Raw genomic sequence first — 288,358 nt, 5'->3', positions numbered from 1 at the left:
ACTCCAGAATCCTTCCGGTTGCATCTGGGTTGTGCAGTATCCGTTGCAACGGGAGGCGGGTGACGAAAGCAATCTCGTGAGCTTGGAAGTAATGATGCAGCTTTCTCGAGGCCATAAGGAGGCCGAAGAGCAATTTCTGCACACCAGAGTACCTTGACCTGGCTCCATGCAAGAGGGAGCTGACAAGGTAAACCGGGTGTCTCATCATCTTCTTCTTCTGCACCACTTCACTTGGCTATGCGGGCCCTGCCCCGATGGCGTCGAACTCTGTCTGGGGCCTTGCCTTGCCAGCACCAGGCCCTGTCGGGGGAATCTCTGACTTGCCATCCACCGGTCCTCCCATTGCATCTGCCTCTTCTTCGACCTCCCTCTGCGCCACTAGTGTGGCGCTAACCACTTGATTCGTTGCTGCCAAATACAGTAGCAACGACTCTTGTGGTTTAGGCGCAACCAGTATTGGCGTAAAGGACAGGTATTTCTTCAAATCCTGCAACGCCACCTCGGCCTCTGGGGTCCACTCCATTGGGCCTGCCTTCTTCAAGATTTTGAAAAAGGGAAGGGCACGTTCACCGGACTTAGAGATGAACCTGCTCATGGCGGCAACACAGCCAGTGAGCCGGTGCACATCCTTGATCCGCTTGGGTGCCTCAATCAGCTCAATAGCCTTGATCTTGTTTGGGTTTGCCTCGATCCCACACTGCGACACAAAGAACAAGAGAAGTTTTCCTGATGGGACGCCAAAGACACACTTCTCAGGGTTCAGCTTGAGGTTGATCTTGCGTAGGTTGGCAAACGTCTCTCCTAGGTCTTGTACAAGGGTCGCCTTGTCCTTGGTTTTGACCACTATGTCATCCATATATGCTTCCAGCACTCTTCAACCCAAAAGGCATCCGTAAAAAGCAACACGTACCACATGGGGTGATAAAGGTTGTCTTCTCTTCAACTTCTCTTGCCATGAAGATCTGGTGGTAGCCTGAGTAGGCGTCAAGGAATGACAATAGATCACACCTAGTTGTGGAGTCAACAATCTGGTCGATGTGCGGCAACGGGAAGGGGTCCTTAGGACAAGCCTTATTGACATCCGTGTAGTCAATACACAGCCTCCACTTCCCACTTGCCTTGCGCACCACCATCGGATTGGCCAACCACGTCGGATGGAGCACTCCACTCACCAAACCTGCCGCTTCCAATTTCCTTGTCTCCTCTGTGATGAACTCCTGTCGTTCCAAAACTTGCTTCCTGACCTTCTTCTTGACGGGTCGCGCATGGGGACAGACAGCAAGGTGGTGCTCAAGTCACTTCCCTGGGAACGCCGGGGATGTCGGATACTTGCCACGCAAACAAATCGACATTCGCCCACAGGAAAGTGACGAGCGCGCTTTCCTATTTGCCATCGAGGGTGGAGCCTATGGTGAAAGCCCCTCCCATGCCATCCTCCTTGACGGACACCCTCTTGGTCTCTGGTGGTGCAGATATGGATTTCTTGCTCTTGCCGGTAGACCTCTTGGGCAGGTCCTCGACGGTAGCACATCACTCCGAAGAGGTGAGCTTGCCGGAGTGGGTGCGAGAGATCTTGCCGGTCTTCTTCTTCCCTCCCGGGGCCTCAACGGAAGGAGCAAGTGCCTTGGCGGCAACTGCTGCAACTGCTTCTCGATAGAGTTGGTCAGCACAGATCAACGCATCCTTCTTGTCGGAGGGGACGGTGATGATGGTCATCGGCCCAGGCATCTTCAGCATATTGTAGGCATAGTGCGACGCCGCCATGAACTTGGCTAGTGCCGGGCGGCCGAGGATCTCGTTGTAGGGCAAGGGGATCTCAGCCACATCAAAGACGATCATCTCCGTCTTGTAGTTCAACTCACCTCCAAACATCACGGGCAATGTGACCTTCCCCTTCGGCTGGCTTCTCCCCGGACCGACCCCTTGAAACGTACCCGTTTCCTCAAGGGCTCCATAAGGAATTTGCAGCCTTTTGTTCACGACGGGCAAGATCAAGTTCAGGCCGGCCCCGCCGTCAACCAGCATCTTATTCACCTTGACGTTGCGTATCGTTGGTGAGACCAACAACGGCAACACCCAATCGTAGTTGTGCGGTCAGGGTGGGCCTCGGTGTCAAAGATGAGGGGCGTGCTGGACCACTTCGGTGGCTTCTGAGCGTCGAACGATGGCTCTGTTGCTGTAATCTCGCGCGCCTACTGCTTGAGTTGGCGGTGAGAAGTGTGCATCGAGGCGCCACCATCGACGCACATGGCCTTTGTAGCCTTCTGGAACTCATGCTCACCGGACTCGTCATCCTCGTCACGATCATCGTCTTCCTGCTTCTTGTCACGGCCCCGAGCGGGCCTCTCTTGCTGGTTGTCCTTGACGCGGTGACCTCCTTGGCCGCCACGCTTTTTGCCGGATCCTTTGGCACCATCCCGACCCTTCTCCTTGTCCCGCCTCTCATATTCGCATTTTTGCTTTTCAGCAAGTAGCTCAACTTGTCGGCATTTCTGGAGGTCTTGGCCCTTGGTGCGGTGGATCTCGCAGTACTGCTTGTCAGAGCCCCTGGCTTGTCGGCACCCCCAAGGCCTGGCAAGTGGCGCACCCGGCAATCTCCTTGCAGGGGTCGTCTGCCTTGGCCTTCTTAGCGGCGCTAGTGTCGCCGGATCCCTCGATGGCAAGCACGGTCTAGTCCTTGCGTTTCCGGTTGCGAAGCCGGCCCTTCTTCGTCGGGGCGGCGGCGTCTTCGTCGGTAGAGTCGGTTTCCGCACCGGCGTCTTCGCCGGGGTACTTCCTTCCCTCTTCAGCCCGGGCGCATCTATCGGCCAGAACGTAAAGTTCGGCCATGTCCTTGCCTTGTTCATTGCCATCTCTTCACGCATCTTGCGGTTACGCACATTCTGATGCAATGCACTGATCGCAGCGACATGATGAACATTTGGGATGTTGTATTGCAGTCGGTTGAACATTTGTACGTACTTGCACATGTTTTCACATTTCTTCTGGGGAATGATATGCAAATCACTCGCCTGGCCATGAGCTTGGTGGCCTCCAGTGAAGGCAGCAATGAACTCTTGGCACATATCTGACCAAGAAGAAATGGAATCCGCCCGCAAGTGCATCAACGAAGACATGACATTGGGTTTCAGGGCCAACGGGAAGTAATTGGCAAGCACCTTGTCGTCACGAGCTCCAGCGGCTTGCATCGCGATGGTCCACATGCTGAGGAACTCTGACGGGTGAGCCTTGTCGTCGTACTTCTCGCTGACGTTGGGCTTGAACGTGCGGTGGGACAGCCACTGGAACTGCCGCAACCCATGGGTAAAGGCTGGGCAACCCACCTCGTAAGGTAGGCCGCCGGAGCATCCCGGTGCTGGGTGGTCCATGGCGGGCCTCGCCCGCCTGTCTGACTGGTGGCGCGTATCGCACCGGGACTCGATGGTGGTTCGAGCGTCTTCATGGGCTCTCTCCCGAAGAACCTGGCATTGGTCGTGGCGGGTCCGTGGGTCGAACGACGCTATGGAAATGTCATCACAAGCGTCATCACGACGGACCGACATCCGTAGTGGCTAGCGTGGAGGGGGAGAGTGCACCGTGGCCGTGGCGCCTCCGGCCCCTCCGCCGCCAGCATGCAGTGGCTCGATGGAGTGCTGGCCCGAGGGCCCCGCCGGCCGTGGCTCGGGTTTTTACCCCTCGCTACTACTATAGCGCGGGTTTTCAACCCCCGCTACTACTAAGCGGACTCTACCGTGCCCCTGGGACATGCCATAGTAGTAGCGAGGGTTATAAACCCGCGCTACTACTGAGTTGATAGTTGTAGCGCGGGTTTTTACCCCTCGCTAATATTAAGCTGTCTCTACCGTGCTCCCCCGGACATGCCATAGTACTAGCGAGGGGTAAAACCCCGCGTTACTACTAAGTACTGGGTTTATTTAACAGCCCTGAAATCCCCATCTCCTCGTCCAAATCACTCCTCCCCCATCCCTCTCCTTCTCTCTCTTTCTCCATGGCGCTCCTGCACATGCGCTTCTCCTCCTCCACAGCAATTGTCGGCCTCGCACCGCGACATCTCCCTCAAATCAGGTGACCTCCTCTTCCACTGTAGCCCCTCCTTCCTCCTACTCCTCCTCTGCCGCCCCTCCTTCCTCCTCCTCCGCTGCTGGAAGGAGAGGAAGATCCAGCAGAGCGCCGCCGATGACGATGGCCAATTCTCTTATGAACTCAACCCATGGCGTCATCTAGGGTTTCGTCTCAAACTCCGGCGGCCAATGCTGAGTTGCTGCACCTACTACTCTCTATCTCTCTCTTCCTCTTCCAATCCTTGTTTCTTTTTTGTAGCAGCAGTAAAGGAGAGGTGTGGAGAAAAGTTGGATGGGGAAGCACCATCTCCATGGACAACTTCATCCACTACAGGATCAGCATCGACCATGGATGAAGAGGACGATGACGCCTAGCAGCAACAGCCATGGCTGAAATTTTTTTTTTACAGCTGGATCTTATTTTTTTATTTCCTAATTAGTTAGCAGTAGCGAGGGTCCAAAACCACGCTATTACCAGTTAGTAGTAGCATGGGTGGTATCCACGCTACTACTAACGGATGTAGTAGTAGCGCGGGTAGCACCCTCGCTACTACTACCTGTTAGCCGTAGCTTCGTATTAGTAGCGCGAGCACCCACGCCACTGATATACCTAAAACCCGCGCTACTGCCAGGCTTTTCCCTAGTAGTGGTACGATAAATGGGAGGATGGTAATCTTGAGAATAAATTCCTGCAACTAGTTTCATATGAGAAAAACAAGGATATAACATTTGCTGCTACACATGATATAGCTACGGAAGGTCTATTTGAAATGTTTCATCTACCCATGTCAACTGTTGCCATACAACAAAGCATATCTTTGAGGAACATGATTAGTATTGCAAGCAACAATAGCAGAGATAATTGGCACTTCTACTGGACATCTACAAGGTATTCCACCAAAAGTATTTATCTAGAATTGATTGGAAACCCACCAGATACCCCTTAACCATTCCAATGGATTTGGAAATCTAGATGCTTAGCGAAAAAATTCTTCTGGTTACTTCTACTTGATAGGCTAAATACCAGAGACTTGCTAGCGAGGAAACACTTCTATATTGAATCAAGCAAATGTGTCCTATGTGATGATGAGACAAATGAACACCTGAAGCATCTATTTTTCCCATGTGACTTCAGCCACAATTTCTAGATGCCTATTGGGATTGAATGGAACACTGACCATAGCATCAATGAAATGCTAGATAAAGCAAAAAACCAGAACAAACATACAACCATTCAAAGCATGCTTGATTGTTGGATGCTGGTCCATCTAGAAGCACAAAAACATCATTATATTTTACCACAAGACAAAGAGCATAGAATATTTCAATGCCTGTTTCAAGGAACACTTTGTCACAGTCATGAGGAAAGCAAAACCAAGCCTGAAGAAAGGGATGCACACTTAGCTAGATTGTTTGTAAATCTAGCATAGGCATACACATAGCCATATTCACATTGTACATCGACTTGTAACACCACTCTTATATTAATAAAAAAAGTGTTACAGTAGGGGTTTACCCTACTCTTTTTTTTCTCAAAGTTAATATATAAGACTCTTACCCAGTACGTGAAAGCAGGAGGACAGTATTGTTGGTGCCAGAGAAAATTGTCACAAAGAGACTCAATAACTACAATATGCATGTGGAATCTTTAATAGCAATATATTTTGGTCATATGCACCATATCATTCTTTCTCATGGTTAGGTGCTTAACTTTTACCTTTCCCATTTGATCTTACAATTTAAGTTGATTGGGAATCACAGTGGTTGTAAATAGGTGGGATTATGGGAGTGAAACTTTAGCCTTGCGTATATGTGCTTGAGGAATATTTTGAGATCTACGTTGCGGCTGGCATTGTCCTAGTATACTAACTTTTACATGTGTAATATTCTTCAAAAAATTACATATTGTGTTTCGATTTTTCGAAATTCGCATATGTGTACAGTTTTTGATATTTAAACTATACACTATCGTCTGTTGAAATGCACGGGCAAGTTCCAGTGAAGGACAATTGGCCGGTGATCTGAGTGTACATACTTGTGAATAATGGGCCGCAATGCCCTGTCCAATCGCTCTTGAGCGAAAATGGAGTGAAAGCTTGCTCCGAGATACTATCGTCATTTTCCAAGAGGTGGTTTTCAAGTAATTCAGGTTGCCTCAGTCTAGGTCTCCGTCTAACTTTGCATTGGTCTCAAGCCCTGTTTCAGGTTGGGACGGACTGTGCCAAGATCATCACCTTTGTAAAAGTTGGGCCGGGTGATCGATCCAAAATATGCATCAAGTTGCAGAGATAGTACATCTGCTCAACGAATGCAACACTGAAATCCATAAGATTATTAGTCATGGGCAGAATAAAGCTGGGCATGTAATGGCGGCAGTTGGTCGCGGACAGTAGCACACAATTTCTTAGCTTAAACATGCTCGCTCCCCAGGAGATTAGCATTATGATTACCGATGATTGTAAAACTGTTATAGCTTGAGTAATGAAAAGCGCTCCCCCCCGCCCCCCACCAGCGAGAAAAAAGTGTGCCACCTCCCCAAATGAAACCTGCATAGTTGACTAAAAAAATCAAAATAACAAATTCAGTCAAATATCAGGTAACTATGCACTAGCCAGAACGTACGTGCAACGCACTGTGTCTTGTTCAGAAATCATAGGTGCCAAATACATAAATTAATACCAAACTATCAAGATGACATATTTTCGTATACACTATGTATCTTGTTACGAAATACTACTAATTAATTTCTCTTGTAATTTTGGAGCAAATAAATGCCATAATCTTGGTACGGAGTATTACTAATTAATTCAGTTTGTAAATAATTTTGGGAGCCAATAAAATGTCACAATGCTAATATGAAAAACTAATTAATTTCATATGGTTATTTTTAGGAGGCAATAAATGCCCTAATTTTGTATATGGAATACTAATAAACTCCTTATGGATATATTTGTATATTGTCAATCGATACCTACAGGATATTCCATGATGTGTGTCAGTTCACGGGTTCCGGCAAAACCCTCAAGGTTCGAACACTGGGGTGCGCGCGAAGATCTCCCCCCTACCGATCCACGTCCTAACTCAGCTAAGATCTTGTAAACTAAGTTGAAGAACTCGCAACACAAAGGACACAACATTTATACTGGTTCGGGCCACCGTTGTGGTGTAATACCCTATTGTAGTGTGGTGTGGTGGATTGCCTCTCGGGCTAAGGATGAATAGTACAAGGGGAAGAACAACCTCATGAGGAGAGGTGCTCTTGTGCTCGGTGAACTTGTGGTTGTCCTGGTCTCTCTTGGCCAGACCGATCGATCCTCCCCCTAGCTACGGCGGTGGCTAGTCCTATTTATAGAGGCCCTGGTCCTCCTCCCAAATATTGAGCGGGAAGGGAGCGGCCAATTTGAAAGGGGACAGCTAGTACAGCTTATCCTGACAAAAGTAGTCTTCGCTTGCCAAAGGCTCTGGTGGTGACGCTGTCTTGGGCTCCATGGTGACCTCCGTCTTGCCGTCCTTCTGGTCTTGGTCTTGTTGCACTAATATGGAAACCTTTGCTTAACGCCTCGGTAATCCGTGCCTACGCCTCCTTCCTTAGTACTGAAGGGGAAACAAGGACACTGTGCGTGTTGGCGCCCGCCTGGCCTTGGTCGTCATGTCTCACGTCACTAGAACCTCGCGAGGTTCGTTTAGCCTTGAACTCTCCACCCCTCGCGAGCCAGCCTGGTGAGGCCGCTCCTGAGGAGGTCTTGTGTCGCTCGCCTTGCGAGGCATGGCCCCTCGTGAGGTTCTTGAGTCCTTGCCGATGAAGATGGGTCGTATGGGCCCGCTCGCAGAGCCACACCATGGGCCACAAGTCGGCAAGTCTGGGGACCCCCGTTCCCAGAACACCGACAGTAGTCCCCGGGCCCAAGGAGCGCTCGGGCTTGGCTTCGAGGCTAACCAAAGGCCAAGTGTGGAGCGTCGTGGACCCCAATAGCATGCGGCCTTGGTCGACGCATGGCGGTTGATTGGACGTGGGCGCCTCCGCTTCCACACGCTGCCTTGATACCCGCCTGGCTAGACGGCCACCGTGTTCTACATGGTTATTTTTCCATCGCCTGCGCCATTCCCCTCCAATTCCTTAGCTCTACACACTCCATCGCCATGGCGCCGATGCAAGCAGATAAGGGGAAGAAGCCTCTGTCTTCGTCTAGTGCGCCCCCGGCCGCCGAGACCGCAGTCGGTCGATCGCTGGTGCTCAACGATGAGGCTATGGGCATGGTGCGTCCCGTGCTCGCCTCCAGCTTCAATGAGTGGGGAAAGATGGTGGCTTGGCCTGCGTCTCGCGCTCGCATTGACCGGGCGGCGACTAAGGTCCCCTTCTTTATCGACGCCCTTTGGGCCGGCTTGGTCCCTCCTTTCTCTACCTTCTTCAATGTTGTGCTTGCGCATTATCAGATCCATATGCTGCACCTTGACCCTCAATCAGTGACCCTTCTTGCCGTCTTAGCTTTTGTTTGCGAGGCCATGATAGGCATTACCCCTTCAGTGGCCTTTCTTCGCCACTTCTTTTCGCTGCACCTGGTTGATCCCCAACAGAGCTCAGGATGCCTGAGCTTTTAGGCCGTGGTGGCGACAGCCGGCACGGGGATTGACTCCGAGCTCCCACCATCCACGAGCGGGTTTCGGACATGCTGGGTATTTGTTGATGTTGGAGTCCTCAGCCCCCTGCTCTCTTCTCCATCAGCGCCCGCCATTTCTAGCTCTGGTTGGAGGCATCAAAGGCTTATCGATCCGCGCCTTGCCCCTGTCTGGCTCAGGCTGAGGTGGCTCAAGGACCTTGATGTGACTGCGCCTATGGTGGTGAAGGAGTTCATCCGGCGCCGGATCGCCCCGCTTCAGCGCCACTCTCAACTGATGTGGGCTTACTCAGCAGCAAGGACCATATGAGACTTTAGGTATCCGGGCTAACTCTCGAGGCGCGGGGAACGGTGCTCGAGGTCCCGACGGGTGTCCCGCTACTTGATGACATGCCAAGGAACAGTTGCCTTCTGTACCGCTGCTTGAACAAGGCAACATTCGCGGAGCAGATGCCTGCCTTTGATGAGTGGGGGCTGCATCTAGTCGGCCTCGTGGGGCCTTGTGAGAACCCCATCGTCATGGTTCCTCTTCCTGCTGCTGGCATCGATCTCTCCCCAAGTGTGGATGCAGGGGGGCGAGCACCGCTGAGGGCTGATGGCGAAGGTGCCGAGATGCTAATGCCGCCTAGGGCTCCTGAGGCATGGTCCTTAGGAACTCACGACTCTTGCCCCGGGGCGGTGGTTGAGGAGGCGATGCAACCCACATCTCCGGAGGCCGGGGCTCCTGAGACCTTGACAGGTCGCTACAAGGCAGGGCATGATGGCTCCCCTCGGCTTGGCGCTCCTGAGACTGCCCCTTTGGGTGCTTCTCCTGTTGCGCCTCGTGTTGGCCGCCACGTCCAGTGCTTCAGTCGGTTCTGCGTGGACTTCGAAGAGCTCCGCAAGAGGAAAGGGTCCCTAAGCAGCGGCACCTTCGGGCCGTTAAAGCGGAGGAAGTACATCACCGTTGACAAGTAAGTACCTTATCCTGGTGATTCTCCGCGTGTTGTTCCCCTTCCTGATGATATTTTCTCTGGATTCCTTCCGCCAAGGTCGCAAGATCTCCTGAGGAGCAGCCTCCTCTCGCCTCGCTTCTCGTGCCAGGATCGAGCGCTTCAATCCCGTGCTCTACTCATGGTGTCAAGTCAACGGGGAAGCCGGCACGTCAACATGGTGTCTCGTGTTCGCGCCTTTGCCGTATTTTCTTCGCGGCCTTGCTCGGAGCGCAGCAAGTGTGCCAAGGGTTCCTCTCCTGGTCGTGGGAGGCGACTAGTTGGCTTTGATCCTGGGGTCTTTTTCAAGCAGCGGGCCTTCACTCGTTCGGGCCCCGTGCGAGGCCCGTCCCACAAATGGGTGGATGCTAGCCCCTAGCCCACTGCTGAGAGGGGCGAGCCTCTCCAGGCCGCATCTGCGGTCCCTGCGGTGGAGGATGAAGTCAGCAGCATGCTCGGGTCGGCGTGAGAAAGGAGTGTCGATCGCCACGAGCTCTTTCAGGAGGCGATGGACGCGATGAACCAGGTTGGTGAAGAGCTCGTGGATGTGGACGCGCGCCTCGTGGCCGAGGGTCTTCGGCTGGTGGAGGAGCGGCATAAGTTGAAGGTGGCCATCAACCTCGGGCGCCACCAACATGAGTTTGGTAATGCAAAGGCTGAGGCTTCCCTCGCAGCCTCCCGTGAGGCCTGCTCCCGAGCTCTGGAAGAGGATCGGGAAGCTAACCGTCATTGCGAGGACGCAGAGAAGCGCGCGTGGGTGCTCCAAGCCTGGAGTGCCGTATTGGATCAGCAAGTGGAGGCACACAGGGATGCCCTTGCATCATTGAGGGGGACGCCCGCCGAGGAGGAAGAGATCCGGAAGCGTGAGGAGGCGCTGGCGCTGGAAGCCGTGGAGCGCAGCCTTGAGCTCGAATGGCTGGAGACGAGGGAGCGCGAGGTTGCTCAGGCGGAGGATGATGTCGGTGCGCGCGAGGCCAGGGCCCAGGAGGAGGTCGATCGCCGGCTGGCCGAGGCTCGTGCGGATCTCGAGAGCAGGTATGACCTGAAGCTGCGGCTCGTGGAGGCTGGGGCCGCTGGTAGGACAGCTTCCCTCAAGTTCAGGTTGGTCATGGTGGAGCGCCGCGAGGAGGCCACGGTGACCGCCCTGGCCTTGGCGCAGGCTGAGCTGGCTGCCGCCCGCGCCGAGCTGCTCCCTCTCCGGCAGCGGGTCACCGACGCCGAGTCCGTCGCGTGGCAGAACAAGGAAGAAGTGCTTTAGCGGCGGACGTTGGAGCGTGTGCATGCCTCCATGCTCCAGGACCTTAGTAACAGGGCCAACACCGTCCTGCGCCATATCTGCGATGAGAATGCTCCTCATCCCCATGCGAACGACTATGCCAGCCACCTCCGCTTCTTTGCCGACGTGGTGACGCGCCTGGAGAGCCATTAAGAGAGGGCTCACCAATTTGTCGAGGAGAGGAGCCGTGGCCTGCTAGGACGTGCGTTCTGCCGAGTCATCAGCCACCTCCAGAACGCCGACCCCAACTTTGACTTTGATGCCTCCATCGCTCCCGTACCTGAGGCCATCCGGGGCAACCTGTCGCGATGGGTGGAAGATAATGTGGATGCGCAGGTCAGGTCCTTCACTTCCGACGACGATGGTGTGGTGGTCGAGGCGGACGCGGGTGACGTGGTCGATGACGGGGATGGCGGCGCTGGTGGAGGTGATGGTGATGCCATCGGTGCTGGCAGCGATGCCAGCTACGCGTCTAAGGGCGATCTGGGGGAAGCCCCTCTTGTAAATGTGCTACTTCCTTTATCTTGTTAGGTTGAGTTGAATATGTATCTTTGTGGACCCACGTGCCCTGGGGCAAAGTTGTCGTTGCAGTTTAACTTAGCCTGGGCGAACCTAAACCGGCTCGTGAGGTTGGACGCTCTGGAGGAACTCATCAAGACACCCGAGGCGGGCGCGTGGTAAGCGAGCGCTAGCCAAGGCGCGGCACGTGCGTGGCGCGTGTACGTCTTGCTCAGCCCCGCTCGCGAGGGGCCCGTGAGGGGGAAGCAGCAGGCGCGAACTTCGGTATAAGGCAAGAACCAGACAGCAAGAAATCGCTCGAACGAGAAAAGGCACCCCGTGCACGCATCAAATGAAAACTCAACTCCAACTTAAATCCAAATCCAGAAGGCAAGGCTACAGAAAAGGGGATCCAAAGCAAATGGCCGCGTCCAGCACCTAGTCTAGTCTTCTAGTCTTCAAGTCTTCTCACCAGCGCGGAGCTAAGTGCTATCACTAGGACGTGGGAGGGAGCCCCCGAGGCCCGAGGGTGGCACTCCTGAGACTCCGGGGCGTGTACAGCCCCACTCGTTATTACGTGAGAGTGTCACGGGCGGCGATCTTGACAGGCGTGAGCCTTACTTCATATCACCAGACGAGGGCCCCATCTTGCGCCGCCCCCTACCATCGTCGGGACGACCGGAGACCAGGATGGCACCAACGAGGGCAGAGGTGACGCCAGCGGCGCCCTCGGCGACCACGGGTCCTCTGCCGGGGGTAGCCTCTGGAGCACCTCCCCGACAGAGGGCATACCTCCGAGGGACGCCTTCTTCCGTGCGGCGCTGAGAAGGGGCTTCGCCCCGGCTTCCTTCCTACAACCCCCAGCATGCCCCCTAGCAGGAGGGAGGCTGACGAGCCGGGACGGCCATTTGCTGCTGCGACCTAACCCGCCTGCGCACCATGGTTAGCGTAAGCCTGCTCCTGAGGAATTAGTGGTACCCTGTCACTGCTGTTGGCGAGGCTCCGGGAGGGGTCCTGAAAGGCACCAGCTTCGAGCGCCTCCTCCTCCCAGCCAGGCTCGAGGAGCGAGCCAGGGTCGTCTTCCAGCATGTACTCCTGGTCCATCATGCGGGGTACGTAGGCCTCCGAGGCTGCCGCCTCAAAGACCTCGCCGTAGTGCCCCACACTCCATGTCGCCCGACCCAGCGTGCCACCTTGAGGATGATAGGGCTGCATCCCGCTCGGACCATACGTGGCAGCGCTCGCGCCCGCACCCTACAGAGGTGGCGCGGGCGCGAGGGGGCGTGCAGCCCCGTTGGTCGCGCCAGTGCCGATGAAGCCTGGTGGTGCACGTGTAGGCACGCGGGTGCGGCGTGGCCCGCAATGCGACCCGGCCGCAGCTCGTGGCGTGAGCAGAGAACAGAAGGGCGGCACTCCTGAATCTGCGGCGTCCAGTAGCTCGGTGACGCACTCCAGCAATGCATCCCGGCTACTCTCCATAAGACGGCATCGTAGTAGCTCCCGTGCCACCATGAGTGCAGCTCGCATGTTTGCTTGCTCCCTCCGGGTGTGCGGTGTCGTTGCTGCGGCATGGCTTGCGGCCCTTGCAGCAGCCCGCACCTGTCGTGGATTGAGGGTGGACGGCGCCTGGCCACGCCGCCCGCGCCCCGCAGAGTCTGGTGGCGCTCGTGCTGCTTGGATTGCAGGGTTGAGGTCTTCCTGGGCAGGCGGCGCCGCCCGGGCCGGCCAGGCTGCCCAGCGGTTGGCGTTGGTCTTTGAGTCGCCGGACATCAGAACCGCAAAGCATGGGGGAGTCGACCGGTGGGAGAGAAGCTTCGGGGCACCCCTACCTGACGCGCCAAATGTCGGATCACGGGTTCCGGCAAAACCGTCAAGGTTCGAACACTGGGGTGCGCGCGAAGATCTCCCCCCTACTGATCCACGTCCTACCTCAGCTAAGATCTTACGAACTAACTCGACGAACTCGCAACACAAAGGACACAAGATTTATACTGGTTCGGGCCGCCATTGTGCTGTAATACCCTACTCTAGTGTGGTGTGGTGGATTGCCTCTTGGGATGAGGATGAATAGTACAAGGGGAAGAACAGCCTCCCGAGGAGAGGTGTTCTTGTGCTCGGTGAACTTGTGGATGTCCTGGTCTCTCTTGGCCGAACCGATTGATCGATCCTCCCCCTAGCTATGGCGGTGGCTAGTCATATTTATAGAGGCCCTAGTCCTCCTCCCAAATATTGAGAGAGAAGGGAGCCAACCTCGGCCAATTTGAAAGGGGACAGCTAGTACAACTTATCCTGACAAAAGTAGTATTCGCCTGCCAAAGGCTCTGGTGGTGACGCTGTCTTGGGCTCCACGGTGACCTCTATCTTGTCATCCTTCTGGTCTTGGTCTTGTTGCACTAATATGGGAACCTTTTCTTGAAGCCTCGGTACTCCGCACATACCCCTGCTTCCTTACGACCGAAGGGGAAACAAGGACATTGTGCGCTGGTGCCCGCCTGGCGCCCGCCTGGCCTTGGTCGTCATGGCTCACGTCACTAGAACCTCGCGAGGTTCTCCTGGCCTTGAACTCTCCGTCCCTCTCGAGCCAGCCTTGTGAAGCCGCTCCTAAGGAGGTCTTCTGTCGCTTGCCTCGAGAGGTTTGGCCCCTCGCGAGAGTCTTGAGTCCTTGCTAGTGAAGATGGGCCATACAGGCCCACTCGCAGAGCCACGCCGTGGGCCGCAGGCAGGCATGTCTGGGGACCCCCGTTCCCAGAACACCGATAATGTGCGTATCATCCGAGGATCCTTATTTTTTTGAGCAACACACAGTGGGGAAGGCCCCCACTGTAACTCATTTTCTATTAATATGAAGGACAGTTACAAGGATTTACAAAGAGTTATAAACAAGGATGATTCACAAATAGTCTAGCCTGGATTGCATTCCTTCTTTCAAACTAGGCCTAGCTTTTTTGATGATCATGACAGAGTGCTCCTTGAAAATAGCAATACATTGATTGATATTTCTAGCCTGATGGTCAAATATGATGCCATTTCTGTGCTTCCAAATGCTCCAGCAACCTGCAACTAGGCATTCATTAAAGCAACAAATGTTGTTATGCTTCTTCCCTTGCACAAGCATCTCCATCATATTTAGGTCAGTGTTCCATTGGAATCCAATAAATAACCAGAAATTGTGACTAAAATCATAGCTGAAAGATAAGTGGGTGAAATGCTCATTGGGATCATCATCATGTAGGACACATCTGCTGCTTTCAATATGGAAACTCTTCCTCATAAGGAGATCCCTGGTATGGAGTCCGTCTTGTAGAAGCAACCAGAAGAAGAATTTTTTTTAGGGAGGGAGCAAGATTTCCATGTACAATGAAAATGCTTGGGAGCATCGGGTGGATTACCAATATATTCCATATAAATCCTTTTATTTGAATACTTTGTGCCACCCCAATAGAACTGCCATATGTCAGCAGATTGAATTCCAGCTTTATTGTTAATCAACTCTCTTACAACATTACTCTGCTGGATAGCTATAGAAGACCTAGGGAGATAGAACATATCATAGAAGCTATCAACATCCAAATTTGTTGCTTCAGCAAGAGTAATATGCTTGTTCTTAACATAAGAGTGAAGGTGAGGCATAGTGTTCTCTAGGATATCATCAGCCCATTTGTCTGACCATAAGGCAATAGTGTCTCCCTTTCCAGCATTACATACTGTCATCTGTTTAAAATTTTCAAGGATGGAGAAGTAGTCAAAGAATTTTCTGAGGATACTTATTAATTACGACGAATTGTAAAAAGGAAACACACAAAAGAAGGAATGAATAAAGTGGCAAACATTGATACTCCAAGAATTGGCCATGCCTCTATATGAATAGCAGAAGGAACCAGCAATGTAGTACAAGTCTACAACCAAAAGGACATAGAAGAAGAGAATGCTAAACAATTTTGTTAAGGCTCTAATCCGGATCAACACTGGTGTTCTATGCTTGATGGCACTTTTGATGGTTTCAACCACTTTATTGTCGAGGAAGCGTCAGGGAGGAAGATATGTACATTTCTATTTACCAGAGCTTATCAACTATAGTATATATGAATTTGTGGTTTCCTAGAGCTAGATAAAAAATTGATCCTATTACATCATTCTCTGTTGCCAATGAGATGAATGTTTCTTATGAAGTTTGATCGTTCAAGTTAATATATGCCAGTATTTTTGCAAGAGAAAAGTGTTTCAACCATGCCTAATAGAGTGAGGTGTTTAGTTAAGATAGGCAAGTATCTTTTTCCTCATACTCGCAATATATATATAACTATTTTTCCTTGTAGTGCAAACTTGTGCGTTGCGCTCATCCCCTTATTTGAAAGTTATCATGCCTCATAGTAGTTTAAACCTAGTGTTATTTAACAATGGCATGGAAATGATAGAGGTGTTTTCCTTGTGATGTTCTGATCACCATTACAATTTTGTCGTGGTACGTATGGTTTCCATAGTACATAATAGTTATATACCAGCCAGTAATTCTTCTTCCTGTGTTTGTATTAGCACTCCACTGCTGTCCTACTATTTGCATAGTACATTGATTTCATAGAATCCTAGTTTACATATGAACAACAAAAGGTTCTGATGGCACCTTTTATTTTTTATTGTTGTAGGAAAGGAAGCTAACATTGGTGTCGAGGGGCACCATGAACTTCATCTTGTAATGATATCTGCAACAGAGATGGTTACGGAGGTGGGACCTGCCATGATGGTCACTGCGAATGCATCAGATAATTGTAGCGAGAAAATGACGAAGAATAATGTTTGGAAATAAAATTTCACTTGGGAGCATTATGAATTGTTTTTCTAGCTGGAATAATTTAAATCCAACTTTTTTATTTTCCTACTCTTTGTACTTGAACCCCTATCATGGCATTTTTTAAACATAGATGCTCACATACATGTGCATTAGACTCACTATACTGGGAATATTTTTGGGAAAAATTAAAATTAAATCTACCACTGAAGTATAATTAATACTATGATTTGAAACAGAATGTTTTTTCATCTAAATCTGGAACTACACATGAGATAGTGTCAAATCTTTTAAACTTAACCATACCTTCTGTAGACCTTGATGTATGGACTTGAATAATTCTATAGCAAACAATCATCTTTGATACCAAGAATTAGGACAGCTGGAAAACATATTATGGCTTATTGGCTATTGGGACCAAATAGATTCATTGTTCTTGCACCCAAAATAAGCGCATACCAATGGTCCATCAAACATATTCAGCTGGAAACTAACAAGCTGCAACATATTTTTGTTCCTGGCTATCTACCACGACAATGTTTGCCCTTCTCTGACAAAGCATGGGTGATGATGACGGCACACCTTTTGGCTAGCTCCAGTGCTTGTATTCGTTGCTAAGTGGTCTATGGACCTGGATGTAAATTTTACTTCTGGTGTTCTTTGAGCTACTTGACAGTTGGTGAATGCTTCCTCAGTTGCATTTCTTATAATTCCTTGTAATTTCATTTTTAGCCCTCTAGAGAAAAGGAAAGTATCTCTCTCATGATTTTATGTATCTCTCTGTAACGCCCCGAGTTCGATGCGCCATGTGTCTTCCAGTTATTCGTCATTGTTGCCATGACATTTGCTTGCGTGGTGCATTTTTCCATGTCATCATGTGCATTACATCATCATATTTTTCAAAACTTGCATCCGGTCACTTTCTCCATTGTCCGTTTTGACATCCGACACTCTCACATGCAACTGTTGCACCTTCCAGTTCTCGTTTCATGAGAGGGAGAAAAACTTTGTCGGCATGGTCCGAGATTTGTCTAGTGGCCTTGGTATATCACCAGTACAACGCCTATCAAATTTCGTTCCATTTGGAGGTCGTTTGATGCCCCAACGGTTAACTACATTAACCGAAACCTTCATAACAGCCCAGCACCCCTTCATAACAGCCCACTAGCCCATCTAAACCCCCTCCATGCTCTCCGTCGTTGGATCATGATCGTGTGCGCGAAAACCGCACCTCATTTGGCCTCTCCTAGCTCCCTCTACCTATATACAGGTCCTCCCCGTCCGAATTCGGAGTCCAAACCCTAGCCTCCATTCCTCCATGCTGCTGGACATGTCCGTCCGCGCCGCCACCGTCAACGAATCGGAAGGCGCCATGTCACCCCGCCGCCGTATCCACCGCGTGGGCCCAAGGGGCCCATCGCCGGCCCGCACCCAGGCCGAACTGAGCTGCGCCTCGCGCCGGCGCCCGAGCCGCCCGCATCGCCGCCGCGTCGCCGACGCCACGCAGCTCACCGCCCGCACCGCCAGCCCGCGCCGCCGCCACTCGCGCCCGCTCGAGCCGCCGCAGCTGCCGCCGCGCGCAATCACCACGCCTCACCGCCGGAGCCTAGCCACGCCACCGCCGCCCTTCCCGAAGCTTGCCCGCGCCGACCTCACCCCTCGCCGAAGAGCCTCGCCGGCGTCCTCCTCCGTCGCCGAATCTGGAGGTGGACCGGATCCACCGTTTCACCAAACCGAACGTCGCCTACGCACCCAGATCCCTCCGTCCCGCTTCTCCTCGTCCCGCGTCGACTTTTTCGGAGGGTGTAATTTCTGCTAAGTCCACAGATTCCAACATCACGTGTGCATGTTCATCATGTTGTAACTTCATGCATATTGCTTCGTTTTGCGGGCATGTTATGTCTAATTGTTCGTCTATGAATGCTCTACATGCTAGTGTCATTTTCATGCATGTTAATGTTAATCTTGATTCCTTAATCATTGTTGCAAGAGTGCCATGTGTTGTTAACTGCTGAAAATTGTTATAACTTGTTGATTTGTCTTTTTCATAGTATTTTGTGTGTTCATCTTTTGGGCATCATGTCGACATGGTATAGGAGCATCTTCATGCCATCTTTACAGAGGGTAAATCCATGTATTTTTATGTGCCTTGTGGTGACTAGCACAAGCATGTCAAGTGTGCTACTTGATGTTGCGAATTTCTGAGACTTCGTGATTTTTTCTAGGTCTGTAACTGTTACATTGTGATGCCATTCTAGTTTGATGCTACCATCTATTCCATGCATAATCTAGAGATTCCTAGTTGAGATGTTTTGATGTTCATGTTATGCTATATCATGCCATGCCATTTGATGCCTCATATATGTAATGTAGCATATGTTTTTTGCCATGAACATAATGTTCCAGTTTTCTCTTAACTTCATGATGCCATGTTGTCAGCTTGTTATTAATTAAACAATGCCTCTTTTCACTATAGGAAAACGCTTATACACAGTAGCATAGTAGTAGCGCTGGAAAGAAGTAAACACTGCTGCTATTTAGCAGTAGCACTTTTCCAGGAAAGCGCTACTAGTAACTCCATTGTAGTAGCGATGTGAAGCAGAAACACGCTACTACTATGTGGGACCAGACGAGGCCACCGACTGTTTTCGTAGTTGTAGCGGTGTACAGAAAAAAGTGCTACTACTAGCAGTTTAGTAGCAGTGCTCTTTTTTTATGCGCCGCTACTGCTAGTGGGCCACACTTAATAGTAGAGCTTTTCCTGGAAAGCGCTACTACTAAGTCCAATAGCAGCAGCGCTTTTTTCAAAGCAGTGCTACTGCTAGTTGCGGCTGGTGCCACCTTTTCCACCCCCTTCCCCTCCTGTCACCACTTTGCCCACTCTCCCCCTCCTTTCCCCTCTCCCCTCTCCACTCTAGCTCCACCATTGTTTCTCTTCTTCTCTCTTCCTCCTACCTCTCTTCTCTCCTCATTAATGTCACCCTCCTCCATAAATGGCCTCTCTCTTTCTCCTACACCTCTCTTCTCTCCCCCATTAATGCCCCCATCCACCATAACCCCTCTCCATCAGTTAGCTAGCTAGACTCACCTCTCCTCCCAACAACTAGATCTATCAAGCTATTTAGACAACCCCACGTGCTCCATCGATCGTTCTCTTTCATCATCTAGTTAATCGCGTGCTCTCGGTCCCTCTCGGGAGATATATATATATATATATGTGAGTAAAAAGTTGTTCATTTCAAGTTGCTCGGGAGACATTTGTGCTAGTGACATGCCCTCGAGTTGCTTATGTTTTGCCGAAATGTCGATTTATTTCCGTTTCGGTGAATTGCGAGCAAACTCATATGTCCTATTTTTAGGTAAGGTCATGCCAAAATTTTATATATATGACTTTGAAGCATGCATTATTTATTTCATAACCCTTTTTCTTGTTATACCATGCAGTCGGTCATGAAGGTGAGTGGATGGAAGGTGGAGCAGTACATGCAATCCACGGTGATGGACATGTATGCAAACAATCGGACTACGATTAGATGTCTATGTGCAAGATGTAAGGAAGGAGTCCTTTTGGACCCTTTTGATCGTGGCACTTTGAAGGCGCACCTGCTGATGAATGGTTTCATGGATGGCTATACTCAGTGGATAAGTGAAGATGATGATGATGACGAGGACGTCCACATGATAGGGAATAACGACATGAGGCTAGACGAAGAGATGACCGATCGACAGGAAGACGATGGCGCCAGACTTGTCGGCGGGGAAGAGTCCGGAAATGATGATGGTGGCGGAGAAGATTCCGGACACGGAGAAGAAGAGTCTGGACATGGCGGAGAAGAGGCGGCAGTCACGCCGCAGTCTTAGATGCTACTAAGTGCAGTCGTGCAGGACCCTCATGTTCGAGACCTCCTTCGCAAGAGTACGACTAGCGAGAGAGCTACCTCTAGAGAGGAGGCCAAGCTAGCACAACTTGAAGTAGACTCGAGTACTCCATTGTATGACGGTTGCGATACCGAGGTGACCCGCTTGAGTTTCACGCTCAAACTTCTAAAGATGAAGGCCAAAAACAAATGGACAGACAAAAGCCTCGATGAGCATTTGAAGTTCCTACATAATAAAGTTCTTCCCACGGGGAACCTGTGTCCTACTAGTGTCGAGGAGGCCAAGAAAATCATTTTCCCTTTTGATTTTCCGCACATTAGGTACCACGCATGCATCAACGATTGCATCATTTATCGAGGGGAGCACACGGGAAAAACTAGTTGTCCAGTGTGCAATGCTTCTCGATACAATAAGGCCGGAAAGAAAGCTCCTCAGAAAGTTGTATAGTACTTTCCGATCCCTCCCCGTATGCAGCGGTATTTCATAGATCCTAAGGAAGCAAATCTCATGCGCTGTAACGCGGAGAGGAAGAAGCCCGACGATGAAGGTGATCCGAGGCTGAGACACCTCGTAGATGGTAGCCAGTGGAGAGCATTCAACGCCGTATATGGATTTGCTACAGAAGATCCAAGGAACATCGTGCTTGGTGCGAGTACCGATGGCATGAATCCGTTTGGAAACCAGAACACCAACCACAGCACATGGCCCATGTTTGTATGGATGCACAACCTCCCCCCATGGAAGTGCATGAAGACAAAGTACATACACATGAGCATGCTGATTCGAGGGCCGAAACAACTGGGAAATAGTATTAACCTATATATGGGGCTTCTGCAAGAGGAGCTAGACACGTTATGTAAAACACCGGCATGGACATGGGACGCCAGCAAAGCAAAATATTTCCATGTGAGAGCCGCGCTGATGACGACAATGCACAACTATCTCGGTTACGGGTACACCTCAGGCCAGGTGTGCCAAGGATACCGCGGATGCACGAGGTGCATGGATGATACAACATCTCAGCATCTTACATCAACGAAAGATGGTGGGTCCAGGAAAATCGTGTACATGGCGCATCGTAGATGGCTCGAGAAGGATCACCCATGGAGAAAGCATGGAGATATATTCAATGGGTTGGCTGAGCTTCGAGTACCTCGACGTAAGAGGAGCAGCGCCGAAATCGACGAGCTATTGAGAAACTAGGAACAATGCCCTGCGCCGGGAAAGATCAAAAAGGCACCGGAGCCGCTGCTGAAGGTATGCAAAATGAGGGCTGTTTTCTGGGACTTGGAGTACTGGATCAATCATGACACACCTCATTTCCTTGATCCAATGCATATCACGAAGAATGTCCTCGAGGGCTTCCTTGGCACACTGATGAACATGCCGGAGAAGACCAAGGATGGGCCGAAGGCAAGGAAAGACTTGGAAGATTTGATGATCAGGAAAGATGTCCACCATAAAAAGTTGATCGAGGAGACGAAGACGGAGACGGAGGAGGGGGGAAAGGGGCAGAAAAGTCAACAAGAAGGAGGAGAATTATTGCCCCCCTTCTTTCTTCACCTTAACTGTGAAGGAGATCGATCAATTCATCAAGTGCCTTATGGGAATTAAAGTCAGTTCTGGTTACTATGGGAAGATAAGCAGATTTCTAGACACCAAGAAGAAAAGGTTCAGCAGGATGAAGTCTCATGACTGTCACGTGATGATGACGCAGATACTCCCAGTTTCCATTAGAGGGATAATGGAGAAGCACGTCCATGACATGCTTACTGGTCTCTACAACTTCTTCGACATTATATCTCGAAAGTCAATAAGTGTGAAGCAGCTCCGAAGGCTACAAGAAGAGATTGTTGTCATACTATGTGAGCTTGAGATGTACTTCCCGTGTGCATTCTTTGACGTCATGGTGCATCTATGTGTCCACATCATGGATGACATCATCAACCTCAGGCCAACATTCCTTCACAGCATGATGTCATTCGAGAGGATGAATGGGGTCATCAAAGGATTCGTTCGTAACATGTCCCGTCTAGATGGGAGCATCGTCCAGGGGTATCTGATGCATGAGTGCGTCTCCTTTTGTGAGAATTATATAAGCGTCGGAGACCCTATTGTTGGTTTGCCCGTCAAGAATCACGATGGGAAGCTCGAAGGAGATGGTCACTACAATGGCTGGAGTGAATTGCACGTGGACTACTCGAATAGACGGAACGACTTTGACAGGGCTAACTTAGTAGTGCTACAACACCTAGATGTGGTAGATGATTATGTGGCACAACACAAAGAAACCATCACAAGAAGTAAGGGGATGCTCAAGACGGATGACGAAGTTACTATAGAGCACAACACCACTTTCTTGCGCCGGTTTAAACAGAAAGTTCTTGAAAATCCCCCGGAAGGGGGTAGTTCGGACGGATTGCTCTACACGCCTTAGCACATGGTCCCGCGCCCAAGCTCGCGACCTATCAGTCCTACGATATCAATGGGTACATGTTCTACACGGAGGCCAAAGACATGGACAATGATTACTAGAACTCTGGGGTGACATTTCAATGTGTGACTGACGCCAACGACACAACTGAGAGATTCTACGGAAGGGTCGAAGAGATGTGGGAGCTTGACTTTGCTGGAATGCACGATGCAATGATGTTCCGTGTCAGATGGGCCAAGGACGTCGTAAGAGAAAACAAGTATTTCACCACCATGTCTATACCCAACGTGAAGAGCACTCCCGTGAACTTTAACGTCATCGCCAAAAATGAGCCATGGGTACATGCTAAGCACATGACACAATGCTTCTTCATAACTGACCTGTCCAATCCCAGTCGTGTTGTCGTGAGGAGATCCAAAAGGAGCACCGTCGAAATGGATGGAGTAGCCAACAAGGAAGACTACGACCAATACGGCAACCCGATGAGGGAAGATGACAATGAAGATGAAGCATACGTGAAAAGAAGAATCAAGACTACATTACCTAAGAAAGATCGTAATCCATGGCTCCGGAAAAGTCACATGGAGGGGCTCAATTACTCGGGAACGAACAAGAAAGGGAAGAAGATCAATGTGAAACATCATCGACGCAGCTGATCAGAAACCTACATCTATATATATATATGTATCTATTTTGTGTACGCACTTAAGTAACCGTTATCGGTCAACTGATATGTTACCACCACATGCATGGTTCTGGTGATATGCGCGTAGGGGGAGAGGGCCGGAGACGCCGTTGTCGGGAGAAAAGCAAAAAAACAAAAACAAAAGGGAGAAAGCAGAACAAAAGAAAAAGGAAAGTAAACAGAAAAGAAAAGGAAAATAATAAAAGAAAAGGAAATTAAAAACTAGAAAAGGAAAATAATAAAAAGAAAATAATAATATTTGGAACAGTTAGAAGTAGCGCTTGATTGAGAACTAGTGCTATAGCTACTATAGCAATAACACTTTGTTCTAGAAAAGCGCTACTACTATGTGCCATTAGCAGTTAGCTATAGCGCTGGGTTTAAAGTAGCGCTAGCGCTGTTTTGAGTAAAAATCAAATTTGGCCAACCGCCAAGTCCCAATTCTCCGCCGGTCACTCTCCCCACACCCTCTCCCCCCACTCTATTGCTGTCGTCGTCTCCCTCGCTGTCGGTGTCAAAACCGGTGGATCTCGGGTAGGGGGTCCCGAACTGTGCGTCTAAGGCCGATGGTAACAGGAGGAGGGGGACACAACGTTTACCCATGTTCGGGCCCTCTCGATGGAGGTAATACCCTACGTCCTGCTTGATTGATCTTGATGATATGAGTATTACAAGAGTTGATCTACCACGAGATCATAGAGGCTAAACCCTAGAAGCTGGCCTGTGATTATGATTGTTGTTGTCCTACGGACTAAACCCTCCGGTTTACATAGACACCGGAGGGGGCTAGGGTTACACATAGTCGGTTACAAGGGAGGAGATCTACATATCCGAGTTGCCAGGCTTGCATTCCATGCAAAGGAGAGTCCCACCCAGACACGGGACGGAGTCTTCAATCTTGTATCTTCATAGTCCAACAGTCCGGCCAAAGTACATAGTTCGGCTGTCCGAGGACCCCCTAATGTAGGACTCCCTCAGTAGCCCCTGAACCAGGCTTCAATGACGATGAGTCCGGCACGCAGATTGTCTTCGGCATTGCAAGGCGGGTTCCGTCTCTGAATACTCCATAGAAGATTTTGAACACATGGGTCGTGTCCGGCTCTGCAAAACAAATTCCACATACCACCGTAGAGAGTATATTATTCCACAAACCTAATCTGCTGACAACTTTTTATAATGTGACATCATGCTATGGCCTGGTCATTATTCGAACTATTTTTCTCAACGAGCTACTGCACATATTATGAGGCGGTTTCTTGGCACGTCTTGTCGAAGCAGAGATCGTGTCCCCTTATCACGGGATTCTCATCAATACGGGTGTGGGTAACCCAACCACGCCTACTAGTATGACTCCTCGATTTTAGGCAAGTTCCGAACAGCCACGCGGAGGATGCTCGATATTCACCCTCTTTATAAAAGGGGCCAAGGCCTGTCCTTTTCTTCTCGTGCTCAATCCTTCCCTTCCCCCACCCCGAGTTCCAACACCCAAGGCTCAGGCTAAGAAATTCGTTCCTTCAACCATGTCCGGATCCAACCTTCAAGGCCGGTGGATGGCTTCCTCTGTCATAGAGGAGGACATCACGAAGCTAAGGGAAGCCAGGTATCTGACCGTGGAAATCTCGCACAGGCTGCCTGCTCAAGGGTAGGTCATCCCCACTCCCGAACCCAACGAGAGTGTTGTATTTGTTTCCCACTTCCTCCGAGGGCTAGGCTTTAGTCTTGATCCCTTTGTTAGAGGGCTTATGTTCTATTACGGGCTCGATTTCCATGATCTAGCCCCAGATTCCAGCCTTCACATCTCGTCGTTTATCGCCGTGTCACTAGTAGAAAACAGGGCTTTGGTCCAGGCCGGGTCAGCCCATTAGTTCCGGTTCAGTCCAGAACTGGGACCAATGGGGGCATTGGTCCCGGTTCGTGACCCCAGGGGGCCGGCCAGGCCATATGGACCATTAGCCCCGGTTCATCTAGACCTTTTGGTCCTAGTTGGTGGGATGAACTGGGACCAATGGGCCTCGCTCTTGGCCCACCACCATTGGTACCGGTTGGTGGCTTGAACCGGGACCAAAGGCTCACCTATAGTCTCGGTTCATGCCACCAACCAGGACCAATGAAGTGCCTATATATACCCCCTCGCGTGAGAGCAGAGCACACTGCTCTGTTTTTTCCTGGCCGAGGGGGAGCGGGGTTGGTGGTGCTCTAGCTCACCTCCTATGCACACAAGGTGTTCGATGGAACGCCCGAGCCACACTACTTAAGCTTTCTCCTATCCAAGCTCGACCTCCAAGCTCCATTTTCCACAATATTTGTCTAGATTTAGCGGTCTGTCACGCCCCATCCCCGTCTTCACCGCCGTCGATCACCCGCGCCGAGCTCATCGCCGGCACCATCGTGGTCAGCCTCTTGTTCTTATCTTCTATCTGAAAGGAAAAATATTCTTACTTGTATGTTTACATAGATACTTGTATTATTTTCTTACTTTTATTATTGCATCTTATATAGTGCGATGGTTTTGGTATCCGCCCCCATTGGCCCTTGTCCTATCTATGATTCGGATGTGGTATATATATTATCTTTATAACTATTGGTTCGTTTATTGTTTATGAAAATTATGCCGACCAACGTGACATAGATTTTATGGCTCAAGACCTTCAATGTGAAGCCGAAGATGATCAATGGGCGACACACAGAATGCGGAGGTGCCATAATAAGCAAATGCGCCGATGCTCCATGGCCAAAGGGTTCCTTCCTGGAGGTGTCCAACTTATGGCAGCGAGAGTGGTTTTACATCACAGCTCCCCGAAGTACTAATTGGGTAGATGCCCCCACCTTCCCTTCGCCCCCCCCACCCCGCCACAACTAGCGTCATGGGTCAACAAGGGGCTGGACTGGGGGCCAGTTAATGATGTGCCGACATTGCAAAGTCGCATCCACGATCTCCTTAAGAGGGATGTCAGTCTTGTCAAGGTAATGCAGGTTATGCTAGTTCGTCGGGTCCTGCTATGCCAACGTCGATCTCTCCGTATGTGGGAGTTCAACCCAGAAGGACCGCAAACTATTTAGCAATTCTTCGGCATGACGCTTGAACGGATGTATGGATTGTTCTTCGGATCATGAATAAAGTGTCCGGACACCACCGAGGATGCGGGTCTAAACTGCACTCGTCCAGATACCCATGTATGTAATTCTGCGGCCGAACATGTTGTCTTTTTATTTATCACAACATAACTCTGGAAAAATCAATCTTGGCCAGGACTGGATAAGAAAGATGAAGATGATCAGGTGTACGGCCCCCCTTCCCGAAGGCTCACTGGATCTTGTACTAGCTAGGATGCTTGAGCTCTCAACTTATCAAGTGCCATCAGGGGAAGATAAAGGGAGGAATAAAGAAGCCGAAAGCGGGCCTCATGCATTGCTCATCCAAACCGGGGGAATTAGTGTCTCTGCGAAGGAGGATAATCGGGGAGACGAATCTAGAATCCCCTCTCCCCAAGGAAGGAAAATGAATGCATCTGAAGACTTGGAACTGAAGGTTTCCAAATGAGGGAAGAAACCTTCGCCAGGGGGCCCTGCCCCGGAGGGCGTCCACCGAGCTATAAGTGAATCAAGAGTACTTTTGGTAAATATATCCTGCTCTATCTCCGAGGACAATAACCGACAAATGTCTTGCAGTCCGGATCGTAGCCCTTCTCGACGGAGTTCGTCTTCGGGGGATCTTCTTCCGGAGATGATGGAGAGTGAAACGCCTCCGCCTGTCTCGCAGTCTCCTGGGGCGGACGACCCCGAGGTGTCATCACGGAGGATTTCTCCTGATCTGCCAAGGCCAGAAGGTAACCCTTCGGCCAACCGAAGTCAGGAGTATTCGGCTCCTAAGGAGAGCAACAGAAAGAGTCTGGGATTGTCCGGTGCGCAAGCGGACACACTGATGGTTCTTTTGGAGCAAGCGGCTATCTCAGAGGCGCATCATACTTTAATGGGTGCGGTGGTTGAGAGGATTTCATCCGCCAAAAGTGGGTTGCATGAAGCTTTTATGAGTCTGCTAAGAGGCTTTGAGGTACGCAAAGTAATATATAAAATTTTGATGGTACCCCGCATGCTTGGTGTGCTCTATACAGATAGCAGCCCCTAAGACTCTGGCTGCTGTCCGGATGCGGCAAACAGAGGAGCGTAGTCCCAGGTAATAATCGCTCTGCTTTCATGTGAAGGCGGCTGACGGTCCGGTGGCTGGCCGGACTGCTGAGTTTGTCAAACTAAGGCGGCAGCTTGATACGGCAGATGCCGACATCGTGCTTGTGAACAAGCGGCTTGACGAGGCACAGGGTATGTATTCTCCGGTGGTCAATAGATATTAAGAGGATCATGATGCTAGTATCTATAACATGATGTGACTACAGGTGGAGCTGCCGCCATGGAGACCCTTTGAGCTGAGCTTGCCCGAGCCAAGGAACAAGCCAGGAGAAGTGATGCGGCCGCCCTAAAGGCGGCCGAAGAGTTAAGAGCCGAACGGGCTCCTCATCGCTAGAGCGAAATAAAATAGCCAAGATGGTTGTTGAGCTGAAGGATGCCGCTGACCGGTATGAACTTCTTAAAAGGAAAGCCAAGCGAAAGCGGCAGACCTGGAGAAATCCATGGTAGCAGCCAAGGAGACCCGCTCTAAAATCAGAGTGGCGAAGGAGGAGCTTCGTCAAGCCAGAGATATCATGGCTGGGAAGCCTTTTTCTTGCGGACGATGTTCGGAGATCCGAAGTATGCCCCTCTAGATCAATTGTGGAGTGCTGCAGACGCGTACTCGGACTTGGCAATGAGTGCTGCTGATGCGACTTCATTTTTCAAAGATCAAAAAGATCACGAAGTGGAAAAGTTGTTCTGGTCATAGTTCAGTGCTCCAACGTGTCCGCTTATGCTAAATGAGCAAATGGCCAAGTGGGCTGAGCTCCATAGGTTGTCCGGGCTTGCCATGAGGTCTGTCGTGGATCAACTTTGGCCGGAAGGGTCAAGGTCGAATAGTTATTTTGGTTTAGTGCAACAATTCCTTGGTGTTGTGCCGCATATCGATGCTGTAAAGAGGTCGACGTGCATAGAGGGTGCGTTGATGGCTCTTGCTCATGTTAAGACATACTGGGCAGAGATGGATGCCACCGCTATTGCAACCCGGGGTCCGGCCGTAGAGCAGGGCTTGGCCGAGCACTATTTTGTAGAAGTCCTAGAAGGCGCTCGTTTAATAGAGGCTCGGTGCTCGAAGAGTGTCATGTTCGAGTGACATGTATCCCCATTGTAAAAACAATGCTATTTGGATTATAAAGGATGTGTTTATACTTTTGCCTGAAAGTATTATGATGCCATGTAACGCCCCGGATACAACTTTCCATAGTTGTAACCCGGATGACATGTATCCCGACTTTTGCCTTTTCCAGAGATGTGACATGAGACTCCCTTCATGGTTGGGTTTTTGTCTTTTGTTTTGCATTTTGTTCATGTCATGCATTTCATATCTTGTCATCATGTGCATCGCATTTGCATACGTGTTCGTCTCATGCATCCGAGCATTTTCCCCGTTGTCCGTTTTGCAATCCGGCACTCCTACGTCCTCCGGCGTTCCCCTTTTGTCTCTTTTCGTGAGCGGGTGTTAAACATTCTCGGAATGTACCGACATTTGCCAAGTGGCCTTGGTACAACACCGGTAGAACGCCTGTCACGTTTCGTGCCATTTCCAGGCCGTTTGATACTCCAACGGTTAACCAGGGAACCATAAAGGCCTCGTGAGTGTTGCAGCCCAGCACCCCTCCAAAGTGGCCCAATAACCCTTCCAAACCTCTTCCATGTCCTCCGCCGTCGGATCATGATCGCGTGGTCGAAAACTACACCTCATTTGGACACTCCTACCTCCTCCTACCTATAAATAGGCGATCCCCTCCGAATTTCGTGGTCTAACCCTAGATCCACTCCTCCACCGCGCATATGGACCCGTCCTCGCCATGCCGGACATGTCCACCGCGCCCCTCCACATCACTCCGACCAATGGCGTCGCGCCACATCAGCTTCCCCGCCGCCTCAGCCACTCAGGCGTTGCCACCTCAGAGCGGGCCGTGCCCCACATCACCACACCTCCCGCCGAAGCCCGCCGGGCCCAGGTCGTGCCCTCCCTGGCCCGCGCCTCCTTCACCGCACCCGCTGGGGCACCTGCGCCACTCCGCCGCCAACGACCGCGTGCGCCGCCGCCGGCCACCGTGCCCTGCTACCTCATCCATCGCGCCGCCTTGCTTCCCCATCGGAGTTCGTGCCCTGCCGACCCAACCGACGCCGTCCTGTCATCCCCGTGGTCATGTTCTGTCGACGACGCGTCAAAGCTCTGCCGCCGGCGCCGCCTTGAATCTCCTCCACTGGATCCGGCCGGTCACCGCTCCTCTTCGTCTTCCTGCTCCGCCGCCGTCGCCATGGATCCGCCGCCGCCACGTTCCTGCTCGGGATCGAGCAGGAGCGCTCGTCCCGCTCGTCCTCACCACATGGGCCCTGCGTCCCGTCCCCGCCGGCCTGCCCCGTGCTGGCCTGATCCGCCTCTCCCTCCTCTCTGGCCCAAGTGGCCCAATGTGAGCGAGCCCACCTAAGTCCCCGCGAGTGCGCACTTTAGATATCCTGCGCCCATGTAATTTTTGTCTAAGTCTGGAAAAATCCATCTCATGAGTGCATGTTCATCATAGCATATCTATGTGTATTTGTCTCCATTATACATGCACGATATATCAAAATGTTCATCATGATGTTCTGGTCATCTTGTTCCATTGTGGCATGCTTGTTTGAGTCCATCTTGATGCCCAAATCATTGATGCAAGAGTGCTATAAATTGTTAGGTGCTGATTTTTAGCAGAGTATGAGGATTTGTCATTTTTGCTACATTTGTTGTGTGCTCCATATGAAGATGAGCTCTACATGTTTTTGGTCTATGCCATGCCATCTTTACAGGGGTGTGTTCCATGTATTTTTGTGATCAATGTGGTGACTAGCACAAGTATGCAGAGTAGTTCTCGTGATATTGCTCATTTCAAGGACTTAGAATTTCACTGTCATTTCCCTGCTGTTATATGCCATGTATCCATGATGCTACAGAGTGATCCATGTCTGTTTTGAGTATCTTCAGTAAGGATGATTTGGACATATGGTTGTGCTCTATCCATCCATGCCCTTGTTTTCAATTATGGAGTGACATGGCATGACTTAATCTTGCTTCTTTATCATGTCTTCTTACTGGTAGTATGCTTAGTTTGTCATGCAAGGCTTTGTGATGAGTAAATTGAGCTCACAAAGATGCCTTCATAATTCTGTTTATGCCATGCTCTGTTTTCTGCTAAGTCTGAATCTGTTAACGAGACGTGCTATGTTTACATGGGTGCCATCATATCTTATGATCCTTTTTGGATTATGCTCACTAAGGGACTTTTGTTCTATGCTTTGGGTATATTCATGCCATGCCTTGTTTTGCTATTATATGTTCCTGTAGCATGTTGTTTGCTTGCTCTAAACATTGGTTCCTGATGTTAATTCCTGGCATGTTGATATTTTCACTAAGTCTGTGAAACTGATATCTTTTGCACTTTTGCCATGCTTGTTTGAACCTCCTCTTGTGTGATTTAGCCATAGATCACTTCCATGTGTTTTGTTGCTATGTTGGAGTGTAGTAGCTTAGTTTCTTGTTGCATTCTAGATGGCATCGTGTTGTTAATCGCAGAATTGTGCCATTCTTGTTTTGCATGCCATTTGCAGACCGTGCATCCGATTCCGGTGATCTTTATATCAATTTCGACCGAAATCATCTCATCATTCCAGAGGCACACTTGGTTTTCCAAGTTGATGCCTTGTTAATCCTTTTCCTTCCGGAGCACGCATATGCATTACATATCATGTCCCACATGTCATGCCTTGTTTTGCATCATGTTGCTTGTGCATTGCGCCGACATTGATTGTTGGTCCTTTGCTTTTGTTCTTGCTTAGGGTACAGCCGGGAGACGAGTATGTGATCAAGGAACCTGTTGAGTATGCTAACGAGGATCAAGCTTTCGTCAACTCTGAGAACTTTGCAGGCAAGATGCCTTACCCTCCAAATCACTTCTATCTTTGCTTGCTAGTTGTTCGCTCTATTACTATGCCACGGTACCTACCACCTGCCATATCATGCTTCCCATATTGCCATGTCAAGCCTCTAACCCTCTTATAGCGTTGCTAGTTGCAGGTGAAGTTGAACTTTGTTCCATGTTGGAACATGGAGATGTTGGGATATCACAATATCTCTTATTTTAATTAATGCATCTATATACTTGGTAAAGAGTGGAAGGCTCGGCCTTATGCCTAGTGCTTTGTTCCACTCTTGCCGCCCTAGTTTCCGTCATGCCCGTGTTATGTTCCTTGATTTTGCATTCCTTACACGGTTGGGTGTTGTGGGAACCCCTTGACAGTTCGCTTTGAATAAAACTCCTCCAGCAAGGCCCAACCTTGGTTTTACCATTTGCCACCTAGCCTTTTTCCCTTGGGTTCTGCAGACTCAAGGGTGATCTTTATTTTATCCCCCAGGCCAGTGCTTGTCTAAGTGTTGGTTCGAACCTGTCAGCCGCCGGTGGCCACCAGGGGCAACTCTGGGATGGCCTACCGGAATCTTGGACAATCCGGTGTTGCCCTGAGAACGAGATATGTGCATCTTCTATCGGGATGTCGGCGCATCGGGCGGTCTTGCTGGTCTTGTTTTACCATTGTCGAAATGTCTCGCAACCAGGATTCCTAGTCTGACTGGGTCTTCCTGGGAGAAGGAATATCCTCCATTGACCGTGAGAGCTTGTGATGGGCTAAGTTGGGACACCCCTGCAGGTTTTTGAACTTTCCAAAGACGTGCCCACGGTTATGGGCAGATGGGAATTTGTTAATGTCCGATTGTAGAGAACTTGACACTTGACTTAATTAAAATGCATCAACCGCGTGTGTAGCCATGATGGTCTCTTTCCGGCAGAGTCCGAGAAGTGAAAACGGTTCTTGTGTTATGTTTGAACGTAAGTAGATTCAGGATCACTTCTTGATCACTTCTAGCTTCTCGACCGCTATGTTGCTTCTCTTCTCGCTCTTATTTGCGTATGTTAGCCACCATATATGCTTAGTGCTTGCTGCAACTCCACCACACTACCCTTTCCTACCCATAATCTTAAATAGTCTTGATCTCGCAGGTGTGAGATTACTGCGTCCTCATGACTCACATATACTTCCAAACAGTTGCAGGTGCCGATGATACCATTGCAGATGACGCAACTGAGCTCAAGCGGGAGCTCGATGAAGATCGTGTTCGTTGTGTTGTTTCGTTTCCAGTCGATCGGTAGAAGAGCCCAGTTGGGGCAATCAGGGATCTAGCATTTGGGTTTTTCTTTCTATATTTTGATTCCGTAGTCGGACCTTGATTGTATTCTGGTTGATGTAATGATATATTTATGTATTGTGTGAAGTGGCGATTGTAAGCCAACTCTTTATCCCTTTCTTATTCATTACATGGGATGTGTAAAAGCCCTCTTGCGACATGCCTACTATGCGGTTATGCCTCTAAGTCATGCTCCGACACGTGGGAGATATAGCCGCATCATGGGTGTTACAAGTTGGTATCAGAGCGTTCCCCGACTCAGGAGCCCCCTGCTTGATTGAATCGCTGATGTTGTTGAGTCTAGAAAAATGTTTTGAGTCTTATAGGATTATATATACCGACAAATGAACTGTGATGTGTGAAATTAATACTCCTAGCAACCTCGTTGCTTGGTAGTTGATGGACATTACTCTCACTCTTAGCATGCTGGTTATTGAATCATCATCCTAAGATTGATCGTGCTACCTAATCCTTATTTCTAGTGCACTTTTCGATCAATGACTTAGGATTTTGTCAAACCCTTGCTCTATTGATCATATCGTCTTTCCCTGAAAAGCAAGATTGTTCTCGATCTTAGTAACTTATCGGTGGTTCGTGATTTTCCGAATATCTTCTCGGAGAGATCACCAGGTTATCACCTGACCGCTATGTTGAGTTCGTGATCAAGTTGGTTTGTTGTAGCCAGCCTTTTCTCCAAGAATCTGTGTGGGATATCCCTGAGCTAGTTGGTTGAGCTAGACAACAACTTGGAGAGTTGGAAGGTAGAAGCTTTGCTTAACTTAGTTCATCTCTAAGGGATATCTTCTCTGTGTGTGTGTTGAAGAAAGATGATATCTTCATCGATTGGTCCTCGTGATCAGTTGTTGGATCTATTGTCTTATCCAAACTTTGATTTGAGTGTGGGCTATCCTCAAATCAAATCAGAACCAACGATGTTCGTAATGTTGTCTTACTCGAGGTTGATTCCTCAGGCATACACCATTACATCCTTTAGGCTGACCAATGCTATCACCTTGTTCACATAGTCGTGGAATTCCATCTTCATGGGAACCTGAATGAATTGTTGTTGAGCCCATCGACAACATTCTTATCTTGTCCATGATTCAGGTCGAACATCTAAGTAGTGTTGGAAACTTTATAAGCATTGCCCTCATGTCCCGTTCATGAAGCATATGTTTGGATGACAGAAGTGACTTCCTCGAATACATGTGCATTTGATGCAAGTTGCCACCGTGAATTCAAGAAAGTCAATGTTGCTTCCTCTGGAAATCATCCCAAGTCAGTCATACACGTGCGAAGTATGCTATGGTTTGACAGGCTCGCTACCTCCATTCCATGTGCATCTCCTAGTACACCAAGCCACTGACTGGTTTGTTCAAGGAGAAAGAGTTCCTTCATAAGAGCTAATCCGGACTTATGAAAGGACTTCGGTATCGTCATTGATGGTTCCCACCAGAACTCGATAGTGTTTCGTGGTAAGACTACTATGTGTTCATGCTTGTCTGGGACATCATGTTCACATGTATGTAGGATAACCAGCTCGTGTTTTGGAGCTTGCTATCGTAGTTCATCTCTTGAGAATCTCGCAGCGTCATCTCTCGATTTGTTGCTACCTTCCTTTTCCAGACATGTGTTTGAAATATTCCGTTACCAACCAGATCTGAATCTCAGGCAGATATGATGGTTGGATCATTCCTAGCATTTGCATTTTGTTCCCAGCTTACACCGCCATTGTGCCAATCCCCCATGGGCTGCCCTTCTCAGCAGTTGTTGTCCAAGATCATCTTCCAAAGTGGACTTACCATGGGTCCCATCCATTTTCGATGATAAGCAAAATCATCCATTGTGTTGTCTTCAACAAGGTAGTCCACATCATCCATTCTAGTCCGAGTATGTCATTCTTTTGAACTCCTTCAAATGATCAGTTGTGATTGCCTTAGGTTGGTATAAAGAGTCTCAATGATCTATGAATCAAAAGTAATTCTTTTTGCCACTTAAGGGATATTTCTGCGAGTTACCTTCCTTAAGATGTCTCGTTATGGAATCATGGCAGATAACTTCTCGTTATCTTGAAACCATGCACCATGTTATTCAGCGTGGAATTGTGCTTCTCAACTTGAATCTTCGTTCTCTGTTTCACTCCATCCCTTTGGATGTATGTTTCGTGTCTTAGCTCGAGAGATGTTGAACATCTCATTCCGTGAGTTGATCGTCAGTTGCTCGATCTTCATGAAGATTGATTCTTCTAGAGTTTTCCCTTTCTTCTCGTTGTCATGTTGGATGGAGTTCTCAGAACAAGATGTCAAGACAAGGATGATGATTGAATCAACGTTCTTATGAAGTGCAACCTGGATCGTGAAGTTTGTGTTAGCTTTGTGCCTCCCAGTCTTCTTACCTCACGTCTTGAATCTCGGGGCGAGATTCTTGTTTAGTGGGGGTGAGTTGTCACATCCCTAGTTTTGGTAATGCCTAGTGCTAGCATCTGGTGTTGCATCATGTTTAAATTTTATCTAAATTTGAAATAGGGGTGATCAATCCCTAGCACTAAAAGAACTCAACTAGGTTCAACTTAAAAACATTTTCAATGAACCCAAAGTGCCTCAAGAAAAGTTCATGATTTTTGGTTAAGGTAGAAACCTCTGCCAAAAATGATGAATATATTTCTAGGACATTTTTGGATTTTTGAATTAATTCATATTGTATTTGACTTGGGGTTATAAATTCCTATAAATACTTTTATAACTCCAATCATTCTGAACAATATTGTGGGGCTTTGGGCTAGTCCATATTGCATCCACAAATAATTTCAGAAGAAACAAAAATGGTTTAGTATTATTACTAAATCAAAACAGAGCAAAATAAATACAAAATAGAAAGAAAAATAGGAAAAGAGAAAGGAAACTTACCTGGCAGCCCACCAGAGAGGCCCAACCCACCAGGTCCCACTGCCTGTCATCCTCCACCTCCTGCCAGTGGGAAGGAGGGCGCATGCTCGCCGTGCGCTGGCACACGCGCGGCCACCTCCTTCTTCTGCCGACGCAGGAGAGGCTCCTGAAGCCGCCATGCAGCACTCTGAACCCCCTCGACCGCTCCCCTCTCTCCCTGCCTCACCTCTCTCGCTCTCTTTCCCGAAGCCGAGCGGAGCCGTCGCCGGCGTTCGCTGCCGCCATGGCTACCGCACCCCCCTCGCCCTGCCGCTGATCCCAGAAGCACCGCCGTGTTCCCCTCGTCCTCTCCACCAAGATGTACAACGACGGACGCCCTAGAATGTTGCCATCACCGTCATCATTAACCTCTGCCCCGACGATCGCTGCCGTCAAATACGTCGTCGTTCGGCCTTCCCCGAGCCCACTAAGCTTCTCTACATGACCGGTGTGAGCTCCCGCTCTGAACCCCTCTTTTCCCCACCTAGTTTGCGCCATGTAGCCTCGTTCTCATGGGAGCCGATAGCTCCTTGTTTTCGGCTATGTTGCCGCCGTTGTTTTAGCCACTGAGGCTCGCGCCCGGTTGTGTCATCGCGCTTAGAACGCTTCAAGAAGCCCGGAACAACCAGCCTCTCGTCCTGCCATGCCTTGTAGTGTCGCTCCCATCATCTCCCGAACTTCGGTCGCCGGCATGGCCGACGAGCTCGATGCTCCTATGCTCTCCCGCTCGCCCCAGCAGCACCAACATGCTCACTACGTCCCCAAGAAGCGAACGCGCCGCGCCGTTTGCTCTAGCTCGCGCTGAAACCCCGCACCCGCTCGAGCCCGACCTCGGCCGCCGCTAAACCTCATCGCCGGCATCGTTTCCCACCACCCCGCGGCCTCCCGTCCGGTCCTTTGGATGTGGACGAGCGAGAGGACCTCTCTGGTGCTAGTAGCGCGACGAACTGCCGTCCCTAACACGAGTCCGGCAAGCTCTCGCAGTCAGTTTGGTCATCGCCGGCGTAGATCCGGTGATGATGACGTGGCTGCTTAATTAGGGTTTAATCACCTAGTTAATTAACCACTTTGACACAGACAGTTGGGCCCCGCGCCCTTATTTAATCGAAGTTTAGTTCCTGTTTAGTTTTAGCTAACCACAGAAGGCCCACGTGTCAGTTTAACCTTGGCCCAGTCAGCGTTGACTGGACCCACCTGTCATTGATCCTGACCAGCACTCTATCACTGACCAGTGGGACCCACTAGTCAGGCTTGACCTAGACAGCCGTAGTTGACTCACTGACGTCATGCTTGCACAACACTGACGCAGTTAAACATTTTCTGGATTTAAAATAATTCAGGAAATTCCAGAAAATTGTATAAACTTCAAAAAATTCATAGAAAATAACCTCTAACTCCAAATGATATAATTTATATATGAAAAATGAGCAAAAAATCCAATCTATCCATTTGTACTGGTTTCATGCATGTTTAAACAACTTAACCTCACTGTTTAGTTCAAAACATGATCATGCACTATTTGAATTCATAGCTTGAATCTGAATTTGAACCTTGAGATCAAATCAACTCAAACCTTTCTGTTCTTAGCTGCATTAGCTCAATCACAGCATATTGACATGTCATGATCATGCATCATATTGTGCATTGCACTGATTGTATTCTTTCTATGTTTGTCGGTGATTGTTCCCCATGGTAGATGTATGTTTCGACGATGTGATCAATGACATCGATGAAGAGCTATCTCGCTCCAGGCAAGCAAAACCCCCTTGTTCATTCCGATACAATCCCACTATCTCGCTCCTGCTCTCTTTTACTGCATTAGGACAACAGTGATTCAACTGTTACATGCTGCGGTGGTTGAACCCCTTTCCTCTGCATGACCTGTCATTGCCACAGTAAAAAGATGAAACCCACTAGCATGAGTAGGAATTGTTTGAGCCCTGATGTGCCTACTCATTCATGCTTGTTTTTCATGCCTGCTACTGCTTAGAGTTAAGTCAGGTCCGATTCATCGGGGATGAACTGGAATGTGGTGAACATGTCCTACCGTTGAGAGCTAAGTGTGTGAACACGATTTGGTAAAGGTAATGGTGAGAGGCCATGTAGGAGTACATGCTGGGTTGTCTCATTGCAGCCGTCCTCAGGAACTGAGTTCTGTGTTTGTGATCCATGAACAGTTACTACCACACATTGGGCACCGGTCGCTCCAAGCTCTCTCGACTTATTAATCAACCCGATCTCTGTCTAGGAGTTGCAACTAGTTTTTGGTGTTTGTAGGTTGTGTTAGTAGTCTACCAAGTGGCACCCGGTACAGGTGGGCTTGGGACAGACTAGGCACAGTGGCACGGTGTACCAAGTGGCACCCAGATGGTGGGCTTGGGAACCCTGCTCACATCGTTTGGGGCCGTGAGCGACATTCTGGCCGGATCTCCTTGCGGATGGAACCTGAATAGGCGATAAACCTGGACTAGAGACTTCTGTGGTTAGTCAGGTCATGGTCGACTCCCTCACCAGGCTTCCGCTTGAGGGTTGCCGAGATACACGACATGTACATGGTGGTAAGTGCCGAGAGCGTGTGTGAAGAAGTACACCCGTCCCCGTGACTCACATATTACTTCCAAAACCAGATGCAGGAACCAATGATACCGTTCCAGATGATATGACCGAGCTCAAGTGGGAGTTCGATGAAGACTCTCGCCGTTACTACGTGTCTTTCCCAGATGATCAGTAGTGGTGCCCAGTTAGGGCGATCGGGGACTATGTTGCATTTGGGGTTTATCTTTATTTTGGTTCCGTAGTCGGACCTTGAGTGTACTTGGATGAATGTAATGTTATTTATGCATTTGTGTGACATGGCAAGTGTAAGCAAACTATGTATCCTTTTTTCCCTTATTGTATTACATGGGTTGTTTGCGAAGATTACCTCACCTGCGACATTGCTTTCAATGCAGTTATGCCTCTAAGTCGTGCTTCGACACGTGGGAGATATAGCCGCATCGAGGGCATTACAAACTATGTATGTATGGATGGAACTATGTATGTATGGATGAAACTTAAGTGTTGGATATCTCATATATTTTCTATGAAACTTGCCCTGTGAAATATATATATATATATATATCATATATTTTGCTGTGAAAATGCTTGAATATAGCAAAAAACAGAATGAAATGGGGCAATACAGGCACTTTGCCATTTACCACGGATGACAAAGGGGTATTTACCGTCTGCCACAGATGGCAAAGTGGCCACATGGCAGCAACCTGTGCTACCTGGGAGCACTGGCACTGACCCATTTGGTCACTTGTCCGTCTGTGCAGACGGCAAAGGATGGTGTCATTTGCCGTCTGTGGCAGACGACAAACAAAAAGAGCGGCAGACGACAAAGAAAAAGAGTGGAACACGGCAAAGAGCGGGAAGGAGTGACATCAACCACGGGTCTACTGACGTCAGGAAGCAAACAACAAAGGGGAGGACATGTTTGCCATCAGCTGGCAGACGGAAAGTCTCCTGTTTGCCACCTAACGTGGCTAACGTCTATTCTTTGCCGTCCACTTTCTGTGTCGTCTCCTTGGGTAGGAAAGCTGACGGCAAAGGTCTTTGTTGTCCACTATGCTAAAACACATGGCAAAGAGGCTCTTTACCATAACTCTCAGTGCCAGAAGTGTATTTCGTCAGCGGTAGACGATAAAGACCTTCGCCATCCGCTTTGGTCATTTGTCGTCTGCCATGGCAGACGGAAAATCAGCTGATTCTTGTAGTGGTTGTAGGTCAGAACCATCCTAATGCATCTATACAGGATAATCTTGCCCAAGCAAATGATGACTGCATACCTGTTCCACAGTCCCCTATGCTGGACAACTCTGCTCCTACCATGGCCAACAGCCCAGTATTTGTCCCAAGCAACACTGCTATGAATTATGAGACCAATACTGCTGCTGGTAGCTCTGAATACTACCCAAATATCTATGGAGATGATGAATTGTCGGGTAGTATTGTTGCACTGCAAGGCCTCATTGACAATCTGGTCTCCAATGCCCATGATATCATTCCCAAACTTAGAGGAGCCAAGACTGTAAATGCCAAATTTAACCTTTTTAATGCAACAACCTACATTTGAGAGCTCTGCTAGCATTGTTGAGATTACTGAGGAATATTTTGCTGAAACTAGCAAGCCTGTGAATGGCCCCAACAAGAGGAAGAAATAGGTCCTTGTGGATGAGTCTCTCTGTAGGAGAAGTGGAAGGATTGCTCAGATCAACATGGGGTTTAAAGATAAACTATTTGTATTGGTTGCTAAAGAAAAGGGCAAGGAGAAAATGCAGGCTCCACAGTCTGAAGCAAAAACTATCAATAATAAGAAAACTGAAGTTGCTTTGAATTTGGGCCCCAAATTTGATGCCTTTGTTGTGGATAAGCAGGCAACACCTCTCCAGTGCTCCCCATTGACACATTGCAGGCTATTGGTACTGGGTCTTGCAAGATGGAACTTCATGAAGTGTCATCCACTTAACTTCAGTATGACAGTTCCAACGAATAGTCAAAATTTCTGTAAATGGCACATGCCCTGCTATATGTTTAGCAGAACCTTTATCAAAGGCCATTGTCTTCTGCTCTATGTAATGAATTTCGTCAGAAATTTTGAGTCCAGTACATTGGAGCACTTGATGATAGTGGGAGATTTCAACTTCATTAGGAGCCCAGAAGATAGAAACAAATCAGGTAGGGTGGATATCCAAATAGTATGATGATATTCAACAACATTATCATTAATCAAGACCTTATGGAGATCCCTCTCAAAGGTAGAAAATACACCTGGAGAACACATGCAGGACGAGTCTCTATTTGAGAAACTAGACTGGATCTTCACAGGCTCTAATTGGACTGGCAAATTTCTGAATGCTCTAGCAATTCCTCTTGCCAAGATTTCATCTGATCATGTCCCTATTAAGGTACAAATTGATAGCCATATCCCTAAATGTCATATCTTCAGACTTGAGGAATTCTAGATTGAACTCGAGGGCTTTATTGAAACAGTAGGAAACCATTGGTTGAACAATGCTCACTTTGGTGACTCGGCAAAAAACATTGTCTCGAAATTTAAGTCAATCAAAAAAGGCTTAAAAAATTGGAGTAAAAAGCTATGACAGCTGAACCTGACCATGCAGAAATGTTGTTTCCATGTCAAGTTACTTGATGGGCCAGAAGATCAAACACCATTGTCCAAGCCCAAAAAGAACTTCAGGAAGATACATATTGATCATACCAATAACCTCCTTGAAGCTGAGAGAAAATACTAGAAAATCAGAGAAAATATCAAATGGGCCAAATTGGTTGATGAAAATTCAAAAAATTCCATACCATTGCTACTCAAGTATTCAGAAATAATTATATATCCTTCTTACTGAATTCTGACAATAATATTGTCCATGGTCATGAACAAAAAACTGCTATTTTGTGGCAATCCTTGAAAGACAGAATTTGTACAAGAGAAACTACTATAAAAAAACTTAAACATTGATGAATTAGCCAGCCATGAACATCTACAAGATCTAGAGAAGCCCTTCACCAAGGAAGAGGTTGATGAGGTGATTAAGTCCATGCCAAATGATAAATGATGAGGCCCTGATGGCTTTAATGGACTATTGTTGAGAAAATGCCATCATACCATCAAAGAAAGCTTTTATAAGCTAATCTAAGACTTTCATGATGAAAAAAGTAGACTTATCGCTAGTCAACTCAGCATACATAGCTCTAGTTTCTAAGAAGGAAAATCCTAAGACCCCCAATGACTTCGAGCCCATCTCCCTGATGAGCATGTGAATCAAAGTACTCACCAAAATTTTAGGAAACGGAGTACAAAAGGTCATTATTCCTATGGTCGGTGTAAACTAGTATGGTTTTATTAAAAAAATACCATTCAAGCCCGCCTTGCATGGCCTTTTGAGTATATCCATATGTGCCACTAATCCAAGAAGCAGATCATCATCTTCAAAATTGATTTCGAAAAAGCATTAGACAAACTGGATTAGAATGACATACTAGACATGGTTAAACACCTAGACTTTGATGAATGGACTGGGTCAATCAAACGATTACTCACAACGACATATGCATTTGTTATTCTCAATGGAGTGCATGGTAAGATTAAAAAAATTCAAAGTAGGAGTCATCCAAGGAGACCCATTGTCCCCTATACTCTATGTCATTGATGCTGAGCTTCTACAAGTTTATTTAATAAATCATGGCAAGAAGGTCATCTGTCTACTCCTATTGAGAACCATGGTTGTATGAACTACCCCATCATATAGTATGCATATGACACATTGATCATCATGCCAACTGATCGTCAACAACTCAGTCACATGGTACACATATATAAAATCTCCTCTGAATTCACCGGGCTTAAGGTAAACTATAGTAATTCCTCCCTTTTACCAATTTAAATCTATAAAGAAGCTAGCCAACTCACCTCCACAAGGCTCCCCCGATTGGAGCTTCGTCGGCCGTCGGATCTGCCCCTCTGGCTCGCCTGCACCATTGGATCTTCACTTGCAGTTAAATTGTTTTTCACCTCTCAGTCATTTTCCTTGCCCAATGACGAGTGGGCTCGTCTCAAGCTTGCATTGGCTGTCTCAGCAGCGGGTCATCTTCGGGCGGGTGAACCTTTCCTCGTGCGCCGCGCGTCACGTGGCTGGGACGAGGAGCCCATTGGACATAACCGCACCAAACCCTAGCCCCCCATCCACAGCCACCCGCTCCTTCTCACAGCCGCCACACCATTCCTCCCTTCCGCCCCCTCCTCCTCCCCGGATCCCCACCAGAGCGCCGACCTGTAGGCAAAGGGAAACATCGAAGACGCTCAGTTAGATCTGTAGGAGAGAGAATATGAGAGGGAGACAGAGGAGGGAGAAAGAGAGGAAGAGGGGAGGAGGCACAACGTCGGATGGGAGGGAGCAGGGGAGGGCCAAGAGGCCAGCGGTGTGGGGTGGAGCAGCGAGGCCGAAGACCGGGCAGCAGACGCCTCACGGGGTGGAGGAGAGGCCGGCGATAGGGAAAAGCAGGTGATAGAGGCCGTCACCTCTCCTCACCTCCCCTCATGTTCCAGTGGTGGCGCCGCCGGGGATGAGGGGAGCAGCAGCCACAGCAGGCGGTGATGCTGGTGAAGCGGTGGTCCATGGTGCCTTCGTCGTTGTCGTCCTCGCCAGAAGGTGAGGCCAAGATGGATCTCAACATTCTCTGTGATATTCGTCATCCATGGAAGATGCAGAAGAAAAAATCATGTAGGTTCCCCTGTTGTTTCCCTTGGTTCCTTAATCTAATTTGGATATCTTGTTTTATGTTTTTCTGAAGAAGATGTGTGTAGATCGAATGAAGAAGAGAAGAGGAAGGATCTTGAGGAAGAGGAAAAACAAGGTGAGATCTATCTCTAATCTGCCTAGATATTTTTCGTTTCCAAGTTATACTCTAAATCATGTATATGGACAAATTAATGAGTCTGATAGTGATTGTTCTTTGTGTTTTTTTATTGGTTCATTTCTTGGTTATTTACTACTCTCACTTCAAGATGCTTGTTCATTCTCCTTACCTGCATTTCTCCCTCACTCCGATCAGGCAATGGGACTGTTGATCGGGTACAAGAGCTTCTTCAGAAAACCCATGTTGCTTTTCGAAATCGCAATTTTTTTCAAGGTAAAACCAGACAAGCCGGAGACTACTACAACCCTTTTTGCAATATATAGTTGAGAGAATTCGCCCCTGCTACTAAATCATGTATATATGGCTGCTAAATTGTTATGCTTTTGGTCTTTTCTGAATTTAGTTAGCATAAATACTTCTAGAATACCTCTTATAATATGGAAGTCTGTTCATGCAGCTCTGAATGTTGTTCCGTTCCTTGATAAATACATCGCTCTACGGGGTTGATTAAAGAAGTTAACTCTTCTTCATAAAAGTTTTTCAAATGCCCTGATGGGACGACCCTAAACATGGATAGTTAAACATGGTATATCAAATCAAACACCTGATTGGTAAAATGGAGTTCTATTGGTCCTAACTGCTGTTCTAAATCCTTCAAAAAGAAAAAAAGTGCTATACTAAATAAACTATCTGCTCTATTATTTTTATCTATTAGTCTTGATTCCATCCATGTATTTATAGTACCCTGGGTAGCTGCAGCAGTGGTGCTCTTTGTTTCTCTCTCTGTAGGGAACTTCCGGATGGGATTTAGACAAGGAAAAGGAGACCCATGTGAAATCGACCATCCTGGTGGTGCCTCAACCAATGCGGGTCGACGGATAGCACCGGTGAGCGCGGTGCTTGGTGCAGCGAGCTGGATAGGCGGCAGGAGAGGTGTCCATGGGTGTGGCTTGGGGACCTCCACATGCATCAAGAGACGACGAGTGCATCCGACGCCACCATGTTGCTGGTCCTGGGGAACAAGGTATTGGCATTTGTAGTTGTACAACACTAGCGAACCGGCAAGCGATGCAGTTGTTTGGTCCATTCCCGTGTAAACTATGAACTGAATGGCTATTGTGTTGATGCATATATTCATATAATTGAAGTTTAGTTTTATTATGTCCATATCTTTGATTCTTTATACTTTAGTGTGGTCTGAGATATAATGAATTATTTCATGTCTATCTCATATCTATTTATACTTTGTTTGGAAATTGCAGCATCCTCTCCTAACTGCTTCTACTGCACTTCATGGAAATAGCTTTTCTTTGCTGATGTGATTTGGATTTTTGCTCTACGCAACCATTTCTTGTGATTAGCTTCAGAAGATGGCGAGAGCCGTTGGTCAAATTAGTTTGCTAATTTGATTCATATCCATTGGAAAAAAAACTATGTTCATAGATCATGTTGTATGCGATTAGGTTGCTCCCTTCTTTATTCATTAGATTCAAGCAGTTTGTTTGTGCAGCAATCTTGCTGCTGACATCAGATTTTACAATTTGGGGTGTGGGTTTTGCTACTGGTGACACCCCATGAATAGTAGCTAGTGCGTACATTTTCATAGATATTTATATCATACTGAGATAACACTCTTCCAAGCGGAATGTTTGTTTTTATATACCTCTAGATGCTAATTTACCGTTCTTAATTTTGGCGGGGATATTCCTTCATTTGCTTGGTTGGCTGTCAATGCTGTCCAATTTTTTAAGATCTCCCATGGCTAAATTTAGTCCAACATTTCCAGTATATATCTTCTTCTGCTATCAATGTTAATTCTGCCATAAGCATATTACTCTCCTAGCATTTTTTTTCTTTCGATGAAAAACACAAACACTTGTTCAGTTTTTTACTACATAGAAAAAGATAAGTTCAATTTGGTTTCTAATGTTCATGTCAGCCTTTGCCTAAGCAAAAAAACGTAACCAGTTTATATTGTAATCTGGTTTTTAGTTTTTCTTTGATTCAACCTTTTTTTGTGTGATGTCTAACTATTAGATTGTCTGGAACATCTCGGAACAACCTTTCGTGTGCCTGATATTATCTCGTTTCCTGAACAATATTATTTTATTTGCTTTATCTGCCACCATGAATTCTTAGAGTTCCTTTCTCTCCTTCTAATTGACATTCTTAGATGTGATTCTATTAGAAATTTTGTGCCATGGCAGAAATAACGGTTGATTGCTCTAGTTTAGCCTTTATGTTAGTTGTTGTTGAGGGTGCAGTTTCTCATTTTTCAGAATTTGTAGTAGTCGGGATGTGTATAATATGGATAACTGAACTGGTGTTTAGGGGTTTCAGTGCAGGACTGCTACTTGCTTGATTAGTTAGATCAACTGGTGTTTAGAGATTTCAGTGCGAGTAATTTTTCAGTTTCGATTGCAGGGCTTTGATATGCACCATGAGGATTGAAACAAGTCATATATAGGGCTGCTAAATTATTATGATTTTGATCTTTTCTGAATTTAGTTAGCATAAATACTTCCAGAATACCTCTTATAATATGAAAGTTTGTTGGTAACAACACTGATTTTGCCTGTTTGTGGAACATGCTTCGTTTTTGCAGGTAAAAGAAGGAAGAGAACATTGGAGAAAAAGGCAGCAGGACGGTTTCTCTAAGCTTTCTCAAATGTTTGAACAATTAGAAGATAGTTACAATCATTTTTCTCTTGCCTTATTACATCTTGATGTTAACAGGCTTTGGAAGGTATTATGCGCCCCGTTCAAGGTTTACATAATTTGCACCATCCTATTACAGTTTGTTCTGATGACATAATTGACTAGTTCTTCCTTGAGTAAATTAATATTGTGGCTGCTACTCCTTTGTGCATTGTTACATAGAGTTATATAATTGTGAAGGTGTGTACACATCAGCATATAATTCCCACGATCCTATTACAGTTTGTTCTGACGACAATATTGAGCAGCTCATACTTGAGTAAATTGTGCAGCTCTTCCTTGAGTAAATTAGTATTGCAGTTACTAAGCCTTTGTGCATTCCGATACAGCTCTACTAAAATACTACTTTCTTATGCCCATTTTAAACCGAGACCCGACTTTACATCATTTCTATTCTCATCCATTCTCCTAAATTTTAGTCCGCTTCAGCAATGCTATGACCTGACACTTCATTTATATATATATATATATGAAAAAATGACCGTAATTTTGTTGTTGTGATGCCACCCGAAGGGCTGCAAGCCCAAGATAACATCGGTAATATCCTTCACATATTTGGAAGGCGCGGAACAATATCGTTTCAACTTAGTCAGGTGCTGGCCCAAGGATGTTGTTTCTCGCTGATGTTTTATTTAATTATTTTGAAACGAGAAAAAAGACTTCGATTTTCATTAGCTTACAAGATAGTGAGAATTGCCTGGTTAATGGAGGAAAACCGGGCTAAAACCAATACAACTCAACCCACACAACATGGGTACCACCAGCCAACCTGGCCACATGCTAACAGATGGCTACACACGCGAACAATTGACAACTCCGACTTTCAAGACGGGCTTCACAAGGGAAATATGCAGGATTTGCGCTGATCATGCCCTTCGCAAATGATCACCGAGTGTCTATCATCATCACCACCTGGACTCCCTCAGAAATCAACGCCCCCAAAATGGCCGCCTCGGCGAACCACATCGTTCACATGAATTGTAGACAACTTTGTTGCTGATGTGAATATCTCTGGATGTGATGTCCGCAATTCACATCTTATAGATTATATAACTCTGTGCTACGAAATTAGAATTTGTATATACATCTCATTATACACAACAAAATATACCATGTTTTTCCTACTAAAGAGGATTAGATTTGTTACATGCATTTTGTTTCAAACAGAACTCTATGTTACCAAATTTAATTGTGTATATACATCTTATTGTTGATAACAAGCCCTATTTTTTTCATATAAGAAAGATTAAATTTGTTATCATATGTGCATACCCGTAACTATATCAACTAAACCATGGATTTCTTTTCATCGCTAACATGGAATTAGCAGGTCTCTGCGCCATTTGGTGCAACGGGTGGTTTAGTTGAAGGTTCTTGCAGCATGAAACTATTTTCATCGACAACATGTCTTTAGTGGGTCTCTGGGCCATTTGGCGCAACGGGTCAACTAGTGAACATAACAGATGAAAGAGCTCTGCAACTTGCCAACATACTTGGATGTAAAAAATAAAGCATGCATTTCACATATCTTGGTTTACCAATGGGCTCCACAAGACCAAAAATTGATGATTTGATCCCATGGTGTCAAGATTAGATGTCAGGCTATCTGGTATCGCACCTATGATCTCATATGCAGGAAGATTGGTCCATCTTAAAGTCGTGGTCAATGCATTGCCCATTTTTGCAATGTGCAACATCAGAGTTGCCTTTACCATCCTAGATCATTTTGAAAAATCTGGCAGGTGCTTCTTATGGTATTGGAAGAATATCAACGAACATGGCAAATGTCTAGCCAAATGGGAGAAGGTATGTTCAATCAAAAAGATAGTGGCCTAGAGTACTAGAGCTCAGAACTCAGAACAGAGCATGTCTGACAAAGTTCATACACAAGTTCTTTAATAAGTATGACATAACATGGGTGAAAATATTATGGAACTCATACTAAAACAATGGTGAGATACCAACTTATCCAACAAAGGTTGGATCATGGGTGGAGAGATTGCTGCTATGTTCTAAATGATTTCAAAAGCATGTAACTTTGCAAAGTTGGTGATGGATCTACTTCCAGGTTACGGTACGATAAATGGGAGGATGATAATCTTGAGAATAAATTCCCCAACTTATTTCATATGCTAAAAACAAGGATATAACATTTGCTGCTACACATGATATAGCTACGGAAGGTCTATATGAAATGTTTCATCTACGCATGTCAACTGTTGCCGTACAACAAATCATATCTTTGAGGAACATGATCAATATTGCAAGCAACAATAGCAGAGACAATTGGCACTTCTATTGGTCATCTACAAGGTATTCCACCAAAAGGATTTATCTATAATTGATTGGAAACCCACCATATACCCCTTAACCATTCCAATGGATTTGGAAATATGGATGCTTAGCGAAAAAAATACTTCTGGTTACAGCTACTTGATAGGCTAAATACTAGAGACTTGCTAGCAAGGAAACACTTCTGTATTCAATCAAGCAAATGTGTCCTATGTGATAATGAGCCTAATGAACACCTGAAGCATCTATTTTCCCCGTGTGACTTTAGCCACAATTTCTGGATATCTATTGGGATTGAATGGAACACTGACCATAGCATCAACCAAGTGCTAGATAAAGCAAAAAACCAGAACAAACATTCAATCATTCAGAGCATGCTTGATTGCTACATGCTGGTCCATCTGGAAGAACAGAAACATCATTATTTTAAGTTGTTGTTTTACACTTGTTGAAACTGTTATAAAATTCAAACTTGTCTTGATGGTTCCCACTAGTCCATGAGTCATATGGTTATGATGCTTTGATGTTTTTGCTCTTTTTTATGTGTAATTTTATGCCATGCCCTTGGTTGCCATATAACTTGCTGTAGCTTGTCTCTTTCTTTCTCTCAAGTTGCCATCATGCTAAATATGTTATCCTGTTAACAACATGTTCCTTTTTGCATGAATCATAGTAATTACTCCATTCCTCATATGAAATTGTGCCCATGGACTAAGTTAAAGTATATAATGTCTACTATATACCCATGTATTTTGCATGATTACTTAATTTTCTATGCTTGCTGTTATGTGCCTCCGAAGTCAGCATCATAATGTTATTGTTTTGCATTCCCAGATTTCCTCTAGTCTGAGAACCATCTTATATCCTGTTGCATCTTGTCTTGTTGATTGCCATTGATCTAGGGCTCTTATGGAGATGCTTAGTAATCATGTTTTGCCATGTTCAACTTGTACTAGAATGCCATGCTTTTGCTTGTTATGTTATTACACTATAGCATCATTGTTTCATGCCTCCAACATGTCAACATGTTATTTCTCCTCAAGCATATGATCTGTTTTTCACTAAGTCATAATCTGTGTTATCAAGTTGCTTTTCGCATTGATCATCTTGGATTAATCCTGATGCCTATGAACTTGAAACTTAGTGTAATTTGGAGCATGCAATCTGTACTTTGAGTGCATATCAAGTTTGTGTCCATATGTTTCCTCTAGCTTGTTGTTTCCTTGATTGCAAAGTGCTTAGTTGCTCTTTTCGGCAGATTGTGTTTGAAACGTGAATTGGGTGTATGTGTTGAACCGTGGCTCCGTTTTGAGCATGCTCTATATGAAACTTGCTTAGTTGTGCATGTAGTTTCATGTTGCCTTGTTGAATCCTTATTTTGGAGTGTTTGTGATGTTGTTTTGCTTGCATTTTGCAATCAGTGTCATGTTTAACTTATTTTGCTCATATCTTCTAGGCCGTAGCTCCGAATTAAACGAACTTTATATGTAACTTGACTAGAAAACCGTGTAGATCATCTTGGTGCACTTTAACTTGATGTTTAACAACTTGAACATAAAGTTTTGTTCAGATCAGTACCAATTTCGAAATTTACATATGAGGACTTACCAAAATTGTTATATGTTGTTTTCGGCCTCATTTAAACTTGCTTTGATGTGTTGTTCTTGTATGCATTATCTCTTGCCATGAGTAGCATCATATAGACTTGCCATGAATCATACTTGGTTGAGAATCATGTCATGTTTATGTGTTGTGTGTTTACCATGTTGCTTGCTTCTTTCCAGTTGTGCTCCTTCTCGATAGTTCTTGTTTCGTTGCGATTGTGAGGATTCGTTCGACTACGTGGGATCGTCTTCTTCATGGACTCGTTCTTCTTCCTAGCGGGATTTTAGGCAAGATGACCGTCCCCTTGGATCTCACTACTATCTTTGCTATGCTAGTTATCTCGATGGTATCGATGTGTCGCGCTACGTACCACTTGTTTATCAAGCCTCCCAAATTGCCATGATTAGCCTCTAACCTTTTCACCCTTCCTAGAAAACCGTTGTTTGGCTATGTTACCACTCTGCTCAGCCGCTCTTATAGCCTTGCTAGTTGCAGGTGCAGATTGTTCCATGCTAGGGCATGGATATTTTGGGATATCACAATATCTCTTATTTTAACTAATGCACACATATACTTGGTAAAGGGTGGAAGGCTCGGCCTTATGCCTCGTGTTTTGTTCCACTCTTGCCACCCTAGTTTCCGTCATACTGGTGTTATGTTCCATGATTTTGTGTCCCTAACATGGTGAGGGTTTATGGGCCCCTCTTGACAGTTCGCTTTGAATAAAACTCTTCCAGCAAGGCTCAACATTGGTTTTAACATTTGCCATAATAATACTTGAACTAAATAATTAATTGGCATAGGGCGTCATGAACCCGCGGATTCTTTCTACATAGCAGGGGGGCCATGTTGGTCCCAAACTAGAGCACCGTGTGGGACCACCCCTAGGCAACTTGGGGTATTTGGATCATGTACGCTTCGCTTATCCGGTCGTGGCCTCAGACGAGATACGTGCGCCTACTATTAGGGTGTCGGAACGCTGGGACGTTTTGCTGGATTAGTTTTACTATTGTCAAAATGTATTGTGCACCGGGATTCCGAGTCTGATAGGAGGGTCCCGTGATGGAGGATTGTCTCCGCAGATCGTGGGCTTGTCATGGGCTAAGTTGGGACACCCCTGCAGGGTTTAAACTTTCGAGAGCCATGCCCGCAGTTATGTGGCAGATGGGAATTTGTTAATATCCGGTTGTAGAGGACTTGAAGTAAACTCATTCAAAATACACCAACCAAGTGCTTAACCGTGACTATCTCTTTTCGGGGAAGTTCGAGAGGAGAACATGGTTGGGTTATGTTTGAACGTAAGTAGTTCAGGATCACTTCTTCATCATTACTAGTTTGCGACCGTTTGCGTAGATTCTCATCTTCCTCTTGTACTCATGAGTTAGCCACCATACATTGCTTAGTCCCTGCTGCAACCTCACCACTTATTCTTTTCCTACCCATTAAGCTTTGCTAGTCTTGATACCCATGGTAATGGGATTGTTGAGTCCTCGTGGCTCACAGTTTACTACAACAACAGTTGCAGGTACATGTAATGTGATGATCATGACGTGAGAGCGATGTTTACTTGTTTTTGAGTTCTTCTTCTTCATCGATCTTGGGTTAGGTTCCTGGTCGGCAGCCTGGGCTAGCAGGGTGGATGTCATTTGAGCTTTTGTTTGTGCTACATCTGTAGTCGGATGTTGTTCGCATGTATGATGTTGATGTATTCTTATGGCATTTGTATGTCTTGTATGTATCCCCAACTATTATGTAATGGTACGATGTAATGATATCCACCTTTCAAAAGCGTGTCAAGATGCGATGCTATCCTTGGTGGGACCTTCGACTTCCTTTAGGATAGAGTAGCATATTGGGCATGACACTCTCCTTGTAGGAAAGGAAGGAAAGTATCTTTCTTGATTGCGTGTATCTCTTTGTTTCTTGTGCTAGGCTAATACATCTTACGTCAAAAGAATGGAGGAGTAGATCGAAAGTTTTCTCGCAAAAAAATGATCAGCCGTTGCAAAATGGATTTTAGTGCTAGGCTAGTTGAGCTATTATAAACTATGCCGAACGCCTCCACTTATTAACCAAATATTTACTATCAAAAAAAGTTTTGCCCAAAAAATACGTATGGTCTAAAAATATCTAAAAAAGTTAAGGTTTCCTTCATCTATTTTTATTCCTTACTTACGGATCCGAGGAGTGGTCGCCGTCCTAAATGGTCTACTTATCGATGGATTGATAAATGTTTAGAATTTTGTGATAACTTTTGATGAACCTTTTCATCTGTCCTTGGATGTATGCTATCCCTTGTACTTATATTAGTTTTCTATTTACTAATGTCTAAGCTTTTCTCTTTAAAACTGTTTTCATCTAGACGAACAAATTAGATCTTTCTTTGGTAACCTATCGCTATCCCCCATACACTACATTGTTACGTAGCCCGCTCCTCCCGCCCACCGCACCGACACACCTGCGATGTTCTTCACCTTGAAGGTCCCCTTCATGGAGTCATCGGTGTTAGTGGAGTTCTAGGCGTGACTGTTGGTGGCCTGTAGGCTTCTTAGGTGAATATTGTGTATCATAAAACGTTGGAGAGAATTACACGTATAATCCTCATCCTCATCCTCAAGCAACGTCTACGTAGGCTATCGCGGGGAATCATTTTCTCTACACATTCAAACGGGATAGGTGCCTTATCGACCCCTCCTTAGTGAGAACCCCAGATATATTCGCTCCACATAGGAGTCGAACTCTGGTTGATGGGAGCACCACTGTGATCGCAGCCATTGGTCTACTGCCCCGAAAACATAGGAGCCTCATGTTAGGCGATTATAATTTCGAGGGGACGCACGATTGATCTTGATCAGTGGGGCGCATACGGGGGTGGTGTCGGGATGGATCCATTTGGCGATGTCAAAGGGAAGGAAGGCGCTCTCTTGCCACGTGCGGGGAGGGCATGACTAGAGGAGGCGATGGGCAAGTTAGGACTGAAGGAAGAGAAAGCTACACCACTGGTGATAGATGACGTCGACTAGGGTGAACCGACGAAGTGGTCATTGGCATGGAAAATTCTCCATCGACATACGTTCCATATCCACACAATTTCAAAGGCTCACCATCCAACTTCCGGGGAACCCTAGAGGTCTGATCTTCAGCTCTGAAAGTGAAATCGTCTTTGTGGCAGAATTTCCTCCAATAATGACATATACTTAGCTTTATTACCTCGGATATGCTTACCATAATGACATATGTTAGCTCTAATATGCTAAGTTAGCTCTAATATGCTTAGTTACCTAGGTTATCTCAATAATGACATATACTTAGCTTACTAATGTAAAAAATGGCAAAATTAGCTTACTTAGGTAAAAAATGGCATAATAACCTTTGTAACCTCATAAATATCATATACTTATCTTATTTTCCTCCAAAATGACATAATAAGATTACTTGGCTAAAAATGGTCCAGTTTACTTAAGTTAGCTCTAAAATGACCTATACTTAGCTTCGTTTCCTGCAAAATGACCTAAGTTAGCTCCAAAATGACACATTTTACCTAAGTTAGCTCTAAGTTAGCTCAAATATGCTAAGTTAGCTCTAATATGCTTAGTTACCTAGGTTAGCTCAATAATGACCAATACTTAGCTTACTTATGTCAAAAATGGAATAATAAGCTTACTTAGGGTTAAAATTGGCATTATAACCTTCATAATCTCATAAATATCATATAATTAGCTTATTTTCATCCAAAATGACATAATAATCTTACTTAGCTCCAAAATGACATACTGTCGGTGAGAACGACACCTATGGGATCACTGGGATCCCTTCTACGGTCGGCGGGCGCGAGGTCATGAGAAGAGCAGGTTTAGAAGCTAGCACACGGGTCATTTACCCAGGTTCGGGCCGCAAGGATGCGTAAAACCCTAGTACTGCTTTGGTGGATGGATTGAGTGTTCTTGAGCTTTCTGAACTAGCTACGGTGGCTGCGCCGTTCCAAAAAGCCGAATCCCCCTCCTGGTCGTCTCGGGCCTCCTTTATAGAAAAAGGGGCTGCCACAGTGGCACACGGGAGGTGGAAAGGCCTACAGTGCGCGAGCTTATCGCACGGCATTACGGGACAAAGCGCATTAAATGTGCTACATAGGTGTCCATTAGCTTTATCGGGATGGGAACGAGGCACGTCCCGTCGGTCGCCGCTTCACTTAGCCTCGACACGCGCCCATGCTAGCGATGCATGCGACGCCATGTAGGTAGGCAGGCAGCTGAGGTGGTGCGGTGGTAGGGCCTTCATGAAGATCTGCATGACGCCACATAGGTGCTTGCTGATTTGGCCTGGCAGCTGCATGTTGCCACGCAGGTGCCTGCCCAGCTGGTTGCGCTGGCAGCTGCATGCGAACGGCGTCGGAGTCTTGGCTGGTGGCGGAGTCTTGGTTGGCATGGGCGTAGCAGTGGCCCTGCTGACGACCTCGTCAAGGGTCTTGCCGGGGGCCCCGCAAGGGTCTTGCCGTGGCATTGCTGCCATCCCCGACAAGGGTCTTGCCGGGGGTCTTCTGGCTTTCCTCGGCTAGGATCCTACCGAGGGTCGCCGTCTTCTTGTCCTCATGTGAACTCAGATGTTTATGAGCTTGACGAAGATTTGCATGCCACCACAGAGGCGCCTCCCGAGCCAGTTCCAACGCAGTTGGTTAGGCTGGAGCCGGTGGGCTTAAGCGTGGCTCACTCCGCTGGCATCGGGCAAGTTGCCTCAGCAAGGCTCTTGCCGGGGCTCGGGGGGCCGCCTCGGCAAGGACCTTGCCGAGGGAGTCCACCTCGCCCTCTCGCCCTCCTGCGCTTCTGGTCTTGGCGTTGCCTTGGTTTCCTCGTGCTTCGGCTTCTCTCCGGCTTCCCTCCTCTGCCCTGCTAAGTTTGGCCGCGACGCGTGGCTCTGACTGCCCGTGCACAAGTAAAGGGGTCAAAAGGAGAGCCCCTACTTTTGTACACCGATAGGAGCCCCCGGGCCTGGGCCATACATAAGTGCGATGCGATGTTGGGCTAGGCCTAGAACGGTGCGCGGGCAGGTGGGGTGGATTTCACCATAGTAATTTCTCGTCCGCTGTGCTTCCCCATGACCCACGTTGAACGCACGACATGGAGGGTCGTGCGCGACGTGGAGGTCATGCATGTGGCGGTTTCCGCATGCATGCATCACATCATGGTAAAGAGGCAGCCTGCGCCTTCCCCGTAAAAGGAGGGAGGCGCAGAGGCACGACCCATTTACTTGGGTGGACTCAGGTCATGGTCTTCAAGGCGCCCGCGCCCCACGATCACGGGGTGGGGAGCGGCCGCTTCGCCTGTCCCTTTAATGCTGCTCGCTCGCCATGTGTCCTTCATGCAGGTGGCAGGAGGAGGAAGCGGGAAACCGGGCAGTCGTTGATTGGGGCAGCAGGCCGGTCCTGATTTCCTGTGCGCCCGATGACCGGATTGGTCGAGTGGGGCGACCGAGCCCCGACTCCGCCCCTTTATAAGGAGGGGAGGGGGGCGGCATTCCACATTCTCCCATCATCCGTCTCCTTCCACCTCCGCTTCTTTCTTCTATCCGCCATGGCGAGAGGAAGCGCTGGCCTTCGGCGGTGGCGGCGAGGGTTGCTGCTCGTCAGCGCGTTCCTCCTCCCCAAGAGCTCGTGCTGGCGGAATCGGCCACGAGGGGTAGGGGGAGGGGACGAGCCCGAGGTCGTCGTGGCACTTGAGGGAGAGGAGGACGGGGCGGCGCATCAGCCTCGCCTCTGCCAACGATGCCTCCCTCGACGGAGCACCACGTCGGGGACCAGCCCCGCGAGTTCTTCATCAGGCTGCGCCGACCACCGTGTCGCCGCCTCCGTCTCCCTACTGCATTTGCTCGGGTGATGGAGCTCGATCCACCCCAGACCCTCTGGTTGCACATGAAGGGTTGTGGGAACGGCGGCACGCGGGTCGACGTTGACTTCCCTACTTCTCACGTCATGTACCTCCGCCGTGGATGAAAGACGTTCACATGCAACCACAGCTTGACGGCGGGGCTTGTCCTCTACTTCAAGTTAACGGAGGGCAGCCTCCGACGATGAAGATTCCTCCTCAAGTGGGAGTGACCAAGAGGATAGCGATAGCGATGACGAGGGAGTCGAGCGGCAGGATGCTGACTCCGACTAACCGCGCCGCCGTTCCCTCGACCACGCGCCTTGTCGAGGGCCATCCTCGCCAAGCTCTCCATCAGAGCGCTCCCCGTCGTCTCCTTGGGTGGCTGGCGTAGGAGGGTCAGAGAAGGCGAAAAATGCGGGTGGCGGCCGTCAAATCAGAGTACGCGGGCACCGGCGCCTTCGTCGCGTATTGCCGGCCCACTGCCTCATCTTCCAGCTCCCCTCCCGGCACCGGGACATTCTCTTGGTGCCTTCTGCTCCTCGCACCTCGCCCAGGCGCTCTTTTCGCCCTCCTACCCTCTTACTCCACCTTCTGAGGAGAGGGACAAGAAAGGGATCACGGGCATCTTATCTTTTTTTAGTTTGTAAGCCTGCAGGCACTTGTTAATTTTAAGACTTGTAATCCCCTTTGCCCATGTTTTTAATTCTGTATGAACTATACCTGTATGGGATGTTTTTAATGAAAAAGAGTTCTTGCCGGGTTCTTTGTGCGTGAGCGAGGCCCGTGCCAAGGACGAATCCTTGTTATTTTTAAGATAAACATTGTTGCCCGGCAACATGACTTGCCATCTCCAAACTTCTGTCGACCATTCTTGCGCTCTTGGCGGAGGCAGGGGCGAAGTAGAGTTAGGCCCCTCGTTCATCTCCTCGCCACCGCGAGTACTACCAAATTCTGACCTAGGAGGTAGCCCTTGGGTACAAGAAAGGGGGAGCATGGTGGTTTTAAGAACATAAACGAGGTTTCACATGTCCGAGTTCTATACGGAAATGCAGAACATGGGGATGAAAGACTTATCTGGATCCACAACCCCCGGCAACCTTGGCTCGCCGTGGTTGGATCCTTGTATCTTCAGCCCACGGCAGTCTTCGCTTGCCGGGGCCGGAGTGATGGTTCGTTCTCTTTTTCTCGAGTGGCTCAACAGAAGTGTCTGCGAGCCCTGCGAACCAAAGGGAACAGAAGGACGCACACTCGATGCTAACCACTATCAACCCTAACCGAGGGAGAGACTTGACCTAGCATGCATGCTATAACTTAGGGCGCCAGCGCTTTGTTTATTTATGCTCAGGGTCTGCGCCTGGCTTTGTACAGAGGGTTACACGCCTTGCCGGAAAGGCTCGTACAAAAGGTGGTTCTCCGAGAGGCCCGACATCCGCGCCTTATGGGTAAAACTTGCGAAGATGCTCGATGTTCTAGGAATTGCTTACTGGGACAACATCTTCGGTCTCCAGGCGGACAGCGCCAATCCTGGTGACTCGTATTACCCGATAAGGGCCTTCCCACTTTGGCGTCAACTTGTTGGAATTCTTGGCCGAATGAACGCGCCGAAGAACAAGGTTGCCTTCCTCAAAGCTTCAGGCATGAACCTTGTGGCTATGGTAGTGGAGCACAGCTTGCTGGTAGCGTGCTGCTCTCACAGCCGCCCAAAGACGATCTTCCTCAAGGAGCATTGCGTCATCTTGCCGCAATCGCACTTTCTCAAGCTCGTCATAAGCGAGCACTCAAGGTGACCCGTATATGAGTTCCGTGGGGAGAATTGCTTCTGCCCCGTATACCAGGGCAAAGGGTGTTTGGCCGGTGGCTCGATTTGGCGTCGTTCTGATCGACCAAAGAACCGCCGACAACTCATCAATCTAGCGCCTTTTGCTTGTGTGCATTACTTCACCATTTGCCCTCTTCGCTTGGCTGTTGCTCCGTGGGTGTGCCAGGGAAGCAAAACGAACCTTGCTGCTGAGGTCTCGGATGTATTGCATGAAGGTGTGGCTTGTGAACCGCGTGCCGTTGTCGGTGATGACTCTGTTTGGCACACCAAAATGGCAGACTAGTCCCTTGAAGAACTTGACGGCTGACAGTGCTGTCACCTTCCTCACTGCTTCCACCTCTGGCCACTTTGTGAACTTGTCGATTGCAATGTACAAGTATTCAAAGCCCCCGACAACACGGGTGAAGGGGCCCAGTATGTTGATCCCCCAGACCGAAAATGACCAGGTGAGAGGAATTGTTTGAAGGGCTTGAGCTAGTTGATGAAGCTTCTTTGAATGTAACTGACATGCTTCACACTTGGTTACTAGTGCCGTCGCATCCTAGAGGGCGGTGGGCCAGAAGAAGCCTTGCCGGAATGCCTTGCCGGAAAGTCCCTCGACCCTATGTCGGAGCCACATATGACTCCATGTATCTCTGCCAACAGCTCTAGTCCTTCCTCCCGGGGAATGCGTTTCAATTTCACACCGTTCGGTCTTTTTCTGTATAGGACGTCATCGACGAACTGGTACAAGGCAGACCGACGGGCTACTTTTTCCTCTTATTTCTGCTCCTCAGGAAGTTCCCCTGTCTCGACGAAACGGATGGTATGCTGTGCCCATGCCGGAGCCTGGGCCTCGACGGCAAGGACCAAAGGCATCTCTTCCACCACGGGGGCAGCCATCTCTACGGCCAGGGCTTGGCGCCCTGCCGGAGCCAGGTGCCCCTTGGCAGCCTCGGAATCCACGACCACACCCTTGCCGGCGACCCTGGGGCTCGGCGGGAAAGTACTTGCTGGGGCCCGATTTCCTAAGCTTGTTCTGCTTCGTTGATGGTTCAACGGATGGTTGAGTTAACCGAAGAAAAAGGTACCTAGTTCCATAGGTAGCTTGAATGCAGCGTGCTTTGACAGGTAGTCCGCGATGTCGTTCTTCGCTCGGGGAAGGTGCTCTGCTTGAATACCGTCGAAGCGCTCCTCCAGCTTCCTCACCTCATATACGTAGGCCTCCATCAACGGACTCTGGTAATCTTTGTTGACCTTTCTGATGAAAAGCTGCGTATCACCCCTGACAATGAGCTTCTTCACCCCGAGGTCTGCCGCGATCTTGAGTCCGGCGAGCAGCCCCTTGTACTCAGCAGTGTTGTTTGTGGACATCTCCATCAGAAAGTGCATCTGGATCACATACTTGAGGTGCTCTCCGGTGGGTGCGACAAGTAGCATGCCGGCACCGGCGCCTTGCAGCGAGAAAGCCCCATCAAAGTACATGATCCATTCGCGACTTGCTTCCTTACCGAGGAGAGCGGTCTCATGGATTTCCTCGTCAGGCGTTGAGGTCTATTCTGCAATGAACTCCGCCAAGACCCTGCTCTGGATTGATGAAGTACTTTCAAACTTCAAACCAAAGCTTGACAACTCCAGGGCCCACTCCAGAATCCTTTCGGTTGCATCTGGGTTGTGCAGTATCCGTTGCAATGGGAGGTGGGTGACGAAAGCAATGTCGTGAGCTTGGAAGTAATGACGCAGCTTTCTCGAGGCCATAAGGAGGCCGAAGAGCAATTTCTGCACATCGGAGTACCTTGACCTGGCTCCATGCAAGAGGGAGCTGACAAGGTAAACCGGGTGTCTCATCATCTTCTTCTTCTGCACCACTTCACTTGGCTATGCGGGCCCTGCTCCGATGGCGTCGAACTCTGTTGGGGCCTTGCCTTGCCAGCACCAGGCCCTGCCGGGGGAATCTCTGACTTGCCATCCACCGGTCCTCCCATTGCATCTGCCTCTTCTTCGACCTCCCGCTGCGCCACTAGTGTGGCGCTAACCACTTGATTCGTTGCTGCCAAATACAGCAGCAACGACTCTTGTGGTTTAGACGCAACCAGTATTGGCGTAGAGGATAGGTATTTCTTCAGATCCTGCAATGCCACCTCGGCCTCTGGGGTCCACTCCATTGGGTCTGCCTTCTTCAAGATTTTGAAAAAGGGAAGGGCATGTTCACCGGACTTAGAGATGAACCTGCTCATGGCGGCAACGCAGCCAGTGAGCCGGTGCACATCCTTGATCCGATTGGGTGCCTCAATCAGTTCAATAGCCTTGATCTTGTTTGGGTTTGCCTCGATCCCACGCTGCGACACAAAGAACACGAGAAGTTTTCCTGATGGGACGCCAAAGACACACTTCTCAGGGTTCAGCTTGAGGTTGATCTTGCGTAGCTTGGCAAACGTCTCTCCTAGGTCTTGTACAAGGGTCTCCTTGTGCTTAGTTTTGACCACTATGTCATCCATATATGCTTCCAGCACTCTTCAACACGAAAGGCATCCGTAAAAAGCAACACGTACCACATGGGGTGATAAAGGTTGTCTTCTCTTCAACTTCTCTTGCCATGAAGATCTAGTGGTAGCCTGAGTAGGCGTCAAGGAATGACAATAGATCACACCTGGTTGTGGAGTCAACAATCTGGTCGATGTGCGGCAATGGGAAGGGGTCCTTAGGACAAGCCTTATTGACATCCGTGTAGTCAATACACAGCCTCCACTTCCCATTTTCCTTGCGCACCACCATCGGATTGGCCAACCACGTCGGATGGAGCACTCCACTCACCAAACCTGCCGCTTCCAATTTCCTTGTCTCCTCTGTGATGAACTCCTGTCGTTCCAAAACTTGCTTCCTGACCTTCTTCTTGATGGGTCGCGCATGGGGACAGACAGCAAGGTGGTGCTCAATCACTTCCCTGGGAACGCCGGGGATGTCGGATGCTTGCCACGCAAACACATCGACATTCGCCCACAGGAAAGTGACGAGTGCGCTTTCCTATTTGCCATCGAGGGTGGAGCTTATGGTGAAAGCCCCTCCCATGCCATCCTCCTTGACGGACACCCTCTTGGTCTCTGGTGGTGCAGATCTGGATTTCTTGCTCTTGCCGGTAGACCTCTCGGGCACGTCCTCGACGGTAGCACATCCTTCCGAAGAGGTGAGCTTGCCGGAGTGGGTGCGAGAGATCTTGCCGGTCTTCTTCTTCCCTCCCGGGGCCTCAACGGAAGGAGCAAGTGCCTTGGCGGCAGCTGCTGCAACTGCTTCTCAATAGAGTTGGTCAGCACAGATCAACGCATCCTTCTTGTCGGAGGGGACGGTGATGATGGTCATCGGCCCAGGCATCTTCAGCATATTGTAGGCATAGTGCGACGCCGCCATGAACTTGGCTAGTGCCGGGCGGCCGAGGATCTCGTTGTAGGGCAAGGGGATCTCAGCCACATCGAAGACGATCATCTCCGTCTTGTAGTTCAACTCACCTCCAAACATCACGGGCAATGTGACCTTCCCCTTCGGCTGGCTTCTCCCCGGACCGACCCCTTGAAACGTACCCGTTTCCTCAAGGGCTCCATAAGGAATTTGCAGCCTTTTGTTCACGATGGGCGAGATCAAGTTCAGGCCGGCCCCGCCGTCAACCAGCATCTTATTCACCTTGACGTTGCGTATCATTGGTGAGACCAACAACGGCAACACCCGATCGTAGTTGTGCGGTTAGGGTGGGCCTCGGCGTCAAAGATGAGGGGTGTGCTGGACCACTTCGGTGGCTTCTGAGCGTCGAACAATGGCTCTGCTGCTGTAATCTCGCGCGCCTACTGCTTGAGCTGGCGGTGAGAAGTGTGCATCGAGGCGCCACCATCGACGCACATGGCCTTCGTAGCCTTCTGGAACTCATGCTCACCGGACTCGTCATCCTCGTCATGATCATCGTCTTCCTGCTTCTTGTCACGGCCCCGAGCGGGCCTCTCTTGCTGGTTGTCCTTGCCGCGGTGACCTCCTTGGCCGCCACGCTTTTTGCCGGATCCTTTGGCACCATCCCGACCCTTCTCCTTGTCCCGCCTCTCATATTCGGATTTTTGCTTTTCAGCAAGCAGCTCAACTTGTCGGCAGTTCTGGAGGTCGTGGCCCGTGGTGCGGTGGATCTCGCAGTACTGCTTGTCGGAGCCCCCTGGCTTGTCGGCAGCCGCCAAGGCCCGGCAAGTGGCACACCCGGCAATCTCCTTGCAGGGGTCGTCGGCCTAGGCGTTCTTGGCGGTGCTAGTGTCGCCGGATCCCTCGATGGCAAGCACGGTCTTGTCCTTGCGTTTCCGGTTGCGAAGCCGGCCCTTCTTCGTCGGGGCGGCGGCGTCATCATCGGTAGAGTCGGTTTCCGCACCGGCGTCTTCGCCGGGGTACTTCCTTCCCTCTTCAGCCCGGGCGCATCTATCGGCCAGAACGTAAAGTTCGGCCACGTCCTTGCCTTGTTCATTGCCAGCTCTTCACGCATCTTGCGGTTACGCACATTCTGATGGAATGCGCTGATCACGGCGACATGATGAACATTTGGGATGTTGTATTGCAGTCGGTTGAACCTATGTACGTACTTGCACATGTTTTCACATTCCTTCTGTGGAATGATATGCAAATCACTCGCCTGGCCATGAGCTTGGTGGCCTCCAGTGAAGGCAGCAATGAACTCTTGGCACATATCTGACCAAGAAGAAATGGAATCCGCCCACAAGTGCATCAACCAAGACATGACATTGGGTTTCAGGGCCAACGGGAAGTAATTGGCAACCACCTTGTCGTCACGAGCTCCAGCGGCTTGCATCGCGATGGTCCACATGCTGAGGAACTCTGACGGGTGAGCCTTGTCGTCGTACTTCTCGCCGACGTCGGGCTTGAACGTGCGGTGGGTCGGCCACTAGAACTGCCGCAACCCATGGGTAAAGGCTGGGCAACCCACCTCGTAAGGTAGGCCGCCGGAGCATCCCGGTGTTGGGTGGTCCATGGCGGGCCTCGCCCGCCTGTCTGACTGGTTGCTTGTTTCGCACCAGGACTCGATGGTGGTTCGAGCGTCTTCTTGGGCTCTCTGCCGAAGAACCTGGCGTTGGTCGCGGCGGGTCCGTGGGTCGAACGACGCTATGGAAATGTCATCACAAGCGTCATCACGACGGACCGACATCCGTAGTGGCTGGCGTGGAGGGGGAGAGTGCACCGTGTCCGCGGCGCCTCCGGCCCCTCCGCCGCCGACATGCAGTGGCTCGATGGAGTGCTGGCCCGAGGGCCCCGCCGGCCGTGGCTCCGGTTTTTACCCCTCGCTACTACTATAGCGCGGGTTTTCAACCCTCGCTACTACTAAGCGGACTCTACCGTGCCCCTGGGACATGCCATAGTAGTAGCGAGGGTTATAAACCCGCGCTACTACTAAGTTGATAGTTGTAGCGCGGGTTTTTACCCCTCGCTAATATTAAGCGGTCTCTACCGTGCTCCCCCGGACATGCCATAGTACTAGCGAGGGGTAAAACCCCGCGTTACTACTAAGTACTGGGTTTATTTAACAGCCCTGAAATCCACATCTCCTCGTCCAAATCACTCCTCCCCCATCCCTCTCCTCCTCTCTCTTTCTCCATGGCGCTCCTGCACATGCGCTTCTCCTCCTCCACAGCAATTGTCGGCCTCGCGCCGCGACATCTCCCTCAAATCAGGTGACCTCCTCTTCCACTGTAGCCCCTCCTTCCTCCTACTCCTCTGCTGCCCCTCCTTCCTCCTCCTCCACTGCTGGAAGGAGAGGAAGATCCAGCAGAGCACCGCCCATGACGATGGCCAGTTCTCTGATGAACTCAACCCATGGCATCATCTAGGGTTTCGGCTCAAACTCCGGCGGCCAATGCTGAGTTGCTGCACCTACTACTCTCTACCTCTCTCTTCCTCTTCTAATCCTTGTTTCTTTTTTGTAGCAGCAGTAAAGGAGAGGTGTGGAGAAAAGTTGGATGGGGAAGCACCATCTCCATGGACGACTTCATCCCCTACAGGATCAGCATCGACCATGGATGAAGAGGACGATGACGCCTAGCAGCAGCAGCCATGGCTGAAATTCATTTTTTACAGCTGGAATTTATTTTTTTATTTCCTAATTAGTTAGCAGTAGCAAGGGTCCAAAACCACGCTATTACTAGTTAGTAGTAGCATGGGTGGTATCCACGCTACTACTAACGGATGTAGTAGTAGCGCGGGTAGCACCCTCGCTACTACTACCTCTTAGCCGTAGCTCCGTATTAGTAGCGCGAGCACCCACGCCACTGATATACCTAAAACCCGCGCTACTGCTAGGCTTTTCCCTAGTAGCGGTACGATAAATGGGAGGATGGTAATCTTGAGCATAAATTCCCACAACTATTTTCATATGAGAAAAACAAGGATATAACATTTGCTGCTACACATGATATAGCTACGGAAGGTCTATATGAAATGTTTCATCTACCCATGTCAACTGTTGCCGTACAACAAAGCATATCTTTGAGGAACATGATTAGTATTGCAAGCAACAATAGCAGAGATAATTGGCACTTCTACTGGACATCTACAAGGTATGCCACCAAAAGGATTTATCTAGAATTGATTGGAAACCCACCAGATACCCCTTAACCATTCCAATGGATTTGGAAATCTAGATGCTTAGCGAAAAAATTCTTCTGGTTACTTCTACTTGATAGGCTAAATACTAGAGACTTGGTAGCAAGGAAACACTTCTATATTGAATCAAGCAAATGTGTCCTATGTGATGATGAGCCAAATGAACATTTGAAGCATCTATTTTTCCCATGTGACGTCAGCCACAATTTCTAGATGCCTGTTTCAAGAAACACTTTGTCACAGTCATGAGCAAAGCAAAACCAAGCCTGAAGAAAGGGATGCACACTTAGCTAGATTGTTTGTAAATGTAGCATAGGCATACACATAGCCATATTCACATTGTACATCGACTTGTAACACCACTCTTATATTAATAAAAAAAGTGTTACAGTAGGGGTTTACCCTACTATTTTTTCTCAAAAGTTATATATAAGACTTTACCCAGTAGTGAAAGCAGAGATGAAAGTATTGTTGGTGAAGAAGAAAATTGTACAAAGAGAAATCAATGATACAATATGCATGTGGATCTTTAATAGCAGATATATTTTGGTCATACTGCACCATATCATTCTCTTCTCATTGTTAGGTGCTTAAATTTTACCTTCCCATTTGATCTTAAAAATTTAAGTATGATTGGGAATCACAGTGGTTGATAAATAGGTGGGATGTGGGAAGTGAAACTTTAGTCCTTGCTATAATGTGCTTAAGGAATATTTTGAGATCTACGGTAGCAGCGCGTGGGCATTGTCCTAGTATAACCTAACTATATACATGTGTAACTATTCCTTCAAAAAATTACATATATGTGTTTCGATTTTCGAAATTGCATATGTGTACCAGTTTTTGATATTTAAATAATACATTGTCGTCTGTTGAAATGCACGGGCAAGTTCCAGTGAAGGACAATTGGCCGGTGATCTGAGTGTACATACTTGTGAATAATGGGCCGCAATGCCCTGTCCAATCGCTCTTGAGCGAAAATGGAGTGAAAGCTTGCTCCGAGATACTATCGTCATTTTCCAAGAGGTGGTTTTCAAGTAATTCAGGTTGCCTCAGTCACCAAGGGATAGGTCTCCGTCTAACTTTGCATTGGTCTCAAGCCCTGTTTCGGGTAGGGACGGACTGTGCCAAGATCATCACCTTTGTAAAAGTTGGGCCGGGTGATTGATCCAAAAATATGCATCAAGTTGCAGAGATAGTACATCTGCTCAATGAATGCAACACTGAAATCCATAAGATTATTAGTCATGGGCAGAATAAAGCTGGGCATGTAATGGCGGCAGTTGGTCGCGGACAGTAGCACACAATTTCTTAGCTTAAACATGCTCGCTCCCCAGGAGATTAGCATTATGATTACCGATGATTGTAAAACTGTTATAGCTTGCATAATGAAAAGCGCTCCCCCCGCCCCCACCAGCGAGAAAAAAGTGTGCCACCTCCCCAAATGAAACCTGCATAGTTGACTAAAAAAATCAAAATAACAAATTCAGTCAAATATCAGGTAACTATGGAATAGCCAGAACGTATGTGCAACGCACTGTGTCTTGTTCAGAAATCATAGGTGCCAAATACATAAACTAATAGAAAAACTATCAAGATGACATATTTTCGTATACACTATGTATCTTGTTACGAAATACTACTAATTAATTTCTCTTGTAATTTTGGAGCAAATAAATGCCATAATCTTGGTACGGAGTATTACTAATTAATACAGTTTGTAAATAATTTTGGGAGCCAATAAAATGTCACAATGTTAATATGAAAAACTAATTAATTTCATATGGTTATTTTTAGGAGGCAATAAATGCCCTAATTGTGTATATGGAATACTAATAAACTCCTTATGGATATATTTGTATATTGTCAATCGATACCTACAGGATATTCCATGATGTGTGTCAGTTCACGGGTTCCGGCAAAACCTTCAAGGTTTGAACAACGGGGTGCGCGCGAAGATCTCCCCCCTACCGATCCACGTCCTAACTCAGCTAAGATCTTGTAAACTTAGTTGACGAACTCGCAACACAAAGGACACAACATTTATACTGGTTCGGGCCACAGTTGTGGTGTAATACCCTACTGCAGTGTGGTGTGGTGGATTGCCTCTCGGGCTAAGGATGAATAGTACAAGGGGAAGAACAGCCTCATGAGGAGAGGTGCTCTTGTGCTTGGTGAACTTGTGGTTGTCCTAGTCTCTCTTGGCCAGACCGATCGATCCTCCCCCTAGCTACGGCGGTGGCTATTCCTATTTATAGAGCCCTGGTCCTCCTCCCGAATATTGAGCGGGAAGGGAGCGGCCAATTTGAAAGGGGACAGCTAGTACAGCTTATCCTGACAAAAGTAGTCTTCGCTTGCCAAAGGCTCTAGTGGTGACGCTGTCTTGGGCTCCATGGTGACCTCCGTCTTGCCATCCTTCTGGTCTTGGTCTTGTTGCACTAATATGGAAACCTTTGCTTGACGCCTCGGTAATCCGTGCCTACGGCTGCTTCCTTAGCACTGAAGGGGAAACAAGGACACTGTACGTGTTGGCACCCGCCTGGCCTTGGTCGTCATGTCTCATGTCACTAGAACCTCGCGAGGTTCGCTTAGCCTTGAACTCTCCACCCCTGGCGAGCCAGCCTGGTGAGGTCGCTCCTGAGGAGGTCTTGTGTCGCTCGTCTTGCGAGGCATGGCCCCTCGCGAGGTTCTTGAGTCCTTGCTGGAGAAGATGGGCCGTATGGGCCCGCTCGCAGAACCATGCCATGGGCCACAAGCAGGCAAGTCTGGGGACCCCCGTTCCCAGAACACCGACAGTAGCCCCCGGGCCCAAGGCGCGCTCGGGCTTGGCTTCGAGGCTAACCAAAGGCCAAGTGTGGAGCGTCGTGGACCCCAATAGCATGCGACCTTGGTCGACGCATGGCGGTTGATTGGTCGTGGGCGCCTCCGCTTCCACACGCTGCCTTGATACCCGCCTGGCTAGACGACCACCGTGTTCTACACGGTTATTTTTCCATTGCCTGCGCCATTCCCCTCCAATTCCTTAGCTCTACACACTCCATCGCCATGGCGACGATGCAAGAAGATAAGGGGAAGAAGCCTCTGTCTTTGTCTAGTGCGCCCCCGGCCGCCGAGACCGCAGTCGGCCGATCGCTGGTGCTCAACGATGAGGCTATGGGCATGGTGCATCCCGTTCTCGCCACCAACTTCAATGAGTGGGGAAAGACGGTGGCTTGGCCTGCGTCTCGCGCTCGCATTGACCGGGCGGCCACTAAGGTCCCCTTCTTTATCGACGCCCTTTGGGCCGGCTTGGTCCCTCCTTTCTCTGCCTTCTTCAATGTTGTGCTTGCGCATTATCAGATCCATATGCTGCACCTTGACCCTCAATCAGTGACCCTTCTTGCCGTCTTCGCTTTTGTTTGCGAGGCCATGATAGGCATTACCCCTTCAGTGGACTTTCTTCACCACTTCTTTTCGCTGCACCTGGTTAATCCCCAATAGAGCTCAGGATGCCTGAGCTTTCAGGCCGTGGCGGCGACAGCCGGCACGGGGATTGACTTCGAGCTCCCACCATCCACGAGCGGGTTTCGGATGGTATTTGTTGATGTCGGAGTCCTCAGCCCCCTGCTCTCTTCTTCGTCAGCACCCGCCATTCCCAGCTCTGGTTGGAGCCATCAAAGGCTTATCGATCCGTGCCTTGCCCCTGTCTGGCTCAGGCTGAGGATGGCTCAAGGACCTTGATGTGAGTGCGCCTATGGTGGTGAAGGAGTTCATCCGGCGCCGGATCGCCCCACTTCAGCGCCACTCTCAACCGATGTGGGCTTACTCAGCAGCAAGGACCATATGAGACTTTAGGAATCCGGGCTAACTCTCGAGGCGCGGGGAACGGTGCTTGAGATCCCGACGGGTGTCCCGCTACTTGATGACATGCCAAGGAAGAGTTGCCTTCTGTACTGCTGCTTGAACAAGGCAACATTGGCGGAGCAGATGCCTGCCTTTGATGCGTGGGGGCTGCATCTAGTCGGCCTCGTGGGGCCTTGTGAGAACCCCATCGTCATGGTTCCTCTTCCTGCTGCTGGAACCGATCTCTCCCCAAGTGTGGATGCAGGGGGGCAAGCACCGCTGAGGGCTGATGGCGAAGGTGCCGAGATGCTAATGCCGCCTAGGGCTCCTGAGGCATGGTCCTTAGGAACTCACGACTCTTGCCCCAGGGCGGTGGTTGAGGAGGCGATGCAGCCCACATCTCCGGAGGCCGGGGCTCCTGAGACCTTGACAGGTCGCTATGAGGTAGGGCATGATGGCTCCCCTCGGCTTGGCGCTCCTGAGACTGCCCCTTTGAGTGCTTCTCCTGTTGCGCCTCGTGTTGGCCGCCACGTCCAGCGCTTCAGTTGGTTCTGCGTGGACTACGAAGAGCTCCGCAAGAGGAAAGGGTCCCTAAGCAGCGGCACCTTCGAGCCGTTAAAGCGGAGGAAGTACATCATCGTCGACAAGTAAGTACCTTATCCTGGTGATTCTTCGCGTGTTGTTCCCCTTCCTGACGATATTTCCTCTGGATTCCTTCCACCAAGGTCGCAAGATCTCCTGAGGAGCAGCCTCCTCTCGCCTCGCTTCTCGTGCCAGGATCGAGCGCTTCAATCCCGTGCTCTACTCATGGTGTCGAGTCAACGGGGAAGCCGGCACGTCGACATGGTGTCTCGAGTTCGTGCCTTTGCTGTATTTTCTTCGCGGCCTTGCTCGGAGCGCAGCAAGTGTGCCAAGGGTTCCTCTCCTGGTCGTGGGAGGCAACTAGTTGGCTTTGATCATGGGGTCTTTTTCAAGTAGCGGGCCTTCACTCGTTCAGGCCCCGTGTGAGGCCCGTCCCACAAATGGGTGGATGCCAGCCCCCAGCCCACTGCTGAGAGGGGCGAGCCTCTCCAGGCTGCATCTGCGGTCCCTGCGGTGGAGGATGAAGTCAGCAGCATGCTCGGGTCGGCGCAAGAAAGGAGCATCGTTCGCCACGAGCACTTTCAGGAGGCGATGGGCGCGATGAACCGGCTTGGTGAAGAGCTCGTGGATGTGGACGCGCGCCTCATGGCCGAGGGTCTTCGGCTGGTGGAGGAGCGGCATAAGTTGAAGGTGGCCATCAACCTCGGGTGCCACCAACCCGAGTTTGGTAATGCGAAGGCTGAGGCTTCCCCCGCAGCCTCCCGTGAGGCCTGCTCCCGAGCTTTGGAAGAGGATCGGGAAGTTAACCGTCATCGCGAGGCCGCAGAGAAGCGCGCTTGGGTGCTCCAAGCCTGGAGTGCCGTATTGGATCAGCAAGTGGAGGCACACAGGGATGCCCTTGCATCATTGAGGGGGACGCCCGCCGAGGAGGAAGAGATCCGGAAGCGTGAGGAGGCGCTGGCGCTGGAAGCCGTGGAGCGCAGCCTTGAGCTCGAATGGCTGGAGACGAGAGAGCATGAGGTTGCTCAGGCGGAGGATGATGTCAGTGCGCGCGAGGCCAGGGCCCAGGAGGAGGTCGATCACCGGCTGGCCGAGGCTCGCGCGGATATCGAGAGCAGGTATGACCTGAACCTGCAGCTCGTGGAGGCTGGGGCCGCTGGTAGGACAGCTGCCATCAAGTTCAGGTTGGTCGCGGTGGAGCGGCGCGAGGAGGCCACGGTGACCGCCCTGGCCTCGGCGCAGGCTTAGCTGGCTGCCGCCCGCGCCGAGCTGCTCCCTCTCCGGCAGCGGGTCGCCAACACCGAGTCCGTCGTGTGGCAGAACAAAGAAGAAGTGCTTCAGCGGTGGACGTTGGAGCGCGTGCATGCCTCCATGCTCCAGGACCTCAGTAACAGGGCCAACACCGTCCTGCGCCATATCTGCGATGAGAATGCTCCTCATCCCCATGCGAATGACTACGCCAGCCACCTCCGCTTCTTTGCCGACATGGTGACGCGCCTGGAGAGCCATTCCAAGAGGGCTCGCCAATTTGTCAAAGAGAGGAGCCGTGGCCTGCTAGGACGTGCGTTCTGCAGAGTCGTCAGCCACCTCCAGAACGCCGACCCCAACTTTGACTTTGATGCCTCCATCGCTCCCGTACCCGAGGCCATCCGGGGCAACCTGTCGCGATGGGTGGAAGATAATGTGGACGCACAGGTCAGGTCCTTCACTTCCGACGATGATGGTGTGGTGGTCGCGACGGACGCGGGTGATGTGGTCGACGATGGGGATGGCGGCGCTAGTGGAGGTGATGGTGATGCCATCGGTGCTGGCAGCAATGCCAGCTACGCGTCTGAGGGCGATCCGGGGGAAGCCCCTCTTGTAAATGTGCTACTTCCTTTATCTTGTTAGGTCGAGTTGAATATGTATCTTTGTGGACCCACGTGCCCTGGGGCGAAGTTGTCGTTGCAGTTTAACTTAGCCTGGGCGAACCTAAACCGGCTCGTGAGGTTGGACGCTCTGGAGGAACTCATCGAGACACCCGAGGCGGGCGTGTGGTAAGCGAGCGCTAGCCAAGGCACAGCACGCGCGTGGCGCGTGTACGTCTTGCTCAGCCCCGCTTGCGAGGGGCCCGTGAGGGGGAAGCAGCAGGCACAAACTCCGGAATAAGGCAAGAACCAGACAGCAAGAAATCGCTCGAATGAGAAAAGGCACCCCGCGCACGCATCAAATGAAAACTCAACTCCAACTTAAATCCAAATCCAGAAGGCAAGGCTACAGAAAAGGGGATCCAAAGCAAATGGCCGCGTCCAGCACCTAGTCTAGTCTTCTGGTCTTCAAGTCTTCTCACCAGCGCGGAGCTAAGTGCTGTCACTAGGACGTGGGAAGGAGCCCCCGAGGCCCGAGGGTGGCACTCCTGAGACTCCGGGGCGTGTACAGCCCCACTCGTTATTACGTGAGAGTGTCACGGGCGGTGATCTTCACAGGCGTGAGCCTTACTTCATATCACCAGACGAGGGCCCCATCTTGCGCCGCCCCCTACCACTGTCGGGACGACCGGAGACCAGGACGGCACCAACAAGGGCAGAGGGGACGCCAGCGGCGCCCTTGGCGACCACGGGTCCTCTGCCGGGGGTAGGCTCTGGAGCACCTCCCCGACAGAGGGCCTACCTCCGAGGGACACCTTCTTCCGTGCGGCGCTGAGGAGGGGCTTCACCCCGGCTTCCTTCCTGCAACCCCCAGCATGCCCCCCTGGCGGGAGGGAGGCCGACGAGCCGGGACCGCCATCTGCTGCTGCGACCTGACCCGCCTGCGCGCCATGGTTAGCGTAAGCATGCTCCTAAGGAATTAGTGGTACCCTATAGCAGTTGTCGTCAGTGCTGTTGGCGAGGCTCCCGGAGGGGTCCCGAAAGGCGCCAGCTTCGAGCGCCTCCTACTCCCAGCCAGGCTCGAGGAGCGAGCCAGGGTCGTCTTCTAGCACGTACTCCTGGTCCACCATGCGGGGTACGTAGGCCCCCGAGGCCGCCGCCTCAAAGACCTCGCCGTAGTGCCCCACACTCCACGTCGCCCGACCCAGTGTGCCACCTTGAGGATGATAGGGCTGCATCCCGCTCGGACCATAGGTGGCAGCGCTCGTGCCCGCACCCAACAAAGGTGGCACGGGCGCGAGGGGGCGTGCAGCCCCGTTGGTCGCGCTAGTGCCGATGAAGCCTGGTGGTGCGCATGTAGGCACGCGGGCGCGGCGTGTCCCTCAATGCGACCCGGCCGCAGCTCATGGCGTGAGCAGAGAACAGAAGGGCGGCACTCCTGAATCTGCAGCGTCCAGTAGCTCGGTGATGCACTCCAGCAATGCATCCCAGCTACTCTCCATAAGACGGCATTGTAGTAGCTCCCGTGCCACCATGAGTGCAGCTCGCATGTTTGCCTGCTCCCTCCGGGTGTGCGGTGTCGTTGCCGCGGCATGGCTTGCGGCCCTTGCAGCAGCCCGCACCTGTCGTGGGGTGAGGGTGGACAGCGCCTGGCCACGCCGCCCGCGCCCCGCAGAGTCTAGTGGTGCTCGTGCCGCTTGGATTGCAGGGTTGAGGTCTTCCTGGGCAGGCGGTGCCGCCCGGGCTGGCCAGGCTACCCAGCGGTTGGCGTTGGTCCTTGAGTCGCCGGACATCGGAACCGCAAAGCATTGGTGAGTCGACCGGTGGGAGAGAAGCTTCGGGGCACCCCTACCTGGCGCGCCAAATGTCGGATCACGGGTTCCGGCAAAACCGTCAAGGTTCGAACACTGGGGTGCGCGCGAAGATCTCCCCCTATTGATCCACGTCCTACCTCAGCTAAGATCTTACGAACTAACTCGACGAACTCGCAACACAAAGGACACAAGATTTATACTGGTTCGGGCCGCCGTTGTGGTGTAATACCCTACTCCAATGTGGTGTGGTGGATTGCCTCTTGGGATGAGGATGAATAGTGCAAGGGGAAGAACAGCCTCCCGAGGAGAGGTGTTCTTGTGCTCGGTGAACTTGTGGATGTCCTGGTCTCTCTTGGCCGGACCGATTGATCGATCCTCCCCCTAGCTATGGCGGTGGCTAGTCATATTTATAGAGGCCCTAGTCCTCCTCCCAATTATTGAGAGAGAAGGGAGCCAACCTCGGCCAATTTGAAAGGGGACAGCTAGTACAGCTTATCCTGACAAAAGCAGTATTCGCCTGCCAAAGGCTCTAGTGGTGATGCTGTCTTGGGCTCCACGGTGACCTCTGTCTTGTCATCCTTCTGGTCTTGGTCTTGTTGAACTAATATGGGAACCTTTGCTTGACGCCTCAGTACTCCGCGCCTGCCCCTGCTTCCTTACGACCGAAGGGGAAACAAGGACATTGTGCGCTGGTGCCCGCCTGGCGCCCGCCTGGCCTTGGTCGTCATGGCTCACGTCACTAGAACCTCGCAAGGTTCTCCTGGCCTTGAACTCTCCGCCCCTCGCGAGCCAGCCTGGTGAGGCCGCTCCTGAGGAGGTCTTCTGTCGCTCGCCTCGAGAGGCTTGGCCCCTCGCGAGTGTCTTGAGTCCTTGCTAGTGAAGATGGGCCGTACAGGCCCACTCGCAGAGCCACGCCGTGGGCCGCAGGCAGGCATGTCTGGGGACCCCCGTTCCCAGAACACCGACAATGTGCGTATCATCCGAGGATCCTTATTTTTTTGAGCAACACACAGTTGGGAAGGCCCCCACTGTAACTCATTTTCTATTAATATGAAGGACAGTTACAAGGATTTACAAAGAGTTATAAACAAGGATGATTCACAAATAGTCTAGCCTGGATTGCATTCCTTCTTTCAAACTAGGCCTAGCTTTTTTGATGATCATGACAGAGTGCTCCTTGAAAATAGCAATACATTGATTGATATTTCTGGCCTGATGGTCAAATATGATGCCATTTCTGTGCTTCCAAATGCTCCAGCAACCTGCAACTAGGCATTCATTAAAGCAACAAATGTTGTTATGCTTCTTCCCTTGCACAAGCATCTCCATCATATTTAGGTCAGTGTTCCATTGGAATCCAATAAATAACCAGAAATTGTGACTAAAATCATAGCTGAAAAATAAGTGGGTGAAATGCTCATTGGGATCATCATCACATAGGACACATCTGCTGCTTTCAATATGGAAACTCTTCCTCATAAGGAGATCCCTGGTATGGAGTCCGTCTTGTAGAAGCAACCAAAAGAAGAATTTTTGTTTAGGGAGGGAGCAAGATTTCCATGTACAATGAAAATGCTTGGGAGCATTGGGTGGATTACCAATATATTCCATATAAATCCTTTTATTTGAATACCTTGTGCCACCCCAATAGAACTGCCATATGTTAGCAGATTGAATTCCAGCTTTATTGTTAATCAACTCTCTTACAACATTACTCTGCTGGACAGCTATAGAAGACATAGGGAGATAGAACATATCATAGAAGCTATCAACATCCAAATTTGTTGCTTGAGCAAGAGTAATATGCTTGTTCTTAACATAAGCGTGAAGGTGAGGCATAGTGTTCTCTAGGATATCATCAGCCCATTTGTCTGACCATCAGGCAATGGTGTCTCCCTTTCCAGCATTACATACTTTCATCTGTTTAAAATTTTCAAGGATGGAGCAGTAGTCAAAAAATTTTCCGAGGATACTTATTAATTATGACGAATTGTAAAAAGGAAACACATCAAAGAAGGAATGAATAAAGTGGAAAACATTGATACTCCAAGAACTAGCCATGCCTCTATATGAATAGCAGAAGGAACCAGCAATGTAGTACAAGTCTACAACCAAAAGGACATAGAAGAAGAGAACGCTAAAAAATTTCGTTAAGGCTCTAATTCGGATCAACACTGGTGTTCTATGCTTGATGGCACTTTTGATGGTTTGAACCACTTTATTGTCGAGTGAAGCGTCAGGGAGGAAGATATGTACATTTCTATTTACCAAAGCTTATCAACTGTAGTATATATGAATTTGTGGTTTCCTAGAGCTAGATAAAAAATTGATCCTATTACATCATTCTCCGTTGCCAATGAGATGAATGTTTCTTATGAAGTTTGATCGTTCAAGTTAATATATGCCAGTATTTTTGCAAGAGAAAAGTGTTTCAACCATGCCTAATAGAGTGAGGTGTTTAGTTAAGACAGGCAAGTATCTTTTTCCTCATACTCGCAATATATATATATATAACTATTTTTCCTTGTAGTGCAAACTTGTGCGTCGTGCTCGTCCCCTTATTGGAAAGTTATCATGCCTCATAATAGTTTAAACCTAGTGTTATTTAACAATGGCATGGAAATGATAGAGGTGTTTTCCTTGTGATGTTCTGATCACCATTACAATTTTGTCGTGGTACGTATGGTTTCCATAGTACATAATAATTATATACCAGCCAGTAGTTCTTCTTCCTGTGTTTGTATTAGCACTCCACTGCTGTCCTACTATTTGCATAGTACATTGATTTCACAGAATCCTAGTTTACATATGAAGAACAAAAGGTTCTGATGGCACCTTTTATTTTTTATTGTTGTAGGAAAGGAAGCTAACATTGGTGTCGAGGGGCACCGTGAACTTCATCTTGTAATGATATCTGCAACAGAGATGGTTACGGAGGTGGTACCTGCCGTGATGGTCACTGCGAATGCATCAGATAATTGTAGCAAGAAAATGACGAAGAATAATGTTTGGAAATAAAATTTCACTTGGGAGCATTATGAATTGTTTTTCTAGCGGGAATAATTTAAATCCAACTTTTTATTTTCCTACTCTTTGTACTTGAACCCCTATCATGGCATTTTTTTAACATATATGCTGACATACATGTGCATTAGACTCACTATACTGGGAAGATTTTCGGGCAAAATTAAAATTAAATCTACCACTGAAGTATAAATAATACTATGATTTGAAACAGAATGTTTTTTCATCTAAATCTAGAACTACACATGAGATAGTGTCAAATCTTTTAAACTTAACCATACCTTCTGCAGACCTTGATGTATGGACTTGAATAATTCTATAGCAAACAATCATTTTTGATACCAAGAATTAGGACAGCTGGAAAACATATTATGGCTTATTGGCTATTGGGACCAAATAGATTCATTGTTCTTGCACACAAAATAAGCGCATACCAATGGTCCATCAAACATATTCAGCTGGAAACTAACAAGCTGCAACATATTTTTGTTCCTGGCTATCTACCACAACAATGTGTGCCCTTCTCTGACGAAGCATGGGTGATGATGACGACACACCTTTTGGCTAGCTCCAGTGCTTGTAGTCGTTGCTAAGTGGTCTATGGACCTGGATGTAAATTTTACTTCTGGTGTTCTTTGAGCTACTTGACAGTTGGTGAATGCTTCCTCGGTTGCATTTCTTATAATTCCTTGTAATTTCATTCTTAGCCCTCTAGAGAAAAGGAAAGTATCTCTCTCATGATTTTATGTATCTCTCTGTAACGCCCCGAGTTCGACGCGCCATGTGTCTTCCAGTTATTCGTCATTCTTGCCATGACATTTGCTTGCGTGGTGCATTTTTCCATGTCATCATGTGCATTACATCATCATATTTTTCAAAACTTGCATCCGGTCACTTTCTCCATTGTCCGTTTTGACATCCGACACTCTCACATGCAACCGTTGCACCTTCCGGTTCTCGTTTCATGAGTGGGAGAAAAACGTTGTCAGCATTGTCCGAGATTTGTCTAGTGGCCTTGGTATATCACCAGTACAACGCCTATCAAATTTCGTTCCATTTGGAGGTCGTTTGATGCCCCAACGGTTAACTGCATTAACTGAAACCCCTCCTTCTCTTTGCAGCCCAGCAGCCCTTCATAACAGCCCACTAGCCCATCTAAACCCCCTCCATGCTCTCTGTCGTTGGATCATGATCGTGTGCGCGAAAACCGCACCTCATTTGGCCTCTCCTAGCTCCCTCTACCTATATACCACTCCTCCCCGTCCGAATTCAGAGTCCAAACCCTAGCCTCCATCTTCCCTCCATGCTGCTGGACATGTCCGTCCGCGCCGCCACCGTCAACGAATCGGAAGGCGCCATGTCACCCCGCCGCCGTATCCATCGCGTGGGCCCACGGGGCCCATTGCCGGCCCGCACCCAGGCCGAACTGAGCTGCGCCTCGCACCGGCGCCTGAGCCGCCCGCATCGCCACCGCGTCGCCGACGCCACGCAGCTCACCGCCCGCACCGCTGGCCCGCGCCGCCGCCACTGGCGCCCGCTCGAGCCGCCGCAGCTGCTGCCGTGCGCAATCACCACGCCTCACCGCCGGAGCCTAGCCACGCCACCGCCGCCCTCCCGAAGCTTTCCCGCGCCGACCTCACCCCTCGCCGGAGAGCCTCCCCGGCGTCCTCCTCCGTCACCGAATCTAGAGGTGGACCAGATCCACCGTTTCACCAAACCGAACGTCGCATCCGCACCCAGATCCCTCCGTCCCGCTTCTCCTCGTCCCGCGTCGACTTTTTCGGAGGGTGTAATTTCTGCTAAGTCCACAAATTCCAACATCACGTGTGCATGTTCATCATGTTGTAACTTCATGCATATTGCTTCGTTTTGCATGCATGTTATGTCTAATTGTTCGTCTATGAATGCTCTACATGCTAGTGTCATTTGCATGCATGTTAATGTTAATCTTGATTCCTTAATCATTGTTGCAAGAGTGCCATGTGCTGTTAACTGCTGAAAATTGTTATAACTTGCTGATTTGTCTTTTTCATAGTATTTTGTGTGTTCATCTTTTGGGCATCATGTCGACATGGTATAGGAGCATCTTCATGCCATCTTTACAAAGGGTCAACCCATGTATTTTTATGTGCCTTGTGGTGACTAGCACAAGCTTGTCAAGTGTGCTACTTGATGTTGCTGATTTCTGAGACTTCGTGATTTTTTCTAAGTCTGTAACTGTTACATTGTGATGCCATTCTAGTTTGATGCTACCATCTATTCCATGCATAATCTAGAGATTCCTAGTTGAGATGTTTTGATGTTCATGTTATGCTCTATCATGCCATGCCATTTGATGCCTCATATATGTAATGTAGCATATGTTTTTTTGCCATGAACATGCCTAAATAATGTTCCAGTTTTCTCTTAACTTCATGATGCCATGTTGTCAGCTTGTTATTAATTAAACAATGCCTCTTTTCACCACTAGGAAAACGCTTATACACAGTAGCATAGTAGTAGCGCTGGAAAGAAGTAAACACTGCTGTTATTTAGCAGTAGTGCTTTTCCAGGAAAGAGCTACTAGTAACTCCATTGTAGTAGCGATGTGAAGCAGAAACACGCTACTACTATGTGGGACCAGACGAGGCCACCGACTGTTTTCGTAGTTGTAGCGGTGTACAGAAAAAGTGCTACTACTAGCAGTTTAGTAGCAGTGCTCTTTTTTTATGCGCCGCTACTGCTAGTGGGCCACACTTAATAGTAGCGCTTTTCCTGGAAAGCGCTACTACTAAGTCCAATAGCAGCAGCGCTTTTTTCAAAGCAGTGCTACTGCTAGTTGCAGCTGGTGCCACCTTTTCCACCCCCTTCCCCTCCTGTCACCACTTTGCCCTCTCTCCCCCTCATTTCCCCTCTCCCCTCTCCACTCTAGCTCCACCATTGTTTCTCTTCTTATCTCTTCCTCCTACCTCTCTTCTCTCCTCATTAATGGCACCCTCCTCCATAAATGGCCTCTCTCTTTCTCCTACACCTCTCTTCTCTCCCCCATTAATGCCCCCATCCACCATAACCCCTCTCCATCAGTTGGCTAGCTAGACTCACCTCTCCTCCCAACAACTAGATCTATCAAGCTATTTAGACAACCCCATGTGCTCCATCAATCGTTCTCTTTCATCATCTAATTAATCGCGTGCTCTCGGTCTCTCTCGGGAGATATATATATATATGTGAGTAAAAAGTTTGTTCATTTCAAGAATGGGAATATGTGTGTGAATGAGAATATGTGTGTTTGGGATATATATATATATATATGGAGACATTTGTGCTAGTGACATGCCCTCGAGTTGCTTATGTTTTGCCGAAATGTCGATTTATTTCCGTTTCGGTGAATTGCGAGCAAACTCATATGTCCTATTTTTAGGCAAGGTCATGCCAAATTTTTATATATATGACTTTGAAGCATGCATTATTTATTTCATAACCCTTTTGCTTGTTATACCATGCATTCGGTCGTGAAGGTGAGTGGATGGAAGGTGGAGCAGTACATGCAATGCACGGTGATGGACATGTATGCAAACAATCGGACTACGATTAGATGTCCGTGTGCAAGATGCAAGGAAGGAGTCCTTTTGGACCCTTTTGATCGTGGCACTTTGAAGGCGCACCTGCTGATGAATGGTTTCATGGATGGCTATACTCAGTGGATAAGTGAAGATGATGATGATGAGGACGTCAACATGGCAGGGAATAATGACATGAGGCTAGACGAAGAGATGACACGATCGACAGGAAGATGATGGCGCTAGACTTGTCGGCGGGGAAGAGTCTGAAAATGATGATGGCGGTGGAGAAGATTCCAGACACGGAGAAGAAGAGTCTGGACATGGCAGAGAAGAGGCGGTTGTCACGCCGAAGTCTTAGACGCTACTAAGTGCAGTCGTGTAGGACCCTCATGTTCGAGACCTCCTTCGCAAGAGTACGACTAGCGAGAGAGCTACCTCTAGAGAGGAGGCCAAGCTGGCACAACTTGAAGTAGACTCGAGTACTCCATTACATGACGGTTGCGATACCGAGGTGACCCGCTTGAGTTTCACGCTCGAACTTCTAAAGATGAAGGCCAAAAACAAATGGACAGACAAAAGCCTCGATGAGCATTTGAAGTTTCTACATAATAAAGTTCTTCCCACGGGGAACATGTGTCCTACTAGTGTCGAGGAGGCCAAGAAAATCGTTTGCCCTTTTGATTTTCCACACATTAGGTACCACGCATGCATCAACGATTGCATCATTTATCAAGGAGAGCACACGGGAAAAACTAGTTGTCCAGTGTGCAATGCTTCTTGATACAATAAGGCTGGAAAGAAAGCTCCTCAGAAAGTTGGATAGTACTTTCCGATCCCTCCCCGTATGAAGCGGTATTTCATAGATCCTAAGGAAGCAAAGCTCATGCGCTGGCACGCAGAGAGGAAGAAGCCCGACGATGAAGGTTATCCGAGGGTGAGACACCTCGTAGATGGTAGCTAGTGGAGAGCATTCAACGCCGTATATGGATTTGCTACAGAAGATCCAAGGAACATCGTGCTTGGTGCGAGTACCGATGGCATGAATCCGTTTGGAAACCAGAACACCAACCACAACACATGGCCTGTGTTTGTATGGATGTACAACCTCCCCCCATGGAAGTGCATGAAGACAAAGTACATACACATGAGCATGCTGATTCGAGGGCCGAAACAACTGGGAAATAGTATTAACGTATATATGGGGCTTCTGCAAGAGGAGCTAGACACGTTATGTAAAACATCGGCATGGACATGGGACGCCAGCAAAGCAGAATATTTCCATGTGAGAGCCGCGCTGATGACGACAATGCACAACTATCTCGGTTATGGGTACACCTCAGGCCAGGTGTGCCAAGGATACCGCGGATGCACGAGGTGCATGGATGATACAACGTCTCAGCATCTTACGTCAACGAAAGATGGTGGGTCCAGGAAAATCGTGTACATGGGGCATCGTAGATGGCTCGAGAAGGATCACCCATGGAGAAAGCATGGAGATATATTCAATGGGTTGGCTGAGCTTCGAGTACCTCCACGTAAGAAGAGCAGCGCCGAAATCGATGAGCTGTTGAGAAACTAGGAACAATGCCCTGCGCCGGGAAAGATCAAAAAGGCACCGGAGCCGCTGCTGAAGGTATGGAAAATGAGGGCTGTTTTCTGGGACTTGGAGTACTGGACCAATCATGACACACCTCATTGCCTTGATCCAATGCATATCACGAAGAATGTCCTCGAGAGCTTCCTTGGCACACTGATGAACATGCCGGAGAAGACCAAGGATGGGCCGAAGGCAAGGAAAGACTTGGAAGATTTGATGATCAGGAAAGATGTCCACCATAAAAAGTTGATGGAGGAGACGGAGACGGAGACGGAGGAGGGGGAAAGGGGTAGAAAAGTCAACAAGAAGGAGGAGAATTATTTCCCCCCTTCTTGCTTCACCTTAAGTGTGAAGGAGATCGATCAATTCATCAAGTGCCTTATGGGAATTAAAGTCAGTTCTGGTTGGGAAGATAAGCAGATTTCTAGACACCAAGGAGAAAAGGTTCAGCAGGATGAAGTCTCATGACTGTCACGTGATGATGACGCAGATACTCCTAGCTTCCATTAGAGGGATAATGGAGAAGCATGTCCATGACATGCTTACTGGTCTCTACAACTTCTTCGACGTTATATCTCGAAAGTCCATAAGTGTGAAGCAGCTCCGAAGGCTACAAGAAGGGATTGTTGTCATACTATGTGAGCTTGAGATGTACTTCCCGTGTGCATTCTTTGACGTCATGGTGCATCTATGTGTCCACATCATGGATGACATCATCAACCTCGGGCCGACATTCCTTCATAGCATGATGTCGTTCGAGAGGATGAATGGGGTCATCAAAGGATTCGTTCGTAACATGTCCCGTCCAGATGGGAGCATCGTCCAGGGGTATATGATGCATGAGTGCGTCTCCTTTTGCAAGAATTATATAAGCGTCGGAGACCCTGTTGTTGGTTTGCCCGTCAAGAATCACGATGGGAAGCTCGAAGGAGATGCTCACTACAACGGCTGGAGTGAATTGCACGTGGACTACTCGAATAGACGGAACGACATTGACAGGGATAACTTAGTAGTGCTACAACACCTAGATGTGGTAGATGATTATGTGGCACAACACAAAGAAACCATCACAAAGAAGTAAGGGGATGCTCAAGACGGACGACGAAGTTACTATAGAACACAACGCCACTTTCTTGCGCCGGTTTAAACAGAAAGTTCTTGAAAATCCCCCGGAAGGGGGCAGTTCGGACGGATTGCTCTACACGCCTTAGCACATGGTCCCGCACCCAAGCTCGCGACCTATCAGTCCTACGATATCAATGGGTACACGTTCTACACGGAGGCCAAAGACATGGACAATGATTACTAGAACTCTGGGGTGACATTTCAATGTGTGACTGACGCCAACGGCACAACTGAGAGATTCTACGGAAGGGTCGAAGAGATGTGGGAGCTTGACTATGCTGGAATGCACGATGCAACGATGTTCCGTGTCAGATGGGCCAAGGACGTCGTAAGAGAAAACAAGTATTTCACCACCATGTCTATACCCAACGTGAAGAGCAATCCCGTGAACTTTAACGTCATTGCCAAAAATGAGCCATGGGTACATGCTAAGCACGTGACACAATGCTTCTTCATAACCGACCTGTCCAATCCCAGCCGTGTTGTCGTGAGGAGATCCAAAAGGAGCATCGTCGAAATGGATGGAGTAGCCAACAAGGAAGACTACGACCAATACGGCAACCCGATGAGGGAAGATGACAATGAAGATGAAGCATACGTGAAAAGAAGAATCAAGACTACATTACCTAAGAAAGATCGTAATCCATGGCTCCGTAAAAGTCACATGGAGGGGCTCAATTACTCGGGAACGAACAAGAAAGGGAAGAAGATCAATGTGAAACGTCGTTGACGCAGCTGATCAGAAACCTACATCTATATATATATGTATCTATTTTGTGTACGCACTTAAGTAACCGTTATTGGTCAACTGATATGTTACCACCACATGCATGGTTCCGGTGATATGCGCGTAGGGGGAGAGGGCCGGAGACGCCGTTGTCGGGAGAAAAGCAAAAAAACAAAAACAAAAGGGAGAAAGCAGAACAAAAGAAAAAGGAAAGTAAACAGAAAAGAAAAGGAAAATAATAAAAGAAAAGTTAATTAAAAACTAGAAAAGGAAAATAATAAAAAGAAAATAATAAAATTTGGAACAGTTAGCAGTAGCGCTTGATTGAGAACTAGTGCTATAGCTACTATAGCAATAACACTTTGTTCTAGAAAAGCACTACTACTATGTGCCATTAGCAGTTAGCTATAGCGCTGGGTTTAAAGTAGCGCTAGTGCTGTTTTGAGTTAAAATCAAATTTGGCCAACCGCCAAGTCGCAATTCTCCGCCGGTCACTCTCCCCACACCCTCTCCCCCACTCTATCGCTGTCGTCGTCACCCTCGCTATCGGTGTCAAAACCGGTGGATCTCGGGTAGGGGGTCCCGAACTGTGCGTCTAAGGCTGATGGTAACAGGAGGCGGGGGACACAACGTTTACCCATGTTCGGGCCCTGTCGATGGAGGTAATACCCTATGTCCTGCTTGATTGATCTTGATGATATGAGTATTACAAGAGTTGATCTACCACGAGATCGTAGAGGCTAAACCCTAGAAGCTGGCCTGTGATTATGATTGTTGTTGTCCTACGAACTAAACCCTTCGGTTTATATAGACACCGAAGGGGGCTAGGGTTACACATAGTCGGTTACAAGGGAGGAGATCTACATATCCGAATTGCCAAGCTTGCCTTCCACGCAAAGGAGAGTCCCACCCGGACACGGGACAGAGTCTTCAATCTTGTATCTTCATAGTCCAATAGTCCGGCCAAAGTACATAGTTCGGCTGTCCGAGGACCCCCTAATCTAGGACTCCCTCAGTAGCCCCTGAACCAGGTTTCAATGATGATGAGTCCGGCACGCAGATTGTCTTCAGCATTGCAAGGCGGGTTCCGTCTCTGAATACTCCATAGAAGATTTTGAACACATGGGTCGTGTCCGGCTCTGCAAAACAAATTCCACATACCACCGTAGAGAGTATATTATTCCACAAATCTAATCTGCTGACAACTTTTTATAATGTGACATCATGCTATGGCCTGGTCATTATTCGAACTGTTTTACTAAACTAGCTACTGCACATATTATGAGGCGGTTTTCTTGGCACGTATTGTCGAAGCAGAGATCGTGTCCCCTTATCATGGGATTCTCATCAATACGGGTGTGGGTAACCCAACCACGCCTACTAGTATGACTCCTCGATTTTAGGCAAGTTCCGAACGGCCACGTGGAGGACGCTCGATATTCATCCTCTTTACAAAGGGGCCAAGGCCTGTCCTTTTCTTCTCGTGCTCAATCCTTCCCTTCCCCCACCCCGAGTTCCAACACCCAAGGCTCAGGCTAAGAAATTTGTTCCTTCAACCATGTCCGGATCCAACCTTCAAGGCCGGTGGATGGCTTCCTCCGTCACAGAGGAGGCAATCACGAAGCTTAGGGAAGCCAGGTATCTGACCGTGGAAATCTCGCACAGGCTGCCTGCTCAAGGGTAGGTCATCCCCACTCCCGAACCCAACGAGAGTGTTGTATTTGTTTCCCACTTCCTCCGAGGGCTAGGCTTTAGTCTTGATCCCTTTGTTAGAGGGCTTATGTTCTATTACGGGCTCGATTTCCATGATCTAGCCCCAGATTCCAGCCTTCACATCTCGTCGTTTATCGTCGTGTCACTAGTAGAAAATAGGGATTTGGTCCAGGCCGGGTCAGCCCATTAGTCCCGGTTCAGTCCAGAACCGGGACCAATGGGGGCATTGGTCCCGGTTCGTGAGCCCAGGGGGCCGGCCGGGCCATGTGGGCCATTGGCCCCGGTTCATTTGGACCTTTTGGTCCCGGTTGGTGGGATGAACCGGGACCAATGGGCCTCGCTCCTGGCCCACCACCATTGGTCCCGGTTGGTGGCTTGAACCGGGACGAAAGGCTCACCTATAGTCCCGGTTCATGCCACCAACCAGGACCAATGAAGTGCCTATATATACCCCCTCGCGTGAGAGCAGAGCACACTGCTCTGTTTTTTTCTGGCCGAGGGGGAGCGGGCTTGGTGGTGCTCTAGCTTACCTCCTATGCACACAAGGTGTTCGATGGAACGCCCAAGCCACACTACTTAAGCTTTCTCCTATCCAAGCTCGACCTCCAAGCTCCATTTTCCACAATATTTGTCTAGGTTTAGCGGTCCGTCACGCCCCGTCCCCGTCTTCACCGCCGTCGATCACCCGCGCCGAGCTCATCGCCGGCACCACCGTGGTCAGCCTCTTGTTCTTATCTTCTATCTGAAAGGAAAAATATTCTTACTTGTATGTTTACATAGATACTTGTATTATTTTCTTACTTTTATTATTGCATCTTATATAGTGCGATGGTTTTGGTATCCGTCCCCGTTGGCCCTTGTCCTGTCTATGATTCAGATGTGGTATATATATTATCTTTATAACTATTGGTTCATTTATTGTTTATGAAAATTATGCCGACCAACGTGACATAGATTTTATGGCTCAAGACCTTCAATGTGAAGCCGAAGATGATCAATGGGCGACACACAGAATGCGGAGGTGCCATAATAAGCAAATGCGTCGATGCTCCATGGCCAAAGGGTTCCTTCCTTGAGGTGTCCAACTTATGGCAGCGAGAGTGGTTTTACATCACAGCTCCCCGAAGTACTAATTGGGTAGCTGCCCCGCCTTCCCTTCGCCCCCCGCCACAACTGGCGTCATGGGTCAACAAGGGGCTGGACTGGGGGCCAGTTAATGATGTGCCGACATTGCAAAGTCGCATCCGCGATCTCCTCAAGAGGGATGTCAGTCTTGTCAAGGTAATGCAGGTTATGCTAGTTCGACGGGTCCTGCCATGCCAACGTCGATCTCTCCATATGTGGGAGTTCAACCCGGAAGGACCGCGAACTATTCAGCAATTCTTCGGCATGACGCTCGAAGGGATGTATGGATTGTTCTTCGGATCATGAATAAAGTGTTCGGGCACCATCGAGGATGCGGGTCTATACTGCACTCATCCAGATACCCATGTATGTAATTCTGCGGCCGAACATGTTGTCTTTTTATTTATCACGACATAATTCTGGAAAAATCGATCTTGGCCAGGACTGGATAAGAAAGACGAAGATGATCAGGTGTACGGCCCCCCTTCCCGAAGGCTCACTGGATCCTGTACTAGCGAGGATGCTTGAGCTCTCACCTTATCAAGTGCCATCAGGGGAAGATAAAGGGAGGAATAAAGAAGCCGAAAGCGGGCCTCACGCATTGCTCATCCAAACCGGGGGAATTAGTGTCTCTGTGAAGGAGGATAATCAGGTAGAAGAATCTAGAATCCCCTCTCCCCAAGGAAGGAAAATTACTGCCTCTGAAGACTTGGAAACGAAGGTTTCCAAACGAGGGAAGAAACCTTCGCCAGGGGGTCCTGCCCCGGAGGGCGTCCTTACCGCACAGTGCCAGCAAGGGGGCCAGCCCTCCATCGAGCTATAAGTGAATCAAGAGTACTTTTGGTAAATATATCCTGCTCTATCTCCGAGGACAATAACCAACACAAATGTCTTGCATTCCGAATCATAGCCCTTCTCGACGGAGTTTGTCTTTGGGGGATCTTCTTCTGGAGATGATGGAGAGTGAAACGCCTCCCCCTGTATCGCAGTCTCCTGGGGCGGACGACCCCGAGGTGCCAAGGCCAGAAGGTAACCCTTCGGCCAACCGAAGTCAGGAGTATTCGGCTCCTCAGGAGAGCAACAGAAAGAGTCTGGGATTGTCCAGTGCGCAACCGGACACACTGATGGTTCTTTTGGAGCAAGCGGCTATCTCAGAGGCGCATCATACTTTAATGGGTGCGGTGGTTGAGAGGATTTCATCCGCCAAAAGTGGGTTGCATGAAGCTTTTATGAGTCTGCTAAGAGGCTTTGAGGTACGCAAAGTAATATATAAAAATTTTGATGGTACCCCGCATGCTTGGTGTGCTCTATACAGATAGCAGCCCCTGAGACTCTGGCTGCTGTCCAGAGGCGGCAAATAGAGGATCGTTGTCCCAGGAAATAATCGCGCTGCTTTCATGTGAAGGCGGCTGACGGTCCGGTGGCTGGCCGGACTGCTGAGTTTGTCGAACTGAGGCGGCAGCTTGATACGGCAGATGCCGACATCGTGCTTGTGAACAAGCGGCTTGACGAGGCACAGGGTATGTATTCTCCAGTGGTCAATAGATATTAAGAGGAGCATGATGCTAGTATCTATAACATGCTGTGACGGCAGGTGGAGCTGCCGCCGTGGAGACCCTTTGAGCTGAGCTTGCCCGAGCCAAGGAACAAGCCAGGAGAAGTGATGCGGCCGCCCTAAAGGCGGCCGAAGAGTTAAGAGCCGAATAGGCTCCTCATCGCCAGAGTGAAATAAAATAGCCAAGATGGTCGTTGAGCTGAAGGATGCCGCCGACCGGTATGAGCTTCTTGAAAAGGAAAGCCAAGCGAAAGCGGCGGACCTGGAGAAATCCATGGTAGCAGCCAAGGAGACCCGCTCTAAAATCAGAGCGGTGAAGGAGGAGCTTCGTCAACCCGGAGATATCATGGCTGGGAAGCCCTTTTTCTTGCGGACGATGTTCGGAGATCCGAAGTATGCCCCTCCGGATCAATTGTGGAGTGCTACAGACGCGTATTCGGACTTGGCAATGAGTGCTGCTGATGTGACTTCATTTTTCAAAGATCAAAAAGATCACGAAGTGGAAAAGTTGTTCTGGTCGCAGTTCAGTGCTCCAACGTGTCCGCTTATGTTAAATGAGCAAATGGCCAAGTGGGCTGAGCTCCATAGGTTGTCCGGGGTTGCCATGAGGTCTGTCGTGGATCAACTTTGGCCGGAAGGGTCAAGGTCGAATAGTTATTTTGGTTTAGTGCAACAATTCCTTGGTGCTGTGCCGGATATCGACGCTGTAAAGAGGTCAACATGCATAGAGGGTGCGCTGATGGCTCTTGCTTGTGTTAAGACATACTGGACAGAGATGGATGCCACCGCTATTGCAACCCGGGGTCCGGCCGTAGAGCAGGGCTTGGCCAAGAACTATTTTGTAGAAGTCCTAGAAGGCGCTCGTTTAATAGAGGCTCAGTGCTCGAAGAGTATCATGTTCGAGTGACATGTATCCCCATTGTAAAAACAATGCTATTTGGATTATAAAGGATGTGTTTATACTTTTGCCTGAAAGTATTATGATGCCATGTAACGCCCCGGATACAACTTTCCATATTTGTAACCCGGATGACATGTATCCCGACTTTTGCCTTTTCCAGAGATGTGACATGAGATTCCCTTGATGGTTGGGTTTTTGTCTTTCATTTTGCATTTTGTTCATGTCATGCATTTCATATCATGTCATCATGTGCATCGCATTTGCATACGTGTTCGTCTCATGCATCCGAGCATTTTCCCCGTTGTCCGTTTTGCAATCCGGCACTCCTACGTCCTCCGGCATTCCCCTTTTGTCTCTTTTCGCGAGCGGGTGTTAAATGTTCTCAGAATGGACCGAGATTTGCCAAGTGGCCTTGGTACACCACCGGTAGAACGCCTGTCACGTTTCATGCCATTTCCAGGCCGTTTGATACTCCAACGGTTAACCGGGGAACCATAAAGGCCTCGTGAGTGTTGCAGCCCAACACCCCTCCAAAGTGGCCCAATAACCCTTCCAAACCTCTTCCATGTCCTCCGCCGTCAGATCACGATCGCGTGGTCGAAAACTACACCTCATTTGGACACTCCTACCTCCTCCTACCTATAAATAGGTGATCCCCTCCGAATTTCATGGTCTAACCCTAGATCCACTCCTCGACCGCGCATCTGGACCCGTCCTCGCCATGCCGGACATGTCCACCGCGCCCCTCCACGTCACTCCGACCAATGGCGTCACGCCACATCAGCTTCCCGCCGCCTCAGCCACTCAGGCGTCGCCACCTCAGAGCGGGTCGTGCCCCACATCGCCACACCTCCCGCCGGAGCCCGCCGGGCCCAGGTCGTACCCTCCCCGACCCGCGCCTCCTTCACCGCACCCGCTGGGGCACCCGCGCCACTCCGCCGCCAATGACCGCGTGCACCGCCGCCGGCCACCGCACCCTGCCACCTCATCCATCACGCCGCCTCGCTTCCCCGCCGGAGTTCATGCCCTGCCGACCCAACCGACGCCGTCCTGTCATCCCCGTGGTCATGTTCCGCCGACGATGCGTCAAAGCTCTGCCGCCGGCGCCGCCTTACATGTCCTCCACCGGATCCGGCCGGTCCCCGCTCCTCTTCGTCTTCCTGCTCCGCCGCCATCGCCATGGATCCGCCACCGCCACGTTCCTGCTCGAGATCGAGCAGGAGCGCTCGTCCCGCTCGTCCTCGCCACATGGGCCCCGCGGCCCGTCCCCGCCGGCCTGCCCCGTGCTGGCCTGATCCGCCTCTCCCTCCTCTCTGGCCCAAGTGGCCCAATGTGAGCGAGCTCACCTAAGTCCCCGCTAGTGCGCACTTTAGATATCCTGCGCCCATGTAATTTTTGTCTAAGTCTGGAAAAATCCATCTCATGAGTGCATGTTCATCATAGCATATTTATGTGTATTTGTCTCCATTATACATGCACGATATATCAAAATGTTCATCACGATGTTCTGTTCATCTTGTTCCATTGTGGCATGCTTGTTTGAGTCCATCTTGATGCCCAAATCATTGATGCAAGAGTGCTATAAATTGTTAGGTGCTGATTTTTAGCAGAGTATGAAGATTTGTCATTTTTGCTACATTTGTTGTGTGCTCCATATGAAGATGAGCTCTACATGTTTTTGGTCTATGCCATGCCATCTTTACAGGGGTGTGTTCCATGTATTTTTGTGATCAATGTGGTGACTAGCACAAGCATGCAGAGTAGTTCTCGTGATATTGCTCATTTCAGGGACTTAGAATTTCACTGTCATTTCCCTGCTGTTATTTTTATGCCATGTATCCATATCTCGTGATATTGCACATTTCAGGGACTTAGAATTTCACAGAGTGATCCATGTCTGTTTTGAGTATCTTCAGTAAGGATGATTTGGACATATGGTTGTGCTCTATCCATCCATGCCCCTGTTTTCAATTATGGAGTGACATGGCTGACTTAATCTTGCTTCTTTATCATGTCTTCTTACTGGTAGTATGCTTAGTTTGTCATGCAAGGCTTTGTGATGAGTAAATCGAGCTCACAAAGATGCCTTCATAATTCTGTTTATGCCATGCTCTGTTTTCTGCTAAGTCTGAATCTGTTAACGAGACGTGCTATGTTTACATAGGTGCCATCATATCTTATGATCCTTTTTGGCTTATGCTCACTAAGGGACTTTTGTTCTATGCTTTGGGTATATTCATGCCATGCCTTGTTTTGCTATTATCTGTTCCGGTAGCATGTCGTTTGCTTGCTCTAAACATTGGTTCCTGAAGTTAATTCCTGGCATGTTGATATTTTCACTAAGTCTGTGAAGCTGATATCTTTTGCACTTTTGCCATGCTTGTTTGAACCTCCTCTTGTGTGATTTAGCCGTAGATCACTTCCATGTGTTTTGTTGCTATGTTGGAGTGTAGTAGCTTAGTTTCTTGTTGCACTCTAGATGGCATCGTGTTGTTAATCGCAGAATTGTGCCATTCTTGTTTTGCTTGCCATTTGCAGACCGTGCATCCGATTCCGGTGATCTTTATATCAATTTCGATCGAAATCATCTCATCATTCCAGCGGCACACTTGGTTTTCCAAGTTGATACCTTGTTAATCCTTTTCCTTCCGGAGCACGCATATGCATTACATATCACGTCCCACATGTCATGCCTTGTTTTGCATCATGTTGCTTGTGCATTGCGCTGAGATTGATTGTTGGTCCTTTGCTTTTGTTCTTGCTTAGGGTAGAGCCGGGAGACGAGTATGTGATCAAGGAACCTGTTGAGTACGCTAACGAGGATCAAGCTTTCGTCAACTCTGAGAACTTTGCAGGCAAGATGCCATACCCTCCAAATCACTTCTATCTTTGCTTGCTAGTTGTTCGCTCTATTACTATGCCACGATACCTACCACCTGCCATACCATGCTTCCCATATTGCCATGTCAAGCCTCTAACCCTCTTATAGCATTGCTAGTTGCAGGTGAAGTTGAACTTTGTTCCATGTTGGAACATGGAGATGTTGGGATATCACAATATCTCTTATTTTAATTAATGCATCTATATAATTGGTAAAGAGTGCAAGGCTCGGCCTTATGCCTGGTGTTCTGTTCCACTCATGCCGCCCTAGTTTCCGTCATGCCGGTGTTATGTTCCTTGATTTTGCGTTCCTTACACGGTTGGGTGTTGTGGGAACCCCTTGATAGTTCGCTTTGAATAAAACTCCTCCAGCAAGGCCCAACCTTGGTTTTACCATTTGCCACCTAGCTTTTTTCCCTTGGGTTCTGCAGACTCAAAGGTCATCTTTATTTTAACCCCCAGGCCAGTGCTTGTCTAAGTGTTGGTTCGAACCTGTCAGCCGCCGGTGGCCACCAGGGGCAACTCTGGGCTGGCCTACCGGAATCTTGGACAATCCGGTGTTGCCCTGAGAACAAGATATGTGCATCTTCTATCGGGATGTCGGCGCATCGGGCGGTCTTGCTGGTCTTGTTTTACCATTGTCGAAATGTCTCGCAACCAGGATTCCTAGTCTGACCGGGTCTTCCTGGGAGAAGGAATATCCTCCATTGACCGTGAGAGCTTGTGATGGGCTAAGTTGGGACACCCCTGCAGGTTTTTGAACTTTTGAAAGACGTGCCCGCGGTTATGGGCAGATGGGAATTTGTTAATGTCCGTTTGTAGAGAACTTGACACTTGACTTAATTAAAATGCATCAACCGCGTGTGTAGCCGTGATGGTCTCTTTCTGGCGGAGTCCGGGAAGTGAACACGGTTCTTGTGTTATGTTTGAACGTAAGTAGATTCAGGATCACTTCTTGATCACTTCTAGCTTCTCGACCGTTGCGTTGCTTCTCTTCTCGCTCTTATTTGCGTATGTTAGCCACCATATATGCTTAGTGCTTGCTGCAACTCCACCACACTACCCTTTCCTACCCATAAGCTCAAATAGTCTTGATCTCGCAGGTGTGAGATTGCTGAGTCCTCGTGACTCACATATACTTCCAAACAGTTGCAGGTGCTGATGATACCATTGCAGATGATGCAACTGAGCTCAAGTGGGAGCTCGATGAAGATCGTGTTCGTTGTGTTGTTCCGTTTCCAGTCGATCGGTAGAAGAGCCCAGTTGGGGCGATCGGGGATCTAGCATTTGGGGTTTTCTTTCTTTATTTTGATTCCATAGTCGGACCTTGATTGTATTCTGGTTGATGTAATGATATATTTATGTATTGTGTGAAGTGGCGATTGTAAGCCAACTCTTTATCCCTTTCTTATTCAGTACATGGGATGTGTAAACATTAGCCCTCTTGCGACATGCCTACTATGCGGTTATGCCTCTAAGTCGTGCTCCCACACGTGGGAGATATAGCCGCATCATGGGAGTTACAAGTTGGTATCAGAGCGTTCCCCGACTCAGGAGCCCCCTGCTTGATTGAATCACTGACGTTGTTGAGTCTAGAAAAATGTTTTGAGTCTTATAGGATTATATATATATCGAAGAGGTGCATTCTTTTTACTCCTCAGTCCCTTCGTCGCTCTGGTGAGGCCTCCTGACGTAGTGTTTTGACCCTTCTCTTCTCAAATTTCACTAAAAAAATTTAAGATCACGCGGGTATCTTGGAATTGTTCCGATGGTTTTGTGACGAGAACATTGTTCTCGGTGCCTCCTGACATTTAGGGGTTGTGGTAGTGTCTCGGGCAGTTGAGCTCCGTGGTGTTGTCGTCACAATTTTATCGTTGCAATTCTAGAATACCAGAGTTCACCGACATCGAAAATCTCTTTTATGCAGTTGTTGGTGAGATAACCTTGACGCCACCCAGTAAGGGGGCAGGAGTTCGGGAGTATTGCCATAACTCGTATAATGGATGCTTTTCGAAGGTTGAGGTAAATGATTTCCGAAGGTTTCTTGGTTATTTGTTGAAAGATGGATATAACTGGATGTAGGATTTGCCAGTTTTGGGTGAGATATTATGCTTCCCCTGTATCCCCAACACCTGATTGCATAACCGGAAAGTTTCGGGAGTTGATAAGTGGGAATTCAAGTAGCTCCTAGAATAATCTTTCCAACAGACACATGATACGATATGGGATCTATCATATGTTTGTTTCCAGCTTATTTTGCAAGCCAACCCTTTGTTTTCTTTTGGTTTGTGGTATTCGAGTTGCTTCAATGTCAAGTGGTGATTCCATACCTTTCCCAAGCGGTATTCTCATGTGAATACTAATCCTTCATGATAATCGAGATTGTCATGTCAATTCTTTCCAACCGGTGTGATTCTCTTCAAGATGATCCTATCATTCGTCTCATCCGCAAGATCAACTCCAAGTCTTCTCAATGTTGTTTGTTTCATTCATCCAAGTTGTCTTTGTTTTTTCCTCCCTCCCACCCTTTCTTTTTTCTTCAAGGATTTAGATTTCTTAATCATGTAGCCTTTTATTCATGTGAAGTCTCTCCATTCTTTTTAGTCAATATTCTTATCTGGTGATTCTCAGGAAGATACTAACGGAGCTTCAAGTTCATCTTTCTTCATTTCTTTTATTTTCTTCGGTGGATTCAAATCAAGCTTTTGGTGTTGATCATACCCCTTTTCCTCGTTTCAAATGCTTTCTCATTTTGGTGCACCTCTTAATTATCCACTTCTCGTTATTCAATTTTCTGGAGTGCTGACGATATCTCAGAAGATTTGTGTTCCCACTCTACATTCATTCAAGCTTTTGCGAGGATGTTATCTCATTCAAGCCATTTAATTCAACCGGGGCAATCTCTCTTTCAAGTCGTTCAACGGTCTTTATTTTTAGTAGGCCCTTACCCACAGGTTTTTTTCCAGGATCTTACCTGACTCTTCTAATTTTACCGGAGTTATTCTCAAATCTTTCAAAGTTTGACATAAGAATGAATTATCATCAGTCAGATGGTTTCTCCAAGATTTTATAGCTCTTTTCATTCTTGGCTCAACCTCTTCGCTTTTCATTCTCCCGGAGTATCTCAACAATTCATGGTGGTGTTTCTCGTCGTTAGTCTCAGTTTTTGAAGACCGAAGAAGAGTTTCTCTTAAATCTTGGTCCGTTCTCTTGAATATTTGTAGTTCAAGCTTCATGCCATCCTCTCATAAATATTTCCGATTGTGAGAATTCTTTTCACCCATCCAGAGCAATTCGGGAGTCTTTTCAGTTTGATTCTCCGAAGGCCATCATTTCGGGTTTATTCATTCCAGCTTTCAGCTCTCGTTCTCCAAATCATACCGGTGCATCATTCAAGTATTCTCTTATTAGCTCACGATCTCTTCGTTCTCATGTATCTAAATTCCCTCAAGTATCAACGTTGTTTTCTAATTCTTCCCGGTGTTTCTTTATCTTTTCTTCGTTCATTTTCAATTCTTATGGCGGTTCATTCAAGATTTCTTCGTGATCATATCAATCCATTCCTTGTTTCAATCCTACCGGTGGTTCGTTGAAGACCTTTCTCAAGTTTGCGCTATATCTATCTTAATCCATCCTACAAGAATAAGTAGTATGCCAAATTAATTGCTTGTGATCAATTTAAATTGGTGAAGGATACGCATAACATAATTCTTATTATTGTTTCATCCAAATGATTAATTCCTTATTCCGAAGGTTCATCAAAATTCTTGATTTCAGTTTTCTTCAATCTTTCCCGAGTTCCAAGTTTTCTCGGTTATATAATTTCAAAGTTTCATCTAATCATTGCAAGGCTTCTCCTGGAGTTATTTCCAACTTCTCTTTCTTTTATCATCCTTTTTACCAGAGTTCTTCAGGGAGGTTCTACATGACGGCTCATCAAAGATTTAATTCCTTCTTGAAGTGTTTATCGAGATTCTTTTCAAAGGAGCTCAAGTATTCTTCATCTTGCATTCCGAAGTGCATTCATTCTACCTTACCTTTTGCGGTGGTGTCATGTCATTTTTGACAATTTCCGTGTGTTTCATGATTCAAAAGTTGTCAGGAATGAGATATTTAAACCAATCATTTTCTCCCTTGGAGTTATCTTGGTATAGATTTCACCTAAAGCCTTCCATTGGGCATGTTGCCACTATGGTACTTATCTATGATCCAATTTCCGATTCTCATCTCGATGAAGGAGTTTTCATCTCCTTCTTGATATCAATCCAATCTATTGTTTTTGTTAGTGGCACAATTTCACCCCAGTTTTGAGATGTTCTCCATAAGCCCACAACAAGCTTACTCTTTTCGTTGTTGGTTTTCCAACAACTCCGTTTGACCCTTCTTATAGGGATGCCTTTTCAAGCTCTTTTGTGGCAGAAGTTGGCATTTTCATCTCCATTCTTTCTTTCTTTCCAATGATCTATCTTCTATTCCTTCATCTAGAGGCACTGTGATGTTGCCCTCTTCTCTCATAATCTCGAGTTGTGAGGATCATGTTCTTTTCATGCTTATCCATTTAACCGGAGTGTTGTGCCCTCTGCTCAAGTTCTTTTCATCTTATCAAGTTTCTATCACTTTTCAACTGGAGTGCTGCCCAAATTTGTTCTTCCTTGTTCCTCTTTTTCTAACGGAGTGTTTTCAACTTAGTCCATCTCTATTGTATTCTTTTCTCGAAATGGTTTAACCTTTAAAGGTTCTCTGGTTTCACTCGTTTGTCAAAGAAGCAACTTGGTTTTACCTCTTATCTTCCTCTTCCTTTTCCCTCCGGTGCCATTCTAGATCTCGGGACAAGACCCTCTCATAGTGGTGGAGTGTTGTAACGCCCCAGATACAACTTTCCATATTTGTAACTCTGACTTTTGCCTTTTCCGGAGATGCGACATGAGATTCCCTTCGTGGTTGGGTTTTTGTCTTTTGTTTTGCATTTTGTTCATGTCATGCATTTCATATCATGTCATCATGTGCATCTCATTTGCATACGTGTTCGTCTCATGCATCCGAGAATTTTCCCCGTTGTCCGTTTTGCAATCCGGCAATCCTACATCCTCCGGCGTTCCCCTTTTGTCTCTTTTCCTGAGCGGGTGTAAAACATTCTCGGAATGGACCGAGATTTTCCAAGTGGCCTTGGTACACCACCGGTAGACCGCCTATCAAGTTTCGTGCCATTTTGGAGTCCATTTGATACTCCAACGGTTAACCGGGGAACCGTAAAGGCCTCGTGTGTGTTGTAGCCCAACATCCCTCCAAAGTGGCCAAATAACCCTTCCAAACCTCTTCCATGTCCTCCGCCGTCGGATCACGATCGCGTGGTCGAAAACTACACCTCATTTGGACACTCCTACCTCCTCCTACCTATAAATAGGTGATCCCGTCTGAATTTCACGGTCTAACCCTAGATCCACTCCTCCACTGCGCATCCGGAAGCGTCCTCGCCGCGCCTGACATGTCCGCCGCGCCCCTCCACATAACTCCGACCAATGGCGTCGCGCCACGTCAGCTTCCCCGCTGCCTCAGCCACTCAGGCGTCGCCACCTCAGCGTGGGCCGCGCCCCACATCAACGCACCACCCGCCGAAGCCCGCCCCGCCCGCCCCTCCTTCACCGCACCCGCTGGGGCACCCGCACCACTCCGCCGCCGCCGACCGCGTGCGCCGCTGCCGGCCACCATGCCCTGTTGCCTCGTTCACCGCGCTGCCTCGCTTTCTCACTGGAGTCCGCACCCTGCCGACCCAACCGACGTCCTCCAGTCGTCCCCGCGGTAATGTTCCGCCGACGACGCGTCAAAGCTCCGCCGCCGGTGCCGCCTTGCATCTCCTCCACCGGATCCGGCAGGTCCCCGCTCTGCTTCATCTTCCTGCTCCGCCGTCGTCGCCATGGATCCGCCGCCGCCACATTCCTGCCAGTGATCGAGCAGGAGTGCTCGTCCCGCTCGTCCTCGCCATGTGGGCCCCGCGGCCCGTCCCCGCCATCCTGCCATGTGCTGGCCTGATACGCCTCTCCCTCCTCTCTGGCCCAAGTGGCCCAAGGTGAGCGAGCCCACCTAAGTCCCTGCCCATGCGCACTTTAGCTATCCTGCGCCCATGTAATTTTTGTCTAAGTCTGGAAAAATCCATCTCATGAGTGCATGTTCATCATAGCTTATCTATGTGTATTTTGCTCCATTATACATGCACGATATATCAAAATGTTCATCATGATGTGTTGTTCATCTTGTTCCATTGTGGCATGCTTGTTTGAGTCCATCTTGATGCACAAATTGTTGATGCAAGAGTGCTATAAATTCCTAGGTGCTGATTCTTAGCATAGTATGAGGATTTGTCATTTTTGCTACATTTGTTGTGTGCTGCATATGAAGATGAGCTCTACATGTTTTTGGTCTATGCCATGCCGTCTTTACAGGGGTTTGTGCCATGTATTCTTGTGATCAATGTGGTGACTAGCACAAGGATGCAAAGTAGTTCTCGTGATATTTCTGATTTCAGGGACTTAGAATTTCACTAAGTCATTTCCATGCTGTTATTTTTATGCCATGTATCCATGATGCTACAGAGTGATCCATGCTTGTTTTGAGTATCTTCAGTAAGGATGATTTGGACATATGGTTGTGCTCTATCCATCGATTCCCCTATTTGCAATTATGGAATGCCATAGCATGACTTAATCTTGCTATACTTTTGCTATAAAATGTTCCTGGCAGATTGTTTGTATGTTAATCAATTTTGCCATGGTTGTTGTAGTTGATCCAAGCATGCTATAAACTTGTTCTTTCCATGGTTAACTTCTTGATCATGTCATCTTGCTGGTCATATGCTTAGTTTGTCATGCAAGGCTTTGTGATGAGTGAATCGAGCTCGCAAAGATGCCTTCATAATTATGTTTATGCCGTGCTCTGTTTTCTACTAAGTATGAATCTATTAACGAAACGTGCTATGTTTACATGGGTGCCATCATATCTTCTGATCCTTTTAGGCTTATGGTTAGTAAGGGACTTTTGTTCTATGCTTTGAGTATATTCATGACATGCCTTGTTTTCCTATTATCTGTTCCTAGAGAATGTCGTTTGCTTGCTCTAAATATTGCTTCCTGAAGTTAATTCCTGGCATGTTGATATTTTTACTGTTTGTGAAGCTGATATCTTTTGCACTTTTGACATGCTTCTTTGAAATTGCTCTTTTGTGATTTAGCCGTAGCTCAGTGTTCGTCTTTTGTCAAGAATCTTGAGTAGATCCCTCCCATATGTTTTGTTGATATCTTGGAGTGCAGTAGCTTAGTTTCTTGTTGCATTCTAGATGACATCGTGCCGTTAATCGCAGAATTGTGCCATTCTTGTTTTGCTTGCTATTTGCAAACCGTGCATCCGATTCCGGTGATCTTTATATCAATTTCAACCGAAATCATCTCATCTTTCCAGCGGCACATTGGTTTTCCAAGTTGATGCCTTGTTAATCCTTTTCCTTCCGGAGCACGCATATGCATTACATATCACGTCCCGCATGTCATGCCTTGTTTTGCATCATGTTGCTTGTGCATTGCGCCGAGATTGATTGTTGGTCCTTTGCTTGTGTTCTTGCTTTGGGTAGAGCTTGGAGATGAGTATGTGATCGAGGAACCTGTTGAGTACGTTAACGAGGATCAAGCTTTCGTCAACTCTGAGAACTTTGCAGGAAAGATGCCATACCCTTCAAATCACTTCTATCTTTGCTTGCTAGTTGTTCGCTCTATTACTATGCCACGATACCTACCACCTGCCATATCATGCTTCCCATATTGCCATGTCAAGCCTCTAACCCTCTTATAGTGTTGCTAGTTGCAGGTGAAGTTGAACTTTGTTCCATGTTGGAACATGGAGATGTTGGGATATCACAATATCTCTTATTTTAATTAATGCATCTATATAGTTGGTAAAGAGTGGAAGGCTCGGCCTTATGCCTGGTGTTTTGTTCCACTCTTGCCGCCCTAGTTTCCGTCATGTCGGTGTTATGTTCCTTGATTTTGCGTTCCTTACACGGTTGGGTGTTGTGGGAACCCCTTGACAGTTCGCTTTGAATAAAACTCCTGTAGCAAGGCCCATCCTTGGTTTTGCCATTTGCCACCTAGCATTTTTCCCTTCAGTTCTGCAGACTCAAGGGTCATCTTTATTTTAACCGCCCAGGCCAGTGCTTGTCTAAGTGTTGGTCCAAACCTGTCAGCCGCCGGTGGCCACCAGGGGCAACTCTGGGCTGGCCTACTGGAATCTTGGACAATCCGGTGTTGCCCTAAGAACGAGATATGTGCAGCTCCTATCGGGATGTTGACGCATGGGGCGATCTTGCTTGTCTTGTTTACCACTATCGAAATGTCTTGTAACCGGGATTCCGAGTCTGATCGGGTCTTCCTGGGAGAAGGAATATCCTTCGTTGACCGTGAGAGCTTGTGATGTGCTAAGTTGGGACACCCCTGCAGGTTTTTGAACTTTTGAAAGACATGCCCGCGGTAATGGGCATATGGGAATTTGTTAATGTCCGATTGTAGAGAACTTGACACTTGACTTAAATTAAATGCATCAACCGCGTGTGTAGCTGTGATGGTCTCTTTCCGGTGGAGTCCGGGAAGTGAACACGGTTCTTGTGTTATGTTTGAACATAAGTAGATTCAGGATCACTTCTAGCTTCTCAACCGCTGTGTTGCTTCTCCTCTCACTCTTATTTGGGTATGTTAGCCACCATATATGCTTAGTGCTTGTTGCAGCTCCGCCTCACTACCCTTTCCTACCCATTAGCTTAAATAGTCTTGATCTCGTGGGTGTGAGATTGCTGAGTCCTCGTGACTCATAGATACTTCCAAATAGTTGCAGGTGCCGATGATGCCAGTGCAGATGACGCAACTGAGCTCAAGTGGGATCTCGATGAAGATCGTGTTCGTTGTGTTGTTCTGTTTCCAGTTGATTAGTAGAGGAGCCCAGTTGGGGCAATCGGGGATCTAGCATTTGGGGTTGTCTTTCTTTATTTTGATTCCGTAGTCAGACCTTGATTGTATTCTGGTTGATGTAATGCTATATTTATGTATTGTGTGTAGTGGCGATTGTAAGCCAACTCTTTATCCCTTTCTTATTCAGTACATGGGATGTGTAAAGATTACCCCTCTTGTGACATGCCTACTATGCGGTTATGCCTCTAAGTCGTGCCCCGACACGTGGGAGATATAGCCGCATCGTGGGTGTTGCATGCCTCCTGTGCGGCCGTTTTATGTATGTATATAACCTGAAAGTTTGTAGTCGCCGGCTTCAGCCCCCACACATATAATGCGGGGGTGTTCGGAAAAGCGCGTATTCACACTTGATCCAGCGTCTTGGTCCATTAAGGAGGTGATAGTGTGGCGAACAAGGCAATCAGACTATAATGCTTTAACACTTTCACTTAGCCATAGGAGTTTGACAGTGGGGATACTATATAGCCCTTGGTATTTCCGCGCTTATCCAAATATGGTGCACGTACATACATGACCGGGAAACCGGTCCTTCGTTAATGCAGAGGAATCGTGAAGAATCCGCCGAGTCCTCGCGTTGTTGACCAGCTCGCGCTTTATCATGACAGTCAGTTTTCAGCTTTCTCTACTGAGGTGCTCATCCAGATGAACCAGGGCACAATCGCAGTATTTCTCCCGGTGCCACCTTAGCCGATAGAGCGAACGTAAGGTAGCAAAACACGGGAGCCGGGTGAACCCAACTATTGACCAAAGACATGATTCGGAGCTGATGCATATAAGGCCAAACTCACGACGCCGAACACTGCCTAAGGTATTCGGTCTTTACAACGTATACTGGGCTGAGTAACGCCTGCGGTAATAAGCCCTGAATTTCCAGGTACGTGCATTAGTCTAACGTGACGAAATGTCAATAATGCCAGCATCCCTCTTGGTTATGTTGAGTATCCTGAGGGCGTGAAGCAACAAGAGACAATAAAAAAGGTTTACATAGGTTCTTAATCTAAAAACATACCTTTGAATAGGGCCCTGCTGCACGTCTGCACCTGTGTCTCTGTTGTGCCATATCCTGGAAGGGTGTAGCACGATGATCATCTATCAGAGAGAAAAGCCCAGGTGAAAATTTTCGTGCGAAAAATTGTTTATTCTTAATAAACCTTTAAAATTCAATCTAAATAAGATCAAGCCGAACTGTAGTCTTTTTTACATGTGGGGAGCCCCTAGCACCACCTATGGGGGTATATCCATCGACCCAGTCTTAGGTTTATCTGAGCTGTTACAGCTAGTGGTGAGCCGGACTCGTCTAGCCATGTCCGCGGTCTTGACGACCGATCATTTATTCTAGTTGGAGAGGGCGTTCAGTGTTCGGCTGCTAAAGCCGCCACACATTCTTCTGCATGTAAGGAACATTCTGTGTTTCCGCTAACTATGATGATGCCACGTGGACCGGGCATCTTAAGCTTAAGATAAGTGTAATGCGGTATTGCATTAAAACGAGCGAAGGCCGTTCTTCCGAGTAGTGCTTGATAGCTGCTTTGGAATGGAGCGATGTCGGGAGAGCCGAATACAACCTCTAGTACTAGAGAGCCCGTGCAACGGGCCTCTGTGCCTGGTATTACCCCTTTAATGGTAGTATTGCTTTGGCTTATTCTTGTCGGGTCTATCCCCATTTTGCGGACTGTGTCCTGATATATCAAATTAAGACTACTGCCGATGTCCATAAGGACTCGGGTGAGATGGTATCCATCAATTATTGGGTCTAGTACCAAGGCAGCCGATCCTCCGTGCCGGATACTAGTCGGGTGATTCCTGCGATCAAAATTGATCGGGAAGGCCGACCAAGGGTTGAACTTGGGAGTGATGGGCTCCATGGCGCACATGTCTCGGAGTGCACGTTTGCTCCCCCTCTTCGTTACATGAATCATGTTCACTGGTTTGACCTCTGGTGGGAATTTTTTCTGTCCCCAAGTGTTCGGCTGGCGAGGCTCATCCTCGTCTTCGCTTGGTGTCTCCATCCCCTTGTGTTCGGCGTTTAGCTTGCCGGCCTACTTGAAGACCCAATATTCTCTGTTGGTGTGATTTGGCGATTTGTCGGAGGTGCCGTGAATCTGACATAATATGTCTAGAATCTTGTTTAGGATGGATGGTCCATCTCTACTTCCTTTGAATGGCTTTTTCCGTTGACCGGGTCGAGAGCCCCTGAATCCGGCGTTTACCGCCGTGTTGTCTGGGTTGTCTGCATTATTTCGACGCTTGTTTTTATTGCGTCGTGGTTTTCCATTGCCATCCCTAACTTCGGATGTGCCTGGGTCGCTGGTGCCGCTACGGGCTAGCCAGCTATCTTCGCCCGCACAAAATTGGGTCATAAAGCTTGTTAGGGCTGCCATTGTCCTTGGTTTTTCCTGGTCGAGGTGTTTGGCAAGCCATTCGTCCCGGACACTGTGCTTGAAAGCCGCTAAGGCTTCGGCGTCCGGGCGGTCAAAAATTTGATTCTTCTTAGTGAGGAATCTGTTCCAAAGCTTTTGGGCTGACACTCTGGGCTGTTGAATTATATGACTTAAATCGTCCGCATATGAATTATATGACTTAAATCGTCCCCAAAAGCATCTTCAAGCTCTTCCCAACTTCCAATGGAGTTTTCGGGGAGGCTCTTCAGCCAGTGTCGAGCTGGTCCTTTCAACTTGAGGGGCATGTATTTGATGGCGTGGAGATCATCTCCACGAGCCATGTGGATATGAAGGATAAAGTCCTCAATCCAGACCCCAGGGTCTGTCGTTCCGTCATATGCCTCTATGTTCACGGGTTTGAACCCTTCTAGGAATTCGTGATCCAGAACCTCATCGGTGAAGCATAGGGGGTGCGCGGCACCCCTGTATTTGGATGTGTCATGGCATTCTGGCAGTTGGAATGTTCGGTTTTGATTCTGCGTCGGAGCACGCTTCCTAGATCCGTAGATACACTACAAAAAAATACACTTCCGTGATGATACGTGTTTGTCACAGTAGGTCACGTTTTTTGTCATGCATGTACATCCATCACGATTTTATGACAGAATCAAGATAGTCATACATGTGCTGTCGTAGAAGTGTTCCATGACATTACCAAAATTATCATCACGGAAGTGTCCACTTCCATGACGATAAATCGCGCGTCACAGAAGTGCTTTCGTCAAGGGTGACCGACACGTGGCATCCACCGTAACGGAACGCCGTTAAGCTATGAGGTTGGATTTTGGATCCGATAACCCGTTAACATCCCTGACCAATGGGAAATTTCCACGTGTAAAATTCTGATTGGCCGAAGGGAACACCTGTCAGCTCATTAGTGGGCCAGATGTCGGCCGTCCATTGGAGGAGACATGCCTATGATACGTCGACACGTGGCTGGGCTCAACAGAGGCCCATATAGGTTAAAAAGGCCGGCCCAGCCAAAGGCCCGTAGAACTTAATCAGGTACTAGTGGGCCAGCCCAATAACGACATGCTTAATAAAGGCCCATTTATGGCCCGAAGCCAAATCTGGCCCGTTAATTATTCACCCAATATTTGGGCCCATTTACGTCCCGAAGCCAGATCTGGCCCGTTAGTTGTTCGCCCAATATTTGGGCCCATTTGCGGCCCAAAGCCAGATCTGGACCGTTAATTGTTTGTCGAATACTTGGGCCCAACTACGGCCCAGTGACTTTCGGCCTGTTAGAGGCCTGATGTAGACATGGGCCCATTTCAGCCCGGTGTGACTTTCGGCCTGGGAATGGCCCATCCTGCCCATGGGCCATATATGGTCCGACGGGACATCGGGCCCACTAACGACCCATGCTAAAGGTGGCAACAGTTAAGCCCAACGTGACTCTGGGCCTGTTAAAGGCCTGTCACCTAATTTGGCCTGTTGATGCCCGTGCTAAGCTTTCGGCCTCTTAAAGGCCCATGATATCAGTGGGCCAACTAAGCCCCAAGATATGTTTCGTCCTGGTAATGGCCCGTGAGCTGACTGGGCCCAAAACGACCCGTTCTACATTTCGGCCTGCTGAAGGCCCGTCGACGACTTGTGAAAATTGAGGCCCAACATGCATTTTGGCCTCCTAAAGGCACGTGGTTTCATCTCGGCCGTAACAGGCCAGTACAATATTCATCCTGTTAATGGCCCAATGCTACCTGTGCCAAACTAAGCGCTGGGTCGACAAAAGGCCGAACTAAAATACAGGCCAGTGCAAGTTTGGGTCTGGCACAATGTGTGAAGGCCCCAATCATTCGGGCCCAAGAAAGATGCAGGCCGGCCCAATTGTGGCCCGCTAAAAACCTGGCCCGTTAGAGTCGAATTAAGAACAAACCTACTCTATACAATAAAGAAATTATGGCGTAGTAACTAAGAATAAACCTAAACTATACAATAAAGGATTTAAGGTATATTACATCCACTGGGCATCGAAGTTCGCCACTAGTGATCATAAAGCGCAACGAAGAAGCAGATTACAAAAACTGGGCACCATTGCAGCGTAACAAAATAATACTGAACCGAGACCACTTCCAAGATAGTTCAAGAAAGGTTAGCCTTGCGGGGGAACTGCTGCGCAAGCTGCTTAGAAAGGCTGCGAGACCGACCTAGTATGTCGGTCATAGTTTCGAGGTGTAGCTATTTAGCGATGAGGTTCTCATTGGTGTTCTCCGCAATCTTTCTTAGAGATAGGACTTCAAGTCAAAGTTGAGTTGTAGAATGCCTTTCTGCTAGAACTTGGGACTGAAGAAGTCGAACTGATTCAGACAACGAATTCTGTGAGCTTGTCTGACTGTTAGTCTCAAGTAACTTGAACACTGCATCAAGACAAGACTTTGGCATTGTCTCGCTATCTTCAAGATGTTTTGCCTTCTTTGGTGAAGTATATGTTGGGTTTGTCTCACAGCCTTCAGCAGACTTGTGCATGCCATCAGGCATATCAGCCTGAAACAAAGCAGAGAGATGACATGTTTTGCACGTGTATAAATAAAGATGATAAATGTTCTGTCAATTCTATCCAATTTCAAATTAGAAAATAAAGAGTAAGTTCAAAATATCAATAGCATAATTTGGCATTGTTCATAATGCGGGGAGCTTCACCACACTACTGGATTACCATGTCAACATAACAAGCATAGATGAAGGGAAAAGAAAATCATTGTATCTATTTTGGATAATGTGCATGGCATGTTGTTCATATCATCGGCCACATCAGTAAGATAAAACAGGAGATGACAAGGTGCAAACAAGGGCTGCTTCACCACACACTCAATTATAGATCCACAAAAACAAGGATCCATATAGGGAGTATTAGGTAATGTGCATGGTATGAATAAGGAATTTGGTTTTACAAGTAAAATTTAGAACTTACGGTTCTTACAAACATGCATTTTGGTAGAAACAGCAAACTAAACAACAGTAAACCATAGGGAGTATGAGCAAATTAAACAGCAGTTGAGGATAAAGGCTTTAGAAGGACTGACTTACATTAACAGTTAACATCGGCTTTATAATGCCCTTCTCCATGTCAAGGGAAGGATAACTCAAGAATTTCAGCACAAAATCTTCTTCATAAGCATCGCCTGTAATCTACATTTTGTAGAGAGTAATTATAGATATGACAATACTTGAAGGGATAGAGGATAATGAAGATAAAATGCAGATTGATGCTACATAATCAACTACCAATCCCTGGAAGTACAAGCGGTATAGGACAAAATGTACTGATAAGAGCAATGGGCTACACTTCTGCACTGGCATTGTCTGTGTATTCTACTTGTTGGTAAGATTAAATATAGATCTGATCTTTTTTAGTAAATGGTGGGCGAGGGAGATAAGATGCAGAATGCTACAAAATGAACCAATCCCTCTTCCCATAATACAAGAGTGTTTTGAACACTGTTGTACTGTACAAAACGTTCTTATATTATGGGACAGAGGGAGTAGCTATTAATGTAAGTACAGTGATAGACCACGTTTAGTCCTTACAAGAGGACTGCAGAGCTAAACCTCTTCAAAAGCATTGGGTTGATTCTAAATTTATGTAAGAGTCCATATGGATCTTATAATGTCCACCAAATGGACGATTATGAGGCTAACATGTGCAGTGATGCTACGTAATCAAACAACTATGAAAGTAAGTATGGTCATACAGGGCAAGAGGTACTCACAAGAGCAATGCAGTGTGCAGTATAGTTGCGAGATTCTGTGCTCCCTTGAAAACGAATGTTCTTTTGCTAACAGTTTTCGTACAAGTGAGACATTAAGGCAAATGCAGAAATGTAGTTCAAATTGTGATGTGATATCATAGACAGTAGCTTACGTTGCAGCCGAGACCAATGTGTAACAAGATTATTCCAGTCACCGTCGGATAAATGTAGCACCGGAGACTTTACAGAAATTTCGTTCAGAGGCTTGCCATCAAAGTGCGCTTGCCTCAGGTAGGAACGACACTTCATCAACGAGTGCTTGAAAAGCACAACCAACCCTTGCTCGTCATCACAATCCTGTTTGCTCCTTGCCTATTTAAAAGGAAATCTTGTGTCTTCTGTCAACAGAAACATATGCAGTAATGACCATGTATAAAATTAGTACATTACTTACGCGTAAGTTGCGGAGGAAGACTGGAAATTGTTTTGTGTCTGCGGTATAATCTTTCCATGAAGGAAAGATGCGCACAAAGTTCCTGACAACGACATAAGCTTTGTCTTCTAAACTGGGAAGAAATGGAACATGGTTCCTATTTGCTGCAATTGGGTCTCTCTTTAGTTCGAAAAGGGATTTGACAACTGGATTTGGTGTACTCTTTGCTGGAATCGGGGTTTTGCGTCGTAGAGCTGGTGCTATGTCAACTAGCGTAATCATACTGTTTGCTGCAGTTGTGGTCTGCTGAGTTGGGGCATCAGAAATGACTAATGTAGTAGGGCTAGAGTCTGCTAGACTTGGGGTATTTTGTGGGTTAGGTGATATTGCAACTACACCTAATGGGCTATTTGATTTATCACGTGCCACTACCTTTTCCAAATACTTTGCTTGTGCTCCTCCACGATCAAAAATCTCCCTCTTCCTTTTGAACGTATGATACACAAGAACAACATTTGAATGGATAAATATGGTATGATCACAGATGGAATATGTACTAAAAATGGATTGGCAGGGCGTATTCACATACACGATGTGTAAACTAAGCTAATGACAGTTCAACAAAGTAGAAGCAATGCAAAGCATCAGTTGCAAGATATGTGCAAGCAATGTAACCTTGGAAAGTTAGAGCAAGTACCTTGATGGGTGAATAAGATAGGTCATCTTCCTCTGACTCCTCCACTAGGGAGCTACATTGACTTAGGTCTCCCTCTAGCTCAGAATCACTGTTAGGATCATATTCTGAGCATGAATCTGGAGGTGGATAGCGTTTGCATTGCATTGCATCCAGACTTGATTTCAGTCCCTTAATGCCAAGTTTGACAGCCATGGCATTGTTCTACTTTATTCTTTTCATGCGTGCAAGATCATAATCATTATGATGCTGTTCAGAATCTGAGATTCATGAAAACATAAAAAGTAGTCAGATTATCTATGGAATGCATTTCGGATTCAACTCAGAGAGTGTCTCCCTATAAACCCCTGCATATGCAAAGTTCACCTCCCCAACCATGCTGACCAGACCACAAACATAAATACGAACCCCTTATGTCTCTATAACAGGCAGGCACACATTTCAAAACTGAAGTAGGAACATTTGAATCATATGCAATTCGTATTTAAACAAATAAACTAAGCAATTATGAGTGGCGTAATGTTTAGCTTCAAGGTTGGAGTGTTGGTAGTGCAACACAAAGCAAGTAGGCAGATTGTATTCCATGTAAAAGATCGAAACCTATGTAAAAGTTGGAAATAACACTTTCTTTCTATACAATGCAGTGTTCGTTACCCATACATGATGGAAGAGATCACATAGAGAAATACAATTCACTCATGTCTACGGTTCTAGTATTTAGAAACAGGGTGGTCCACCCTAAAATAATATTGACAACAAATATGACAAGGAAAGCATAGATGTAGTGAATCAATCATTTACTTATGAGATTACTAGGACAAGTATGTAGAATTGTAACTGCAGTAAGAGACCATCCAAAATCTGAATGAAGAAGTTTGTCTAGCACTTATTGTTTGCAACTAATCGACGTGAATAATTGGATATTATATCGAATGATTAAGAAAGACAAGTAAAATTGTCAACAAACCTGGCTTGCAGTAGTAATCTGGGTCAATGTCACTACGACCAACAATCCAAAATGACTAGTTTCTGTTCCGAGGGCCGGAATTTTGAAAACCTTGTGAACTTTAGAGGTACTAAAGATTACCGAAATACATCTGAACCATTAAGTGTAGGTAGCACTAAGCACACAACAAACCCTAATGACAGTCCTGCCTAATGAGTAATGAATCAATTAGAAAATGGGTGATGAGGAGTGGCTACTGAGTGTTGAGGACGTATCTCAGGATAAATCGGGTTGGCTTGGGGGGTGCTGCACGCCTGAGCCCTAAACGGACTGGGAAGGTAGGCAGGCGGCTGGGGGCGAGTAGAGATCAGAAGCGCGCAACAGAACAGCGGGGAATTGGGGCCTGGGATGACCCAAAATCCCAGGGTGGGCCGGCCCACCGTGGGCACCCTATAGAGATACACACCCGAGAGGCGAACATGCATTTTCGAAACTAATTTAGGAACATTTAGCTGACCAATTAAACAACTCTGTTTTAATAATATCAAATTCGTATTTGAACAACTAAGCTTGTTTAGCTTGATGGGTGGAGCAGTGTTATTATGACACGAAGCACGTATTCTGATTGTATAGTGATCATAAAAGGGGGAAACTCTAAGCATATTTTTTTAGAAAAAGAGGGTTTCCCCTTCGATTTCTATTAAAGAAACCACCACGGAAACAACGTGATCAATTAAACCCTAAGCATGATCTATTAAACCGTATTATGGCAGTGCCATGGCAAATTTGAAGCTGCAAACCGGACAAATGATATTTAGCATCCGTTGTTTGCTTCGAACTAAGAACTAGATTCTAAGAGCTGAAAAGAAAGTAGAGTAACCAAGTTAAGATCTATTTTCTGGTTGAGATCAAAAAGTTGAGGAGGTATGAAGTACCACCTCTGTTGCGGCATCGTGTAGACATCGGGGGTGCGATGGCTGTCAGTGGCGTTGAAGCAGATCTGCGATGGTAGACGGATGCATCGGGGGATAAGTCCCGTTGCGGCGGAAGAGAAGGTCGTGTGAGCGGCCCCGGCAAAGAGGACGACGGTGCCTATGAAGCGTGAGGACACGATGCAAGGCTATTGGTCCGTCGCCGTGGATGAGAAACGTCCATCTCTAGCAGTGGATGATGTGGTCTTGGTAGGCACTGCGACATGGTGGAGGACGGTGGCGATGGATGTCGTGGAGGTCGGTGGCGATTGATGGGGTGGCGGACGGAGGCAGGTGTGGGGATGGGGTGTTCTAGCACTGACGATGTATGAATGGGAAAATAGAGGGAGAGGTACGGGGAACCATGTTTTTGGGACGGGCCTATCTGAAATATGGGAAAGTTACGAACTTAGCCCCCGTTTAAAATTTGTATGTCTCGTCGGTTGGGGATAGGATGGTAATCTCGCATCTCGCCAATATTTGCCGAGAGCGATTTCGGGCGAGGAGAGGGTGGTTGGCGCCCATGGTTGGCACCCACAGTGTATGAACGGGGCTGACAGGTAGGGCGGTTGTGTCATGTCTGAGTGAAGTTACAAACCTGCCCCTATTGAAAATATTTGCCTAGATCGATTTCGGCCGAGTCAAGTTAGTTTTTCTGCCCACCGTGTATGAATGGGGAATGGAGGGAGAAACAAAGGTCTTTCCGACGAGCTTGAATCAAATGAGTTTTTCCGCCCACCGTGTCGGAATGGGCTCAGAGGAGGTCGTGTCATGTCTAGTTGAAGTTACTAACTTACCCCTATTTAGAGCAGTGGAAATCGGGCCGATGGATTATCCGTGTAATGGGTAGACAGTAATTTCCATCTCCCAAACACTTGGCTTCAGGCAGCTGACGTGGGAGTGGACATTTTGCTGCTTCTTTCGAATTTTGAGACAATAAGCGTCCACGTTTACCCTGGCAACTAAATTCGAATACATTTTGTATTCCTATATGAATATTTATAAATCATTCTATGTGTTTTTATATATCTTCAAAAGGACGACAAAGATGTATTCCACTGTCATATATGAATATTGTTTACAAATGCCGATACACAAATTCAGAAACTAGAATCCAGTTTAAGGTGAATTTGAATATTTGGAACACTTCATGTCCAACTCAAATGTCACACGTAGCATAATGTGTACTCCCATTTAGATATGTACAGAATCGATGTATCAAGATTCAAATACCGAGTCAATCAACCAAGAATGTAGAGAACTAACAGACATATAAACACTTATAGAGTATATGGATCAATAATATCAACTAACATACATAAGCTAGGCCGTTGTACTTTTTTTGGCTACAACAGCATCCTTTTTTAGCCAGCATCTTGGCCCTTTCTGATGCTTGCCACTTATGGTCCATCTATACTACTACTATTGCTGAATGCACATTCAACCCGATTGGCATATTTGTAGGTCTGGCACAACAATCCAAATGAAATGTCTCCGAGTCTTATCAATTAATACAGACTTGTGCTCAAATAAAATTACAAACCAAAAAACAAAAAAACAATTATTACATGATCTCTAAAACAAGTGGTTTGATTGATTACATGAACAAACAACACAAAGGCTATTCAACTATGGAAAGAACATTTCACCTATGATTTACCAAGTAGGAATTTAATTTCCTTTTTTCCTTTAGGACCTTAACAATCTGGTCAGTCTCAGCTTGCTTCATTTTGAAACCCACCAAATATTTAATGGTTGTCTTGAGTACTGCTTGTGATTGTGCTGTTTGCTACCTCAACATGTCAACTTCATCTCTAAGTGCAGAAGCAGAATCTCTTTCTACCACTAGTTTAGCCTCTAGAGCATCAGCAGTTGGCAATTCCTAATGCACGATTGGGCCGGTGCCACTGCCGTGGGATGATTCAATGTCCATGGGGACCTCTCTCTTTGATCTTGGGCTAACCTGTTTTACCATTAAAGTTCCGATTGGATTCAGAAAAGTTGAAGTTAGCAAAACATCTCAACTAGGAGTTATAACAGCAAACCAGTTAAACAAACAAGGAATTAAAGAGTTTCAATTGGATGCTGAAAAGTAGTTATTAACATCATTGTAACTCGTTGTTGCAGCAGCAAAGCAGTTAAACAAACAAATAGATATTTAAGTTAAGGCAAATAGGTAATTCTTAACAGTAAATATCAAACACATAGATAGGCGTAGTCTACAATATGATTAACAGGCTGTGCCATTATGTAATCTGTAGCAAACTAAATTAAGCCAAGCAACGTAATTAAACAATTTTTCAATAAGTGGCTAAGTAAAATTCCGAGAAGCAGGTAACTGAACTTATGCTAGTTCTTTGTACAGGCACACTTCAACTTCTTTTTCGCTTACAAGGTTGTACGAAGGAGTCCATGGCATCAATTGCTTGGATACACAGTCCCAATACTTCTTTTCTTCCCACACTGCATGGGTAAGTCGAACGGTTAATCTGGTAAGATGGTGCGTCCTTGATATGTTATAAGTTGTAGCCAAACACGTCACACTGGCTTTTACTGTATATTTCATGCGATTACTTTTGGCATATCAAGATCTAAGCAATCTATAATAGGATGAAAAGACTGGCATCCTTCACATTATTGGCGAACTCAGTTCCTAGAAACAAGCAATTCAACCATTCTGTGGGTAAATCAAAAGCGCCAGTAGAATATTTTTCACTATCCAATCATACACGCAAAAAGGGGCGACGCCAGCATAGGGGCTAGTATGGGCGGCCGCCTCAGGTGGCTGGAAAGTGTGCACCTAGTTTGAGTCGTCCAGGTTGGCCCATGCTAGTTTTCTCCATCCCAACGCACGAGAAGGCAATGTAAAAAATGAATAAAAATGTTTCAATTTGGTTGGGATAATAACATAAGTGCAAGGCAGCCCTATAGCAGGCTCGCGGCCCAAACGAGCGCCTCCCATATTGATCGACAGCAGGAAAAATCCCAATTCATTCGCTCCAGCCTTCAGTCTGGTTCTCTCCTAACCTAGTCTCCACTGGACAGACTGACAGAGCACTTCCTCGCGCCCTCGTTGGAGGGCGGTCGCCAGGTTTCAAGTGAATGGAAGGACAAGAAGATGAAGATCCAACCCTGGGTGTAGCCTGCGTGGGAGGCAGCGACGGCAGCACGGGCATGGCATCGAGCTTACACAAACGAACAGTCGCAGCTTGCAAGAGTAGCATGCGCAACGAGCAGGTACATCACATCCCTGATTATATCTAATTCAACTCTTCAATTTCTGGCCAATACTTAAACCTGACGGTGTTGTAAAACTGCTTGTATGTAGGGAATCTATGAGAAAATGAAACCAATTTCTAATTATTTTATAACTCCCCCAATAAATTCTGAACTGACTGAATCTGATGTATCTAATCAAGTTTCCGGTGCAAACATACAAGCTCATGTTGTTCTTGTGCCTAAAGTGTCTAATGAACAGACTGCTAATGAAGGATTTGATGCAAACATTTTACATGCTCCTGCTGATGAACATATAGTGTCTAATGAGGGATCTAATGTAAGCATTTTGCAAGCTCATTGAAGGGTTTAGTGTGTAATGATGATCTACTATGTTGACAGAGACAGAGATTTGCAGGCATTGATGACAAGCAAATTATAGTGCATTTTCATAACTTGATGAAACGTCGAGGCCATCTACCAGAAAGTCCACGTATCATGTCAACATAGCATAAATACTTTTCTAATCTGTCGTTTGAAACTATTGGCATATTTGTGCAGGCTAGATATATTGATATGCAGTTTGCACACTTGTTATACGTGCAATTACACTTCGATATTTTCAGCCAGAGAACGAATAATTCAAGCAGGTACAGACCATGTTTGTAGTCCTTGTACACCATGTTGCATTTTGTTTTTTTGGTGCTCACATCATTTAGTGTTTATAATCTGAACTACTTTGGATCATTAGCTGGTTATCAAAGTGCATGTAGTTTCACATTTATCAAGTTATGTTGATTTCCAGAGTGCAAGTGCCTTCGTATTTTTTAAGTTAAATGTTCGCCCCTGGTAACTTGAATTCGTGGATCAGCCACTGCAGACAAATCATACACCAATGCCAGTATGAATTAAATGAAATGCAGGGACTTACGCTAGCTTGTTGTACAGGCTCACTGCAGCTCTACTTGCGCTTGGGATGTTACATGTACAAGTCCATATTAGCACTTGCTTGGATGTGTAGGCCTTGTGCTCCTTGCATCCCCCTCTGCATTTTTGACACGGCGAATGGTTGATCAAATAAGAGGAATCGACCTTGATGTTGTACCGGAGGACATATACTTACAAGGTTATACGGGTGTGCAAGATGTGTACCAGTTCCCGTAGCGCTGTCATGCTTCGCTAAAAAATGGATTTGCTTGTTTCAGATGATATCTCTAGAAGAAATAAGAGTTAAAGTCAGAGTTGCATAGGCATGTAAGCTAAGAGAGCAGTGAAAGGATATCCAAACATCGTCCGAACAGTGCACAAGGGAGTGATGTGTGGATACCTAGTTCCGGCCGGCGTTTGGGAATGCTCGCCTAGCTAGAGTGCGGGTCACTTGAGAGTCGTTGAGGGTGATGTGCTGGCGTTGGCTGGCCACGCACGGATGCAGATCTTGAGTGGCAGCAGAGTGCTACGATGCGGTGGACGAGACCGTTGGTGAAGCCCCAATGGCCTCGGGGGGCGGAGGTGCGACGATGTGCTCGGTAAAGTAGCCCCGGTGAGCTGGGAGACGGCATCGGTGATGCGCACCTGGTGCGGTGGAACTCGGTGTCTATGAGGCACGTCGGTTGCGGCTGCCGGCGTTGTCGGTGGACCACCCGGTGTGGTGGACGAGGGCATAGATGAGGTAGCTCCGGTGTGGTGTTGAAGCACGACCGTCGTCTTCGTCGTCGTTGTCCGGCACAGAGTTGGGGAACGGTGGGGAAAGAGACGAGACGAGGGGCGATTCGAGGGTTGGCGGCAAATTAGGGATTTGAGCAATATCTGGGTGCGGAAGGGGACGGTGGAGAAGAGAGATTTTGTAGGGCTGGAATTGGGGCCGCCTGTTATTTAAATCTGAAACGTGGAAGCGCGAACTTATATTGTCGTCTTCCTTTTTTTGGGGGGGAGGGGGGTGGGTGGCTGGGTGCTACGTGTCCGTGCGATACACGCGACCACCCCGACAAGACTATGCTTCGGTGCCTTAAGGCACCTGCCTTTATGTCCATGACATGTGGGCCCAACAGGTGGCTGGCCCACATGTCAGTGACCCAAAGGCAGTTGCCTTTAAGGCACCGAAGCAGTGTCCACCCCGACGTGACCCTGGTCTGCCTGGTGCGCCTACATTTGAGAATGCAAACGAATCTTCTTTCATTTGCAAATGACCATGCCTGCTTTTTCCTTGCAATAGTTAGTCATTCGAAACGAGATACTCCATCCGTTCACTTTTGTAAGTCGTTTCAGACAACTTAAAATGAACGGTTTTGCACATTCTCTGAAATGTCTTCAAGGTATTATAAAAGTAAACATAGGGAGTACTATAAATTAATTAATGAGGAGTTATTTGAAAAAACTCGAAATGGTACCCACGCTAACGTGGATTAGAGTGTGTGTCACATAATTAGTTATTTGAATTAGAGTGTGTGTCACGTAGTTAGTTATTTGAATTAGAGTGTGTGTCACGTAGCGATCTCCAATTGTAACGTGGATTTCGCATTTCACTTTATCCATGCTACTTTTTTAATACAAATTCATATGTATATGATGAACACCATGGTAGTGAGAAAATTTTTGGATGGATTCAAACATATCACCTACAAAATAGCACAACAAACTGAGTCAATGTCAACTTCTCAAAACTTAGTATGGCACGAATTCGAAATAATTACCCGTATGCCTGGTCCTTGGTTCAAATCTTACAATGCACACCGAATTGAAACATCGATATTAAGTCTCGTACTATGTACATTCAAATGTTGTTTTTAGCCCCCCCTGCACAAACGCTACATACTTCCTGTATCGGTCAATCTTCCTCTCCTAACCACCTTAGGAAGCTATCAGTTTCCAACACACGTTCATTCTTTCTCTCCATGTTTCGATCTCTAAGTGTCTCAACTACACAACCCCTTTTTCCACTCTGTTACCAAATGTATTTACCTCACACACCCGCCATTGCACCCATGCCGAGCTCTCTCTCTCTCTTCCCCCCTCTCCCTCTCACCCTCTCGCACTAAATACATGCATTGCCTATCTAGCTCCCCAACCTCTCGTGTGCACGCACACACGTTGTATATCCAGGTCACTTCCTCGAGACTATCTCACTCTTTCTTCCGCACGGCGGGCCACACTCGCTCAATGTCGCTCTCTTTATCTGAGTCTCGTTTAACCTCGTTTTCTTTCACACACAAATGATATATCTCCCTGTTTGGGCCTCAATCGACACACTCTATACTCTCTCATGCAGATTGTTTATCTAGGTCAGTCCATCCAAGCCGCCGCCACTCTTTCAACCTCATGGTGGGCCACGCTCACTCAATCTCTCTCTCCCTCTCTCTCTCTCTCTCTTCGTATGTCTCGATTGACCTCGCTCTTTCTCGGACCAAAACGATATATCACCATGTTTGAGACTAATTCGACCTATTCACATTAATTGTATACTCTCGCACGCACATCATCTATCTAGGTCACTCTCTCCAACCCGTCTCACTCTTTCGATCGCACGGCGACCCTATGTGATTGGTTGACCTTGCTTCCTCCCACGCACAAAATATATCTACACGTCTGTGACTGGATCATCTCTCAAGCTCTATCTTACAGCCCTCACCCTTGCCAAAAAGCTCAATCGGACAATATCTCTCCAGAACATATATATTTGTTCAATGAATGTCGGACCACACTCACTTTGTCTCACACTATATCTTCCAGGCGTTGTAGCTACTACCTCTCCATCCCTCGCAAAACTGGAGCTATTTAAATTGCGAGGGGCACTCCAACCTTGGATTAATTTGTGTAGGCATTTATTCCGGTCGGTTTAGATTATATTTTCATAGCATTCGGCCCACAACTACTCCAAACACCGTTGCAACCCACGCAACTCCCCTAGTTGATTTCCCTCTGGCTCGGTCATCGCTCTCTCGCACGTCCTTTCTCAAATTCAACGTCGCACCATGGTATTATTGAAAAAACTATGTTGTGCTCTTCAATTATTATAAATAAGCTACAAAACTACACACCGATAGTCCACTTGGAATGGAACAAATTTCGACCCACAAATTAAAGTGCTACAAACTACACACCCAGGGGCCCACGTGTCATGAAACAAATTTGGACCCATATACAAATTAAAGAAAACTGTGCAACTTGTGGCGGCACGTAAACACCCACGATTTCAATAGTGAAAGCGTTCGCCTTAACATGGCAGGTCTTTGTTCCAAAATACCTTGGCTCTTCATTTGTGCAACTTGTCATAAGCAGCTTGTCTCAAATTGAGAAAAAACTTACGAAGTAATATTTGTGCCATATCATGTGACCATGCTTAGTATCAAGAATTTATGCTCACTTTTGGATTTTCTAAAATTTAAGATGCAGGAATTGAAACAATATCATAACCTGCATCATGCAATAAATTTACAAGCTGTACATCTGTCCTGTTGTATTTCTTAAGAAAGGATTTGTTCAAACATTTTGCTTAGTTAGACTTCAGACAAGTTATATATGCAGAATAAAAGGATAATCCCTCCATTCCAGTGCATTACCTGATATATTAACTCAAGTACTAGGAACGAACAAACGGGCTCAATTCTGTGCTCATCCTGGTGTAGTAGTAGTAGTACTATGCAATGTAGTTGACGGGTGACCTTGACGAGCAGCGACCAAGGGAATTGAACCATGCTTGGCGCGGTAGGTAACGTTGTCTAGTTACTAAAGCATCCCTCCTTTGTTCATCCGTAGTCATTATGGACCAGGGACATGAGGGGAATTTCCTAGGGCTGGAATTCTGGCCGCCAGATATTTCGACTTGAAACGTTGAGGCTCGACTGGTTGGGGTTGCCTAATGTGCGTACCATGCACGCCACTGAAGGACACGAGCTCAGTTTTTTTAGGATCAACACGAGCCAAGGTATGGCTTGTACTCCGTTGGGTCCTACCATTCTAGAATACGAAAGGAACCTTTTAAATTGCCGAATGAATCTAGCGGGATTTCAAGCAAGATGACCGTCACCTTGGATCTCACTACTATCTTTGCTATGTTAGTTATCTCGATGCTATCGATGTGTCGCGCTACCTACCACTTGTTTATCAAGCCTCCCAAATTGCCATGATTAGCCTCTAACCTTTTCACCCTTCCTAGCAAACTGTTGCTTGGCTATGTCACCGCTTTGCTCAGCCCCTCTTATAGCGTTGCTAGTTGCAGGTGCAGTTGTAGGTTGTTGCATGTTGGGGCATGGATATTTTGGGATATCACAATATCTCTTATTTTAATTAATGGACATATATACTTGGTAAAGGGTGGAATGCTCAGCCTTATGCCTGGTGTTTTGTTCCACTTTTGCCGCCCTAGTTTCTGTCATACCGGTGTTATGTTCCATGATTTTGCGTCCCTAACATTGTGAGGGTTTACGGGCCCCTCTTAACAGTTCGCTTTGAATAAAACTCTTCCAGGAAGGCCCAACATTGGTTTTAACATTTGCCATAATAATACTTGAACTAAATAATTAATTGGCATAGGCCATCATGAACCCGCGGATTCTTTCTACATAGCAGGGGGGCCATGTTGGCCCAAACTAGAGCACCGTGCGGGACCCCCCTAGGCAACTTGGGGTATTAGTATCCTGTACGCTTCACTTATCCTGTCGTGCCCTGAGACGAGATATGCGCGGCTACTATCAGGATGTCGGCACGCCGGGAGGTCTTGCCGAATTAGTTTTACCATTGTCGAAATGTCTTGTGCACCGGGATTCCAAGTCAGATCGGAGGGTCCCATGATGGAAGATTGTCTCTGCGGATCGTGAGCTTGTCATTGGCTAAGTTGGGAATTTGTTAATATCTGATTGTAGAGGACTTGCAGGGTTTAAACTTTCAGGAGCCATGCAGGGTTTAAACTTTCAAGAGCCATGCCCGCGGTTATGTGGCAGATGGGAATTTGTTAATATCTGATTGTAGAGGACTTGACACTACTGCAGGATGCTGCTAATGCGACACTATGATCAGAGACCCTTTCATGAAACTATATGCAATGCATTAATCACAAACGAGGATGTAAAAAACCCGTCAAAAAAGGTGCAAAAAGTTTACAATGGAGGATGCATCAAACATGGTTCAGATTTTAGGTGCGTGTGCGATCCAGGGCATACGGTTCAGTCCAATGAACCATTTGCAATGAGGCGGAACAAAAGAAACGGGCAGCCTGATGAAGGCGTGTGTGATGTACATCATACGGTTCACTTGGATGAACTATTTGTGATTAGGCAACACAAAAGAAACGGTCAGCCAGATCAAGGTGTGTGCGATATACATCATACAGTTCACTCGGACGAACCGTTTGCAATGAGGCGGAACAAAAGAAATGGGCAGCCTGATGAAGGCATGTGAGATGTAGATCATATGGTTCACTCGGATGAACTGTTTGTGATTAGGCAACACAAAAGAAACAATCAGCCACATCAAGGCGTGTGCGATGTACGACATGCGGTTCACCCGGATGAACAGTTTGCGTTGAGACAAGAGAACATAAATGTTTCAATATAAAAAATACCATAAATATTGCAAGGTTCAACTTCAAAGATTACAACACCCAAATTCAAACATTGCAAGTTGCGTCATTTCTGAAAACGGATCAGCCGTTGACAAGTCATGTATGGGTTTGACACAATAACTTCCAACTGCTTTGCCATATGCTCTTCCAATACGAAGTTTGGCATTTTTGGAGGCACTTCAATTCCATAGTACCAGCTGCCTCTGATAATCATACCATTGATGTTTCCTAATTAAATGCGCGTTCAACCTCAGTACCCTCAGCACCTTTGCTCTGGCAAGAAAGAACATGGCGAGTGTAATCTCCAGTGGGGTCCCTCGGTTGGAGTTCAAAGTAATATTTGCGAGAAGCATATCCAGGCATTCGATGTGATTGTCGTTATCAACATCTTCCACTGGCCCTAATATTCACTTCAAAAGAAGAGAACGTGTTAGTTCCTACATGTAGTTTTGAACAGTGCTACACGCCCATTTGGTTTGCAGGATTTGTCAAATGCACCAACGTGCCATCTTCGATCTGTCATGATTAACATGGGTATTAATTTGATTACAATCTAGAAACATGTAGCCTTCTTCACAAGAGGTTGGATTGGATGAAAAATTCCCTAAGAAAACTAGTACAGATGAATCCAAAGGAGAAATGCTTATGGACGATTGTAACCATATGAATGAAGCAACCAATATAGGGTGGGGGCGTATGTCCTAAAATCTTGCAAAATTCCTTTAGATATCGTAGTACATTGTAAACTTGGGAAAAGGTGCAAAAAATTGAAATCCCTTATGGTTAACATTTAACAGGAAAGGAACATCACCTCAATATACAGCTTCTTCTGACACAGAAAGCATCTCAGGCAACTGAAAACTTGGTCCACGTTGGGGACGACAGATTCTAGTGCCTAGACCTTCACTGTGCCTAGAGTCTGGGAGAAGCTTCACTGGATGACAGACGAACATACATCTTCAAAACTAGTTATAACATTGATATCAAGGAGAGGTATATAAGGCAACTGTTGTACCTGAAAGTTATAGTATTTGACAGACGAGTAGCCCACCACTTTCAATTTCGGCGCATAAATGACATTGATTCTTGTTGTACCTTGTTGATCAACTACAAGTAATCTCTCAAGTGAATGTGTATCCTAGATGACCATATTGTAGTCCACCTTTTCTGATCTCTCGGTGCAGCACCAACAACACACATAAATAGTGCAGAGAGTCCTGGAGGTGATGCAATGTACTCGACCAATTCATTGCCTGAAGACAAAGGAACTCGAGTGCAGTACAGCCGCAGAGTAGGCGCTCCATGTCATCCTTTGGGATGCGAACGACGACGAGCTCGAGGTGCTTCAGTCATGGTAGAAAAAGAGCGGGCGCGTCATTAAGGGGGGGCGGAATGGCAGTTCATGAACTTGGCGAGGCGCAGCATGGGCGTGAAGCGCAGCGCGGACGTTGGCAGCAAGCTCATATGCCTATCATTACAACTTAGCTTCTCGAGCTGATCTATGGCGCGGGATCAGAACCACTCATCAAGCTTGGCCCGCTCCTTGCCTTTGGAACGGAACTTGCCCGGGATAAGGCCTTTGATTGGGCCATGGTGACTGCCGAGGATCTGAGAGAACGCATCCAAGAATTGGCGATAGCCATGGCAGAGCTTGTGGGCGTGGAGGTGGTCGACAGGGGTGCGGAGCCATAGGATGCGCCACCGCTGGGAAACGGCGGCTGTCCTCGCCCGATTTCTGATTGGGAGGAGGGATATGACGACTATCAACATATCATCGGGGAGGTTGTTGATGAATTCTAGGCCTGCTGGAGTCGCTTGCAGTTCTTCCTCGACCTGCCTCCGCTTGTTGGCTCGGCGGCGCCATTAATATAGACCAGTGGGAGCTAGGCCGGTGGCGGTCCAAGGCTGTCTCGCTTCCCGGTGAGAACGACTGCTTAATCTCTAGTATGAATGAAATATATGCTTAATTACTGAATTTTAGTTGCAAAAAATAGATAGTGATATTGATTTTTAGCTGCATATTTTGAAAAATCACAGTGTCTCTTGACTTAGCACCGAAGTCTGTCTTTAATTTGAATACCTTAATCTGAACCGTTTGTGTTGAAGAGATGCACAGATCCTACGTTGAACAGCTTGTACCCTTCCCGGTGAGCCTGCGCACCGGACTGTGGTCGCACGCCTCCCTTTCAGTCAAGCAGCTGCCCACATAGCACCTCCTATAGCCATTAAAGCCAAGACACGTGGCATCACGTGAATAGTTAACCAAACGCACATGGTTCGAATTATACAAATGTTTGAGATTTTAAAGTGGTAGCTTTTTTTTCAAAATGCCTTCTTTGGCTGTCACTATTCGATTGCGCCTTCTCTCAAAATGGACATGAAAAATACCACAGCATTCCGGGTGCCTTTCCATGATAGCATGCCAAGTTTCATGAATTTCAGACGAGTTTTGGATTGACTAGAATTTTAAAACTAGGCATCTCAATGTTTTGCTAGCAATCAACGGTGCCCTGGTGTTTGAAATTCATTCCCATTTCTTGCATGGGATCTAAGCATGCACCCAAGGACACATATTTTATTTTTCAATGATTTTATATGCACTAGAGCATGCGCATGTGGTTCAAATTTTAATTATGCACATAAATGCATTGAAACTCAGTTAATGCAAAAAAAATGTCCAAACGAACCCCGAAAAATCACAAAAAATCACACAACACTCTTGTTGTTCTATGTTGACACGAGAAAAAACCGTGAAAGCAATAAGAGGCAATGGATATCGTTTCATCCCCAAAGGTGGGACGTTCCCTACCGAAAACCATCATGCTTGTTGTGAGAAGCTCAGGTTTGTAAGATGCATATACCCAAACCTGCCCCAAATGGGACAAAATTTGTACCACGACATGTTGATGCCGCTCCATGATAGCATGCCAAGATTCATGAATTTCGGACGAGTTTTGGATTTACTAAAATTTCAAAACCAGGCATCTCACTGTTTTGCCGGCAATCAACGGTACCCTGGTGTTTTAAATTCATTCCCATTTCTTGCATGGAACCTAAGCTTGCACCCAAGGACACAAATTTGATTTTTCAACGAACTTATATGCACTGGGGCATGCGCACGTAGTTAAATTTTTAATTATGCACATAAATGCATTGAAAACTCAGTTAATGCATAAAAATGTCCAAACGAACCCAGAAAAATTACAAAAATTAACACAACACTCATGTTGTTCTATGTTGACACGAGAAAAAAAATTGAAAGCAATACGAGGTAATGGATATCGTTTCGTCCCCAAAGGTGGGACATTACCTACTGAAAACCATCATGCATGTTGTGAGAAGCTACGGTTTGTGTGAAACATATACCCAAACCTGCCCCAAATGGTTAAAAAGTTGTACCACGGCATGTTGATGCCGCTCCATGATAGCATGCCAAGTTTCATGAATTTCAGACGAGTTTTGGATTTACTAGAATTTAAAAACCATGCATCTCACTATTTTTCCGGCAATCAATGGTGCCCTGGTGTTTGAAATTCATTCCCATTTCTTGCATGGGACCTAAGCATGCAACCATGGACACATATTCGATTTTTCAACGAATTTATATGCGCTGGAGCATGCGCATATAGTTCAAATTAGAATTATGCACATAAATGCATTGAAAACTCAGTTAATGCATAAAAATGTCCAAATGAACCCCGAAAAATCACAAATATTCACACAACACTCCTGTTGTTCTACGTTGACATGAGAAAAAAACTTGAAAGCAATAAGAGGCAATGGATATCATTTTATCCCCAAAGGTGGGAAGTTCCCTACCAAAAACCATCATGCTTATTGTGAGAAGCTCCAGTTTGGGAGAAGCATATACCCGAACCTGCCCCAAATGGGAGAAAATTTGTACCACGAGATGTTGATGCCGCTCCATGATAGCATGCCAAGTTTCATGAATTTCAAACGAGTTTTGGATTTACTTGAATTTAAAAACCAGACATCTCATTGTTTTACCGGCAATCAAAGGAGCCCTGGTGTTAGAAATTCATTCCCATTTCTTGCATGGGACCTAAGCATGCAACCATGGACACATATTCGATTTTTCAACGAATTTATATGCGCTGGAGCATGCGCATGTAGTTCAAATTAGAATTATGCACATAAATGCATTGAAAACTCAGTTAATGCATAAAAATGTCCAAACGAACCCCGAAAAATCACAAATATTCACACAACACTCCTGTTGTTCTACGTTGACGTGAGAAAAAAACTTGAAAGCAATAAGAGGCAATGGATATCATTTTATCCCCAAAGGTGGGACGTTCCCTACCAAAAACCATCATGCTTATTGTGAGAAGCTCCAGTTTGGGAGAAGCATATACCCGAACCTGCCCCAAATGGGAGAAAATTTGTACCACGAGATGTTGATGCCGCTCCATGATAGCATGCCAAGTTTCATGAATTTCAAACGAGTTTTGGATTTACTTGAATTTAAAAACCAGACATCTCATTGTTTTGCCGGCAATCAACGGAGCCCTGGTGTTTGAAATTCATTCCCATTTCTTGCATGGGACCTAAGCATGCACCCATGGACACATATTCGATATTTCAACGAATTTATATGCGCTGGAGCATGCGCATGTAGTTCAAATTTGAATTATGCACATAAATGCATTGAAAACTCAGTTAATGCATAAAAATGTCCAAACGAACCCCGAAAAATCACAAATATTCTCACAACACTCCTGTTGTTCTATGTTGACATGAGAAAAAACTTGAAAGCAATAAGAGGCAATGGATATCGTTTCGTCCCCAAAGGTGGGACGTTCCCTACCGAAAACCATCATGCTTGTTGTGAGAAGCGACAGTTTGTGAGAAGCATATACCCAAACCTGCCCCAAATGGGAGAAAATTTGTACCAGGGCATGTTGATGCCGCTCCATGATAGCATGCCAAGTTTCATGAATTTTAGACGAGTTTTGGATTTACTAGAATTTAAAAACCAAGCATCTCACTATTTCGCCGGCAATCAAGGTGCCCTTGTGTTTGAAATTCATTCCCATTTCTTGCATGTGACCTAAGCATGCACCCAAGGACACAAATTTGATTTTTCAACGAATTTATATGCACTAGAGCATGCACATGTAGTTCACATTTAAATTATACACATAAATGCATTGAAAACTCAGTTAATGCATAAAAATGCCCAAACGAACCCGGAAAAGGTCACAAAAATTCACACAACACTCATGTTGTTCTATGTTGACACGAGAAAAAAAATAAAAGCAATACGAGGTAATGGATATCGTTCGTCCCCAAAGGTGGGACGTTCCCTACCGAAAACCATTATGCTTCTTGTGAGAAGCTCCGGTTTGTGAGAAACATATACCCAAACCTGCCCCAAATGGGAAAAAAATTGTACCACGACATGTTGATGCCGCTACATGATAGCATGCCAAGTTTCATGAATTTCAGACAAGTTTTGGATTTACTAGAATTTAAAAACTAGGCATCTCATTGTTTTGCCGGCAATCAACGGTGCCCTGGTGTTTGAAATTCATTCCCATTCCTTGCATGGGACCTAAGCATGCAACCATGGACACATATTCGATTTTTCAACGAATTTAGATGCGCTGGAGCATGCGCATGTAGTTAAAATTTGAATTATGCACATAAATGCATTGAAAACTCAGTTAATGCATAAAAATGTCCAAACGAACCCCGAAAAATCACAAATATTCACACAACACTCCTGTTGTTCTATGTTGACCTCAGAAAAAAAACTTGAAAGCAATAAGAGGCAATGGATATCGTTTCGTCCCCAAAGGTGGGACATTCCCTACTGAAAACCATCATGCTTGTTGTGAGAAGCTCCAGTTTGTGAGAAGCATATACCCAAACCTGCCCTAAATGGGAGAAAATTTGCACCATGGCATGTTGATGCCGCTCCATGATAGCATGCCAAGTTTCATGAATTTCAGACGAGTTTTGGATTTACTAGAATTTAAAAACCAAGCATCTCACTATTTTGCCGGCAATGAACGGTGCCCTGGTGTTTGAAATTCATTCCCATTTCTTGCATGGGACCTAAGCATGCACCAAAGGACACAAATTTGATTTTTCAATGAATTTATATGCGCTAGAGCATGCGCATGTAGTTCAAATTTGAATTATGCACATAAATGCATTGAAAACTCAGTTAATACATAAAAATGTCCTAATGAACCCCGAAAAAATCACAAAAATTCACACAACACTCATGTTGATCTATGTTGACACGAGAAGAAAATTGAAAGCAATAAGAGGTAATGGATATCGTTTCGTCCACAAAGGTGGGATGTTCCCTACCGAAAACCATCATGCTTGTTGTGAGAAGCTCCGGTTTGTGAGAAACAGACTTGCCCCAAATGGGGAAAAAATTGTACCACGGCCTGCCCCAAAAATTCACACAACACTCATGTTGTTCTATGTTGACATGAGAAAAAAATTGAAAGCAATAAGAGGTAATGGATATCGTTTCGTCCCCAAAGGTGGGATGTTCCGTACCGAAAACCATCATGCTTGTTGTGAGAAGCTCCGGTTTGTGAGAAACAGACCTGCCCTGTCAGGACCCCGATCCTAAGTCACACCGATCTAGCATGTAACACATCATATCACTTTGCGGCCTCACGCACGGTATTCCCACGGGTGCCACCTTACCTGGCCCGGGACCGTTTGCGCCTTTTGGCTCACGTATATGGTAGTGTCGCTAGCATCCATATGACAAAGAACCCGGGCTGACATGGCTAGTCGTGAACCCAAAGTGGCACTAACTTATAGGGACAGGCATCCATGACCCAGCATTGAACGTGTCGGTCATCAGCGAGTGAATCCAGGCTGTAGCACTGGGCTAGCAGGACTCCGGTGAACCGGGCTGTAGCGGGCTAACAGGACTCCGGTATTCATCGCATGACATTTCCCCGAAGGGACAGACACAGGAAAGAAGACGGACACATGCCGGCCAGCCTAAGTGTTCCGGAGCAGTAGCAAGCTACCATGGCTCGGTGGAAACACTAGGAGACATTTCCCGGTAAGAGAGGCTACTAAAGATAAACAACTAGATAGTCAGATCCCACACATACCAAGCATTTCAATAACATACACATAATATGCTCGATATGTGCAAATACAACATGGCATCACAACATGACTCTACAACTCAAGTATTTATTCAATAGGCTCCGAGGAGCGAGATATTACAAACATGGGTCTCATGACCCAACAATCAGAGCATACAAGTCAAAGCACAAGCGGAAGCTTAACATGTCTGAGTACAGACAACTATAAATGAAAAAGGCTGAGAAGCCTGACTATCTACCAGATCCTGCCGAGGGCACAAGATCGTAGCTGAGGTAACAAGCTAAACGTCGAAGTCCACGCGGAACTACTAGTGAGACTGAAGTCTCTCTGCAAAAACATAAATTAAGCAACGTGAGTACAAATGTACCCAGCAAGACTTACATCAGATCTAACTACATATGCATCATTATCAACAAGGGGATGGTGGAGTTTAACTGCAGCAAGCCAGCTTTGACTCGGTGGCTAACCTGAACTACGACTGCAAGTAACTCTTTTGAGGTGGCGCACACGAGTCCACATATTCACCATATCAATACACCACTATGGATCCGCTCCCGTCTCCCTACGAGAACGCCATCCATAGCACTCACGCTTATCTTGCGTATTTTAGAGTATCCACTTTCACTTGTCTATGAACTATGCAAGGGGTCCAAGTTTCCATATCCGAGGAATCCGGCTATTCGAATAGATGATGTTAACCCTGCAGGGGTGTACTTCTTCACACACGCTCTCGCCACTTACCGCCCTGTACACGTCATGTACCTCGGCAACCTTCAAGCGGAAGCCGGGCGAGGGAGTCGGCCACGACCTGACTAACCGAACAAGTCTCTAGTCCAGGTTTATCGCCTATTCGGGTTCCATCCGCAAGGAGATCCGGCCGGGGTGTCGCTCACGGCCCCAAACGATGTGAGCAGGGTTCCCAAGCCCACCATCCGGGGTGCCACTTGGTACACCGTGCCACTGTGCCTAGTCTGTCCCAAGCCCACCTGTACCGGGTGCCACTTGGTAGACTACTAACACTACCTACAAACACCAGAAACTAGTTGCAACTCCTGGACAGAGATCATGTTGATTAATAAGTCGAGAGGGGTCGAGTTACCGGAACCCAATGTGTGGTAGTAACTGGTCATGGATCACAAACACAGAACTCAGTTCCTGAGGACGGCTGCAATGAGACAACCCACCATGTACTCCTACATGGCCTCTCACCGCTACCTTTACCAAATCGTGTTCACACACTTAGCTCACACACAGTAGGACATGTTCACACGCCTCTGATTCATCCCCGATGAATCAGACCTGACTCAACTCTAAGCAGTAGCAGGCATGACAAACAAGCATGAATGAGTAGGCACAACAGGGCTCAAACAACTCCTACTCATGCTAGTGGGTGTCATCTATTTACTGTGGCAATGACAGGTCATGCAAAGGATAAAGGGGTTCAGCTACCGCAGCAAGTAACAAATATGTCATTGTTGTCCTAATGCAGAAAAAGAGAGCAGGAGCGAGAGAGTGGGATTTTATCGGAATGAACAAGGGGGTTCTGCTTGCCTGGCACTTCTGAAGATAGCATTGAGTCTTCATCAGTGTCAACGATCACATCGTCGGTACAACGACTATCGAGGGGGAACAACACCGGCAAACACAGAAGAAACATGATCAATGCAATGCACAATATGATGCATGCTATGACATGGCAATATGAACGTGTTTTGGGCTAATGCACCTAGCTATGATTTAAATGAAGTTGGTTTGAATACAAGATTCAAATTCAAACTCCATATGTGATTATTTAAATGCTCTTTATTTGTTTTGTCCAAAACAGAGGACAAACATTGCTCAAACATGCATGAAAATGGTACAGATGGATTCCTTGAATTTTTCTGATAATTTTTCATATATAATTTATTTCATTTGGAGTTACGGTTAATTTTCTATGATTTATTGAAGTTTTAGCTATCTTCTGGAATTTCCTGAATATTTATAATTAAAATAATTCCAGAAAATTGTTAATTGCATCAGCATGACATCGGGGTGACGTCAGCAGAGTCAACACGGCAGCCTCGGGTCAAACCTGACCAGGGGGGTCCACTGGTCAGTGACACACAGCTGGCATAAGTCACTGACGTGTGGGGCCGGTCAAAGGCCACGTCAGCGAGGTCAACGCTGACGCGTGGGGCCACTGTGATTAATTTAAACTAAACAGGAATTAAGCTGTGATTAATTAGGGGCGTGGGGCCCATGAGTCAGTGGCCTAGGGGGTTGGTTAGTGTGGGGGGGGGGGGTTAGCCGCTAACGACGGCCACGTCGGATTCGCCGGCGGTTGGACGACGGCGATGACCCAGAGCGGCGGTGGCTCGCCGGAGTTGCGCCAGAGACGACGGATCGATGCGCCAAGGGCACCAGGAGGTAGCCCGTGCCCGTGCGCATCTAGGGGGACCAACGGGAGGTGCGGGGGTGGCCGGGGTTCGCCGGAGTGGAGCCTGAGGCGGCGGCCGGAGCTCGGGGGTTCGCGGGACCGGCGCTGCGGCGCACGGGAGGACGAGTGGTTAGGTGCTTTGGGTTCCTAAGGTTGCGGTGAGCACGCTGGTGGGCTCGGGAGAGAGCTGCGGTGGCTGTGGCCACGGCCACGCCATGGCCGGCGGCGAGATGCTTCGGTCATGGTTGGGGATCGGGGCTAGAGCTCGCGAAGGACGACGAGGAAAGGGGGAATCGGGTCAAAGGCTCACCGCGGAGCTGCAGGGATGGTTAGTGGGCTCGGGGGCGCGCTGGAGTGGCCGAATCGACGGAGAAGGGCGCCGGGGCCGAAGCTTGAAGACGATGACGATGGCGGCTGCTCGGGGCCCTTCTGGTCGCGTGAGACGACGAGGAGGACGAGGGCGGAACAGCGGAGCTCGGGAGTGCGTCGGAGGCGACGGCTGCATTCGGGCGAGTGAGAGAGAGGAAGCAGAGGAGAGGGATGAGCTCGAGGGAGTGAGCGAGAGGGACCAGGGGGCTGCGTGGCGATGCTAGAAGGCCGTGGCGTTGCGGTGGAAGCAGGAGGTGGCCGGGGAAGCAGGAGGTGGCCGAGGCAGCGTCGGCGCCCGTCGGCCACGCGCGCTGCCTACTGGCGCGGGGAAGACAACAGGAGGAGGTGGGCTGGGCCGCGCTGGGCCGGTCCTGTTGGCCACCAGGTAAGTGGTTGGGCTGCTGGTGGGCTACCAGGTAAGTCTTCTGCTCTTTTTTAATTTTTCTGTTCTGTTTTATTTTTATTTAATCTTTTGCCACTGTTTTGAATTTAAAATAATTCAAACAATGCCAAAAGCTCCTCTGAATATTTTTATTTTGCTAGATGGACTTTTCCAAAAGCTCATAAAATATTTCAGGGGTATTTGAAATTATATTCTAGTTATATGAATATAATTCAAATTCAAATAGCTAATGATTTAAATTCAAAGTCCCAAAAAATAAATCCTTAAAAATGTTCAATATTTTTGGTTTGGATCAAACCCTTGCCAAAAATATTAAACATCTAAGAAGAGCATTTTGGAACAATGAATGAGATTTTAGGGTTTTTGCCCTTCTTTTATATAGGGTTTTGAGGCTTCTAAATTCCTCAGTTCAAGTTTCAGAAATTTAAACATGATGCAAGCAAGATGCAAACACTAGACAGCACCAGAAGCTAGGGATGTGACAACTCACCCCCACTAAACAAAAATCTCGTCCCGAGATTCAAGTGTAGGGTAAGACGATGGGGAACGCAAACTAGCACAATCTTCACGATCCAGGTTGCACTTCATAGGAACGTTGATTCGATCACCATCATTTTCTTGAAGTCTTGCTCTGAGAAATCCTGCCAACATGACATGGAGGGAAGAAGGAGACTCTAGAAGGGTCGATCTTCTCGAAGATCGAACAACTCAGGATCAACTCATGGGATGAGACATTGACACATCTCTCGAGCTGAGACACGAAGCATAGATCTGAAGAAATGGAGTGAGACAGATGACGACGGTTCGCTAAGTAGACAACAATTCCACACCTAAGAAGGTGGTAACGATTGTCAACGTAGCGAGGAGTTGAGTTGCCATGATACCACGACGAAACATCCTGGAGGAGGGTGATTCGTAGATTATTACCTTAAGTGGCAAAAAGAATTACCTTTGATATAGAGATCATTGAGACTCTCTATATCAGCCTAAGGCAAATCACAGCAATCGATTGGCGGGGGTCGGTAGAATGGCATACTCGGACTTGGATGATGTGGATTACCTTGTTGAAGACAACGTAATGGATGAATTTGCTTATCACCGGAAATGGAAGAGACCCGTGGTAGAATGGCACATTGGTGGTGCAAGCTGGGAACAAAATGCAAATGCTGGGAATGATTCTGGTAACTAGGGAAGAACCCAACAACAGAGAGTGAATTCACTGTTTGAAAAGGTCATAGAATTGCCGAGGAAACTAAGAGCAAACCCAGTTAGTGCTGATGATAACACCTAGCGCTTGTGCGTGCTCTCAAGAACTTGAGCATTTCCACAATCATCAAGGTTTTATCAACATCCGTGTCAAGGATCCTGGCAACCCATCATACTACCATGAGGAATAGTGATGGATGATGCAGATGCAAAGGAAGATAACACTTTCTTAGATTTCACCTTAGCGAGGCCAAGGAAACAAAATCTGGATGATCGACCGAGAGACATTTAACACTCGGCTTCTAATGTTCTCCCTGACGTGCTAGCGTAATCCATTTATTGAAATGGTTTGGTAACCAGACCATCAATTAAAAGGGTCGGACTTCGGGAGCACAAAAATCCATAGGGGCAACTAGGGAGTAAATCCTACGAAATCCCTATGGGGAGGTGGCCAACTTCCTCAAACAAGATACTACAATAATAGGTCTTCCGGCTGGGTGTGTTGGCCACGACATCCACTTTACCGGTTATCAAGGGACCAATATTATAGTTCTTGGGAAATGTTCCAACCATCATACCTGCCTGAGATTCAGATCTGGTTGGTGTCAGGATATTCCAGACTCATCGAGTCTAGAAAGAAAAATGAAAGTTTGCAACACAAATCGACGAGATGATGTTGCGAGATTCTCGGGGAGCGAACTACGATAGCAAGCTCCAAAACATGAGCTGGTTCTGCTACACATGTGTGAACACGCTGTCTCAGACAAGCATGACCACATGGTAGTCTTATAATAAAACACTACCGAGTTCTGGTTGGGAACCATCATCGAGGATATCAAAGTTCTTGACTAAGCCCGGGTTAGCTCTTAAAAAGAACTCCTCCTGGAACAAATTAGTCAGTGGCTTGGTGTGCTACAGAATTCATATGGAACGAAGATGATCAGTCTAACAGACCACAGAATACTTTGCACGTGCATGGCTGACTTGGGATGATTCTAGAGGAAGCAAAAATAGACTTTCTCGAATTCACGGCGGCAACTTACATCAAATGCACGTGAATCAAAGGAAGTCACTTCTTTCATCCAAACATATACTTCATGAACGGAGCATGAAGAAAATGCTTACACAAGTTTCCAACACTAGGTTGATGTTCAACATGAATCATGGGGGAGACAAAATGCTGCTGATGGGCTCAACAGTAACTCATCGGAATTTCCATATCACTGGACTTCCGCCATCATGTGAACACGGTGGTAGTATTGGTCAGACCAAAGAATATAATGGTGTATGCTCGTGGAAAACCACGAGTAAGACAACATTACGAATATCGTTGGTTCTGATTTGATTTGATGATAGCTCATACTCAAATCAAAGATTGGATAAGATAATAGGTCCAGCAACTGATCACAGGGACCAATCGATGAAGATATCATCTTTCTTCAACACACACTACACAAGAATATCCCTTTGGAACGAGCTAAGTCAGGCAATCTTTTATCTTCCAACTCTCCAAGTTGTTGTCTAGCTTAACCAACTAGCTCAGGGATATCTAACACCGATTCTTGGGGAGAGGAGAGGGTGGTTCACAAGAACCAACTTGATCACGAGCTCAACATAACAGTCAGGGGACAACCTGGTAATACTTCCGAGAAGATATTCGGAAAATCACGAACCACCGGTATGTTACTAAGCTCGAGAACAATCTCGCTTTTGAGGGCAAGACGATATGATCAAATGAGTGAGGACTTGATAAGATCCTAACTCATCAATCGAAGGGTGCACCAAAATAAGAACTAGGTAGAACGATCAGTCTTAGAATGATGATTCAATAACCAACATGATAAGAATGAAATTATTGTCCTTTAACTACCAAGCAATGGGGTTGCTAGGAGTATTGAGTTCACACATCACGATTCACTTGTCGGCACTCCGGTTGCAACAACACGGAAGCGAGAAATGAAAATGATGGCAAGAAGTATCACTGTACCAAGAGTTCATAGGATGGTGTGCAATTCCTATAACAATCCCGATATAAAGATGGTAATACTCCAAGGTAGAGCAGAACAAAAGCTGGATTAGCAATTTGATCTGCGGAGCACAACTTCTTTGACCCGATCCTGGATATGGATGAGGTACTGGAGTTTGTTTCTCCTAGTCATTCCAGAATAGAATGGCTCGACGGACCACAAGAATAATAAGCATTGATAACACGAATGCACAATTACTCTTGACTATCAACGGATAGATAAAGATTGGAATACAACTAAAAAGGGACAACTCAATGGAACATACAATTTTCTGAGTTGTGGATACATGGATTAGTATGTCGAACGACGTTCAACATATTTCTTCCGGATAACCCATGCAGAAAGGTAGAACTGGCAGAGCCACAATATATAATGGAGAACTCATCAAGAATAATCCTGTTGTGATCGTTCAGTTCAACGAGGAACTTCTGCCATAAGTAGTTCATGGTATTTGGAAGAAGAAGATACCACGGACTTCAAGGACTATCGCAAAGGTTACTAATAACCTAAGGGAGCTAGCAATTACTATCAACATGAAGTAAGTAGAGTGAATCTCGGGTTCAAAACCCAGGGGTAGAATACCTACTACTAAGTAGCATCACGGAATGCTTTCGAGAATAAAGACCAGAATCATCACACTAGGACACAAATCATGGCTAGACCACTAGATGATCCCCTGAGACACCTAGGGTCATAATAATAACTCCCACATAAATGTCAAGGCAATAGAATACCTCAACCCAACAATTAATGTGATTGAGCTGGCATAAAGGAACAACGAAACCAGAGGGAAAGGATTTTGCAAATGCATCAGACTCTTTGGAAACCTGGGATGACTCGGACAGCATAACGGCTATAAATGCTCAAAAAGATTTGGGACAATCACAAAAATGGTGGGATAACCACTCAGAAGCACAATATCGAGGTTTCGAGATCATCAGAGACATATCGAAGTAGTAGAAACTGAACTCGAGCTTAAATCCAACAATCTTATAAGTCTACGGATTAGTAACACGTGATCCTGATAGAAAGAAGAAAAAGCCTAGTTCCTTAACCACGTAGGAAAGATAAGATGACTCAGATCAGAAGGGCATAAGGTATAAGGAGTAAAAAGAGCCTTACGTTCCATCCCACAATCAATTCCCTTATATAACTAAAGAATTTCTAGACTCAACTTCGACCAGTTTGGCTTGGTAATCCTACAGGCAGTCAAGCTCTGATACCAACGCTGTCAGGACCCCGACTCAATGCCACATCGATCTAGCATGTAACACCTCATATCACTTTGCGGCCTCACGCACGGTATTCCCACGGGTGTCGCCTTACCTTGGCCCGGGACCGTTTGCGCCTTTTGGCACACGTATATGATAGTGTCGCTAGCATCCATATGACAAGGAGCCCGGGCTGACATGGCTAGTCGTAAACCCAAAGTGGCACAAACTTACAGGGACAGGCATCCATGACCCAGCATCGAACGTGTCGGTCATCAGCGAGTGAATCCAGGCTGTAGCACTGGGCTAGCAGGACTCCGGTGAACCGGGCTGTAGCGGGCTAACAGGACTCCGGTATTCATCGCGTGACATTTCCTCGAAGGGACAGACACAGGAACGAAGAAGGACACATGCCGGCCAGCCTAAGTGTTCCGGAGCAGTAGCAAGCTACCATGGCTCGGTGGAAACACTAGGAGACATTTCCCGGTAAGAGAGGCTACTAAAGATAAACAACTAGATAGTCAGATCCCACACATACCAAGCATTTCAATAACATACACACAATATGCTCGATATGTGCAAATACAACATGGCATCACAACATGACTCTACAACTCAAGTACTTATTCAATAGGCTCCGAGGAGCGAGATATTACAAACATGGGTCTCATGACCCAACACTCAGAGCATACAAATCAAATCACAAGCGGAAGCTATCATGTCTGAGTACAGACAACTATAAATGAAAAAGGCTGAGAAGCCTGACTATCTACCAGATCCTGCCGAGGGCACAAGATCGTAGCTGAGGTAACAAGCTAAACGTCGAAGTCCACGCGGAACTACTAGCGAGACTGAAGTCTCTCTGCAAAAACATAAATTAAGCAACGTGAGTACAAATGTACCCAGCAAGACTTACATCAGATCTAACTACATATGCATCATTATCAACAAGGGGATGTTGGAGTTTAACTGCAGCAAGCCAGCTTTGACTCGGTGGCTAACCTGAACTACGACTGCAAGTAACTCTTTTGAGGTGGCGCACACGAGTCCACATATTCACCATATCAATACACCACTATGGATCCGCTCCCGTCTCCCTACGAGAACGCCATCCATAGCACTCACGCTTATCTTGCGTATTTTAGAGTATCCACTTTCACTTGTCTATGAACTATGCAAGGGGTCCAAGTTTCCATATCCGAGGAATCCGGCTATTCGAATAGATGATGTTAACCCTGCAGGGGTGTACTTCTTCACACACGCTCTCGCCACTTACCGCCCTGTACACGTCATGTACCTCGGCAACCTTCAAGCGGAAGCCGGGCGAGGGAGTCGGCCACGACCTGACTAACCGAACAAGTCTCTAGTCCAGGTTTATCGCCTATTCGGGTTCCATCCGCAAGGAGATCCGGCCGGGGTGTCGCTCACGGCCCCAAACGATGTGTGCAGGGTTCCCAAGCCCACCATCCGGGGTGCCACTTGGTACACCGTGCCACTGTGCCTAGTCTGTCCCAAGCCCACCTGTACCGGGTGCCACTTGGTAGACTACTAACACTACCTACAAACACCAGAAACTAGTTGCAACTCCTGGACAGAGATCATGTTGATTAATAAGTCGAGAGGGGTCGAGTTACCGGAACCCAATGTGTGGTAGTAACTGGTCATGGATCACAAACACAGAACTCAGTTCCTGAGGACGGCTGCAATGAGACAACCCACCATGTACTCCTACATGGCCTCTCACCGCTACCTTTACCAAATCGTGTTCACACACTTAGCTCACACACAGTAGGACATGTTCACACGCCTCTGATTCATCCCCGATGAATCAGACCTGACTCAACTCTAAGCAGTAGCAGGCATGACAAACAAGCATGAATGAGTAGGCACAACAGGGCTCAAACAACTCCTACTCATGCTAGTGGGTTTCATCTATTTACTGTGGCAATGACAGGTCATGCAAAGGATAAAGGGGTTCAGCTACCGCAGCAAGTAACAAATATGTCGTTGTTGTCCTAATGCAGTAAAAGAGAGCAGGAGCGAGAGAGTGGGATTTTATCGGAATGAACAAGGGGGTTTTGCTTGCCTGGCACTTCTGAAGATAGCATTGAGTCTTCATCAGTGTCAACGATCACATCGTCGGTACAACGTCTATCGAGGGGGAACAACACCGGCAAACACAGAAGAAACACGATCAATGCAATGCACAATATGATGCATGCTATGACATGGCAATATGAATGTGTTTTGGGCTAATGCACCTAGCTATGATTTAAATGAAGTTGGTTTGAATACAAGATTCAAATTCAAACTCCATATGTGATTATTTAAATGCTCTTTATTTGTTTTGTCCAAAACAGAGGACAAACATTGTTCAAACATGCATGAAAATGGTACAGATGGATTCCTTGAATTTTTTGATAATTTTTCATATATAATTTATTTCATTTGGAGTTACGGTTAATTTTCTATGATTTATTGAAGTTTTAGCTATTTCTGGAATTTCCTGAATATTTATAATTAAAATAATTCCAGAAAATTGTTAATTGCATCAGCATGACGTCGGGGTGACGTCAGCAGAGTCAACACGGCAGCCTCGGGTCAAACCTGAGCAGGGGGGTCCACTGGTCAGTGACACACAGCTGGCATAAGTCACTGACGTGTGGGGCCGGTCAAAGGCCACGTCAGCGAGGTCAACACCGACGCGTGGGGCCACTGTGATTAATTTAAACTAAACAGGAATTAAGCTGTGATTAATTAGGGGCGTGGGGCCCATGAGTCAGTGGCCTAGGGGGTTGGTTAGTGTGGGGGGGTTAGCCGCTAACGACGGCCACGTCGGATTCGCCGGCGGTTGGACGACGGTGATGACCCAGAGCGGCGGTGGCTCGCCGGAGTTGCGCCAGAGACGACGGATCGACGCGCCAAGGGCACCAGGAGGTAGCCCGTGCCCGTGCGCATCTAGGGGACCAACGGGAGGTGCGGGGGTGGCTGGGGTTCGCCGGAGTGGAGCCCGAGGCGGCGGCCGGAGCTCGGGGGTTCGCGGGACCGGCACTGCGGTGCACGGGAGGACGAGTGGTTAGGTGCTTTGGGTTCCTAAGGTTGCGGTGAGCACGCTGGTGGGCTCGGGAGCGAGCTGCGGTGGCTGTGGCCACGGCCACACCATGGCCGGCGGCGAGATGCTTCGGTCATGGTTGGGGATCGGGGCTAGAGCTCGCGAAGGACGACGAGGAAAGGGGGAATCGGGTCAAAGCCTCACCGCGGAGCTGCAGGGATGGTTAGTGGGCTCGGGGGCGCGCCGGAGTGGCCGAATCGACGGAGAAGGGCGCCGGGGCCGAAGCTTGAAGACGATGACGATGGCGGCTGCTCGGGGCCCTTCTGGTCGCGTGAGACGAAGAGGAGGACGAGGGCGGAACAGCGGAGCTCGGGAGCGCGTCGGAGAGGAGAGGGGGTGGCGATGGCCGCGAGGGAGCTCGTCGGCGGCGACGGCTGCGTACGGGCGAGTGAGAGAGAGGAAGCAGAGGAGAGGGATGAGCTCGAGGGAGTGAGCGAGAGGGACCAGGGGGCTGCGTGGCGATGCTAGATGGCCGTGGCGTTGCGGTGGAAGCAGGAGGTGGCCGGGGAAGCAGGAGGTGGCCGAGGCAGCGTCAGCGCCCGTCGGCCACGCGCGCTGCCTATTGGCGCGGGGAAGACGACAGGAGGAGGTGGGCTAGGCCGCGCTGGGCGGTCCTGTTGGCCACCAGGTAAGTGGCTGGGCTGCTGGTGGGCTACCAGGTAAGTCTTCTGCTCTTTTTTAATTTTTCTGTTCTGTTTTATTTTTATTTAATCTTTTGCCACTATTTTGCTAGATGGACTTTTCCAAAAGCTCATAAAATATTTCAAGGGTATTTGAAATTATATTCTAGTTATATGAATATAATTCAAATTCAAATAGCTAATGATTTAAATTCAAAGTCCCAAAAAATAAATCCTTAAAAATGTTCAATATTTTTGGCTTGGATCAAAACCCTTGCCAAAAATATTAAACATCTAAGAAGAGCATTTTGGAACAATGAATGAGATTTTAGGGTTTTTGCCCTTCTTTTATATAGGGTTTTGAGGCTTCTAAATTCCTCAGTTCAAGTTTCAGAAATTTAAACATGATGCAAGCAAGATGCAAACACTAGACAGCACCAGAAGCTAGGGATGTGACATGCCCCAAATGGGGAAAAAATTGTACCACGGCATGTTGATGCCGCTCCATGATAGCATGCCAAGTTTCATGAATTTCAGACAAGTTTTGGATTTACTAGAATTTAAAAACCAGGCATCTCATTGTTTTGCCGGCAATCAACGGTGCCTTGGTGTTTGAAATTCATTCCCATTTCTTGCATGGGACCTAAGCATGCACCCATGGACACATATTCGATTTTTCAACGAATTTATATGCCCTAGAGCATGCGCATGTAGTTCAAATTTGAATTATGCACATAAATGCATTGAAAACTCAGTTAATACATAAAAATATTCACAGAACACTCCTGTTGTTCTATGTTGACATGAGAAAAAAACTTGAAAGCAATAAGAGGCAATGGATATCGTTTCGTCCCCAAAGCTGGGACGTTCCCTACCGAAAACCATCATGCTTCTTGTGAGAAGCTCCAGTTTGTGAGAAGCATATACCCAAACCTGCCCCAAATGGGACAAAATTTGTACCACGGCATGTAGATGCCGCTCCACGATAACATGCCAAGTTTGATGAATTTCAGACGAGTTTTGGATTTACTAGAATTTAAAAACCAAGCATCGCACTATTTTTCCGGCAATCAACGGTGCCCTGGTGTTTGAAATTCAATCCCATTTCTTGCATGGGACCTAAGCATGCACCCATGGACACATATTCATTTTTTCAACGAATTTATATGCGCTGGAGCATGCACATGTAGTTCAAATTTAAATTATGCACATAAATGCATTGCAAACTCAGTTAATGTGTAAAAATGTCAAAACGAACCCCAAAAAAATCACAAACATTCACACAATAGTCCTGTTGTTCTATGTTGACATGAGAAAAAACTTGAAAGCAATAAGAGGCAATGGATATCGTTTCGTCCCCAAAGGTGGGATGTTCCCTACCGAAAACCATCATGCTTGTTGTGAGAAGCTCTGGTTTGTAAGAAGCATATACCCAAACCAGCCCCAAATGGGATAAAATTTGTACCACGACATGTTGATGCCGCTCCATGATAGCATGCAAAGTTTCATGAATTTCACATGAGTTTTGGATTTACTAGAATTTAAAAACCAGGCATCTCACTGTTTTTCGGCAATCAAAGGTGCCATGGTGTTTGAAATTCATTCCCATTTCTTGCATGGGACCTAAGCATGCACCCAAGGACACAAATTTGATTTTTCAACAAATTTTATGCACTAGAGCATGCACATGTAGTTCAAATTTAAATTATGCACATAAATGCATTGAAAACTCAATTAATGCATAAAAATGTCCAAATGAACAAGGAAAAAATCACAAAAATTCACACAACACTCATGTTGTTCTATGTTGACACGATAAAAAAAATTGAAAGCAATACGAGGTAATGGATATCGTTTCATCCCCAAAGGTGGGACGTTCCCTACCGAAAACCATCATGCTTGTTGTGAGAAGCTCCGGTTTGTGAGAAACATATACCCAAACCTGCCGCAAATGGGAAAAAAATTGTACCACGGCATGTTGATGCCGCTCCATGATATCATGCCAAGTTTCATGAATTTCAGATGAGTTTTGGATTTAATAGAATTTAAAAACCAGGCATCTCATTGTTTTGCCGTCAATCAACGGTGCCCTGGTGTTCGAAATTCATTCCCATTTCTTGCATGGGACCTAAGCATGCACCCATGGACACATATCTGATTTTTCAACGAATTTATATGCGCTGGAGGATGTGCATGTAATTCAAATTTGAATTATGCACATAAATGCATTGAAAACTCAGTTAATGAATAAAAATGTCCAAACAAACCCCCAAAAATCACAAATATTCACACAACACTCCTGTTTTTCTATGTTGACATGAGAAAAAAACTTGAAAGCAATAAGAGGCAATGGATATTGTTTCGTCCCCAAAGGTGGGACGTTCCCTACCGAAAACCATCATGCTTGTTGTGAGAAGCTCCAGTTTGTCAGAACAATATACCCAAACCTGCCCCAAATGGGACAAAATTTGTACCACGGCATGTTGATGCCGCTCCACGATAACATGCCAAGTTTGATGAATTTCAAATGAGTTTTGGATTTACTAGAATTTAAAAACCAAGCATCTCACTATTTTTCCGGCAATCAACGGTGCCCTGGTGTTTGAAATTCATTCCCATTTCTTGCATGGGACCTAAGCATGCACCCATGGACACATATTCGATTTTTCAACGAATTTATATGCGCTGGAGCATGCGCATGTAGTTCAAATTTAAATTATGCACATAAATGCATTGAAAACTCAGTTAATGTGTAAAAATGTCAAAACGAACCCCAAAAAATCACAAACATTCACACAACACTCCTGTTGTTTTATGTTGACATGAGAAAAAACTTGAAAGCAATAAGAGGCAATGGATATCGTTTCGTCCCCAAAGGTGGGACGTTCCCTACCGAAAACCATCATGCTTGTTGTGAGAAGCTCCGGTTTGTAAGAAGCATATACCCAAACCTGCCCCCAATGGGACAAAATTTGTACCACGACATGTTCATGCCGCTCCATGATAGCATGCAAAGTTTCATGAAATTTCAGAGGAGTTTTGGATTTACTAGAATTTAAAAATGAGGCATCTCACTGTTTTTCGGCAATCAAAGGTGCCATGGTGTTTGAAATTCATTCCCATTTCTTGCATAGGACCTAAGCATGCACCCAAGGACACAAATTTGATTTTTCAACAAATTTTATGCACTAGAGCATGCACATGTAGTTCAAATTTAAATTATGCACATAACTGCATTGAAAACTCAATTAATGCATAAAAATGTCCATATGAACCCGAAGAAATCAAAAAAATTCACACAACACTCATGTTGTTCTATGTTGACACGAGAAAAAAAATTGAAAGCAATAAGAGGTAATGGATATCGTTTCGTCCCCAAAGGTGGGATGTTCCCTACCAAAAACCATCATGCTTGTTGTGAGAAGCTCCGGTTCGTGAGAAACAGACCTACCCCAAATGGGGAAAAATTGTACCACAGCATGTTGATGCCGCTCCATGATAGCATGCCAAGTTTGATGAATTTCAGACGAGTTTTGGATTTACTAGAATTTAAAAACCAAGCATCTCACTATTTTGTCGGCAATCAACGGTGCCCTGGTGTTTGAAATTCATTCCCATTTCTTGCATGGGACCTAAGCATGCACCCAAGGACACAAATTTGATTTTTTCAACAAATTTTATGCACTAGAGCATGCACATGTAGTTCAAATTTAAATTATGCACATAAATGCATTGAAAACTCAATTAATGCATAAAAATGTCCAAATGAACAAGGAAAAAATCACAAAAATTCACACAACACTCATGTTGTTCTATGTTGACACGATAAAAAAAATTGAAAGCAATACGAGGTAATGGATATAGTTTCATCCCCAAAGGTGGGACGTTCCCTACCGAAAACCATCATGCTTGTTGTGAGAAGCTCCGGTTTGTGAGAAACATATACCCAAACCTGCCGCAAATGGGAAAAAAATTGTACCACGGCATGTTGATGCCGCTCCATGATATCATGCCAAGTTTCATGAATTTCAGATGAGTTTTGGATTTAATAGAATTTAAAAACCAGGCATCTCATTGTTTTGCCGTCAATCAACGGTGCCCTGGTGTTCGAAATTCATTCCCATTTCTTGCATGGGACCTAAGCATGCACCCATGGACACATATCTGATTTTTCAACGAATTTATATGCGCTGGAGCATGTGCATGTAATTCAAATTTGAATTATGCACATAAATGCATTGAAAACTCAGTTAATGAATAAAAATGTCCAAACAAACCCCAAAAAATCACAAATATTCACACAACACTCCTGTTTTTCTATGTTGACATGAGAAAAAAACTTGAAAGCAATAAGAGGCAATGGATATTGTTTCGTCCCCAAAGGTGGGACGTTCCCTACCGAAAACCATCATGCTTGTTGTGAGAAGCTCCAGTTTGTCAGAACCATATACCCAAACCTGCCCCAAATGGGACAAAATTTGTACCACGGCATGTTGATGCCGCTCCACGATAACATGCCAAGTTTGATGAATTTCAAACGAGTTTTGGATTTACTAGAATTTAAAAACCAAGCATCTCACTATTTTTCCGGCAATCAACGGTGCCCTGGTGTTTGAAATTCATTCCCATTTCTTGCATGGGACCTAAGCATGCACCCATGGACACATATTCGATTTTTCAACGAATTTATATGCGCTGGAGCATGCGCATGTAGTTCAAATTTAAATTATGCACATAAATGCATTGAAAACTCAGTTAATGTGTAAAAATGTCAAAACGAACCCCAAAAAAATCACAAACATTCACACAACACTCCTGTTGTTTTATGTTGACATGAGAAAAAACTTGAAAGCAATAAGAGGCAATGGATATCGTTTCGTCCCCAAAGGTGGGACGTTCCCTACCGAAAACCATCATGCTTGTTGTGAGAAGCTCCGGTTTGTAAGAAGCATATACCCAAACCTGCCCCAAATGGGACAAAATTTGTACCACGACATGTTCATGCCGCTCCATGATAGCATGCAAAGTTTCATGAAATTTCAGAGGAGTTTTGGATTTACTAGAATTTAAAAATGAGGCATCTCACTGTTTTTCGGCAATCAAAGGTGCCATGGTGTTTGAAATTCATTCCCATTTCTTGCATAGGACCTAAGCATGCACCCAAGGACACAAATTTGATTTTTCAACAAATTTTATGCACTAGAGCATGCACATGTAGTTCAAATTTAAATTATGCACATAACTGCATTGAAAACTCAGTTAATGCATAAAAATGTCCATATGAACCCGAAGAAATCAAAAAAATTCACACAACACTCATGTTGTTCTATGTTGACACGAGAAAAAAAATTGAAAGCAATAAGAGGTAATGGATATCGTTTCGTCCCCAAAGGTGGGATGTTCCCTACCAAAAACCATCATGCTTGTTGTGAGAAGCTCCGGTTCGTGAGAAACAGACCTGCCCCAAATGGGGAAAAATTGTACCACAGCATGTTGATGCCGCTCCATGATAGCATGCCAAGTTTGATGAATTTCAGACGAGTTTTGGATTTACTAGAATTTAAAAACCAAGCATCTCACTATTTTGTCGGCAATCAACGGTGCCCTGGTGTTTGAAATTCATTCCCATTTCTTGCATGGGACCTAAGCATGCACCCAAGGACACAAATTTGATTTTTCAACGAATTTATATGCACTAGAGCATGCGCATGTAGTTCAAATTTAAATTATGCACATAAATGCATTGAAAACTCAGTTAATGTGTAAAAATGTCAAAACGATCCCCGAAAAAATTACAAAAATTCACACAACACTCCTGTTGTTCTATGTTGACATGAGAAAAAACTTGAAAGCAATAAGAGGCAATGGATATCGTTTCGTCCCCAAAGGTGGGACGTTCCCTACCGAAAACCATCATGCTTGTTGTGAGAAGCTCCAGTTTGTGAGAAGCATATACCCAAACCTGCCCCAAATGGGGAAAAATTGTACCACGGCATGTTGATGCCGCTCCATGATAGCATGCCAAGTTTCATGAATTTCAGACGAGTTTTGGATTTACTAGAATTTAAAAACCAAGCATCTCACTATTTTGCCGGCAATCAACGGTGCCCTAGTGTTTGAAATTCATTCCCATTTCTTGCATGGGACCTAAGCATGCACCCAAGGACACAAATTTGATTTTTCAACGAATATATATGCACTAGAGCATGCGCATGTAGTTCAAATTTAAATTATGCATAAAAATGTCCAAATGAACCAGGAAAAAATCACAAAAATTCACACAACACTCATGTTGTTCTATGTTGACACGAGAAAAAATTTGAAAGCAATAAGAGGTAATGGATAACGTTTCGTCCCCAAAGGTGGGACGTTCTCTACCGAAAACCATCATGCTTGTTGTAGAAGCTCCGGTTTGTGAGAAACATATACCCAAACCTGCCCCAACTGGGGAAAAAATTGTACCACGGCATGTTGATGCCGCTCCATGATAGCATGCCAAGTTTCATGAATTTCAGACAAGTTTTGGTTTTACTAGAATTTAAAAACCAGGCATCTCATTGTTTTGCCGGCAATCAACGGTGCCTTGGTGTTTGAAATTCATTCCCATTTCTTGCATGGGACCTAAGCATGCACCCATGGACACATATTTGATTTTTCAACGAATTTATATGCGCTGGAGCATGCGCATGTAGTTCAAATTTGAATTATGCACATAAATGCATTGAAATCTCAGTTAATGCGTAAAAATGTCAAAACGAACCCCAGAAAAATCACAAACATTCACACAACACTCCTGTTGTTCTATGTTGATATGTGAAAAAAACATGAAAGCAATAAGAGGCAATGGATATCGTTTCGTCACCAAAGGTGGGACGTTCCCTACCAAAAACCATCATGCTTGTTGTGAGAAGCTCCAGTTTGTGAGAAGTATATACCCAAACCTGCCCCAAATGGGACAAAATTTGTACCAGGGCATGTTGATGCCGCTCCATGATAGCATGCCAAGTTTCATGAATTTCAGACGAGTTTTAGATTTATTAGAATTTAAAAACCAAGCATCTCACTATTTTGCCGGCAATCAACGGTGCCCTGGTGTTTGAAATTCATTCCCATTTCTTGCATGGGACCTAAGCATGCACCCAAGGACACAAATTTGATTTTTCAACGAATTTATATGCACTAGAGCATGCGCATGTAGTTCAAATTTAAATTATGCACATAACTGCATTGGAAACTTAGTTAATGCATAAAAATGTCCAAACGAACCAGGAAAAAATCACAAAAATTCACACAACACTCATGTTGTTCTATGTTGACACGAGAAAAATTTGAAAGCAATACGAGGTAATGGATATCGTTTCGTCCCCAAAGGTGGGGCGTTCCCTACCGAAAACCATCATGCTTGTTGTAGAAGCTCCAGTTTGTGAGAAACATATACCCAAACCTGCCCCAAATGGGGAAAAAATTGTACCACGGCATGTTGATGCCGCTCCATGATAGCATGCCAAGTTTCATGAATTTCAGACGAGTTTTGGTTTTACTCGAATTTAAAAACCAGGCATCTCATTGTTTTGCCGGCAATCAACGGTGCCCTGGTGTTTGAAATTCATTCCCATTTCTAGCATGGGACCTAAACATGCACCCATGGACACATATTTGATTTTTCAATGAATTTATATGCGCTGGAGCATGCACATGTAGTTCAAATTTGAATTATGCACATAAATGCATTGAAATCTCAGTTAATGCGTAAAAATGTCAAAACGAACCCCGGAAAAATCACAAACATTCACACAACACTACTGTTGTTCTATGTTGATATGAGAAAAAAACATGAAAGCAATAAGAGGCAATGGATATCGTTTCGTCACCAAAGGTGGGACGTTCCCTACCAAAACCATCATGCTTGTTGTGAGAAGCTCCAGTTTGTGAGAAGCATATACCCAAACCTGCCCCAAATGGGACAAAATTTGTACCAGGGCATGTTGATGCCGCTCCATGATAGCATGCCAAGTTTCATGAATTTCAGACGAGTTTTGGATTTATTAGAATTTAAAAACCAAGCATCTTACTATTTTGCCGGCAATCAACGATGTCCTGTTGTTTGAAATTCATTCACATTTCTTGCATGGGACCTAAGCATGCACCCAAGGACACAAATTTGATTTTTCAACGAATTTATATGCACTAGAGCATGCACATGTAGATCAAATTTAAATTATGCACATAACTGCATTGAAAACTCAGTTAATGCATAAAAATGTCCAAACGAACCCGGGAAAAATCACAAAAATTGACACAACACTCATGTTGTTCTATGTTGACACGAGAAAAAAAATTGAAAGCAATACGAGGTAATGGATATCGTTTCGTCCCCAAAGGTGGGACGTTCCGTACCGAAAACCATCATGCTTGTTGTGAGAAGCTCCGTTTTGTGAGAAACATATACCCAAACCTGCCCCAAATGGGGAAAAAATTGTACCACGGCATGTTGATGCCGCTCCATGATAGCATGCCAAGTTTCATGAATTTCAGATGTGTTTTGGATTTACTAGAATTTAAAAACCAGGCATCTCATTGTTTTGCCAGCAATCAACGGTGCCCTGGTGTTTGAAATTCATTCCCATTTCTTGCATGGGACCTAAGCATGCACCCAAGGACACAGATTTGATTTTTCAACGAATTTATATGCACTAGAGCATGCGCATGTAGTTCAAATTTAAATTATGCACATAACTACATTGGAAACTCAGTTAATGCATAAAAATGTCCAAACGAACCAGGAAAAAATCACAAAAATTCACACAACACTCATGTTGTTCTATGTTGACACGAGAAAAAATTTGAAAGCAATACGAGGTAATGGATATCGTTTCGTCCCCAAAGGTGGGACGTTCCCTACCGAAAACCATCATGCTTGTTGTAGAAGCTCCGGTTTGTGAGAAACATATACCCAAACCTGCCCCAAATGGGGAAAAAATTGTACCACGGCATGTTGATGCCGCTCCATGATAGCATGCCAAGTTTCATGAATTTCAGACGAGTTTTGGTTTTACTCGAATTTAAAAACCAGGCATCTCATTGTTTTGCCGGCAATCAACGGTGCCCTGGTGTTTGAAATTCATTCCCATTTCTTGCATGGGACCTAAACATGCACCCATGGACACATATTTGATTTTTCAACGAATTTATATGCGCTGGAGCATGCGCATGTAGTTCAAATTTGAATTATGCACATAAATGCATTGAAATCTCAGTTAATGCGTAAAAATGTCAAAACGAACCCCCGAAAAATCACAAACATTCACACAACACTCCTGTTTTTCTATGTTGATATGAGAAAAAAACATGAAAGCAATAAGAGGCAATGGATATCGTTTCGTCACCAAAGGTGGGACGTTCCCTACCAAAACCATCAGGCTTGTTGTGAGAAGCTCCAGTTTGTGAGAAGCATATACCCAAACCTGCCCCAAATGGGACAAAATTTGTACCAGGGCATGTTGATGCCGCTCCATGATAGCATGCCAAGTTTCAGGAATTTCAGACGGGTTTTGGATTTATTAGAATTTAAAAACCAAGCATCTTACTATTTTGCCGGCAATCAACGATGTCCTGTTGTTTGAAATTCATTCACATTTCTTGCATGGGACCTAAGCATGCACCCAAGGACACAAATTTGATTTTTCAACAAATTTATATGCACTAGAGCATGCACATGTAGATCAAATTTAAATTATGCACATAACTGCATTGAAAACTCAGTTAATGCATAAAAATGTCCAAATGAACCGGGAAAAAATCACAAAAATTGACACAACACTCATGTTGTTCTATGTTGACACGAGAAAAAAAATTGAAAGCAATATGAGGTAATGGATATCGTTTCGTACCCAAAGGTGGGACGTTCCCTACCGAAAACCATCATGCTTGTTGTGAGAAGCTCCGTTTTGTGAGAAACATATACCCAAACCTGCCCCAAATGGGGAAAAAATTGTACCACGGCATGTTGATGCCGCTCCATGATAGCATGCCAAGTTTCATGAATTTCAGACGTGTTTTGGATTTACTAGAATTTAAAAACCAGGCATCTCATTGTTTTGCCAGCAATCAATGGTGCCCTGGTGTTTGAAATTCATTCCCATTTCTTGCATGGGACCTAAGCATGCACCCATGGACACATATTCGATTTTTCAACGAATTTATATGCGCTGGAGCATGCGCATGTAGTTCAAATTTAAATTATGCACATAAATGCATTGAAAACTCAGTCAATGCATAAAAATGTCCAAATGAACCCCAAAAAAATCACAAAAATTCACACAATACTCATGTTGTTCTACGTTGACACGAGAAAAAAAATTTGAAAGCAATATGAGGTAATGGATATTGTTTCATCCCCAAAGGTGGGACGTTCCCTACCGAAAACCATCATGCTTGTTGTGAGAAGCTCCGGTTTGTGAGAAACATATACCCAAACCTGCCCCAAATGGGGAAAAATTGTACCACGGCATGTTGATGCCGCTCCATGATAGCATGCCAAGTTTCATGAATTTCAGACGAGTTTTGGATTTACTAGAATTTAAAAACCAGGCATCTCATTGTTTTGCCGGCAATCAACGGTGCCCTGGTGTTTGAAATTCATTCCCATTTCTTGCATGGGACCTAAGCATGCACCCATGGACACATATTCGATTTTTCAACGAATTTATATGCGCTGGAGCATGCGCATGTAGTTCAAATTTGAATTATGAACATAAATGCATTGAAAACTCAGCAAATGCGTAAAAATGTCAAAACGAACCCCGAAAAAATCACAGACATTCACACAACACTCCTATTGTTCTATGTTGACATGAGAAAAACCTTTAAAGCAATAAGGGGCAATGGATATCATTTCATCCCCAAAGGTGGGACGTTCCCTACAGAAAACCATCATGCTTGTTGTGAGAAGCTCCGGTTTGTAAGAAGCATATACCCAAACCTGCCCCAAATGGGACAAAATTTGTACCACGTCATGTTGATGCCGCTCCATGGTAGCATGCCAAGTTTCATGAATTTTAGATGAGTTTTGGATTTACTAGAATTTAAAAACCAGGCATCTCACTGTTTTTCGGCAATCAAAGGTGTCATGGTGTTTGAAATTCATTCCCATTTCTTGCATGGGACCTAAGCATGCACCCAAGGACACAAATTTGATTTTTCAACGAATTTGTATGCATTAGAGCATGCACATGTAGTTCAAATTTAAATTATGCACATAAATGCATTGAAAACTCAGTTAATGCATAAAAATGTCCAAACGAACCCAGAAAAAATCACAAAAATTCACACAACACTCATGTTGTTCTATGTTGACACGAGAAAAAAAATTGAAAGCAATACGAGGTAATGGATATCGTTTCGTCCCCAAAGGTGGGACGTTAACTACCGAAAACCATCATGCTTGTTGTGAGAAGCTCCGGTTTGTGAGAAAAATATACCGAAACCTGCCCCAAATGGGAAAAAAATTGTACCATGACATGTTGATGCCGCTCCATGATAGCATACCAAGTTTCATGAACTTCAGACGAGTTTTGGATTTACTAGAATTTAAAAACCAGGCATCTCATTGTTTTGCCGGCAATCAACGATGCCCTATTGTTTGAAATTCATTCCCATTTCTAGCATGGGACCTAAGCATGCACCCATGGACACATATTCGATTTTTCAACGAATTTACATGCACTAGAGCATGCACATGTAGTTCAAATTTGAATTATGCACATAAATGCATTGAAAACTCAGTTAATGCATAAAAATGTCCAAAGAAACTCCGAGAAATCACAAATATTCACACAACACTCCTGTTGTTCTATGTTGACATGAGAAAAAAAACGTGAAAGCAATAAGAGGCAATGGATATCGTTTCGTCCCCAAAGGTGGGATGTTCCCTACCGAAAACCATCATCCTTGTTGTGAGAAGCTCCAGTTTGTGAGAAGCATATACCCAAACATGCCCCAAATGGGACAAAATTTGTACCACGACATGTTGATACCGCTCCAAGATAGCATGCCAAGTTTCATGAATTTCAGACGAGTTTTGGATTTACTAGAATTTAAAACCAGACATCTCATTGTTTTGCCAGCAATCAAGGGTGCCCTGGTGTTTGAAATTCATTCCCATTTCTTGCATGGGACCTAAGCATGCACCCAAGGACACAAATTTGATTTTTCAACGAATTTATATGCACTAGAGGATGCACATGTAGTTCAAATTTAAATTATGCACATAAATGAATTGAAAACTCTGTTAATGCATAAAAATGTCAAAACGAACCCCGAAACAATCACAAAAATTCACACAACACTCCTGTTGTTCTATGTTGACATGAGAAAACAACTTGAAAGCAATAAGAGGAAATGGATGTCGTTTTGTCCCCAAATGTGGGATGTTCCCTACCGAAAACCATCATGCTTGTTGTGAGAAGCTCCGGTTTGTGAGAAGCATATACCAAAACCTGCCACAAATGGGACAATATTTGTACCACGACATGTTGATGCATCTCCATGATAGAACGACAAGTTTCATGAATTTTAGACGAGTTTTGCATTTACGACAATTTAAAAACCAGGCATCTCACTGTTTTTCGGCAATCAGCGGTGCCATGGTGTTTGAAATTCATTCCCATTTCTTGCATGTGACCTAAGCATGCACCGAAGGACAAATATTTAATTTTTCAATGAATTTGTATGCACTTGAGCATGTGAATGTTGTTCAAATTTGAATTATGCACATACATGCATTGAAAACTCACTTAATGCATAAAAATGTCCAAACGAACCCTGGATAATTTCAATTCTTTTATGATCACTGCAGATAAAAGGTCTAGCAATTCGAACACCGTCCATGGCCGCTGTGACCCCGTTATGTAATTTGAATCAAGACAAAAAATCAAGTAGATCCCACACAGTTTATTATAACAAACCGTTTGAGATGCAGCACAAAATATCTTCGGACCGTGTCTGAATAAGGGACCGTTGAGGGAGTCCTGGACTAAGGGGTCCTTGGGCGTCCGGCCTGTTAGCCATGGGCTGGACTGATGGGCTGTGACGATATGAAGACCGAAGACTGCACCCGTGTCCGGTTGGGACTCTCCTTGGCGTGGAAGGCAAGCTTGGCGACCGAATATGTAGATTCCTTTCTTTGTAACCGACCTTTTGTAACCCTAGATCTCCCTGGTGTCATTATAAACCGGAGGACTTAGTCCGGAGATGGTGAGGTATTTATTACCATAGTCATACAGGCTAGACTTCTAGGGTTTAGCCATTACGATCTCGAGGTAGATCAACTCTTGTAATACTCGTATTCATCAATATCAATCAAGCAGGACGTAGGGTATTACCTCCATAGAGAGGGCCCGAACCTGAGTAAAACATCATGTCCCCTGTCTCCTGTTACCATCGACCTTATACGCATAGTCCGGGACCCCCTACCCGAGATCTACGGTTTTGACACCGACATTGGTGCTTTCATTGAGAGTTCCACTGTGCCGTCGACGATAGGATCGATGACTCACCTCGTCCTTAAAGACAATATTACTACCGGAGGAGAATTGGCCCTAGGCCAAACCCTACAGTTGAGCAGCTTTACCATGACCGCCCGTTCGGCCGTTAAGCCGACGATGACCTCTCAGGCCATCGAAAATCCTCTTTGTATCGATCCCAAACACTCCAAGCAGATAGATCCAACGGAGTTTTCGTCTTTAAACTAGATCCTTGATCGTATCACCGCCCTAGGAATAGCCACAGATTACGATCGGATCGGGCTGAAACCGACCAAACAGAAATCAAATATCCACCGATCACCCACCAGATAGCGGTACTCGAGGAGCAAGACGGTGACTCTTTCCCTATACTGAAGATGGACTACGTCCGGATTGCCGACCCTATAGAGCCGGATACCCACCCACAAAAAGAGGTGACCAGCCTTCCGAACATAGAATCGGATGACGGGCAAAGGCAACCAGAAGATACCCTGGAGCCCGGACTATTAAGTCTGGAAAAACTTCAGACTCCGGATCATCGATCGGGTCAGGGTCCAAATCCAATTCCACCCACCCACCCAGACATAAGCGCTCTCACGAGCATACAACAACATTCTCAGGAAATGGTCCACCACTTCTGGGCCAGATTTCTCCTTGTCGAGGACAAGGTTAAAGATTGCCGCGACGAGGACGCGATATCAGCGTTCCGCAACAATTGCACGAAAGAAGGAATCTTCAACGCCATTAATCACCACCGCATACTACACTTTGCTGCCTTGGCAACTACCATACAGAAGTACAGCGCAATGGAAAGCGCCTGGAGGGATCATGCAGCTTGTTGGGAGCCATCGGTCCTAACTCAACCACTGGTCCAGCCGAAAAGGGCGCATCCCAGTGACGCGCCCAGTCCAATAGCCAAGAAATACAAACCCATTATGCGTCGCAGAACCATTCTGGACGGTTGGCTCGATGGCCCATGCAAAATACACACAACACCAGATACCATACCAACACATAGCCTTAGAGCATGTTGGATACTCTGGTAGGTAGCCAAAAGCGGCGAGGACATCCTTACCAAAAACACCACAGAGCAACAACCTCCAGAAGACGATGACCCCAAAGTACTGACGGTCTTTGAGACATTCGCTTCAAACAATAAGCGCAAAAGGGCACTTCGCGGCCTCGCTGAAGTTTGCCAAATCGCCACAGTAAACCCTTGGAACGACACGGCTATAACCTTTAATGCCGATGACGAACCAAAATACAGGACAGTCCGAGCACCAACCGCTTTAGTACCCACTCCATCGTGGACGGCTTTCGAGTCACCAAGGTCCTCATGGACGGTGGCAGTGGACTAAACCTCATCTACGAGTTTACACTCCACAAAATGGAAATAGACAGGAGCCCCGTGAAGCAAAGAAGCACGACCTTCCGAGGAATCATTCCCAGTCGGGAGGCGCAGTGTGCGGGAAAAATCACACTTGACGTGGTATTCGGCACACCGGAGAATTATCGGTCTGAAGAAATTACCTTCCAAATGGCTCCTTTCAGTAGCTGATACCACGCCCTATTGGGGCGGGATGCTTTTACATGCTTCCACGCTATACCTGATGACAGGTATATGAAGCTCAAAATGCCCGGACCAAACGGCATAATCACTCTTGTCAGTGATCCGGACATATCACTCCGTGCCGAAAACAAAACCGCATCCCTGGCCCTTGAGGCATTATCTGAGGCCCTCACGGCCGAAGAATTAACCGCACTGCATTCCATGATGGATTGGGACGATGGGATCTTATACAAATGACCCAAATCCACCTCCTTCAACCGACGGAAGAAATAGTCAAATTCCAGGTCCACCCAACGGACCCCAAGAAGATAGCATCTATTGGAGCACAACAAGACCCAACGGTCGATGCCGCACTAAGGGATTTCCTTCGTGAAAACTGGGATATATTCGCCTGGCATCCTTCTGACATGCCTGGAATCCAGCGTGAGCTGGCTGAACATAGCCTTAATATCTTAAAGGGACACAAAACAATCAAACAAGCACTGCAGCGCTTTTCCGAGCCCAAACGCCAAGCTATGGGGGAGGAGCTGGCCAAGCTAATTGAGGCCGGATTCATCAGGGAAATAAAACATACAAATTGGCTGGAAAACCTCGTGATGGTACCAAAGAAGGACAAATCCTGGCGGTTGTGCGTCGATTTCAAAGACCTCAATAAGGCTTGCCCTAAGGATCCTTCCCCCTCCCCCGCATTAACCAAATCATCGATGATACCGCAGGACACGACTCACTGTGCTTCCTTGATGCATGTTCCGGAAAGCATCAAATCAAAATGAAGGAGTCCGATCAAGCTGCAACAACATTCATTACCCCATATGGGCCATTCCGCTTCAACACCATGCCCTTCGGGCTCAAGAACGCCAGCGCCACATACCAAAGCATCATTCAAACATGCCTGGAGAAACAGATCAGCAAGACAGTTGAAGCTTATGTGGACGACGTCGTCATCAAAACCAGGAGCATCGAAACACTAATAGACGATTTACGTCTCACATTTGATAACCTCCACGCATATGACATTAAGCTCAATCCGGAAAAATGTGTTTTCAGCGTCCCCGCTGGAGAACCGCTAGGCTTCATCGTTTCCAACAGAGGAATTGAAGCAAACCCGACCAAAATCCGAGCTCTGTCACAATTGGCCACACCAACAGACCTCAAACAAGTCTAAAAGATCGCAGCTTGTGTAGCAGCTCTAAGCCTCTTTATCTCCAGATTGGGAGGAAAGGCACTGCCACTCTATCGCCTTCTACGATGAACCGATCACTTCGTGTGGACAGACGCGGCAACAGCCGGATGGAGGAAATAAAAACTCTTCTTGCGAGCAACCCAATCCTGGCCGCGCCAAACATCGGTGAACCAATGCTATTATAAATATCGACAACACATCAGGTGGTGAGCGCCGTGCTCGTCGTTGAACAAGAACAAGACGGACACCAATTCCCGCTTCAGAATCCAGTATACTACGTATCCACTGTCCTTACACCATGCAAATCCTGGTACCCCCATTATCAAAGATAGCATATGTGGTCTTCATGGCATCCTGAAAGCTCCGTCACTACTTCTAGGAGTGTTCGATCATGGTGGCTTCCGAAGTACCACTCAATGACATTATAAATAACTGCGACGCCACGGGCCGGATTGCCAAATGGGCCATTGAGCTCCTTCCATTTGATATTACATACAAACCACATCGAGCTATTAAATCCCAAGTACTGACTGACTTCGTCGTCGAATGGACAGAGGCCGAACTCCGTAAAGGGTACGACACATATTCCAATGGGGTTATGTATTTCGATGGCTCCAAAAAGCTGACAGGGCTAGGGGTAGGCATCGTTTTAACGTCACCTACTGGAGACGTCATTCAGTATGTACTCCAAATACTATACACAGACTCCAACAACGCAGCCGAATACGAGGCCCTATTGCATGGTCTCCGGATGGCTGTCTCCATGAGCATACAACGCCTAGAAGTGTGCGGGGACTCAAACCTTGCAATATCTCAAATAAATGGAGATTTCGACGCCAAAGATCCAAAGATGGCAACTTATCATAATTTCATCATAAAAATGTCGGCCCGGTTCGAGGGGCTCGAGTTCCATCATGTGGCTCGAGAAAGTAATCAAGCGGCAGACATTCTTGCTCGTATTGGCGCTAAGAGCGCCCCCATCCCACCTAATATCTTTCTGGAAAGGCTTTTTAAGCCATCCGTGGTGTGGCAGGAGGAAAACTGGCAACACTAGCCCGCATCCGAACATAACCCCAGATTCCGAAAACACCGACATCATCGGAGGCTCAGCCACCGAAATAACACCATCGACGCATCTCATCATGGCAGTCATTGACCCATGGACCGAACCCTTCTTGGACTACCTTAACAGGAAGGAGCTTCCCGAGGATCAGAATGATGCCCGCTGCATTGTCCGGTGTTCGAAGGCCTATAAGGTTGATGATGGAGAAATCTATAAGAAAAGCGCTACCGGAGTTCTTCAATGATGTATCTCCGAGGAAGAGGGGCGGCAGCTCTTGGCTGAAATTCACGCCGGACTCGGCGGTCACCACGCCCCAGCTCGGGCCCTTGTTAGAAAGGCCTTCCGTACAGGGTTTTATTGGCCGACGGCCCGAGCAGATGCACAGCACCTTGTCCAACGTTGCGTCGGATGCCAACTCTTTGACAACCAAAGCCATATGCACCCACTGCCTTACAAACAATCCCCATCACTTGGCCTTTTGTGGTCTGGGGACTCGATATGGTCGTACCCCTTAAAGGAAGAAGTCATGGTGGATAGATTCACTATGTGGATAGAGGCTAAACCAGTCGAAATGGCCGAACCAGGGTCGGTAATAGATTTCATATCCGGCATGGTACACCGTTATGGTGTCCCACACAACATAATCACCGATAATGGCTCTAATTTCATAGCCGATGAAGTGAAAACCTGGTGTGCTAATCTGGGCATTAAGCTCGATTAGGCCTCTGTCTATCACCCGCAGACAAACGGTCAGGTTGAACAGGCTAATGGTCTTATTTTGAGCGGCATCAAACTTAGACTAGTGGGGTCTTTGAACAGGCTAATGGAACTTGACTCCGTACTCTGGGAGCTGCGGACCATGCCTAACTGCACTACTGGATATACACCTTTCTTCATGGTGACGGTGCAGAAGCAGTGTTACCCTGCGATATTATTCATGGCTCGCCTCGAGTGCACATGTACGAAGAGAGAGAAGCTGAGCTTGATTGGCAGGACAACTTAGTTGCCCTGGAGGAGGAGCGCGATGTTGCAAAAGCCTGTTCCACATTTTATCAACAGCAGGCTCGCACGTATCAAAGCAGAGAAGTGAGGGCCAAGACTTATAACGTTGGTGAACTCGTTCTACGCCTGCTGGAGAAGAAAAGGGACAAACTCAAGCCCAAGTGGGAGGGTACCTTCATCATTCATGAAGTTCTCACCGGAGGAGCGTACCGCCTGCGTGATGCGTCAGACAATCACCTGGAGCCGAACCCCTGGAATGTGGCCAGACTCCGAAGATTTTATGCCAAGCGCCAAACTCTATTTCATCTCTTTCCTCCTGTTATTAACGTTATTTTTCTCTCTCTTTTCGTTTTTTGTCTTTTTTTTGTTTTGCTCTTTAGCCCTACGGCTTTAGTACAGCTAGACCATCCTCCCCTGATGCGTACATCTATGCATATGTACGTTCATTATACCTGGGGGCTTCTCGTACAGAATCTTGCTATTATTCTTTGAGCATCCAGCTCACCACATATGCGTTTTTCCATATGTACCTTTTCTTCGACATTATATGCATCGATATGACTTAAGTTTTGGCCAAGCTGGGTTTCGTGGCTCCTGTGCTTATGCCCTACGTTCCCGTTAGTTCGGCTACGACATAAAGGGATCACCTCTGCGATTGTTACTGTCGGGTCATCTGGATGTCTACCTTAGTCTGGGTGAAGCCGAAAGCTAGCGTTCTTAAGGGAATATTCGGTCGACGAATTAAAGATGTTTCCGCATTCACTCCATTGTGGAACCCCAGAAGTTACTTACTCTGCAAATTTTCCAATCCCGGTTCGGACATGCACATTACATGCATTCACACCTAGGGAAAGGAACCCTTAACGGAACTATTCTCTCTGGTAGATGTTTCCTACATAATCTCTCCCCAATAATAAAGCACGGATTGACTTTGTCGGGTTCACCGTCACAATACTCTTCTTCCCGTGAATTTACACTTCCAGTTCAAATTTAAAACATATTCAAGGTGGTACTAATTTTTTGCTAATTCTTGGTTTCGTCTGCTCCTACGTCTATGTCGCCCCGTACATCCTAAATCGGCTTTGTCCAGCCTGCAAACAAAGTGGCCCGTATGTTCTTTGCCGCTGCACCTTTACAGCCTATCGTTTTGTTTGTTGTTGTACGCTAAGTTTTTGTACATCGCCGGCCCGCATCAGGCACCTAGCTCGCTTTCCTCGATCACATGTAGCTGCGTTCAGACTCTTTCTTCCATCAAATAATCCCACCTTGCTACTTTACATCTGATCTCACCGGTTCATATACGTAGATTCTAGAAAATCAACAAGTGGCCTCCAAAATCAAGAAAGAAACAAATCAAAAAGGAAATAAAAGAATTAGTTTCTCTGCATATGCAGACACCCTTGAGAATCAACAAGTGGCCCTTCAAATCGGGAAGGGAATGAATGGAACGAAGAAGCCTCCAAACAACCAAAGAACAACTCAGAATTGACACCCCACCGTGAGCTTAAGCGTCACGGCGCTCCTAGAGAAACACCGTCGGGTCGCAGCAGCAGCCCCCTCCATCGCCCCGGGGTTCTTCCTGCTTCGCCGAGTCACCGGCTGGCTCACACCAAGAATCAACGGCTGCATATCAGGTGAAGAAAGCGATATTGGGGATATTGATGCGGCTTGGTAGATATTAGTGGCTGTTACGTGGTGGTGGCTGCATGACCCGCGGGCGGTTGGTTGTTCATGGCAGATTTTTTAATCCTTTTTTACTTAAAAATAAGAAGTCATGCTTGATACATTTAGGTGCGTGTGGTTGTCTCTAATTAAATAAGAATTTAAACTGTACAATATGGATTCAGATTGTGAGGTTAGTGATGCATGCATCATATATTTTTACAGTACAGATGTAGACACTCATACATATGCACATACGTTCATTCATATGAACACCCATATACATCTTATCCCTATGAGCACCTTCGAGAGACTGATACGACACATCGTCTTGAGATTAACAAAGTTACCACTGGCGTCTTCGTAGTCGACAGGAACGTCTCCTCCTACTGAATGCAAGCATCATCGGAAGTCCTGTAATAAATCCAGAAGGTAAGCTGGGATACCATGGACACATCAATATTATCTTCTCTTGCAGGGCACATGCTGATTGACTACAATTAAAAAATATTGTGGGCTCGCATGATAGAGTGTGTTTGGCTCTTTAACTAAACGCATTAAAGTATTTAACTTGGATTTCACGAAATATGCACTCAACCATTTTTCTAAAATATGTATGACGAGCACACCATTGTTTTTCTAAAATATAGAGCATGTGGTTGTGTATCATAAGTGCTCCTTGTCACCGTAGCTTGAGATAGAACGCACGCGAGGAAGTATAACATAACTGTGAAGTATAATACATGCATTCCCTCCTTTTATTTTTTTGTTTGTTAGTCCTATTTCATTTCTCTTTCTCACCTATTTAGATTTTAAGGTGCGTTAATTTGTTGTATGCAAAGGTTAAAAGAAAACTAATCAATGCATGTAATCATTTTTACTCATTCCATCGCCATGAATGCATGCATCACATCTAATGGAGATATGTTTTTCTATTGACATCGGGATGCACCTCCTTACCTTTGAGGATATTATCTTGCCACGGTAATGCATGCATTAGTGGACGTATCATAAAAAAGTTCCCGTTGCAATGCACAGGCATATGTGCTAGTGTAATATAACATAACTAGCTGGATACACATTGTCTGTTCAAGCAACTATGACCCCTACGCCTGGTTCGCATGCATACCCCGATATATTCTACCGTTAGGGTATTCGGCAACACTCCACACCTTCGGGTCCAGAGGACAAAGCGAAAAGGTCGACCATGACAATTGTTTTTATTATCCAGCTAGAAGGAAAGTACATAGGCAGTTAGGACTCAAAAACTTCCTCCTCTATAACGTCCAATAGGCGGTCTAATTTACAATCCTATTGGGAGTATCTAACAGTCACGTCCACTTGGCCATATACTAAACTAACGGGAATTTCTTCCCCATTTGACCCTATTGGTCTGACCCGGGCCATGTGATTCGGATCCAGCTTGGTATATCGTGTTTTTACCATGGCCCAGGCCTCTCGCGCACCCTCTCGGCAGGCCGATATCTTCCATAGTCAGATACGCCGCCACGCTCCCTTGAATAGCTCTACAAGCTTTTCCATACTCGCTGGAGGGGAGTCGGATGGCCATAAGGCCTTGTCTACACTCCGCATTGCCAGCCGAGCTTTCCCATGCAACTGCGACAACCCTTGCAGAAGATCACTTGATGATCCGGACACCTCCTCTTCGGGAAGGCCTGTCAATATACCTGCAATCACAGCTATATTAGCTACTTTTACTTCCGAACTGTTATAAGGTAAATACAGCCACATATTGAATATGTCGCCTCATAGTTTTTTGTTCTCCTTCACGGAGTCGGCTAGATGGGACCGCACATCCTTCAACTCTTCTCCCAGCTGGGTGTTTTCATCTTGGAGTTTGTTTTTCTCCTGTCTAACACGGGTCAAAACCCGCTCGCCTGTGGCATGCAGTCTTTTCGACTCTTTTTCTTCCAATTGATCCGATGATCCTGTTATGAGATAATGCCGCAGTGTTAACACGGTCGCTATGCAATAACTATTTCTCGATGGAGGGAAATATCGCCGGAAGACGCCGCTTTGGATTTTTCCAGTTCGGCAGTCACCGCGTTCAACTGCGTCCGACACTTTTCTAGCTATTGGGCTAGCACTTCGTTCTTCTCCGACAGAACCTGGTCATGCAGCGAACCTCAAATCAGTTGTCCCAACTACTTTAAGTCTTGGGGGCTACTGGCATATGGTTATCATAGTCAGACAAAGTAAACTTACCTGCACATCTTTTAAATGCTGCTTTGTGGCTCAGTTAAGCCCATCTCGAGCAGCTCGGATATATGCATCCGCCGAGCTGAAGGCATTAAATGCCTCTTCTAAAAAGCTAGGGTCTTATAAAACGGCCTTGCGGCGTTGATGATTCATGGCGCTCTCCACTTCCGAGTTGGTGACAGATACGTCATCCGAATCCTCGGCTGGAGAACAGTCCGGCGTCACCCCCGCATCAGCCCCCGTCTTCATGGCAGGATCTGGACCCTGGCTGCGGGAAGTATGGCCGGCCGGACACCCGGATATAGTCCGACACAACTTTTTCCTGATAGAGGGTAAACAGAAAGGTCAAAGTTGGATGTGACTGCCAAGGTGCATATTTGCAAATTCATACCTCTTTGATGAAGGCTCAGCCATATCTTTGTTTGACTTCCTCTTCGAAGGCTTGCCTGGTGTGGGGGACGCTCTCTTCGGAGATGCCCCCCGGAGTAGCATGGTGCATCGAACGCCTCCCCTTTTGAGCACAGGACAGTGCGGTGGGTAAGGAGGAATGAGAAAACTCTCTTGGACAAGGTATCTCCGGATTACTCACATGTGAAGCAGGAAGGAGGCCGGGGTAATCGGCGATGATTGGTACATATGTACTGTCATAGCTCATCTAATAGAACATTCCATCCTCGAGCTCCACAAATATGTCCGGACCTTCCTCATATCCGGGGTCAAGATCCCGGTTGCGATTCTCCGGCTAAGGGGCAGGGTCATGGATCCCCTCGACAGCCTTTCGCCATTCCTGTTATAAGCGGATAAGATACTGCCTATCAAGAATGATTCAGGGACAGGAGTAAAATAGTGGAGCTGAAGCTTATCCAGCTCGGAGGATTACACATGGAAAATCCGTCTCGATATTGGAGACGGGTGAACTCCTCTTTCTCCCCTTTATACAGCTCGGCCAGTATTTTGGCCAGGGCGGCGGGGGTCTTCGGGCCCTTCCGACCATAGCATGAAGCGTCATCCTCCCCGATATAATGCCACATGGGCAGCCCTCTATATTGGAGTAGCTGGACCCCCCGTGCAATAGAGGTTTCTATTACCTCGACAATTGACAATCCGGACTAGGAATGTGTCTTAATCTTGCCCAGCAGAAGGCTGATCTCTACACTATCCTCTTCTTCAAGGCTCCAAGGACGCCAGCTATGGCGTTTCTTCACCAGAGCACTTTAAAACTCGGGAAGGCCCATATGCATAGGGTCGGGTAGAGCGACGTCGTCTATGTAGAACCATTCAGAAGGCCACTCTTCGGAAGGTTCCTTCGGCGTGCCAGATAGGTATCCGGTCCCGGCGATGCACCACACTTCGGCGCCTCCCACTTCAAAAATTGACCCACCTTGATTATGATGGACGAGGTAGAACAATCTTCTCCATAAATCGAAATGGGCCTCACAGCCCAGGAACTAGCATAAAGTGATGTGACCCGCAATATGAAGGATAGAGGTGGGAGTGAGACTATGCAGTTGAAGGCCTTAATACTCCAGCAAACCTCGGAGGAAGGGATGGATCGGAAATCCGACACCTCCTAACAAGAAGGGGACGAAGCATACTCGCTCTCCGCTGGACGGATTGGAGAAGCTCTCCGTTTGAGCCCCGCCCTTGAGGACATCATCCCTGCTCGTACGGGGAAGAAGTCCGAGGGGGAAGAAAGCCCTGTGTTTGCAGCTTCGAAAGCTGACTATGGGATACGGAACATCTCTCCAAATCACCCTTCTTGGAGCCGCGGGGACGAGATGAAGAGTTGGGAGCACTATCCATGTTGGGGTGGTTTTTCTTAGCAAGTTCTAAGGATTTTTCGCGGGGTGTGGAATGGATCTGAGATCTATTCTCTTTAAATAGGCACCTTTGTGGTACGGTCGGGGTGGTATATGCAAAAATACCCTGACCTCTCGCATTCGCTCCACACGTGGAAACTGAAGTTGTTGATGCACAGAAGGCAAGGAGTACACCATTAAATGGAAGGCCGAACACACTACTCAAAAGTCATCGGTGGAGGAACCCGCCTTGCAATGCCAAAGATAATCTATGTGCCGAACACCTCGTCATTGAAGACTGATTCGGGGGCTACTAAGGGAGTCCTGGACTAAGGGGTCCTCGGGCGTCCGGCCTGTTAGCCATGGGCCCGACTGATGGGCTGTGAAGATATGAAGACCGAAGACTACACCCGTATCCGAATGGGACTCTCCTTGGTGTGGAAGGCAAGCTTGGCGGCCGAATATGTAGATTCCTTTCTTTGTAACCGACCTTGTGTAACCCTAGATCTCCCCACTGTCTATATAAACCGTAGGACTTAGTTCGTAGAGGGAGAGATATCCATTACCATAGTCACACAGGCTAGACTTCTAAGGTTTAGCCATTACGATCTCGAGGTAGATCAACTCTTGTAATACTCGTATTCATCAATATCAATCAAGTAGGAAGTAGGGTATTACCTCCATAGAGAGGGCCCGAACCTGGGTAAAACATCGTGTCCCATGTCTCCTGTTACCATTGACCTTATATGCACAGTCTGGGACCCCCTACCCGAGATCCACTGGTTTTGACACCGACAACTGTGTCTGATGACACTTTGCGCGCTAGTTTTTTGGCTGAAGCGATTCCAAATTTTCGGCTTCCACAGAAAAATCTACCTCCCCTCCTCCCTCTTACCAAAAGCCACATTCCCCCCTTTCCGCCTTCCTTTCCATGTTGAAACATTCACTCCTTGCTTGCAGCGCCGCCTCCTCCTCACCGACGACCCTCCTTCACGCTGCTCAGCCTCGCCTATCCAGGCAGGTAATCCACACCTGATCCCCATCCTCCTCCTCCTTCCACAACCCACAGACCCCGACTGCCGGCGTCAGCACGACACCTTCCACCCAAATCACCAACCCTCCACCAAATAAGCATTGGCCTAAGCCATGGTGCACGCAGTATAGGCAAGACCTCAAGGAGCATTTGGCAGCGGAGAAGTAAATCACGGCCGCACGTGCGGATGAGGTCGTGATGGCTGCCATTCGTGCCGACCCGCAGATCTTGGAGGAGCACCTCGCCGTCGAGGCCACCATTGAGGTCTCGCGCACAGATGCCGCGACGCGGTTGGCTGCCTTAAACGACAGTTCGTGGCATTTTCTTGAGGCCACCGTCGGTGCCTTCGACCAAGACTACGAGGTGTTTTCTCAGTGTGCACGTGCTTTACCTCATCTCAAGAGCCAGCAGGTTGGTGCCTGGAGCGGCTCAGGCAACTCACAACTACAACGAGGGCACCCACGATGCAGAGGCCTCACCCTCTTCCATGTCCAAGGAGCCAATCGTCATTGATGTCTCCGACAATGAGGAGTATCTTGTATTATTAGCTCACTATAAGGACCCATGTTCAGTTTGCTACCTACTGCCTTTCCTTAACAAATTCTATTGAATTGTGTTGTCTACTTTTACCATGCAATCTTCTGCTATAGTGTATATTTTCTATATGTCGTGCAATGTGGTGTTCAATTAACTGCTTGGTTCAATTCTGCAATTGTGATGTTCAATTCTTCAGGGTGCAATATTTCCAAGTTGTTTAGCATGCTTGGGTTGGTTAACTTCCTGATCTTCTATTAGGAGTATGTTATATTGTTCAATTGGTATTTACTTAACTGCTTGGTTCATTTGTTGTGGCCCGGTTCACTTGTTGTGGTGTTTAGTTAACTGCTTGGTTCAATTCTGCAATGAGATGTTCAATTGTTGTGGCTGCATTTTGTTATTGTATACCATGTGAGGAATAAATCGAATTTGGTTGTACTAAATACATGAGAAACAAATACGATTGCTATATTTCCAAGTTGTTAAGCATGCTTGGTTTGGTTGACTGTTTGATCTTCTATTAGCAGTATGTTATATTGGGCAATGTGGTGCTCAGTTAACGTTTGGTTCATTTGTTTTGGTGTTTAGTTAACTACTTGTTTCAATTCTGCAATGCGATGTTCAATAGTTGTGGCTGCATTCTCTTAGTGTATACCATGTGAGGAATAAATCGAATTTGGCTATACTAAATACATGAGAAACAAATACAATTGCTATATTTCCAAGTTGTCAAGCTTGCATTGTTTGGTTAAATGTCTGATCTTCTATTAGGATTATGTTATATTGTGCAATATGGTACTTAGTTAATGTTTGGTTCATTTGTTGTGGTTTTTAGTTAACTGGTTGGTTCAGTTCTGCAATGCGATGTTCAATTGCTGTGGCTGCATTCTGTTATTGTATACCATGTGAGGAATAAATCGAATTAGGTTGCACTTAATACATGAGAAACATATAAAAGTGCTATATTTCCTAGTTCCTAATCATGCTTGGTTTGGATAAATGGGTTTTCCATGTGGCTTGAATTAATCTAATGAATCTGCAATGTGCTTATTTATCGTCAACATATTTTACTTATAGCATGCGAACCCTTACTTGACCTGATGACTAACTACCTTATATATGTGTTGCAGGGAAACAATGGGAAGCGCTGAGGTTTACAAGCTGGTACTAACTATGATACCTTGCCTTTTGTATTCCTTTGCCCCATTTCCAATATAGAGACCATATTTTGCACATCCTTATTTTCAGGCTTCACTGATGATTACCTCTCAAACCACCTCTATGGTCAGGAGGCGAGGAAAGTTTTCATACAACATCCACGGTTCAATATTGAAGTGTTCCTGAAGAGGTCGAAGGATGGATGGTCAATCATCCACAGGCACTGGCCTAAAGTTGCAAAGACGTTCAACATGAATGAAGGCTCAATATTCGCCTTCCGCTTCAGCAATTTTCCAGATGAGATGCATCTCTCTATGTACCGTCTAAGATGCTAATTTTGAAAGGTTCTAGATGTTGCGTGTGAAACTTGCTGCTGGTGCAGTTGTGTAATGGGGTAGCTGAGTGCTGAAGCTATATCATGTCGTACTCTGATGTATTTCAATTATGAAATCCTACTTCCTTATTATGGAAATGGAATATATTATGTGCTTAATATGAATGTCATTTAGATTAGTAAATGGATTATTAATAATAGGGCAATTAGCCCGCTAATTGGCCAATTAGGTTGCTAATTGGATTTTTCTATTGCGAACGGTTAATGAGAAACCACCATGGTTGATGACCACAAGCAACGCACACAGTTTCTAGGAATAAACCGTGTTGGATAAATGAACAAGCACACATGACATTCTCTTCAAAACTATTTGCATTACGCCACCTTCCACAAACGTTTTGCTTCGAGAGATTGTGTGGCATGTACATATGAACGGAAACGTTTAGCAGGGACTGACTGTGTGGAATGTACTTGCGACCAGAAACAATTTTGCCGTATAATTGTATTTTAGCTATACTTTACGTATTTCCTTATTTGCACGCTCGCCGGTCGCACACGACCTCATTTTGCCAAACGTGTGTGCCAGGAGGGCATATCCTGGACGGTTTCTGAGTCGTGTGGGAAGGACCCCCCCTATCGCCCACACTCACTTGGCGACGGTTCCAGATGCCATCGCGGAAAGGGGTTAAAAACCGCTTGTTTAGGACCGACACGCACCAGTTTGAAGTAAACTCATTTAAAATACACCAACCGTGTCCATAACCATGACTGTCTATTTTTGGGGAAGTTTGAGAGGAGAACACGGTTGGGTTATGTTTGAACATAAGTAGTTCAGGATCACTTCTTGATCATCACTAGTTTGCGACTGTTTGCGTAGTTTCTCATCTTCCTCTTGTACTCATGAGTTAGCCACCATACATTCCTTAGTCACTGCTGCAACCTCACAACTTATCCTTTTCCTACCCATTAAGATGTGCTAGTCTTGATACCCATGGTAATGGTATTGCTGAGTCCTCGTGGCTCACAGTTTACTACAACAACATTTGCACGTACAGGTAATGTGATGATCATGACGTGAGAGCGATGTTTACTTGTTTTGGAGTTCTTCTTCTTCGTCGATCTTGGGTTAGGTTCCTGGTCGGCAGCCTGGGCTAGTAGGGTGGATGTCGTTTGAGCTTTTGTTTGTGCTACATCCATAGTCGGATGTTGTTCTCATGTATGATGTTGATGTATTCTTGTGGCATTTGTATGTCTTGTATGTATCCCCAACTATTATGTAATGGTATGATGTAATGATATCCACCTTGCAAAAGCGTGTCAATATGTGGTTCTATCCTTGGTGGGACCTTCGAGTTCCTTTAGGATAGAGTCGCATATTGGGTGTACCACTCTCCTTGTAGGAAAGTAAGGAAAGTATCTTTCTTGATTGTGTGCATCTCTTTCTTTATTGTGCTAGGCTAATACATCTTATGTAAAAAAAAGGAGGAGTAGATCGGAAGTTTTCTCGCAAAAAAGATCAGCCATTGCAAAATGGATTTTTGTGCTAGGCTAGTTGAGCTGTTATAAACTATGCAGAACACCTCCACTTATTAACCAAATCTTTACTATCAAAGAACAGTTTTGCCAAAACATGCGTATGGTCTAAAAAATATCTAAAAAAATTTAAGGTTTCATTCGTCTATTTTTGTTCATTATTACGCATACGAGGAGTGGCCGCCGTCCTAAATGGTCTACTTATCGATGGATTGATAAATTTTTAGACTTTTGTGATAGCTTTTTACGAACCTTTTCATCTGTCCTCGGATGTTCGCTATCCCTTGTACTTATAACAGTTTTCTATTTACTAATCTCCAAGATTTTCTCTTTAAAACGGTTTTCATCTAGACAAACAAATTAGATCTTTCTTTGGTAACTTATCGCAATCCCCCATACGATGCGTTGTTCCATAGCCAGCTCCTCCCCCCATCGCACCGACACACTTGCCAGGTTATTCACCCCTTGAAGGTCCCTTTCCTAGAGTCATCAGTCTCAGTGAAGTTCTAGGCGTGAATGTTAGTGGCCTATAGGCTTCTTCGATGAATATTGTGTACCATAAAATCTTGGAGAAAATTACACATATAATCCTGATACTCATCCTGAAGCAACGTCTACGCAGGCTATCACGGGGAATCATTTTCTCTACACATTCAAACGGGATAGGTGCCTTATCCATGCCTCCTTAGTGAGAATTCCAAATAAATTCGCTCCACATAAGAGTCGAACTCTGGTTGACGGGAGCAACACTTTGATCGCAACCATTGGTCTATTTGCCCTGAAAACATAGGAGCCTCCTGTTAGGCGATTAGAGTTTTGAGGGGACGCACGATTGATCTTGATCGGTGGGGCGCATACAGGGGTGGTGTCAGGATGGATCCATTTGCTGCTGGCAAAGCGAAGGAAGACGCTCTCTTGCCATGCGCGGCGAGGTCATGGCTAGAGCAGGTGATGGGCAAGTTAGGTCTGAAGGAATAGGAAGCTACACCACTAGTGATAGATGACGTCAACGAGGGTGAACCGACGAAGTGGTCATTGGCAGGGAAAATTCTCCATCGACATACGTTCCATATCGACACAATCTCAAAGGCTCTACATCCTACTTGGGGGGAACCCTAGAGGTCTGATCTTCAGCTCTGTAAGAGAAATCGTCTTTGTGGCGGAATTTCCTCCAATAATGACATATACTTACCTTTATTACCTCTGATATGCTTACCATAATGACCTAAGTTAGCTCTAATATGCTAAATTAGCACTAATATGCTTAGTTACCTAGGTTATCTCAATAATGACATATACATAGCTTACTTATGTCAAAAATGGCATAATTAGCTTACTTAGGTAAAATGGCATAATAACCTTTGTAACCTCATTAATATCATATATTTAGCTTATTTTCCTCCAAAATGACATAATAAGATTACTTAGCTAAAAATGATCCATTCTACTTAAGTAAGCTCTAAGATGACCTATACTTAGCTTTGTTTCCTCCAAAATGACCTAAGTTAGTCGTAATATGCTTTGTTACCTAGGTTAGCTCAATGATGACATATACTTAGCTTACTTATGTCAAAAATGGCATAATTAGTTTAATTAGGTAAAAAAAATGGCATAATAACCTTGCTAACCTCATAAATGTCATATGCTTAGCTTATTTTCCTCCAAAATGACATAATAAGCTTACTTAGCTCCAAAGTGATCCATTTTACCTAATTTAGCTCACGTATGCTTAGTTACCTAGGTTAGCTCAATAATGACCAATACTTAGCTTACTTATGTCAAAAATGGCATAATTAGCTTACTTAGGTTAAAAATGGCATAATAACCTCCGTAAGCTCATACATATCATATACTCAGCTTATTTTAATGCAAAATGACATAATAAGCTTACTTAGCACAAAAATGACCTATTTTACCCAAGTTAGCTCTAAAATGACCTATACTTAGCTTTGTTTCCTCCAAAATGACATAATATGCTTAGTTAACTCAAAAATGGCATACTTACCTTACTTAGGTGAAAAATGGCATGATTACCTTGCTAAGCTCATAAATGTCATATACTTAGCTTACTTAGGTAAAACAAATTGCATCATAACCTTGGTAACCTCATAAATGTCATATACTTCTTATTTTTCTTTTTCTTTTTCTTCGTCTTATTCTTCTTCTTCTTCATCTTCTTTTTCTTGTTTTTCTTCTTCTTCTTCTTCTTCTTCTTCTAACTTCCTTATTTCCCATTTTACAGATTTCATTCACTTCATGAAAGCTTGCATTGATGGAGTGCTTGTTTTTACTTTCTGTTTTGATTTTGTATCGATGAAACAATGTGGAACTTGGTATATGGATGAAAATATTGTAATATGGATGAAACTATGTATGTATGGATGGAACTATGTATGTATGGATGAAACTTATGTGTTGGATATCTCATATATTTTGCTATGCCAATGCTTGGATATAGAAAAAACAGAATGAAATGGGGTAATACTGGTTGAGGGAGACCTGGATTAGGGGGTCTCCGGACAGGCGGATTATATCCTTTGGCCGGACTGTTGGACTATGAAGATACAAGATTGAAGACTTCATCTCGTGTCCGGATGAGACTCTACTTGGCGTGGAAGGCATGCTTAGGGAATATGGATATGTATATCTCCTCCTTTGTAACCGACCTTGTGTAACCCTAGCCCCCTCCGGTGTCTATATAAACCGGAGGGTTTTCGTCCATAGGACAACATACAATCATACCATAGGCTAGTTTCTAGGGTTTAGCCTCTCTGATCTCATGGTAGATCTACTCTTGTACTACACATATCATCAATATTAATCAAGCAGTACGTAGGTTTTACCTCCATCAAGAGGGCCCGAACCTGGGTAAAACATCGTGTTCCCTGCCTCCTGTTACCATCCACCTTAGACGCACAGTTTGGGACCCCCTACCCGAGATCCGCCAGTTTTGACACCGACATTGGTGCTTTCAATGAGAGTTCCTCTATGCCGTCGCCAGAAGGAAGGATGTCTCGTCTCGTCTTTAACAACGGTACTACTGTTGGGGGAGCTTTGGCTGTCGGCCAAACTCTCTGGCTAGGCGGTTTCATCATGACCGCCTGTTCGGCCGCCGCGCCGGCGATGACCTCTCGAGTCATCGAAAACAGCCTCCACGTCAAATCGGCACTCGCCGAACATATGAATCCAATGGAGCTTGCCTCCTTAAATGAGCTCTTGGATCGCATCGCCGCCTTGGGAGTTGCTACGAACTATGATCGGATTGGGCTTAAACCCGATCAAAGGGAGATTAACTCTCCACCGGTCACCCATCATATTGCAGTGGTGGAGGAACAATGTGGCGACCTTTCCTCTATCTTGAGGACAAACTATGTCCGGATTCCCGAGCTCTCCGAGCCGGATGCCCGTTCGCGGGAGGACAACATCCAATCCCTGAGCTTAGAGTCAGGCAGCGGACTAGGATTATCGGGTAACACCCCGGAATTGGAACTTCCAAAATTGGAAACTCCTCGGCCCCTGAATCCCAGATCGGGTAAGGGTTCGGATTCAATTCCACCCACCCACCCAAACATAAGCGATCTTTCCCACATCAGGCAAGAGCCCCAGGAAATAGTACATCACTATTGGGCATGATTCCTCCTTGCGATGAACAAGGTTAAGGACTGTCGCGAGGAAGACGCAATCCTATTTTTCTGAAATAATTGCACGGACAAGGGAATCCTTAACGCCATAAATCACCGTGAGATAACACGCTTCGCTGACTTGGCGTCCATAGTACGAAAGTACTGTGCGATGGAAAGTGCGTGGAAAACCGAAACAAACTTTTGGGGTAATCCGGCCCTGAATACAAACCCAGTCCAAAATAAAAATGGTGCATTATCACAATACACCCAGGTTAACTACCAAAAAGCAAAAACCCTCTACAGGGCATGGAACCGTACTAGAGGGATGGCTCAACAGACCCTGCAAAATTCACAGTACAACAGATACAATACCAACGCACAGCCTTAGAGGATGTTGGATACTCCGGCAGGTGGCCAAAAGTGGATAACAATACGGTGTTAACAGTATTTGAAACCTTTGCGTCAAATAATAGGCGCAAGCGAACACTCCGCAGCATGGCCGAAATCTGCCACGTAGCAGCAATAAATCCATGGAGTGACACAGCTATTACCTTCAATGCCAGTGACGAACCTAAATTCTGAAGAGCCCGAGCACCAGCCGCACTGGTCCTCAGTCTAATCGTGGACGGCTTTCGACTCACCAAAGTACTCATGGACGGCGGCACTGGATTAAACCTCATCTATGAGGAAACTCTTCAAAAGATGGAAATAGACTGGAACCACATTGAGCAAAGTAGCACAACCTTTAGAGGAATCATCCCCAGGCGGGAAGCAAGCTATGCTGGGAAAATCACACTAGATGTGGTATTTGGCACGCTGGATAATTATAGGTCCGAAGAAATTACATTCCAAGTGGACCCATTCAGCAGTGGTTATCACGCTCTTTTAGGATGGGAGGCGTTCACAATCTTCCAAGCCGTACCCCATTACGGGTACATGAAGCTCAAAATGCCCAGGCCCAACGGAATCATCACTCTCGCCAGTGATCCGGACACAGCACTCCGTGCCGAAAACAAAACCGCCGCGCTGGCCCTCGAGGCATTATCCAAAGCCCTCGAGGCCGAGGAATTAACCACGCTACGCTCTACAGTGGACAGGGACAACGTGATACTCGATAAGAGATCCAAGTCCACCTCTTTTAAACCAGCGGATGAAATAGTCAAATTCCAAGTCCACCCAATGGACCCTACAAAAACAGCCTCCATCGGGGCACAGTTAAACCCCGTTGTGGACGCTGCACTACGAGAGTTCCTGCGCGAGAACTGGGACATATTTTCCTGACATCCCTCAGACATGCCTGTAATCCCACGCAGGCTGGCCGAGCATAGTTTCAATATCCTAAAGGGATTCAAACCGGTCAAGCAAACTCTTCGGCGTTTCTCCGAACCTAAGAGACAGGCCCTGGGAGAGGAACTAGCCAAGCTATTGGAGGCTGGATTAAAGAGAGAAATAAAACACCCGGACTGGCTAGCAAACCTGGTGATGGTACCAAAGAAGGACAAATCCTGGAGCCTTTGTGTCGATTTCAAATACCTCAATAAAGCTTGCCCAAAGGATCCCTTCCCCCTCCCACGCATCGATCAAATCATTGATGCTACAGCAGGACACGAGACATTGTATTTCCTCGACACATACTCTGGTTACCACCAAATCAAGATGGCAGAGTCCGACCAAGCCGCAACGGCATTCGTCACACCATACGGTCCCTTCTGTTTTAACACAATGCCTTCTGGGCTAAAAAATGCCGGTGCAACATATCAGCGCATGATTCAGACATGTCTGGAGAAACAAATCGGCAAAACAGTAGAGGCATTCGTAGATGATGTGGTCGTCAAAACCAAACACGTCGACTCTTTGATAGATGACTTGAGGCTCACATTCGAGAAATACCGAACATACGACATGAAGCTCAATCCGGAAAAATGCGTTTTCGGCGTACCAGCCGGAGAGCTCCTGGGTTTCATTGTCTCCAGTAGAGGTATTGAGGCTAATCCGTCCAAAATCTGAGCTTTGTCACAGTTGGCTACGCCAACAGACCTCAAACAAATCCAGAAGTTAACTAGATGCGTGGTGGCTCTAAGACGCTTTATCTCCCGCTTGGGAGAAAAGGCTTTACCCCTTTATCGCCTCCTTCGGCGCACCGAACACTTCGAGTGGACCGGCGTGGCCATGGCCGAATTGGAATAAATAAAGGACATCTTGGTAACCAACCCAATCCTCACCACGCCAAACATCGGCGAACCAATGCTATTGTACATGGCGGCAACTCATCAAGTTGTAAGTGCGGTGCTCGTTGTCGAATGGGAAGCGGACGGACATAAATTCCCTCTTCAAAAGCCAGTATACTATGTATCCACTGTCCTCACTCCATGCAAATCACGGTACCCACATTACCAAAAGATAGCATATGCGGTATTCATGGCATCGCGGAAGCTGCGACACTACTTTCAAGAGTGTTCGATTACAGTAGCCTCGGAAGTGCCACTTAATGATATTATAAACAACCGCGACGCTATGGGCCGGATTGCCAAATGGGCTATTGAGCTCCTCCCGTTTGACATAACCTACAAACCTCGACGAGCCATTAAGTCACAAGTACTGGCCGACTTCGTCGCCGAATGGATGGAGGTCGAACTCCCTAAAGAGTATGGCGCATACTCCAATTGGATCATGCACTTCGACGGTTCTAAAATGCTGGCTGGTCTAGGGGCTGGTGTCGTCCTGACGTCCCCAATCGGAGATACCGTTCAGTACGTATTGCAAATATTGTATACAGACTCAACAATGCAGCCGAATACAAAGCTCTGTTGCATGGTCTTCGGATGGCTGTCACCATGGGCATTCAACGCCTGGAGGTGCGTGGGGATTCAAACCTCGCAATATCCCAAATAAACGGAGACTTTGACGCCAAGGATCCGAAAATGTCGGCCTATCGAAACGCCATCCTAAAAATCTCAGCTCGGTTCGAGGGGCTTAAATTCAACCATGTGGCTCGGGAAAACAATCAGGCGACGGATATCCTCGCCCACATCAGCGCAAAACGCGATGCAGTCCCCTTCAACATATTTTTGGAAAGGCTCTTCAAGCCATCTGTAGTATGGGAAGGGGACACCGGTAACAACAGTTCGGACCCGTCCAAAATACCCGATACTGAACTCTCTGACACAATTGGAGGCTCCACCACCGAAATAACACCTTCAGAACCATTCCTGGCCTACCTAACTAGACATGAACTTCCGGAGGACCAAAATGAGGCACGCTGCATAGTGCGGTGATCCAAGGCCTACAAGGTCCATGAGGGAGAATTGTACAAAAAGAGCACTACCGGAGTCCTTCAAAGGTGCATCTCCGAAGAGGAAGGGCGGAATCTTTTGGCAGAAATTCACGCCGGACTCGGCGGTCATCACGCCGCAGCCCGGGCTCTTGTAAGAAAGGCCTTCCGTAAAAGATTCAATTGGCCAATGGCCCAGGCAGATGCACATGACTTGGTCCAATGTTGCGCCGGTTGCCAACTCTTTGCAAATAAAAGCCACATGCCACCCACCGCCCTCCAAACAATCCCCATTACAAGGCCCTTTGCGGTCTGGGGTCTTGACATGGTTGGACCCCTTAAACGGGGAATCCACAAGAAAAATTACTTATTGGTCATGGTGGACAAATTCACCAAATGGATAGGGGCCAAACCTGTTGAAACAGCCGAATACGGACCGGTGATAGACTTCATATCCGGGGTTGTACACCGTTATGGCGTCCCCCACAGCATCATCACTGATAATGGCACGAACTTCACGGCTGACGAGGTAAAACTCTGGTGCAGCAAAATGGGCATCAATCTCGATTATGCTTCAGTCTATCACCCACAAACGAACGGTCAAGTCGAGCGAGCAAATGGTCTTATAATGAGCGGCATTAAACCCAATTAGTGCGCTCCTTAACGGAGTCTAACACGCACTGGGTAGAGGAGCTCGACTCCGTACTCTAGGGGCTGCGGACCAAGCCGAACCGTAGTACCGGATATACACCCTTCTTTATGGTGTACGGTGCAGAGGCAGTCTTGCCCTGTGACATAATTCATGACTCACCTCGAGTGCGCATGTATGAAGCAAGAGAAGCCGAGCTTGATCGGCAGGACAGTCTGGACACCTTGAAGGAGGAGCGCAACGTAGCCAAAGCCCATTCTGCATTTTATCAGCAACAGGCTCGCAGATACCAAAGCAGAGAAGTACGGGCCAAAACTTATAACATTGGCGAACTAGTTCTACGCCTGCCGGCTAAGAAAAAGAACAAGCTCGAGGCCAAATGGGAAGGTCCCTTCATTATTGACCAAGTTCTGACCGGTGGAGCGTACCGACTTCATGATGCATCGACTAGTCGACTTGAGACGAACCCATGGAACACGGCCAGGCTCCGAAGATTCTACGCCTAGCACCGGACTCTATGTTAGTCCCCTCCCTTTGTCCATTTTTTGCATATACATTATCTGTCTTCTTTTTCTCTCTTTATTTCTTTCTTTTATTATTTCTCTAGGCCTTCAAGGGTCACCTTGTGCCTCACTTGCACATTACAAATGCGCTAAGCCGCACTCTTCATACCTGGGGGCTTCTTTCACAGAAGCTTAAATTATTTATCTGGGCCTCATGCCCAACACATGTGTTATACTTCCGCATGTACCTTTTTTCACGATTATATGCATCATATGACTTATGTTTTGGCCAAGCTGGGTTGCCTAACTCTTGTATTTATGCCCTACGTTCCCGTTAATTCGGCTAGGGCATAAGGGGAGCACCTGTGACGCCCCGAGACCGTTGCGCCAGGTGTCTTCCAGTTATTCGCCGACGTTGCCATGTCATTTTCTTGCGTGTTGCATTTCTTCATGTCATCATGTGCATTGCATCATCATGTTTTTGAAACCTGCATCCGTCCGGGTTCCCCCAGTTCCGTCCATTGTCCATTCTGAGCGCAGACACACTTGCACGCGCCCGCGGCATGTCCGAAATAGTATTTTATAAGTGTCCGGAAAATGTTCTCGGATTGGGTTGAAAGTTGGCATATAGTCTTATTATAGTGTAGATAGACCGCCTGTCAAGTTTCATCGCATTCGGAGTTCGTTTGATAGCCCAACCGTTAACTATAGCGGCATTATAGCCGGGCACACGTTGGACGTTTTCGGTCTCCGGAAACAGTCGTCGGGCCTCCCTCTCTTCTCTTCTCTCAGCTCGAGACCGTCTACACAACCCACTACCTACCGCCAGATCCAACCTAAGCTCTCTCGTCAGCCCACGGACCTCCCCTCGCGCGTGTCCGGAAATTGTCCCGGACCCGACCTGGGCAGTTGTCACCATTCGGTCCGGATCATCCCCAAACATCTACAAAACATCTCCGTTTTGTTAACTGTACTTCCTAACCTATATTTTCTCAGCCGCCCAATTACGATCGTAGGGACGTGATAGCCCCTACCCAAATCTCATTGCAATATAAATAGAGGACAACCCTAGAAACTAGGGATCCTGTCCCCTCCATCCATCCAATCACTCCGCCGCCGCCGTTCCACCAAATCCCCTCGGGATGCCCCGCTCCTCGTTTTCCTCCACCCACCAACCAGGAGCCTGAGCTCCTTCTCCCACGCCCATGAGTACCGAGGCCTCTTCTTCTCCTCGCACCGCATCAGCAGCCCCACGTGCCTGTGGATCCCATTGGCCTCGCCGGGGAGCAGAGCACGACGATGCCCGATTTCCCGTGCCCCTCTCGATCCAGGAGCCCAAGCTCCCCTGACTGAGGCCGCCGTCTTCGACCAGCCTCGTCACAGACCAGCGCCCTACTACCTTATCCTTCCAGTTCGATTCGGAGAGGAGCTCCTCCATGAACCACCCCGCTCCTTGGACCTACGCCACTACCGGATCCCAACCCCGTGCCCGACGATGTCCTATGCCATCGTCGTTGACCATCAGATGAGCATCTCGCCCATCTCTTCTCTTCCCCCTCCTTCCATTCATCTCCTGCTCAATCACATCGCTCCCTCCGTCTTGGTTTGTCAACAGGAGGAGCCCCGTCGCCAGCGACCTCCTCTGCGCCCTGTCGACCGCACCAGTGCACGCCTCGTCGCCGTTTTACCCAGCCGCCGTCAAGTTCGCGTCTAGCCGCGATCTCATCTGCCTCCCGTGCCTTGGATCCGGCCTTCCCGCACCAAGTTTGCCATCGCCACTCCCCTGCATCGCCATGATCTGCAACTCTGCCCGTCTCCGCTGCTGCCTTGCTTCGTCTGAACCTTCCTCCACGCTGCCAAGTCCATTGCTGCTTCCCATGCGTCTGTGTGCGAGCGCGGAGGATGAGTACGACAGCGCCAAGTCCTGCCGCCGCCAAGTTCCGGCCGGTTCCCGCCGATCTTGTCGCTGAACCTCGTGCGTCCCGTCTTCTACCTTGCTTTCAGCCTGTCGCTGCCGTTCTTCTTCAGAATGAGCCGAATGCAGCGCCTCGCCCGCTTGCATTGACCAGCCCTGCCTTGCTGACCCGCTTGCCTGCCAGCCACAGCGACCGCGCCCAGGGCCTCAAGCCAGGAGCAGCCCAGCAGCCGGCCTCATCCACCTCAGCGCCCGGCCCAGCCGCGTGCGTTGACTGCGCCGCCAAGGCCCAGCGCGGCCGCATCTGTCCCGCCAGCCCAAGATCCGCGCCGCCCCTTCCGGTCTACCTCTCCACCAAACCGGGCCTCAGCCCATGGTGAGCACCCTAGCAGCCTGCAGATTCGGCCCCCGTTGTGTTTTTTTTTTCAGTTCAGGAGGATTTTCCTAATTTTCCAGAGAAGACTTGTTTTGCAGAAAAGTCCCTCAACAACATGCAGATAATAACTCACAATTCATGCATTGGATCTAAATAAATTATATACGAAAGTTGCTTATAATTTTGTCTAGTTTAATAATATTCAACTTTCATCTGTGATTGAAATGTTTAAAATGCTGTTTGTTTAAATTTTCTTAAATAACTTGTTAAAATGTTTTAATTCATAACTATTTAACCGTAGCTCAGTTTTAAATAATCTTTATATGTAATTGGGGTAGAAAAATGCCTAGTTTAACATGATGGCTTTACTTTAAATGTTTAACAACCCTAAAATTGTGTTTAGGACAGAACATTACCAAACCTAATATATGCATATGGGGATTTATCGGAATTGTTGTTTGTTGTTGCGGCCTCATTTAAACTTGGCTAGATAGGTAGTTTTCTTTTTCTTCACCCTCTTTCCATGTTTAAATACATTTAATATTGTTGGGTACGTAAACAAGATCGAACTAAAAAAGTCACGTGGTGTTTTGTCAATATGCAACGGAGTTGCATACTGAGCTCCACTTAATTTGTAGGGTTGTTTGTGCACTTTTCCATGTCATGCCTCATTAAACCGGACATGCATCATACTTGTTTGCGCATCGTGCCATGCTTATGTGATGTTTGTTTACTATGTTGTTTGCTTTCTTTCCAATGTACTTCTTCTCGGTAATCCGGTAACGTTGCGTTTGTGAGGATACGTTGGCTACGTCCATTTATCTTCTTCATGGACTCGTTCTTCTTCCTTGCTGGAGTTCAGGCAAGATGACCATACCCTCGAAATCACTTCTATCTTTGCTTGCTAGTTGCTCGCTCTTTTGCTATGCCTATGCTGCGATACCTACCACTTGCTTATCATGCCTCACATATTGTTAAGCCAAGCCTCTAACCCACCTTATCCTAGCAAACTATTGTTTGGCTATGTTACCGCTTTGCTCAGCCCCCTCTTATAGCGTTGTTAGTTGCAGGTGAAGATTGAAGTTTGTTCCTTGTTGGAACATGGAGATGTTGTTCCTTGTTGAAACATGTTTACTTGTTGGGATATTACAATATCTCTTATCTAATTAATGCATCTATATACTTGGTAAAGGGTGGAAGGCTCGGCCTTATGCCTGGTATTTTGTTCCACTCTTGCAGCCCTAGTTTCCGTCATATCGGTGTTATGTTCCCGGATTTTGCGTTCCTTACGCAGTTGGGTTATAATGGGAACCCCTTGACAGTTTGCCTTGAATAAAACTCCTCTAGCAAGGCCCAACCTTGGTTTTACCATTCGCCACCTAGCCTTTTCTTTCCCTTGGGTCGGCCAGCCCAAGGGTCATCTTTATTTTAACCTCCCCGGGCCAGTGCTTCTCTAAGTGTTGGTCCAACCCAGAGCACCCTGCGGGGTTGTCCCTTGGCAACTTGGGTTACGTTGGCTCCCGTACGCTTAGCTTATCCGGTGTGCCCTGAGAACGAGATATGTGCAGCTCCTATCGGGATTTGTCGGCACAGCGGGTGGTCTTGCTGGAGTTGTTTTACCATTGTCGAGGATGTCTTGTAACCGGGATGCCGAGTCTGATCGGATTGTCTTGGGAGAAGGAATATCCTTAATTGACCGTGAGAGCTTGTGATGGGCTAAGTTGGGACACCCCTGCAGGGATTTGAACTTTCGAAAGCCGTGCCCGCGGTTATGGGCAGACGGGAATTTGTTAATGTCCGGTTATAGAAAACCTGAAGTTGACCTTAATTAAAACACATCAACCTCGTGTGTTACCATGATGGTCTCTTCTCGGCGGGATCCGGGAAGTGAACACATTGTTGGAGAAATGCTTGACGTAGGTTGTTCTAGGATCACTTCTTGATCGTTGTTCGATCGTGCTTTTGCCTTCTCTTCTCGCTCTCATTTGCATATGTTAGCCACCATATATGCTAGTCGCTTGCAGCAGCTCCACCTCATACCTTTTACCTTACCCATAAGCTTAAATAGTCTTGATCGCGAGGGTGTGAGATTGCTGAGTCCCCGTGACTCACAGATACTTCCAAAACTAGTTTGCAGGTGCTGATGATACCGTGCAGGTGACGCAACCAAGCTCAAGGAGGAGCTCGATGAAGATCTTGTCCTTTGTGTTGTTTCGTTCTAGTTGATCAGTAGTTGAGCCCAGTTGGGGTCGATCGGGGATCTGTGTAGCATTTGGGGTAGTATTTTATTTTGGTTCCGTAGTCGGACCTTGAGTGTATATATTTGGATGATGTAATGCTTTATTCATGTAATTGTGTGAAGTGGCGATTGTAAGCCAACTATGTATCTCTTTCCCTTATGTATTACATGGGTTGTGTGAATATTACCTCACTTGCAACATTGCTTACAATGCGGTTATGCCTCTAAGTTGTGCTTCGACACGTGGGAGATATAGCTGCATTGTGGGCGTTACAGCACCTCTACGATTGTTACTGCCGGGTCAGCCGGATGTGTACCTCAGACTGGGTGAAGCCGAAAGCTAGCCCAATTACGTGGAAAAGTTTCTCGAGGAAAAGTTTCTCTTGAAGGAATTGAGTGGGAGGATGGTGGAGACTTGATGAGGTTATTAAACCGTCACTTCAACTAGTGTATAGCAGGGCACAAAGAGTTGTTCCTGTGGCACCTACACCAATTGAAGTGGAAGCTGATGATATTGATCATGAGACTTCGGATCAAGTCACTCCCAAACCCCGTAGGAGGCCAAGGATGCGTACTACTTCAGAGTGGTACGTAATCCTGTCTTGGAAGTCATGTTGCTAGACAACAATAAACCTACGAGCTATGGAGAAGCGATGGTGGGCCCGGATTCCAAAATGACTCGAGGCCATATAATCCGAGAGAGGATCCATATATGAAAACAAAGTGTAGACTTTCGAAGAACTACTTGATGGTCGTAAGGCTGTTAGGTACATATGGATTTTAAAAGGAAGACGGACAATGATGGTAAGTATCACCATTAAGAAAGCTCGACTTGTCGTTAAGATTTTTTTCTGACAAGTTCAAGGAGTTGACTATGATGAGACTTTCTCACTCGTAGCGATGCTAAGAATCTGTTGGAATTATATTAGCACTCAATGCATTATTTATGAAATCTTGCAGATAGGATATCCAAAAAAACATTGTTTCCTCACGATTTTTGAGGAAAGGTTGTATGTGATACAACCAGAAGGTTTTAACAATCCTAAAAGATGCTAACAAGTATGCAAAGCTCTAGCAATCCTTCTAAGGACTGGAGTAAGCATCTCGGAGTTGGAATATACGCTTTGATGATGATCAAAGATTTTGGGTGTATACAAAGTTTATGACAAACTTGTATTTCCAAAGAAGTGAGTGGGAGCACTATAGAATTTCTGATGAATATATGTTGTTGACATATTGTTGATCAGAAATGACGTAGAATTTTTGGAAAGCATATAGGGTTATTTGGAAAGTGTTTTTCAATGGAAAGCCTGGATTAAGCTACTTGAACATTGAGCATCAAGATCTATATGGATAGATCAAAATGCTTAATGGTACTTTCAAATGAGCACATACCTTGACATGATCTTGAAGGTGTTCAAGATGGATCAGTCAAAGAAGGAGTTCTTTACTGAGGTGTAAGGTATGAAGTTAAGACTTAAAGCTGGACCATGACAGAAGAAAGAGGAAGGACGAAGGTCGTCCCCTATGATTTTGTCATATGCTCCATACGGTATGCCATGCTGAGTACCACACCTGATGTGTGCCTTGCCACGTATTTGGAAAGAGGCTACAAAGGTGATCTAGGAGTAGATCACCAGATAGCGGTCTAAATAATCCTTAGAGGAATAAGGATATGTTTCTCGGTTATGGAGGTGATAAAGAGTTCGACGTAAAGAGTTACGTCGATGCAAGCTTAACACCTATCCGGATAGCTCTGAGTAGAGCAAACCGGATATGTATAGTGGAGCAACCATTTGGAATAGCTCCAAGTGAAGCGTGGAAGCAGCATTTATAATATGACCTAGAGATTTGCGAAGTACATACGGACCCGTTGACTATAACATCTCTCACAAGCATAACATGATCAAACCCAGAACTCATCAAGTCTTAATCACATGGTAATGTGAACTAGATTATTGACTCTAGTAAACTCTTTGGGTGTTAGTCACATGGGGATGTGACCTTGAGTGTTAATCACATGGTGATGTGAACTAGATTATTGACTCTAGTGCAAGTGGGAGACTGTTGGAAATATGACCTAGAGGCAATAATAAATTGATTATTATTATATTTCCTTGTTCATGATAATCGTTTATTATCCATGCTATAATTGTATTGATAGGAAACTCAGATACATGTGTGGATACATAGACAACACCATGTCCCTAGTAAGCCTCTAGTTGACTAGCTCATTGATCAATAGATGGTTACGGTTTCCTGACCATGGACATTGGATGTCATTGACAACGGGATCACATCATTAGGAGAATGATGTGATGGACAAGACCCAATCCTAAGCCTAGCACAAGATCATGTAGTTCGTATGCTAAAGCTTTTCTAATGTCAAGTATCATTTCCTTGGACCATGAGATTGTGCAACTCCCGGATACCGTAGGAGTGCTTTGGGTGTGCCAAACGTCACAACGTAACTGGGTGGCTATAATTGTACACTACAGGTATCTTCGAAAGTGTCTGTTGGGTTGGCACGAATCGAGACTGGGATTTGTCACTCCGTGTAAACGGAGAGGTATCTCTGGGCCCACTCGGTAGGACATCATCATAATGTGCACAATGTGATCAAGGAGTTTATCACGGGATGATGTGTTATGGAACGAGTAAAGAGACTTGCCGGTAACAAGATTGAACAAGGTATCGGGATACCGACGATCGAATCTCGGGCAAGTGTCGTACCATAGACATAGGGAATTGTATACGGGATTGATTAAGTCCTTGACATCGTGGTTCATCCGAAGAGATCATCGTGGAACATGTGGGAGCCAACTTGGGTATCCAGATCCCGCTGTTGGTTATTGACCGGAGAGTCATCTCGGTCATGTCTGCATGTCTCCCAAACCCGTAGAGTCTACGCACTTAAGGTTCGGTGACGCTAGGGTTATAGAGATATTAGTATGCGGTAACCCGAAAGTTGTTCGGAGTCCCGGATGAGATCCCGGACGTCATGAGGAGTTCCGGAATGGTCCAGAGGTAAAGAATTATATATAGGAAGTGCTATTTCGGCCATCGGGACAAGTTTAGAGGTCACCGGTATTGTACCGGGACCACCGAAAGGGGTCCGGGGGTCCACCAAGGGGGTCCACCTGCCCCGGGGGGCCACATGGGCTGTAGGGGTGTGCGCCTTGGCCTATATGGGCCAAGGGCACCAGCCCCAAGAGGCCCATGTGCCAAGATATGAGGGAAAGGAAGAGTCCTAAAGGGGGAAGGCACCTCCTAGGTGCCTTGGGGAGGAGGGACTCCTCCCTGGCCGCATCCTTCCTTGGAGGAAGGGCCAAAGGCTGCGCCCCACCCTCTCCCTTGGACCTATATATAGTGGGGGAAAGGGAGGGCAGCAACACCTAAGCCCTGGCGCCTCCCTCTCCCTCCCATGACACATCTCCCTCCTCCCGCAGCGCTTGGCGAAGCCCTGTTGGAATCCCGCTACTTCCACCACCACGCCGTCATGCTGTTGGATGTCCATCAACCTCTCCTTCCCCCTTGCTGGATCAAGAAGGAGGAGACGTTGCTGCTCCGTACGTGTGTTGAACGCGGAGGTGCCGTCCGTTCGGTGCTAGGATCATCGGTGATTTGGATCACGACGAGTACGACTCCATCAACCCCGTTCTCTGGAACGCTTCCGCGCGCGATCTACAAGGGTATGTAGATCCACTCCTCCCTTGTTGCTAGATGACTCCATAGATAGATCTTGGTGACACGTAGGAAAATTTTGAATTTATGCTACGTTCCCCAACACTTGAAGATTAGAAAGATTAGAAAATATGCCATTCATACCGAGGCTTGGTATCATTATGCCATTGGATCAATTGTTACCTTGGTTGCGATTATGATCGCATTTGTTTTCGCATTGAAATGTTTTACATAGTTTCAATGTATGGTTTAATTAATTAGATGCTCTGGAGAGTTATATGTTGTTAGATGAGAACTATGTATGCACTTTGGTTTTAATGTGATGATGAACTTCTATTAATTTGGACACTTAATTATATATAATGCACGCAGATGAACCGGCAATGGATGTACAGTGACAGACACACCCGCGAGTACATTAAGGGCGTGGATGAGTTTCTCGATGCGGCTGAGGCAAACAAGCAGAATTGGTTTATGTGTTGTCCATGCACTGAATGTGGGAATACGAGGTCTTACTATAACCGGAAAATCCTTCACTCACACCTACTTTACATTGGTTTCATGCCACACTATAATGTTTGGACGAGGCACGGAGAAATAGGGGTTATGATGGAAGACGGCGAAGAAGAAGACTACGATGACAACTATGTGCCCCCTGAATACGGTGATGCTGCAACGGGGGGAGCTGGTGAAGATCAAGAGGAACCAGACGATGTGCCCAATGATGCTGCAACGGGTGAAGCCGCTGAAGATCAAGAGGAACAAGACGATGTGCCCGATGATGATGATCTCCGCCGGGTCATTGTCGATGCAAGGACGCAATGCAAAAGTCAAAAGGAGAAGCTGTAGTTCGATCGCATGTTAGAGGATCAGAAAAAGGGTTATACCCCAATTGCGAAGATGGCAACACAAAGCTCGGTACCATACTGGAATTGCTGCAGTGGAAGGCAGAGAATGTTGTGGCTGACAAAGCATTTGAGAAGCTACTGAAAATTTTGAAGAAGAAGCTTCCAAAGGATAACGAATTGCCCGACAGTACATACGCATCAAAGAAGGTCATATGCCCTCTAGGATTGGAGGTGGAGAAGGTACATGCATGCCCTAATGACTGCATCCTCTACCGCGGTGCATACAAGGATCTGAACGCATGCCCGGTATGCGGTGCATTGTGGTATAAGATCAGACGAGATGACCCTGGTGATGTTGACGGTGAGCCCCCCAGGAAGAGGGTTCCTGCGAAGGTGATGTGGTATGCTCCTATAATACCACGGTTGAAACGTCTGTTCAGAAACGAAGAGCATGCCAAGTTGATGCGATGGCACAGTGAGAACCGAAAGAATGATGGGATGTTGAGAGCACCCGCTGACGAGTTTGCAAAGGACCCAAGGAATGTATGGTTTGCTTTAAGCGGGGATGACATTTATCCTTTCGGGGAGCAGAGCAACAATCATAGCACCTGGCCTGTGACTATGTATGTATAACCTTCCTCCTTGGATGTGCATGAAGCAGAAGTTCATTATGATGCCAGTTCTCATCCAAGGCCCTAAGCAACCCGGCAACGAAATTGATGTGTACCTAAGGCCATTAGTTGAAGAACTTTTACAGCTGTGGAATGAAAACGGTGTACGTACGTGGGATGAGCACAGACAGGAGGAATTTAACCTTAAGGCGTTGCTGTTCATGACCATCAACAATTGGCCCGCTCTTAGTAACCTTTTAGGACAGACAAACAAAGGATACCACGCATGCACGCACTTTCTAGATGACACTGAAAGTATATACCTGGACAAATACAGGAAGAATGTGTACCTGGGCCATCGTCGATTTCTTCCGACCAACCATCAATTTCGAAAGAAAGGCAAGCATTTCAAAGGCGAGGCAGATCACCGGAAGAAGCCCGCCATGCGCACCGGTGATCACGTGCTTGCTATGGTCAATGATTTACACTACGTAATCTTTGGAAAGGGTCCCGGTGGACTAGCTGTTCCGAATGACGCTGAGGGACACGCACCCATGTGGAAGAAGAAATCTATATTTTGGGACCTACCCTACTGGAAAGACCTAGAGGTCCGCTCCTCAATCGACGTGATGCACGTGACGAAGAACCTTTGCGTGAACCTGCTAGGCTTCTTGGGCGTGTATGGGAAGACAAAAGATACACCTGAGGCACGGGAGGACCTGCAACATTTGCACGAAAAAGACGGCATGCCTCCGAAGCAGTATAAAGGTCCTGCCAGCTACGCTCTTACGAAAGAAGAGAAAGAAATCTTCTTTGAATGCCTGCTCAGTATGAAGGTCATGACTGGCTTGTCATTGAATATAAAGGGAATAATAAATATGCCAGAGAAAAAGTTTCAGAACCTAAAGTCTCATGACTGCCTCGTGATTATGACGCAACTGCTTCCGGTTGCATTGAGGGGGCTTCTGCCGGAAAACGTCCGATTAGCCATTGTGAAGCTATGTGCATTCCTCAATGCAATCTCTTAGAAGGTGATCGATCCAGAATCGTACCAAGGCTAGGGAGTGATGTGGCGCAATGTCTTGTCAGTTTTGAGCTGGTGTTCCCACCATCCTTCTTCAATATCATGACGCACGTCCTAGTTCATCTAGTCGACGAGATTGTCATCCTAGGGCCCGTATTTCTACACAATATGTTCCCCTTTGAGAGGTTCATGGGAGTCCTAAAGAAATATGTCCGTAACCGCGCTAGGCCAGAAGGAAGCATCTCCATGGGCATCAAACAAAGGATGTTATCGGGTTTTGTGTTGTCTTCATTCCTGGCCTTAAGAAGGTAGGTCTCCCTAAATCGCGGTATGAGGGGAGACTGACTGGAAAAGGCACTCTTGGAAGAGACTCAATAATATGTAGGGACGGATATTCTTGGTCTCAAGCACACTACACAGTTCTACAGAACTCTACCATGGTGACCCCGTATGTCGATGAACACAAGAACAGTCTGCGCTCCAAACACCCGGAGCAGTGCGACGACTGGATTACATGTGAACACATCAGGACTTTCAGCAGTTGGTTGGAAACACGTCTCAGAGGTGACAACACTATTTGTGATGAGTTGTACTTGTTGTCCAGGGGACCATCTTTGACTGTATTGACTTACAAAGGATACGAGATAAATGGGAATACATTTTACACGATCGCCCAATATCAAAAGAGCACCAACCAAAACAGCGATGTCCGCTTTGATGCAGCAATCGAGAGAAGAAAGGACACATATTATGGTTACATAGTGGACATATGGGAACTTGACTACGAACCTGATTTTAAGGTCCCTTTGTTTAAGTGCAAATGGGTCAATCTGTTAGGCGGCGGGGTACAGGTAGACCCACATTATGGAATGAGAACAGTGGATCTGAAAAATCTTGGGTACACTGACGAACCGTTCGTCCTAGCCAATGATGTGGCACAGGTTATCTATGTGAAGGACATGTCTTCCAAACCAAGAAAAAGAAAAGATAAGGAAGCGAATACATCATACGATGAGCCAAAGCGCCACATAGTTCTTTCAGGAAAAAGGGACATCCTGGGAGTTGACGGCAAGACAGACATGTTTGAAGATTATGAAAAGTTTCATGAAATTCCTCCCTTCAATGTCAAGGCTGACCCAAGCATCCTGATAAACAATGAATATTATCCATGGTTACGACGCAATAAGCAAATGACACAAGCAAAGAAAAAGTGAAGACTTTCTCCCGCAACTATTATGATGATACCATGCCAACTTTGTAACACACGAACATGCTACCATTGTCCGTTTGTACATGCAAATGCTATGTGGGTGAAATTATGATACCATCCCAACTTTCAACTTTTTTAGAGTTCATTTGAAATGCTTTCATGTCTTATGGTTCAAGGTTTTATGTGTTGAGGCAAATGGATCAATATGTCAGGAGGCGGGGTACAGGTAGACCCACAGGACGGTATGACAATAGTGGATCTAAACAATCTTGGGTACATAGACGAACCATTCGTCCTAGCCAATGATGTGGCGCAGTTATTGTCCGAAACTTTGATACTTCAAAAGTGATTGTCCATTTTGTACACGAAGTGCATCAAGTTTTCTCTATAAGCGCATCTATTCTCATTTTTAGTAAGTTAATCACAAACTTGTGATTCAAACAATTTTCAAAGAATTCAAATTTTAACTATTCAAATTTGAAAACTAATGGCACTAACAGAAAGTTTATAATTTTTCTAAAACTAATGGCACTAACAGAAAGTTTATAATTTTGCTAACCTAAAAGCAAACAGAATTAAAAATTAAAGCAAAAAACAAAAGAAAATAAATAATGCAAAATACAAATCAAAAAAACAGGAAAAAACTATTTTTATAGTAAAGTTAATCACAAAATAAAATAAATAAAGCAACAAAGAAAACAAAAAAACTAAAAAAGTGTTTTCAAATTTGAAAACTAATGGCACTAACAGAAAGTTTATAATTTTTCTAAAACTAATGACACTAACAAAAAGTTTATAATTTTGCTAACCTAAAAGCAAAAAGAATTAAAAATTAAAGCAAAAAACAAAAGAAAATAAATAATGCAAAAAACAAATCAAAAAAACACGAAAAAACTATTTTTATAGTAAAGTTAATCACAAAATAAAATAAATAAAGCAACAAAGAAAACAAAATACTGAAAAAGTGTTTTCAAATTTGAAAACTAATGGCATTAACAAAAAGTTTATAATTTTTCTAAAACTAAAAGCATAAAGAATTAAAAAATAAAGCAAAAAACAAAAGAAAAATAAATAAAGCAACAAAAAAACAAAAAAATGCCACCTACTAGGCCACCACGGCCTGAATACGACTAGAAACCCTACCATGGGCCAGGATTCAGGCCTGTAGCAGGCCCAGTAGGCCCACAGGCATTGCAGTGACAGATTAGACCCGAAAGCCTGCAGTTGAGAGGAGCTCAGGAGGGTGGGCGCAGCAGCGCTTATAAACCACTCCCGAGCCCTCTCAACTAGCGAGGTGGGACTAATCTTTTGGGCGCGAGGCAGCACAAGGCCATTGGTCCCGGTTGGTGACACCAACCGGGAATAAAGGGGGCATTGGTCACGGTTCGTGGCACCAACCGTGACCAATGCCCCCCTTTAGTCCCGGTTGGTGCCACCAATCGGGACCATAGGCCTCTGCTTCCCGCCCTTTCGCCTGCTGAAAAGAGACCTATGGTCCTGGTTGGTGGCACAAACCGGGACCATAGGTGTGCATTGGTACCGGTTCGTGCCACGAACCGGGACCATTGCTCTGGATTTATATGGTAGCACTTGTGAATATTTCGCCAACCGCTCCCATTCGCCCCCGACGTCGCCAGGCCGTTCGTCGTCGTCGTCGCCGCCCCTAGCCCTTCATCGCCCGCTCCCCGTCGCCGTCGCCCCGCACCGCCGCAGGCCTTCTCCCCGTCGCTGCATGCGCCGTCGCCGACCTCCTCCTCGTCGCTGCGTGCGCCATCTCCGACCCCCTCCCCGTCGCCCCGCGCCGCGTTGCCGGCCTCCCCCGCGCCGTTGCCGGCCTCCTCCCTGTCCCCGGCCTCCTCCCCTCGTGCCCCCAGTGAGCTCCCCGCCCCTTCCCATTGATCCCTATCGCTCTGACCATCGCCGCCGCCGCCACTGCTCTCTATGTGTGATAATTTTTTTCATATGTGTATGTATATGCTCATATGTATTTGGATTTGGCTATCTATGTATGTATATGCTCATATGTATGTACGTATGTATGTATATGCTCTCTGTATATGCATTTGGCTATGTATATGCTCTCTGTATATGCTCATATGTATGTATGTTCATATAGCATTTTTTCTATATATGAATTATTTTTTTGTTCATGGATATATGCTAAAGAAAACGAGGGGGTGATAGATGATGATGAGGGGTCGAGAGGGGGGCGAGAGGTCGAGGGGAGAAAAAAAATGTTACCAGGGACGAGGGTCATCGAGGGGTCAAGAGAGGGACGAGGGGTCGAGAGGGGTACGAACCGGGACCAATACTCTGTGTATATAAGCATGACTTAGAAAGAAGAAGAGGAGAGGAAGAAGAGGAGAAATAAATAAGAAGAAGAAAAAAGAAGAAAAAGAAGAGGAGAAGAAGAAAGGAATAGTGGAGAAGAAGAGAAAATAGAATATAGTCTATTTTTTCTTCTTCTCCACTATTCCTTTCTTCTTCTCCTCTTTTTTTTCTTCTTTTTTTTCTTCGATCTTCTCCTCTAGCTATTCCTTTCTTCTTCTCCTCTTTCTTCTTCTTCTTCTTCTTCTTCTTCTTCTTCTTCTTCTTCTTCTTCTTCTTCTTCTTCTTCTTCTTCTTCTTCTTCTTCTTCTTAATTTTTATCGGGAACGAGGGTGTCGAGGATCGCCGAGGGGTCGAGGGTCGGGAACTAGGGTAGAGGGTCGAGGGGCGTTAAGAGGTCAAGGGTCAAGGGTTTCAGGGTCGAGGGTTCGAGGGTTCTATAGGGTCTAGGGATTGAGGGTCGAGGGTTCTAGGGTCGTCTAGGGGTCGAGGGTTCCAGGGTCGTCGAGGGTTCGAGGGGTCGAGGATCGCCGAGGGGTCGAGAGATTTTTCCTAGTGTCAAAGTATTGAAGAAATCCATGGCTTCATCATTAGCCGGAAGTAACCAGGGCATGACGAAGTTCTCCAAAGTTATTTTGGAATGGTGTCCCGGATAGGATAATTTGCCTTTTTGTATGAATTTCAGCAGAGGCCTTCCAAATAACGATATTTGGAAGGTTCTTGCTGAACTTTGTACCAAAAAGCGAATTATCCTATCTAGGACTCCGTTCCAAAATAACTTTGGAGAGCTTCGTACCATCATGCACCTTTTACTTTCGCCTAATGATGAAGACATGGTTTTGTTGAATCCTTTGACACTAGGCAACCTCCCGACCCCTCGGTGATCTTCTCGAACATGAGAGGAAGAAGAGGATCGCCGAGGGGTCGAGGGTTCCAGGGTCGTCGAGGGTTTGAGGGGTCGAGGATCGCCGAGGGGTCGAGAGAGAGAGATTTCCTAGTGTCAAAGTATTGAACAAATCCATGGCTTCATCATTAGCCAGAAGTAACCAGGGCATGACGAAGTCCTCCAAAGTTATTTTGGAATGGTGTCCCGGATAGGATAATTTGACTTTTTGTATGAATTTCAGCAAAGGCATTCCAAATAACGACATTTGGAAGGTTCTTGCTAAACTTTGTACCAAAAAGCGAATTATCGTATCTAGGACTCTGTTCCAAAATAACTTTGGAGAGCTTTGTACTGTCATGCACCTGTTACTTTCACCTAATGATGAAGACATGGTTTTGTTGAATCCTTTGACACTAGGCAACCTCTCAACCCCTCGCCGATCCTCTCGAACATGAGAGGAAGAAGAGGATCGCCGAGGGGTCGAGGGTTCCAGGGTCATCGAGGGTTCGAGGGGTCGAGGATTGCCGAGGGGTCAAGAGAGAGATTTCCTAGTGTCAAAGTATTGAAGAAATCCATGGCTTCATCATTAGCCAGAAGTAACCAGGGCATGACGAAGTCCTCCAAAGTTATTTTGGAATGGTGTCCTGGATAGGATAATTTGCCTTTTTGTATGAATTTCAGCAAAGGCCTTCCAAATAACGATATTTGGAAGGTTCTTGCTGAACTTTGTACCAAAAAGCGAATTATCCTATCTAGGAATCCGTTCCAAAATAACTTTGGAGAGCTTCCTACCATCATGCACCAGTTACTTTCGCCTAATGATGAAGACATGGTATTGTTGAATCCTTTGACACTAGGCAACCTCCCGACCCCTCGGCGATCCTCTCGAACATGAGAGGTAGAAGAGGATAAAAAAAGAAGAGGAAGAAGAAAAAAAAGAGGAGAAGAAAGAATAGAGGAGTTCTTCTCCTCTATTCTTTATCCTCCTCTTTTTTTTTTCTTCTTCCTCTTTTTTTTATCGGGAACAAGGGTCGTCGAGGGACATAGATGTAGTGTCGTCGTTGTAATATATCCATCTATCATGTTTGAATAATAATTGCCATGTTGTAAATATTTGTAGAAACTATGGACACCGCCCGAGACGAAGCAAAAGAAATGTTGTTGAGGGACATAATCGCAGAAGGAAGTGATGCCGTCTCATTGTTTCTCAACGACACCGATGGTCTGGAAGGAGAGGGTGAAGAAGCTGGATACGGTGACCTAATGCCGGTGCAAGAAGAAGAACATGAGGACGGCTCCGGTGACCCAATGCCGGTGCAAGAAGGAGACCGTGATGACGGCTCCGGTGACCGAACCGAGTCCGGCCAGGTATATATATTAGTTAAGCCTGTGCTGACTAGCTGATTGATGCATTCATTGTTTTGGTATGTACACATATTAATTAAGTCTTTGTTCTTTTTTTCTAGCCCTCCGGATCGAGCACAACTTCGGTAAAGAGACGAGGCCCGAAGAAAAAGTTGAGCTCAGATGAAAAGTTTGAGATCATAGCAATTGCGCCCGACGGCCAACCAATTGAACCCATCCGAACAAAGAACGCATTTGTTGCTCAGTGCGGGGTTCTGGTTAGGGACAAGATCCCGATAAGCATCCAGCAATGGTTTAAGCCGGCTACAGAAGACCCTGAGGTGTCTTATGTCAATGATATATAGAAAAATGATCTTTGGACTGAGCTAAAGTCAAATTTCACCCTACCGCTAGAGGATAATCCAGAGAACCCAGTTAAAGAGCAATTAATCAAGTCTTTTGCTCTTAAGAGGATGGCAGAACTATTCAGGAGGTGGAAGAAAGAGCTGAATAAGTTTGTTGAAAATAATGAGACACCAGAATTCAAGGGTAGATATGAGAAGATCAGAGATCACTGGCCCGCATTTGTGGCCCACAAGACATCGGAAAAGAGTAAGAAGATGTCGGCGACAAACAAGCAAAATGCTGCGAAGAAGAAGCTTCACCGTCGCACGGGGTCAGGTGGCTACCTCGTAGCCCGGCCTAAGTGGGCCAAGACTGAGAATGATCTGGTTGATAAAGGGATCGAACCAGAGACAATTAATTGGCCAGACCGTTGCCGGACTTGGTTCTTCAGGGCTGGCGGAACCTTGGACCCTGTAACAGGGAAGTGCATTTGGACGAACGATCAAATGGACATACTAGTCAGGAAGCTTAAGCAGTATATCGAAGCAGCGTAACAAGGGAAGTTCTTTCCAGACAGAGAGAACGACGAGCTCACAATGGCCCTCGGGAATCCTGAGCACCCTGGACGGACATGAGGCATACCAGGCTCCATTCCGTGGAAGGTTGGGTTTTCGGACGCAGGCGGTTACAAATCCCATGTGTAATTCCCCGAGACCGATGTGCTAGGTGTCCTCTAGTTATTCGCTGTTGTTGCCTTGTCATTGCTTGCATGTCATGCATTGCATATCATGTCATCATGTGCATTTCTTTTGCATACGTGTTTGTCTCATGCATCTGAGCATTTTCCCCGTTGTCCGTTTTGCATTTCGGTGTTCCGTTCTCCTTCGGTGGGCATTTCTATCTTCTTCTCGTGTGTGGAGATTAAACATTTCCGGATTGGACTGCGACTTGTCATGCGTCCTTTGTTTACTACCGGTATACCGCCTGTCAAGTTTCGTGCCATTTGGACTTCGTCCGATGCTCCAACGGTTAACCGAGGGACCGAAAAGGCCTCGTGTGTGTTGCAGCAAAACACCCTTCCAATTTGGCCCAAAACCCACCTAACCCTGCTCCATCATCTCGGTCGTTCGATCACGATCGCGTGGCCGAAAACCGCACCTCATTTGGACTCTCCTAGCTCTCTCTACCTATAAATATGTGCCCCTCCCCGAAATTTCGGATCATTTCGCGGATGAACCCTAGATCCACTCCTCCCCGCGCCGCCGGACATGTCCGCCCGGTGGCCGGTCACGTCCAACCACCCGCCGCAGCAAATCGCGTCGCGCCACCTGTCCTCCGCCGCCGGCCCGCGGAGCCCAGATCGTGCCCGCGCGAGCCCACACCGCCGCAGTCGCCCGCCCGTTTCGACCCGCCGCCTCCTCGCCGGACTAGCGCCACCTGCTCGCCGGGGCGCCTCGCCACCGCGCCCCTTCGTGCTCGCCGCCGCCGGCAGCCGCCCACCGGAGCCGCGGCCCGCCGCCACCGCCTCTAGCGGAAGAGCCCGCAACCACCGCCGCCCGGCTCCCATGCCCGCGCCGTCTTCCACTCGCGGGCGAGCCCCTTCGCCGCCTCGGGCACCATTGCCGGCGCGGCCATCCTCCGCCCCGACCGTGCTACTCCAGCGTCGCCCGGCCTCGCCACGGCCGCCTGCAACCTCCTCGTCGACGGCGTCCTCTCGGCGACCGGATCCAGCCCTCCTCCGGCCTCCTCCTCGTCTCCGGCCTCCTTCTCCGTCTCCGGCGCAACTCCGGCCAACTCCGGCGAGATTTCGTTGGGATGGATCAGATCCACCCATCCTTCCAACCAAACGGCTCCTTCCCCATGTGCCGGATATCTCCGTCCTGCGTTGACTCTCGCGGAGGTATAATTTCACTAAGTCCGCGAAATTCTCAGATTCATATGCCCATGTTCATCGCATCGTAACTTTGCATTCGTAGCTCCGTTTTGCGCCGAAAGTCCTTGGTCTATTTATCTCATTATGCCATATGTTCATGTTATTTTGTAGTGATCCGTGTCTCTTTTGAGGATGGTCAGTAAGGATGTTTTGTTAATATTGTAGTGCTCTATCCATCCATGTCTTTGTTTGCAATTATGGAGCACCCTAGCTTGAGTCAATCGAGCTCTACTTTTGCTATTTCGTGAATCTGGGCAGATTGTCTACTTGTTAGCGATTTTGCCGAGGATGTTGTAGTTGATCCGTGCATGCCATGCTATTGTTCTTGCCATCTAGCTCGTATAATGTGTATTCTTGATGGGTGTATGCTTATATTGTCATGACTTGCTCTGTAGTGAGTGCATCGAGCTCGTAAACATGCCTACTTGATATCTGTTTTAGCATGCTCCAGTTTTCGCTAAGTCTGAGAACTGATTATGTTTTGGCCATGTTCTCATGCTTGCAAATGTATTTTCTGATCCCTTTTGGCTCAAGGTCACTAAGGGACTTTTGTTAATCTCTTTGAGTAGCTCCATGCCATGCCTTGCTTTGCCATGTTTAGGTCCTGTAGCATATAGTTTTCATGCTCCGAAGAGTGCTATCTGATCTGAAGTTCTAGACAAGTGTTAATTTCACTAAGTCTGAGATCTATTTACCATATGCATTTTTGCCATGCTTGTTTGAACCTGTTAATGGATGAATTGGCCGTAGCTCAGTGCTAGACTTTTGTTAAGCATCATGAATGGATCCCTGCCATGTATTTTTTTCCATGTTTTGGTGCCATAGCATGTTCATCTCATTGCATTTAGATGGCTACTTGCTGTAAATCGCAGACCGGTGTTATATTTGAATCGCTTGCCATTTCCAAATCGTAACTCCGATTCCGGCGTTCTTTATATCATTTTCAAGCGATTTCATCTCATATTTCTAGTGGCACACTTGGATTTCCAAGTTGAGGCGAGGTTCATTCATTCCTTTGCAAATCATGCATATGCATCGCATACCGCATCCCGCATATCATACCATGTTCATGTGTTGGTTGTTTACTATGTTGTGTGCTTTCTTTTCCGGTGTTTGCTTCTTCAGGTTGGTTCCAATTACGTCGCATTTGTGAGGACCTGTTCATCTACGTCCGTTTGTCTTCTTCATGGACTCGTTCTTCTTCCTTGCGGGATTTCAGGCAAGATGATCATACCCTTGAAATCACTTCTATCTTTGCTTGCTTAGTTGCTCGCTCTTTTGCTATGCCTATGCTGCGATACCTACCACTTGCTTATCATGCCTCCTACTTTGTTGAACCAAGCCTCTAACCCACCTTGTCCTAGCAAACCGTTGATTGGCTATGTTACCGCTTTGCTCAGCCCCTCTTATAGCGTTGTTAGTTGTAGGTGAAGTTTGAAGTTTGTTCCTTGTTAGAACATGGAGATGTTGTTCCTTGTTGGAACATGTTTACTTGATGGAATATCACTATATATCTTATTTAATTAATGCATCTATATACTTGGTAAAGGGTGGAAGGCTCGTCCTTATGCCTGGTGTTTTGTTCCACTCTTGCCGCCCTAGTTTCTGTCATATCGGTGTTATGTTCCCGGATTTTGCGTTCCTTACGCTGTTGGGTAATAATGGTAACCCCTTGATAGTTCGCCTTGAGTAAAACTCTTCTAGCAATGCCCAACATTGGTTTTACCATTCGCCACCTAGCCTTTTCTTTTCCCTTGGGGGTCGCGCTCCCAAGGGTCATCATTATTATAAACCCCCGGGCCAGTGCTCCTCTGAGTGTTGGTCCAACTTGTCAGCCGCCGGTGGCACCAGGGGCAACTCTGGGCTGACCTACCGGAAGTTTAGACAATCTGGTGTGCCCTGAGAAAGAGATATGTGCAGCTCCTATTGGGATTTGTCGGCACATTCGGGCGGTGTTACTGGTTTAGTTTTACCTTGTCGAAATGTCTTGTAACCGGGATTCCGAGTCTGATCGGGTCTTCCCGCTAGAAGGTCTATTCCTTCATTGACCGTGAGAGCTTGTCATGGGCTAAGTTGGGACACCCCTGCAGGGATTTGAACTTTCGAAAGCCGTGCCCGCGGTTATGGGCAAATGGGAATTTGTTAACGTCCGGTTGTAGAAAACCTGAAGTTGGCCTTAATTAAAATGCATCAACCGCGTGTGTTACCGTGATGGTCTCTTTCCGGCGGAGTTCGGGAAGTGAACACGGTGATGGAGTAATGCTTGACGTAGGTTGTTTTAGGATCACTTCTTGATCATACTTTTATCGACCGTGCTTTGCCTTTTCTTCTCGCTCTCATTTGCATATGTTAGCCACCATATATGCTAGTCGCTTGCTGCAGCTCCACCTCATACTTTTACCTTACCCATAAGCTTAAATAGTCTTGATCGCGAGGGTGCGAGATTGCTGAGTCCCCGTGACTCACAGATACTTCCAAAGCCAGCTTGCAGGTGCCGATGAGTCCGTACAGATGACGCAACCCAGCTCAGGAGGAGCTCGATGAAGATCTTGTCCTTGTGTTGTTTTGTTCTAGTTGATCAGTAGTGGAGCCCAGTCGGGACGGCCGGGGATTTGTGTAGCATTTGGGGTAGTCTTCTTTTATTTTGGCTCCGTAGTCGGGCCTTGATTGTATTTGGATGATGTAATGCTTTATTCATGTTTTGTGTGAAGTGGCGATTGTAAGCCAACTATGTATCTTTTTCCCTTATGTATTACATTGGTTGTGTGAAGATTACCTCACTTGCGACATTGCTTTCAATGCGGTTATGCCTCTAAGTTGTGCTTCGAAACGTGGGAGATATAGCCGCATCGAGGGCGTTACACCATGAGAGGAGGAAAAAAGTGCAGCAGACCCAAATGCAGGTGCTGCAAGCAAGGGTAGACGCGATAGAGGAATGAGAAGAAAATCGCAGCAAACGTACTGTCGAAGCTTCCCCCGAAGCTACCCCGCCATCTCAGCGCAGAAGCAGCGTGGCTTCCACCGAGCTGCTTCAGCTGGAGCATGCCTTGACGGCTCCTGCCAGCTATCCCGTGGATGCTATCACGGAGTCTCAAATTGCCACCTTATGACGCAATGGATGAATTTGAAGGTCAAGGCGGCTGTTGGCTCTGTTTATCCTACTGAACCCGGCGCAACTTTTCACTGCCGGCCAATTCCAGAAGGATATGTTAGGGTGATGGTGGATGAAATAACAGAGGGATTTGAGGACCTCCAGCTTGACCACCCTACTGGTGAAGGGGAGACTCGTCTAGGGTCTGCTCTGAAGACTCCATGCCTATGGCGGAAGGAGCTCATCAACCTTCCAAACTGGACGCCTCCGCCTCCTCCTCCTCCTCCGGCGAGTCAGGGCACTCCGCCTCCTCCACCGCCTCCTCCTCCGGCGAGTGACGATCAGGGCCCTCGGTCGGCTCCTTCTCCAGCGCGTGGTGGCACTCCGCCTGCGCTGGCGTGCCCGAGCAGCCAGCCTCCTCCTTCTCCACCTCGTCAGCAAGGGCGGAAGAGACCCGCCGCCGCTCCGGCAGCTGCTCCGGTGCGTCATAGTGCTTCTCCTCTGCCTCGTAAGCAAGTAAAGAAGACAACCGCTTCGTCTGCTCGGCCGATGTCTAGCAGTACAACCAAAGGCGGGAGGACATATAGATTCGGTCCTTCTCTGAAGAGTCCACAGAAGTTACCATACGAGAGGACCTCGGAGGAGAACGCGAAGATCGCGCTACCGAAGTGGATGACTGGTTTCAAGGGTTGAAAGCAAAGACACATCCACCTCCGGAGGAGAAGGTAGATCCGGTGAAAGTGAAGCGCACTCTGGCTGCCCTGGCAAAACCACCCAAGTCTCCGCCGAAAGGCAACTATGAGTGCATTGTTTCAAAGACATGGGCCGAAGCGGAGCGGTCGAGAAGTACAGTCAGTGATCAAAGCCTGAAAGAACGACGAGCAGCTGGGAAACAAATTGCCCAGCTCGGCGAACAAGCGAAGCAATCATGCCCCCCGCTCAAGGTGCCTAGCGACATCGTCGATCCGAGGATGGTGCCCGGTTATGGCAATGTTGACGATTACCTGCCCGACAATGTACATTATGATCCCATGGAGGTGCAGATACACAGATACGAGTACAGGAAGCCTCTCGTCAAAGATGAAAAATCTTTAACAACGATGATGCGAAGATTACATGATTGGTACTTGAAAATCTTCAAAGAGTCTGGGGGGAGGAGTACTTTGTATGCGAGAGTTAAACCGGAGCATGACCTCATTGGAATTGAACTGTTGCCTATTCCATTTGAGGAGTTCTATCAGTTTTTCAATCAATTGGCCCTCAATAAAACAACGATCACCTGCTACTCTCTATAAGTACTACTACTTCTGTCATTAAGTCTCTCTATATAGCTCATCTCTTTCATTGCATGTATTTATAATTATCCTCACTATATTATGCAGATTGAAGATCGCCGAATTGAAGAAAACAAAAATCGGTGATATTGGGTTCGTTAACACATATCTCATAGATGCAACTAAGGTTGAACATCGTCCCGAAGATACCGAGGCCAACTTGCTACGATCATTCAAAAAAATGAAAACAAAGATATAATACTCTTTCCTTACAACTTCAAGTGAGTGTTACTGTCTTGTGCATATTCGGTTTCCCTTATATATTAGTCCAGGTTATAGTAATGTAATTGATGAGTTATGCATGCGTGTGAAGTTTCTACTATATTCTCTTAGAGATTAGGCTTGAGGAGGGAGTAGTAACCATCTTGCACTCTAAACGAAAAGATCCCCAGGAGTATGTGGACATGACTGAAATCTTCAAGAAGTAAGTTAAATCGATCATTATCCACCATATCAGCAACTTTGTTCATTTCCTGATATCAAGTAATTGTTTTCTTTGTCCGGCAGGGTTTGGAGAAAATTCACCAGAAAAGTTCCCGGACTGCCGAAGGAGCTGGAATTTAGACACCCGAAAGTAAGTACTATAGTAGCATGTTCCGCGCATCTCCTAGTGATTCAAGCACTAGTTTCATCAATACCATTTAGCATTCTTGCTTATCAGTTTGATTGACCTCTATTTCTTTTAAAGTGGTTGTGGCAGGAACAAGGGAATGATTTCTATGGATACTACGTCTGCGAGTCCATCTGCCACACGACCTGTGAGCGGGGCGGGTACTCTGACGAACAATATGAAGTACGTAAATAACAACATTCACAATTTTATTTTATTACCATCATTTGTGTTGAGTTTCATTCCTTCATATATATATATATATATGTATTGACCCCCTTCTTAAAATTAGATGTTTCGGAAGCGGGATGAACTCCTAGCACCAGCTCGCATGCGAGCAATTCAAGAGGAATTGGCGGTATTCTTTCTTGACCACGTGATCGCTGAAGACGGAGAATACTGTGTGGACCATGAGTCCGTATGATTATATTTGTAAGCGATAATTATTGTATATATGTAGCCGGTAGTGTCGGATAGATATACGAGAACTTGTTGTTCGACCAATCTCTCAGAGAAGGAGAGGTGGTCGATATCACTTCTCTCTGTATGCATATATGTTCATGAAGATCTTCTGTTTCCTTCGTTTGCTTACTAGCTAGCTAGCGTGTCTAGTCCTCTCTATACGTATGTATAGTACCTAGCGTCGACCAAGCAAGGACATAAGAGAGGACACTTCTCTCTATTAATTATAGCTAGCTAACACAATATATGAAACACCTAAATTAACCCCCCAAAACCCCCAAACACCCCCCCTTTAAAAAAAACAAAAACCCCAACCACAGAAATGCTGACGCGTGGATGCCTATTGGTCCCGGATGGTGCCACCAACCGGGACCAAAGGGTCTCCTGCCTGGGCTCCGCGCATAGGCCACGTGGAGGCCCATCTGTCCCGCTTCTGGATTGAACCGGGACTAAAGGGACAGGGCATTAGTACCGACCCTTTAGTCCCGGTTCCAGAACCGGGACAAAAGGCCCTTACGAACCGGGACAACAGGCCCTTTTTCTACCAGTGTAAAGACTTATGCCGCTTCGAGCGAGGAGTCGGCTCTGTCCGGCCAAGGCGTGGATAGCGCCCCGAACTTGGTCTTCCGAATACCAGGGGCTTCGCCGAAATTTAAAATTATAGAATTCTATGGCTAAGTGAGAGTGTTCACGCATTATAGTCCGATTGCCTTGTTCGTTGTGCTGAGCGCCTCCCTCGAAGGACCCCAAACATGGTAAAAAGAGCGGTCAGGTTTATCCCCGAACACCCCAGCACTAGCGGCACGGGGGCAGAAGCCGACGACTCGCCATCTCCCAGAATTAATAAACAGCCACACAGAAGGTAATATTTTAAATTCCAATAGCATTGCTTAGCGCATATGAACAAGTTTTCAGCGCATGGGACAAAACGAGTGAGTTTTACTCAAAAATTACATCCCTGGAACATTCATCCGCCTTAAGGCGGGCACCCTTCAGAACATCCTTATAATAATTCTCAGGCTTGCGATGCTCTTTCCCCGGCGGTGGCCCATCCTTCACAAGCTTCTAAGCATCCAGCTTGCCCCAGTGTACCTTAGCACGGGCAAGGGCCCTACGGGCACCTTCAATGCAGACAGAGCGCTTGATGACTTCGAGCCTTAGACATGCCCCCACCAGCCGCCGCACCAGCCCGAAATAGCTCCCAGGCAGAGCCTCTCCAGGCCACATCCGAACTATGAGGCCCTTCATGGCCTGTTCAGCCGCCTTGTGGAGCTCGACCAGTTGCTTCAGCTGGTCGCTCAGGGGCACGGGGTGTACGGCCTCAGCATACTGAGACCGAAACACCTTCTTTGTCGAGCTATCCTCCTCGGCTCGATAGAATTCGGCGGCATCGGACACGCTACGGGGAAGATCTGCGAATGCTCCTGGAGAGCTCCGGATTCGGGTAAGTAACAAGTAACTCACGTTTATGTGTTTGCTTTGCATAAAGAATGCCTTACCCGCCGCTATCTTTTTCACCGCATCCAACTCCTGGAGGGTCTTCTAGGATTCGGCCTTGGCAGACTTGGCATTTTCAATAGCCACCGCGAGCTCGGACGCTCGCGTCTTTGAGTCAAGCTCCAAACTCTCATGTTTTTTCATGAGAGCCTAGAGCTCTTGCCGCACCTTGCCAACCTGGCCCTCATACTTCTCCCGCTCGGTGCGCTCCGTGGCCGCTGTCTTCTCGGCCTCGAATGACGCTTGCTTAAGGGTCGCCACCTCAGATGTGGCCCCTATAATAGCCATGATAATCCTGTAATTTTTTGCAATTACACTTTATATATATATATATATATAAACAAGGTATTTCTTACCTTCCTTGTCCTCGAGCTGCTTCTTGGCATGCCCGAGCTCTTGCTCGGACTGCTCGAGGTTCTGCTTTAGCGTGTCCACTTCCTCAGTCAATGCGACGGACGCCAGCAAAGAAGCCTGCTTACGCATATTGACTCCTTTTTGTTAGACTCCTGCGAATTTTATTTGATCCTCTATTCGGGTTTTCTTCCCGAATGCCAAACAGAGCATCAGGGGCTACGGTCTATGCGGTAATATTATTTACACATTCTTTACTTACCTCAAAGCCTGTTAAAAGGCTAGCACAAGCTTCAGTCAGTCTGCTCTTGGCGGACTGAACCTTCTGGACCACCACACTCATAATGGTGCGGTGCTCCTCGTCGATGGAGGCGCCTTTGAGCACCTCCAACAGATTGTCCGGTGCCTCCGGTTGGACGGCGGTCACCGGCACGGTGGGCTTGCTCCTCTTGGAAGGAGGTCGCCCGCCGGACTCTGGAGCCTTTGAAGGTTCCGGAGCGGCGTCCGGCCTAGAGCCGGACTTGGAACCCTGGGGGTTTTATCCCCTTAACTCCTGGAGTCCGGGAGGTCTCCTTGCGGTGCCTCCAGGACCACCTCCTCCTGGCTGGGAACCTGTCGGGACAACACTTCGGCGTCGTTTGTAGGGCGGGGGGAGGTAGCCGTCGGAAGCGAATTCACATCCGACGAGTCCAGTGAACCGCTCGACGGTGTGTCGAGCCGGTCTTTGGGTGGGCTACATAATCATATTCGTCATAAGGGAAAGTTGTGCAATAAAGGAATACTATGAATTACTCTAGTATCCGGATACTGACGATTTCGCCAGGGGCTTGTCCCTGATCGGCCACTCCTCTCCGCCGTCATCGGCGTTGGTGGAGTAGTCCGGAGGAAGGGTTTTCCCCTTCTTGGACCCTTCGTCCTCCAAGTGAGGACGGCCTTCCTTTTCCTCTCTCCCCGCTGGAGGGGGAGAGGTCTCTTCTTCCTCCTCCTCGTCTCCATGGGAGGAATGCGCCTTAGAGCCATCAATGATGAACCCGACACCTCCTGGTGCCGGGCACTTTTTAGAGTCCCCGTGGCCTTCTTCGTGGCCTTCTTGTCCGGCACCACATAGGGTGCCGGAACCAGCAGCTTTGCCAAGCGGGCATCGGCTGGGTCTTCGGGCAAAGGAGCTGGACAGTCGATCTGTCCGGACTTCGCCTGCCAATCCTGTCAAAGGTAAGGGAGCTTAGATCCCGCATAGAGTTAAACTATGAAAAACTAGTACCATATAAAAGGTAGAAACAACTTAACGCGCTAGCGTGACGCTGCGCACTGAATCCGCGATCCTCAGTAGCGGATACGGGAGCCTTGGCGCCCTTGAAAAGCACCTTCCAGGCATCTTCGTACGTCGTGTCGAAGATCCTGCTCAGAGTTCGGTGTTGCGCCGGGTTGAACTCCCACAGATTGAAGGCCCGTTGTTGACACGGGAGGATCCGGCGGATGAGCATAACCTGGACTACGTTGACAAGCTTGAGCTGCTTGTTCACCAGGGTTTGGATGCATGTTTGCAGTCCAGTCACCTCTCCTTTGCTGCCCCACGACAGGACCGTCTCTTTCCAGGATGTGAGCCGCGTTGGGGTTCGGACCGGAACTAGGGGGCTGCGACCCACCCAGGGTCGCGCGGCTCGGTGATGTAAAACCACCCCGATGGCCACCCCTTCAGGGTCTCCACAAAGGAGCCCTCGAGCCATAAGACGTTGGGCATCTTGCCCACCATGGCGCCTCCGCACTCCGCCTGGTTGCCACGCACCACCTTCGGCTTGACATTGAAAGTCTTGAGCCATAGGCCGAAATGGGGGCGGATGCAGAGGAAAGTCTTGCACACGACGATAAACACCGAGATGTTGAGGATGAAATTCGGGGCCAGATCATGGAAATCCAGGCCGTAGTAGAACATGAGTCCCTAGACGAATGCATGAATAGGAAAGGCCAGTCCGCGGAGGAAGTGGGGAAGGAACACTACCCTCTCATGGGTCCTTGGGGTGGGGAGGAGATGCCCCTCTTCGGGAAGCCGGTATGCCATGTTGCTAGACAAGTATCCAGCCTTCCTCAGTTTTTTATGTGTCCCTCCATGATGGAGGAGACCATCCACTTGCCTCCCGCTCCGGACATGGCTGGAGAAGGTTGAGGTGGGGAGTGCGGACTTGGGCGCTGGAGCTCGAGTGTGCGAAAATGGATAGCCAAAGGAGGAAGAAGGCGTAGGTGAAAAGGTGGATCCTTATCCCCTTATATGGGTGGACGCAACTACGTGTCCCCACCAGCCTGGTAAAACTCGCTTATCTCCAAGCGCCGTAATCGATGGTGAGTTGGGTTACCCACGCCGTATTGATGATAATCCCGGAATAAGGGGACACGATCTCTGCTTCGATGAGACATGCCAAGGAAACCGCCTTGCATGACACGCTGAGGTGGGACAATGAAATGATTCAAATAAAGGCTTGGACGTGGCGATGACACACTACAAAATACGTTAGCAAATTAGATTTGTGTAAATTTTATTCTCTCTATGGCAATATGTGGAAACTTATTTTGCAGAGCCGGACACTATCTTTGTGTTCAAAATCTTCTATGAAGTACTTGGAGGAGGAACCCGCCTTGCAATGTCGAAGACAATCTGCGTGCTGGACTCGTCGTCATTGAAGCCTGGTTCAGGGGCTACTGAGGGAGTCCTGGATTAGGGGGTGTCCGGATGGCCGGACTATACCTTCAGCCGGACTCCTGGACTATGAAGATACAAGATTGAAGACTTCGTCCCGTGTCCGGAAGGGACTTTCCTTGGCGTGGAAGGCAAGCTTGGCGATACGGATATGTGGATCTCCTACCATTGTAACCGACTTTGTGTAACCCTATCCCTCTCTGGTGTCTATATAAACCAGAGGGTTTTAGTCCATAGGACAACATACAGAACAACAATCATACCATAGGCTAGCTTCTAGGGTTTAGCCTCTCCGATCTCGTGGTAGATCTACTCTTGTACTACCCATATCATGAATATTAGTCAAGCAGGACATAGGGTTTTACCTCCATCAAGAGGGCCCGAACCTGGGTAAAACTTTGTGTCCCTTGCCTCCTGTTACCATCCGTCCTAGACGCACAGCTCGGGACCCCCTACCCAAGATCCACCGATTTTGACATCGACACCCTCCCTCGCCAGATCCACGTGCTCGATCGCGTCCGTCGCCATTCGTCGCCCACCACCATGACGACCACCTTCCCCCGTGCTCCTCCGCGGTGACCATCTTCCCCTGTTCGTCGTCGTTCATCGCCCAACACCGCGGCGACCACCTTCCCCCGTTCATCGATGTTCGTCGCCCAACACCGCGGCGACCACCTTCCCCCGGTGAGATCCGCCTCCTCTCCCCTCTTCCTTCCCAACCTCTTCCGCCACCGTCGCCTCCTCTCCCGACTCATTTCTCTGGTGCTCTCCTCCATCTCAGATCAGAGACCGCTAGGGCACTGTCAGTAAGGGAGCAGCGACCATCTCCAACCCTTCTTGCTTCCCCTCGAAGGAGCAGTCCAGGAGGGGGCTTCGTCGGCGAGTCGTCGGCCTCATCGCCAACGGTGACCTCGGGATCCTCTCGGCGGGTATGTAAGGTAAATTCCTTACCTTTGGACTGCTTCTTCAAACACTACACATCTAGCTGGAAAGTATTAGAAGAACGGAGGTGCAGACAGAATTTAATGATAAGGATAAGGCACATCTAGATGATTGTTTCTTCAAACACTACACATCGACCAACCAGCGATCACACTTAGCCCATTTAGTTGTTTGGTGGACGGAGTTGAATTTCGTCCATTCGTGAAATTCTCTGCTTAACACCAAACAAAAGCATCCCTTGATAGCATTTTTCTGTTGTTGGCTTGTTGCACATACACTGATTTCTCAAATAGTCAGTGATAGAATGTGGGCAATTTCATGTGGTCAATTTGTTGCATGTTAGAATACGATTTTAGAAGAATTTTTCCGACGATGACTTCTGTTGGGTAATGTGCATCTTCGGCTGCTCTCCTTTTTAAGTAGCAAAATAGGACTAGTTCTTCAAATAATTAGACATCCTATTGTATGAACTGCATGGCTGGATGATTGGATTTGCATTTAGTAACATTTTCAGTCATGGTTGTCATACAAATTGTACTCGTATCTTATTTTCCGTTATAGATGAAATTGTGCATCACGACATCTGTATATGTCCCAGAGTTTAGTTATGTTTCTTATGTCTTGTGTCATGTAGGATCTACTGTTTTGAAGGCGATTATAAGTGCATGGTTAGTTACTGTCATGTGGGATCTACTGAATTGTTAGTTACTATTGTCAATGATGTCATTAACCCTCTGAAAAAAGCCTGTCCCTTACTGCTACTGCCCAGCAGTGACTGTGTCTCTGCATTGCTGTAGAGGCGACTCTAAATATGTTCTACATACATGCAAGTATGGACTGTTATTGTGTTCCCGGCTTGCTGCTTGAGCCATCGCTGCTTTGCTGTTGCTGCTGCTACCTGCTGCTGCGGTTTGCAGGGTCAAATACCCCTTTCTCCTGAAATGTTGATTTATTTCCATTTTGATTGAGAATGGGGCACTCTTACGTCAAGAAAATTAGCAAATGTCATGCCCAATTTTCTTAACCTAGAAGGTGCTCGATTCTCAACCGAAACAAAAATTAATCAGCATGAATGGCTTTTACCTGGGAGCATTGTTCAGCATTGCTTATATCTGCGCATATGGTCTATTTGTTATTACTACAGCACCATGTATTTTTCTGATGATGGCAGTTTGGTGCTTGTCTGTAGTCAAATAGGAGTAAAGGATCACAACTTTGTCTGTTATGTGTAATCACCTATAAACTTTGACAGTTGTTATAAATTAAAGAAAATAAGTAACCGAGGCTTGCAATCCTCAACCAAATGCAAGTAGTTGGCTGAACTTAAACACTAGGCATACATGATTTCCACAACTTACAGCTAAGCAAGAAGAAAGAAATGTTGAACTAAAGGTACTAGTGGGGTGCCTAATGATCACCCAACCATTTCGAAGACTTCTTTCAATGTGCAATCTGTTTTAAATGCCAGGCTACCACAAAGGTGTACACCACACATGTATGCAAATGCAAGCATGGCACCTTCCATTAGTGAAATACCACAATCTGTGGCAAGCACATTGTTTTCATGGAGGTTTAAGCAATAAAAAGTACAAACCTGAAATTAGTTGTCAAATAAAAGTAGGAACTTTATGGAACTTAGCATGAACCCCACTCACTCACTCAGCTTTCAGGTTAGAGTGATCGATATAGTATATTCCAGTGAAAGACCTAAGGAGACTACTGTAGTGCCCTCACACACATTCGGCTTAAGAACACAACAACACTGTTGCATTATTCCACTGCTACTTGCTAAAGCTAGTATGAATGTGTGACCCTCTAGCTTTAGCAATAATGCACTTAGTAGGATAGAAAATATATAACATGCAATAGTGCACATAGTAGGATAGCAATAGTGCACTTGTAATATATAGGATAGAAGAATAGATACTACCCTGATCTCATCCAATAACTCTAGTAGCCTTTTTTCCTATTTAGAGCAAAGGATGAGGCCGGTGGTTCGGGCAAGAAATTCTGGGAGCTGTCCCAGGAGATGGAGCAAGAACCTCACCGCTATTAGGACGCCGCGGAAGACACCGATCCCGACTACACAACCCCTAGTGGCGTCGGGGATGACACCACTGATGGTGCCGCCGGGGATGCTACCACTAATGATGGCAGCGAATGGACAGATGGCAGCCAACCGAAGAGGCAACAGAAGGACCGATGCCCGAACGTGCTCGGCACCGTCAAGGAGGAATTTACTGAAGTGTCCTCCAGTGGGCAACCAACGGCGCCCAAAGAATTAGTCAGTGGGTTCGCGGGACAACTCGGGTGCATTCTCCGGAGAACCATCTCGATCAACACCGAGAACCTAAGGCATCGTGACCGAGGGAATTTGCGCAACCTCCTCTTCACGAAGCTGCACGAACGATACAAGTTCCCCAGTGACTTCGCAAACACACGCCTCTCAGGGAATAAAGTGAACAGTGCCGCCCTCACGAAGATGAGCACGGCCCTCGCTACTTGGAGAGCCGTGGTGAAGAGAAGGATTCTAAGTGGTGATAGTTATGAGAAGATCAAGGAGACATATCCTTCGATCAGCGAAGCTGACTACGTGGAGTTCAAGATCAAGTGGGAGAGCAACGCATCCGCGGAATCAAGTCAGTGGGGGAAAGATATGCGGGAGTTGAACTTAGGGGTCCACAAAACCGGTCACGGCGGTTTCACGGTGCCAGAACCTATATGGGACAAGGAGGACACGGAGCATGCCGAGCAAGGCCTGCCGCCCCTCTTCGATAAATGCCGTGACAAGCAGACCAGGAACTATGTCAGGGCCCGGTACAAGATGGACCCGGTAACACATGAGCTTACCACGGATCCGAAGACCAAGGCGCTTGAGCTTATTCTGGTAAGGAATACACCCCCACGTAATTAGCTCCATATGGTTGCATTCTAATTAATGAAGCCAAATTTCTAAATGGTTCACGTTCCTTCCGCAGGAAACTGAAAAGCAGTAGCGCGGGGTCGTCTCAGATCTCCCCGTCTGGCCCTTGGGACACCACTTTAAATAGGGTGTTGAACATAATGAAACACAAGGATAAGTTTAGTAAGCCGTCGTCAGCTGGTCGTGTGGCCAACAAAGGCTTGCCCACGAAAGGGTCGGAATACTATACTGCTAGGCGAAAGGAGAGAAAGACCAGCTCGAAATGCCACGAGCGCGAGGTTCAAGAACTGAAGGCACAAGTGGCGCGGATTCTGGAGATAGTCGAAGAGCAAGTGCGAGACCAAGTGGGAGCAACGATCACCGCTGCCTACCTTTCTTGAGGGGCTGCGGGGGTGGATTGCGGTAGGCTAATAGGGGCCGCCCCTGATTCCCAGCTTCATGGGAAGCAACTCGCACAACGCGTCGGCACCATTGGTGTCTCCGATGACGGCACCGACATTGGAGCTTAATGCACCCGGGTGTGGGGAGAATACACCGGCCGGCACCTCTGCAGCAAGCGGCCCCTCCGTCACTTGCACACCCGCCGTTGGCGGTGCCTCGACATTAGCCGAGCTCGACGCCATCACCGTAACTAAGCCTCGGCCGATGACTTCATCTCCTTGCCTTTGACTGGGCATCCCTGACGCCCTACATGTTTTCGCAAGGCGCCGCCAACGTTCCATGCACTCTCCTACACTTTGTGGACGGCAAGTTGATCGATGTCGCCAAGGCCAGAATCATTGAACCGGGCAACCCTGTGTTCCACGGTAATCCGATGCCACCCACCGTGTATAGGGTTCAACTGGTTCGGGTGCTGCGGGGCTGCGATGACTTGTTACCTCCGTATCGACCCCCTGGGGCCGACGAAGATGATGTGATGACCCTCAGCGCCTGCTTAGGCTAGTCCATGCTTTGTTCGAAGAGCCAAATTCGTTTGGGGGCGGGGGACACCACCCCACAGACAACACCACCAGTCATGCCGGCGCCAAGCCATGGCAAGACCGCCGCAACGCTACCGCCGTCAGCTGATCCGGACATGCATATGGCACCAGATCGACGATGGTACATTTACCAATGTCGATAAGTACTTCAACTAACATGGTTATGGTGACGAATTCTTGGGGCCTCCTTCTCAAGAACCCAACCCTACAAAAGACGATTGCGATCTTGCTGGTACCGCGGAGAAACCCAATTGCAACAAGCATCGTCTGGCGTTCAGTTCTCAGGAGACATCTCCAGCTGCCACCTTCACCGAGACTCAAATAGCTGAGGTGCGAAATATTATCAGCCCCAACACACTCAAGAAGGTTGTCTCTGAGCAGAACTCGATCCCATTACAGCAGAAGAAGCAGAAGGGACGAAAAATAAAAAATAACAAGGGTGCGAGCCAGTCGGCACCGAGTACGATCCGTGCTCAGGACGGGCCACGAGTACCTAAGGATATCTCGAGGAGGGTGCATGTGGCGGGTAGGCCGATGCTACCAACTAATCTGCTCAATGCTGCAACCGGTGTTATGCGGAGTCTGCATGATAGTGCTCTTTCTATGGAGAAGCGGCGTCTCTCCAAGAATGATGTGGCATACCCCGTTTTTGTGGCCAAGGTGCCAGAGGGCAAAGACTTGTCGATAGCACCAATGGGCATATGATTGTCCTGCGGTTTGATGACATCTTCGCTATGTTTAACCTTCATCTGCTACACTACACCTTCATTCGGCTATATTCACTCAGTATGGAGGTGCGGATCATTAGAGACAAGACCCCGGACATGTGGATAGTCGACCCCTTCTACATGCGTGCCAAGATGTTGGGCAGCGCTGGGGACCGGCAAGTCGCGAGTTCATACCTCGAAGGCGTCATTCTGGCGAATCCAGATAAGGATAACTTCCTCGTGCCTTACTTTTTCGAGTAAGTCATCCCCTCACCGCCCTGTAACATATGATTTCTCAGATTTCGATCGTTCTTTTTTTCTTCTAACATTCTGTGTTTTGTGCAGTGACACACATTGCACACTCATCCTCTTAAGCCTGAAATATTGCATGGCCACGTATTTCGACTCGGACCGTCAGTCGAAGAAAGACTACACAAATATGAAGAAAGTTCTTGATGATGCTCTCCCCGGCTACGCCAAATCTGGAGGCACCTTCAGGAGGCCAATTTGTAGGTACGGCAAGCACGTGATCACCCACGTAACGATGTTCCCCTGTGTCAAGCAGCCTCCTGGCAGTCAAAAGGATGCCTACTACGCCCTCCATCACATGCATGCGATCATACAGGACCATAATCACCTTCTGCTACCAAATAATCTCAAAGATTGGGCCGCACGCTTGTCGGCAATCCAGGACGTGGACATCAGACAAGAATTCTTTCGCATCCAGTCGGAGTTTGCGTAAATCATCTATCAAGATGTCCTTCGTACCTCGGGGCAGTTCTATGTCACACCCTAGCTAGTCATGCATCAGAGTGTGTGCATCATGTTTAAATTTCCATTTAACTTGAAATGGGGATTGTGAAACCCTCAGAATCATTCCTGAAAATGATCCAAATAAAAATTTCTCCAGAAGGGTCCAAGAAAATGCTCATGTTGCTCTCTGAAAATATTGGACAGAGATAAAAATCAAACCAATATTTTTAAGAGCTCATAGGTATTTATTTTGGGAATTTGGAATTAATGCATAAATATTTGCATTGGAAATATATTAATTATATATATTAATATATGTCCAAATATTATGCCAATTATAAAGGAGCTCTGGAATAATATATCTAGCTCCTGCAAAAATTGGCATAAGGGAAATAAATGATTTAATATTTTATTTAAATCAAAACAAATGTCAGAAATTAGAAAACAGAAATAATTAAAAAGGGAGAAGCTTACCTGGGCTCCTCCCTGTGCAGCCCAGCCAGCTGGCCGGCCCAGCCAGCAGGCGGCCCAGCCCGCCTCCCTCCTCTGTCGTCTTCGTCCTCGACAGAGGGAGGGGAGTGTGGCCGGCGCGCGCGCGCGCCACCGCGCCACGCCACCTGCTCGGCTGCCTGCCTGCCCTCCCCTCCTCGCTCGATGCCCCGGACGACGCCACGCCTCCCCCCTGCTCTCTCTCACTCTCCCTCAGTTCCTCCCTCCTCTCCCTCGCTCTCTCTCTCACACGGCCGAACACCACCATCGCCGCCGTTCGCCATAGCAGTCGTCACCGGCCACCCCTCGCTCCCCCGACTAGCCCAGAGGCTCCGCCTCGACCCCCTCTTTCCTCCCCACCGCTCCACGGGTCTCCGGAAGCCCTGCATCGCCGCCTACGTCGCCGTTCCCCTCCTCGGCCACCGGAGGTCATCGCCGTCGATTCGCTGCACTCCGGCCGTCCCCGAGCCCGCTAACCATCCCTGCAGCTTCGCGGTGAGCCACTGATTCGATTCCCCCTTGCCCCGTCGTCCCTAGCTTTCTGTAGCTGCCGCCCCCTTGAGCTCCGAAGCTCGACGCCGCCGGCGATGTCGCCGTCGTGGCCACGGTCACCGTAGCGCCCAACCGAGCACACCCACGCCCTCACCGCACCGCGTAGAAGCCGTAGGTGCCAACCCCGCATCCCCGCAGCCGTTGTAGCCTCGACCCCGAGCTCAACCGAGCTCCGGCAGCCGCCACGGTCGTCGCCGTCGACGGTACAGGCCACCCCAGGCATGACCACCACCACCGTTCGACGCGCGGGAGCAAGAGCTCTCCAACGAGCCCAAGCACGGCCTCGCCCGTGCCCTGTAGCGCGATCCCGCATCGCGCCGCCGTCTCGGGCCTCGCCGGCGTCATGTCGCCGGTGGGTTTGACCCACCTTGACCACGGCAGGAACCCCCCTGTGTCCCTGACAGGTGGGCCCAGCCCTGTAGCTAATTAGGATTAGCACTAACCGAATTAGTTAAACTAACTACCCCCCCCCCCCTGACACTGACAGTGGGCCCCAGCGCCACTAATTACTAATTAGGATTAAATTAACCCTGTTAAACCCCCCCTGTCACTGACGTGTGGACCCCACCCGTTAGGTTTGACCTCAGCCAGCCGCAGTTGACCACTGACGTCATGCTGACGTCATGCTGGCGCAATATTTATATTTCTGGATTTAATTAAATCAGGAAATTCCAGAATATTATTTAAACTTCAAAAATTCATAACTTTTATTCTGTAACTCCAAATTGGACAAATTATATATGAAAAATGATCAGAAAAATCCAATCTATCCATCTGTACTATTTTCATGCATGATAAAACAAGTTAAATTGATGTTTTAAGCAGAACAAGGAAAAGCACTTTAAAAGGCCATGTTTGAGTTTGAAATTTGAATCTTTGATTCAAATTTGTTCAAACCCTTCTGGTTTAGTTGCATTAGCCCAACACACTCATATTGCCATGTTTCATGCATGCATCATATTGTTGCACATTGTTTGGTGATGGTTGTGTATCGGTGTCCTTTGCGACAGGTTCTGCCTCCGAGGAGTACCGTGATTACCCTAACGAAGAACCGTATCAGTGCATCGAACCATCAGGCAAGCAACCAACCATTTGATCATATCGATACAATCCCATGTTCTCGCTCCTGCTCTCTTTTACTGCATTAAGACAACGCGTTTCAAACTGCTGTGTGCTACGGTAGTTGAACCCATTTCCTCTGCATGACCTGTCATTGCCACAGTAACTAGATGAAACCCACTAGCATGTGTAGGAGTTGTTTGAGCCATATGTATGTGTTGTTCCTACCTTGCTATGCCTGCTATGCTTAGAGTCGTGTCAGGTCTGGTTCATCTGGGTGATGGGCTAGAGTGAAATGATTATGTCGGTAATGAGAGTGGTGTGGTGAACACGATTTGGTAAAGGTATCGATGAGAGGCCATGTAGGAGTACATGGTGGGTTGTTTCATTGAAGCCGACCTTAAGCACTGAGATCTGTATGTGTGATTTAAGATACAGCTACTACCATGCATTGGGCCCTGAAATATGACCCCGCTCGACTTCTTATTCACCCTAGCTCTCTGTCCAGGAGTTGCAAGTAGTTTCTGGTGTTTGTAGCCTACTGGAGGCCGTGGACAGCGCTGACCGTAGGGGTGGGCTGTGATGCGGTAGGTACGTGGCCGGGTGTACCGAATACCCGTTAGGTATCTCGGGAACCCTGTTCACATCGTTCGGGGCCGTATGGGAAACCTCGGCCGGACTCCCTGCGGATGGAACCTGAATAGGCGATAAACCTGGACTAGAGGCTTAAGTGTTTAGGTAGGTCGTGGTCTACACCCACGTCGGCTTTCGCTTGAAGTCTGCCGAGCACATGTCGTGTGCAGACGCTAAGTGGTGGAAACATGTATGAAGAAGTACACCCCTGCAGGGTTATCATAATCTATTCGAATAGCCGCGTCCGCGGTAAAGGACTACTTGGTTGCCTATACAGTTCATAGACAAGTAAATGGAAACTACTAAAAGCCTCAAGATAAGTGTGAGTGCCGAGGATGGCTCTTCCGTAGGAAGACGGAGGTGGATCCTCGGTAGTGTATTGAAGTGGTGAGTAGTGGACTCGTGTGCGCAAAACCATTTCAAGTTGGAGTATCGTAGGATAGCCTAGCCAAGAGTCAAAGCTGGCTTGCTGCAATAACTCCACCAACCCTTCTTGATAATATGCATGTATGTAGGATCTGATGTAAGTCTTGCTGAGTACCTTTGTACTCATGTTGCTATAATCTACATTTTTACAGAAGACGCTGCAACCCCTTCTGATGGGTTCTATGTAGACGTTGACATCAACGAGTAGGCTAAAGGCCCAGGTGGTGACCCTGAGCTTGTGAAGGACCACGTAGTATAGCTAGGCTTTCCAAGCCTCTTTTATTTTACTAGTTGTCTGTACTCAGACAAGTTACTTCCGCTGCTGGTTTGTATGACTGTATGACTTGAATGTTGGGTCGTGAGACCCGTACCTTTGTGTATGTTATGTATGGCTCCCTGAGCCTTAAATAAAGTACTTGTGTCGTAGAGTCATGTTGTGATGCTTCGTTGTATTTGCACATATCGAGCATATTGTGTGTATGATTGAAATGCTTGGTATGTGTGGGATCTGACTATCTAGTTGTTTATCTTTAGTAGCCTCTCTTACCGGGAAATGTCTCCTAGTGTTACCGCTGAGCCATGGTAGCTTGCTACTGCTCTGGAACACTTAGGCTGGCCGGCATGTGTCCTTCTTCGTTCCTGTGTCTGTCCCTTCGGGGAAATGTCACGCTTTGAGTACCGGAGTCCTGTTAGCCCGCTACAGCCCGGTTTACCGGAGTCCTGCTAGCCCAGTGCTACAGCCCGGACCCACTTGCTGATGACCGACACGTTCGAAGCTGGGTCATGGATGCCTGTCCCTGTAAGTCTGTGCCACTTTGGGTTTACGACTAGTCATGTCAGCCCGGGCTCTTTATCATATGGATGCTAGCGACACTATCATATACGTGAGCCAAAAGGCGCAAACGGTCCCGGGCAAAGGTAAGGCGACACCCGTGGGGATACCGTGCGTGAGGCCGCAAAGTGATATGAGGTGTTACCGGCTAGATCGATGTGACATCGAGTCGGGGTCCTGACAGCGTTGGCATCAGAGCCGGACTGCCTGTAGGTTCTCCAAGCCAAACTGGTCGATGTTGAGTCTAGAAATTCTTTAGTTATATGTAGGGGAATTGTTTGTGGGTTGGAACGTAAGGCTCTTTTTACTCCTTTATCTTATGACATTCTGATCTGAGTCAGTCCATTCTTCCACCGGGGGTTAAGGAATTAGGATCTATTCTCTCTATCAGGATCACGTGTTACTAATCAGTAGTACCTTATAAGTTTGATGGATACAAGCCTAGTTCAGTTCTACTACCACATTATGTTGTTAGAATGGATTCAGAACTTTGATATGATGATGTTGAGTGTGTACGAAATCCTTTGTCAAATGTCTCAAATCCTTCTTGAGCATTTACAGCTGTTATGCTGCCGAAATTTTGCTAGAAATTCTAATGCCTTTGCATTATGATTGTGCTTTCAGATGGCCACTCGCGACCTCAATCAAGTGGTTCGCCTGACTCGATGCCTAGATGTACCCGGCCATACTGCCAAGTTGGTCAGGGTAATGACTGAGGCTGGATACCGCTGGTATCCTGAGTACACGGTCGAAGAGCAATTCCGAGACTTTAATCAAAGCCAGTATCTCTGCACTGTCAGGATATTTCCATCTTATCCTGGATCCACCGAGCCCCTTCACTGCTCCTATGGACTCGGGGTTACTATTGAGATGGCTGTGCAGGACGCCGCCTACTCTATGATGACCATTATGCGAGTCAGATCTGGTCTATTTCGGGACTCTGATTTCCGGTATATGCCAGGATCACTTCCGGGAGCACAAGGGTATCTCCAGGCTATCTATGCTGACCCCACTCAGGAGGATTCACGGACTCGCACCACTGCTGAGATGCTCGAGGATAAGGACCGTGAAAATCGGGCCTTGAGGTTAGAGCTCTTCAATACCCGTGCTGACCACTGGGCCACTTTGACTCGGTTCGCACCGGCGGTGCAAGCTGGATATTCAGATATGCGCGATCTCTATCCTGTGAGATCTGCTCTGCCAGACGTGATGGGTTGGCGTGATGTAGGAGGCATCACCCCACCTCGCGGTCCCCGCAGGCCACCGTCTGTTGGTCCAAGACCTCATCCTAGCCCCTATGGTCCACAAGCTCCGCGAGATCGTCTGTTTCCGGATGATCATGTTGAGCTTCCAGGCTATGGAGGTGACTTCTACGAGGACTACTACGGATCGGTCTGAGTTAGTGGTAGTATCACTAGTTCGCACTAGCTGTGTCGTCTATCGTCCCGCGTGACTCGTGGGATATGACCTAGTTTGTACTCTTTCCGGAGGTGTAGAAAAATAATGTATAGGAGCTTGGGATGCCTCCGATGAGATGTAATCCTCTTTCACCGTAATAGTACTTTGTTTGGTCTTGTACTAAACCCTGTATGGTGTGTATGACGATGGAATAAAAGAAGCAGTTTCTGTATCTACCATGTCATACGGATGATCATCTTGCATTTCGAGTTATTCCTTACATTTTGTATCCTATGTCGGAATTTTATCATCCTGACTAAATCATTGTCTTGTTTACCTAGGATGGTCAACACGCGCGCTAACCCTGCTTCTCAAGAGCAGGCCGAAGGCAGTGAAGGCAGGAATGAAAATCTGCCTCATCCTCCTTCCCTAGCCGAGGTTATGATGGAAGCTGAGAGAAACAAGCGGGAGACCAACCGTTTGTTGGAGCGTATTGAACAGAACACAGCACACCATCAGAGGACTAACGTGGTGTCACTCAGTGATTTTATCAAATTGCATCCACCCACGTTCCACCACTCCGTCGAGCCTCTCGACGCTGATGACTGGCTTCGCAATATCGCTCACAAACTGCGTTCCACGCTAGTAGCGGAGGCTGACAAGGTCACCTTTGCTACATATCATCTTGAAGGCCCCGCCAGTCTATGGTGGGAGAATTATGGAGCTATGCGCCCAGCGGGCCATGTCACTACTTGGGCTGAATTCAGCGAGGCTTTCCGTGAACATCACATTCCGGAGGGTCTCATGGACCGTAAACGTGAAGAATTTTGCAGTTTCACCCAAGGCCGACTTTCTGTGGATGTTTACAGCAGGGAGTTTGGTAATCTCGCACGATATGCAACTGAGGAGGTGTCTACTGATGCCAAGAAGCAAGCAAGGTTCCGTAAGGGCCTTAGTCCTGAGCTTCGCCGCGACCTCCGTCTGCATGAGTGCACATCTTTTCAGAAACTTGTCAACAAAGCCATCAGTGCTGAAACTGGTCAGACTGACTATGACGCAACACGCAAGCATGGCCGTGACATGGGTTCCTCATCCGGTGCTGGTCCTCAGAAGCGCCGCGTGTGGGTACCCAACACCGCCCTGCCACCCAGGTTCACACCGAGGCCATCCTTCCAGGCGCCTCGCCCTGTTCAACAGTCTGCACCGGCCAAGCCCTATGGGGGTCCAACCAACAATGCTCCTCCACGTACCAGTTCCGTGACTTGTTTCAAGTGTGGGGAATCTGGTCACTATATGCGTGAGTGTCCCCAGACCAACCCCAACCAGTCTGCTAAAGCTGTTGGCCGTGGCAAGCCGACAGGAAAAATATTCCACGCCAAGCCGGTCACCGCTTCACGTGGCCATGTCAACTGTATCTCTGCCGAAGAAGCTCAAGAGGATCCCAACGTCGTTCTCGGTACGCTTCTTGTTAATTGCCACCCGGCATCTGTTCTTTTCGATACAGGAGCCTCTCATTCTTTTATATCCGAAAATTATGCTCGTTTGCATAACGTTGCATTCTGTGACATGCCATCCACTATGGAAATTTCTACTCCTGGTTCTAGATGGCAGACCTCTAGGGTAAGTTATGGAAATGAAATCCAAGTCGACAGACTTGTTTTCCTCGCGTCTTTGATAGCCCTTAAATCTTCAGATATTAATATCATTCTGGGTATGGACTGGATGTCAGCTCATCATGCCCAAATTGATTGCTTCTCTAGGACTGTTCAACTCACCCATCCTTCGGGGAAGATAGTCAATGTCTTGACCCGAATAGCCAAGCGACAATTATATTCTCTTAACGCCAGCCCTTTGCCAGACCTTGAGGACATTCCGGTAGTCCGTGACTTCCCGGATGTCTTTCCAGAGGAATTGCCAGGTGTTCCACCTGACAGGGATGTTGAGTTCGTAATAGACCTCATCCCAGGAACCGTTCCGATTGCTAGAAGACCTTATAAGATGGCACCCCTAGAACTAGCCGAGCTTAAGAAACAACTCGATGAGTCCTTGAAAAAGGGTTTCATCCGACCTAGTTCATCTCCGTGGGCTTGCCCCGTCCTATTCGTCAAGAAGAAGGATGGTACGGACCGGATGGTTGTAGATTACCGACCTGTCAATTTGGTCACAATCAAGAACAAATATCCGCTTCCCAGGATCAACGACCTGTATGATCAGCTCGCTGGATCCTCAGTCTTCTCCAAGATGGATTTGAGGTTGGGCTACCATCAAATCAAAATCAGAAACGGGGACATTCCTAAAACGGCCTTTGTTACTCGTTATGGCCAATACGAGTACACCGTCATGTCCTTCGGTTTAACCAACGCTCCAGCCACCTTTTCTCGGTTAATGAACTCAATCTTCATGGAGTATTTGGATAAATTCGTCGTGGTTTACCTCGATGATATACTCATCTACTCCAAGAACGAGGAAGAACATGCCGAACATTTAAGGCTAGTGTTGAAGAAACTTCGAGAGCATCGCCTTTATGCCAAATTTTCTAAATGTGAATTCTGGTTGTCAGAAGTGACCTATCTGGGTCATGTAATATCTGGTAAAGGTATTGCTGTTAACCCTGAGCGAGTTCAAGCCGTCCTTAATTGGACTCCACCTGAATCGGTCAAGCAAGTTCGGAGTTTTCTAGGCTTAGCGAGCTATTGTCGTCGCTTTGTCGAGAACTTCTCCAAGGTTGCTAAACCTCTAACCGAACTCCTCAAGAAAGATAAGAAGTTCGAATGGACTCCACAATGTGAGCACAGCTTTCAGGAACTGAAAAGACGCCTGACCTCTGCTCCCGTACTGGTACCGCCAGACTTCTCCAAGGACTTTGTTATCTACTGCGACGCCTCGCGACAAGGACTAGGTTGCATTCTCATGCAAGATCGACACGTAATTGCCTACGCTTCACGGCAATTGCACCCACATGAGGAGAATTATCCTACTCATGATCTAGAGCTTGCAGCCGTAGTCTATGCACTTAAGACCTGGCGACATTACCTCCTCGGTAATCGTTGCGAAATATTCACTGATCACCAAAGTCTGAAGTACATTTTCACCCAACCGGATCTGAATCTCAGGCAAAGACGTTGGGTTGAATTGATCACAGACTTCGACTTAGGAATAACCTACACCCCAGGGAAAGCCAACGTCATGGCTGATGCGCTAAGTCGTAAATCTTATTGTAACAACCTGATGTTACAACAAAGTCAACCGCTTCTCCATGAGGAATTTCGGAAGCTTAACCTTCACATTGTACCTCAAGGTTTTCTTTCCACCTTGGTAGCAAAACCTACTCTTACGGATCAAATCATCGCTGCCCAAAAGCGAGATAAGGGAATATCTAAAATCAAAGAGAACATTGCTAGCGGAGGTGCTAGTTGTTTCTCCACAAATGATCATGGTGTTGTGTACTTTGAGAACCGTCTAGTGGTTCCCAAGAACCAGCATCTACGGCAGTTGATCCTTAAGGAGGCTCATGAATCTCCTCTCACCATTCATCCCGGTAGTACTAAGATGTATCAGGACCTACGCCAGAGGTTCTGGTGGACTAGGATGAAGAGAGAAATTGCTCAGTATATTGCTAATTGCGACGTCTGTCGTCGTGTAAAAGCAGAGCATCAACGGCCTGCTGGCACCCTTCAACCCTTAGCTATTCCTGAATGGAAATGGGATAAAATTGGTATGGATTTCATTACCGGTTTTCCCAGGACCAAGAGAGGGAATAATGCTATTTTCGTCGTTGTCGATCGTCTTTCCAAAGTAGCCCATTTCTTACCTGTTCGTGAGAGTATAACCGCTAGTCAGCTGGCAGACTTATACATCTCCCGAATAGTGTCCCTCCATGGTGTTCCTTTGGAAATTAACTCGGATCGAGGAAGTCTTTTCACCTCTCGATTTTGGGAAAGTTTCCAAAATGCTATGGGAACCCGTCTCTCCTTTAGCACCGCTTTCCACCCTCAGTCGAGTGGTCAAGTGGAACGCGTCAACCAGATTCTAGAAGACATGCTTCGAGCCTCTGTTATCTCATTCGGAATGGACTGGGAGAAGTGCCTTCCATTTGCCGAATTCGCTTACAACAACAGCTATCAATCTAGCTTGGGTAAAGCCCCTTTTGAAGTTCTCTATGGACGACGGTGTCGAACACCCCTTAACTGGTCAGAGACCGGGGAAAGACAATTCTTTGGCCCGGATATGATTCAGGAAGCAGAAGAACAAGTTCGTATCGTTCGTGAAAAGTTGAAAACAGCCCAATCTCGTCAAAAGAGTCAATATGACCGAAAACATAAGGCTATGACTTTCGAGGTTGACGAGAAGGCTTATCTTCGGGTCACCCCTCTGAAGGGAACCCATCGTTTCGGTATCAAAGGCAAATTGGCTCCTCGTTACATTGGACCTTTTCGCATTCTCGCCAAACGAGGAGAAGTTGCCTACCAGTTGGAACTACCTCCGCACCTCTCCAGAGTCCACGATGTCTTCCACGTTTCTCAACTCAGGCGTTGCTTCTCGGATCCTATCCGTGAAGTGGACCACGAAACGCTTGATCTCCAAGATAATCTTACATATCGAGAGTACCCCATTCGTATCCTCGATCAGGCCGAACGTACCACCCGACGTCATAATATCAAGTTTCTCAAAGTTCAATGGTCGCACCATTCTGAGGATGAAGCAACTTGGGAAAGGGAGGATCGTCTTCGACTTGAGTATCCCGCCTTCTTCCCGGAGGAACCCAAATCTCGGGACGAGATTCTTTTGAGTGGGGGTGAGTTGTCACACCCTAGCTAGTCATGCATCAGAGTGTGTGCATCATGTTTAAATTTCCATTTAATTTGAAATGGGGATTGTGAAACCCTCAGAATCATTTTTGAAAATGATCCAAATAAAAATTTCTCCAAAAGGGTCCAAGAAAATGCTCATGTTGCTCTCTGAAAATATTGGACAGAGATAAAAATCAAACCAATATTTTTAAGAGCTCATAGGTATTTATTTTGGGCATTTGGAATTAATGCATAAATATTTGCATTGGAAATATATTAATTATATATATTAATATATGTCCAAATATTATGCCAATTATAAAGGAGCTCTGGAATAATATATCTAGCTCCTGCAAAAATTGGCATAAGGTAAATAAATGATTTAATATTTTATTTAAATCAAAACAAATGTCAGAAATTAGAAAACAGAAAAATAAATAACAGGAGGAGCTTACCTGGGCTCCTCCCTGTGCGGCCCAGCCAGCTGGCCGGCCCAGCCAGCAGGCGGCCCAGCCCGCCTCCCTCCTCTGTCGTCTTCGTCCTCGACAGAGGGAGGGGAGTGTGGCCGGCGCGCGCGCGCGCCACCGCGCCACGCCACCTGCTCGGCTGCCTGCCTGCCCTCCCCTCCTCGCTCGATGCCCCGGACGACGCCACGCCTCCCCCCTGCTCTCTCTCACTCTCCCTCAGTTCCTCCCTCCTCTCCCTCGCTCTCTCTCTCACACGGCCGAACACCACCATCGCCGCCGTTCGCCATAGCAGCCGTCACCGGCCACCCCTCGCTCCCCCGACTAGCTCAGGAGCTCCGCCTCGACCCCCTCTTCCTCCCCACCGCTCCACGGGTCTCCGGAAGCCCTGCATCGCCGCCTACGTCGCCGTTCCCCTCCTCGGCCACCGGAGGTCATCGCCGTCGATTCGCTGCACTCCGGCCGTCCCCGAGCCCGCTAACCATCCCTGCAGCTCCGCGGTGAGCCACTGATTCGATTCCCCCTTGCCCCGTCGTCCCTAGCCTCTGTAGCTGCCGCCCCCTTGAGCTCCGAAGCTCGACGCCGCCGGCGATGTCGCCGTCGTGGCCACGGTCACCGTAGCGCCCAACCGAGCACACCCACGCCCTCACCGCACCGCGTAGAAGCCGTAGGTGCCAACCCCGCATCCCCGCAGCCGTTGTAGCCTCGACCCCGAGCTCAACCGAGCTCCGGCAGCCGCCACGGTCGTCGCCGTCGACGGTACAGGCCACCCCAGGCACGGCCACCACCACCGTTCGACGCGCGCGAGCAAGGGCTCTCCAACGAGCCCAAGCACGGCCTCGCCCGTGCCCTGTAGCGCGATCCCGCATCGCGCCGCCGTCTCGGGCCTCGCCGGCGTCATGTCGCCGGTGGGTTTGACCCACCTTGACCACGGCAGGAACCCCCCTGTGTCCCTGACAGGTGGGCCCAGCCCTGTAGCTAATTAGGATTAGCACTAACCGAATCAGTTAAACTAACTACCCCCCCTGACACTGACAGTGGGCCCCAGCGCCACTAATTCCTAATTAGGATTAAGTTAACCCTGTTAAACCCCCCTGTCACTGACGTGTGGACCCCACACGTCAGGTTTGACCCCAGCCAGCCGCAGTTGACCACTGACGTCATGCTGACGTCATGCTGGCGCAATATTATATTTCTGGATTTAATTTAAATCAGGAAATTCCAGAATATTATTTAAACTTCAAAAATTCATAACTTTTATTCTGTAACTCCAAATTGGACAAATTATATATGAAAAATGATCAGAAAAATCCAATCTATCCATCTGTACTATTTTCATGCATGATCAAACAAGTTAAATTGATGTTTTAAGCAGAACAAGGAAAAGCACTTTAAAAGGCCATGTTTGAGTTTGAAATTTGAATCTTTGATTCAAATTTGTTCAAACCCTTCTGGTTTTAGTTGCATTAGCCCAACACACTCATATTGCCATGTTTCATGCATGCATCATATTGTTGCACATTGTTTGGTGATGGTTGTGTATCGGTGTCCTTTGCGACAGGTTCTGCCTCCGAGGAGTACCGTGATTACCCTAACGAAGAACCGTATCAGTGCATCGAACCATCAGGCAAGCAACCAACCATTTGATCATATCGATACAATCCCATGTTCTCGCTCCTGCTCTCTTTTACTGCATTAAGACAACGCGTTTCAAACTGCTGTGTGCTACGGTAGTTGAACCCATTTCCTCTGCATGACCTGTCATTGCCACAGTAACTAGATGAAACCCACTAGCATGTGTAGGAGTTGATTGAGCCATATGTATGTGTTGTTCCTACCTTGCTATGCCTGCTATGCTTAGAGTCGTGTCAGGTCTGGTTCATCTGGGTGATGGGCTAGAGTGAAATGATTATGTCGGTAATGAGAGTGGTGTGGTGAACACGATTTGGTAAAGGTATCGATGAGAGGCCATGTAGGAGTACATGGTGGGTTGTTTCATTGAAGCCGACCTTAAGCACTGAGATCTGTATGTGTGATTTAAGATACAGCTACTACCATGCATTGGGCCCTGAAATATGACCCCGCTCGACTTCTTATTCACCCTAGCTCTCTGTCCAGGAGTTGCAAGTAGTTTCTGGTGTTTGTAGCCTACTGGAGGCCGTGGACAGCGCTGACCGTAGGGGTGGGCTGTGATGCGGTAGGTACGTGGCCGGGTGTACCGAATACCCGTTAGGTATCTCGGGAACCCTGTTCACATCGTTCGGGGCCGTATGGGAAACCTCGGCCGGACTCCCTGCGGATGGAACCTGAATAGGCGATAAACCTGGACTAGAGGCTTAAGTGTTTAGGTAGGTCGTGGTCTACACCCACGTCGGCTTTCGCTTGAAGTCTGCCGAGCACATGTCGTGTGCAGACGCTAAGTGGTGGAAACATGTATGAAGAAGTACACCCCTGCAGGGTTATCATGATCTATTCGAATAGCCGCGTCCGCGGTAAAGGACTACTTGGTTGCCTATACAGTTCATAGACAAGTAAATGGAAACTACTAAAAGCCTCAAGATAAGTGTGAGTGCCGAGGATGGCTCTTCCGTAGGAAGACGGAGGTGGATCCTCGGTAGTGTATTGAAGTGGTGAGTAGTGGACTCGTGTGCGCAAAACCATTTCAAGTTGGAGTATCGTAGGATAGCCTAGCCAAGAGTCAAAGCTGGCTTGCTGCAATAACTCCACCAACCCTTCTTGATAATATGCATGTATGTAGGATCTGATGTAAGTCTTGCTGAGTACCTTTGTACTCATGTTGCTATAATTTACATTTTTACAGAAGACGCTGCAACCCCTTCTGATGGGTTCTATGTAGACGTTGACATCAACGAGTAGGCTAAAGACCCAGGTGGTGACCCTGAGCTTGTGAAGGACCATGTAGTATAGCTAGGCTTTCCAAGCCTCTTTTATTTTACTAGTTGTCTGTACTCAGACAAGTTACTTCCGCTGCTGGTTTGTATGACTGTATGACTTGAATGTTGGGTCGTGAGACCCGTACCTTTGTGTATGTTATGTATGGCTCCCTGAGCCTTAAATAAAGTACTTGTGTCGTAGAGTCATGTTGTGATGCTTCGTTGTATTTGCACATATCGAGCATATTGTGTGTATGATTGAAATGCTTGGTATGTGTGGGATCTGACTATCTAGTTGTTTATCTTTAGTAGCCTCTCTTACCGGGAAATGTCTCCTAGTGTTACCGCTGAGCCATGGTAGCTTGCTACTGCTCTGGAACACTTAGGCTGGCCGGCATGTGTCCTTCTTCGTTCCTGTGTCTGTCCCTTCGGGGAAATGTCACGCTTTGAGTACCGGAGTCCTGTTAGCCCGCTACAGCCCGGTTTACCGGAGTCTTGCTAGCCCAGTGCTATAGCCCGGACCCAATTGCTGATGACCGACACGTTCGAAGCTGGGTCATGGATGCTTGTCCCTGTAAGTCTGTGCCACTTTGGGTTTACGACTAGTCATGTCAGCCCGGGCTCTTTATCATATGGATGCTATCGACACTATCATATACGTGAGCCAAAAGGCGCAAACGGTCCCGGGCAAAGGTAAGGCGACACCCGTGGGGATACCGTGCGTGAGGCCGCAAAGTGATATGAGGTGTTACCGGCTAGATCAATGTGACATCGAGTCAGGGTCCTGACATTCTACCTCAAATATCAACCGTCCAACATTGAAATAGAAACAACGCTGCAAATGTAGGCTAACAACAATCACGATTTCATGACCATCACGAAAGATGGCGGCTTCATCCACGCTCCGGTCCCTGAGTCCAGTCAAAAGTATTGATGCTATGTAGTTGTGAAATATCGAATAGCTCATGTTGTAATTAAACTTTAATGAACTTGTATGTCTCTTTAGTTTGGACAGTCATTCAACTTATATGTAATCGATGCTATTTATTGGTAGGACCATGAATCGTGCTATTAATGTGTCGCTTTTCTCTTCTGATCCTTTTGTTGCATACTTATATATTGCTTATATATTATCTGTGAATTGCTACAAACGTTTTGTTTGTCTAGTGCATAGAGATGCCGTCGTATGTCGTGTACAAGGGTAAGGTTCCCAGAGTCTACAACGACTGGGAGGAGTGCCGGAGACAGGTTCACCATTTCAGCGGTAACAGTTACAAAGGGTACACCACTAGGGCGGAGGCGGAAGCTAGATACGCGCTTTATCTAGCGGGAGAGAGGAGGAAGCGGAGGAGGAGCCGGATGAAGACCAGTTTCTATGTGATGCTCATCGTGACCGCAACTCTGTTCTGTGTGATGGTAGTTTAGATGATCGATATCGACTTTGTAATGTGACGACAAACTCGGCTAATATGATGAACTTTGCTAATGTCTCGAGACCTAAACTTGGCTAATGTTTGAACTTTGTTTGCTATTTCAAATTTGGAGACTAATATGATAAATTCTATTGTGTGATGTTTATATTCTGTGTTGTCATGTATTTTGTAACCGATGCAAATACCAGAAAAGAAAAAAAAATTCTCAATATTCATAGTAGTGGCGCACTGTATTGAGAATTAGTGGCGCACTAAGATAAATACCAGTGGCGCATTATCGGGCATAGTAATGGCGCACTTGGGGCATAGGTGAAGGAAAATATGGCCCCTAGTAATGGCGCACCATATTGAGCATTAGTGGCACACCAAGGCTAAATACCAGTGGTGCATTGTGGGGCATAGTAATGGGGCACTTGGGGGCATACGTGAAGGTAAATATGGCCCCTAGGAGGCATAGTAATGGCGCACTGTTGGACATAGTAATGGCGCACTATGTGGTGCGCAACTATTATATGGGATACTAATGGCGCACCACAGGTGCGCCGTTACTATTTGTTACTAGTGGTGCACCTATAGTGCACCATTAATAGCAAAAACTGGTGCGCCACCAACAACCTTTTTTCTAGTAGTGAATGTTTTTTACGAGCTTCCATATTCCAACTTGCGAAAGGTTCCCAGAACTCGAGTTTGCTGCTGAAGGAAACATTGTTCAACTCCAGTGAACAATGTTTGGTCGTGAACTGCCAACCACCTCCAATGAGAGTATTCCAGAAGCTACCTCATTAAGTCTTGAAGCCATTTAGTCAAATAAAGCTGGTTCCCTTTCACACCTAAGATGGTGCTAGAAGCTAGTTCTCTTTCACACCTATCCAGGGGAGTTGTCCCAATTATAAATAGGCTAGTTCTTCCCTTCGTTGGGGACTTTTGCCATTTCTATCAAAGACCAAAGACATAGACTCCTCCTAAGATTGGAGAGCTGTTGTTATCCTTATTCTTGCGATTCCTTGAGAAATTGCTCCTAATTCATGCTCCACGACTACATCGTGTTGTGTGGATTAGAGTTCGTGGTTTCCTTTGTGGATTGCACCTATCCCATGCTCCATGACTTGAGCATGGTTGTGTGGGGTAGTATTGCGGGTTGTGGATCGGCGAATATTCGGATTGCAAGCTTCGGTGAGCCTCCTCCTCATCGGATCATAATCTCTTATTTTCCATTTTCTGGCTGCTTGCAGCTAGTTATCCCCATCTGTTTATAGATCCTACGCCGTGAAGATCGGACCTCCGCTTGAACTTCCTCTTCTCCGAAGATGGGGTCGCATCATCTGGTATTCAGAGCAAGGTTTACACGATAGGATATGTATCTTTGTTGCTAGATCTATCCTTTTTAGTTTGGTTTTCTCCATCCTAGAGTCTAAAGCCAAAAAGCCACAAAAAATCCAAGCCTTTTCTGCTGAGATCTAATTGTTTGCTTTCCTTTTTGTGTTTGCACCAAGTTCTATCCAAAGTTGCTGCTGTTTTTCCTTGAGTTTTGTTGTTGGATCTTTTGAGTTGCAAAAAAAGAGGAAAAAAAGAGAGAGAAAAAGAGTGAAAAAGGAGCAAAAAAATAGAAGAGAAAGTGTTGAGCAACTGTGCAATCATATTTAGTTTGGTGAGAAATTTCAGAAGTTGAAGTGGCAAGTGTTGCACCTCAAACGTGGTGCAAGGATCTACAAACATTTTCTTGATTATATGGTTTGCATCGATTGGATCTCAGCACTAGCCCTCCCTTTTTACGCCACCCAGATCCACCTAGAAACCGTCAGCTTCCTTCATTTCATTCGCCCGTCCACTCCTGATTTGCTACTTCCTCACAGCCGCCAAGGAATCATTAGAATTTGGGTAAGCAAGAAGGTGTGCTGAGTGTTTTCCACATATTTTTCTTTTTCCACTTGTTTCCAAGAGTTAACATGACAGGATCAAACTCGAGTGTGGAAGATGATCTCCAATAAACTCACGCAGCACTTGGTGATATGATTTAGGAGAGTATAGTTGCAGCTATGCGTAGGATGTTCGGTGGTCGTCTTCCTATCGCAGGTAATGGGGATCAACATCAACACAACCCTGCTGCCTCGCTGGCCACCGACAACCGGCAACGGCAAGGAAACAACGATCACCATGTTGGTCGTCGAAGAGCGGCAGGAGATGCTGCACATGACACCCCAGCTGTTGGTGCTGAACGGAGGCGTGGCAACTTGGCTGCACCCCGTGAGGGTGAGCTACATGGAGGAGAATCTCGCGGGCGAGGCCATGACCCCCGCGGGTTTGCTACTGATCACCGGCGACGAGCGACACGTGATCATGATGCCATCTTCCTTAAAGATCTCTTCGAGCATGGTGACGAAGATGAAGGCATGGGGGACTATGAACCCTACTCCCCGCCTCTCTGTGGTGCTATTTTTGGTCGCAATGGTCATCATTATGACCGTCGTGATCAGGATGACCATGACAACCAAGTGAGAGTGAAGCTACATGTGCCATCATTCACGGGAAAAGAGGACTCAGATGCATATATTGAGTGGGAAGAGAAGTGTGACCAAATCTTTCACATCCATGGTTTTCTGAAGCCAATAGAGTTGATCTTATTGTTATGGAGTTCTCTGGTTATGCTCTTACATGGTGGAACCAGCTGCATGACGATCGGTTGATGTCAAGCAATAATCATATCCGCAGCAGGACCTTGATGAAGGAAGTCGTGAGGCGCTGTTTTGTTCCATCATACTATGAGAGGCAATTGTACAAGCGGTTGCAGGGGATCACTCAAGGTTCCCGCACTGTTGAGGAGTACTATAAAGAGATGGAGGTGCTGCTGATCCGGACAAGAACCCATGAAAATGATGAGGCGAAAATGGCAAGATTTTTACATGGGCTGAATGATGAAATATCAGATTTTGTGGAGATGCTTCCTTATGATACAATACAAGATGTGGTACATCAAGCTATAAGAGTTGAGAAGAAGAATATGCATAATGGTCATACTCGTGCTTTCCAAGGCCGCATCACACTACAAAAAAAATACACTTCCGTGATCATACGTGTTTGTCACAGTAGGTCACATTTTCTGTCATGCATGTACATCAATGACAAATTTATGACAGAATCAAGATAGTCATACTTGTGCTGTCATAGAAGTGTTCCATGACATTACCAAAATTATCATCAGGGCAGTGTCCACTTCCATGACGACAAATCGTGCGTCACAGAAGTGCTTTCGTCAAGGGTGACCGACATGTGGCATCCACCGTAACGGAACTCCGTTAAGCTATCTGGTCCAGTTTTGGATCTGATAACCCATTAAGAACCCCGACCAATGGGGATTTTCCACGTGTAAAATCATCATTGGCTGGAGGAAACACGAGTCGGCTCACCGTTGGGACAGATGTCATCCACTCATTTGACCCGAAGTGCCTATGATACGTCGACACGTGGCACGGCCCAACAGAGGCCCATTCCTGTGAAAAGTCCGGCCTGTTTGACTTGGTCAAAAGGTGGCGGGACAGTCCACGGCAAGCCTGTTAACGGCTTGTTCGCATATAGCCCATTTACAGCCCATTAACCCAGGGCCCGTTTACGGCCTATCCGAATTAGGCCCAGTAGCGTCATCTGGGCCGTCCAATATAATTCCAGCCCGTTTTAACATCTGGCTCATGTATAGCCCATGACGTCTTTCGACCCATATGAGGCCCTTATTACTCTCGGCCCATTAACGGCCCGTGGTAAAACTGGCCCGTAATGAATAATGTATCACTTTATAGCCATTAACGGCACGTGGTGAAACTGGCCCATAATGAACAGTGTATCACTTTATGCCATTTAACGGCCCATTATTCCGTTGGGCCGTTTCCAGCCCATATTATCATTTGGCCTTCTCGGGGCCCATTTATTCTTGGGCTCATTTCCACATTCTTTTACTTACGACCCGTTACTGTCATTTTCTGCTTGTGGGTCACATTCAGCCCATGGTTACAGTCGGCCCGTTTGTGGCCCGTTAATATGTTGGGCCGTTTTCATAGCGTCATCAAAATACGGCCGATTAACGACGGCCCGTTATGATCGTCCCATGAACGATTTCAACTCTAGCCCATTTACGACCATAATGTGGTTTGTCATTGGCCCATGTTTGGCCAACCGATCATACGGCCCATAGAAGGCCCATTGATGATACGTCCCATAGAAGGCCCATTGTGTCTACGACCCGTATAAGGCCCATTGTTTCTACGCCACGTAGAAGGCCCACTGTTTCTACGGCCCTTAGAAGGCTCATTGTTTCTACGTCCCGTAGGAGGCCTATGTTAACTACAGCCGATGGGCACCAAAGTTCGCCACCAGTGCAAATATAGGGAACACCCTACACTATACAAAAATTGCTTGTTGTTTTCTTCAGCCGGTGGCTGCACGTTAAGAACAAATTTTTTATTGCACCAAAACAAATTACAACTATACAACAAAAGGAAGGTTGGCATAAAAGTTAACTGTCTAGCAGATAAATGCACCACCAGAAGTTCAGAAGCTCTGTTCATTTGACCCGACTTTTACGTTTTCATGCTGTAATGTCCGATGAAGCACCATAACCTTCGCCTTCAATTCTCTTAGGCTCATGAACAACATAGCAAATGTCTGATAGTCTGGTTTCAAAACCATGCATATCTTGACAACATCAAACAATGTCTCTCCTTGTTTCACAAAGGGTCTCTGTTAGGGAATCGACTTGTGTCTGGAGTGCAGATACAACATTGTTTTGAGCTTGCATATCTTGATCATGAGGCAGTTTGGACGAGATTGCCTTAACAACCTAGCCAGTATTACGCAGGAACGTGCTTTTGGCACTATTAGTGGACAGGTACTGACCCACTGCAGCAAGAGATGACATTGCGGTTATAGTTGCCTCGCCACCTTCAGAAGGTGGCGGTTCCACCATTTTTTCCATGGCTCGCTGAAAAGTTGTGGTTTTACATTAGTAGTACCAGAACAAAAGATATTAAGGAGGCAGCAAAACCAAATAAAATATCTTTGGTCTATATACAGAACTTATTCTGGTGAACCCATGTAAAATAATAGTTGTATTTTATTGCAAAGTACATAATAAAATCAGGTTACAAACATATGACCATGTACCATCACTACTATATTGTCTATTTCTTCAAATTGTATTGAGGGCTAAGGATAAAGAGACAAAGTTTATAATACGGTAAGCATAGTATGACATCATTCATATCACAAAACAACTTAGAACAGACAAACATGCAATTGTAACATTGTGTGGGCAAGTCCAACATGGAACTAGATTACAGGTCAAGATCAAATGAACATCGCTCCTCTCTTTTAAACCTTGTAAGGTGCAATTATACGCTAAGAAAATTGTGTATAAAATTGAAAAGAGTAATAGACATTAGCTGCAAACCATGTAGTTCAAGGCACAAGTCAGAGTAAGTAGTAGTTAAAAGGCATGAGGATTAAGGACTTACAACAGCGGCTTTGACTGGTGCAGTCATGCCCTTCTTCTTGTTGGTGTGACAGTACTTGAAGATTTCCACAACATTTGGTTCAGGTACTTTTTGGTCCTTGCGGGCTTTCATCTGCATTTGGAACAAGTCAATATAGATATGATAATATGGTACAATGAAAAGAGTGAAACACCGGCTAATTACAAGAGCCTCACAGTGTGCAATATAGCTACGAGATCCTGTCATCTATTGGAATTTCACTTTCGTACGATTGGCCTTGTTCTTTGAACAGTTCACCTACAAGAAGATAGATTTGTGTGGAACATGTGTAAATAGGACTTCAACATGTGATCTGATCACATCTATAATGTACCTGATACTTCAGATCGGACCAGTGTTTAACGAGGCCTCTCCATTCTTCATCAGATATATTTTCCAATGGAGATGTTTGGGCAAGTTCACTGTTAGCCTTGCCTTCAAATTGAGTTTTCCTCAAGTTATACTGATACTGTCGCAGAGAAGACTTGAAAACATGGGTGCAAGCTTGTCTGGTTACATCATCTTGGCTATCCAGCTTGAACCTCATCTATTGAAAATTATGGGAGTCTCATTATCAGCAACCTAGAAAGTATTGGACAGAGTAAGACGATGTTACTAGTTTCCATACATAACCATACTTACAGATAAATGGTCGAGGAAGGTGTTGAACTGGGTTTCGTCTTTGTCATTCCCGTGCTGAATCCATGTTGGGAGGATACGTACATGACACCTAACAGTAACCGATGCCTCTGATACTAACTTGGTTGAATCTGTAGCATCACATGGCCTTTTTAAACCTGCCTCAAAACGGATCTCCATTCTTCCTCCTCTAGATTTAGTTAACCTATCGAGCATTATCCCTGATGTTTGTTTCCTCTTGCGCCTAGGTGCTAGTCCAACAACAAACATAGGAAGTGTCAGTGTACATCAAACTGTGAGACTACATATAAAGAAGCATGCAACTGTAACTTAACTCTAGCAACTACCTTCTTGCTGTTTAAGCTCACAAAGTTCATCTGATCTTGCCAACCCATCTTGTGCCAAGAGTGCTTCGGAAGTAGTGTCAGGTGGCAAGGGAGCTTGGGAACATGCTGCTAGCTGAGTTGACCAACGAGTAAATCATGCAGCTGGTGGTATTGTGGAAGGTGTTGCAACAACTAGGGTTGTCTCTGCTTGTTTGGTGGTAGCTATTTGTTTCTGTTTGGCTTGTTCTGCAGCTCGTGTAGCACGGGATACCCTGTCGGTACAATTTTCCACTGGACTTTGACCTTCTATTGCATGATTGTTCCGCTTCCCTTTCCCTATCGTTCTGTCTTGCTTCCTCTTTCTCTATGCCATGTTAAGTCAAGCCGACAATAAAAACGAATAACAATTTAGATCTTCAGAACAAATGTACTTTGATGTAAGAACATGGTGTGATAGACAGATATTGTATGTTCTAGAAACAGGAACACGTGTCTTAGTCACAACTATAATGTGTAAAGTAAGCAGATGAAATTCAACAAAATAAAAGCAACACAAGGTAGACATCATACATAACATGCAACCACATATAGCAGTGCCAAGTTAGAGGGAACACCTGTGGTGTTGCACTACGGGAGGCGTGCTCATCACCAACACAGCTACGTTGAGTGTTTATGCATGTGTTATCTTGGAAATCATCTTCGGTGGATGGAGGAGTAGAATCTGTAGAGGCCCTCCATTTGGAAGGAGCATCTTCATTAGCTGCCTTGCTAACTTCCTTCCGCTTTATTGATTTTGAATTGTCAAGTAAAACTGACAAGAAAAAGCAATAAAATTCACTCTTCAGAACTCATTCATGCATGATACTGACAATCACTACTTTGATGTAAAGGCAAACACATGATTCCATGATGGAATAATACGAAAACAGGACGACATGGCATATTCACAATTGTTTGTGTAAACTAAACAGGACGGTATGGAGTATTCACAACTATTTTCACCAAATAAGAAGCAATGCAAGCTAGAAACCACGTGAAAGATGCAACCAATATGACTCTTCCAAGTTAAAAGTGTCCCATCATAAATGGCATTTCAATAAATTAGAAGCAGCGTGTGCTATAAATCATATCAAAGATGCAACTAATATCACACTGCATATACTAAAGGTGTCTCGTCATATTGATTTATGCGGGATACAAAAAACAATAGTTTTACGTGAGAACATGCTTAATAGATAGATGTACTATGTACTAAATACAGGAAGGCATGTCACATTAACATGTATAATGTATACGCTAAGCAGAATAGCACATGCAGTTTAACCAGATTGGAAGAATTACAATCTTGACACCATATGCAACATGCAACCACATATCACGCTGCCAAGTTAGAGCAAGCACCTGCGATGCTAGTGTAGGGGAAATGCGGTAATCAACTACAGAGCTATGTTCACTATATTCATCTAGCCTTGTTGTTTCTTGAGAATCATGTCGGGATGCTGACGCTGCATTCTTTAAATGAGGAGTAATCCACTTGCCTGACTGCCTCATCATAAGTGATTGACGAGGGATACACAAGAACATTAGTTTGATGTAAGAACATGGTTAATACACAGATGTACTAGTATGTACCAAAAACAGAAAGGCATGTCATATTAAAAGGTATAATGTGTAAGCTAAGCAGATGCAATTTAACCAAATTGGAAGCAATACAAGCTAGACATCCGGCTGGAGCGGTGAGCATGATCATCTAGGACCAAAGAGCCTGGTGGTAGGCGGGCTACTTCGCCACCATTGCGGATTTTTAGTTGGCTTCCAGGTGATGCCTCTCTTTGCTGGGCTTGTCACTGGCTCGGCTAATGCCCTGACTAGCTATTTGTCTTCTGGTACTCACGGGATGGTGGTTCATGTAAAAAATATATCTTTCCTTATCTTAATAAAGACCAACTTAGGCCTTTCCAATACAAGCTAGACACCATATGGAACATGCAACCACATATGACACCGCGAAGTTAAAGCAAAGCACCTGGGATGGTGGTTCATTGCGAGCGAGGTCGTCAACTCTAGAGCTATGTTTACCGTCTCCATCTGCTGACACTGCACCTATTATAAGGCTGAAACGTGTCTGGCCTATCCGCGTACCATGCTGGAGCAACTTCTCTTTTTTTTTTTGCTTCTCTCATAGCAGCAGAGTCTGAAATACCCTTGCATAAAAACACAAGAGCTAGAGTATGGGTGAAGTGTGTGCATAACTAGTGCACTATAAAAGTAGCAGATAGCAGGTGGCTGAAAAATAAATGACATGAGACATATGATAGCTCTACAACATTGCATGGCAAATGATACGTCTCCAACGTATCTATAATTTTTGATTGCTCCATGCTGTATTATCTATTGTTTTGGACATTATTGGGCTTTATTTTCCACTTTTATATTATTTTTGGGACTAACCTATTAACCAGAGGCCCAGCCCAGAATTGCTGTGTTTTTGCCTATTTCAGGGTTTCAAATAAAAGGAATATCAAACGGAGTCCTAACGGAATGAAACCTTCAGGAATGTGATTTTCTCACCGAACATGATCCAGGGGACTTGGACCATACGTCAAGAAACAAGGGAGGAGGCCACGAGGTAGGGGGCGCGCCTACCCCCCCCCCCCCAGGCGCGCCCTCCACCCTCGTGGGCCCCTTGTTGCTCAACCAACGTACTCCTTCCTCTTATATATACCTACGTACCCCCAAACGATCAGATACGGAGCCAAAACCCTAATTCCACCGCCGCAACTTTCTGTATCCACGAGATCCCATCTTGGGGCCTGTTCTGGAGCTCCGCCGGAGGGGGTATCCATCACGAACGGCTTCTACATCATCACCATAGCCCCTCCGATGAAGTGTGAGTAGTTCACCTCAGACCTACGGGTCCATAGTAATTATCTAGATGGCTTCTTCTCTCTTTTTAAATCTCAATACAATGTTCTCCCCCTCTCTTGTGGAGATCTATTCGATGTAATCTTCTTTTTGCGGTGTGTTTGTTGAGACCGATGAATTGTCGGTTTGTGATCACGTCTATATATGAACAATATTTTGAATCTTCTCTGAATTCTTTTATGTATGATTGGTTATCTTTGCAAGTCTCTTCGAATTATCAGTTTGGTTTGGCCTACTAGATTGATCTTTCTTTCAATGGGAGAAGTGCTTAGCTTTGGGTTCAATCTTGCGGTGTCCTTTCCCAATGACAGCAGGGGCAGCAAGGCACGTATTGTATTGTATCCAGCGAGGATAACAAGATGGGGTTTTCATCATATTGCGTGAGTTTATCCCTCTACATCATGTCATCTTGTTTAAGGCGTGTCTCTGTTTTTATTAACTTAATACTCTAGATGCATGCTGGATAGCGGTCGATGAGTGGAGTAATACTAGTAGATGCAGGCAGGAGTCGGTCTACTTGTCTCGGACATGATGCCTATATACCTGATAATGCCTAGATATTCTCATAACTATGCTCAATTATGTCAATTGCTCAACAGTAATTCGTTCACCCATCGTAGAATACTTATGCTCTTGAGAGAAGCCACTAGTGAAAGCTATGGCGCCCGGGTCTATCTTCATCATATTAATCATCCAATACTTTGCTTTTTTACTTTGCTTTTATTTTACTTTGCATCTTTATCATAAAAATACCAAAAATATTATCTTATCATATCTATCAGATCTCACTCTCGTAAGTGGCCGTGTTGGGATTGACAACGCCTTATCGCTTTGGTTCCGAGGATTTATTTGTTTGGTGCAGGTACGAGGGACTCGCGCGTTGCATCCTACTGGATTGATACCTTGGTTCTCAAAAACTGAGGGAAATACTTACGATACTTTGCTGCATCATCCCTTCCTCTTCGGGGAAAAACGAACGTAGTGCTCAAGAGGTAGGAAGAAGGATTTCTGGCACCGTTGCCGGGGAGGTTCGTGGAAGTCAAGATTTAACTCCCGACAACGAGCGATTTCTGGCGCCGTTGCGGGGAGTCTACGCAAAAGTCAGTATACCAAGTACCCATCACAATCCATATCTCCTGCATTACATTATATGCCATTTGGCTCTCGTTTTCCTCTCCCCCACTTCACCCTTGCCGTTTTATTCGCCCTCTCTCTCTATCCTCCCTCTCTTTTCCCGTTTGCCTCTTTTTGCCCGCTTGCTTTTTGTTTGCTTGTGTGTTGGATTGCTTTCTTATCACGATGGCTCAAGATAACACTAAATTGTGTGACTTTACCAATACCAACAACAATGATTTTATTAGCACTCCGATTGCTCCTCTTACCGATGCTGAATCTTGTGAAATTAATGTTGTCTTGCTGAATCTTGTCATTAAAGATCCGTTTTCCAGACTTCCTAGTGAAGATGCCGCTACCCATCTAAATAGCTTCGTTGATTTGTGTGATATCCAAAAGAAGAAAGATGTAGACAATGATATTGTTAAATTGAAGCTATTTCCTTTTTCTCTTAGAGATCGTGCAAAAGCTTGGTTCTCCTCTTTGCCTAAAAATAGTATTGATTCATGGAATAGGTGCAAAGATGCTTTTATCTCTAAGTATTTTCCTCCCACTAAGATCATCTCCCTTAGAAATGATATGATGAATTTTAAGCAACTTGATCATGAACATGTTGCACAAGCTTGGGAGAGGATGAAATTAATGATACGTAATTGCCCTACTCATGGTTTGAATTTGTGGATGATTATACAAAATTTTTATGCCGGATTGAATTTTGCTTCTAGAAATCTTTTAGATTCGGCTGTGGGAGGCACTTTTATGGAAATCACTTTAGGAGAATCTACTAAACTCCTAGATAATATTATGGTTAATAATTCTCAATGGCATACTGAAAGATCTACTAATAAAAAGGTGCATGCGATAGAAGAATTTAATGTTTTGAGTGGAAAGATGGATGAACTTATGAAATTATTTGCTAGTAAAAGTGTTTGTTCTGATCCTAATGATATGCCCTTGTCTACTTTGATTGAGAATAATAATGAATCTATGGATGTGAATTTTGTTGGTAGGAACAATTTTGGTAACAACGCGTATAGAGGAAATTTTAATCCTAGTCCTTCTCCTAGTAATCCCTCTAATAATTATGGTAATTCCTACAACAATTCTGATGGAAATTACAATAAGGTGCCCTCTGATTTTGAATCTAATATTAAAGAATTTATTACTTCGCAAAAGAATTTCAATGCTTTGATTGAAGAAAAATTTCTTAAGATTGATGAGTTGGCTAGGAACATTGATAGAATTTCTCTTGATGTTGATTCTTTGAAACATAGATCTATTCCACCTAACCATGATATCAATGAGTCTCTCAAAGCCATGAGAATTTCCATTGATGTGTGCAAAGAAAGAACCGCTAGGATGCGCTATAAGAAAGATGCCTTTATACGACCGTGTTCTTCTAGTTCCTATGAAAATAAAGATGAAGATCTAAAAGTTATCGATGTGCCACCTATTAAATCTTTGTTTTGCAATATGAATCTCAATAATGATGGTACTGAATATGATCCACCTTTACCTAGAAGGCGTTCCAAGAATTCGGAATTTTTAGATCTTGATGCTAAAATTGATGAAAGTGGGATCGAAGAAATTAAAACCCTAGATGTTGCTAAACCCACTATTTTGGATTTCAAGGAATTTATTTACAAAAATTTCTCTTTGATTGATTGTATTTCCTTTTTGCAATCCGTGCTAAATTCTCCTCATGCTTATAGTCAAAATAAAGCATTCACTAAACATATTGTTGATGCCTTGATGCAATCTTATGAAGAAAAACGTGAATTGGAAGTTTCTATCCCTAGGAAACTTTATGATGGCTGGGAACCAACTATTAAAATTAAGATTAAAGATCATGAGTTTTATGTTTCATGCAATTTGGGTGCTAGTGTTTCCACGATTCCAAAGAGTTTGTGCGATTTGTTAGTTTTCCGTGATTTTGATGATTGCTCTCTAAACTTGCATCTTGAGGATTCCACTATTAAGACACCTATGGGAAGAATTAATGATGTTATTATTGTTGCAAATAGGAAGTATGTGTCCATATATTTTATTGTTCTTGACATATATTGCAATCCTTCATGTCCTATTATTCTTGGTAGACCTTTCCTTAGAAGAATTGGGGCAATTATTGATATGAAGGAAGGAAATATTAGATTCCAATTTCTGTCAAGGAAAGGCATGGAACACTTTACTAGAAAGAAAATTAAATTACCTTATGAATCTATTATGAGAGCCACTTATGGATTGCCTACCAAAGATGGCAATACCTAGATCTATCCTTGCTTTTTATGCCTAGCTAAGGTCGTTAAACGATAGCGCTTGTTGGGAGGCAACCCAATTTTATTTTTATTCCTTGATTTTTGCTCCTGTTTAGTAATAAATAATTTATCTAGTCTCTGTTTAGGTTGTGTTTTTTGTGTTTAATTAGTGTTTGTGCCAAGTAGAACTGTTGGGAAGAATTGGGGAAAGTCTCGATATCTTGCTGTAAAAAACAGAAACTTTAGCGCTCACGAGAACTGCTGCAATTTTTTACTTGGAAAGTTTATTTAGTTAATTATTTTTGCAGATGATTAATATATAAATTATTCACGTCCAGCAATTTATTTGAGAATTTTTTCGGTACCAGATCTTGCGCTAGATACAGATTACTACAGACTGTTCTGTTTTTGACAGATTCTGTTTTTCGTGTGTTGTTTTCTTATTTTGATGAATCTATGGCTTGTAAAATAGTTTATAAACCATAGAGAAGTTGGGATGCAGTAGGTTTAACACCAATATAAATAAAGAATGAGTTCATCACAGTACCTTGAAGTGGTATTTTGTTTTCTTTCGCTAACGGAGCTCACGAGATTTTCTATTTTAAGTTTTGTGTTGTGAACTTTTCAAGTTTTGGGTAAAGATTTGATGGATTATGGAACAAGGAGTTGCAAGAGGCTAAGCTTGGTGATGCCCATGGCACCCCCAAGATAATCTAAGGACAACTAAAAGCCAAAGCTTGGGGTTGCCCCGGAAGGCATCCCCTCTTTCGTCTACTTCTATCGGTAACTTTACTTGGAGCTATATTTTTATTCATCACACGATATATGTTTTGCTTGGAGCGTCTTGTATGATTTGAGTCTTTGCTTTTTAGTTTACGACAATCATACTTGATGTACACACCGTTTGAGAGAGCCATACATGATTTGGAATTTGTTAGAATACTCTATGTGTTTCGCTTATATCTTTTGAGTTATATAGTTTTGCTCTAGTACTTCACTTATATCTTTTAGAGCATGGTGGTGGATTTGTTTTATAGAAACTATTGATCTCTCATGCTCCACTTAGATTATTTTCTTAAATAATCCTAATATGCTTGGTATTCAAGAATAGTAAAAACTTTCTTATGAGTGTGTTTGAATACTATGATAAGTTTGATGCTTGATAATTGTTTTGAGATATGAAGATGGTGATATTAAAGTTGTGCTAGTTGAGTAGTTGTGGATTTTAGAAATACTTGTGTTAAATTTTGTGATTCCCGTAGCATGCACGTATGGTGAACCGTTATGTGATGAAGTCGGAGCATGATTTATTTATTGATTGTCTTCCTTATGAGTGGCGGCCGGGGACGAGCGACGGTCTTTTCCTACGAATCTACCCCCTAGGAGCATACGCGTAATACTTTGTTTCGATACTAATAGATTTTTGCAACAAGTATATGAGTTCTTTATGACTAATGTTGAGTCCATGGATTATACGCACTATCACCCTTCCACCATTGCTAGCCTCTCTAATACCGCGCACCTTTCGCCGGTATCATACAACCACTATATACCATCCTCAAAACAGCCACCATACCTACGTATTATGATATTTCCATAGCCATTCCGAGATATATTGCCATGCAACTTTTCACCGTTCCGTTTATTATGACACACTCCATCATTGTCATATTGCTTAGCATGATCATGTAGTTGACATCGTATTTGTGGCAAAGCCACCATTCATAATTCTTTCATACATGTCACTCATGAGTCATTGCATATCCTGATACACCGCCGGAGGCATTCATATAGAGTCATATTTTGTTCTAAGTATTGAGTTGTTATTGTTGAGTTGTAAGAAAATAAAAGTGTGATGATCATCATTATTAGAGCATTGTCCTAGTGAGGAAAGGATGATGGAGATTATGATTCCCCCACAAGTCGGGATGAGACTCCGGATGAAAAAAAGAGGCCATAAAAAAATGAGAAAAGACCCAAATAAAAAAATGAGAGAAAAAGAGAGAAGGGGCAATGCTACTATCCTTTTACCACACTTGTGCTTGAAAGTAGCACCATGATCTTCATAGTAGAGAGTCTCTCATTTCGTCACTTTCATATACTAGTGGGAATTTTTCGTTATAGAACTTGGCTCGTATATTCCAATTATGGGCTTCCTCAAATTGCCCTAGGTCTTCGTGAGCAAGCGATTTGGATGCACACCCACTTAGTTTCTTTTGTTGAGCTTTCATATAATTATAGCTCTAGTGCATCCGTTGCATGGCAATCCGTACTCACTCACATGGATATCTATTGATGGGCATCTCCATAGCCCGTTGATACGCCTAGTTGATGTGAGACTATTTTCTCCCTTTTTGTCTTCTCCACAACCACCATTCTAATCCACTTATAGTGCTATATCCATGGCTCACGCTCATGTATTGTGTGAAGATTGAAAAAGTTTTGAGAATGTCAAAAGTATGAAACAATTGCTTGGCTTGTCATCGGGCTTGTGCATGGTTTAAATACTTTGTGTCGTTGTCGGGGAAACTGATCCTCGAACACCTATGGGGCCGACGGACCGGGCCCCTTTCGGTTCGGCGGGGGGCGGAGATCGCACGAAGAGCAGATCGAGGCGAAGCACACGAGCAGTTTACCCAGCTTCGGAGCTCTTCGGAGAGATAACACTCCTACTGCTGCTTGTCTGGTTCTATTCTGTTCTTGCTCTAGAGAGAGCGTAGTGTCTTTCTGGGTTACGAATGAGTTGAAACGAACCGAACCCCCCTCTACGTTGCGCATGGGCCTCCTTTTATACGCCAAAGGGGTCACCGACAGGTGGCAACGCAGAGAAGGGTACGAATGTAAAAAGTGGGGTGGTTGGTATAGTTACTTGTACAGTGCACCCTACCTAACCCTGACGACAGGGGACAAGGGCATTCAAGGCCCGTCTGAGTCACCCAAACAGTGCAGAAAAGGACCGTTAGGGGCTCCACCATTCGCCACGACGGCGATCTTGTCAGCTTCGCATGCCACTGCGCACCGTTGGCTGCACAGTCTCCCGCCACGCACGCCTGGAGAGGCCCCCAGAGCGACACGTTGGTGGATGCGCTGGAGCGTTGGCACAGAGTGGCCGCCTGCCGTGGCAAGTGCCTTGCCGCTGTTGTTATCTTGTCGGGTCCGGAAGCTTGTCGCTCACCAGGCCTCGAGGTACCTTGTTTGCTCTTCCCGGCAAGCTCCTCTTGCCGGGGCCTTGTTGCCTTGCCGGAGCGTGAGGCGCATCGCGGCAAGTTCCTTCGAGTGTCCTGGCTGGCCTTCCCGGCAAGCTCCTCTTGCCGGGGCCTTGTCTCCTGAGCTTAAATACTTTGTTCTTGAATGGCTCCAAGGGAACCTTGGAGGATCTTGGCGTTCGCCCGGCAAGCCTTGACGCGGGGTGCTGCAACTGCCCATGCACAAGTTCGGGGTACTAGGGTACCCCTATTCTAGTACACCGACAGGAGCCCCCGGGCCTGGGCCAGACACGGTGCCGAGCGCTGTTGGGCCAGGCCCAAGACAGGGCACGGGCGCACGCGGACTGGGCCACACCGAATCTCGCTCCGTATCCACCATGCTCTCCCATAATGGCACGCGTTGAATGCGGCATCGTAGGAGAGATTGTGGGTGGTTGTTTATTCGGAAGGGCGAAACGTCTGCCCCGTCCCTCTTTATAAGCGGAGGAAACAGGGGCAGTTCGTTCCCCCTCGCTGGTTGCTGCTATGCCATCTTCACGAACCTCCGCCGCTCCCCCCCTTCTTCTCGAAGGCGAGAGAGCAGTGCTCCGCCCCCCCCCCATTGCCACCAGCATCACCACGCCGTCGACCTCCCTCACCACCTCCGCCATGGCCCCGAAAGCCGACAAGGGAAAGGGCATGAAGTCGGCCAATGCGCAGCGGCTCGCGGCGCTGCGGAAGGAGCGGGCGATCTTCTGCCCTCAGCTCGGCGTGCAGGAGCTGAGGGAGTACTTCTACCTCTTTTGGGCGACGGAGACGCGTGCGCATCCGCGCATGAGGGTACTCCCGGCCGCTGCTTCGGAGCTGGCTCCAACCGGGTACCCATTCTTCGCGCTATTCTTCTATTGCGGGCTCTGCCCGCCCTTCTCGGAGTTCTTCTGTGATATCATGAATACATACGGCTTCCGCCTCCTTGACTTCACCCCCAACGCCGTTCTGACCATGGCAGTTTTCGCACATTTGTGCGAAAACTTTGTCGGAGTCCACCCCAGTGTTGCCCTTTTCCGCCACTACTTCATACCTCGGGTAGAGAGAGGAGAGCCGCTTGCCGGAGGGATTGCCTGGATCTCGAGAGTCGGCAAGAAGGAGGCGTACTTGGAGGGTGAGCTCCGCAGCAAGTGGGATGAGTGGAGAGCGGAGTGGTGCTGGATTGTCGAGGAGAATCCGCAGCCCTTCACCGCCGTGCGCCAAACTCCAATAGTGCGCGGCAATGACTGGAGCAACGTGGCCCCGGAAGACGAGAGGCTGAAGATCGCCATTACTAGGATCCTTCGCCTCAGGCTTGCCGGGCTCACTGTAGGCGCTGTAGGCGCAGATTTCCTCCGCCGCCGCATCGCCCCCCTGCAGGAGAGGGGGAGGCCCGCCTGGGAATTCAAGAACTCGGCGGACATCATGAGGCTGCGGCCGGGCCTCAACTACAACTTCACCGTCTTGGAGCTGGATGCAATGCTCCTGGAGTTGTTCAAACGCGACCCCCAGCACCCATTCACGCTGCCGAGGGGCGTTGTCCCATTATGCAACAATTCTTCGCTTGACCGGATCCGCGCCATGATGCCGTTGTGTGATTCACACGGAATCGTTCCAACTTGGCAAGAGCCTGCGGATGACGTCGTGCAAGCGTTCTTCGACAACTTGGAAGAAGTGCCGGTCCACGCTGACGAGCAGAAGAGCCTCACCCGTGACACCACCGACGAGGAGCTGCAGCGCATCGCCACTAGGGCGGAAGAGGTTGCGGCCGCAGCTGCCGCGGGCGTGTTTGGGTTCACTGTGGAGGAGGCGGAGGCTGCAGAGGCGGCAAACCTTGCCGAGCGCGCGGAGTTCATTGGCGAGGAGGAGCCTGCCGGTTCCGAAGCCGAGCCGAGCGAGGCCGGCGAGGAGGAGCCCGAGCCTTCAGAAAACTTGCCGCAGGCGGAGCCCCCGGCCCCGCCAAGAAGGCGCCTTCGCAGGGCCGGGGACGCAGCGGGGCGGCAGCCGGGTCAACAGCCGCCGAGCCGTGCGACGCGCTCTACCGCGGCAAGCAATGTTGCCGCGGGAGCGCCTCACGCAACAGCGGCAACTGGAGCGGGATCTTCCCGGGCCACCGCCACCGCCCCCGCCAAGCGGGCAAGGGATCCTACTCCTCCGCCTCGCCGTACCGGAGGAGGGCCGGACTTCGATCTTTCCGCGCTCAGCTCCAACGAGGAGGAAGAAGAGTAAGTTTCTTTGGTGCTCTTGTAGTTCTTCAATCTTGCTGTTTATATCTTGTATCTGACTTGCTCCAATCTGGACTCCTTTCTTTTCAGGACGCTGGCCCAGAGAGCGGCGAAGAGGGCCAAGGCCGCGGTGATTGTCATCGAGGATGACCCCATCGTGTCAGCAGGAGGTGGGTCCGAGACCACCTTGACGGACCCGGCAATCACTCCTCAAAGCAGCCCCCAACGCAGCCCCCAGCGTAAGTTCATAGCTTAGCCTTCTGCTGCCGGGCGCGCTTGAGTGCTTTTTCCTCTGTTTGATATCTTGCTTGTTGATTTGTGCAGGAGCAGAGCAGTCACATCAGGAGCGCCTGGAAGCTGGTCCCGAAGTGCCACCTGCTTCGACTGCGCCGCCAAGGGAGGAGTCCCCGGCAAGGGAGCGCTCTCCGGCAAGGGGGAACTCTCCGGCAAGGGACGGCACCGTTGATCCTGCGGCGACCGAGGCCGCAACTACAGATCTTGGCACAGGTAATCCACTTGCCCAGAAACTTTCCCTTGGGTTCTTCTTCTTCTGATTTTCTTCCCTTGGATTTTGGATTGATTTCCCTCCCTTCTTCGTTCTTCAGACCCATCTGCGGCTGAGCCAATGGAGACAGAGGGCGCCAGCGAGGAAGGGGCCGGTACTGACAAGGCCACCGGCGAGGAGGCCGCCAAGGCTGCCGCCGCAGAAGCCGGCGAGGGGTCGGGCGATTGCACTGACGACCCTGAGGCCGCAGGAGCGCCAGGTGCTGCACCGACCGCCGATCCCTCTGCTGCTTCTGTGGAGCCGGGCTCCGAGGAGCCCCAGCCCGGCGCCTACTTGAAGGCCGGTGACGGTATCTTCATCAAGCTACCCTGGGCGTCGAGCTCCAGGGCGCCGGTCGAGGGGAAGACTTTTGATGAGGAGGTGCTCGCCTCCGCGGGGCTGTCGTTGGTTGACGCGCCCGGCAGCAGGAGTGGCGAGCCTGAGGAGGAGCAGCTGCTGCTGAAGCTGCTGTCACTCTACCGCGCCCAGTAGGCCAAGATGGCTTCCCGGGAAGCGCTTGTCGCGAAGGCGGGAGTTGACATGGAGAAGTGCGCGGAGGAGCTCCGGGGCCACAATCAAGAAGCTCTCCGGTCCCTGGCGCAGGAGCGGGAGCGACTCGACGAGGAGCGCACGGCCTTCCTTCTCGAGAAGGCCGAAGCTGAGGAGGAGCAAAGGCTGGCCGCCGAGAAGCAGTCCGCGCGGGAAGGTGAACTAGTGCAGCGGAAGGCCAACCTCGACAGCTACGAGGAAGAGCTCGCCGAGCGCGAGCAAGCACTTGGCAGGGCGCTCAAGGAGGCAAAGGAAGCTGCGGCAAATGCAGAGGCCACCAAGAAAGAGCTGGAGGAGAAGGTGGCGCAGCTGGAGGCCGACATTGGGAAAAGCGGCGAGGAGCTTTCTGCGCTCAGGCGTGAGCGTGAGAAGGATGCTGCCGCCCACGGTGAGCTGCAAGGTCTTCTCGCTGAGAGGGGTAAGGAGCACAGCGCCGCCAAGGATTCCAAAGCAGACCTGGAGCTGAAGCTGGCCACGTTGACGCAGACGCTGGAGGCCGCCAAGGAGCGGGAGAAGACCTTGTCGGAGAAGGTCAAGGCTGACGTGGCGCTGCTGGAGAGCATTGCAGTTACCCAGAACTCGTTCAGAGACACTGTGGAGCACTGGGCCGAGGGTCTGGTGAATATTGCCGTAATCATCAACGAGGAGCTGGCGCAGCTGGGGATGGAGGACTTTGGTATCCTTCCGATGAGAGTCTTCAACCCAGCGCCAAGCTCAGCCTGTTCTTCAAGGGCGTGGCGACGACACTCCAGCGGCTCCGGGAGAGGATCCCGAAGCAGCTGGCCGACGAGTCGCGCAAAATCTACGCCGGGGTTCTCCAGAAGGTGCTGATGAAGGTGGCTTTCTGCAATCCAGGCCTCAGCTTCACCAACCTCCTCAGGTCCTTGCCGCCTGACGCCGATCTGGATGCACTCAAGGCCCTTGTCGCACCCATTGTGGACAAGGTGAGCGAGATCAAGAGGGTCGAGGGCGGACGCGTAGACTAGGCCGTCCATTTCTTCTTTTCCCTTGCCGCTGCTAATCATGTTATGAAAACATTCTGTTAGAGCTGCGACAAGTTATCTTGTAATACAACTTTATTTCTATTATCAATTGCTATGTTATTTCCTCTACTAGATTCCTTCCTTTGTATGTTTTTACCCTACGCAGGCACCCGAGCCGCGAGCGCTGAGTGCGGAACTTCAGCAGCCTGCTGGCGGCGCTGCTTCCGACAAGAAACCTTATCGCGACTAGATGCAGCACACTTAAGCTGTTGAGCGGACTCGAAACAAAGTAAGCGCGCAACTAGCCATGAGTTGGCTCCTCTGCACATAGGTTTTCCATACAAAGCAGGGTCGTTCGAGGAAGATAACTCAAAAATTTAAGAACTGATTGCTCAAATTTTGGCAACTTAGCTTTTCTGTCGTTTGCTTCCCGGCAAGGCAAGACTTCACTTGAACGACGCCTGGTCCATACCACAATCTTCTCCTTTCGCGCCAAAGATGTCGGGGAAACTGATCCTCGAACACCTATGGGGCCGACGGACCAGGCCTCTTTCGGTTCGGCGGGGGGCGGAGCTCGCACGAAGAGCAGATCGAGGCGAAGCACACGAGCAGTTTACCCAGCTTCGGAGCTCTCGGGAGAGATAACACTCCTACTGCTGCTTGTCTGGTTCTATTCTGTTCTTGCTCTAGAGAGAGCGTAGTGTCTTTCTGGGTTACGAATGAGTTGAAATGAACTGAACCCCCCTCTACATTGCGCATGGGCCTCCTTTTATACGCCAAAGGGGTCACCGACAGGTGGCAACGCAGAGAAGGGTACGAATGTAAAAAGTGGGGTGGTTGGTATAGTTACTTGTACAGTGCACCCTACCTAACCCTGACGGCAGGGGACAAGGGCATTAAAGGCCCGTCTGAGTCGCCCAAACAGTGCAGAAAAGGACCGTTAGGGGCTCCACTGTTCGCCACGACGGCGATCTTGTCAGCTTCGCATGCCACTGCGCACCGTTGGCTGCACAGCCTCCCGCCACGTGCGCCTGGAGAGGCCCCCAGAGCGACACGTTGGTGGATGCGCTGGAGTGTGGGCACAAAGTGGCCGCCTGCCGCGGCAAGTGCCTTGCTGTTGTTGTTATCTTGTCGGGTCTGGAAGATTGTCGCTCACCAGGCCTCGAGGTACCTTGTTTGGTCTTCCTGGCAAGCTCCTCTTGCCGGGGCCTTGTTGCCTTGCCGGAGCGCGAGGCGCGTCGCGGAAAGTTCCTTGGAGTGTCCTGGCTGGCCTTCCCGGCAAGCTCCTCTTGCCGGGCCTTGTCTCCTGAGCTTAAATACTTTGTTCTTGAATGGCTCCAAGGGAACCTTGGAGGATCTTGGCGTTCGCCCGGCAAGCCTTGCCGCGGGGTGCTGCAACTGCCCGTGCACAAGTTCGGGGTACTAGGGTACCCCTATTCTAGTACACCGACAGTCGTGAAGATAGAGCATAGCCAGGCTATATGATTTTGTAGGGATAACTTTCTTTGGCCATGTTACTTTGAGAAGACATGATTGCTATATTAGTATGCTTGAAGTATTATTATTTTTATGTCAATATGAACTTTTATCTTGAATCTTTTAGATCTGAATATTCATATCACAATTAAGAAGAATTACATTAAAATTATGCCAAGTAGCATTCCACATCAAAAAATCTGTTTTTATCATTTACCTACTCGAGGATGAGCATGAATTAAGCATGGGGATGCTTGATACGTCTCCAACGTATCTATAATTTTTGATTGCTCCATGCTATATTATCTACTATTTTGGTCATTATTGGGCTTTATTTTCCACTTTTATATTATTTTTGGGACTAACCTATTAACCGGAAGCCCAACCCAGAATTGATGTTTTTTGCCTATTTCAAGGTTTCGAAGAAAAGGAATATCAAACAGAGTCCAAACAGAATGAAACCTTCGGGAACGTAATTTTCTCACCGAACATGATCCAGGGGACTTGGACCCTATGTCAGGACACAAGGGAGGAGGCCACGAGGTAGGGGGCGCGCCTACCCCCCAGGCGCGCCATCCACCCTCGTGGGCCCCCTGTTGCTCAACCAACGTACTCCTTCCTCCTATATATACCTACGTACCCCCAAACGATCAGATACGGGGCCAAAACCCTAATTCCACCACCGCAACTTTCTGTATCCACGAGATCCCATCTTGGGGCCTGTTCCGAAGCTCCGCCGGAGGGGGTATCCATCACGGAGGGCTTCTACGTCATCACCATAGCCCGTCCGATGAAGTCTGAGTAGTTCACCTCAGACCTATGGGTCCATAGTTATTAGCTAGATGGCTACTTCTCTCTTTTTGGATCTCAATACAATGTTCTCCCCCTCTCTTGTGGAGATCTATTTGATGTAATCTTCTTTTTGCGGTGTGTTTGTTGAGACTGATGAATTGTGGTTTTATGATCAAGTCTATCTATGAACAATATTTGAATCTTCTCTGAATTCTTTTATGTATGATTGGTTATCTTTTCAAGTCTCTTCGAATTATCAGTTTGGTTTGGCCTACTAGATTAATCTTTCTTTCAATGGGAGAAGTGCTTAGCTTTGGGTTCAATCTTGCAGTGTCCTTTCCCAGTGACAGCAGGGGTAGCAAGGAACGTATTGTATTGTTGCCATCGAGGATAACAAGATGGGGTTTTCATCATATTGCATGAGTTTATCCCTCTACATCATGTCATCTTGATTAAGGCGTTACTCTATTTTCATTAACTTAATACTCTAGATGCATGCTGGATAGCGGTCGATGAGTGGAGTAATGTTTGTAGATGCAGGCAGGAGTCGGTCTACTTGTCTCGGACGTGATGCCTATATACATGGTCATGCCTAGATATTCTCATAACTATGCTCAATTCTGTCAATTGCTCAACAGGTAATTCATTCACCCACCGTAGAATACTTATGCTCTTGAGAGAAGCCACTAGTGAAACCTATGGCCCCTAGGTCTATCTTCATCATATTAATCATCCAATACTTTGCTCTTTACTTTGCTTTTATTTGACTTTGCATATTTATCATAAAAATACCAAAAATATTATCTTATCATATCTATTAGATCTCACTCTCGTAAGTGGTCGTGTAGGGATTGACAACCCCTTATCGCATTGGTTTCGAGGATTTATTTGTTTTGTTCAGGTACGAGGGACTCGCGCATAACCTCCTACTGGATTGATACCTTGGTTCTCAAAAACTGAGGTAAATACTTACGCTACTTTGCTGCATCATCCCTTCCTCTTCGGGAAAAAACCAACGCAGTGCTCAAGAGGTAGCAGCAAACAAAATTAGATTCTACTCCATATGATTTTGTAATATATGAGCACCAGAAATGCAGGTACTCCTCCAGGACACCACCACATGTGGTCATATGAAGATAGCAGTCGACTGAAAATAAATAGGTCAGTCGCTTTTTTTAATGAACCGTCCGATCTATAAGGAACAGGCAGATGGCCTTCGTCTACCTCCTGCCAGTCACTGTTGACGATCTTTCTCGAACCGCCAGCGACCACCGGCCCAGACCCCTGCCTCCGCCACCCCGCCCTCCCCTCGACCTCACAGCACCGCCTTGCTTTGCAGCGGCCATCCCAGAAGAACACCGTACGTTGATGAGTACGGTGATGGAAATAATTTCGTCTGCTGAAAGCGGATTGCATGAAGCCTTTATCAGTCTACTAACGGGCTTTGAGGTACATGCAATGATATACTTTTTGATAATACCACACATTTTGGTGTGCAATGTGTAGATAGTAGCCCGTGAGACTATGGTTGTCGTCGAGAACGGCGGCGAACAGAGGATCATAGTCCTAGGTAATAACCAAACCGCCTTTATGTGCAGGTGGTGGAAGCTCCGGTGGCTAGCCGGACTAATGATTTTGCCGAACTAAAGCGACAACTGGATGCAGCAGATGCCGACATCGAGCTTGTTAACAAGCATCTTGATGAGGCACAGGGTAAGTAATGGTTTCTGGTGAATGCCACATAGTAAGAGAAGCACGATGCCAGTATCTTTGATATGTTGTGACTGCAGATGGAGCTGCCACCGTGGAGACCCTTCGGGTGGAACTTTCCCGAGCCAAAGAACAAGCAAGAAGTGGTAATGCGGCTACTTTGAAGGCAGCCGAAGAGTTAAGAGCCGAGAAGGCCGCGCATTGCAAGGGCAAAGAGAAGATGGACAAGATGGCTGTGAAGTTAAAAGACACTGCCGACCGTTGCCAGTTCCTTGAAGAAGAGAACCGAGCGAAGGCAACGGACCTTGAAAAGGCCACGGTGGTGACCAAAGACACCCGCTCTGCTATGAGGGCGAAGAAGGAGGAGCTGCGTGAAGCCAGGGATATTGCGGCTGGGAAGCCCTTTCTGCTGCGTATGTAGTTCGGAGATCCGCGGTATGCCCCTCTGGATCGGCTGTGGAGTTTGGGAGACGCGTATATGGACTTTGCGGCGAGCGATGTCGATGCAGTCGAATACTTCCGATCGAATAGATGGTGAAGTGGACAAGATGTTATGGTCGCAATTTAATGTTCCAGAGCATCTGCTTCCCTTGACTGATCAGCTAGCCGAATGGGCCGAACTCACTAGATTGTCCGGACTCGTCATGAGGTCTGTCATAGATCATCTTTGGCCAGGGAAGCCAAAGCCGAACAACTATTTTAGCTTAGTGCAGATGTTCCTTGGTGCGGTGCCACGCATCAATGGCCCTTGCCCGTGTCAAAGCATACTGGGCGGAGATGGATGCTACCACTGTTGTGGCGCAGGGTTCGGCCATAGGCCGAGTGGCTGCCGAGCACTAATTTGAAGAAGTTCTTGAGGGTGCTCGTTTGATAGAGGCCCAGTGCTCGAAGAATATTATGTTTGAGTGACATGTATTCCCATTGTAAACACAATGTTTTTATGTAATTTATTAAGGCTGTATTTATACTTTTGCCTGAAAGTAATATGATGCCTCCTATGCGGCCGTTTATGTATATATATATAACCTGAAAGATTGCAGTCGTCGGCTTCAAACCCCACGCATAATGCGGGGGTGCTCACAGAAGACGCATGTTCACACTTAACCCAATGTCTTGTCCCTATTAAGGAGGTGATAGCGCAGCGAACGAGGCAACCGGACTATAATGCATTAACACTTTCACTTAGCCATAGGAGTTTGACGGTGGGGCTACTATATAGCCCCTGGTGGCTCCGCACTCTCCCGGATTCGGGGTGCGTATATGCCTGGCCGGGAAACGGCCCTTCGTTAAGGCGGAGGAATTCTAACATTCCGATAGGTCATCGAGTGGTTGACCAGTCTCGCGCTATATCATGACAGTCATTTTTCTACTTTCTCTACTGAGGTGCTCGTCCGGATGAACCAGAGCACAATCGTAGTAGTTCTCCTGGTGCTGCCTTAGCCGATAGAGCGGAATGTAAGGCACCAAAACACAGGAGCCGGGCAAACCCAACATTTGACCAAAGACATGATTCGGAGCTCATGCATATAAGGCCAAACTCGCGACGCCGAACACTCCCTAAGGTATTCGGTCTTTATGGTATAAATCGGGCCTAAATGGTGCCCTTTGTAAGAAGCCCCTTGTGTCCAGGTACGTGCATTATTCTGACGTGGCCACATGCCAAGACGTCAGCATCCTTCTCAATTGTACTGAGAATCCGAGGGATGTGTATCAACAAGAGACAGTAAGAAAGGTTTACATGGGGTCTTAATCTAAAAAGAATCCTTGGAACGGGTCCCTGCTGCATGTCTGCGCATGTGTCTCCGCTGTGCCGTATCCTGAACGGGTGTAGCACGATGGTCATCTGTAAAAGAGAGAAACTTGGGTGAAAAATTGTCGTGCAAAAAGGTTGGTTTAAAGAAACCATGTACAATTCAAGATGAGTAAAAATTGCCACTTGTCTGCGCGCGTTGTGCCCCTTGTATTTGTAATAGGGGTGTGGCCATCAAACCTGTATGAATTACATATAGCTGCGTCGGACTCATCTAACCGTGTCCGTGGTCTTGATGACCTATTAAATGCTTTAGTTGGTGAGGGCGTTTTTAGTGTGCGGCTGCCAAAGCAGCCACACTATCTTCGGCATGCAGGGATCGCTCAATATTTCCATTTAATGTAATGATGCCACGTGGACCGGCATCTTAAGCGTGAGGGAAGCGTAATGTGGTATTGCATTAAAGCGAGCGAAAGCTTCGCGTCCAAGTAGTGATTGATAGCCACTTTGGAATGGAGCAATGTGGAAGGTTAAATTTTCGCTACGGAAGTTACCGGGGAAGCCGAATATAACCTCTAGTAGCAGGGAGCCCTTGCAATGAGCCCCTGGGCCTGGCGTTACTCCTTTAAAGGTAGTATTGTTGGCAGATTTTCATTGGGTCTATCCCCATTTTGCGGATTGTCTCCTGATATATCAGGTTTAAACTGCTACCACCGTCCATCAGGACTCGTGTGAAATGGTATCCGTCAATTATTGGGTCTAATACGAAGGCAGCCCATCCTGCACACCGGATACTTGCTGAATAATCCCGACGGTCGAAAGTGGTCGGTTGAGACGACCAGTGGCGGGACTCCGCGGTGATAGGCCCTTGGGCATATTTCTTTGGGAGTGTCGCTTTGTTTCTCCCCTTGATTACGTGTAAGACGTTTACTATTTTGACTTCTGGTGGAAATTTCTTTTGTTCCCAAGTGTCTTGCTTGAGAGGCTCATCCTCGTCTTCGCTTGGTGTATCCTCCCCCTTGTGTACGGTGTTGAGCTTGCCGGACTGCTTGAAGACCCAACATTCTCTATGGGTATGATTAGCGGGTTTACCAGGCGTGCTATGGATCTGACATATTTGGTCCAGAATTTTGTTTAGGCTGGACAGTTCATCTCTGGCACCTTTAGAGGGCGGCTTTTACTGACCTGGCCGAGAGCTTCTGAATCCGGCGTTTACTGTCGTGCTCTTCGGGCTATCTTCTTTATTCCGGTGCTTATTATTTTTGCTGCACCGTGATTTCCCGTTTAAATCTCTAACTTCGGATGTGCTGGGGTCACTGCTGCTGCATCTCGCTAGCCAACTATCTTCACCCGCGCAAAAGCGGGTCATGAGGCTTGTTAATGCTGCCATTGTTCTCGGCTTTTCTTGGCCGAGGTGTCTGGCAAGCCATTCATCACGGACGCTATGCTTAAAAGCTGACAAGGCTTCGGCGTCCGGAGAGTTGACAATTTGGTTCTTTTTAGTAAGAAACCTGTTCCAAAGCTTTCGGGCTGACTCTTCGGGCTGTTGAGTTATATGACTCAAATCGTCCGCGTCCGGAGGTCGGACATAAGTCCCTTGAAAATTTGCCCGAAAAGCGTCTTCGAGCTCTTCCCAGCTTCCAATGGAGTTTTCGGGAAGGCTTTTGAGCCAGTGCTGAGTTTGAGGGGTAAATACTTAATGGCGTGGAGATCATCTCCTCGAGCCATATGGATGTGGAGGATATAGTCCTCAATCTAGACCCCAGGGTCTGTTGTTTCGTCATATGCCTCTATGTTTACGGGTTTGAATCCCTCTGGAAATTCATGGTCCAGCACCTCATCGGTGAAACATAGGGGGTGTTCGGCACCCCTGTACCGTGGTGTTCGGATGTTTGGTGTGTTTCGTCGTATGCTGGAGCGCGCTTGCGTGGTCCATAGATGGATCTGGTTGCGCCATCCTTTTGATGCGAGCCCTCGTGTGGATCGCGTACTGGCTTGTGTGCGGCATCGGTTGCCGCATTATGTCGGCCACGCGGTCGTCTATCCGACTGGGTGGCCATTTTGTTTTTTAATTGCGGATGATCTAAGGCCTCCTCATTGAATTCAGGTAGCAACTTCCTCTTCGGGTAGCTCTTGGTGGGGTGATTACCGCCGTACTTCACTGCTGTGTTGAGCACTTTACTCCATCTGATTCCGACACTACTAGGAAAAGGCCTACTAATGGCGCACCAGTTTTGCCTACTAATGGCGCATCACTGGTGCGCCATTACTAGCACGCCACTAGTAATTTTTACTAATGGCGCACCCTTGGTGCGCCATTAGTATCTGGTATACTAATGGCGCACCATTGGTGCGCCATTAGTATAGGCCACGGTGCGCCATTAGTATAGGCCACTGGTGCGCCATTAGTATAGGCCACGGTGCGCCATTAGTATTTTTGAATTTTGAAGGCGGGAAAATAGTAGTGGCGCACCATCTAACCCCCACCGTGCGCCATTGCTATTTTTGAATTTTGAATTTGGATCTGGATCGTGATTTTTTTGCCCATTTGTTGCTAGTTTTTTGGCACGATATTATTTCAAATTTTGTTCCTGTTTTTGGATCTTGTATGTTCTTTTGCCGTGTTCTTTTGCCGGAGAGGAGTTCGCCGGAGAGGAGGAGGAGGAGGTCACCGTAGAGGCGCTCGCCTACATCGCCGGAGAGGAGGAGGAGGTCACCGGAGAGGAGTTCACCGAAGCATCGGAGAGGAGGAAGGAGAAACCATGAGGGAATGGGAGGAGAAGAGGGAGGAGGAGCTCACCGGAGAGGAGGGAGGAGAAACCGTGAGGGGAGGGGAGGGGAGGAGAGGAGGGAGGAGGAGGTTCCCGGAGAGGAGGAGGTCGCCGGAGAGGAGGAGGAGGTCGCCGGAGAGGAGAAGGAGGTCGCCGGAGAGGAGGAGGAGGAGGTCGCCGAAGAGGAGGATGGTAGTATGGTGGAGGAGAGAAGGGAAGATGGAGTGGAGGAGAGGGGGAGATGGAGTGGAGGAGAGGAGAGGAGGAGATGGAGTGGAGGAGAGGTGAAGTGGAGGAGGTGCGCCCAGCCATATATACGACCCAGTAATGGCGCACCGTGGGCAGGTGCGCCATTACTAACTTTTTTTATTTTTTTGATTGATTTTGAATTTTGAAGGCGAGAAGATACTAATGGCGCACCATGGGCAGGTGCGCCATTAGTAACTTTTATTTTATTTTTTTGACTTATTTTGAATTTTGAAGGCGGGAAGATACTAATGGCGCACCATGGGCAGGTGCGCCATTAGTAACTCTTTTTTTATTTTGTTCACTTATTTTGAATTTTGAAGGCGGGAAGATACTAATGGCGCACCATGGGCAGGTGCGCCATTAGTAAGTTTGAATTTTTTTGAATTTTTTTGCCTCTCCAGATCTTAAAAGCCCCGTATCTTTTTTTCTGTTAGGTTTTTGAGGATTTTGAAAATGTTTAACGGGGTTCCCCCGATTAAATTCGGATGTAACTTTTCGAGTAGATGATTTTTCATATAAAAAACTTTTTCATCCGAGTTCGTACGCAAATGGGATTTTTACAAATTCTCGAGAGATTTTGCAAATTCTCGAGAGATTTTGCAAAAAAGTCGAAAATTCATGTTTGTAAATTTTGCTAACAACTAGACCACATATCACATGTGAATCTTATTTTCTTTTTTTTGACATTTCTATCATTTTCTTTTATTTTTTTTAAACTGAAAAGGCGGTCCACGGGGGGGGGGGGGGGGGGTTGCATTCGGGCGAATGTTTGGGCCAAGTTACTAATGGCGCACCACTCCCACGGTGCGCCATTAGTAGTTTTGAAAAAATTAAAAAAAATTACTAATGGCGCACCGTGGATGTGGTGCGCCATTACTAGCTCAACTAGTAATGGTGCACCACTCCCACGGTGCGCCATTAGTAGTTTTGAAAAAAATTTAATTTTTTTTTTACTAATGGCGCACCATGGATGTGGTGCGCCATTAGTATTTGCACACTAATGGCGCACCAACACATGGTGCGCCATTAGTATATAGTAATGGCGCACCACATGTCTGGTGCGCCATTAGTGTCAATTCCATCTATAGCCCTTTTCCTAGTAGTGCGAGTGTGTCTTACGCAGCCTTGAGCCTTTGCTTCTGCTTCTTAGACTCCTCGTGGTGGCAACGAGCCTTTGATGGGCATTCTGTTGCTCCGGGTGTCTGTTCGGTGTGATGTCGTCCAGACTATTATCTTTGACAGAGTCGTGTTGTTCGGTTTGATTCTACGTGTTGCCGTGGTCCGGCAATGGTTCACCCTGCTCTAACGCTGGGTCTGTATGATCGTTGTTTCTGCCGAGGCGGGATTTGGGGCGGCGCTTCCGCCGCCGCTTTGACTGCTTCTCGAGGGGACAACCCTTTGTTGCGTCCTTCCGTTCCTCCTCGTCATCTTCTTTTGGTGTGTCGACCATGTATACGTAATGTGATGAAGTGGGCATGCAGTGCCCTGTAGGCAGTGGTTCCTGTTCGTCTCCTGCATCGTCGTCCATACCATAGGTGTCTTCGGAGTTGGAGTCGAGCATGTCGGTTAAGTCATCGACAATGGCTACTAAGTGGGTGGTGGGTGGGCAGCGAATTTCTTCTTCATCCGCATCCCAATCCTGCCGGACATAGTTCGGCCAGGATCCTCCTGACAAGGAGAGAGACCTTAATGAGTTCATTATATCGCCGAAGGGTGAGTGCTGAAAAATATCCGCAAAGGTAAACTCCATGATCGGCGCCCAATTGGATTCGCTAGGAACGGGCACAGGCGGTTCAGAGTCCATGGACGGAGAAGGATCCGGCAGTTCGACAACCCGGCGTGACGCACAAGGCAGAGGCTCGAATCCATCGAAAATCAAGTCTCCACGGATATCGGCGGTGTAGTATAAGCTTCCAAACCTGACCTGGTGGCCAGGAGCGTAACTTTCGATCTGCTCCAGATGGCCAAGCGAGTTGGCCCACGGTACGAAGCCGCCGAACACAAAGATCTATCCGGGGAGAAAAGTCTCACCCTGGACTGCATCACTATTGATGATCATAGGAGCCATCAAGCCTAACAGCGACGACACAGAGGAACTCTTAATGAAAGCACCAATGTCGGTGTCAAAACCGGCGGATCTCGGGTAGGGGGTCCCGAACTGTGCGTCTAAGGCAGATGGTAACAGGAGGCAGGGAACACGATGTTTTACCCAGGTTCGGGCCCTCTTGATGGAGGTAAAACCCTACGTCCTTCTTGATTAATATTGATGATATGGGTAGTACAAGAGTAGATCTACCACGAGATCAGAGAGGCTAAGGGGGTGTTTGGTTGAGGGACTTTTTATTCCCAGAGACTAGAAAAAGCCCTAAAAAGTCCCTAGAAACCAAACGGGAGGGACTTTTTCTACAGGGACTAGAAAAATACTCTACTGGAGAGTCTTTTTTTATTAGTCCCTAGGACTAGAAAAAGTCCTAGGACTTCTGAAACAAACACCCCCTAAGCCCTAGAAGCTAGCCTATGGTATGATTGTATGTTGTCCTACGGACTAAAACCCTCCGGTTTATATAGACACCGGAGAGGGCTAGGGTTACACAAGGTCGGTTACAAAGGAGGAGATACACATATCCGTATTGCCTAGCTTGCCTTCCACACCAAGTAGAGTCCCATCCGGACACGAGACGAAGTCTTCAATCTTGTATCTTCATAGTCTAATAGTCTGCCAAAGGATATAGTCCGGCTGTCCGGAGACCCCCTAATCCAGGACTCCCTTACCAGGCGCAACCCTCCTTGAGGTAGGACGTCGTGAGTCCCGCGCTGGCTCACGTGTACCCGGATATACCTATCTAGCCCTATCGTGCAAGCCACGTGTTAGGGCAGGGCTGTACACACCCCGGGGGCTCTCCGCAGAGGGAGCCTGCCTCCCCCACACAAGTGGAAGAACCATGCTCCGCGCTGGCCGTCGACACTACTGAGGAGTGGCTATGCCCATGCACAAGCAGAAGCACTATGCTCCGCGCTGGTGATAAACAACTGAGGGCGGATTCACGGTCGTACCAACCTCGGGGAGCGCCAGAGCTCAACATCCGGCCTCACCGCAACGCCTCTCCTCGGGAAGGCCGCGCGAGGGGGCTGGACATGGGGGCTGCGCTCGGGTCACGCCCAAGCGTACGCCACCCAGCCAGGTCTCTCGGGCCTGGCGTCGCATGCCCCTCCTGAGCCGAGCCTCGGCAAGGGCAAAGGTATAGAGATTGTTTGCATGTCAAGGGGGACTCCTGACCATCGCGACTCAGGAGCCTAACTGGTCACGTAGCCCCTCACTCCTTGGTCCGTCTTGGTCTCCGGTTGTCCCAACGACGGTTGAGGTATGCGCAGGGCCGGGCTCTGCCGACGTAGAACATCAACCTATCCTAGCATACTCTCCATATAAGCTGTTTGCGTGTCAACGGGGACTCCTGAGCATCGCGACTCAGGAGCCTAACTGGTCACGGAGCCCCTCACTCCTTGGTCTGTCCTGGTCTCCGGTCGGCCCAATGGCGGTTGAGGTATGTGCGGGGCCGGGCTCTGCCGATGCAGAACATAAAGCAAATAGGAAGAAAGTTGCAAAATCTCGAAGCAAATATTACAACGCATATTGTTCTCACAATACCAAATGAAAGTTTAGCGCCTCCACGAGGCCTGATGCATGTTGCAGGAATGAAATATGAAAGCAGCCGCAGGTCACCCATGGACACCGCCATCGTCTGCAGAAGGTGCTCCTCCCTTGGTAGCATTGCCTTCACCTGCACCACCAGCCGCAGGATCGGTGGCATCGCCAGTCGAGGGCGCGAGGACGAAGCCACGGAACCTCTTTAGCAGCACCTCCACCTGACCTTTCACGGCTGCGGCAGTATCCTCACAATGTTCATCAGCTACAGGCTCCAGCAGCTCGTGGAGGCGAGCATTGGGGTTGTGAAGGTACAGATGGCTAAAGACACATGTCAACGCAGCCGAAGAAAGGACACGAGCCTCTACCTCAGCCATGGGACCGATGCCCTCCATGACTTCCTCAAGCGCCTTCACCAAGTGGGGAAGTAGCTGAGCAGGGCCATCCTTGTCGGTGGTTCATGGCTTCTCCAGGCCCTTCTCGTACAGTGACTTCAGTGCCACACTGTACCTCTTCTCAAGAAGCGAGAAGGCCTCACGGTCTTCGGCCAGGACCTTCGCCTTGGCATCGAGCTCGGCCTCCCTCGCGTTCGCCTTCTGCTCTAGGCTCTCCAGTCAGCTGCGCTCCGCGTCCTACGCCTTCGTCAGCTCCCACAGCTCGGCGTCGCGGCCCTTGAAGGCGTCCTCCCGAGCCTTCATCTCCTCCTCCCTTGCTTCGCGGTCACGTGCTTCTTTTGCGCGCTCGTCGCGCCACCTGTTCAGCTCGCCCTCTAGCTCCCTCCAGCGGTCGCGGGCGGCCTCGGTGCCCTTTAGCACTGCCTCGCGATCGACTGCAGCTAGGGGAGTGCCGAGTCGGAGTGAAGTCAGCTTGAGGCCAGCTCCAGGCGCCCGGCTGCTAGGTGCGGGTCCGCGCCTAGGAGGTCTTCCCGCAGCGTGGCCATCCCCGAGAAGACACGCTCCAAGATGTGGAGGAGGAAGAAGAACTTGGGGCCGGAGGTGCAGCAGGAGGAGGAGGCAGCGTCATTACCGGAGCCTGGAAGATAGAGGGCTCTGGAGCCCTTGGGTCCTCATCAGCAGAGCCGGGTGCCGGCACTTCCGGAGCCAGCGGGGCCACGGGGGCTGGTTCATCCTGCCGATGCTCCTCTTGGCCTTGCGAGGGCGACCGGCTGGGGAAATGCAGGTGCTATCACCTCTCATCTCCACAGAGGGGCATGGCCGCAGCACTCCCCTTCCTCTTGTTCGCTGAAGATACCGGCCTGATCAACCAAGGGTGAATGTCAGAAAATAGCAAGTACAAGCAGGAACAAGACGAAGCTCGAAGCACTTACTGATCCACTGTGACATAGTCCACCTTCCGCTTGGTGAGCCTGAAACCTGAAAGCGTCGGGGCCTAAGGAGTGGGTGCACGGGCTCCTGAGGTAGAAGACGGCGCAACAGAAGGACCGGAACCGGACCCAGGCGGTACCAAGTCGGAGGCAGCATCTCGAGAGACCAGTGACAATCTACCCCTTGCCGGGATAAGGGGCAGCTCCCTCACCTCCTAGCGGGCGTCGACCTTGGCGTCGACTGGTAGAGCGTAGAGGATTTCGGCCTTGGTCAAGGGGGAGTTCTCCCCCATCCCCTCGGGAGTCTCCTCTGAGTCCTCCTCCCTCTCTTCCTCCCAGCGGGACTCGTCAGAAGACACCTCCACCGGCTTCTGTGTTGTAGAGGCCCCAGCGAGCGTCGGCGGCACCAGCCCATGCACGTCAAAGGATGTCCTGGAAGCAACGAATTGCTCCCAGTCCTTGCGATGTAACAAAGGAGCAAATGCGCTTGGTGGGTACTCTTGGTTATCCCCAACCAAGAGGCGCAGAACCGCAGACAGCTCGTCATCAGGCAGGGCCACCGGGCTCAGACGAACCTTGTCTTCTTCATCTCCAAGCTTCCAAAAAGGGCGCGTGCGCGCCTAGAGTGGAGCAACATGCAGCGTCAAGAATTCCCTCAGGAGCATGACCACTGTCGCCTTAGCCGCCTTCGCATTGCCCGGCTTCGAATCGACCTTCATCTGCTCCAACACCGGTGACGCCTGCTCGTCGGTGAGCTCTACACGAGACCACCCCTTGTCCGACTAGGGCGCCTCCGTTGGCAGTTCCAAGCGTGGATGAGCGCACATGGCACTCATCATGACCCATTTGGCCGTGATGTTGTCAACACTCTTCCCGGTGTTCGAGATCGAGTTGGCATGGCCGACCACGATGAAGTTGGCGCACCCAGATATATGGCCACCGGTGACGAGGAGGAAGAAGAAGTGGGGCAGCAGTGCCACGGACGGCATCACACCAAGGTACGCCTCGCAATAGTAGGCAAAGATAGACAAGAGAAGAACGGAGTTGGGCCGGAGATGCAGCGCCTGCAATCCGAAGTGGTCGAGGACCTTAAAAAAGAAATCAGAAAAGGGGGGAACCAACCCGGCGGCGATGCTGCTCGTGAAGAAAGGGAAGAAGGTGCTTCCCTCAGGCTCCGGCTCGTCAGAGGAAAGCCGGAGCTCCGTTTTCCCCCTCTCGTTGCTCGCCCCTGCCGTCAGCAAGCGCGTGGCGGCTAGGTTCTGCTCCGTAACATTGGGCGCATCAAGGGCTGGCTCGAACCAAGCTGGTGCCGAGGAGGACTTGACTTTGTGTGGGACCATTGATCACCGATGCGAAGCAGGGTAGAAGCAGATCTGGAGGTTCCGGCAGCAAGGAGCGAGAAAGGGGATCTGGGGCAAGGCGAGGAAGAATAAATGAAGGCAAGCACTATCTGCGCCAGCCTTTTTGTCAAGTCGGGTAGTTGCCGAGGCAGTGTGGGGAAGCGGAGACACCCATGTCCAATAAACCGCCATGCGTCAACCGAGGCCGCAGGCTTTTCGGGCCCGTGGCGATCCGTGCTTGGCTTCGCCTCGAAACCAAGCCTGAGCGCACCTTGGACCCGGGGGCTACTATCGGCATTCTGGGAACGGGGTCCCCAGACTTGCCAGCCTGCGGCCGACGGCGTCGCTGGGCTGGCAGGTCTGTACATGCCATCTTCATTGATGAGGTATTCAAGACCCTCGCGAGGGGCCAAGCCTCGCGAGGCGGATGACGGAAGACCTCCTTAGGAGCGGTCTAACCGGGCAGGCTCACAGGGGCGGAGAGATCAAGGCAAGGCAAACCTCGTGAGGTCCTCGTGACGTGAGCCATCATGATCGAGACCAGGGGGGTGCCAGCGCACGCAGCATCCTTGTTTCCTCTTTGGTGCTAAGGGGGCAAGCGCATGCGCTGAGTACCAAGGCATCAAGCAAAGGTCTCCATCTTGTTGCAACATGACCAAGACCAGAAGGACGGCAAGACGGAGGTCACCATGGAGCCCAAGACGGTGTCATCACCAGAGCCTTTGTAGGCGAAGACCACCTTTTGTCAGGATAGCTTGTACTAGTTGTCCCCTTTCGAATTGGCCGTTGTTGGCTCCCTTCCCACTCAATATTTGGGGAGAGGACTAGGGCCTATATAAGTAGAACTAGGCACTACCATGGAAGGGGGCATCGGATTGGGACCTAGGCAGATCACCAAGATCACCCCCTACCACACAAGCGCAACAAGCACAAGAACACCTCATCCTCCGGAGGCTGTTCTCCCCGTTGTACTGTTCATCATCAGCCCAAGAGGCAATCTACCACCACCACACTACCGTAGGGTATTACACCACAACGGTGGCCCAAACCAGTATAAATCTTGTGTCTTTCTGTGTTGTGAGTTCGTTGAGTTCCTTCGCAAGATCTTAGAGAGCTAGGGCGTGGATCGATAGGGAGAAAACCTTCGCGCGCCCCCCAGTGTTCGAACCTTAAGGGTTTGCCGGAACCCGTGATCCAACACCTAGGGTTACAAATCCTAGCCGGCTTTGTCAGTGGACATAGAGTCCTTCACAATTATTGTATCTTTGTCTTGTATGACTAGTCATCCATGGGTCTCCCTAAATGCGTCACGGGAGACCAATGTGGCGCGGGACGGAACCGAACAAAGGGCCTCACCTCGACCCACTGGACCACATGCGGTTACACATCCTCTGCCCCCACGTCTCGTTATCTTCTCACACCCACACATACCAACACAGACACCACACACACACAAAATATTCTCCTGGTGCCTCTATCCACTCCCTCCTTGCATATACACACTCAAGGGAATCTCTCGTCGTGACGTCATATTCGTCTCTCTCTCTAGACCACTCTCATTTCTCGTGATATCTCTCCTACGCCCCCCTACTGGCCCCTCTATCCATGCCTCTCTCGAATACGTAATACACACACATACCTCTCCAGGCCCTGCCAAATGCATCAACTACACATTCACACATGTTACATCACATACCCCACTGATCTAAAAAGCCCTCTCTTCATGTTTATTTCGCATACAACATTCCTTTTGAATAAAGTGTGGACAGAAAAATATTTAAGAATTTCTACATATATACAACATTACAAAGTTATATGGAGGAGTATGGACGCTTGCATTGCATGGTGCCCAAAACGATATTTATTCCACACTATGAATTTGTATATTTTTATACTATAGATAAAGTTAGCCATAATAAAGAGAAACGAAGAGCATCTCTCTCTCCATCGCATACCCCTCCTCTACGCCCCTTTCATGTACGCACACAAACTATCTACAGGTCCTCTAAAAGTAAGCCCCCAGCACATTCACGCATGTTTCATCTTTCTCTCGCGATATATACAGTGACGATCATTATATTTTAAGCGAAAGCATGATACGTACATTGGACTTCAGAATCCACTCATTATAGTCACCATTTACGTTTTGTGGTTATTATACAGTCACGGGCTCACCAGGCAACTTTGTATTTGCTCAAGACACAACTAGTTAACCAGTTAAACGCTCCATGTGGCACCTCTAGTGTTGCATCACATTACCTCACTACCATCGGGCCCACCTGTTGGCTTGCATCTACTCTACATCTACACTCTTATAAAATACTAGCAAGATGCCCATGCGTTGCACGGAACATCAAGATGCATTTGTATGAGTAGTTTATCTTGTGGGAGAAAAGGATGAACAAGGGAAGGCCTTATTTGCAAGTGCGGAGAGGGGTGTGGGTATCTGTTTGCAAAATTGCCATAGTTTCCTTCCTATCCGTCAAATATAGATCGGACGGCCTATATTGCAGGATGGCAGGCACACGATCATCACCGACTATGCTTTTTATTAGAGTAGGGATAAAATACACTCTTATAAAAAAGCAGAGTTGGTGATGATGGTGTGCCTGCCATCCTGCAATATAGGTCGTTCGATTTATATCTAACGGATAGGAAAGAAACTATGACAATTTTACAAAAAGGTACCCACACACCTCTCCACATTTCCAAATAAGACTTCCCTCATTCATCCTTTTCTCTCACAAGATAAACTAGTCATACAAATGCATCTTGATGTTGCGTGCAACGCATGGGCATATTGCTAGTAAGAATGAAAACAAACGACAAAAAAATATTGGACGGTGGTTCGAAGTCATGACCGCGGGCACAACAGACAAGGTGGCCTTGTATTGGTATGCTGAGCCATCTGTTTGAACACACATGAGCTGGTGTGGTGATTATACACACATTCACGCATGCACACAAATTGCATGCATGCAACACTCACACGAACACATGCACCCACGCACGCACGCAACACTCACACGTACACACGCAGCCACACACGCACGCAATGCTCACCCGCACACACGCACGCATGCATGCACACACCAGTACACCACACGACCAACACACACTGTCACGCTCAAGTGCTCAACCTACACGTGCATGCGCACATATCAGGCCCTGACAGACACATACATAACCAGGTGATTCCAGCGCACGGGATGGAGTCTTGTCGCGCCTGCGTAAATTTGAGTTTATCTGACATTTTCCCTATGTGAACTGACAGGTGGGACCCACAAGGAACATGGTCAATTTAACTAGTCAACATGGTGCCATGCAGACTATTTGGCCAGTCAACAGAGTGCAATCCGATGCTGAACCTTGAGCAAGTGACCGTATAATCACCGCAAAATGTATATAGTGACCGTAATCAGCTTATTATGAAGTTCGGTGAACGTATTACACTTTTCTCTCTGTAGGCCCTCCAAAACTACATCTCTACACATTCTCGCATGTTACATCTAACAACTATGCAATACAGCACTACTACTACGTACACTCTAACACAATAAATCATAATATGTGTTTTTAGTTTTACTAGATATCACATTGTTACTTAATTATTCAGTTTGCATACATTAAAATTGCCTTTGAAATGTATGGCCAGTATCATATACCGCGCGGGAAAAATTCCGCCCTTTCCTGTTTAATCGGGTTTGTATCGATGGATCATGCGAAACAGCAAACTATTGTACTATCTACAGTACAAGTGTCAGTTCACTGGGCCGTCGTGTCGTGTTCTCCTCCGTCATAAGAGTGGAGCGCTCGCTTTCATAAATCTTCTAGTCCCTTTCGCCAACATGTGGGGCATCAAGCTACTAGGTCCACGAGCCATACCGGGATACAGTGCAGAGTAGCCGGGGTGAAGCACCCAGTCATGGCGCCGGTGTGGTAATGCACCTTTCCCGCAGTTAAGTTGGTGGGACAAAGTAATAATGCTAAAAAAAGAAGTTGGAGGGACGAAGCAACCATCATTTCAGTCATTGCTGAATCCGCTTCTCCCTCATATTCTTCAAGTTAACCATGTGTTGCTTCTGCCATTGTTCTGCCTCATGTGGGAAGAGGATCGGCTTGGTAAAGCACTAACACGTGGGACCGCATGTTAGAAAACCGCCAGGACAACGTCCTCTGAAAATAAGAAACCTCCCCCACCATCTGCGCGGCAAAATCACCTCCTTTTTTACAAAGGTTGATTCTATAATTTTTTAGATCAATATAATTGAGATTTGTATAGATAGCACACAGGAGCAAAACCAACTGGTACGATTAAGGGCATCCACAATGTGTAGCCAAATGTCGAAATAGCTTTTGGCATCGTGGGAACCATTATGGACGGTGTTGCCAAAGCCAAAAGGACGGAACCGAAGCTCCTTGATTGATTGATTGAAGGAATAGAAAAATTAAACGTCTCTCTTTTTCCAGTGCTTGGACGCATGTACAGTATAGAGGACATAGTCTACTCCCCTGTCCCTTCTAACACACATCACAAAGAAGTGAGGCGTCAAATCACATAGCATGGACGACAACCATCATTTCACTCTTTGTTGACTCCGCTTCTCCATCGTCTTCTTCGAGAAACCATATCACCGCACTAAGATGGACGGACGACGCTATTGTGTATGAGTAGTACTAGTACATTTACGTGTCTTCAATGGACTTCCTGGATGCAAATAAGGCGGTTGTCTCGGCTTGCAGGCGGCACTTGCGAACGACATACCGTGGTCTCCGTCAATGGTGTTCTCCGTCGAACGCACATCGCCAAACCACCATGTTCAAGATATCGTCGACGTCACCGCTATGGGGAAGGAAGTCAAATATAGTTACTACCTCCATTTTTTCTACACAAGGCCAGCATATCACAATTATAATTTGCAAAAGGCCACTAACACTAATCGAGGCAAAATTGATGGGGTTTTCCTCGTACTAGCATCCAAGGACATTAATATCCCCTACGTGCATGCGGAAGTGAGAAGGTTGGTTCGAATGGCGCTGCATTAATCAAGCGATGAGGAGTGAGATGGTTAGCTCTTTGGGCTTTGGAGAAAAAAATACGCATTAATTGACATGTGAAACGAGGATTTGTATCGATTAATCCCGCGAAGGAAAACCATGCCTTTCTTTTTTAACACTAGTACTCCTAGTACATAGTACTACGTACTTATCTTGTTTGGGTCTAGGCCTTTCATTGCCATACTTTGCCAGACATTTTTGCCAAGCTTCCCTAAAGTTTTCAAAATGAAAAGGAGGTACACTTGCGCACGATTGTTGCAGTCACACCGCACCCTCACATGGTCGCTCCTGCACGCCGCGATCGCATCGCACCCTCACATGCACAGTCGCTCCTGCATGCCGCAAACCCAACCAAGGGAAGGCACCCTCACTGACACGTGCTGTCGCATGTGAGCAAACCAAACTCAGCCATCCTACCGCTGACACATAATTTTCATTCATAGAGTATGTTTATCCAACCGCATGTTGGGGAGTATCCATACGGCCCATGCGGTGGTCTGTTGGGGAAGAAGAAGATGTGAGGAAGAAGGGTTAGGAGCCATAGGATATTCGTCCAACCGCCTGAAATGGTAGACTGGCCCAAGTCGGGCGACTTGCATGAAAATATATGTTTTTACACATCAAAAGATCCATAAAAACAACAACATAAAGAAAAATTATCACTGCTCGCGGAACGAGACGGCCTCGTCGTCTTTGGCTGCCGGCGCGAACCAGCCGTAGCTGCCGACGTGTGTCTCCGCACCGTGGTTGTCCTCGGCCTCTAGCTACTCTTTCATGCGGAGCGTGCGGGTGCTCTACATAACGAGATCACCCCTCGGTTCAAGTCGAGGACGTCCGGTTCCGCCTATGGGAGGGTCTCGATGGCAGCGGCAACCACTCGCTCCGTGTTGAGTCGAGCCTCCGTCGCTCGGTTCAAGTCCAGGACGTCCGATTCCTCCTGTAGGAGGGCCTCGAGGAGAGCGGCATCCGCGCTCTCCGCATCGAGTTGAGCCTCTGCCACCCGGTTCAAGTCCAGGATGTCTGGTTCCGGCCGGAGGAGGGCCTCGATTGCAGCGGAATCCGCGCGCTCCGCCTCAAGTTGAGCCTCCGCCTCCCGGTTCACATCCACGACATCCGGTTCAGCCTGAAGGAGAGCCTCGATGGTAGCAGCATGCACGTGCTCCGTGTCGAGTTGAGCCTCTACCTCCCGGTCCTCCTTTAGTATCGCCAGGTTGAACCACTGGTCCGCCTGCACCATGGGGGACTCGGACGTCGGCATGAAGCCGACGTCTATCGTCTCATACCCATCGGGGGCCTTCTGCGTCGTGACCTCCGCCATGAACTTTGGATCGGCTTCCTCCTCCTCGTTGCTTGGCTCCAGAGAACTCGGAAATTGGCCCGCCGCAAAGGGGGCTTGGGAACGGAGGTCTCTGGCGCTGACCGCCGCCATGATTTCTGCTCGATACTCCGGAGTAAGCATCTTGTAGTACGTGATCTTGCGGTGCACCATGGCTTTCCGGCGAACTAGGGGACGCTTGATGCGGGCTAGGAGATCGAAAGGTGGGGGGAGGGGCTGGAGATTAGGTGTGGTCTTAGGGAAGTGGTTGGCGTAGGCCGAGCAGCGAAGGTTCTGGTGTGAATAGTGGTTCCGGTGACGACCGGTCAATCGGTTTTGACTGTACGTCGCTCTTCTCGCGTCCGCGTTGCAGCCCGGCACGCTGGACCCTCCATGTCGCTCACCGAATAAAACGCACTTCGTCTTGCGTTTTCGCTCACTTGTGAGACCGCAGTTGAGAGAAAACCGATGTCCCTCCCCCTCCCCCGCCCGCGTCATTTTATGCGGATTAAATAAAAACAGAGGGAGTATACTACGGTTGAGGATCCCCTAACGTGGCCGAATCCATTGAGTAACTGACATGCGGGGCCTAGCAAGCATGGGGTCCGCCAGTAAGTGACCGAAAGGGAGGGTAAGGCAGGGATACGTATGTGAAAGGAGCTTCCAATGATATAATTTTCACATTATACATCTCATGTACTATTAATCTTGTCAATAGTCAAATGTGGTTTTGAAAAACACATTAGAGCATTCTTAATAATATAGCCAGTCGATGGCTATAAGGAACTGTCGCGTCATCTATAGCCATCATATATTATATGCACTCATACAGTAGTGTGGGCTATAAGGTTGGCTATTTCCCGCAAAAAAATTATAAGGTTAGCTATTGTATTAGTACTTTTTTCCATCTCCTCTCCATGTCTTTCTTCATATTTATTGCACGTATTTAACTAGGAATGCATATATAGCTAGGCTCTTGCATGAGAGCTCACTCCCCTTACTTTTTCACATCTCTCTCCTCCACATAGGCCCTATATAAATGGAAGGAGGGAGTACAACTATGAGCACTACATACTCTAGTATAGATGTTGTTAGTACTCCACAAGTACTATTGGACAGGGAGCTTAAAAAAGTTCTTATTGGACTGGCTATACGTGGTGAAATCCTAGTAGGAACAGCATGCGCGAGAACAAGCACATTCATGTGGTTGAAGACAAATTGGAAACCATCTCGAGTAGAAATCTAGGAGTACGTATGAATCTAAGAATATTGATTGGGCGTTGTTGAATGTTGATACTTTTTTTATCAAAGTAGAGATACTTTGACTACACATAAAACTTATATGTAAACTAGAAAGGATAGGAGGGAGTATATTGTATTTTCAAAAACGAAACGAACATTGAATACCTTTTATATATGATTTGCGGATGCTATGATCACCGGTTCAAAATTTTGAATCCGCCTTAGGTATCACACATGCCCCCACTCGTTCTCTCTTGATTTCATCTCGGGGTCCGGAGATCGATTGAAAGAGGACTAGGGTGGGTACAATACGTTTATTTCGCTTATGAATGTACAATATACTCCCTATGATCCCCACAGACCCCCCCCCTCCGCGGGTCATTTATATCATAGAAATAGACCAAACATTTATCTCCTTGCACGACACGCAATTGATCTTTGAACATCAATCAATCTCGTCAACATGTGTCTGGTCATGAACCGAATGGGATGTCAAAACTAAGACGCGAAGCAACACGTAGTGGAGGCAAAGTGAAACTTCAAACTAACCGTTTGTTTGTATGCATGTCGGACAAATTACAAATAAACATTGGAAATACAAGTATGGTCTAGGCCCACATGTGAATGATACTCTGCAGAATGTTCAAATGAGGCATGCAGACTTGGAGTATTGGAAAGATTTGGATCTGCGGCATAATCTTGATGTGATGCACATCGAGAAAAATATATGTGATAGCATTATTGGAACACTTCTTAATATTGAAGGAAAGACGAAAGATACCTTAAAATCTAGGATTGATTTGACACACTTGGGTATCAGACAGGATTTGCAGGTGCAAGATGAAGATAAACCACGGGATATGGCACCAGCTGGGTACATCTTGGACAAGGTAAAAAGAAAAGAATTCTGCGAAGTCCTGTCACATGTGAGATTACCACATGGATTTGCTTCCAACCCTAAAAGGAGAGTCAGTCCAGATGGAAACAAGGTACAAGGGTTGAAAACTCATGACTGCCATGTCCTACTTCAAAGGGTTTTACCTATTATCCTTAGAGAATTGGGCCGCCCTGACTTATACAAAGCAGTTGCAAAGTCGGGACAATTCTTCAGGGAACTCTACAGTAGAAATATCAGTATAGATGCTTTGGAGCGTCTTAGAGACAAGATACCAACTATCCTATGCGACCTTGAGAAGATATATCCTCCAACCTTCTTTGATGTGATGGTGCATTTGGTTGTTCATCTACCGGATGAGCCACCACATAGAGGTCCAGTACAGTATGGCTAGATGTACCCTATTGATAGGCGGCTAGGCACTTTCAAGGGTTATGTTAGGAACAGAGCTAGACCCGAGGGTTCCATTGCAGAGGCCTACATTCCTACAGAAGCATTGACATTCTGCTCAAAATACATTGAAACAGCTGATCAGCTTGGCAAAGAGGTGGATGAAGACAATCCCGGGCTCAATGTTTTTGATTATTTTGCTCGAGTTACAGGGAAGAGTCGACAAGAGGACAAACCTAAAGATTTGGACAAAATGGTTTGGTATGTGTTGAATAACTGTCCTGAGATACTACCTTATATCAAGTAAGTGCTAAGTACTGCAGCTTATACATCGTAATCTACTAAATTTGCAGCACATTCTTATATATTTAGATGTTTGACGCGATCACTATGTTGTGCAACATCTACAAAAAGGAGTTACTTCCGCAAAATCCAAGAAACATTGACAAACTGGTTATGACAGGATTTGCGAAATGGTTCAAGAGCAATGTAAGCTTTTGAATTGCACTGTCAGTTTTTTAATATATTGAGTACATAAGATGATCAGCTTGTCTATTTTCTAACCATAGGTTAAGAAGATTTGGGAGGATGGGAAGGCAGTTGATGATGCCCTTTACTCACTAGCAATGGGTCCTGATACTCGGGTAAGACATTATGAATCTTGCGTTGTTGGAGATGTGCGCTACAACACCCTTGCATGAGACGAAGGCAGGAAGACACAAAACAGTGCCATCATGAGCAGGGATACACATGAAAAAGAGACAACTAAAATGTATGCTAACATAACAGACATTGTTCACTTGCAGTATATCTCTAGTTTTCGAGGATCATCGGTGTGTGGTTCTGTTGTGCTGTCATTGGTATAACCTGTTTTCCAGGATCGCAAAACCCGGAGCAGATGATTATTTCAAATCCATCAATGCCAAGGCGCCGTACCAGACCAACGAGCCTTTTATTTCGGGAAATCAGGCAACACAAACATTTTCCTTGGAAGACACATTTGCACGTAGCGATGACTGGAGAGTATTGCAAAGGTTTGAGCAGAGGAATTCGTTTAATGAAGTTTCACAACAAGATGATGCTTACACTGCTCCTGGTGTACAAGATAAAATAGATGTTCCTAATATCTTTGAGAACCATCATGTCAATGACGCCGGCAAAAAGATTGCATGTCGTGCTATGGACATACAAGAGTTGATCAAGAAGAAGCCAACGTTCTAGGACGTTGAGGACGAAGACGATGACACCATGGGGAATTATGATTCAGACTGATACACATGGCGAAGATGTTGACGCTGCTGCTGTGGATGATGATTACATTGCCTTTGTTGTATTTGCCTATCAGAAGACGTTTTTTTATCTACTATGTGAAATTCTGTTTGCTATGACAACTAAAACATGATGAATATTTTGTTTAGTATTTTCCTGTGAGAACATCACTTGTTATGTATGCGGATTTATGTTTGGTGATTGTATGAAGAGTAAAACATGATGACATTATTGTTTTGTTGTACTCATATTTGGCTGTGAAACTTAAATTTGATGACATAGTTTCTCTTGGAGTGAAATTTGCTCGACGTCTTCGAATGAGAATAAAGCTGACCAGACAGGGCCTCTGCTATTTTATTTATTTATTACCAAACAGACCTCTGCTATTTATTTATTTATGAGGCAAACGGGACACCCGCTGATTTCCGTTAATAGAAATCATTAAATGTTCACAACACTACGCCCATCCTGCTACACATGTTTCATTCATTACTAGTTTCAGCAAAGTGCTCATGTCATAGACACTGAATACATCACGAGTGCTACATACACTGCAAATAAAGAGACAATCATCCTAGAGAGCACATCGATTTTCCCACTATCTTCACAAGCTCTTTCATATCCTCATCGCTGTCAAGGCCGTTCAGCAGCTATTGCTTGATCATGATAAGAGGAACTTCATCTTTAACCTTCTGCTCTGCATCTTCCTCTTCTGACGTTCCTTCAGTTACTTGTCCAACACCCCAACCTGCTGGTATTGGGATTCCTCGGCTAACCAAATAATCAGCGTAGTTGCACTCCCCCACATCAGCAACTTCCCAAAATTACAAATAACATGAATCTTCCCTTTTTTGCACGAATCAAATTGGAATATCATCAACCAAACTATTAAAAAAATTAGCAACTGAATGCAGCTGAACAACACTTAAACATCTTATTACCCTATGATTCGGGCATTTGTAGAAGACTAGGCCAGGGTTGAGGATTGTGCTTGAGACGCGACGGATGACTTCGCGTGATTTGTAGAAGTGGCACCGCACCAACGGCAGCGGGTTGCGATGAGCAACCGGCTGCGGTGCGAGTGCCGGTGGCGGTGTGATGAGACCCACATGTGATGGTACGGGTGGCGACTTGGCGCATATTTGGTTGTTGCCTGCTAAAGAGTAGGTGGATGAGCAGCCAACGAACATGGTTGTTGTGGCCGGAGCTTCTGATGCTAGGCAGAGTAAGTAGAGAAGAGGAGAAGCGAATGTTGGATAGGTTAGTTTCATTAGTTGCAGAGTAGCATAGCACCATATATAGTCATAGTCTAGGTTTGGATTTGAACCAGCTATAGGAGCACATCTCTCTTGTTTCTAAAACTTAGCAACGTCTCTTTACGAGTACACTAGCTTGTTCAGTACGCCTTCTTAAGTCTTTGATTCCACCATCTGACATCTGGGACCCACCGTAAGGGCCTCTGTATTTCGTGAAAAAAACGTGCCCCTCCTCGCTGACAGGTCGGACCCACCAGCTATCTTCGCATGCAAGCAAGTGCCTCCTTATTACACACAAAAAAATTAATACTCCCCCTACCAGCTAGAACCCAACATCGTGGGAGGCTAGGGCCTACCAAGTTGACGGGGATGGAGGGCATTGTCAACATAGTCAATATGAACAATTCTAGCTCCAGTTATGGTACGATGTTCATCCAACAGCAGTAGTGCTTCTTCAACCTCTAGTCTTCTTGCTCCAGCCGCCCAAACCAGCACCGGTTGTGCCGCGTGATCCTGCCTCCCGTGGCCGGGTGTGATGCCGCAGAGGCCTCACCGCCCCTAATACTCCCACTGATGTCCAGGGCATCCCTCTACTCACCCACACCCCCTGCTATTCTGCGGCGATAGCAGCCTCACACCGTAGCCGAACCAGTGAACCCTCGTACTCCTCTCCGCATGGTCATCCACTGTCGCGTCTTCCCCGGCTCCGCGTCATCCCCTTCCTAGGCCTTGCCGTCATCCACCACCTTGGTGCTCTCGGCACGGCGTGGTCAATGTGGTCAATGACCGAATTCCATTGGAAGAGTACTGTACGTGGAGAGGCTGACAGTTGGGTCCATGGCCGCAGCTGGGTCCATGACCACAGCCCAGTTTATTTTGTGATTTGCCAAGTAAGTCACTTTGTCAGGCCTGTTGGTATGCAAATCTTTCAAGACGAGGAGAGCTACATTCGGTTGGCCGAGAAAATGGCCTATCAGTAATGAGAAATGGGCTGTACATTTTTAAAACACATCAAACGGGCAATTAGTCTCAAATTTATTTTTTTCATTTTGAGATTTTAAATTGCATTGATTTTTATGCATGGACAATTTTTTGGATTTTATATTGATATCTATTTATTTTTTAAATCAGTTTGAATATGACTTGAAATGTCGGGATTAAAAACAGTTTGGACCGCACCGAAATATGCAAAATTTCATATTTTTTTTAACCATGGCCACAATATGGGCTGTTGAAAGTGGTAGTGATCGACTAGAGGTGGGTGAATAGGTGATTTTTATGAAAGTCTTCAAAACATTGAAGTTTCGAAGACAAACTATAGAAATAAACCTATTACCATGCAGCGGAAGGTAGACTACACTAGGCAAACCATAGTCAAGTATTCAATGAAGTGAAAGCACAATGACTAATAGCAGCTAGGCAGTAAGGATCAGGTAGGAAGATACTATGAAGCCAATCAGAACAAGCAGTCACTCAGTGAAGACAAAAGATAATGCAATCATACAATGACTTCACAAGGACCAACAGTAAGTAAAGGGAAGGGAAGGATGAAACCAATGACTCATTGAAGACAATGATTTGTTGGACCAGTTCCAACTGCTGTGACAGTTGTACGTCTGGTTAGGGCGGCTAGGTATTTAAACCTGAGGACACACAGTCCCGGACACCCAGTCCCGAACACATAGTTCAGGACACCCAGTCCTCAGCGTATTCCCCTTGAGCTAAGGTCACATAGACCTCGCCCAATCACTCTGGTAAGTCTTCAAGGTAGACTCCCAAACCTTCACAGACTTCGTTCACCGGCGATCCACAATGACTCTTGGATGCTCAGAACGCGACGCCTAACTGGCTGGAGGATTCACAGTCCTCAAGTGTAATAAGTCTTCAGATCACACAGACAGGAAGACTTAAGTGATGCCTAACACTCTTTGGCTCTGGGTGTTTAGGGCTTTATCCTCGCAAGGAATTCTCTCTCAAAGGCTTCGAGGTGGGTTGCTCTCAAACGACAAAAGCCGTACTTTAACTCTGAGCAGCCAACCGTGTATGGTTGTAGGGGTGGGCTATTTATAGCCACTAGGCAACCCGACCTGATTTGTCTGAAATGACCCTGGGTCTCTAAGGAACTGAGACATGTTCCAACGGTCAGATTTCAAACACACACGACAACTTTACTTGGGCTACAAGCAAAGCTGACTTGTCCATCTCTGAACAAGATTCGCTCTCATAGTCTTCACTCGAAGACATAGGATTTTGGTTAAGCATCACTTCACTCATTCTGACTGGTTCTCTTGGACCCCACTTAACAGTACGGTGGTTCCTATGGCTCAACAAAGAAGAAAAAGAACTACGAAAGATCTAAGTCTTCGCGCTCCATAGTCTTCATGCGATGTCTTCTCTTATCATAGTCTTCAAGGTGAATGTCTTCACATACCACCTTTGACTTCAATGTCTTCATACATTTTTAGGGGTCATCTCTGGTAGGAAAACCGAATAAATGAGGGTCTTCTACCTATGTTATCCTGCAATTCTCACAAACACATTAGTCCCTCAACTAGGTTTGTCGTCAATACTCCAAAACCAACTAGGGGTGGCACTAGATGCACTTACAATCTCCCCCTTTTTGGTGATTGATGACAAACTAGTTGAAGTTTTCAACGGGGAATATAATATGTGAAATTGTAAAGGAATTGTCTTCATAAGTTGCAAGGGCTCCCCTTGAAGATGTGCATATAAGTAATTTGCTTTTGGAATGCAAATGCACATGGCAGGTTGTACTTGTGGAGATCCTCTTCAACTTATGACGAAAATTCATCATGCATGAAAAGTATGTGAAGATAATGACATGCATAATGAAAAATGGATGTTTGCAAATGATCTAAGTGTGGAATTTATCGTCGCACATGCGGAATTTATCATCGCATCACAGAATAGCAAATAAGTAGCAGACGACCATCGAGTTTAAGAGTTACAACTCAAAGGACCAAATGTATCAAAATGAGAGTTGTAAACACTAGGCAAAACATAAAGTAACCGCCCATATGGACCCGCTTGAAGACTATCAAACTCATATGCTTCTCCCCCTTTTGTCAGTAAGGACCAAAAAGGTTTGAAGACATAGAGCATCTACTCGTTCCCATGAGGAGTCGGTGAAGCAGCAAGGTCATCGGTGTTGTTAGGCGGTGCAGACGAACTCGGGGTAGTGTCGATGCGTGCTGAAGTAGGGGGCGGTGAAGTAGCATCGTCTTCATCCTCGGTCACTCTGGCATTCACAGTTGCCGCGGAGGAAGAGAACTCGGAGTCTTCAAGAGACGGAGTTTGTCGCAGCACAGTCCTTCGGGGAGGTGTGGAGTCAAACTTGAAACATTCAGAGAAGCCATCCTTGTGAAGATCATCCTCAGAGCACATAAGCGTCAGCCCTTTCCATGTACACCGACAGGTTTCATGGGAAACAAAGGCATTCTTGGTGGCAAGATTGCGAATGCGGTTGACATCCACCAAGAGGCTTTGCATTTGGCGCTTCAGCCAGTCATGATGCCTATCCTGTTTCTGATGAAGGGAAACTAGATGCTCTTGGTCATTGAGAACACGAGATCGCTTCTTGGGCCGTTGGGAAATAGTTCTTTTAGTGGCTTTAGTGAGGGCACGATGAGGTGCACGTGTAGTACCAGCTAGAGGATAAACACGAGTGACTACTTCAACTCCTTCAATGTTCTGAGAGAAACTTTGATGCTCAGCATTTTGAAGACTAAGAGGCTCCTTGGCAGGCTCTGGATAGATGGCTTCAACGGACATATCCACATCAGGCAGAAAGATCCGATGAATGCGAGCAGAGGGATGATATGAGATAGCTGAGTGGAGTTTGATCAGCCGCATTATCCATGGAGCGTAGAACTTCAAGCTAAAAAGATCAAATCCTGATGCAGCAAGTTGGCGGATGAAGAAGTCTTGTGCATTAAAGCATTTGCCATGAAGAATATAGAAGACCAAAGTCTTCATTGCACCTTCCAGCTTTGCATGTGGAGAATGTCCTTTGATGGGCCAGAGAGTTCGCCTTATAATGTGATAGATAGTGCGTGGCAGATACTCAAGGTCTTCAACAAAGAACTCCTTAGGATATGCAGCATCTGGAGGCAAAGGCTTCATCATGCTAAGCATCTGACTCATGTTCGGTTCAGGCTTCTGAAAGATGCTCTCCATAGCTTCACGGTGAAGCTGACAGCCAGGTTCATAGAGATCTCCAGGAGTGGGCAGACCAGTGAGCTCAATGATATCAAAGGCTTTGGCTTCCTGATGAACATTTCTGGTCATCCACTCAAGGACCCAAGTCTTCGGATCTCTGTTGTAGCCACAAATGTGAAGAGTGGCATAAAATTGGAGCAGCAACTCTTCGTTCCGTTGCTCTTGGTCGGTGACAAAAGGAAACAATCCAACCTCTTTGAAGCAATCCAGAGCTTCTTCCAAGCATGGCAGACCAGTTATTGCTTCGGTGTCAAGACGCATATGAGGGAAGATGCGACCTTGATTGTATAGAATGCATGAGTAATAATTCGCTGCGGATAGCTCCAGAACCGATCAGAAGATATTCTTTCCCTTGAGTAGGGGTTCTTGGAGCTATTGAAGAAGGTGTTGTCTCCTTTGAAGCCGTTGACATTAAAGGATCCAGGTGCTGATGCAAGACCTGGAAACCTGGGCAACCTTGGCATTGGCTTTTGTACCAGAGGCATGTGCTCAACATGATAGTCAAACTGAGGACCAGCAGCAGGCGCAGGAACAGGAGCAGTAACATCATTTGCTTCACTGACTTCTGGCTCATTGGTTGGTGCAGGCTCCACATTTGCTTCAGCCATGACAACGTCATTGGCTTCATTTGTTTTGGTGGTGGCAGCCTCAAGATTCTCAACCTCCACTTGATGAGCTGGAGGGTCGGGCACAGACACGTTCTCCTCGAGAACAACTTCTTCAGTAGTGGGGGAGTAGGGACACGTTCTTCTCCTTGTGTGTCATCGGCTGATGCAGCCGGAATGTCTTCAGCAGCTTTAGCCTCAAACTCAGAGACATTCACAGTAGGAGTGGCATCTGGAAACACTTGACATGCAATAGAGTGGTGGGGCACTTCTCCTTCTGGAAAGCTCGAAAGAGGGACTTGAGACCTTGGTCCTTTGCGAAGCCTGTGTAATGCTAGCGATGCCTTTGGAGATGGAGTTGGCTAGGCCTCAAAGTCATCTTCTTGTTCTTGCCGGGGTGGTGTGACTTGTTATTGTGGGTGATCAGTCCATGATGCATCCTGAGCAATTGGCGGCAGAGGACGACCAATGCTGATGAGTTCGCTGTGCGTAAGCACAGGCGATGATACCTATTGGTGCTCGATCAGAGGAAGAACTACATCATATTCAAGATTGTCATGGTGACCAATGTCTTCAGCAGTGGTGGGATCAACTGCTGAAATGTCTTTAGCTGCATGAGCCTATGTGGAAGCAGGCTCATGGACAATCAGTTGGCGCTCTTGGTAGGGCGAACCATTGAGATAGGTTCAACAACTAAGGGCTCTGTGGGAGCAGCCCGATCCTTCTTGGTCTTGCGCTTCTTTTTGGAGGGAGCAACATCAGATGCTTCAGGATGTTTCCTCTTTCTGGCTTCAGCCTCAGCAGTCCTCGTCTTCTTCAGTTCTGAAGCGGTTGACCTAACCTTTGGCTTTGAGCCAGTCATGCTGGCTGGGAAGACAATGGGATGTGGTTCCTGCCTTGGTGCGCCGGGTTCGACCACAGCTGGCTTTTTCTTCTTCTTTGCAGCCATCCTGGGATCGACGCCAGGACGACCAAGAGCCTTGCGCTTCTCAGCCTCATTGTAGGTTTGCACACACTTCTCAGCCAGGCTCTTCATGCATTCACGAGAACCTTGAGCTTATGCACGTTTCTTGAGAAAGGCTTCCTTGAGCTCGTGCAGCATAATCTTGTAGTTCTTCACCTCTTGCACGCTGAGGTTGGCCATGTGCTTCTTGAACTGAGCTTTCTCATAGTCGATCTTTTGCTTCAGTTCAACGATGCGCTGAGCTAGAGATAGCTCAGAAGCAATGGCGCCAGTGAAGGCGACACTGAGGCCAATTGGAAGCTGCAGATCTTCAAAGCTGAGGTTGGGCGTGTCAAACCACCCATCAATGAAGTTATGGATGATTGCCACATCAAAGAGCGGCAAATCATTGAAGATCTCTGCTTCTTCATTGCTCTTGATCAGTTGCTCAAGAGCATCATCTGCAAGATCTTCATCGCAGGACAGATCAATGGAGTCATTGCGCAGAATAGCAGCAGCAGTCAGTGCCTAATCAGTATTCTTTCTCATCTCAGTCTTCTTGGAGATACGTGATAGATCTTCAGACTGCACACTGTCTTCAGGAGGTGTAGTAGCCAGTGGCTTCGCATGTGAGACCTTTGGTGCAGGAGCAGGCTTTGAAGCTTTAGGCTTCTTCAGTTTCTTTGGCTTCGGCGGTGCAGGCGCTTCATCAGATTCAGCGTCATCTGCAGGCTTATCCATGTCTGTCCCTTGAACCATGATATGAGTGATGAGACCGTCCAGGTTGTAGAAGGGCCCAACAAGATTGGGTTCAGCGTCGCGATTACCATCGCCACGGGGAGCAGAGGGCCAGGGTTGAAGTTGAGTCCCAATGACTTCTTGTTTTGCTTAGACGAATTCTTGGCAAATTGGAAGTTGCGCTTGAACATATTGTCGTCACGACACCATAGTAGTGACTATGGGTGTGCATCTGCAGGCTATGGTCCTCGGACCATGCAGGGATAGAAGCCTTGTTCAATGGCTTCATCTCTGGACCTGGGTTGAAGATTTTTTTATTGGATGTGTCCCCAAGGTCGCTTGATGGCATTTTTCTCGGCGTATTCCTGGGTCACAAACCGGTATTTGAACAATTGTTCTGCCCAATATCTTCGAATCCATTGGATTCGGGTCTTGCGCTGATTGTAATCCTCTTCAGGACCTATCTTGTGAAGCTCTGAGAGGTCATCAGGCAAATCTCTAGATGTTCCCCCACGACGCTGTCTGCCACCCTTCCTTACTGATTTCTCTGCAGCCATGAACTTCAAACTGAATGGCTTCAACACGTTCAAAGGCTTTCGCTTGCTGGACAAACAGGAACTGGCTTCGGGAGAATTTATACGATACTGTAAGAATTCTGCAAAGGAATGCAGACTATGAGAACCATGGGATTCTCCCATGGACATGTACCTGTGACAGCATTAAGGTGTGAGGGAAGGGGAAGAGGTCATATGCATTCTCAGAAGATTTTGAAGATAAATCAGTTTAGAAGACATTGGTGCGAAGACATTCACTCATAGATAAGGAGTTGGTTCCAGATTTGTACGAATCCACGCAAAAGTACAAGTGAGGAATCTAACTACTTTGTGAAGCATAAGTGAACATACTAGGCATATAATGAGATGAAGTATGAAATAGATCCATCTTGTGTGAACAGAAACTTCTTATGGTAGAAAGTGATGAATCTATAGGATCAAAGGGGCCGTAAAAAGGAAGTTTTATTTACCACACGAAGAACTGCTAGACGGAGTGGAAGGGGAGGCCGAGCAGTTCGATCGTCCGTGCCCTAACTTGGCGACGGAGGACACCTACGGCGACGGCAGAGAAGATGATGTCCGTGGCCGGTGTGAAGACGGTGTTGGAGAGGTCGAGGCAGCTAAGCGCTTTGTTGCCAGCGTCGTCGAGGGCTAGCGGTGGCGCTAGGGTTCATGCGAGAGTGGAAGAAAGGATAATGACTGTGGTGAGGCGTGTATTTATAGGGACAGGGACGGCACTGTGTTATTACATAGCTGCCCCTGGCGATTCACATCTGAAGGACACGTGGCCATCATGCAACATATCGAAGGTTGTTCCATGTTCCCACGCACGCCTGGATTGTCGGGTGGTCGTTTCCACTTCTCTGAGTTTCATGTGAAGGAATTAGCATTGAAAGCGGACTTAATGTTTGTCTCTGTATCTTCTGCTGACAAGGACGCAGAGAAGACATTCGACAGTTTCAAGAGAATGCATATGATTTGGAGAGATAGAGTTTGAGATAGAAAGCATAGAGAGGTTAGGGTCCAATCACATTCACTTAGTTCAAAAGTTTCAACAAGAAGACATATCTATAAGTGAATGTTGTAGAGGAAAGAACACTAGTATATGTGTATATATGTGAGGAAGACAACCAAACCAACATAGTGAAGATAACCATGTAGGCATGTTGAGAATGAAGACAAACAAAATGTGAAGACATAGCAAATGTAATGCCATGGGCAAAACACTTCAAACAGAAGAATTTGGTGGTGGCGTTACCCACCGTATAGGAAGTATTAGACCCAGACACGGCGCACAATTATCGTGGCGCTCCGAAGTCAAATTCCACATTAATGTATTCACACTTAGAATGTATGTCTTCATTGATTGAAGATATACTTTACTTCGTGTGTTGCACATCTAAGTCATCAATATGCATAAGTGTTAGGATGTGTGCTTCATCACAGGACATTTGAGGATTCCTAGATATTTAGCTAACACCGTAACTTGCAAAATCTCTTCTCATCCAAGGGCTTGGTGAAGATATCTGCCAATTGCTCTTTAGTGTTGACGTGTGTGATATCAATATCTTCCTTCACAACATGATCTCTGAGAAAGTGATGACGAATTTCAATGTGCTTTGTCTTCGAGTGCTGAACTGGGTTGTTGGCGATCTTGATGGCGCTTTCGTTGTCGCAGTAGAGTGGCACTTGCTTCAGATGAATGCCATAGTCTTTCAGTGTTTGCTTCATCCACAGAAGCTGAGCGTAGCAAGATCCAGCATCAATGTATTCAGATTCAGCAGTGGAGAGAGATACACAGTTCTGCTTCTTTGAAGACCAACATACAAGTGATCGTCCCAGAAAATAACATGTGCCTGATGTAGACTTGCGATCCACCTTGTCACCAGCATAATCAGCATCCGAGAATCCAACCAGGTCAAACTCAGAGCCCTTTGGATACCATAATCCTAGTGTTGGGGTGTAAGCCAAATATCGAAGAATTCGCTTCACAGCTAAGTGATGCGATTCCTTTGGTGCCGCTTGGAATCGAGCACACATGCAAACACTAAGCATAATATCTGGCCTAGATGCACATAGATAAAGTAAAGAACCAATCATGGAGCGGTATACCTTTTGATCAAACTCTTTACCATTGTCATCGGGACCCAGATGATGTTTGGCTGGCATTGGAGTCGTGAAGCCTTTGCAGTCTTGCATACCAAATTTCTTCAGGCAATCTTTGAGGTACTTCTCTTGAGATATGAAGATGCCGTTGCATTGCTGACGTATTTGAAGACCAAGGAAGAACTTCAGCTCACCCATCATGGACATCTGATATTGCTCTTGCATCATATATCCAAACTCTTCACTGTATTTCTGATTGGTGTAGCCAAAGATAATGTCATCCACATATATCTGGCACACAAACAGTTCACCATCATATGTCTTCGTGAAGAGAGTGGGGTCTAGGGAACCAGATTTGAAGCCTTTGCTCTTCAAGAAGTCTTTGAGTGTGTCATACCAAGCCCGAGGGGCTTGTTTGAGGCCATACAGTGCCTTGTTGAGCTTGTACACCATGTCAGGATGTTTTGGATCATCAAAGCCAGGCAGTTGTGCAACATACACTTCTTCTTCAATCTTGCCATTGAGAAAAGCACTCTTCACATCCATTTGATATAGAAGTATGTTATGATGATTTGGATAGGCCAGCAGTATGCGTATGGCTTCAAGTCTAGCCACAGGAGCAAATGTTTCATCGAAGTCAATCCCTTCAACTTGAGTGTATCCTTGAGCAACGAGACGAGCTTTGTTTCTGACAACTTGACCATGCTCATCTTGCTTGTTCAGATATATCCATTTGGTGCCTATTATATTGTGCTTGCGAGGATCAGGACGCTTAACCAGTTCCCATACATTATTCAGCTCAAATTGTTGAACCTCTTCTTGCATAGCTTGAATCCATTCAGGTTCCATGAAGGCTTCTTCAACTTTCTTGGGTTCAGATATTGAGACAAATGCGAAATGCCCACAGAAATTTGCTAGCGGTGTTGCCCTTGAACGAGTGAGTGGACCTCACTACTAGGAAAAGGCCTACTAATGGCGCACCAGTTTTGCCTACTAATGGCGACTACTGGTGCGCAATTAGTATCACACCACTAGTATTTTTTACTAATGGCGCACCACTGGTGCACCATTAGTATACCAGATAGTAATGGCGCACCAGTAGTGCGCCATTAGTATGCCTAGAGGTGCGCCATTACTATCTGACTTAGTAATGGCGCACCGCATAGAAGTGCGCCATTAGTAATAATTTTTTTCAATTTTTTTTCAATTTTTTTTAAAATAATTCAAATTTAATAAAAAATCAATTTGTGGCTTAATCTCGAGTCATTATGCTTGAATCCATTCAGGTTCCATGAAGGCTTCTTCAACATTCTTGGGTTCAGATATTGAGACGAATGTGAAATGCCCACAGAAATTTGCTAGCTGTGTTGCCCTTGAACGAGTGAGTGGACCTCACTACTAGGAAAAGGCCTACTAATGGCGCACCAGTTTTGCCTACTAATGGCGCACTACTGGTGCGCCATTAGTATCACGCCACTAGTATTTTTTACTAATGGCGCACCACTGGCGCGCCATTAGTATACCAGATAGTAATGGCGCACCAGTAGTGCGCCATTAGTATGCCTAGAGGTGCGCCATTACTATCTGACTTAGTAATGGCGCACCGCATAGAAGTGCGCCATTAGTAATAATTTTTTTTCAATTTTTTTTTCAATTTTGTTTTTTTTTAAATTCATTTTTTTATTATTTTTCTTAATCTCAGGTCACTATGGCTTAATCTCGAGTCAATATGCTTAATCTCAGGTCAAATCACACTCTCTGGTCAAACTTCCCGAAAGGTCACCCATCCTCACACTACTCCAGCCCAAGCACGCTTAACTTCATAGTCCTATCCAACCCCAGCACCACCTCACTTCACAGGCACTTGTTGATATATCTATCATATCAATCCTATTAAACCTTGCTGATGTCTAGGACTTTGTTCATGTTCATGAGTATGATGAAACTTTGAAAAAAAATTCAAACTTCCCGGTCATATTACGTATCATATTTTGAAAAATAATTCAAAAAAATTCGAAACCAATTTTTTTCTATTACTAGTGGCGCACCTAGCATACGGTGCGCCACTAGTAAGTTTGAACTTTTTTGCCTCCGGATCTTAAAAGCCCCGTAACTTTTTTCTGTTAGGTTTTTGGGGATTTTGAGAATGTTTAACGGAGTAGATGATTTTTCATATAGAAAACGTTTTAATCCGAGTTCGTATGCAAAAGTTATGCCCATTTTACAAATTCTAGAGAGATTTTGCAAATAAAGTCGAAATTCATATTTGTAAATTTTCCCAACAACTAGACCACATTTCACATGGGAAACTTATTTTCTTTTATTTTTTTGACATTTCCATCAATTTTTTTTATTTTTTTTAAACTGAAAAGGCGGTCCACAGGGGGGGGGGTGCATTCGGTGGAAATTTTGGGCCAAGTTAGTAATTGCGCACCGTGGGAGTGGTGCGCCATTACTAGTTAAACTAGTAATGGCGCACCACACCCACGGTGCGCCATTACTAGTTTTGAAAAATAAAATAAAACAAATTCTGAATTTTTTTTAGAAAAAACTTAGTAATGGCGCACCAGTTGACAGTGCGCCATTACTAGTTAAAACTAGTAATGGCGCACTGTCCACTGGTGCGCCATTACTAGTTTTGAAAATATAAAGAAAAAAATTTGAAAAAAAATTACTAGTGGCGTACCGTGGATGTGGTGCGCCATTACTAGTTTAACTAATAATGGCGCACTATCCACTAGTGCGCCATTACTAGTTTTGAAAAAAAAATGAAAAATAAAATTTGTTACTAATGGCGCACCGTGGATGTGGTGCGCCATTAGTATTTGGACACTGATGGCGTACCAACACATGGTGCGTCATTAGTACATACTAATGGCGCACCACATGTCCGGTGCGCCATCAGTGTCATTTCCACCACATGTCTGGTGCGCCATTAGTGTCATTTCCATCTATAGCCCTTTTCCTAGTAGTGCCTGGTGCATTGATGCTATCAATTATTCTCTCAATCTTTACTTCATTTGCAACACGAGGATGTACAGGACGAAGATTTTGCTCTGGCTAATCATTGTCATCGTTAGAGGGATTGTCTTCAGGCTGAGCATTGTCTTCAGGTTGATCAGGTGCGGAGATAATAAGTTCCTCTTTAGGCTGAGCTTCAGACGGTATGATTTTGCCAGTTACCATAAGTTTGATTGATTCACTGTATGGAACTTCATCTAGCACATTTCGCAGGTGCTCTCTTTGTGAGCCATTCGTCTCATCAAACCGCACATCCACTGTTTCAACCACTTTATAGTGAGAAAGGTTGAAGACTCTGTAGGAGTGCGGATCCTTTCCATATCCAAGTATAAAACCCTCATGTGCTTTGGTGCAAATTTTGAAGTGTGATGTGGGTCCTTGATCCAGCACCTGGCGCCAAATACTCTGAAGTAACTGACATTTGGCTTCTTGCCAGTAAGGAGCTCATAGGATGTCTTGTTCAGAAGCTTGTGAAGATAAACACGGTTGATGATATGGCATGCAGTATCAATGGCTTCTGGCCAGAATTTTCTTGGAGTCTTGTATTCATCAAGCATCATCCGGGCCATCTCAATAAGTGTTCTGTTCTTGCGTTCAACGATGCCATTCTGTTGTGGCGTGTACGAAGCTGAGAATTCATGTGTGATGCCCAAGGTATCAAGATATGCATCTAGGCCAGTGTTCTTGAATTCAGTGCCATTGTCACTTCTGATGTGCTTTATCTTGGCGCCATAGTTGTTCATTGCTCGATTGGCGAAGCGTCTGAAGACATCCTGCACTTCAGTCTTGTAGAGGATTATATGCACCCAAGTATGTCTTGAATAATCATCAACAATGACAAAGCCATAGAGACAAGCAGTAGTAGTAAGAGTTGAGTAATGAGTGGGACCAAAAAGATCCATGTGGAGCAGTTCGAAGGGTTGAGTCGTTGTCATGATTGTCTTCGAGGGATGCTTGGCCCTCGTCATCTTTCCTGCTTCACAGGCACCGCATAAGTGATCCTTCTTGAACTTGACGCCCTCGATGCCTATGACATGCTTCTTCCTTGCAAGGGTGTGGAGGTTCCTCATGCCAGCATGCCCTAGCCTCCGATGCCAGAGCCAGCATTCAGAAGCTTTTGTTAGAAGACATACGACAAGTTGTGGTCCTGCTGAGAAATCTACCATGTACAAATCATCTTTCCGATACCCTTCAAACACTAGAGACTTGTCAGATTCCATTAGAACAAGGCAACGATATTTTCCAAATATCACAATCATGTTTAAATCGCAAAGCATTGAGACAGACATTAAGTTGAAACCATGGGATTCAACAAGCATGACTTTATCCATGTGTTGATCCTTTGACATTGCAACTCTACCTAGACCCAATACCTTGCTTTTACCAGTGTCAGCAAATGTGATGTGACTTTTGTCAGATGGACGTAAGGTTGAGTCCATGAGAAGGCTTCGCTTGCCAGTCATGTGATTGGTACACCCACTATCAATAATCCATTCTGAAGCTGCTGGTGTCGTACCCTACAGTGCAGTTAGGGGGATAGGCTTCACGAAGAGAATTGTGAAGCAAAAACATTTGACGAACCAGTGGATTATTAAAGCTTAGATCGAGATTAGGACTGATAGGGCAAGTAGCAAGCGACTCAGGAACAAAGTACATAATAAGACCCTTTGGGCATTTGATTTTGCGCCCTAAAAGATGTGTAAGGTCCCCAGCAATAGCATCAGACGATTTTGGTTTTCGTCTGGAGACCTTTCCCTGCAAAAGAGAGTTAAGCTTTCTTAGCCACCCGCATCTTCAAGGGTTGCTTCGAAGCAATGAGTCTAAGTGCAGCATCTGAGAACTTTGGCTTTGGAGCCCTAGCAAAAAGTCTTGCAGGTGGACAAGAGTACTGATAAGAATAAGCAGAATAGTTCTTGGTCTTATGAACATGGCAGTTTGATGAACCGCGCTCATATTCATGGGACTGAGTATGGTTTCCCTGCAAAACATTTGTGTTAGTACGACTCAGGTGAGTCCTCTGTCTGTATGAAGCCTTTGGACCATATGAAGCCTGTGGTCCGGGGTTTGTCTTCTTCACTTGTGGTGTCATGACGACATTCACAAGAAGATTCTCCAAACACCTTTTCGGCACCCAGACTTTCTTCATAGGCGGCCCATTCCTGCAGTTAGTACTAATATACCTGGCAAACACTTCACCATTCTGATTCCTAAACAGTTTATAGTTTGCATCAAAGGATTCATCAATAACAATGGGATTAGCACAAGTGAAGCCAGATAGGGTGGATGGATCCGCTAAAGGTTCCTTTGCAGCAACCCATTAGGTTTTGGGGTACTGCTCAGGTTTCCAGTAAGAGCCATCAGCATTCATTTTCCTTTCGAACCCAACAACCTCTTTCCTAGGGTTTCGGTTCAGGATCTGATGCCCTTTGAGACTTTTGTACATCCCTGTTTCAAGCAATGTCTTCAATCTAGCATTCTCATCATCAATAGTAGTGGTATCCTTAGCAGAGGGGTTAGTTGCCACATCAATAGTTGAAGATATTGCAATAGTAGCAGCAGTAGAACATTCAGCAACAGAAGTAGCATTATCACGCTCAAGGCATTTAAGATATGGTGGTTCAAATCCTTCCTGAGTTGAACTAATCTGTTCGGCGCAAAGTGACTCGTTTTCCTTTTGAAGATCTTCATGAGCTGCTCTCAATTTCTCAAGATCTTGCTTCCTTTGAAGATAATCATAGGAAAGCTTTTCATGAGCTGTTGAGAGCGTTTCATGACGACTTTCAAGTTCCTCATACTTAACGTGAAGATTTTTTATGTCTTCAATTAAGGGCTGAGATCGAGTCATTTCAGTGTCTAACAGATCATCGCTTTTGTCTAACAATTTTTGAACATGTTCCATAGCTTTCTGTTGTTCAGTTGCAATTTTAGCAAGTGTTTTGTAGCTGGGCTTGGAACCACAATCAGAGTCATCTTCACTAGATGTTTGATAGTGAGTAGTGCGTGTGTTTACCTTGGCACCGCGTGCCATGAAGTAGTAGATAGGAGCGGAGTAGTCCTTGTCATTTGCATTGGTGTCGGTGATGAAGTCATTGTCTTCAGTGTTGAAGATGGACTTGGCAACGTATGGTGTAGCCAGACTCGCAACGCCAGAATCGGACTCCTCCTCAGACTCCACCTCCGCCTCCTCAGAAGCGGACTCCTCTTCTGAATCCATTTCCTTGCCAACAAACGCACGTGCCTTGCCAGATGAGCTCTTCTTGTGTGATGAAGACTTTGAGGAAGACTTGGAAGAAGACTTTGAGTATTTCTTCTTCTTCTTCTTGTCGTCAGAGTCATACTCCTTGCTCTTCTTCTTCTTCTTGTTCTCATTGTCCTACCGCGGACACACAGAGATGTAGTGGCCAGGTTTCTTGCACTTGTGGCATGTTTTCTTCTTGTAGTCATGAGCAGAAGCTTCATCATTCCTTGAGCTTGATCGTGAAGACTTTCTGAAGCCTTTGTTCTTGGTGAATTTTTGGAACTTCTTCACAAGCATAGCAAGCTCCTTTCCAATGTCTTCAAGATCATCAGAACTGCTGTCAGATTCTTCTTCAGATGAGGAGACAGCTTTTGCCTTCAAGGCACGAGTTCGCCCATAGTTGGGACCGTAGATGTCTCTTTTCTCTGAAAGCTAAAACTCGTGTGTGTTGAGCCTCTCAAGTATGTCAGACGGATCAAGTGTCTTGAAGTCAGGATGTGCTTGAATCATCAGGGCTGGGGTGTCAAATGAGCTGTCAAGTGATCTTAGGAGTGTCTTGACGACTTCATGCTTGGTGATCTCAGTGGCGCCGAGAGCTTGAAGCTCATTTGTGATGTCAGTGAGTCGATCAAACATGAGCTGGACATTCTCATTGTCATTTCTCTTGAAGAGGTTGAAGAGGTTGCAAAGGACACTGATTCTCTGATCTCTCTGGGTTGAGACGCCTTCACTGACCTTGGAGAGCCAGTCCCAGACTAGCTTAGATGTTTCCAAAGCACTCATACGGCCATACTGTCCTTTGGTCAGATGACCACAGATGATGTTCTTGGCAGTGGAGTCCAGTTGAACGAACTTCTTGACATCAGCAGCGGTGACACCTTCACCAGCCTTGGGAACGCCATTCTTGACGACATACCATAGGTCGACATCAATGGCTTCAAGATGCATGCGCATCTTATTCTTCCAGTAGAGATATTCACTTCCATCGAAGATGGGGCATGCAACGGAGACTTTAATTATCCCTGCAGTTGCATAGCTAAAACTCCAGGTTGTTAAACTGAATCACACAGAACAAGGGAGTACCTTGCTCTGATACCAATTGAAAGTGCTAGTGATCGACTAGAGGGGGGTGAATAGGCGATTTTTATGAAAGTATTCAAAACATGGAAGTTTCGAAGACAAACGATAGAAATAAATCTATTACCATGCAACGGAAGGTAGACTACACTAGGCAAACCATAGTCAAGTATTCAATGAAGTGAAAGCACAATGACTAATAGCAGCTAGGCAGTAAGGATCAGGTAGGAAGATATTGTGAAGCCAATCAGAACAAGCAGTCACTCAGTGAAGACAAAACATAATGCAATCATACAAAGACCAACAGTAAGTAAAGGGAAGGGAAGGATGAAACCAATGACTCGTTGAAGACAATGATTTGTTGGACCAGTTCCAACTACTGTGACAGTTGTACGTCTGGTTAGGGCGGCTAGGTATTTAAACCTAAGGACACACAGTCCCAGACACCCAGTCCTGAACACGCAGCTCAGGACAGCCAATCCTCACCGTATTCCCCTTGAGCTAAGGTCACACAGACCTCGCCCAATCACTCTGGTAAGTCTTCAAGGTAGACTCCAAAACCTTCACAGACTTCGTTCACCGGCGATCCACAATGACTCTTGGATGCTCAGAACGCGACGCCTAACCGGCTGGAGGATTCACAGTCCTCAAGCGTAATAAGTCTTCAGATCACACAGACAGGAAGACTTAGGTGATGCCTAACACTCTTTGGCTCTGGGTGTTTAGGGCTTTATCCTTGCAAGGAATTCTCTCTCAAAGGCTTCGAGGTGGGTTGCTCTCAAACGACAAAAGCCGTACTTTAACTCTAAGCAGCCAACCGTTTATGGTTGTAGGGCGTGGGCTATTTATAGCCACTAGGCAACCCGGCCTGATTTGTCTGAAATGACCCTGGGTCACTAAGGAACTGACACGAGTTCCAACGGTCAGATTTCAAACACACACGACAACTTTACTTGGGCTACAAGCAAAGCTGACTTGTCCAACTCTGAACAAGATTCGCCCTCATAGTCTTCACTCGAAGACATAGGATTTTGGTTAAGCATCACTTCATTCATTCTGACTGGTTCTCTTGGACCCCACTTAACAGTACGGTGGTTCCTATGACTCATCAAAGAAGAAAAAGAACTATGAAAGATCTAAGTCTTCGCGCTCCATAGTCTTCATGCAATGTCTTCTCTTGTCATAGTCTTCAAGGTGAATCTCTGGTAGGAAAACCGAATCAATGAGGGACTTCTACCTGTGTTATCCTGCAATTCTCACAAACACATTAGTCCCTCAACTAGGTTTGTCGTCAATACTCCAAAACCAACTAGGGGTGGCACTAGATGCACTTATAGCTGTAATGCTAACAAAAAGAATATGGCCTCCAAAAAACCTTAAGAATTAGCAAATGGGCTGTAAATTATTAGAAATAATGGCAAATGGGCTGTGTGATGTTTTCCACAGATTTGAGGCTTTCCTAAAAAAAGGTTGACGCACAAGCAGTGACTGTTGGATGTCCATCCAATGACCATCATGCTTCTTCAATCTCCGCTCTTCCTGCTCCAGCCGCTCAAGCAAGCGCCGGCAGGACTGCCTGCTCTCTCCTCCCCGTGGCCGGCTGTGCTGCCGTGCAGGCCTCACCGCCCCACCGTACTCCCATCGCTGGCCTGGCCATCCCTCTACTCACCCACACCTGCTCTTATTCTCTAGAGACAGCAGATGAACCAGTAAACCCTTGTACAGTCGTACTCCCCTTCGCGTGGGAAACAACTGCCGAGTCTTCCCTGCCTCCGTGTCGTTCCCTACCTAAGCCTTGTCGTCATCCACCGCCC

This window comes from Triticum aestivum, chromosome 1A (assembly GCF_018294505.1).
Source record: "Triticum aestivum cultivar Chinese Spring chromosome 1A, IWGSC CS RefSeq v2.1, whole genome shotgun sequence".
NCBI classification, from domain to species: domain Eukaryota; kingdom Viridiplantae; phylum Streptophyta; class Magnoliopsida; order Poales; family Poaceae; genus Triticum; species Triticum aestivum.
Note: the sequence above shows the minus strand (reverse complement) of the source record.